General features: G+C 44.3%; 33 protein-coding genes across 37 annotated transcripts; 18 read left to right on the top strand and 15 right to left on the bottom strand.

Moving 5' to 3' along the window:
• The first annotated feature begins 5613 nt into the window (after window positions 1-5613).
• On the top strand, window positions 5614-8359 carry LOC127775009 (amino acid permease 8-like). Its single transcript, XM_052301310.1, has 6 exons — window positions 5614-5732; window positions 6261-6494; window positions 6572-6665; window positions 6776-7136; window positions 7318-7542; window positions 7644-8359. Exons 1-6 carry the CDS (start codon window positions 5678-5680, stop codon window positions 8070-8072), a joined length of 1398 nt encoding a protein of 465 aa, XP_052157270.1. The 5' UTR covers window positions 5614-5677; the 3' UTR covers window positions 8073-8359.
• Window positions 8360-8446: 87 nt separating this feature from the next.
• On the bottom strand, window positions 8447-14381 carry LOC127775000 (receptor protein-tyrosine kinase CEPR2-like). The gene is made up of 3 exons (XM_052301299.1): window positions 14228-14381; window positions 10027-12596; window positions 8447-9066 (listed from the first exon to the last, which is right to left on the bottom strand). The coding sequence occupies exons 2-3, from the start codon at window positions 12566-12568 to the stop codon at window positions 8714-8716; spliced, it is 2895 nt and encodes a 964-aa protein (XP_052157259.1). The 5' UTR covers window positions 12569-12596; window positions 14228-14381; the 3' UTR covers window positions 8447-8713.
• An 8705-nt stretch (window positions 14382-23086) lies between these two features.
• LOC127763771 (uncharacterized) lies at window positions 23087-24888 on the top strand. Its single transcript, XM_052288566.1, has 3 exons — window positions 23087-23733; window positions 24096-24463; window positions 24544-24888. Exons 2-3 carry the CDS (start codon window positions 24155-24157, stop codon window positions 24709-24711), a joined length of 477 nt encoding a protein of 158 aa, XP_052144526.1. The 5' UTR covers window positions 23087-23733; window positions 24096-24154; the 3' UTR covers window positions 24712-24888.
• A 1720-nt stretch (window positions 24889-26608) lies between these two features.
• LOC127759447 (uncharacterized) lies at window positions 26609-27580 on the top strand. Its single transcript, XM_052283975.1, has one exon. It carries the CDS (start codon window positions 26956-26958, stop codon window positions 27388-27390), a length of 435 nt encoding a protein of 144 aa, XP_052139935.1. The 5' UTR covers window positions 26609-26955; the 3' UTR covers window positions 27391-27580.
• A 13829-nt stretch (window positions 27581-41409) lies between these two features.
• LOC127762306 (PHD finger protein At1g33420) lies at window positions 41410-45061 on the bottom strand. The gene is made up of 5 exons (XM_052286759.1): window positions 44359-45061; window positions 43756-43885; window positions 43300-43515; window positions 42582-43199; window positions 41410-42491 (listed from the first exon to the last, which is right to left on the bottom strand). The coding sequence occupies exons 1-5, from the start codon at window positions 44693-44695 to the stop codon at window positions 41642-41644; spliced, it is 2151 nt and encodes a 716-aa protein (XP_052142719.1). The 5' UTR covers window positions 44696-45061; the 3' UTR covers window positions 41410-41641.
• Window positions 45062-51867: 6806 nt separating this feature from the next.
• LOC127758257 (mitotic spindle checkpoint protein MAD1) lies at window positions 51868-62255 on the bottom strand. Its single transcript, XM_052283890.1, has 25 exons — window positions 61820-62255; window positions 61381-61480; window positions 60928-61088; window positions 60455-60652; window positions 60284-60376; window positions 59964-60086; window positions 58933-59180; window positions 58642-58813; window positions 58324-58410; window positions 58031-58234; window positions 57238-57400; window positions 56890-56977; window positions 56737-56806; window positions 56122-56250; window positions 56005-56043; window positions 55416-55494; window positions 55212-55273; window positions 54058-54279; window positions 53820-53884; window positions 53531-53724; window positions 53015-53281; window positions 52825-52912; window positions 52604-52729; window positions 52420-52529; window positions 51868-52297 (listed from the first exon to the last, which is right to left on the bottom strand). The coding sequence occupies exons 1-25, from the start codon at window positions 62015-62017 to the stop codon at window positions 52149-52151; spliced, it is 3435 nt and encodes a 1144-aa protein (XP_052139850.1). The 5' UTR covers window positions 62018-62255; the 3' UTR covers window positions 51868-52148.
• Window positions 62256-68238: 5983 nt separating this feature from the next.
• On the top strand, window positions 68239-70519 carry LOC127770744 (DNA repair RAD52-like protein 1, mitochondrial). The gene is made up of 4 exons (XM_052296557.1): window positions 68239-68716; window positions 69322-69359; window positions 69492-69586; window positions 70158-70519. Exons 1-4 carry the CDS (start codon window positions 68307-68309, stop codon window positions 70299-70301), a joined length of 687 nt encoding a protein of 228 aa, XP_052152517.1. The 5' UTR covers window positions 68239-68306; the 3' UTR covers window positions 70302-70519.
• A 1214-nt stretch (window positions 70520-71733) lies between these two features.
• LOC127770732 (uncharacterized) lies at window positions 71734-78174 on the bottom strand. Of its 2 annotated transcripts, none has more exons than XM_052296548.1 (6): window positions 77799-78174; window positions 77495-77627; window positions 76525-76663; window positions 76112-76148; window positions 73583-73874; window positions 71734-73096 (listed from the first exon to the last, which is right to left on the bottom strand). In XM_052296548.1, exons 1-6 carry the CDS (start codon window positions 77979-77981, stop codon window positions 72978-72980), a joined length of 903 nt encoding a protein of 300 aa, XP_052152508.1. In that variant the 5' UTR covers window positions 77982-78174; the 3' UTR covers window positions 71734-72977. The 2 variants fall into 2 exon arrangements, with proteins under 2 accessions (XP_052152508.1, XP_052152512.1); XM_052296552.1 differs by having other exon boundaries at window positions 71734-73116; window positions 77799-78173.
• A 12068-nt stretch (window positions 78175-90242) lies between these two features.
• LOC127782860 (phytolongin Phyl1.1-like) lies at window positions 90243-91184 on the bottom strand. The gene has a single exon (XM_052310137.1). It carries the CDS (start codon window positions 91161-91163, stop codon window positions 90411-90413), a length of 753 nt encoding a protein of 250 aa, XP_052166097.1. The 5' UTR covers window positions 91164-91184; the 3' UTR covers window positions 90243-90410.
• Window positions 91185-92411: 1227 nt separating this feature from the next.
• Window positions 92412-94609, bottom strand: LOC127782870 (uncharacterized). Of its 2 annotated transcripts, none has more exons than XM_052310154.1 (5): window positions 94499-94609; window positions 93485-93696; window positions 92977-93178; window positions 92698-92884; window positions 92412-92519 (listed from the first exon to the last, which is right to left on the bottom strand). In XM_052310154.1, the coding sequence occupies exons 1-4, from the start codon at window positions 94530-94532 to the stop codon at window positions 92718-92720; spliced, it is 615 nt and encodes a 204-aa protein (XP_052166114.1). In that variant the 5' UTR covers window positions 94533-94609; the 3' UTR covers window positions 92412-92519; window positions 92698-92717. The 2 variants fall into 2 exon arrangements, with proteins under 2 accessions (XP_052166114.1, XP_052166107.1); XM_052310147.1 differs by having other exon boundaries at window positions 92488-92607.
• A 1165-nt stretch (window positions 94610-95774) lies between these two features.
• Window positions 95775-98739, top strand: LOC127756988 (SUN domain-containing protein 4). Its single transcript, XM_052282378.1, has 4 exons — window positions 95775-96306; window positions 96644-97989; window positions 98075-98160; window positions 98418-98739. Exons 1-4 carry the CDS (start codon window positions 96093-96095, stop codon window positions 98647-98649), a joined length of 1878 nt encoding a protein of 625 aa, XP_052138338.1. The 5' UTR covers window positions 95775-96092; the 3' UTR covers window positions 98650-98739.
• Window positions 98740-101241: 2502 nt separating this feature from the next.
• On the top strand, window positions 101242-103407 carry LOC127768146 (F-box protein At5g07610-like). Its single transcript, XM_052293682.1, has one exon. The coding sequence runs from the start codon at window positions 101999-102001 to the stop codon at window positions 103073-103075; it is 1077 nt and encodes a 358-aa protein (XP_052149642.1). The 5' UTR covers window positions 101242-101998; the 3' UTR covers window positions 103076-103407.
• Window positions 103408-103942: 535 nt separating this feature from the next.
• Window positions 103943-108673, bottom strand: LOC127770028 (chloride channel protein CLC-c-like). Its single transcript, XM_052295698.1, has 8 exons — window positions 108460-108673; window positions 107644-108037; window positions 106714-106914; window positions 106444-106621; window positions 106072-106334; window positions 105631-105900; window positions 104390-105527; window positions 103943-104308 (listed from the first exon to the last, which is right to left on the bottom strand). Exons 2-8 carry the CDS (start codon window positions 107886-107888, stop codon window positions 104222-104224), a joined length of 2382 nt encoding a protein of 793 aa, XP_052151658.1. The 5' UTR covers window positions 107889-108037; window positions 108460-108673; the 3' UTR covers window positions 103943-104221.
• Window positions 108674-111617: 2944 nt separating this feature from the next.
• LOC127758041 (glycosyltransferase BC10-like) lies at window positions 111618-113313 on the top strand. Its single transcript, XM_052283663.1, has 2 exons — window positions 111618-112355; window positions 112459-113313. The coding sequence occupies exons 1-2, from the start codon at window positions 111843-111845 to the stop codon at window positions 113098-113100; spliced, it is 1155 nt and encodes a 384-aa protein (XP_052139623.1). The 5' UTR covers window positions 111618-111842; the 3' UTR covers window positions 113101-113313.
• Window positions 113314-114134: 821 nt separating this feature from the next.
• LOC127760835 (uncharacterized) lies at window positions 114135-116392 on the bottom strand. Its single transcript, XM_052285141.1, has 3 exons — window positions 116027-116392; window positions 115584-115936; window positions 114135-114740 (listed from the first exon to the last, which is right to left on the bottom strand). The coding sequence occupies exons 1-3, from the start codon at window positions 116201-116203 to the stop codon at window positions 114287-114289; spliced, it is 984 nt and encodes a 327-aa protein (XP_052141101.1). The 5' UTR covers window positions 116204-116392; the 3' UTR covers window positions 114135-114286.
• An 8432-nt stretch (window positions 116393-124824) lies between these two features.
• Window positions 124825-131349, bottom strand: LOC127782224 (beta-galactosidase 3-like). The gene is given in 20 exon segments (XM_052309326.1): window positions 124825-125403; window positions 125747-126083; window positions 126168-126379; window positions 126464-126574; window positions 126776-126883; window positions 127101-127210; window positions 127501-127601; window positions 127763-127947; window positions 128218-128382; window positions 128655-128773; window positions 128857-128944; window positions 129151-129256; window positions 129399-129487; window positions 129930-130073; window positions 130185-130277; window positions 130363-130429; window positions 130548-130660; window positions 130758-130853; window positions 130931-131187; window positions 131190-131349. Coding segments are annotated over 20 exon segments (2757 nt in total). The 5' UTR covers window positions 131335-131349; the 3' UTR covers window positions 124825-125292.
• A 2766-nt stretch (window positions 131350-134115) lies between these two features.
• LOC127779439 (ubiquitin-like domain-containing CTD phosphatase) lies at window positions 134116-139100 on the top strand. Its single transcript, XM_052306217.1, has 6 exons — window positions 134116-134500; window positions 136765-136909; window positions 137976-138090; window positions 138169-138232; window positions 138325-138499; window positions 138583-139100. The coding sequence occupies exons 1-6, from the start codon at window positions 134190-134192 to the stop codon at window positions 138823-138825; spliced, it is 1053 nt and encodes a 350-aa protein (XP_052162177.1). The 5' UTR covers window positions 134116-134189; the 3' UTR covers window positions 138826-139100.
• A 1105-nt stretch (window positions 139101-140205) lies between these two features.
• Window positions 140206-143213, bottom strand: LOC127779447 (uncharacterized). Its single transcript, XM_052306226.1, has 3 exons — window positions 142530-143213; window positions 141285-141412; window positions 140206-140629 (listed from the first exon to the last, which is right to left on the bottom strand). Exons 1-3 carry the CDS (start codon window positions 142977-142979, stop codon window positions 140482-140484), a joined length of 726 nt encoding a protein of 241 aa, XP_052162186.1. The 5' UTR covers window positions 142980-143213; the 3' UTR covers window positions 140206-140481.
• An 11470-nt stretch (window positions 143214-154683) lies between these two features.
• LOC127766759 (uncharacterized) lies at window positions 154684-156369 on the top strand. Its single transcript, XM_052291897.1, has 2 exons — window positions 154684-155365; window positions 155521-156369. The coding sequence occupies exons 1-2, from the start codon at window positions 155039-155041 to the stop codon at window positions 156148-156150; spliced, it is 957 nt and encodes a 318-aa protein (XP_052147857.1). The 5' UTR covers window positions 154684-155038; the 3' UTR covers window positions 156151-156369.
• A 2097-nt stretch (window positions 156370-158466) lies between these two features.
• On the bottom strand, window positions 158467-162786 carry LOC127753454 (serine hydroxymethyltransferase 7-like). The gene is made up of 4 exons (XM_052278935.1): window positions 161382-162786; window positions 159624-160026; window positions 159116-159217; window positions 158467-159017 (listed from the first exon to the last, which is right to left on the bottom strand). Exons 1-4 carry the CDS (start codon window positions 162453-162455, stop codon window positions 158794-158796), a joined length of 1803 nt encoding a protein of 600 aa, XP_052134895.1. The 5' UTR covers window positions 162456-162786; the 3' UTR covers window positions 158467-158793.
• A 3410-nt stretch (window positions 162787-166196) lies between these two features.
• LOC127760716 (uncharacterized) lies at window positions 166197-170752 on the top strand. 2 transcript variants are annotated; one of them, XR_008015123.1, is made up of 7 exons: window positions 166197-166607; window positions 166700-166831; window positions 166947-167181; window positions 167285-167507; window positions 167723-167833; window positions 168201-169798; window positions 169971-170748. XR_008015123.1 is itself a non-coding variant. In XM_052285015.1 (6 exons), exons 1-6 carry the CDS (start codon window positions 166242-166244, stop codon window positions 168208-168210), a joined length of 1077 nt encoding a protein of 358 aa, XP_052140975.1. In that variant the 5' UTR covers window positions 166197-166241; the 3' UTR covers window positions 168211-170752. The 2 variants fall into 2 exon arrangements, 1 of the variants encoding a protein (XP_052140975.1); XM_052285015.1 differs by having other exon boundaries at window positions 168201-170752.
• Window positions 170753-173285: 2533 nt separating this feature from the next.
• LOC127783899 (patellin-3-like) lies at window positions 173286-176356 on the bottom strand. Its single transcript, XM_052311048.1, has 4 exons — window positions 174781-176356; window positions 174217-174341; window positions 173983-174124; window positions 173286-173880 (listed from the first exon to the last, which is right to left on the bottom strand). Exons 1-4 carry the CDS (start codon window positions 176092-176094, stop codon window positions 173620-173622), a joined length of 1842 nt encoding a protein of 613 aa, XP_052167008.1. The 5' UTR covers window positions 176095-176356; the 3' UTR covers window positions 173286-173619.
• Window positions 176357-191887: 15531 nt separating this feature from the next.
• On the bottom strand, window positions 191888-193151 carry LOC127761121 (myb-related protein 308-like). Its single transcript, XM_052285349.1, has 2 exons — window positions 192721-193151; window positions 191888-192638 (listed from the first exon to the last, which is right to left on the bottom strand). Exons 1-2 carry the CDS (start codon window positions 192981-192983, stop codon window positions 192038-192040), a joined length of 864 nt encoding a protein of 287 aa, XP_052141309.1. The 5' UTR covers window positions 192984-193151; the 3' UTR covers window positions 191888-192037.
• An 11602-nt stretch (window positions 193152-204753) lies between these two features.
• Window positions 204754-208970, top strand: LOC127760662 (uncharacterized). Its single transcript, XM_052284951.1, has 5 exons — window positions 204754-205382; window positions 206221-206679; window positions 206808-207185; window positions 207261-207328; window positions 208498-208970. Exons 1-5 carry the CDS (start codon window positions 204972-204974, stop codon window positions 208709-208711), a joined length of 1530 nt encoding a protein of 509 aa, XP_052140911.1. The 5' UTR covers window positions 204754-204971; the 3' UTR covers window positions 208712-208970.
• Window positions 208971-216797: 7827 nt separating this feature from the next.
• Window positions 216798-224625, top strand: LOC127780510 (protein PSK SIMULATOR 1). The gene is made up of 12 exons (XM_052307434.1): window positions 216798-217716; window positions 219254-219579; window positions 219739-219831; window positions 219919-220009; window positions 220382-220475; window positions 221392-221489; window positions 221661-221730; window positions 222881-222981; window positions 223220-223336; window positions 223440-223516; window positions 223603-223647; window positions 223733-224625. The coding sequence occupies exons 1-12, from the start codon at window positions 217384-217386 to the stop codon at window positions 224253-224255; spliced, it is 1968 nt and encodes a 655-aa protein (XP_052163394.1). The 5' UTR covers window positions 216798-217383; the 3' UTR covers window positions 224256-224625.
• A 1415-nt stretch (window positions 224626-226040) lies between these two features.
• On the top strand, window positions 226041-232928 carry LOC127772848 (uncharacterized). Its single transcript, XM_052298835.1, has 9 exons — window positions 226041-226335; window positions 227048-227160; window positions 227696-227903; window positions 227981-228536; window positions 228611-228862; window positions 229050-229241; window positions 229313-229387; window positions 229478-231853; window positions 232335-232928. Exons 1-9 carry the CDS (start codon window positions 226193-226195, stop codon window positions 232620-232622), a joined length of 4203 nt encoding a protein of 1400 aa, XP_052154795.1. The 5' UTR covers window positions 226041-226192; the 3' UTR covers window positions 232623-232928.
• A 130-nt stretch (window positions 232929-233058) lies between these two features.
• On the bottom strand, window positions 233059-235947 carry LOC127772859 (probable magnesium transporter NIPA6). Its single transcript, XM_052298845.1, has 9 exons — window positions 235580-235947; window positions 235365-235421; window positions 235182-235272; window positions 234890-235050; window positions 234680-234807; window positions 234457-234594; window positions 234052-234144; window positions 233834-233951; window positions 233059-233745 (listed from the first exon to the last, which is right to left on the bottom strand). Exons 1-9 carry the CDS (start codon window positions 235752-235754, stop codon window positions 233615-233617), a joined length of 1092 nt encoding a protein of 363 aa, XP_052154805.1. The 5' UTR covers window positions 235755-235947; the 3' UTR covers window positions 233059-233614.
• A 1026-nt stretch (window positions 235948-236973) lies between these two features.
• On the top strand, window positions 236974-237588 carry LOC127758169 (uncharacterized). The gene has a single exon (XM_052283821.1). The coding sequence runs from the start codon at window positions 236974-236976 to the stop codon at window positions 237586-237588; it is 615 nt and encodes a 204-aa protein (XP_052139781.1).
• Window positions 237589-254257: 16669 nt separating this feature from the next.
• Window positions 254258-256276, top strand: LOC127760436 (amidophosphoribosyltransferase, chloroplastic-like). The gene has a single exon (XM_052284696.1). The coding sequence runs from the start codon at window positions 254327-254329 to the stop codon at window positions 255983-255985; it is 1659 nt and encodes a 552-aa protein (XP_052140656.1). The 5' UTR covers window positions 254258-254326; the 3' UTR covers window positions 255986-256276.
• Window positions 256277-259582: 3306 nt separating this feature from the next.
• Window positions 259583-260707, bottom strand: LOC127765706 (uncharacterized). Its single transcript, XM_052290651.1, has one exon. It carries the CDS (start codon window positions 260699-260701, stop codon window positions 259583-259585), a length of 1119 nt encoding a protein of 372 aa, XP_052146611.1. The 5' UTR covers window positions 260702-260707.
• A 953-nt stretch (window positions 260708-261660) lies between these two features.
• LOC127757998 (uncharacterized) lies at window positions 261661-263428 on the top strand. The gene is made up of 2 exons (XM_052283634.1): window positions 261661-261778; window positions 262635-263428. The coding sequence occupies exons 1-2, from the start codon at window positions 261661-261663 to the stop codon at window positions 263426-263428; spliced, it is 912 nt and encodes a 303-aa protein (XP_052139594.1).
• Window positions 263429-266321: 2893 nt separating this feature from the next.
• On the top strand, window positions 266322-270436 carry LOC127760547 (3-phosphoinositide-dependent protein kinase 2-like). Of its 2 annotated transcripts, XM_052284828.1 has the most exons (11): window positions 266326-266930; window positions 267036-267216; window positions 267343-267395; window positions 267481-267582; window positions 267667-267772; window positions 267857-267935; window positions 268715-268880; window positions 269180-269314; window positions 269392-269558; window positions 269707-269929; window positions 270006-270436. In XM_052284828.1, the coding sequence occupies exons 1-11, from the start codon at window positions 266739-266741 to the stop codon at window positions 270096-270098; spliced, it is 1497 nt and encodes a 498-aa protein (XP_052140788.1). In that variant the 5' UTR covers window positions 266326-266738; the 3' UTR covers window positions 270099-270436. The 2 variants fall into 2 exon arrangements, with proteins under 2 accessions (XP_052140789.1, XP_052140788.1); XM_052284829.1 differs by lacking the exon at window positions 270006-270436 and having other exon boundaries at window positions 266322-266930; window positions 269392-269505; window positions 269599-269739.
• A 615-nt stretch (window positions 270437-271051) lies between these two features.
• Window positions 271052-278847, top strand: LOC127760546 (5'-3' exoribonuclease 3). Its single transcript, XM_052284827.1, has 23 exons — window positions 271052-271416; window positions 271903-272005; window positions 272351-272427; window positions 272556-272747; window positions 272898-273017; window positions 273116-273178; window positions 273331-273477; window positions 273585-273749; window positions 273921-273998; window positions 274138-274224; window positions 275147-275419; window positions 275516-275611; window positions 275768-275863; window positions 276040-276110; window positions 276217-276345; window positions 276430-276506; window positions 276592-276632; window positions 276713-276787; window positions 276890-277047; window positions 277247-277351; window positions 277435-277510; window positions 277599-277705; window positions 277787-278847. Exons 1-23 carry the CDS (start codon window positions 271213-271215, stop codon window positions 278451-278453), a joined length of 3207 nt encoding a protein of 1068 aa, XP_052140787.1. The 5' UTR covers window positions 271052-271212; the 3' UTR covers window positions 278454-278847.
• The last annotated feature ends 398 nt before the right edge of the window (window positions 278848-279245 follow it).

Raw genomic sequence — 279245 nt, 5'->3', positions numbered from 1 at the left:
GAGAAATTCAGATAGAATTTTTTTGTTAGTGAACGACTTCAACTGAAAAAGTCATCAATAACAAAGTTGAATAACTCATCAAGATCTATATATTTTATTTTGGTCATTTTTCTATATAACATTTTTTAGCCGTTTGAATTTGAATTTAAAAATATGACAACTTCAAACAACATTTTCAAATACTAAATGATTTCAACTGAAAAAGTTATCAACAGTAAAGTTGAATAACTCATCAAGATCTATAACTTTTATTTTGATCATTTATTCATCTGATAAAGTGATAGTAACATTGTTCACAAAATTGACATATCTCTTATCTGGTTTTATAAACTATACACATATATGTAAAATTTATGAACAATTTTACTAACATTTTATCAGATGAAGAAATGAACAAAATAAAAGTTTTAGATCTTGATGAGTTATTCAACTTTGTTGTTGATAACTTTTTCAGTTGAAATCATTTAGTATTTGAAAATGTTGTTTGAAGTTATCATATTTTAAATTCAAATTCAAACGGTTCAAAAAAATATTATATAGAAAAATGACCAAAATAAAAGTTATAGATCTTGATGAGTTTTTCAACTTTGTTGTTGATAACTTTTTCAGTTGAAATCATTTAGTATTTGCAAATGTTGTTTGAAGTTGTCATATTTTCAAATTCAAATTCAAACTGTTCAAAAAATGTTATATAGAAAAATGACCAAAATAAAAGTTATAGATCTTGATGAGTTATACAATTTTGTTGTTGATAACTTTTCCATTTGATATTATTTACTACCCGTAAAATTATTTTGACTCGTAAAATGAATTATTATACTGCAAGTTAATTATTTTGCTATAGTTCAACTTACAAATATAAACATTTCATATGAAAAATAGAAAAAATACTCATCGGTGACAGGCCTTAAGTTGGTGCACGTCACGGATGATGGTCATCTGTGACGGGCCTTAACTTAAGGCCCGTTTGAGATATGGAATGTTATCTCAATCGGGCCTAAAGTTGGTGCTCGTCACGAATGATGGTCATCTGTGACGGGCCCCAACTTCAAGCCCGTTTGAGATATGGAATGTTATCACAATCGGGCCTAAACTACGGCCCGTCACTGATAGGTGTCATCTGTGACGGGCTTAAGTTTTATGTCCATCTAATATGTCTGTGCGACCATATCTCAATCGGACACTTTTTTAGCCCGATTGAGATGACTTTCTTGTGACGGCCCGCTATTTCCAGGCATGTTAGAGCCCGTCACACATAGAAGGATCTGTACTAGTGGTTGAATATACCAGTTCTATTTGGTTACAGTTAGATTTGGAGTTGTAATAGGTGATGGGGGTGGAGTTAGAGTCAGACTCTATAACCCGATCGACAACTCTCTTAAATAGAGAGGAGGTGCCACAATGTAACTATAGCGACTACAATATAGCGTAGACACGCAAGGAGACGATGGCGGCGTGGCCATGGACTCGTACTGGGTAGGTGTTATGTTGGTTGGGGACGCCCATAATTAGAGCCTCGGGGATGTAGGCTTCGGCTGAACTTCGTTAACAAATATCATGTATTCATGTGTCATCATCTGGCGTGTCATGGGTGATCAATGACTGAAGCGATCGAGAATGCTAGTCGTCGTTCCGCTATATCGACTAACTTTTATAACATATAAATCGTTTGATTATTTTCTAGTCAAACTTCTTTAAGTTTGACCAAATTTATAGAAAAATATAGTAGTATTTTCAACATAAAACAAATACAATATCAAAATATATTATTTAATGAAACTAATTTGATATTTTAAATATTACTATTTTTTTTCATAAATTTGGCCAAACTTAAAAAGGTTTGACTAGAGAAAAAATCAAAGGACTTATAATATGAAACATAGGAAGCATATTTTTTTATGGGAATAGACTCAATTTGGTTAAGTCGATACTTTTTGCGCTCTCAACTTTCTACCCTTGAAACTAACCGTAAGAGTGGTGCAGCGAATCGAAAAATACACAAGACATTCTCTTTTAGGCTTTATTCGGTTTGAAGAGCATTAAAAGGGATTGGAGAGAATTGATGGGGAATAATTCCACATCATAACAGGTGTGAAAAAAAATATCCTTAATCTCTCTCCTATGAGGATATTAACCGAACATCTTAGTGGGATCCGATATGGGAAGCAAAACACACCCTCTTATTGTCTGAGATAAAGTCTGTATGCCACAGTCAAATAGAGGTCTTCGAGAGATCAATTTATATGCATAAAACAATACTCTCTTGCTCAAGAATCTACACAAGTTTTACAAGCATCATGATATTCTTTTGAATAACATGATATTGTAACTGTATTATACAAACCAACTTCCTCACTGGCATTTACTGGTAAATGATTCATTTTAGTGGAGAGAGAACCTCAAACTGATTGATCTCTTTAAAGCAATTGCAAAGAGTGCAACTGAATAATGGAGCATCTATCTTTTTCTGGACAGATAGATGGAATGATGATTTATCCTGGACAGATAGATGGAATGTGGCAGTGCTCATTTATTCTGTCCGTAAAAAAACAAATATCACAATCAAGCTTCACCTCCCTCTATCCACATAGGCCTACCAACAGTTTCAAGAACCTGACATCTTAGCATACATATATGGAATTACATGTCAAACCATCCAGCGAACCATCACGATTCACCAGCGGCCCGTGACCGGCACTGGCGCACTGCCTTTCTACTATTGCAATGTAGCAAGCAGAGAAACCGAAACTGATCAGCGCGACGCATTTTCCTCACAATCCTGGAAAAAAGCTAGCATCTCGGCCGGCAACCACCGGCCCGGTGTCGGGCACTCAGCCTGGCATGCCATCTCGATCGATCTCATTCTCCCCACGTGGACATATATACGTCGCCAGCCTTTAGTCTCTTCAGTACTTATCACTACCCTGCTGCGAGCTGACATTCTGACCGGGAAATTGGTACGTGTGTGTCCGCAGCTGCGCACTGCGTCGATCGAGCGCGCACCATGATACCACACACGCGCACATGTCCGGCAAACCTATCGATCGGCTATCGCGGGCGGCATTTGTTGCAAGTTTGCGTGGTCAGTTTTGGATGTAAGGGCCGAGGGCAGTCGTAGCAGATGACGGCGAAGCAGAAAGCAAGGTCCCAACCCAAAGTTGCTGTCCGAGTGGATGTCCATGAGACGGATCCATGATCCATCCATCTACTCTGATACGTCTCTCCAACCGAATGACGATGACGCAGCTGCGAAAACGTATGTATATGCATTGCCTTTGCCTTTGCCTTTTTCTGTTGCGCTACACTACTGCACTCATCTCATCTGGTTTCTGTGTGTGTGGTTCACTGGTTCTGCATGACCCTGTGTGTGTGTGGATGCCGGTCAAGACTTTTTGGTGTCAACAACATGCTATTTGATCTCATATACTACATCCGTTTCACAATGTAAATCATTCTAGCATTTCCCACATACATATAGATGTTAATGAATCTAAACATATAAGTATATCTAGATTCATTAACAACTATATAAATGTGAGAAATGCTAGAATGACTTATATTGTGAAACGGAGGAAGTAACAATCATTTGGGTTCATATAACAATGGTTTTAGTTTTGAGAAGATTATTATTATTCAACTTGGTTGACAAAACCGGCAGCAAAGTAGTTTTTAATTTGTTCTCGGAGAGGAGTACTGAGGACGTCACCCTACATGTAGTACTAAGAGGACATCACTCCAGATAATTGATTATACATCTTAATTCCTCCTATTTAACACTACAACCTAACAATGACAACAACCGTGGAGATAAATTTTGCGTACTTGATTGACTATAACAAGGAATGCTTGGATCGTGGAAACCTAAGAAGTATTTGTGGTATGATGGTAAAGTCATGGTTATTACTATATGATTTTACTTATTAGTTAGGGTTTAAATCATGATATCCACTCTAAATGCTTTACATACACGGTTATGTTTTTAGTAGGAATTTAATTGACAAGGTTTGAGATTTACCGTTAGTCTTCGTATCATTTGAGTGTGTATTAGGAATATATTTGCAGGTGTGCACGTGTGTATTGGTGTGTAATCGAAAAAAAATAATGCAGAAATCGATGCATGGTTTACCTTTTTGATTTCGAAGTATAGTTTCATTATGGAAATAGCCCAATCTAAAATTCGTTCCTATAAAGATTTGAACACAGAATCTTAGGGTACTACTTAGGTCATTGCAATCATCTTTTTATTTAATAACATGAAAGTTTACAATCACTTGTACTTTGTACCGGGGCTAACGATTTGGGTCGCTACGCGGGCTACGGACAGAAAAGGTGGTAAAAAAATTACTAAACAAACATGTACTATTTTCTCTCATGAGGCGTAAAATTAACTCAATTGAGTAATTCATGTGTTCCTAAATTCCTTGATTATTGGGACTCCAACCCCGAGTAAATATTTTTTTCCTTTCATTTTATTCCTATACCATAGTAGGATCTTTGTAGGTTCGAGCTGAATCAGGTAGCAGGGGCATGTCTGAGCGGTATTATAACCCAGACATTTTTTAAGATAAAAAAAGATGATTGCATCCTCAACCTCTACTTTTAGGATATACGTAACCATAACATTTGAGCTTACAAAATGATTGTCTAAATAAAAATTTAAAAAGAAAATATCACGGTCTAAATAAGGGGACAGAACACCCATGAGAGAAAATAAGCAAAATGGAGTACTCCCTCCGGTTTCATTTTAATTGACGTTTTGGATAATAATACGGTCTACAAAATATATCTTTGACCATATTTTTCTATTATAATATATATAATAAATAAATATATGTTTACTTATTATAGTGCTTTGAAAGATAAATCTATACATGTTGTTCTAGTTACTTTAAACTAAATATTTTTAAAAGTTATTGATGGTCAAAGTTATAAAAGTTTGACCTCGACTTTATCTAAAACATCAATTAATATGGAACTGGAGGGAGTATGCATGCATCAAGTACAAATTTATTATGCATGATGAAGCGTATTGGGAGCCCGTCATCCAAAATCGTGCACGAATTAAACAAGCCAGTAAAGATATCACGAGAACGTTAATTGTCATAGCATCGCCCAGCTTTTTTTTCATTTTTCTCTGTTTGTTTCGCCGTTAGTGAACATGTAAATATTTTTCACTCTACTTAATATAACACCAGCTAAGTCTGCCTAGTTTTTTTTTAAAAAAAAAATCAGTTTTTCTTTTATCAAAACGAATTGCACATCAATTTATACCAATCACAAGTTCATTTTAACAATTTGCTTACAGCTTATTTGATATGTGAGTAAAACTTAGATATACATATTCTTAGCGATTTAAAAGCTAAAAATGAAAAAAAAACTATGTTAAAAAAACATTAAAATCAAAATCAAATTCAAATTTTGGGCAAACGATGAGGTCCTTGCTCGTCAAACGCATTGCATCCGGACTCTGCCCAATGGAGTCCGGAAGAGCCGAACCGGCGCTCTCTACTGGTCCAAGTGCCGGCCCTATCAGGAGCCCTGATTAAAGCCCACTTTCAGCTGCCTCCCTTATATATACGGCCTAATACCGTCCAGATTCGTTCACGGTTTCACGACTCGGCCGCATCCCTCCTCGCCCACTCTCCCTCACGGGACACCTGCGGGGCTCGCCGACAACATGAACAAGAACGCCGCACCGGAAGACGTCGAGAGCGGCGAGCACGACCGGACAGGTGCGTGTTCGTTCTTGTTCCTGATTTAGTGATTTCTTCCCCCGGTTTTTGGGGTTTTTCTTTGACTGGTACGGCGTGCGTGCGTGCGTGCGTGCCGCATGGGTGATCGACTATTTGTTTTCTTGGGACACCTTGGCGGCCTGTTTGGCGAGAGAAGGAAAGAGGAATGGGAGTTTTAAAGAGGGAGTTGATGGTGGGATTGGTCATGGGAGTTATATTTTTAGTCCTCATCTCTTGTTTGGTTTCACATCGAATTCCCTCCAAGTCTCACGAATTAACATGCCTCCCCTAGGTAAGAGGTTAGTGGGAATTCGACCTTTTAATTCCCCATCCCAAACCCACTCAAATTCCTAAGTCTTTCAACCAAACTACATACTTAAACTCCCATATATCATAAACTCACATTCCCCATCACCAACTCCCTCCAACTAAACAGGCCGTGGGAGTTGGGTTGGGATTGAGAATTGAGAATTGTTTTGGTTGGCTTGCGCCGGCGGCGGTTCCGGTTAACTGGGTTTGTTTTTGCAGGGACGGTATGGACGGCGACGGCGCACATTGTTACGGCGGTGATCGGCTCCGGCGTGCTGGCGCTGGCGTGGAGCGTGGCGCAGCTGGGTTGGGTGGCCGGGCCGCTTGCCCTCGCCGGCTTCGCCTGCGTCACCTACTACACCTCCACTCTGCTCGCCAACGCCTACCGCGCGCCGCACCCCGTCACCGGCACCAGGAACCGCACATACATGGACGCCGTCAGATCATACCTCAGTAAGTACACTCACATTTTTTTTCTCTCATCTCCATCTTGTTGGTTAAACTGAACGCAATGCCAAAAATATTTTCAGGTCCTAGAGAGGTGTTCATGTGCGGAATCGCGCAGTACGTCAACCTGTGGGGCACCATGGTCGGCTACACAATCACCGCAACCATAAGCATGGTGTGAGTAACCGAACAGATCACTCCAACTTCCCTCCGAACTGAACTTTTCGCCATCGGTCAGGCTACTAAATTTCGTCTGTTTTTCTTTTTCTTTCCGTTGTGTTGCGAAGCGCGATCAGGAGGTCGGATTGCATCCACCGGAACGGCGCCGGCGCCGCCGCGCGGTGCGACAACACGTCGGCGACGGTGCTCATGCTGGCGTTCAGCATCGTGCAGGTGGTGCTGTCCCAGTTCCCGGGCCTGGAGCACATCACCTGGCTGTCCGTCGTCGCCGCCGTCATGTCGTTCGCCTACTCCTTCATCGGCCTCGGCCTGTCCGTGGCGGAGTGGGTGTCGCACGGCGGCCACCTCAGCGGCAGGATCCAGGGCGCCACCGCGGCGTCCTCCAGCAAGAAGCTCTGGAACGTACTGCTCGCACTGGGGAACATCGCCTTCGCCTACACCTTTGCAGAAGTGCTAATTGAGATCCAGGTTTGCATGCACGATCGATGATGATTCGTCACCCACAATATTCAGATACTACCTCTGAACCAACATACACGAACAGGATTTTCTTTTTGTTCGTGCCAATATTTTTTAGTGCGAGTAGCAATGTGGTACTAGTACGTTCTTATCGTTAATGCGCTTTTTTCCGTCTGTTTTGCTTTTGTAGGACACACTGAAACCGTCACCACCGGAGAACAAGACCATGAAGAAGGCAGCGATGTACGGGATTGGAGCCACCACCATCTTCTACATCTCCGTTGGCTGCGCCGGGTACGCCGCGTTCGGTTCAGATGCTCCGGGCAACATCCTGACGGCGTCCGGTATGGGGCCCTTCTGGCTCGTCGACATCGCCAACATGTGCCTCATCCTCCATCTCATCGGAGCATATCAGGTCAGTACATCATAAGTTCGTAACTGAGCCCCGGTAGTAAAATATTATTAGTAGAGATCACCGTGAAATTATTCTTAAACCGGGTGCATTTCTCAATGCAGGTTTATGCACAGCCCATATTTGCGACAATGGAGAGATGGATCTCCTCCCGGTGGCCGGAGGCCAAGTTCATCAACAGCGCGTACACCGTAAACGTGCCGCTGATCCAGCGAGGATCGGTGACCGTGGCGCCGTACAAGCTCGTCCTCCGGACCGTCGTAGTCATCGCGACGACGGTGGTGGCGATGATGATACCGTTCTTCAACGCGGTGCTGGGGCTCCTCGGCGCCTTCAGCTTCTGGCCACTGACTGTTTACTTCCCCATCAGCATGCACATTGCGCAGGAGAAGATCACCAGGGGAGGGAGGTGGTATCTCCTGCAAGGCCTGAGCATGGTGTGCTTGATGATCTCGGTGGCAGTGGGCATTGGCTCTGTCACTGACATTGTTGATAGCCTGAAGGTTGCAACCCCTTTCAAAACTGTCAGCTAAAAGCAGTGCTGCAGTATATTGTAGAACAGTGACAAACAGAAAACAGCTACGAGTTGTACAACAATGTAGGATTCTGGACTCTGATTCTGTGTCTCTGTGTATCAATTTTCTCGGATATCCGGCCGGTTCCTGAAAGATTTGGAACTATGAACTTTGCTGGATCAGCTATATTGACACATTAGGTTGTTCCTATCTGATTAAACAGGTCGGAACTTGGAACATAGCAGAAAGAGGTTGGAATATGTAGTAGTATTGGAATAACCTGTACAATGGCCTTTGCCTTTTAGTATTTCCTGTTCCTGTCTAAAAAAAAAATCAGCACATTTCCATTTTTAACGGTATGGTCATATTCTACTGGCATTGCAGTGTGGTACTGGTACATCATAATGCTTCGCATATCATTTTTACAGAAACTTCAGAGTACATGACTGAAATTTGTACAGGGTAGCTTGTACATATGTGCAAGCTTTTCAGAGGCTGCTAAAACCTCAGTTTATTACCAGCCTACTAGTTACTATTCACTAGTCAGGCATTCTAATTAAGGTCCTAATTGGCAGCACGGCAGCACCCAGACTGTTGCTACTGGGTGCCTTTTGATCTTTCTGGCAGCAGTTTCTTACAAAGAAACGGGGCATCTGTTCTTACTTCTTATCATTCTTGTTCTTTGCCTTCCCGTTTGCTGAGATAGAGTCGATGTCGATGAGCATTTTCACGACTTCTCTCATGGTTGGCCGTTCAGAAGGCAGTTGAACAGTGCAAAGGATGGCAATGTTCAAGACCTTTGTCATGTCCTCTGATGCATGGCTGCTAACCTTTGGATCAAGAACAGCTGCAGGATTCTGGTTGGCCAAATGGGATGAAACCCAGGAGACAATGTCCAGTTCACCGTCAAACTGTTGGTCTGAAGGGCTGCGTCCAGTAAGCAGCTCTAACAGCACAATGCCAAAGCTGTAAACATCACTCTTCTCTGTCACCTTGAGAGAATAAGCAAGCTCTGCATTTTGAGACGAGCTGATGTTAGATTGTCAAATCTACAGAACTACGCATAATATGCATGTCAGAATTACACCTTTTGAAGAATTATGATGGATGCCATTTGCTTTCATATAAAAATGTATGAATATTTTTTTTAATAACATTGTCCATGACTAGTAGCAATTCTTTCTCTCTTTTTTTTCCAGAATACCTAGTAGCAATTCTACCCTCGTTGCTTGTTAGTTTATTAGCCCAACCAAAAATTGAATTCTGAAACTTAATTTTAAGTTTGATTTCAGTGTTTTTGTTTATCGTTGCAGTAGTATATTTTTCAGCATCGGTTTAAAACCATGAAAAATATAGTTAAACGTTTATTAATAAATTATTTTCAGTTATTTCTAAAGATACCATCTTCATATGAGCCTGACCATTCCCGGTGGGACTCCCACTCATTCACCGCATGTAATCGGCTAATCGCCAAGAAATTCGTCCGCATCGGAGGCACTGGAGGATGGCGGCGGCGGATGGCGCGGCCAGTAGCGGTCGACTACGACGGCCGCGGCGGGCGGTGGTTGAAGGGGAGGTTGCTGGCGGCAGGCGGGGAGGGAATGGGAGGGAGGTGGGAGCTCGAGCACCGCGGCGGAGGCCGGGGCCAAGCAGCATTCGGGGCAGGAGAGCGGCGACGCGGCGGTGGTAGAAGGGGGGGGCGCCTGTCGGGGAAGAAGGGGGTGGAGTGGCCGATGCGCGTCACAGCCGCCGACGGCGGCCGACCTGCTCGCAAGGTGGCGCCGCGGCGGCGGCGGCCGAGCAAGAGAGCAGCGGCATGGCGAATTCATCCGCGAGATGGTTGAGAGGAATGGGTAAGGGCTGGAAGAAGAGGTATTACGCATTTTGTTTTTTTTTCCTAAGGAATTCATGTGCAATACTAACTACTACCATAAACATTTAACATACAAGAGCAGAATTGTTCATAGCTTACCAGGAGCCATGTAGCCATGGGTACCAGCGAAGCAGCTGAGTGGTGAACCTTCCACCAATTTGGCGATGCCGAAATCCGCAAGCTTCGCTTCATACTCCTCATCCAGCAGTATATTGGTGGATTTTATGTCACGGTGGATTATGGCCGGGGAGCAATCGTGGTGAAGATACATGATGCCCTTTGCGGTTCCAACCGCAATCCGGTACCGCTTCTCCCAGTCCAGCTCCGGCTGCCCAGCCTTGAACTCACGGCGGATTGCATCGTAGAGATTGCCATTTACCACATACTCATACACCAGAAAGTTTGATTCCCCACCGGTCAAGAATGCATGGAGTTTCAGGATGTTCCGGTGGCGTATTTTCCCAAGTGTGTTGATCTCAGTTCTCATGACCTTTGCGTCATCACGCTTCCATAGTTGCTTCACGGCCACAACACCCCTCCCTTTGCTCAATTCAAGCCTATAAACTTTGCCAGTGCCTCCACAGCCAATCAGATTGTCCACATCCAAGTTGCAAATCTCCTCAGGATCAAGCTCAGGGGGGTGGAAGGACTCAAGAACCCACTTTGAGTCACTGTCGTCGCCGCTCTCGATGTCTCCCTTGCTGTGGAACTGCTCAAGCTTGTAATTTTCATATCTCAGGCATGCCAACCCAGATAGGAGAACCACCAGAGATGTCACTATTATCAGCACGACAAATAGCCTTCTCTGCGAGAAGTTCTGATGGTTGTCGTTCCACGGGCAGTATCTTAAATTGGTGGCATTTTGCCTCCAACCTTCTGAAACTCCAGCAATACAAAGGCCGTCGTTTTCAGAGAATGCATCATCTCCAGCTATCATCAGGAGAGCTGGAGGGACTGGTCCAGATAAATTGTTGTGGGAGAAATCAACATAACTAAGCTTCAGATATTGCAATCCTTCAGGGATTTCACCAGAGATCATGTTGTGAGATAGGTTGAGTGAATTCAGAGTGAATAGAGATGCTAGTGTGTCTGGAATAGTGCCAGTCAAAGAATTGTCTGCAAGGTTCAGATCAACTAGGCTGTTGCACATACCAATATCAGGTGGTATCGATCCTTCCAGAGCATTTTGTTCCAGGTGCAGGAATGACAGCTGCTTCAAACTTCCAATCTGTGCAGGGATTTGGCCAGAGAATCTATTGTTGAAAGCAACAAGCTTCTGAAGCAGGGAAAGCTTCCCCAACTCCATTGGAAGCTCACCAGAGAAGACGTTATTATGAACATACAGTTGGTTCAGAGAAGCCGAAATGCCTATATCAGAGGATATGCCGCCAACAAATTTATTGTTGGCAACATCGATGATCACAGCATTAGGCAATCCCCATATGCCACTGTGAATTCTCCCAGTGAACTGATTTTGACTTATTCTAAACCTCTGAAGTGTCTTGCAAGAAGAGTAGGAGCTGGGGAATTCACCTGAGAAGTTGTTGTCCAAAGCCAACAAGAACTGCAATTTGTTGTTTTGGCACAGGAACCTTGGAAATTCACCAGAAAAATAATTCTCAGATATGTCAATTGCATTGAGTGGTGAGAATCGGCCAAGGTTTGCAGGGAACTTTCCTGAGAATTGATTTTCATAGGTTGAAAATGACTCAAGAAACTCCAAGTCCCCTAATCCTTCAGGAAGCACACCAGAGAAGTTGTTTCGGTAAATATGAAAGATCTTCAGCTTCTTCAGGTTTGCTATCTCTTTGGGCAGAATACCACTTAGCTGATTCTGGGACACATCAAATTCAGATAACAATGTCAAATGTGCAAGTTCAGGAGGAATTTCACCGGTCAGATTGTTTTGATAGAGCTCGATCTTCCATAGGTTACGCAGGTTGGATATTGCTATTGGAAACACACCAATAATCTGATTGCGTGAGAAGTCTAGGGTCCCAAGTGAGACCAGATCAAATATTGAAACTGGTAATTCTCCTCTAAGGTTGCATTGCCCCAAGAATAGCCATGTCAGGTTCTTCAGCTTTCCAATACTTTCAGGAACATCACCTTCATTGAAGTTGTTCTCTCCTAGACCTAGTTCAGTTAGGCCTGATAATTTGCCAACCCATGCTGGGAATGGTCCAGAAAAATCGTTTGTTGACAGGTCAAGAACTTGTAGATTGATAAATGTTGAAAGATCAGGTAATTGCCCTGTCAAACTGTTTGTTGACAGGTTAAGAACCTGCAGATTTGTGCAGTTAGCTAGTGCAGCAGGAATAGTGCCTGAGATGGAGTTTGCACCAAGCTCCAGCGTACGTAGTTGGGAAAGAAGAGAAAACGACGACGATATAGTTCCTGATAGTGAGGCGTTGGAGAGTGATATTCCAATGACACCACCAGAAGTTTGGTCACATGTAACGCCATAAAATTGGCATGGTGAATGAGACTCATCCCAATTGCCTAGGTAATTTTGTGGATCCTCCAGATGACTCTTTATGTCCAAGAGAGCATCTGTTTCAAGAGGTAGAGATGCAGATATTCCGAACTTCAGAGACAGAAGGATGAAGCACAAATATATCTGAAGTTGCTGAGGCAACATTGTGTTGTTACTTGTTAGCACTGTGTACCTGAAAAGTATGAATCTTACGTTAGTTTGGGGCATGTCATACTGGATTTGATGATGATATCAATACGTTGAAATTTTCAGAAAAGTAAACATTATTTAAACTTCAGAAAAAGAATGAAAGCTATGTCTATGTGTAGTTAGCTCCCAGTGCAGTGATAGTTGAATAGGATTGAAGGAAAGTGAAGTGTGAAAAGACCAAAAGTTGTATCATTGTACTGAAAGCCAGTTACTGAATAATCATGGGGACCAAGTAATAAAAGAGTAATTAGATACTTGTTCCTTTAGCAAATATCAGATTTTTTGTTCTCTCTTTAAAACAAAAGTGTATTAGAAAAATTAAAGTTTGCTCCAAACTTCGGACAGGAAAGACTAGTTTACTGAGTTAAATGAACACACTTTTGCCTGGGCTTATGGTTTTGGTTGTTCTCTTCAGCAAAACAAATGCTTACACTACGAATTTTCTCAAGACCTCTTTCATGAAAAAAGAAACAAAGAATCTTGAGTAGCAATACCAAATCTCATAGTACTAATCACTTGATACTAACGCAATAAATCAGCCAGATATTTTACCAGATTCATTGAATATACCCGATACCTTTTTCAGCCTGTCAGTTAATTAAGATTAGGTTATGTCTGTTCATACTTCGTATCAGCATTTAACCCATCCAGGAAGTGGATGCACTGCTGATTCTATTTTGGTCTAAAGCAACGGTCCTTATTGCCGTTGTCAATGTCATATATGGCTGTCTAGTGGTAGATCGAGGTAGTATTTCTTCATGCTTAGGTTCTGAATTCTGATGCAGTTTGAACGATTGATCCTTATGGACCACATGATCAAACGTTGGGGACTGCGCAGTAAGCCGGTGACAGTATGAAGCTCTACTGCTGTACATGATTTGCAAAGGGTTTTATCTGCAATAAGTTCTACACTTTCTGCATGAACCCTTCTGACTCAGCTAACCTGTACTATTTTGTCCAGTAGCAATGGACACCAAGACATCATTATCATTTGTCAGATATATGAACAATGGGAACGCAATGCTGATTCCTTCCCTTACTGACCCTACCAGGAATTTTCCATCCTCTTTGATCACAAGAGCTATGCTAAACAACAATATTTACATGTGGTTACCACCTCTTGTCGAGAAAACTAAGAATCGGATCATGCATGAAACACAGTGGTAAATTATATCTAGGACTGACACCAGAGTAGAACGGGTATTTATTTCCTACTGCTGTATTTCTCAGTTCTCAGTTCTCACTGTCTAAGCGGCCCTTCCTGATGAAACTACACCGACTAACTCTCGCTGTCTCACAACTCACAACCTAGAGTCAGGCATGAAGTTTAGTGATTACTACATGATATCAGTCAAAGAAATGCACAAGTCGCATAACATCAATGACAAAATCTGAAGAATATACTAAGAGCTATATATGCAAGCTCTTACTCAGAGTCAAGTTATTCAGTTCTTAGCAGAGAAAGAAAGTCAAGGCTCTACAACAAGCTAAGCACTAGAGCGCAATCTTAACCAGCGAGATCGATGGCATGGAAGAGATCGACAGACTAATCCATGGATCAAGCCGAGAAATGTAAGTGGATATATATATAGGCAAAGCGAGGAGGAAACGCACCTGCTAGAAGGTCGCAGGTAGCAGCAGCAACCGCAGAATTAACCGTGTAGTGCTCCGCCTCCGCTAGCACACAGGAGAGAGAGGAGAGGAGTGCGTAGGCGCGGTACTGATATATAGCCGCGCGGCCGCGGACGCGAGGTGCGTACTTTTATTATGGATGGATATGGGGGGCAAGTAGTGGTGCGGCGGGAGGCGGAGGGAGGAAGAGGCCACGCGGGCACGAGATGCCGGCGCCTCTTGTTCTGTTTGACGCGCGCGCCCGCCTCGAGGAGCCCCCACCTCCCGCGCCGTCCGATGCGCCGGGCACAATCTCGACCCAATTCGTCGCGTCTCGGGATCCGCACGCGCGAACGTACGTACGCGGGCGTGCGAGCCCCCTCGGCGGAATCTTCGCATCCTGTGGATCGCGCAGGGCGGCGCGCCACGCCACTTGCCCGCCGCGGCGAAAGCGACCGCGCCGCGAATACGCAATGGGACGACGGGAGTGCGCGGCCCGCTTGCTCTCTCGCGGACCGGCCCGCGCCCGCGCCCGCGTGCGCGCACCATCACACGCGCGCGCGTGTCCTGATTCTACTAGAACACACCGAGAGGAGATACCGCCCGCTGCCGCTACCGGCCTACCGCTACTGCCGTTGTTGCTGCAATCCTCTCCCGTTTTTTCTCCTATACTTTTCTTTAGATATCGAGAATTCGAGATACTTTGCCCGCGTACATCTGCCGATCCGGTGGTGAGATATTTCGCAACTCTCGCGCGTCCCCTCGCCGTGGAATGTGCTAACGTACATGCACTACCAGCTGCTGGGAGTAGTAGCCTCCTTTTCTTTTCTTTTTTCAGAAAAATGGGCTGGAGTAGTAGCCTCTTGTGCAGTGTGTACCATGCATAGAGTTTGGAATCCTCACCTGTAAAACGAAAGGAGAAGAAGGCTCCTGTTTTCTGAACCTGTGATGGGTAGAATTCCGTATCTGTTTCGTTCACCGCTGCCCGCAAGTAACTCAGGTTCAGAAAAAAAAAACACCGCAGCAATCATAACGTCTCGACAGGCATGCATGCAAGGGGACAAGAGCGGCATGACAAATATTCAAACAGAAATTGGGGTCAAAGATCTGCTGATTCACCCCCGTGCCCTACATGGACAACGCTACAAGTTCAGATAGCAAGAGCACAAAACCGAAAGCTGCCTGGCCGGTCTCCGCCCCTGGCTCCCAGCCACAGGAGCAACTCTCTCGCCGATTCATTTGTCATATGTGTTCTTCCTCATGATGTACGCGTGGCACGTAAAGTATTCCTATCAACTACGGAGTGGCTCGAACACGTCGGCATACTAGTATTTTTGTACAAGAAGAAAGAATACAGTTTTGTACACACATGACTGATTAGATTGAGATGTTCTTCTTTTTCTTGGCACAACATTAGCCCCGTGAACTGATATGCAGCATAATTCCAGTCACAGGAGCAGACTACGGCACAAGCAGGGAAGTGCGCTGTCTGATTGAAAAGTACCAGTTGGCTTTGTCTCTGCATTGTACAGTTCAAAAATATAGGCATAGGATCACTGAAGTTAACTGCCATTACATCACCTTTAGCCCGGAATAGTGCAACGATTTAGTGCTGATCTGTTGTTAAGATCAAACCTTAATTATTGCTGCACTGGATGTCCCTGCTCGAGCAGATGCTGCTTTTTGCATGTGAGCTTTGACCTGTCCCTGGTGTGACCGTGTGAGGCAGACAGTAATGGAATTATTTGTTTAATAATTATTCAAGCTGTTGATGAACATTGGAATCTGTCCATCTCCAAGTACAAATAACCTGAAGCTACATTGTCAAGGGACACTCATTCTTGATCTTTCTGATTGGCCAGAATGCGTTTATTCATACATTTGGGGACCTGTCCTGCATTATTACACTCACGCAGTGACAATTCTGGCTCATGATCCACTTGAATGACCAGGGAATTCGGTCTCATGTTCTTGTCAAGGACATGATAAGATACTAGCGTTTAGCCTCTTTTGGCCTGCAACTTGAGGAGACAGTGTCTTTTGGTGCCAGTAGGTTTGGACTATCACTAGTCAAGGCAGCCACTACGATCGTGCAACTGCATGAGTAGTTGCTGAAGGGCTGGAACAATGTTGCTGTTTCCTTGATAATTGAGAACTCGTGGTTAACAATTGCCTGAATGGCTAGGTATCTAGGTGTAGTAGAGGTCTCAACACTCAAGATTCTGCATTTCTATCTGTGAGATGGACGCCCAGGGATGTTACTGGCAGGATGATTAGTTGTAGTCAGCGCCTCAACAGCGTATGGGATATGTTCAATGTTCCATTGAGGTGCTTCTTCACAGGTCATACTCGAGATGATTCAGTGAGCACTTTAGTAGTAACGGATAACACTTTTTGAGTAATGCGTAATATTCAGGCATGACGCCATGGGTTATGGACGCATAATATCTTTACTACGAAGCTTGGTTACAAGCCTACGTAACCTGCAAAATCCAACGGACAACCTGCACCAAAACAACAAAACGTGAGTAGTAAAGTAACTTTACTTTGATATACTACTATCACATATGGCCGTAACATGATGCAACCTGTAGCTGTTTACCACTATAAATTAGGGGGTCAAAACGAGCTGCGGTTAGACCATATATGCGCTTATCTGCAAGCGTGCTTCCAGACAAAACCGGGTGTTTTGGGGCGGCAAGCTATCACGAACTCGTGATTGAAACAAGTTAACGTCTGATCTCCATCTCAAGCCGCCCAACGCATAAATTATTGCTCGTGGTCATCGATGGACGGTCCAAAATTCCATGCCAAATTCTTCCAAAAACAATTCCATGTGAATGATTTATTGGCACCAAATGATTTGTTCTTCTCCAACATGCACCACCTACAGTACTAGTGTGCCATCAGTTCGATGGCCTGACCAAACCTTCGAGCGCACTTAGGACAGTGTACACAACAGTTGTAGGGTTATAGCCCATGCCTTAGCCAGGGAGCATGTATGTATAGCAAAACGTGTCTAATTCAACAGTCACTACCACATTATCAGGAGACACGCGGATGTGGAAACCGACGACCTACCGAAGAACAAAGGTGCGTTAGCCAGCAACGTCTCTGCTTCGGAAAAGGTATAATGGGCCGGCCTCTGCAGTGCACGTCGCCGACTCATCGGCCGCCCATGCCGCCGGAGCGTAGTGCATGCGGGCCTCGGTGCGTGATAGGTGAGAGAGGCGAAGAAAGCAAATCACGGAAAACGCCGGCGTCCCAGCGGCTACTCCATCAGACCACCAGTCCACCACGGATATGCAGCATCGCGCGATCGATCGAGCAATCCGCTCGGCGATCCACTGGACTTTTTGCTGACAATGTCCGAACGAGCTGTCCATCTCCCCGCGAAATTTCGCCCGGTGAAGGCTGCATCGATCCGGCCTTCGCCATGACAAAACGTAAAATCAGGCTAGCTGTTAGTACGGTACACCAACCAGATTACTGTCCTGTTAGCCAGTAGACAGAGGTGGACTTCTCCCGTCGCACGCAGGCTGGCCTCTTACGTTTCTTTCATGATCCTCCCGTGTTCCCAAAGTCAGATTAATGCAACTTCTCTTGTCCGTACTCGCACGTTTGGTTTCTTCGTCCGTCACTCGTGGCACGCAGTTTTAACCCTAGGAGCATGTTTTATGAGACATACAGATGTTGATTTCTATGGCATTGATCTTTCACAGGAATAGCATAGACGAGGACGACGACGATGATGGCTAGTGCCTAGTGGTCAACAGTAACATCGTCAGGCGCTCGTGTTTCGCATTGGCGTAAAACAAAGGCGCTGAGACTGACATAAAGGCGCAGGAAAAAACAGTACCGCCGAGTCGGGATCGGTACGTGAATCGGTGGTGCGCGCCTGGCCTATGGTTGACCGGTGGCGCAGGGCGCAGGCCACCGATTGGATCACGCTGTCGCGCGGCGCGGGGCTGTACGTTTTTTCCTCTCCATGTCGATCGCCACCACGCGTGCCACGGCGGCCAAGATGGATCACGCGACGGAAGCAAATCCTGCGGAAACGCACGCCTGCGCCTGCGTTCTTCCGTCCGCTTCGCCTCGGCCGCGCGCGTGGGTTGGCGCCGTGGCAGATTTGACCGGCAGAGGCACCGCGCACGCGCACGGCGAACGGAGCGGAGCCGCGGCATACGGTGCACCGTGCGCGTGCTAGACCGGCCTAAAGTCGTAACAGAGGCCCCCGCCGCTTCGCCCGGTCAGTGTATGGGCCGTGAACTTTGCGGCCTCCTCTTGGACGATGGAGTCATGATGGGCTGGGGTGCTTTGGGCTGCCTTAGAAAACAAGCGCAAAAAGTACACCAGAGGTCCCTCATCTTGTCATCGAATTACAAAATCGTCCCCTAACCGCAAAACCAGATATATGTTTCTTAACTTACGAAACCGGATCACTTTGGGTCCTCAGGCAGTTTTGACCCCGGTTTTATCCGATGTGGCATCTGAGTCAACGTGGGACCCACATGGGCCCCACATGTCAGTGTGACCATGTCATCCCCTTCTTTCCCTTTCCCCTCTTCTCTCCTTTCCTCCTCTCCCAATTTTATCCTCATCTGGGGCAGGCTAGCCGGTGGGTAGGAAGGATGCTTGGCGAGCCGAGGCAGCTACCAACGGCCGGCGACCGACAACGGGCGACTCAGCGGCGACGACGACGACGACACAGGAACAAGAGGACCTCCTCCCATGGCGACGGGTGACGCGGCAACGATAGCGTCCTCGCTCTCCCGTCTCACTCCCCGTCCCCGCTGCTCGTCGCCGTGGCAGCGCCAGCATCCTCATCCCGAGGCCTGGCTCCTCCGGCGCAACGGGGATGAGGTGGGGGAAGAGAGGAGAGGGCCTCCTCGCATGGCGACGGGCGACACGACGACGGTAGCGTCCTCGCTCTCCCCGTCCCCGTTGCTCATCGTCGTGGTGCCCTCGAGCCACCTCGCCATCGCCATCCCCATCTGAGGCTTGGCTCCTCCGGGGAGGCAACATCAAAGCGGGAACGGGCGCGAGCATGAAGCAACCGTGCGCGGGAGTCGTGGGCGGCAGCTGGGTGGTGAAGCTCGAGGACTGCTAAGACGAGTGCGTGTTTGCGTGGGTCGTCGACGGCGGGCGCGATGCCGTTGAGGTCGCTCACCTCGCTGCGACTGGGATCTTCGTCCTCGAGCTCACCCGTGTGGCAACGTCCTCCCCTTCTACCGTGTCGCCGCCGCCGCCACCTCCCGGGCCTCTTTGATGGTCCAACCCTGAGGTCGCACGCGCGGTGACGCTCTCCCTTCTCCCGCATCGTCGTCGGCCGCCGCCATGAGCTGCCTCCCTTCTCCAGTGTCGCAGCCGCCACCGCCGCATCGCCGACTGCCGGATCTCCTCTCCCGCCTCGCCCCGGTGACCTCCCCACCCGTGCGTCGCCTTGCAGAGAGGAGAAAAGATGAGTGAGAGAGAGGGGGGCTGACGTGGACACCTAGCATATGGGGCCTACGTGGGTTCCACGCTAACTCAACCACCACGTTGGATAAAACCGGGGTCAAAACCACTGAAAGATTGAAAAAGTGAACGGTTTTGTAAGTTGAGAGATGTACTATGTCTGGTTTTACGGCTGAGGGATAATTCTGTACCTCGATGACAAGTTGAGGGACCTTTGGTGTACTTTTTTCAAAACGAGCTGAGATCTCCTATACTTGATTACGCACGGCCCAGATATTCCGTATAACAAACTGACGGCCCAGTTCACACTGATGTTCTCGCGTATCCTACTATTTCAGCATCCGTAGTTAAGAACTGCACTTCTCTGGAAAAAGAAGAGATCTTTTTTCTAAAAAAAGAAGGAAACTATTCTAATCCCTCGAGGGGATGTTTCCTCGTTTGCTTAAAAATCATCTAAACGGTTATGAAAAATTTTGAAAAAAATTGACAACATTCATACAATTCATATATACAACTCCACAAAATCTTAAGTCCAAACTCAACTCACAAGTCGAGATATAAAAAAACAAATTCAGCGTATAAATAGTAGCGTACTATTTGTATCTAAATTTGTCTTTTTTGTTTCTCGATGTGTAGATTGAATTTGAACTTGAATTTTGGTGGATTGGTAGGTATCATTATACTCTACATTGCTAATTTTTTTCAGAATTTTTCACAACTATTTACATCGAATTTGAAAGAAAAAGATATACAAGAGGATATCCTCTCGAGGGATTAGAATCCACTCCCAAGAAGAAGTGCTCTACTCTCCATGGACAGTGTCACTGCCACCTTTGTACTTTCTGTTTCCCTCCATCACAAAATGTAAGCTTTTCTTTTGTAACTTTTCATACTCTACCACGAGAAGATATACTGCGAAAAGAATTGCAAGAAAATCAAACGAAATTATCTCCATGCGATCAGTTCGTATACTTTAACTCACAATATTGATGCTTAAATACTCAAAACATTGGTTCAAGATTTCAGCTCTAGCAATCGACAAGTATGAGGTTGCTCCTTTACATTTCTCTGCAAATTTTCTTTTCCTTTACTGAGATTCCGATCTCGTTTTATATTTGCAACATGGCCTTGGTGCCGATGTTCTTATCTGAGCCGGATCACACCAGCTCACAGCCTATTTCATCTCCTTTGTTCTTCTTCCTCTGTGACTGTGAGCCGAGGAAGAGGGGGACATGTGAGCCCCTCCACAAGCATGTGGTCTTCAGCTCGGGAAAAGGCCTTTTCCTCATTTCCCCTTTTTAGGTTGCCTAGCTATCATCATCTGCTCCTCCTTCGATGTACGCTTTACAATGATAGATCTCGCCAAATAGCGATGCAATTATCTAACAGTATACAGCAGTACGGATCGTCCAGCATTACGATTATCTTTGACGCAGTCTTGTTAACCTTTCAAGGTATTCCCCATTCTCTATTTGAGCTGGTTTCATCCGGTCTAAGCTTTTCCTATCACCTCACTAATCTTTCATGCATCTCATTCGCATTATCATTAAGCCTTTTCTACTCCAGAATAATACCCATAGCTAGGTGATTAGTTTTCTCGGCTTGTGTTGTGCTTTCTACTACTACTTCATGCCTTTTCGCTTTGTTTTCCTTTGGATGATAGCTTCTGTTGGGGCAATGCTGCAACTTAAAGCAGGAGCAAGAAGTTCAAATTAAGATTTCCTTTTCATAATTTGGCTCCCTTTCTCTCATTCCTAAATATGTCTTTGCCTCTCTAACACTCATGTGGGTTCTATGCATGCCAAGAATGGAAGTGAATTATAGTTTGTCAAATGCACAGAATTATATGTTCTGGAGATGAAAAAAAAAAGTGCAGCTAATAACTATCCATGGCCCTTGTTGATGCTCTCCTCCTTGCCAGCCACTGCGATGATGCTCAGAATTAAGTAATGGAGCTGACACTTTATTAGTTGGCTCCCAACTCACAGGTACCAAGCACTTACTTTGGAAGCAAGCATTAGTGATTTTAATAGCCTTCTCTTTAGCTTAGATTGATGCTTGCTCAAGGCAAGGAGACAAGATGATTTGGGGATGGAGTCAGGGACAAAGATAATTCATATTCCATACATGACGCGTTGAGGACTACCTGAGAAAGGAGTTAATATATTCATTAGTGTAATCATCAGTTAACAGTTAACTGATTTTTACTGCTAGTAGTAACTATGTTAGTATTAACGAAGTAAAAAAATTAAGTCCTCTGTCTCTGAAGTCTGAACATCATCTGGTGAGAAATTCAGAAACAAGAATGCACATGCAGTTTTGCTGTTCCAGACTATCAGTAACAGAAAGAAGAAAAGAGCTAAAACTAGACAGTCTACTGACGCTGACACGCAACTTTTGGAAGATTAGTTAACTCTGTAGTTTCCTAAGTGGATCTTAGTAGCACCTAAGAAGGATTTTACTGCACGCATAATCAATCCATTGGAATGTGAACTGGGGATCAGTATCTTACATTTCTTACTCCTACTGTCCTAGTGTTCACCATGGGAACTGTAACTTAATGGCTAGTAGTAGTGTAGTAGTACTTTCTACAGCTGCTATACAATTTTTTGTAGGTTAATCATTCCTCATTTCCTCCACAGACATTGTTATTAGCATGTTGCTGGATTGGATTCTCAATCTTTTCTGCCACTTGTGACAAGCCGATGCTACTGAATTTATACTGAATCGACGTGACAAACACTTTCAGGATGACTTTGTGCCATAGTACTAGGGTATTATTACAATTGACTGTAAATCATAATTTTTTTTTTCTTCTTTAGTGTGTGAAGAGAAGCTCACCCTTTTTTTTTCTGAAACAAACAAACCATTTCTCAATCAGTTATCTGTACACAATGAAGCGTACAAAAGGGAACAAAATGGCTTGTCTCACGCTATATCTCTTTATCACCACACTGTCGATCAGCACATATATTTTAGACAGACGAGCATATATGGACAGGCAACAAGAACAGGCAACGGCATGTCGTGTTCGTACAAATATCTTACATCGTGTGGGCACGGATGATCCACAGCCGTCCGGCAGTAGGGGTCTCGCATCCTCTACAGTCACTCGCTTAGCCATGACATAAGCATCTTTCTTCTTCCCCGTCACAACAAACAGAAGAATACTCCCTTGCAAGCAAAAGAGAGTTGCAGTTTCAGTCTTTTTCTTTTATACACATGCTTAACAGCGTAATTAAGCTTGCATTGCTAATCCTGATAATCGAGAGCAAGCACACATACTACATCACATCGCATGTGAGGGTGTTGTACTAGAAAAGAGTAAACTTCTTGTGAGCAGCCAGTTAACTGACATTGCAGCATGATGCCCATCAGAGGTTGATTGGTCCCTGCACAAAGGCCACACAAAACTTCCCTCCTTTCCACGAGCGCTGCTTTTTCCCTTCTTGCATTTGCCCATTTCTTTTGCTTTTCCCTTTGGCTTGGCCTTGGCTACCATAGCCTCTTTGAATCATGCCCTACACTTCACAGCACTGCACTAAACGCTCTTTGGAGGATCATGTGGGCTGCTATTACTGTGTGAGTGTGCTTGCATGGGAGTGGGGAGCCACTCTTTTGATGTGCCCAAACATGATTCCAAGATTATTTTTTGTACCAATCTTGCAGCCTTCCATTCCCATCAACTGTTGAAGACTCCCCTATCATCATCCATCTCCTAGTTTATTTCTATAGGAGTGCCAAGTGTGGCAGCCTTTCTTGCAGCACTCCTTTTTGTTACTCCAAGCTTTTTCCTGTAGTTTTCTTCTCCTCTCTCCACATTGCCACCACCAAATCAGCTGAGATCTCACTTTTGATTCGGGGACTGTCTTTAAGTAGAGGCAGCCAAGCTGAGATATCCTCCTGTGTGTTCTCCCGTTCTTGGCATTCGGCAATAGGTCCCATGAAGCCATGATTCCATCAGGAGAGGGACATCAAGACGGTTGCTAGTTTCTGCATTCAATTCAGGGAGGACAATTTGCAGGGTGCCGGTGCTAATCTGAACTCTGAAGGTGTGTTGTGTATCCTCTTTTGCCTGCAATGTGCATGTTCGATGCCTCTAAATGAGCTGTTTTGGAACTGTTTTTCTTCTGTTCCTCCTCTCCTGTTGTTTCTCCTCCCTTTTGCATTTGCTTTTCAGCTTTCCTACTAGTGAAGATGCTGAAATAAAGTTGCTGTGTGTGTACCGGTGTGCAAGTGTAGTACACAGCTCACCAACCTGTTCTCATGTGATTCTTGATTCCTCATGAGTCATCCATCTGTCATGCATGAAGTAGATAGATTACAGTTCAAAAGAAGTCAACGTTGAATTGTAGCCCTTGAATTCGACACAGTTTCTTGACGACGAACACATGCATATATACATGGCGTGCAGGGAGGAGACGTGCTGGTTGCAACCTGCAAGAGGCCAAGAAGCGGCCGAGGCAGGCAGCAATGAGCGGGAGGTCGAGGCCGTGGCCAGGGGACCCGTCGCCGGCGCCTCCGCAGCCGCCGGTCGTCGCCGCAGCGGCGGACGCGGGCGGCGAGGCGTCGACGTCGCTCAGGGACTTCGGCACGTCGATGGACGCCATCTCGTTCGGGTTCGCGGCCACCGCCATCCTCGTCTCCATGTTCCTCCTCATGGCCATCTTCGAGCACCTCATCAAGCCCCACGTCTTCCCGCCCCTCGCCGGCGCGGCGCTCCGCCCCGCGCGCCGCCGCCACGGCGTCTCTCCCGCCGGCAAGCTCCGGAGCCCTCCCATGGTACGTAGTACGTCGCCAACCACTTACACAGAGCGAAATGATCCAATGTTGAGGTGTTTGCTGCTCTGAAATTGTTGCAGGTGGAGACGGTGCTGCAGGCGGCGGACCTGTCGGTGCTGATGCCGGGGCAACGGTACCCGACGTACCTGGCGCAGCCGGCGCCGCTTCCGCCGGCGCCGTGCCCGAGGGAAGGGGTGCACTGGCCGCCGCACGACCACGACGTCCACCACTCCTACATGCCGCCATGATCGAGATCTCGCGTACAATGTTGCAGTGGAACAACATGTTAGAGACACACGCTGTCAAACCAACCAACCGACCGATCGATCGATGGATGGATCGAATCCTGTTGCTGATTGAATTGCTGCATAGCGGAGACGCTGTAAATAATAAACGCAGGGGAGAGTGACAAGAGTTGTTGGATATAGATATGGGCGTCCTGTCTTGTCCTCGTTTGTCGCTGGTAGTAGCTCGCCTTGCATGCCCGTGGTTCTTGCTCGTACGCGTCGTGTGCTTGCAATGCATGGCACTCGCAGGTGTGTCGAGATCGTGTAGTTTTTCGATCGCCATAGCAGGCAATGGTCTCATCACCGGTGAATTCGTGCAGTACACAATCAAGTGGATCTTTGAGGGGACGGCCCAACTGCCTCCTTCGAGTTTGCCGCTCTCTGCATGCGAAAGCTGCCGCCATGAAAAGGAAAGACGCTGCATCACAAGCACGCCATGTGACTCGTCCGCTTGGGGTTGAGGACCTGAGGTTGAGAGCGATGAAGCCATAACTGTCTACCGGTTGGCAGCGGCAAAGAGGAGGAAGAACGGTTCGGTGTGCCCTGCCCGTCGGACATGGCTGGAATTCAGATGAGAAATTTGCGCCCGGTGTCACCTCCCATGTCAACACTGAGTTGTAGTCAATCAAAGCTGGATGCATGGTCCAAGAGGCTTGAGATTCACAATGCGTGCTCCAAAATTTTTTTAATGGTATGGCTAGTATAATTGAATAAAGTTAAGCAGCAAAGCTCACTTCTGTTTAAAAGAACAGTGAATTTACGAAAATAATAATTAAATTTCCAAAACAATAGGGGTAACTCCCACATTCTAAACAAAGCACGGGATTAATCCTTATGCGACTACAAATCGGAGTATGATATTTTTCTAACATATAGGGTGTTGTTTTACCAAAATGTTTCAGTACCTAATAAAAGAATGTTTTCAACTATTGAAATGGTGAAACAGAACCGAAACACTCTTGAAACATTTTACTACAACATATGAAACATCGGTTTCAAAATGTATTGAAACATCAACAGATCCAAATACATCGAAGAAAATAAACGAAACACCACCAAAAATTCATTGCAATATTTTGATTCAACTAATAAAACATCTGAATACATGGACTGAAACATGAATTACTCAGCGCATCTGTGGCCTGATACGTAGCATTGCCGGATTAGTCCTGGAAAATCTAAAATAAAAGGGTGTAACTATATTTATGGCGCCATATTTTTCATCAAAAAATAGTCGGCATGTATTTACATTGTAAGTCCCTAAATTACATATGTAATTTTAGTGTATTTACAATGTAAGTCTCAAAATTACATATGTAAGTACTAAAATTACATATGTAAATTCGAAAATTACATACTAATTACATATGTAAGTGGGGTGTAAATGAGGTGTAACTACTGTGTAAGTGGCTAAAAAAATCGACTATAGCATATGGCGCCATATTTCTAGCAACTCCGAAATAAAATATGGGCAAGATTTAAACATACATGCCATTAGCCAGAAGTACGAATACTATACCAGTTAGTAGTGCTACATAACTTGACATGTACTTGGAACAACCACAGGTACACGGGCCTAGAAGGCTTCGCTGCTTCCCCAACATATATGCATGGACAAATGGACCGATGCAAACATTCCATGCGATTTGTGTTGGGCCGATAATTTCCTGCACGGAATTTCGTCCCGTTCTCTCGTGACTACAAATCCATTTCCACAACCCACATTTTCCTGGAGCCAAACCGTGCTTGCCGTGCGGCGTGGCAGTCAAAACTGGACGCTTCAATTCCACTGTCCCACTGTCCCACCCACCCACCACTCAACGGCTCATGATTTCGCGTTCCATGGTTTGATCGCGTGATCTCGTCACGGCCACCGTTTTCCGCCACTCGCAGACAGAAACAGTCGGTGATCGATCGGCTTGATTCCTACTCCCTCGCCTCACCACGCTCCCCTGCGTCAGGTCTTCCACTACTGCCTCTCCCGACGCCACCGCGCGCGCACGCACCATCTCGATCGCATCCAGCCTCATCAACTCCACTTCTCACACGCAGCACGCTTGCAAAATCCAAACGTGACACCCCCGGCCCCCGCGGCGAACAACTCCACGAACCACGCCCAAATCCTCCCATATCAGCAGCTAGCTAGCTAGCTAGCGCACAGCAACACATCACTTGGTGAGTTGGTGTAAACAGGAGGGTGGAGAGATGGTGAATGGCTACTGCAACCTCACCTCGTCGCCTCCGGTGGCCAGCGGCGCCGTGGAGGCCGAGACCAAATGGGAAGGCGTGGCCGTCGGGGCGGCGACGCTGGTGAGGAACTTCTCGTCAGCCTCCCAGAGGTTCAGGCCCGTGGAGAGGAGCAGGTCGACGGCCGGTGGCAACGGCGGTGGTCTGCAGGCCGTGGTGCGGAGGGCGTTCTCCATGAGGAGGCAGCCGTCCAGCTTCGCGGATGGGTACTGGAGGATCCACGACGACATGGACGGCGACGACGCGGCTGGCGAGCATCAGGAGCAGGCGGCGTTCCAGGATGGGGAGCAAAAACGGAGGGAAGAGCAGGATCATGCGACGGGAAAGAAGGAGAAGATCACGAAGAAGAAAGGGCGGATCTTCAAGGCGTGCAAGAAGCTTCTTGGGTTCTGATTGACACGTTGAGATCAAAGTTGTACTTGTAGTTCTTGCTTCCCCTTTTTTGTCTTTCTGTTTTGTCATGTTCATCGTTTGGAGTAAATAAGACTTGATTTCGTTGACAAGAACATGGGACGGTGGTGCCTGTGTATTTGCCTCACGTGAGCTAGCTAGATCTTTGATGGGTTCCATTGGACTTTACAACATGCATGTGGCTTAATAATTTTTATGGCTCCAATCAAACATTATTAAGAGTCAAAATTAGGACTATTAGAGATACTCAAAGAGCCACTCCAAATAACTCTCCAAGCTAAAATTTTACAATTCTAGCGAAAAAATTGTGATCCAACAACCTATCCAGCTGACTTGCCAAGCCATCCAGCTAACCAAACTAGTCTGCTCGCCAAACTTGACAGTCAAGTTGGCTTGCCGAAAATGGGCTTGCGCCGGTTTCCCCCATCTCTCTCCCATCCATGCACTCCCCACAAGCGTCGGTGCCCATGGTTGTGCACCATCACCGTTTGTGCGTCGTCTGGAAGGCCACCATCCGTCGATGCATTGTTGTCTGTCCGAGGTAAGTGTCGCCACTATCCAAAGACAAGATCATCGTTGCTTGTTTTTCGTCACCATGACACTATAACACCTTGTCCCGCTGCTCCTGCAGTTGTCGCCTCTACCTAGCACCACCGTCGTTGCTAACACCACCTCCCGAGCCATCATTGCTAACTAAGCGGATCCTGCCACCCATCCACTTTCCCCACCGGCCCCTCCCCAGTGCCTCCCGCTTCACCTGTGGTGCTGTCCGTCTATCTTGCACTCTCCAGTGCCACCCGCCTTCATCGACTACGATAGTGCGCCCCAATGACGTCATCCACGACATTGAGTGGCTTGTCGTGCTGCAGTCTGTGCAAGAGGACTCCCATCGCCTATTTCCACCGCCGTCCCGCCTTCGGCCCCTCCCCGTGCTGCCTCCGCATCGGCTCCTCATGATGTTCGTTTGTTGGGCAACAGAGAGGAAGGAAGAGAGAAATAAGAGGAGGAGCAGGGGCTGACATACGGGTCCGTTGTTATTTTAAAGAAGGTTAAATAGAGAGGTTGTCGGAGTAAGCAATCAGTGTGACTCTTTATATTAACTAGAAAAAATACCAGTACGTTGCAACGGGTAAATGCTATTTTAATCATATTATTGTTAGATTTTTTGTCTAAAAAGTATATGGGAATTTTATTTTTGATAGTATTGATATCTGTCGGAGATATGGGCCCGGGGGTATGTGAAGTAGAGGGGAATTACCTTCTCCGGCCACGTGACTTTGCAAGTTGGCCCCACTCACGCGTCACGCGAGTCGTGAAAGCGGCGGGGGGGGGGGGGGGTGCCTCGGGGCATGGCGTCACCCCCTCGGGCTCTCCCGCGGCTTCGCCCCGAGGCCCTCACCCGGCTGCCACGTGGCGGAGGGAGAGAGCGAGAGGGGAGCACAGGCTGAACAGCCATAAATGTGCGACGCCCCAACTGTCCCTCACCGCATTTAATGCGGTAAGGGCAGACGTGCGGCGCGCCTAGCTGACTCCTGTCCATCGGATGTGACCAGTGTGTGACCGGCCTGTTACCGTCACATCCGATGGATAGGGCAATCATGTCCTCACGTCGCCCCTGTACCCGGCAAAGTGGGGGTTGGTATGACCTGTCACATCCGAGCGTCACTCGAGTAAGGGCTGTCGCAAGTCACTATGAGGGAATGACAGGGCTGTCCCCCGTGTCAGGCGGGGGGCGGCACCGGGTTCCACTCGAGAACCGGTTGTTGCTTAGCTTCCGGGAGAAGACACGGTTTGAAGCCCAAAAAAAGTGGAGTGGGATCCCCCTCCTATGGAGGGTAAGTACAGGCGGCGCATGTGGTATCCCCTTGAGCTATAAAAGGAGGACCCTGCCCACTGAGATAAGGGGACGACTCCCAGAAAACCTGAACTCCAGAAGAAAGAAAGCGAGTGCGCTCTCTGGAGTGAAGAAACCTCTGTAAAACTCATCCATAATCCCAAACACAGGAGTAGGGTGTTACGCTCCATAATGGCCCGAACCTGTATAATCCGACGGCGTGCGAGCTTGCCGGTAATCTTAGGGACGAGCGAATGATTTCCAAGAAGCGAGCCTCTGCCCCCGGCCGAACTCACGATAGGGGGGTCTCACGATTCCCCGCTATCGAGGATCTTCCCTCGACAATATCTAATTTGGAACTTTTATAGGGATGATGGCCATACCCTGTACGTTGTTTTCTTATGATCTGGCATGGATTTTGAAGCAATTAGGAGTCCATCTCTCGTCCCAAGTTAATATGCAAGTTTCTAAAATAACTTCTTATACGACTCTTTATATATTTCCAATAGTAAACGGACTTAAAACAGACTCAAATACGAACAACATACCAAAGTATTAGCAGAAACATCTTCAATCTATTATTATATTATTAAAGGAATAGAAAAAGGAGCCTCCACGTTCGCTCTCATGGCCTAGAAATTCTCACATTAATCGGAGAAAAAGAAAACGCAGAGTCCATATAGAAATACATTTAGAAATAGCTGAAATTCAGAATTAAAAAATAAGGAATATTAGAAGAGGAGACTAGAGTCCATATAGAAATACAATTTAGAAATAGTTAAAATTCGGAATTAAAAAATAAATATTTTAGAAGACGAGACTAGAGTCCATATAGAAATACAATTAGGAAATAACTTAAAGTTGGAATTAAAAAATAAGGAATATTAGAAGTAGAGTATAGAGTCCATATAGAAATACAATTAGGAAATAGCTGAAATTCGGAATTAAAAAATAAGGAATATTAGAAGAGGAGACTAGAGTCCATATAGAAATACAATTATGAAATAGCTGGAATTCGCAATTAAAAAATAAAGAATATTAAAAGAGGAGACTAGAGTCCATATAGAAATACAATTTGGAAATAACTGAAATTCGGAATTAAAAATAAGGAATATTAGAAGTAGAGTATAGAGTACATATAGAAATACAATTAGGAAATAATAGAAATTCGGAATTAAAAACAGGGAATATTAGAAGTAGAGTATAGAGTCCATATAGAAATACAATTAAGAAAAAAAATAGAAATTCGTAATTAAAAAAATAAGGAATATTAGAAGTAGAGTACAGAGTCCATATAGGAATTTAAAACTAACTAAAATTTGGAATAAAAAGGAGCCTCCGCGTTCGCTCTCATGATCTAGAAATTCTCACATTAATTGGAGAAAAAGAAAAAAGTAGAGTATATATAGAAATACAATTTAGCAATAGCTGAAATTCGGAATTAAAATATAAGAAATATTAGAAGATGAGACTAGACTCCATATAGAAATACAATTTAGAAATAGTTGAAATTCGGAATTAAAAATAAGTAATATTAGAAGTAGAGTCCATATAGAAATACAATTACGAAAAAAATAGAAATTTGAAATTAAAAAATAATGAATATTAGAAGTAGATTATAGAGTCCATATATGAATTTGAAACTAACTAAAATTCGGAATAAATGTGATAAAATTAAAAGTAGAGTTTAGAGTCCGTATAAAAATACAATTTACAAATAACTAAAATTCGAAATTAAGAAAAACATAGGAAGAAGAGTTTAAAGTCAATATAGGAATACAATTTAGAAGTAACTGAAATTTGAAATTAAAAATTAAAGAATATTGAAAGATGAGTTTAGAGTCCACATAGAAATACAATTAGAAATAATAAAAGTTCAGAATTAAAAAAAATATATTAAAAGACGAGTCTAGAGTCCATATAGGAATATATATAATTTATAAATAACTAAAATTTGATATTAAAAATAATTAATATCTAACACGTATATAAAATACAATATCAATATTACACATTAGTAGTTTCGTAAAGTTATTGCAAAATTTAAAATTATGTTGTCATTGTAATATATTTTAATAATATAATGAGAAAACATATATGCTATTATATGAGAGAAAATATAATTATGCTAGCCGCGCAATCTGCGCGGGCCACCATGCTAGTTTTTATAATAGCAGAGATCGGAGAGGTGGAGATGTTTGGAGAGCCTAATTTAGGTAGGCTATTTAAGATGCTAAACCTTGATCAAAACATGTTTCCCCAAAATTAAGAATTTTTCTGAGGAATAGGGTCACCGGAGGTCCCTCAACTGAATAGCGAGATTTTCTAAGGTCCCTTAACTAGAAAACCAGAAATGTGTACCCCTAAATTCTCTCAAACCATTCACCGAAGGTCCCTTGGCAGTATTTTTGCTTGGTTTTGCTGACGTGGCATCCTAGTCAGAAAAAAAATAAAAAATTACGTGGGGCCCACATGTCAGCTGCACTTTTTTTCCCTTTTCTTTTCTTCTCCTTCTGTACTCTCTTCTCTGATTCTCTCTTCAGCAAGCGCGGCAGCCACAGACGGAGCGGCGTGACGGGGTTCTCCTCCGTGGAGGCGACGAGCACGGCCGCAGTGGCGACGGCAGGTTCCCAGACTCGGAGCCAGCGGTTGCCGACGCCGACGCGGCAAGTAGCGGGCGAGCGCGGTTGGAGCAGGTGGAGGGCGGCGGTCAGTGGGAGAGCGCGACTGCAGCGGCGGCAAGCGGCAGGCGAGCGGCAGCGGGCGGCGGCCCGCGGCCGGAGCAGGCGGAAGGGCGGCGTCGGCAGCTGTAGGCGGCGGTCTGGGCCCGGGGACTCGAGGAGAAGGAAACGCGAGCACCGGGGCCGAGGCGCGTGGGGAGCTGGTCGCGCAACGCGGCGACGTCGTCGGGGCCGGAGAGGAACCTGCGGTGCACGAGCTCGTCACCTAGCCGGAGCTTGTCGCTGGCCTCGTCGGACGCTGGCTCGTACTCGGGGTGGTCGTACGCCGGACGCGGCGGGTGGCGCGTGTCGAGGGGCTCCCTCACTCACACCGGCCGGACGCTCCGCGCCTTCCGCGAGCTCACTGACGGCCTGCAAGAACTGCGTGATCCCCGCCGCGTCGACAAAGTTGTGGCAGATCTGGGTGCTAAACACGAAGCCGCCACACCTCAGTCTCGTCACCTATGATGCAACACGAAGCCGCCACACCTCAGCCTCGTCACCTACATGCATGGCATCATGAACACGTAAATCACGTACAATACAAATGGTGCAAAATTTGCAAAGTTTATTCAAGTTTTATGACGATGTACATACGTACACGTAGAGTAGTGGCCGGTCGGTGACGACGGCGAAGTTGCTATCCGGCAGGGTCAAGAGTTCGCCGGCGCAAGGGATCGGCGGGCACAGCGAGTCACCGAACTCCTCCAGCGAGATGTCGGCGTCGGCCTCGACGAACGAGACGAACGCGGAGGAGGCCGATGAGGAAGTCCACCGCGTCCTTGCGCGCCTTCGCGTAAAGCACGCGACGCGAGCGCTTGTCCACCAGCAGCTTCAGCTGCGGCCCGGCCCCGGCGGGCTTCGCCGGCGCCGTCGTGTCGTTCGCCGTCTGCAAGCACGTAGTGCTCCTAGCAATCAATAATGATGTCCACATTTTTATTGACGGGAGCGATCAAGGAGAAGCTGACGGTGAGCCCGACGGCGACGCAGGCGCAGCAGCAGCATCTGGGCGGTGGCGAGGAGCGCGCGGCGGAGAATGCGGCGTCGGTGTAGCAGCCGCTGCTCCGGCTGAACGCGCTTGCTCCGGGTCTGGTAACCTGCCGTCACAGCCGAGGCCGTGCTCGTCGCCTCCACGGAGGAGAACTCCATCACGCCGCTCCGCCTGTGACTGCCGCGCTCGCTGAAGAGAGAAGAGAGAAGAGGAGAAGAACAAAAGAGAGAAAAAAAAATGTGCAGCTGACATGTGGGCCCCACGCAATTTTTTAATTTTTTTTTTGCTGACTAGGATGCCACGTCAGCAAAACCGGGCAAAAATACTGCCGAGGGACCTCCGGTGAACGGTTTGAGAAAGTTTAGGGGTACACATTTATGATTTTGTAGTTAAGGGATCTCAAAAAATCTCGTTGTTAAGTTGAGGGACCTCCGGTGACCTTATTCCTTTTTCTGAAGGCAGAAATCCTGGCCCATCTTTACAAATGGGTCAATTTTAGCCCAAATTTCCTGTCCCGTTAGGATGGGCCTTGGCAAACAAAGAAGGCCTCACTTGTAAGGATAGGAGTGACTAAAGCTTATTTAGCCCATACTTGTTGACGTTTTAGACAGGATTACACATACCAATGAGTGATTAATTAGTATGCCTACTTCCTGTTTTACCCCTAATAAATACGATTTTGAGGCATACCAAATCATAACCTGCTCTTGGTTTGAGTGGCCATCTCATGCAAAAGTGAAGCTACCAGTCCTGAGTTCGTTTCTTGGTGGCCACATTTTTTTGCATGGCGCTGTGGACGCGTGACTGTTGGCATGCATGCACTTTTTTCAGGCGTTCATGCGCGCAGTCGCCGGGAAAGATTTTTCACTCGCGCGCTGCTAACAAAAATTTTGCCAGGTGTGTTTGCCGCCAATAACTCAAATTTTGGCGCTGGTTTGCAGCAGAATCCCCTTTGCCATCTCCATCTATTTATGCTATGCAATACTAGCTAGTTTGACGCTCCAACTCCCTACATACTCCATCTGTTTAACATGAACTTGAACATGGAGCCATGACCTGCTCCATGGCGAAAATGGCGAATGTAGTACAAGGAGGCGAGTAGAAGGCAAAGAGCCAACAAGCAGGCATAGAAGAAGGAAATTACTCAGCGCGTGGGAGAGCAATGGTTGAACAGGAAACGAGAAGGCAAAGCATGCATGACGTTGGAAATAATGGGAGTAGTAATGGCCGGCTGCATGCATGCAGGGGCAAGCAGGTCCAAGATGCAACCAAAAAAGCTAAAACGTCAAGAAATATCACACAATGCTTCAAGAGCTAAAACATCAACTAATTTCAAACTGGAGTAGCCAACATTGGCCTAACTCTTCCATGGTTTTCCACTCTTGAATTAACTTCACAGTAAAATGGTGCGAGGAATGATACGATCATTTTCATTCCTCAGGTCAAGCGTGAGAGGTTTTCTTATGTAAACATTTTGGCTGCGTTCGGCAGCTGAAGAAAGTGAGTGAGTTTGTTTCGATTTCCGCGCGTACGCTTCCCAAACTACTAAACGGTGTATTTTTTGCAAAAATTTTCTATAGGAATGTTGCTTTAAAAATTCATATTAATCTATTTTTTAAATTTAAAATAGTTAATACTCAATTAATCATGTGCTAATGGCTCACCTCGTTTTACGTATCTTCCCAATCTTCTCAATCTCCTCCTCCTCGAACTCACCCTTAGTCATGCCACACATTTTACAGTGATAAAATTAACAAGAGACATACTCCGTGTCTCCGTTGCTCTGTACAGCCTCCCAAGTCCCATTCGAAACTTCAGTAGCCGCCCCGTCGTGATCGCTCGTGTTCAATGCACGTACGCGTTACTTTCGACGACTAACTGACATACAACCCTACGAATCAAATCAAATTAGATACTCCGTGTGCTGCTGCTGTTTGTGAAGTAGACATCGCGGTAGTGACCTGGTCGATGTCGACCGTCGACGACGCCATTGACGAGCATGAACGGCATACGAATCGGCGATGTAGAGGTCGCCGGATTTCAAATGGGACCGAAGGGCCAGAGGCCTCCTGCACATGCTCTCCGTTACAAGTTGCATACTGGGTTCTCGGAGGACCAGCACGGAGTTCACGGCGACACGCTCTTATGAGTTGTGACCTGTCTGTTCGTACGCACGTATTGGAGCGGAAGCACGTACACCGGTAGTTGCCGCTGTAAGCGGAGGTGGTCCAGCCGGCGACGACGCCGCCCCACTTGAGGATAATACGACTCGTCGGAGACGCTGGGTGTACGGGCCCACTGCGGCCGCCGTCGAACGCGAGGCTCTCTGGCCCGAACAGAGTGATGGTTGTCACCTACCGGCAAATGAAATGAAAGCTCGGACGAGTGTCGGTGACCTTGGCAGGGTTGCCTCGCCGGAGTCGGCCGCTCAGCAAGTCGGCGTCAAGATCAGCCCTAGGCCCCTAGCGAAGGAGAAGAGGACGAGGAGAGCAAGAGCTGGCACTGACGGTTTGCGTTCCATGTATATATATATATACACTCTGCTCTCTCTTGATGAGATGTGCAGTGGTTCCAGACCTGTTAAATGCTCGTTATTAAATTGCAATTCGCCAGTTCGACAGGAAAATAATTACAGCATGTAAACTCGTGTAAGCCCATATCATGTCCTTTTGCAGACAAACAAAGGTAGTTTCGCGATTGGTACGGTGATTTAGTACTCCACCAGTCCCAAAATAAATACACTTTTAGCACGGTTCATATCTAACGTTTGACCGTTCGTCTTATTTGAAAAAAATTATGATTAGTATTTTTATTGTTATTACATGATAAAACATGAGTAGTACTTTACGTGTGACTATTTTTTTTAAAAAAAATTCATAAAAATTTTAAATAAGATGGACGGTCAAAACGTTAAACACGGATATCTATGGCTGCACTTATTTGGGGACAGAGGTAGTACATCTGTGTTGAACAATTAAGATCGAAACATGAAATAATCAGACCTGTTTGCTAACCATGCATATGCACTCAGTTAAAGGCCATGCCTCATCAACACTTGTTCTACAGAAGTATTATAATTCCGCAAGATATGACATTACGATTCCAACACGTTAGCATAGGCAAGAAAGACAAGTGTGGGGGTGCAAATTGGAATGCAGGTGAACTCAGGATAAAACGTATTGCTTGTGTTCATAGCAAGGGAAAGGAGAGAAAGGAGGAGGAAGAAACAAAGAAACATCGTATTGACAGCAATACTGCATGAGTGAGCACCGAGCAATTTTGGATCTGACTTGCTTACAGTGATGTTTCCGCTTCATCACTTTTGATTCTTCACCGCGTCACCTGTTCTAAGCTAGCTAGTTGGCACCTAGCGCTTTTGAACGTGACCCAGGCCCTGCAGTAGCTGGTGGCTGTTCTCTGATCTTACTCCTACAAAGGACAGTCGCTGAAGGAAAATTATCAGCTCACAATTGATTCCAGTGGGTGGGGGCTCCGCTCTTGAACCTGACACGTGATGAAAACGACACTGCTTCTGAAAGCAATAACAGTGGCGACATGTCAAAACAGACACCATTATCATAAGTACTGCACTAGCTACTATACATGCACTCAGCATTTCCAAAAGTTAAAGCAAAAGTAAACATCACATCTAAGCTATTTGTTGGGTAGACAAGATTGCAAATGAGACCAGAGAGAAAGAACGCCGTGGTCGAGAGCGACCATCACGAAGCAGGCAATTTGCCATCTTTCCCTGTACCTGGAGAACCTACTACTCAGTTACTCGATCTAGGTGCTATACAAGCTTAACGAGACCTAGAGAGCACGAATTGCAAATTTGTACTATATTTCTAATTTTCTATGACAAGCTTGTGATTCACCGGGCACTGATGAGATATATAAGCGGCAAAAAGGTGATGCCTTTTTTTTTTCCCACTTTTCAGCAAGGGTGGATGCAGATTGCAGAGTGAGGAGAATTCCCCACCGGCACATGTCCTCATTCTCGCGCCATGGTCCCTGAAAACAGCACGCCCGTGCGCGCGTCTCCTTGGCCGCTCCCTTCTTCCCCATGGCAAAAAATCGTCGTTTGCAAAGAGCAGAACAGAAGAGCCCAAGATTGCAGAAGTTCAGGATAAGATGGACTCATCTGTGGAGAGATACTACTACAGTAGTAATGCTGTTGAGAATTGAGATGAGTTACTACACTTCACGGTAAGGCTGAAGAACTCTCCTGACGCCTGGATGCAGTACAGTACACACGATGAATCGAACCAGATGGTTGTTCAGTTCTTTGCCCCCGGCCGGGTGGAAAGCCATTATTATTGACTTGTTCCGTTCTTCGCATGCATGCACGAATAAAACACGCTACCAAGTTATAGCAACTACGCATTGCGTTTGCCATGCGTACATGCACTGTGCAGACTACGGAAGAGGCAAAACTCCATTCCTTTACAACGATGCGTAACGACCACCCAAATGTAGGAAGATAACGCCCCGTGTTTCAGCTAGCGAAATGTGAAATCGTAGCCGCTCGCGTTGACGAGTCACACAAGCCTGGCCTTTTTGCGTTGCGCAACCCGGGACGGACTCTGACGCGAGTCGGCGCTGACCAGTCCAGGGCACCGAAAAGGGCGCGGTAAAAGGGCAAAAAAAAAAAAAAGAGAAGAAGAGAGAGATACCTGCGGGCCCACGGCGCAGCCACACGGCCGCCACGCGAGAACCCTAACCACAATACCTACCGGTGTGCGTGCCCGCGGCTTGCATCCGAGTCGCCAAACCGCGGTTCGGTTCGCCGCGACCGCGCGACCCCCTTTCCTTCGCCCCCTCTCCCTTCGCCTCTCTTCTCTCCTCTCTCTTCGCACCGCTCCTTCCCCCCTCCTCGAGCTGCTGGTATCTCCACCGCGAGGAGAGGCGGAGAGCGACGCCATCCTCCCGGGTGCTTTCCGCCTCGCGGAGGGGGCGTGCCTCCCACGCCTCGCTCGATCCGATGAAGCGGCTGGGGGGCGCGCGATGCGGAGCCCGTGGCGGTGGGGGGGATTTTTTTTGGTTTGTTCAGCTGCCTGCTTCGAGCTCGCAACATTGCGGCCAGGTCGGTGGTTAGGTTTTTGGTTCGTTTGGTGATTATGTGCTCTGATTGGTGGGTTAGGGGTTCTGTGCTTTCGCGTTTCTGGTTGTTGATGCGGTGGAGATGGTGCTGCTTAGGGTTTGGGATTTTTGGGCTGGGATGCTCGATTGGGGTCGGAATTTTGGGTTTGCTCGGCGCGCTTCGTTTGTTCGATCATTTGAGTCGTGCTATGCTTGAGCGTAGCCGCCCTCCCCCTCTAGCATTTTTCGGTGATGGGGTTGCGAATTCGCGTTTGATTTGACTTTGATTTGTCGCTTTATTTTAGTTGTTATAGGGTTGTGCGCTTGTGGAAATTTGGGTGTCCCCCCTGTGTTCGCTGCGATTGGACTTTGCGCTGCGGATTGGGAATTCATCTTATTCGCGCTTAATGCTTCGTTTCGATCCGTGTTAGGGTTTGTTCGCGGTTTGGATTTGCGCTACGACTTATGTATTGACCTCATGAACTGGTTTAAGCGTAACCCATGTTTTCCCCTCTCTATTTGCGTCCTGTGGCTAGGGCATAGTAAGTAAGTCGAGGGTTCCATGATTTGTTCGGATCCAATGCGCGATTGTTTCTGTTTTGGTTTGTGCTGATATCATGCATTTGGTTGGCTCCGTTCGCTGGGATTCCGATTGGCGGCGTGGCTAGAACGTCTGATCTTTCAAATTCTCTGATGCTTACGTGATTTTTACGTTACTGGTGCTTCGTTGTGGCTAGATTTTTTGCTTGGTACCTCGGTCCATTTTGCGATTAGTCGTCAGAGCTGAATTTGTTTATACTGCACTCAGTTTGGCAGTCTACCTCTGGGTTCCCTCTGATTTCTGCGTATTGAATTTATGGTGCTTCAATTAATCAAATGAGCGTTATTTAGCAGCACATTTTGGCCTAGAGTTCAAAATTTTGTTTTTCTGATCAAACTATGGGATTTGATGCTTGTTGGATCGGTATTGCATACTTGATTGATGATTATACAGTTTATACTTTGGCTGGATTAGAAGTTTTTATACTAGTCTGTATACTTAAATCGTGATTACATTTATTTTACATGGTTCATATTTTCTTAGGATCTAAACCTTTCTACTTTCGTGTCTTATGTGCTAAGATAGGTGCTGGAAAGGTGATGCCTCATATTCTCGTTACTTGTTAGGTGTAAGGCCAGCAGGCAGCAGCTCTGTTCAGGTAATCTGTATTCATGTTTTGGTGAACCTGCTTGTTTTGGTAGTTTTGAGATCCTTGTATTGCTATGTCAGACCACATCTTATTGAATAATGTGGTAGTAGTTTGATCAAGTGTTAATTCACAGGGTTTGAGTTTGGTATTCATTGGTTTAAAAATCTCTCAATGCTTGATGTAGTTAATATGGTTTTATTTGGCAATCTAACCTTGTCTAAGGTTTTTCATTCATGGCTCAACGGGTGAAGAGCAATTGTGTGATCATGATAATTATAGAAGTGTCTGGTAGTAAACAAGTGGAGTCATAGATCATACCTAGGGATAAAGACCTAACACTGAAAAACTTCTGTATTTAACCCATCGACTCTCTGTTTAACTAAAATGCTAGTTGTGCTAAGTAGAGTTCATAAATCCTTCCTAGGAATTTGATGGACAATGCTGAAGTGAAAATTGGCATGCCAAATTCCCAATACAGGTTAATCAACTTAGTTTATAATCCTAACTGGTTATCAAAGATCCTTGCTTTTATTAAGCCTCATAAACTGCAAATAAGTGATAGTCGCTTTTGAAAGTTCCATGTATAAAATGTCATATACTCCTTGTAACATCATATTATGCATCTGTGCCATTATTCTGTTACCTTGCTCAACCTAATGGATAACTGGTGAAATTAGCGGTCAATGATCTATCCGTAACTCAATGTGAACATACTCTATCATGTTTGGGTGATAATTTTAGATAAATAGCTGGTGACAATTCTGAGTGTGATTGATTACACATTCTTGGTTCAATAGGGTTTAGGCCTGAATGCTTTTTGGCCTATTCTTATGTACACTGCTCCCTACACTCGTTAGCTCTACTTTTCTTTATGTTTAAGATATAGGACTAGGAGTGTGCAAAGTGCTGTAGTATATGCATAATATCACTGTTTTATGCAGTAAGGACCTAACACTGAGAAAGAATGAATCACAAAGTCACCTTACTCTTGCAGAATTGTAACATCCTATGCTTTTAGACATTTTAGGTTGCGTTCTTTCTAGCATACAGGCTAGGCTACTTCATCAGTTATCATGGGCACACTACCTGAAGTGCCAAATTATCTGTTTCGTGCAAAAAATTATATTTATATATATATATATATATATATATATATATATAATTTTTGAAAAAACAAGATAAATTTATTTTTCAAGTTATGATAGTTAAGACTTGATTAATTATGTGCTAATCACATGCTTTGTTTTTCGTGCCACTAACTAGCTCAGCAATTCTTTAGTATCGAACGCATGGGTGCATGGGTAATTACGGTAGTGCTAACTGAAATATGTTTTAGATATGTCCATCACTTACCAGCTTACTGGAATAAGTTATACAAACCATGCTGCATTAGGTTTGCAAACATTGCAGACTGGTGCTGCGAATCCATATTTCTAACACAAAAAAAAAAGTGTACATCGGATGCCTTGAACTAGGACTAACATCACTGGTTCTGTTGAATTTCGAACTACTAAAGGTTGCTCTTGTTCACCATAAGTAGTTTTCTCGAATTTAACATCCCAATTGATACCTGGAAAAGGGTTCACCTTTCATGACTCTTATTAAATGTTTCATGCTCGATGTATCCTGCCCTCCCTTATGCTGCATCTAGTTGATCTGATCAACGGAACTTCTGTGTTAAAATTGCAGGACACCACTTTCTACTATATGGCTACCTTTCATGGTGTAAAGCCACGACATGGAAGCCTGGAAGAATTTAATGAGTGTTCGTTAGATATCTTATTATTCATTTCAAGATTGTCATCTTTCATCCCACCCTCTTTATGCTGCACTTGAATGGGTAAAGAAAATTTGCAAGCCAGTTTTGACCAGTTAACTGCCTAACAATCATGTTATGAAAATTTTGCAGTAAGTCTTTAGCAAACTACCCTAACAAACATGTGCTACTAAGCCTTCCTCATTTTTGTATTGCAGGTGCGTTCGGAAGCTCTACTCGTTTAGTATAATCTTCAAGTGATCATAGATCAATCCTATCCCTTTTTTGCGATGCTGCTTGTTCATCTGCTTACTGTTAGCCATTTCTGCATTTGCATATATCCTGATAGCAATATTCTAGAGGAAATGTAACGCCCAGAAGCCTAGTTTTGTCACTGACATATATTCTCACATTGATCCATCATTACGTACGTTTTGTTGACTTGTGTTATATTTCTAACTTAAAAGCTTGGCAAAAATACTTGATTGTGCATGCAGAATTGAGCGTGCTGAACAATTCTGAGAAAGGATTGCTTCCAAGGAGGATAGATTAACATCATATCACTGGTCAGAAAGACAAGATTCCATGAAGGTTCACACAGGCCTCAGGTGCTACTCCCCACTCTCCCCTCAGTATTTACATTTCACACATTATGTACAGTCATCCAACAGTTGCCATGCGCCCAAATTTGCCTGCACCGCCAACAGATGATCCTATCTCATCCTTGCACCTCCCTGCAGCGCTCACATCCATTCTGCTACCACCATTGCCACCTCCACCACCACGACCCTTTCCTCTGCGTGGACTAGCACACTTCCTGCAGATGAACTTCTCAGGGACATCATCAAAATCACTAATCCCTGAACACCTGGTGTGTTGCCAAACTCCACAAACATCACATGCAAGCATCCTCTCGCCATCATCGTCCTTGGCTCCACAGGTGCAGTCGACCGTCCAGTTCTCCAACCCCCTTTCCATCCTGAATTGCACAATTCTTCGGTTATCCCCAGTGCACCTTCCTCTTACCCTCACGAGCTGGCTTGAGCCAAGCACATGCTTCACGAGGGTTGTGTCACTAAAATTTGGGAAGTCAGGGAGCTGTTCAACCTGGAAGCTTTGGAACATGAGGTACGTTTCTTGAAAGGCCCTTGTAGCCTGTATTTTCAGTTCAGCAAGGGTAGCACTTGCTGGTAAAAGCACTAGTTCCACCGGTGGTGCAGTGTAGTCTTTTGGGTGATCAAGAAGTTCAATGGAACACCTCACAGAAAGTAGGAATGGGTTCAAAGGAGCCCGTGGGGTGTGCTGATCGTAATGTTTGATGAACTGCTTGCAGTCGAGAATCTTTGCTGCTGCACTGTGTGATGATGCACCTATAACCTCTGGCTGTGAAGCCAACATGGTTTCTGGGTTCAGCAAAGCGTTATAGAGGAACTTCAGATCGTGCAGAAGATGATCAACAGAAGGCCCAAACGCAGCCGCATCAACTGACTGGTTGGAGTTATCTTCCAGCCTGCTTGTCAGCAGATATAGGAGGAGAGGGTCATGATAGTTTATAACAAAGTTAGCCAAATAGGAGCAACATTCTGAACATAGGGCTCACCTGTATTCAATTGCACTCGTCTCAGCATTGCAGCGGACAGCTATGAAATGGCCATCGTCCATCAGTTTTCCACCCAGTCCTCGAAGAGAATAGTCAAGTAGCTCCTGTGAATCAACAGCCTTCGATGCAGCTCCCCGAAGTGCACGCCATGATACCCACTGTCCAGGCTGAACAACCCGTAGGACCTTGAGCATTGCAGTTTCTGCCCGATCAATATCTTCCTTTGTCCACTTGCAGAGCACATTAGATGCAACTTCTTTGTGTTCATCAGTTGTGGGTTTTGATGTCTCATTCTTCTTGCGTGCTTGATGAAGCAGGTGCATTATGAACCGGAAGAGGTCCCGAACAGTCACAAGCTGGCGATCAGAGAGTGCCCAGTACAGAGCAATCGTGTTCTGCAGAGGGGTCCGAATGGGCTGGCGATGTGAGAAGTACAACGCGAGTTGTATACCGGAAAGCGTATTCACTGCCTCTTGGTAAGTATCTGAGGTTAGTGCAAAGCTACCAGCGCCAAACTTGTATCCCCATTCACCATACCAAGGATGGCCACTTGTGATGGCATGCAGAAGCCTGTATTCCATTCCATGCTTCTTGGATATGTCCATGACAGTTACTTTCCTGCAGTGAGGTTAGTGAAATTTTCAGGGTTATGGCATGCTGAATAACCCTCTTTTTGTAGGAACGACACATGAACCAAAACATATCGATCAATTTATACCTCACATGTAGCACCTTGCACAAGCGATCCCAGAAACTCATTATGTCACGGCCCGTGAGACATCTTGAGCCACCTTCACGGCCATTTACCCTCAGAAGGTGGCCATAACCATTTGCATGCACCACAGCGTGCAGCAGGTGGGTGTTGTCGTCCAGATGCATGTACCCGCACTCCTCCAGCTCCTCGCCATCCATATCAAAGTTGCATAGGAGGCATCTGGAAAACATTGCATCCAAAGTTAGCACGAACCACAATTAGCATAGGGCAGCATCATTCGATCACCAAATCTCTCACAAGTTTAATCTTTGCATCTAGGCACGATAAGAACAACTCGACAACTACACCACGATATGAAATAAACTAGGCACATTATCATCCTTCCGCCCGAAACCAATCGTGGTGTTACAGTTGACTATATTTATCTTCTCTGAAACTAACGGTGCTTGTTCTTCCCACCTTGATTCTCCAGCGACTGTGGGAGTCCCGCAGCGGAGGCAGCAGCTGTGGCGCTTGCCGCACACCTGGTTGTTGTCGTTCTCGATGATGAAATGGTACCGCTTCCCACAGACCGGGTGACCACTCCATCCTGCAACCAAACAAATGGCATCGCGCAAGATTCCATCACTGCTTCTGTAGGATTGAATTTTTTTCTTCTCTTTTGCTAAAGGATTGTGACAGCAATCAAATGTGGAAATTGTACATCAAAAGCAACAGGCCAACAATACTTGCATAGGCTAACAGTCACGGAAGGGGGCGAGAAGATTCAAGAGAAATTGCTGTTGGAAACAGACACGGCGTCATTTGCCCCTTTCACCCCGTTATTTCCCAAAAAAAAATTCACAACATTTATTCTGTAACATTTTTCGAAGAAAAGTTGCATTCCGAACTCGCTAAAAAAACTAAAGTAATACTCTATAAGAAAGACATTATCCAGCAATCATCACACAAAAAAATAAAGGCAAAATAATAAAATAATATTTTCCATCGGGGGAAATGTTTTTCCAAGAAAACCCAAAAAGAAAAGACAGAGAAAAATAAAAGGAGAGGAAAGCTACTCACCCACGACTCTGCACTGGTCACAATACACAGATCGCGATCGGAGCACATCCTCCTCAACGACGTTGAGCTCCACGGCGCCGCCGCCGCCCTCCTCGTCCCCCTCCTCGCCGACCCGCAGCGACACCCTCCACGTCAACAGATGCGGCGGTGCCGCGGCGGCCGCCGGCGAGAAGATAGAGGGGAGAGGCAGCAGCCGCGCGTACCTCGCGAGGAACCCCCTCACCGCCTCCCGGAACGTCCCGGCAGCCCCGCCGTCCCCCGCCGGCGGGAACCCAGCGAAGTCCCTGGCCTCCACCCGCGTCCTCGCCCTCTTCAGCGGCCGGCTGTTCACCACCATCTCCCCCTTCTCCCCCGCCGTCGGATCTCCTCAGATCTGCCTTCCTCCCTCGCCGCCGCCGTCGTCGTCGTCGAACCAGATCGGAACTCGGGTTAGGGTTTGCGGCGGCGGCGGCTACGAGATAAAGAGGAGGGAAGGTGATGGGGTCGATTCCTTCGAGGGGAAGCCTGGCCCCGTACGCCGGGTCCTTGAACACCAGCGCTCTGCAATGAATTCCGGGCCCACCGGTCAGCCTCCGGCGTATGGTGGAACGGGTGTAGGTGGCTCGCGGCGGGATGGGCTCGTCAGGGTCGTGGTAGAGCGCTAACCAGGGTTAAGCGTTGTTGGGTGGGTGGTTGGGTTGGGTTCGAGGGGCCGAGGGGGTACTTTCCGGAAAGTGAGCGGGAGAAATGGGAGGGAATAAAAGCTTGGGGGTACGATGGTCATTTCAGGCCCCTGGTTTTCGGAGGAGAGGGTCCGCGGGGAAATCGGTGTGTCCTCGTGTCGCCGAAATTCCCGGAATGCCCCTCCCCTCGGTTTGAACTATTCCACCAGTACAGTAGTAGATCCGGTTAGATAATGCTATGTTGGGCCACCAGGTGATGACGTGGCAGCACCCCAAGCCAATACTACTCTTTTTTTTTTCTCACTACTATACTACTCTTTAGTATAATACAATATACTCCCTCCGTCCTATAATATAAGCGATTTTTATTTTTACTTGTACTGTTTGACCATTCGTCTTATTAAAAAAAGTTAGACTTATTATTTATTTTATTTGTGATTTACTTTATTATCCAAAGTAATTTAAGCACATTTTTTGTTTTTTATATTTGCATAAATTTTTTGAATAAGATGAGTGGTCAAACAGTGCAAGCAAAAATTCAAAATCCCTTATATTATAGGACGGAGGGAGTACATATTCGTTATATTATATAGTTTCTCATCATAATTTAGATTGTTATATTGTGAGATAGAGGTATTATATCCCTAGTATAGGGAGTAGCACAATTATCAAACTCTACCTTAGTAAAAAAAAATATAATACAGAATTTGACATACCATAGTATTAGAATTTGAAAGCCGAAGCCATGAGATTAGTATCGCGGACCTGTTTGGGAAAGCTTTTAGTAGCTACTATAAATTTCACATAGTCTTCAACTCCATTAACAATTCAAGGTGTGACCCAAATTCTAAAAATATAGTTGTATAACCTAGGAAATAAATTACAAGCCAGAACCGGGAAAACTTAACTTCTTCAGATTCTCAAAATCTAATTATCAACCAGTATATTCTCATAGTTTTAAACTCTTTCAAACATGTTTTACATATCTAGTACTCCATCCGTCCTATAATATAAGAGAATTTAAATGGATCCGGCACATCCTATTACAACAAATCTGGACAAAGGGTAATCCAGATTCATTATACCCCTTCTAGGTTGAGTTATTTTAGAAATGATGGAGTATTAGGAATATACATTATAGTATATATTTAAATTATGAATAGGAACGAAACGGCACGAAAATGAATGGTACTCATAGCACTGGCTGTCAGTACAGTAGCACACTGCACGCCACTCCACTCCAGTACTAACCCTGCTCTGGCTGCGGCAAAGCAGAGCAGAACGGCAGATCCCAGCAGATCAGAGCAGAGCAGCAGAGCATAGAGGAATCAAACGGACGCTGAGGGGCAAATACGGAAACACGGAAACACAACCAAGCAAGGGGGCACGCGGATGGGCGAAACTGCCCTCCCCAAAACGCGAGGCGGGGACCGCGGGAGGCCGTAGCCGGGCGTCCAGTCAATCGAATCGAGAGCAACAAAAACTTTCGGCTTTCCTTTCCTTCCGGCCGCTTCGCCTCCTCTCCTCTCCCTCCACCTCGCCCGCCTAAATTTGGAGGGACACGTGGCCGTCAGCCCGGGGATAATACTAACACTAATCTAATACATGACGGCTCGCTCGCGTCGGATAATTATAATAACCTCGTTGATCCGTCAGGATAGGGATTTCATGCCGTCTTTTCTGGACCGGGTTTAGAGCAAGTTTAATAGTATAAACAACTATTGGCTTCAAATTATATTTAATTAATCTAATAGCCAATTCATATCATAGGTACCTAGAAACATATACTTCCTCTATTACAAAAATATAAGGCACAACCACCTTTAACCTAAAGAACAATAAATAATGATTATCATCTTGTAGTTTGGATCATCCTCATAAATATAAAGCATGTATCCAATAGAATTAGATAATATGAGAGTGGGTGATTTAAAAAAGATAATTTAATGAAAAAAGATGTCATAGTTAATTGCATGCTTGCATGCACGTCTTATATTATGGAACATCTAGGAAAAGTGGTTGTGTATTATATTATGGAATAGAGAGAGTAGTACACAATTAATATTTGGTCCCACCTATCATACACCTATGTATCTTGTAATATGTGCTGCAGCGATCTTTGCTGCTCTCCTATCTATTTTTTTTATTTATTAGGAATGTGTTTATAGCTAGGTTATAGTCTATTATTGTATTCGATCTTAGGGGAGGGAGGAAATTGCAAAACTGGTGAAGGGAGGGAGGGAAGGGGGTGGGTCGTCGTCACTAGTGACGTGGTGGTGGGGCCATGCCTCAAGGTTGGAAGGACACGACAGCAGCGTCTGGAACTCCGGGTTCGGATCATCTAACCGTTAATTGCGTGCTAATGATGATGGGTCGCTGTCTCTCTTGTCATGCCGATCTTGCCCCCTGATTCTCAATCAGACGGCTAGCAATTTTAGGTAGTGTTCGTTGTCCCTCTTCTATGGACGGCTGGCTGCCCAATGATTTTTTTTACGAGAAATACAGTATAAACGTAGATATTAATAGGAAATCGATTATAATCGGGCGACCGGGGGAGGTGGGAAAAATCGGTCGCTCCCCCTCTCCCCATACGTGCGCTCACCTCTCCTCATCTGGACCCATCCACTTATCTATCCCATTTTTTCACAAAAGATGTTTCACCAAGTGTTATGTTGCAGTGAACTGAAATAATCTAAACATTCCATTGCAAAAAAAAACCTACATATTTTGGAAACCCCCTATTAAGGGAATTTGGTTTATTTTCTGTTCCACCGAAAAATGTTTCGTTATGTATAGATCTAATGTTGCAGTGAACGAAACATTCCATTGCAAAAAAAAACCACATATTTTGGAAACCCCCTATTAAGGGAATTTGGTTTATTTTTTGTTCCACCGAAAAATGTTTCACCTAGTGTACTCACAATGTTTCGCTATGTATAGATCTAATGTTGCAGTGAACTGAAACATTCTTTCGCTATTTGTTGAAACATGTTTTTATATAAGGTGAAACAACACCCAATTTAAACGAGTGAAACATTTTTGATCCACTTAATGAAACAATTCCGATATACCTGGTGGAAGTCGTGAGGCACCACGTCAGACCGACCTCAGGAGGCCAATGTCCGATGTGGTGCCAGGGGCTACTGTCGGAGATATGGGCCCGGGGGTATGCGAACTGAGGGGAATCTACCTTCCCATCCTGCCACGTGTCCCTACAGCCTGGTCCTGTCCCCGCATTCCGCGAACCGCAGGAGTGGACGGGGGGTCGGGGCCTCGAGGTGCCATGTCATGCCCCTCGGGCCCTTGCACTGCTTTGCCCCGAGGCCCTTGCCTAGCCGCCGTTTGGCGGGAGGAGCAAGCGAGGAGGGAGCCCAGGCTGAACTTCCTTTAATGCGCGCAGCGCCCAACTGCCCTCTGTCGCATTTAATGCAGTGGGGCAGACGTGCGGCGTGCTAAACTGACGCGCGATGGTCAAAAATGACCGGTCTGTGACCGGCCTGACGCCGGTCACGACTGACTAGACGGACAACAGTGCTCCCACGTCGCATCTGCTTCCGGCGGAGTGGAGGTAGGTATGACCCGTCCCATCGGAGGGTCATTCGGACGGCGGCCACCACAAGTCTTCACCTATTAATGAGGGATGACAGGGCTGTCTCCCGTGTCAGGCGAGGGACGGCGTTGGGCCCCGCTCAAGGATAAGCTGTGGTTTAGCTTCCAGGTGAAGGCACGGGTCGAGTTCCAGTCAAGATAGGGTGGGTCCCCACCCGAAAGAAGAGTAGGTAGAGGCGGTGCATGTGGTATCCCCTTGAGGTATAAAAGGAGGACCTTGCCCACCGAGAAAGGGGACGACTCTCAGAAAATCTGAGCTTGTGGAGGAGGGAAGTAAGAGTGTTCTCCCGAGTTTAGGAACCCTTGTAACTCTCAGTCTAAATCCGATACACAGGAGTAGGGTATTACGCTTCATAGCGGCCCGAACCTGTATAATTTGGTTGTGTGTGAGCTAGCTAGGAGCCTTGGGGACGGATACGCGATTTCTAGAGGCGAGCTTCTTCCCCCGGCCGAACTCACGAAAGGGGGGTCTCACGATCTCCCGCTAGAGAAGATCACTCCTCGACAATGTGAATGCGAATAGATTTGAATGTAAGATACTAGTAATGTATTTTAGATTATGAACCTAATCGTACAACTTTGATGTTAAATAGATTATTCAAATATATTGGTGATCATAAGCAGTGACGGATCCGCAGGTCCCTTGTATCCATTGGAGCCCCCATTAAGTTATCACTAAAATTTTCTATCATACATTCATTATAAGATAGGGATATAGTTTTTTATAGTTTGTTCATACCCTCATATCAGTTCTTCTTGGATTCACCCCTGATCGTAAGACAACTCAAAGTCAAAACCAAACAGAGGAATTATAAATATATAGTTTCGCTATTTGTTAAGTACATTTAGCCATTCCATAGATGATTTTACATGTAAGGTGATAAAACGGATAATCGTCAAATCCTATTCGGCAATTGGATGACAACTAGTTGGAGAAAAACCGAAAGAGCTAGTTGGCGAACGTTCGCGGTTAGCCGATCTCGCGAACAGGTGGGGGGATCGATACTTCTTCACACGCGTATTTGTTTATCTGTTTACACTTTTACGTGATTAAGTTTTCTTTTTTTTTTCTCTCTTTCCTCTTTTACGAGAACTGGTTTTTCTTTTTCTTTTTTTCAAGCCGATTGTTTTTCAGATTTCCTTACTCTTATTAACGGAAACTTTTATGTTAACTATTTTTTGAAAACTTTTCACAGGTAGACTTTCTGATACCCTTATATATATATATATATATATATATATATATATATATATATATATATATATATATATATATATATATATATAGATTTTTCATATAAAAGGTTTATATATAGAGACTTTATGTATATAAATTTTTATATATTTAAACTCTTTATATATATATAGACTTTATATATATAAACTTTCTATATATAAATTATATCTGCAATTATAAACTTTAGTGAATATTTTCTTAAAAAAAAGAGTCCAATCTAAACAAACTTAGAGAAAAAAAAAGGACGAAGCATTCACAGATTTGATTATAACAAAAACGATAAAATATATGCAAATCATGATTAGGCACGTGATTTAGTACGAAGAAAGGCTAACCTATCAAAACGGATCGTCAGATTCACCTCCCACGAACGTTCGCGTACTAGACTCCCCCCTGCAATAGCTTTGCTAATTGGAGAAGATGAGTAGTAACAGTTGGATGCACATCCAAAGGTAATCTAGCGCCTGTTCGACTGGCCGATACAGCCGCTGCATGCAGCTGCAGACACAACACTATTTGTGTTGGTTGCGCAACAATGAAATTAATTGCAGTCGAACAAAGCCCTATGTGCTAAGATTTTAAGATATCTCATGTGGTTGGTAGCTAGACAAGTACAACCGTTTGTTGAGGAGGAGGTTAAATGTTACTCCGATCCCTCCGTCCCAGATTGCTTAACGCTTTAGCTCTTAGCGTTTGTCCTTCCATGCTTTGTTTTGGCATTGGAGTAGTAACGCTTGTACCAGTGACACTACTTAGGGCATATACAACCGAAGCCACCTCTAGAGTGCTCTCACTAACTAAGGGTATTCTCTGGGGAACTCATCTCCCAATAGAGGATACCCCTAATGGGTTCTTTAAAATTTGATGCCACTTGATGGAGATACTCTAGCCCGCAACGGGTATCCCAACCCAAGAAGCCACATAGACTTTTTTCCCCTCCTACCCCTACCTCCATCCGTCTCTCTCACTCTATCTCTCACTCTCTTTCATGTTTGCCCCTCTCTCTCGTGCTGCTTGTCGGCCGTCGCCGCCTCTCTCTCCCTCTCTTTCCCACGTCGCTGCCCGTCGCGCCATTGCCATCTTCCCCGCCTTGCACCGTCGCTGACCTCCCCGTCTCGCATCGTCACCGGCCGGAGCGGCAGATCCGGCGCTGTCGTGGGTGGATCTGGCCCTCCGCGGCTAGATCGGGTTGGAGCGGTGCCGTCCGCGCCGCAACGAGGAGACAGTGGCGGGCAGGCGCCGATGTTGTTGCCGGGGAGAACGGTGACTCGTCGCCTTCCACCTCGCCGGCGCCGGCGGTACTCTCTCTCTCTCTCTCTCTCTCTCTCTCTCTCTCTCTCTCTCCGGCGCCTGGCGAGGGTAGAAGGGGAAAAACGGGGGGAGAAAGCGATGTCCACAGGCTCCTCCCCTAGCCACGGCCGACCCAGTGCGGCTCCTCGCCCGGTCCCCCAACCGAGGAGCTCATAGAGCCGCGTCCCCTGCATTGGGGTCGCGGCCCTCTGCTGGGAGACGGCTCGACGACAAGCACCGACGGCGTGAGCAGGGACATGGTCCACAGGTACGCATTGAACATGTCCTTAGTTAACTCTATACTTAAAAAATATTCCTTGTGTGGCTAGTGCCTTTTGTGGTAATCCCCTAATTGAAATGACAACATGCAACTAGTAATAATGTGGGGCATCGTGGTAATTTTCACCTTAAGCTAATTTACCACTACAATTCTGGGATGACCAGCAATTTTGGGATGGAGGGAGTTGACTGTTTTAGTTGATATTGTTAAAAGCTAACCTTATAATTATTCGGTCATTATAGATTTATAGTTAAAAACCAATATATTTTGATTCATGTGAAAGTTCCTTCTGCATCCTTCAGCCTTTTTTTAGTTTGAGAGTAGAAATTACATCTCACGGCTGCACTTTTTGAAAGGTAAACGAACTATATAAAGGGTGACTATAAGAATTCAACTAATCGTAAAAAAAAAACTTGCGTTCTGAAGGAGCCCTTAAAAATGCAGAAAGAGCTGTGATTAATAAGTGAAGCATATGGCATGACCCAACTCCCCCTGGAAATTGGATGCTAAAGCCTTTACACTTTTACAGTTACCACCCATGCATTTCCATTTTCCACCGTCATGCACGTTCATCCATTCTACGTGGCTCGTTTCCTAATCATCTGAAACAATCGATCATTCAGTTAAACTAGTCCCCTCGTCGCCCGCTAGCTGCTTTGCACCATCATAAAACCAAAGATTAATGCTACGATTAAAGCTGATGATGTGATCATCACGTAGCGACGCTCCAGACTGCTCCCTGGCCTTCGCCGCAGGCCCTGTGGATGTGCTTCATCCTGTCCACTGACTTGCAGACCCCACTGCACGACCAATCGAACGACGCCACGCACACGTTCCCAGCTCGCTTCTTCCACTCGCAATCTACCAGTGAAAAATGCGAAAGAAAGTTCAAAACAAAACAAAAAACCCTGAAAAATTCTGATCTGGAGTAGTACTACTAGCTAGGAAGATGATCATGAAAAGAATCGATAGCTGAGATTGACCTGGCGGCGTGGCGCAGCACATGCTGCGGTCGTCGACGTGCTCGACCTCGAGCCCGATCAGCCACGCGCCGAGGGAGACGTCCTCGTTTGCGAACCTGTGCAGGATCGGCCTAGAAGAAGAAAAATTCAGAGCATATCACGTCACAATTTCAGAAGCACACAAGCTAGGATCAAGCGTACGTACTGGTTGATGGAGATGTAGGCGGCGAGATCCTTGGAAACGGCGTAGATTTGGCCGGTGGCGTGGCGGAAGTACTTGTTCCCCTCGTCCCCGAACTTCCAGTACTCCGGCTCGTGGTACTTCACTCCCCTGCAACAACGAACAACAACAAAACACCGACAAATTCATCCATGCATCAGGCTACCAACAAACAAAACACAAGATTTTAATCTCCATTTGCTCACTTCTGCGACAGAACAGGTCCGGACTTCATGCAGCCGACGTACACCCTCGGCCGTGTCCTGTACTTGGCCAGCCTGCTCGTCAGCATCCCTGCAACGAAAATTTGTTCATTCATTCACGAACAAGATCGAGATTATTATTTATTCGAGCATGAATAATGGTGTATTAATTTGTGTTTGCATGGTGCATTACCGAGGTTGACGTGGACGTCGTCGTCGACCTTGACGTAGAAGTCGGCGTCCCAGGTGGCGACGGCGGTGGTGAAGTAGATCCTGGTCTTGGAGGACAGCTCGTGGTAGCCCTCCACGTGATCCAGCCGCAGGAAGTCCTTGTTCTCGGCGTCCTCCGCGTCCACCGCGCGGTCCAGCGGCCCGTCGCCCGCCGCCGCCGCGCCGCTCCGCCCGATCACGAACCGGATCACGATCCCCTTCTCCTTCTCCAGCCTCCTCAGCTTATCCCCTGCACAACCATACACATCGATACTTGGAACTGTTTCCCCAAAACAAAACATTTTGGGAGATGCACCTCATAGTGCAGTGACGAGAGGATGTATTATTTCAATTTCGAGATTCCGTATTTAATCCTCAGCAGCTCATAATTTTTTCTTAAAAAAATATTTTGAGTGACGTTTCTCCTCCTAATCTCTTTTTTTAAAATAAAAAAATGCATTTTGGGAATCACTGAAAAATTGTTGTAAGTTTTTGTGACCTCTAGGGACCCAGGTGTCGCGGAGGGAGTCGCGGCGCTTCTTGCTGCTGAAGGCGGTGTTGATGCCGATCACGACGAAGGCCTTCTGTGGGCCCAGGGATGAGACGGCCGTGCCGGCGCCGACGGCGGCGCTGCTCCGAGCGCGCTCCACGGCGAGCTCCATCTCCAGAGAAGACACCGCCTTGTCCAGGGACCTATAGGCCGGAGGGAGCTCGCACAGTTCGATCACCATTGGGCTCGCATGAGATACGTACGTTATGATTCGCTTTGATCGAAGGAAAATGCTTACTGGATTGCGTGGTGAGTCCTGGACACCTCGTTCATGATGTCCGTTGGATTGCTCTCGCCTAGCTTCTGAGAGATTTTCCAGAGTTGGATCAGCCGACCAGGACACAAAAAATATATAGGGTGTCAATTGGGGATTCCAAAAAAAAAAAAAGTAGGGTGTGTACGTGCAAGCTCAGTTGTCATGCATGCAACCGTTTGAAATTAGAGATCAGTTTGGACTCTGTGTATATGCAACTTACAGCGCGTTTGTTCTCGCAGCCAGTAGAGAAGGACGTCTTGTAGTTGCTCGCCGGCGACGACGAGCCCGGAGGTAGCAACGGCACCGCCACCCGGCCGCTGAGCAGCAAGCCCACGACAAAGCTCGCCACGCACAGCGCGGCCACGGCCTTGCCTGGCAGCGGCGGCCTCGTCCGTGGCGGCTTCTTCTCCGGCTGCGGCTGCCGCTCCGACGTCGACAATGTCTACAAGAAATTCACTTTAGCCACTGATCCATACGGTATTTCACCCAAAAATAACTAAACACAACAACTTAACCAATTGACAGGATAAATCACAAACCATCATTTCGCAGCAGCAGCCTCGCTCGCTCGCTCGCTGGGGGGATTATCCGCTAATAAGCTAAGTTAGCACTTGCATTTCTGTAGTACGTACGGCTCTCGGGCAGCCGGAGGCCGACGCGATTTATGTGCCGGCGCGCGAGCGAAACGCGCTGGTTATCTGCCAGCCGCGGCCACCTGCGCCTGCACCGCGCGGGGTTCGGTTCGGTTTGGGGCGGCCATTTCGTGTGAGGCGCCTCATGCTGAGCGTGTGAAACATGGGACCTGACCTGGGAGAGTTCATCCATGCATGACAACGAATTTACATGTGCTGATTGTACGTCGGATTCACCGGCGTACTATGTACCAATCATGGATCGGTGTAGCCCCGAAAATGCAGGGGAATGGATCGGTGTAGCCCAGAAAATGCAGGGGAACGGGGTAAAGTTAAGTTAACTGCTTTCGGCTGGGATCTACGCGTTGCGTGCATTACGTTATGATGATAGCATGTTAAGAAAACCAATTCTGGTTTGGTAATTAACAATTCACATGGCTCAGTTACATATGATAGTTCGCTACAGTTTACAAAAGCTCATGCTTCACTCCAGGCCACAGTACAAGTAACGCTCGCATTCATATATACTTTGTCAAAAGTCATAACAGAGGTGAATCCATGTGAGTATGTGACAGCCCGGCATCAACTCTCTACTCATGTCCAATTAGTAACACGCCGTGCTCCTCAGCTTTTGGCATTTGAACAAATCGTTAAAACATATAAAAAACCACAAGGTATATCAATTGCACCTTAGTATATATGAAAAAGGGTGGGGGGAACCTTGCTATATCTAGGAGCTTGCTCGACCACGGTCCAGGGCTGCCACAACATAACAATTTGGACATCTCCAGTTACTACGAGAAGCTGTGATAATGCATCGGAAAGACATGAGCCCAGAGTGTTTCCAAAATGAAATACATTTTCCAATCTTCGGTGACTCGAAGAAAGCATACTCACAAAATCCAACAATATGAATTCTCACTGAACTTTTATCTTCAACAGATACTTCTTTTGTTGAAGGATTCCATTGTCAGGTTAGCTGTGAAGGCCGGGATAGAATTCATCTTTCGTATGAAAATATCTACCTGAAAATGTATAGTTGCATCATCAGAAGCAGTAAAACCAAGTGGCCCAACACAAGATTTAAAAACAGTTCTGTAATTTGCTGTTGTAAGACCATCATGGTATGGGTGTCCAGATCAAATGTTTGTTCCAACTTCAAACAATCTGATGTCTAGAAAATGTGTACAGCATTCTCATTAGAAACATCTTGGTTGCTGGTTCCTGAGCACCCCAAGAGATATGCCTTAAATGAAATGTGATGTGTTAAGTAAATGTACACCTATCTAGCCACTGGGATTTATCTATTGCATCCTAACGCAATTCACTAAGACACCAACCAGACTATTCATTTGTGCAGCATACAACCTAGATGCAAAACTAGAGGACATAAATAAATAGTCATATTAGACAAGAATAAATAACGATGTTTCCACACTTTCCTCCTATGCACATCTGTAACATTACTTTTTAGTTATTTCATCCATGCATCAGAAAAAAGAAATACAGTCAAATGCAACCAATACGCTGAATACCTGCCGAGCAATTTCATGTTGAGAAGTGTAGTCATTGACCTGTATATACATTAATAACATCAAATAATGCCCTGTTAAATTATAGGAATGATAATTTCAGCAAGGTAATAATCCTACCACAATATTGGTGCTTCCAGATTCGTAGTCAAACTCAAGCTTCTCATCATCACTTTGGGCGTAAACCGAATGCAGAATAAAACGTGTTACAGGGATCCCATTTGACTGTTGCTGATCATTCATCACTATCTAAAACCATAAAATTGAAAAGGTTACGTCAAATAGTATTGACATCAAACATAAGGGCATGAGAAAAAATCAAACGAAATGTTGAAGCTAGAAAATGATGAGCACGGTTATCTGAAATAGGCATGACCAATGCAACAATCGAAGGCAATCAAAATTTTCAAACCAAAAGACAGCATGATTGAGAAGTTTCAAACTAACCATGTCCACACTCCACAACACAAATACTGATGTACTCTTTCATCCTTAGCTTCAAACACCAGGATCGAGAGTCAATTTTAATTTGGGTTCAAGAGGTTCACATTGGATGAAATCCCAAAACACTGACTTGGCATACTAATGCATACAGATTCACTATGTAAGATTCGCAAGATGCTAACATGAATCCCTCATCTCTAAAAAAAAAGAGGTGGAGAATGCACAAATAGCAGTAATAGATAGACAGGGTTGATCCACTGTGTAATATGGGTTGTGTCATATTAATAATACCTTATAACCAAAGAGCGAGCAGCAAGCCTTTCGGAAAACTGAGATCCTCTCTGCAAATACTGCCTTATATCTGTTTCAAACCAACTGTAAGGTCATTTTCTAACAAATCAGTATGAACAGAAGCTTATAACATACAGATAACAAAGTGGGTACCTTTCTTCACGTTTCTCTAGGGTTGCAATTTGATTTTTAAGCTGTGCTAGCTTTTCAGCAATATTCACATCAACCACAGTTCCAACATCTGCAGTGAAATAAATATTCTATTTAAAGTTTGATGAAGCGTTGAAGATCTGAGGATTCTCACATCTTGCTAGACTATGGAGCAATGACTAGAAAAAAAGAGTTATCAGATATTGTTGAAAAATTAAAAAAACTGAGTAGGTGACAACTGATTAATGAATGCTACAGCCTACAATCCTTTAGGTAGTAACTCTATCACACGGTTCCAACAAAAAATGTGGACACTGTCACAAGGACGAAAAGATGAATAAAACCACTCACCAGCTTGTCCTTTTAGTTCTTCAACTGCTTGTAGCCTCTCTTTCGTTTTCTTCAATTCAGCTTGCAATGCCTCTATAGTCTGCTTTGCTTCATTGTCCACTGCAAGAGTATTTACCATACGCAGTACTTTTGTGCTAGAGGCAGAGTAATCTCCATGGCCCAGCTGTCAAACATAACAAGAACATTCAAGGTACACAAACATGGTTTTAATCAACAGCTAAGTTAGTATTGTTTACAGTGGCATTTCTGACAACTGTGAAAAACAACTCTATTGAAAAAAGAAGATTCATTCACTTGAGACTCCAACAATATATCACTGCACCAGCAGCAAACGGTAACTCTCAACATACAACAAACACAACAGAAATTAAGCACAAAAACATTCAGCCAAGCTTCATTTGAAGCTGAAAAAAAATAATGGTCCCAATCATGCTTTCTCACAGAAGCAGGAGAAGCATCCCTGTCCAGTACCTCACAGCCTCACACCAGCTCATGAGAGAAGATAGATAGACATGCTACCTTACTAAAAGGAATAAAGCTTCATTTCTCAGTACACTCTATAAATGGAGCCAAATTCTTGATAGTTTGCTTACAAATAAACAAATAAATAAAGGTCGCCCGGACTGGAACAATTAATCCAAACTTATGATGTTCCAGACAGATATAAGCAATATGAAGAAAATGGGACCATGATAAACATGAGATGTAAGGGTGCCTTTTCGAAATGAAACTACTCTAAACAACAGAATGAGCATATGTAGATACCATTTCAATAGTTCATCTTAACCCTTACCTTTGACTCAAGTAAAGCCACCTGTGAGCGTAGTTGATCTCCATCTCGCTCCAATGATTTTGCTTTTCTTGATTCAATGCTCAATTTTTCATTCATCAAATTGAGCTCAGTGTGCTGTTGACTAATTAGTTCTCTCTGGTCACGTATAGTGCTCTCCAGTTCTGTTACTACCTTTTCCATTCGAGATAGATCCGATTCCATATTCTGGATTGTCACCTCACAAGAAATATTGTGCATTCCATTAAGAATGATAAAGGCACAAAACTGTCAATTTTATTAAAAAAATCACAAACCTTGGATGATGCATCATCTCCATCCCTAGATTTCGACACAGCATGGTCCTTTCTTAATCTATCCCTTTCTTCACTGATGGCAGCAAGCTGTTCAGAAAACAAACAGCAAATGGAATGACAGCATGAAATCATGGGGTATGAAAGAACAAGTTATCAATGTAATTACAGAATGTACAGAGGAAGAGTTATCGTTGCATGAACAGATTATGAACTTGCTATGGTGCCACAAGTGGATCTACAGAATTGCATTGCACTGAGGGGGGGAGTAGAAACTAGCATCACAGTAGTAATTATAAAAATAGCAATAAACAACAGTACCAGAAGTTCAAGCCGCTTGATCTCCCTAGTAGCACTTTCAGCCCTCTCTTTGGCAAGGGTTGCTTCACCTTCTGCCCGTTGCTTGCTAAGATCAGCAAATTCCAATGCAACCTTTAATTCTTTCAACTGTGATGTTACCTCACCAACTTTATTTAAATTTGTCAATGCTTGCCTGTTAAAAATCAAAATAACCATATAAACCTTACATAAAGAAAGAAAGAAGCACAGATAATTGATAGCGCTCGCCTATAGCAGACAAATGAAATTGAAATTGTAACAATGGACACGCACTTCTGCAAATCTGCGATCTTTTGAGGTATATCACCAAAAGAAGATACATCAGGTATGTTGCTGAGCAATGCTGTGCATGATGCTAATTCAAGCTCCAACTTCTGTGCTTTAGCTTCAATTTCCTGCAGCTTAGATAATTCCATTTCTGCTCTCTCCCTGCGCCCCTGTTCCTCCAATATTTTTTCTTTAAGCAACTCAACATTTGTGTGGGAAGACTTCAACCTTCTAGCTTCATCAACTTCTTTTTCCTAAATGCACAGAACCATACAGGTAAAAATGCATTCATTTTGGACAATAGTTCATTTCAGACAACCTAATATAATGACAGGTAAGAAATAAAACTTCAGATATGCCTAAAGCTGAAGAATGGAGGGGAAGGGGGTAACTAAGTGCATTGCATGGAGAAAGGGTCCCTTGATGAACGAAGTTAACCAGCACTTGTACAATATCCAATTTTAAGACAGCTACAGGAAAGCATTGTATCTAGAATCCAAGAAGAAGAATATAAGAACAAGCAGCCTAGCGCACTTGTGCGAAGATTAGAGCTTTCAATACAGCTTGAACATTCTACATTTATGGTAGCTGGCCATAGAAAAACAACTCCCTTGGAACTAAAACATAAATTTTGCATCAGTAATTACTAGCAAGTGCTGTTCTCGAGGAAAAAAAACTAGTCACTGCTAATAATGTTGCGGTATCGGGGGGCGAGGGGGGGGGGGTGGGTGGGCAGAACTTTAATATGACACATTCTGTCTGTTATTACCCTGCACTATGAATGGGAAGGCCCTATGCTATCTAATAATACTAAGCAGGTAATGGTAATAACGATGTAAGGCTTATATCGGCAAGACACTGATTAGTTACATAAGATTCTGCCAGTCATCAATAGCTGGTATTTCGCTGTTTAGCCACGTGTATCCAAAGAAGCATTTTGTAGTTTGTACAAGTGCATGAAAGAAGCAAGAAAAATAACCAGTCAGATAGAATCAGCTATGAACCTATCTGGGAGATATCAAATTTATAATGCTCACATAATTCCGGAGCTCCTCTTGCAAAAGCTTTATCAACTTCTGATCGTCTGATGGAGTACGTTCATCAGATAAAGAACTGCAATTCAATAGCCTGTGCTCCATCTCATTCTTTTCACGAACACTCTGGCAAGGACCAGAAACAAATTAAATCAATATGGATGTTGAACAAAAATATCAAACAAATAGTAAAATAGATGAGAAAGATGATCTAATGAGATAGCCTATTCTTAGCAGGGAAAGATTAGAAATATTGCTAGACAAAAATAAGCATGCAAATTAAAATATGAGCTGACAAGCATGCAAATTAGAGATAAGCTGACCTCGTCTAGTTGCTTTTTTAAGTCCTCCAACTGTTCATTCAGCAACTTTGCTTCGTCCTCAGAGTTTTGCGCCCTGAGTCTCATTCTTTCAAGCTATCATCAGACATTTTCAAACAGATAAGCCAATATCTAGTAATAAATCATTATGCACAAGAGTTCAACAATACAGACCTCTGCATTTAGTTTAGAAATGGATAATTTTGTGTCGTCTTGCAAGTATGAAAGCTCCTTCTTAAGGGCTTTCTTCTCCCTTTCTGAATTTTCAGATAAACGCTGCAAATTCCCCTCCAACTCCTTGACTGACTCCTTTGCGGATGCTGACGATGATTCAGCAGCAATTCGAGAATCAATCTCTTTTTTCAGCTGCGTCTGCAGCACCAAGATCTTCATTAGTCATGCCAATAGATGAGCAGATATACGATTAAAAAAAGGAGCTGAATGTTTGCCTCATCACTTATGTGTCAAGCCAATGTCCCAGTGGGTGTGTACGTCCAGACCCACTTTATTAGGGAGTTAATGAGGCCTTTTGCAAATATTCAGTGGTGCAGAAGGAACTAACCAAAAGAAATGGGGGGTGTACATTAAAGGCAAGTCACCAGCTATGTGACGGGATGGAGGTCATGTGCCAAAGGAGATTTGCATACCTCAAGTTCCCCTATCTTCTTGATTTGATCACAGTAGCGTTCCTGAAAGTCACCCACCTCCTTTAATAATCGCTCTTGCATTGCACTTTCCCGACCTTTTGTTGCTGCCAATTCTTGCTCGACATAATTCAGTTTGTCCTGGCATGTTGCCCTCTCATCCTCTGAAGCAGTAAAAAAATGTTTATTGATTACCTTTAAGTATGTGCATGCAATTGCTTCGAATGTAATAAGCTAACACCTATTTCTAACAGTAGATTGCTTAGAGCAGTGAATCTGATTCAATACTACGTGTCCTTCCTACTTTCTGCGCCCGGCAAATCAAACTAAACACAACTAGGAAGAAGGTAGGCCCAAACTCCGTGCATGCTTCAAGTGATACATAAATGTATCTTGACCAACGGATATAGCAAATCGAACTTAAGAAGGTACACATGCGAAAAAAGAACAGCATACCACTCTTGGATAATCGTTCCTCCATATCATCAAGTGTGGCTCGATACTCCTGAACTTGCTTCTCTGCAGTGTCCAATGCCACCATAAATTCTGATTTCACCTACGAGAATTACATACAAGAAAAAAGAACACACCAGTATGTATATATCAATATGGTACACTGGCATGTAATAACGCTTACTGCAACAGCCACACACAATTATTCGCTCCACGCCATCTATTTCCTTACAAATTGATCAATCAATCGATAATTGTCTACATTTTTGATGTGGCATGCGTGGAATCAACTGAGCTAAGCATATCAAATATGAGACTACCTGGAGCTAAATGGGAGCTCGAGGCTGGAGTAACACCGAAATTACTAGACACGCTATGCTTCCACCGACCATTGGGCTAAGACAACAATAGCAGTAGAAAGATAGGGGCGAAGCGATCTCACCATCTGACGGCAGTGGTACGGGCAGACCATGTCATCCATGGGCTCCCCGGGGACGCCAGCGGGTACGAGGGCGGTGGGCCGGTCGTAGAGCACGAGGCGGCGGTCGGAAACGGGGCTCCGGGTGGTGGCGGTGGCGGCGGCGGCGTCGACGTCGGAGTCCGCCCGCCGCTTCCGCTGCGGTGGAGTCCGGAGAATCATCTCGCTGGCTTCGCCGGGGGCCGCGGGGGGGGGGGGGGGGGGGGGCTCGGGGGTTCTAGAAGGTTCCTCTAGGGTTCTACCGCAGGGAGATTGGGGAAGGTGAGAGGGGAAGGCTGGAATGGGTAACGACGAGGGATTTGATTTGAATCCGCGCGGATGACTGTAGAGCCAGTGGGGAAAAGCCGGAAAGGGTGAAAGGCGTCCGTTCCGATCTCCGTTACCCCATTCCCACTTTTACCCCAATTCGTCGGCCCTCTGTTTATAGGGTTAATTGGATCATGCCATTACAAATGTGGCAAATAAAAAAATGTCACTGCTATTTATGAAATCGAGTCAATGCCATTGTAATCTTCTAAAATTAAAACCATACCACTCCGTCACTATTTCCGTCCTCTCTGTCATAATTTTTGCCGTCTCTGTCTTCACCTTTCATCTTGGTCTCAACGGCGGTTGGGCAACATGGCGCCGGAGGAGAGCAGCACGGCGGCGGATGGGGAAGGAGCGGCGAGAGGCGTCGAGATGGGGAAGGAGCGGCGAGAGGACGAGCTCTTCTGCCAGAGGAGTGCAGCACGGCGACGGATGGGGAAGGAGCGCCCGCACCCGCCTCCAAGACCGTCCTCGGCGGCGACAGCGGCTGCGTCCGCGCCGTCGTTGGCGGCGGCCATGCCCGCTCCCCGCGACCGTCCTCGCCGGCCGTGGCCGCAGCCGCGCCAGCTCCCGTCCTCGCCGGCGACGGCCGCGCCCGCTCCCCAACCTCTGCGACCTCCCCGCGACCGTCCTCGGCGGCGGACGCCCGCTCCCCTCTGGCGTATCACCTACCAATACCATAGCAGCTTCTGGCTCACCATGGAGCCTGTCCTTCTTGCTCATTCTTCAAGATAGAATTGATGGTCCCATGAACGCGCGGTGCAAGTTCACCTTGCTCGACCATGCGGGGAGTCCAGTGCTGTCCCATGCCCAAGACAGCCCAGTCCTCGACTGGTCCGTCGACAGGATTTGGTGCTGCTCGGATCTCGTCATGGAGGAGGAGCTGGATCGGCGGCGACCGGAGCTTCTCGGGGACGACGACTGCCTCGCCGTCCGGCCTGCTCCCCGCTCCCGTCCTCGCCGGCGGCGCCCGCGACCTCCGCGACCTCCCGTGACCGTACTCGCCAGCGGCAACCGCGGCCGCACCTGCTCCCCGCGCTCGCGACGTCCTCGCCGGCAGCCGCCTCGTCCTCGGAGGATGACGCCTTGCCCTCGCCGTGCCATCGTGAGAGAGGAGGATGACGACGTGAGAGAGAACGATGGAAATAGTAACGGGAGTGGCATGGTTCTAATTTTGAAAATTTTTAGTGGTACCTAGCCGATAACATAAATAGTAGTGGCATTTTTCTGATTTGCCATATTTACAGTGGCATTGATCCAATTAACCCCTGTTTATACCGTCGAAACGTTCGAGCGAGTGCAAACTTGTGACATGTGAACAAAAATACGAAACTCATGTGGTGGTGTTTGAATCTCCTGAAGATGAAAATAAATATTAAGTGTTTCACGTAAAACGAGGTGGCACTAACGTGTGATTAATTGAGTTTTAATTATTAGAAACTTGAAAAATAATTTAATCTTATATTTTAGAGCAGCTTTTATATAGAAAGTTTTTACACGAAACACACCGTTTATTAGTTTGAAAAACGTGCCACGAGTATTCAAAAGTTTATCCAACTTTTGTTGGACTAACGAACGGGGCTGATTGGATTAAGATACTCTTCAGTTAAATGCACGATGTCTTTATCACCGACATGTGAGTCCATAGATCATTAGAGTAACAAAGTCACGTGACTTCAACTGTAGAGGATTCTAATCTGATTTGGTTCACCTCGAACTTGAAGTCGAAGTCTTAATACGTCAAGTCAAACTATACTTGGTTGCATTATATCTCCTTTTTAGAGAGAGATTTTTAACTCACGCAAAACGAGAAAACTTATTAGCACATAATTAATTAAGTATTAATAATTATAAACTTGAAAAATATATTTATTTGATTTTTTAAAATAACTTTTATATAGATTTTTTAAAAAAACATATCATTTAACAGTTTGAAAAGCATACTAACGGAAAACGATAAAATTAAAGTTTGAAGTTGAGAAAAATAACTAACCTTAATCTAGCGAGCTGCTCGGAATTCTTAAATAGTGCTTGATCATTTAATTACATCTAGACTATTTTGTATATAATGAATTCTTTATTAGTTAATATCTATTATTTATGTTTATGCATATGATAAAATTATAGATTTGAAATTATGATACCCCTCTCCCTTGATGTTTCTCTAGGTGAAAACCACATCTTCTTAGATGGATGATGGTGACATCCTTGATGTTGTGACCTTCGTGGGAGCATTGTTTTTAGAGTCTCGTTTTTGTGGTGTTGTCGTAAGCCTGACCGCGTTCGGTCACGCTTAGCAGGGGTCATTTCGGTGCTAGATTCCACCTTCGGTTGGTTGTGTTTGTGTGGTTAGCACGTGGCTATCTGGTCATGTACCTTGGTGCACTTCCGACCTCGATAGTTTTTATCGTGTTTTGTTTGTAACTTTATTTATTATTAATATACTCGGATGGCCTCATTCGGTCTTTCTCGGCAAAAAAAGAATAATAATAAATATATTAATAAACCTAACAAGCCAACTTGCGAGTCGAGTTGAATCAGGCTTTTAGCTCGCTAAGGTTTTCCGACTCGGTTCATGAGCTTGCTTTTAGCATAACGAATTGAGCTGCCTCAGTATCCACACCTATCATAATGGCTCTGAAGTTTCTAACAGGGTTTATAAAACCACGCGGATAAAACCACGCGGTTATCTCTAGATTATCATGGTAGCCATCTTAACTTTTAAAATCTCTCAACATTTTTAGGACCCAAGCTGCCTCACTTGCGTTATGAGTTGTGCCACCGTCTTCTCTCCCGTATAATCTCCTCTCCTGTAGCAATCATGGAAACTAGTAGGAACAATATGAATTGATTCAAGCAAGATGAATTTCTAGGGATAGCTATGAATTATATATGCTTGCAAATTAATTCGATTTTATAGCGGTAGAAACCATAACAACATTGTCCGCGCTAACAGTAGGACTTAAGAGCTTCATGTGATAATGGGGCAGAAGTTAACTCTCCTAGCTACTAGTGTGCTAGGTGACTTAATAAGGTATTATGACTTTTTAGTTGCCTAAAAAATATTAATAAAATGAGCTGCAGGACCAAATCTACCAGTAACAAAGAAAATGAAAATGCTACACACGCGACCTGAGCGTCCAACTTTCCAACGACTGCGAAGTACACGGCGTCGGTAACATGCAGAACATCATACGAAGCCTTACGCCGTTACGTGGTATGGTGTTGTGCCATTTCAGTCGGACACACCGGTTGAATGGAGTAGTCGTACGTATAGCAAGGTTCCGAAGAATAGTTACAGTGAACTATAGGAAATATATTACTTCCTCCGTTTCATAATGTAAGTCATTTTAACATTTTATACATTTATAATGATGTTAATAAATATAGATAGATATATATGTTTAGATTCATTAATATCGATATGAACGTAAAAAATGTTAGAATGATTTACATTATGAAACGGAGGGAGTAGCATGCAAAAGCGAAACCATATGGCTGAAATACTCTGGAAAAATAATAATGCAAAGCTTCCGTAGAAAAACCCAAACCATTCCAATACTTCGCAATAGAGGGCAGCTACCGTACGGGATTCCGTTGCAACGCAGTAGTCACGGGATAATTAACAAAACCACCCTGACAGATTTAATACCACACTTCGTCATTTTTCCGACCAAGGCCAACTCTGCTCGATTCCCCATCCAGAACCCGACTGATATGCAACTACTCATAGCAACCCCAACCAGAACCCAGCTGCGCGCGATACCTCGCCGGCGGCGCGGAGCGCCGCCGCAACTACTCTGAGCGACCCCAGCCAGAACCCAGCTCGGTATCGCGCGCGATACCTCGCCGGCGACGCTCCGCGACGCCGCAACTACTCTGAGCAGGAGCTCTCCTTCCTTCGCCCCAAACCCTCGATACCTTGCCGGCACCGCCTGCAACTACTCCAAGTAGGGACTCCCCCAAGCCAGAACCTGGCTCGGTATCGCGTGCGGAGGCGTGCGATACCTCGCCGGTGACGCTCCGCGACGCCGCAACTACTCCGAGTAGCCCCAGCCAGAACCCGGCACGCCTCACTCCGAGCAGGAGTGCTCCTTCTTCCGCCCAGACAGGTATCATCTTCTCTAGTTTTTGGGTATCAGTGTTTTTCTCTAGTTTAGGTATCAGCTTGTCTCTAGTGTAGGTATCAGCATGTCTATTTTTTTCAAGCTATAATGGTTTGTGTTCTGCTTGTTATGTGTGGGGCCAAAAAATGACTGAAAAAATGTGTGAATTATTCATGCTGTTGCAGTTTTAGTTAAAAAATGGACTCCTCAGTTGGATCCGCTGGAAGAATGATAGAAAAGATAGCAAATGAAGGGAGTGATTTCCTTGGTGAAAGAAGTATCAAAGAATAATAGAGTGGCAAGGAAGATGTCTCTGTTGAAAGAGCAATGGAACAAGTATCAAGTCATGATGATGATGCCTGATACTGAATGGAAAGCTTCTGAACAATTGTGATGTATGGTCAGAGAATGTCAAATTTTGTTGCACTTGATACTTGAATTTTATCTGATACTTGTACTGTGAGGTGATCTTGGTACCTTGTTGTGAGATGTACTGAGTTGGTCATGCCTAATACATGTACTGAGCTAGTCATGACTGTGTAGTACCAGTCATGATACCTATAGTGATCATGTGCTGTAAGGTATCAGGTCTGGTGCCTTGGTTTTTTGTGAGGTACCAGACCTGATACCTGGGTTGTTTCTAAGCACAAGACCCTGGCACCTGTATTGTGTGAGGCTGGTACCCCTATCCTGTGAGGAATCATGTCTAGTTCCTAGGTTAAGACATGGTACCTAGGTTTTTTTTGTGAGGTACCAGGTCTGGTACCTTGGTTGTTTCTAGACACCAAAACCTGGTACCTGTATTGTATTGTGTGAGGCTTGTACCCCTATCCTGTGAGGAACCATGTCTGGTTCCTAGGTTTAGACCTGGTACCTGGGTTTTATGTGAGGTACCGGTACCTTGGTTGTTGCTAGGCACCAGACCCTGGTACCTGTATTTGTGAGGTTGGTACCCCTATCCTGTGAGGTGCCATGTCTGGTTCCTAGGTTTAGACCTGATACCTGGATTTTCATTGAGGTACCAGGTCTGGTACCTAGTTTAGACAAGGTGGTGGTAGCAGGTACCGTGTGCCTCACAGTAACCCTAGGTTCAGGTGTGGTACCTGGTACTAGGTACCAAATCCCATTGTGTGAGGTACCAAGGTACCATATCATGGTACCTTCACTGGGAGGTACCAATCAAAGCCTCCGATGCTTGTAGGTACCAACCCCATTTTGTGAGGTACCAAGACCCTGATACCTTTCAAATACAGGGAAAAAATATTTTAGGTACCAACCCCCATATATTTATTGACATTTCGATTTCATGGTTTAAATTCGTGGTATATATTTTTTTAAAAAAATATCACACAACAAGCATAAAAAAAGTTGAGTGCTGCAAATGAAAGATAAGTTTGGATGTATTTCACATGGTGACACTGCACTAGCCATTACATGGTGACATTTGTTCACATATTCACATGATTTAAAACAAAAAAAAATGGTGGTACCACCAGATAGTTGGCCTGGTTGTTGGGGGGGGGGGGGGGGAGGTCAGTACATGGTTCAAAAGCACTATGGAGTTGCCTTTACATTTTAAAACAAACACCATCACTAACTTTAGATGACGCGATGTGGATGTAGGTCGTTGAAGCGATGGTAAATCAACCTATGGCCGGAGCACGACAGGTACCAGTGGAAAGAAATGAAGGGAGCCAAAAGAAGATGCAGCACTGCTGACGTGGAGGATGGAGGAATCGGCCGGAGTGGAGTGCGCCGAGTGGAGGAGCCGATTCCGATCGAAGGAAGGATGTGATGGGAGCGGCGCCGCAGCACCGCCGGCGTGGAGGACGGAGGGAGGAAGAGGAGCGGCGGCGCAGGCTCGCCGGCGTGGGGAGGCGGAGGGAGGGAGGGGAGCAGCTGCGCACACCGGCGAGCGCTGTGAATAGAGGGGAAAAACACAGATAGAGGAAGGGAGCTGTGAGTAGCTGCAAGCTGTAAGCCGTGGCGTTTCGGACATATTAAAGCTGTCCCGTGACCGCCCGCACCTCCACGGGATGCCGGGCGATAGATTTTCTATTCGCAATAAAAGGCGACCTTCCGATTCTCCACTCCAAAACCCCAACCAAACCCCTCTCGCTCTCCCCGCCCCCTCCGCATCCCCCGATTCCCCCGCCATGGCTTCCGGTGCCCTAGCCCGCCTCCTCCTCGGCCGCCGCGCGGCCGCCACCCCTCTCCTCGCGCGCCCCTTCGCCGCGAAGGCCCGCGCGTCGCGCCGGCCGCAGGAGCCGGCCTTCCCGTCGGAGGACGAGGACGACTTCGCCGGCGGCGAGGTGGCCGCGCCCGCGCCCACCGAAGGCATCAGCAAGCCGCTCGCCGAGGTCCTCAGGGAGCTCGGTAAGAGGGTCCCCGAGGCCCTCGTCAAGACGCGCGTCGAAGATGGCTTCTCCCTGAAGTACATCCCATGGTGAGCCCGCTCGATCACTTTCGATGGCCTATCGAAATCCTCCCTTCCTACACACCAACACAGGGATCGGCTTATTTTGGGAGATTTCCCTGTTAGTTTTTAACGCGTTGCGCGTATTTGCGGATTTTTGATGTGGTTTACATTAATGTCCTAGATTATACTTGTAGAATCGTGCTTAGCAGCTGAATGATGCTTGGACCTAACACACTACACTGTTCTGCGAAGTGTGAACTACATGTAATTGTTGGTTCGTTCGTGTAAAAATTTGGGATTGATTGATGGAGAGGAAAAAATTTGGCCACCTGCTGCTTTGAGAGGAGCTAGATTAAATATAAAAAACTTGAAGGTCTTGATTCTTGAGAGCAATTCATCTTCTTTTTAATTCTCAATGGTAGCATTATGGTCTCCTTTATATACATGTATTCACTAACAACTTCTCCAATAAGAAGGGATAAAACATACAATCTTCCTTAAACAACCAGATCCACCTAGCTAACTTTACAATCGGTAATGCCATGAGCTTCAGCAACCATACCATTGTTTGAGTTGGGTAAATGACGCTCATATAGTTGTATTTGTGTTCTCACTTCTGATGACTTTTGCAGGCACATTGTTAACAAAATTCTGAATATACATGCTCCAGGTGAGTTTTTTTCTGGTCACTACTACATTGGCTGTTTACTTATACTCTTGTAGAGGGATTAGTTTCAAAGTGGGCCAGAAGTTGAGTGATCATATTTGCTGTTTTAATTTTAGATTTTTGTATCCATTGCAGAATGGTCTGGCGAGGTTCGCAGCATTGTTTATTCATCTGATGGAAAATCTGTATCTGTTATTTATCGCGTGACTCTCCATGGAACTGATGCAGAGGTACCTATTTTCCCCAGGAAATCATATTTTGTATAGATGACAAGCTCTCTGCAACTAAATTACTAAATGTCATTCTGAAACTAGAAGATATGGATGAATTATTGAATCCCAGGCCTTCTAGTATGGTACTATTGACAATCTGCTGATAAATTTCAAACTAAGTATGGCTGCCCCCTTTTTGATGCAGGATTTCTTTTGATGCTGAACTAGGATTTCATGCCATAGTTCATCAAAATTTACTAGGCATGCTTTGTGTCGTACTGTTATGTATGGTTTAGGTTATTTAGATTCATATACTGCATTTTCTACTATTCTCCCATTTGTAATCTTCCAGTATGTTACTAGTTCTTCAATCATGGAGTGCACATGCTGATGCATATAAATATACTAATGAAATTCTATTCCAAATGGTAAGGCGAGGATCCTGGAGATCACTCAGCATTCCTTTGTTAAATACAAACTCATCTCAACTCGAAGCGTTGAAATGCTAGGCTTTAACATACTAACATTACATAGTTCTGTTTAATTAACATATGGTAGAACTGACCTATTTGGGATATATTTCTTTCAGATCTACAGAGAAGCCACTGGAACTTCTTCTGCTGATGATACAGGCTATGGAGATCCTGTGCAGAAGGCTGAAGCAATGGCTTTTCGCCGAGCTTGTGCCCGTCTTGGTCTTGGACTTCATCTCTATCATGAAGATATGTCATAAATGCTTAATGTCAATTGTCTGCGGTATTAAACTCTTGCATGTCTCATGGTGCACAGACCCCCTTTTGTGCTGGATACACTTTTCTTGTGCATGTTATGAACGTCCAGCATATGAAGCTAGGTACTTTAGGTGGTTGCGTAGATCGCTAAATGTAAGCTACTAATGCAACTACTGTTGAACTATTACCTTATTATGAACCAGCCTGCTGTTCCAAGATATATGTCCCTTTTTCGTATCAAGAAATTCCTGGTTACTGCTGGAATTAAATTATTTCATATGAAATTCCTGCGATTGAAAATATGCATATGCTATTTATTCCACTGATTCTTATGGGAATCGGACTTCTATTCTTTCTGATCTATAACATTCTTTTACTATATATTTCATTTGCATGCTCGCTGGAAGGAAACATATTGCATGTTAGCAGTTGTTCCCGTATTAATGGTTTTGCAGGGTGATCAGGCAAGTTTTTTTGTACAGTTATGTTTACTATTTGAATTTCAATCCAATAGAATTTTTTGATGACGCAACTGTTCTTCAATATTTATAGCACCTTCTTTTCTCTTGTTAGGTCAAATGATTTATATGTACTTACTTGAGTTTGTTCTAAGGGATTCTGAGTCATTCTGACTTCCAAAATTTCCACGACTGATGTAGCTAACTAGCTATACTAGGCAATAACTTCTGACAAAATAACAGTCTAAACTAACCTTCATCAGTATTTTGTATATTACAAACAATCTGGTTATTGCAATCTTCGTATAGAACTGGACGTGCAAACTGTTGGTTTATATCGATTGTAGTTGGACCTATGTGCTGTTTTACCGTAATAATTTGAGCAAATTGGTTATTTGTCCACAGCTTAGGTATGATTCTTAACTCAGGCTCCTTTTGGAATTGTGTTGGATTATGATAATATCATTTGGTGCAACTGCTTTTTAGACATTTCCGCATTTTATGCTTGACTTCTCTCTCTCTCTCTCTCTCTCGCTCTCTCTCTCTCTTTTTATCTTTGTTGCAAAAGATAATGTTATTATTGTTTCCCAAAAATATGGAACTGATGGGAGAGACATGACTGTTAAATAACATATTTCATTCTAACCTTAATTTTATAGGTAAAACAAACTGTAGCGATTATAAGTTTTCATTCCCACAACAACTTTAAACAATAAGCACAACACCACACAGCATGGAAACTGCAAAGCACGCCTTGAGAGTGGCTTGGTATTTTGTAGAAAATAGCAGCAGCTGAAGTGATTTCTTTAATTGTAATTGGTGCATCACTATCTCACTGGATAATTTGAGTTTATTTAGCTAAAATATTACTGGATGGTGGTTCAAATGAACTGCCTTAACTGAGTGATTTTAACACATACTTTTCACATCAGTAATTCCTGTTTATTTAAATTCTGATTTCTGAGACGAAACTAGGTAAAAGATAAACGAGCAAGAAATTTGCATCACGGTAGGTAGATTTTACATAACATTATACAATAAACTACAACATCAGGAATGGATGTGGCAGAAATGCAGGATTGAATAGTAAACAGTTCTGCTTGACTGCTTGTCCTAAAAGTGTCACAGTACTACTTTATTATTACAATCACCATGTCCGATAATAGTACATTAAAAAGCATTAAGGTTTCTCTCTGTACACACAGAGAGAGGGAAGAGAGGTGGGGAAGGAGGGAAGGGAGCAGAAAGGAGTGATCCTGGACCTAACCATGGTAGTGACATTGGGGAAGCAATGGACATCTAGATGAGTGGCTGACCCAAGACAATAAAATATATCTATGGGTCCATTGGGGTTAATGAATGAAATACATAGGCAGTGTCTGGCATTTCCAAAGCCTTCTTTGGGGTACCATCACTATGTTAGAAATGACAGGAGGTAGCACTAAGTGCCAAAAACAAACATTAGCACTCCTCTGAACCTGTCTCTGACAAGGGGCACAGGCTCTCCTTAGAGCCTTGACCACCTAGATGCAAGCTATAAACTGGAAGATAAAAAAGGAATGTTAGTTGGAGCACCTAATAGTTGCTTACTAAAGGTTAAAAGTTGGTTACACAAGTTAACACGTGGTGTTAGATAAGTTGCTGGGGGCTAATTTGCATGGGAAGAGGTTAAAGACTGGTTACATGTCAAATTGATTTCCTCTAGGTAACAGCAAGACTAGAAGATTAGGGTCTGCTAAATGGTTTGTGCTTCATCCAGAAGCACATGGCCTATGCTAAATACAATATAGATTCCACTGACGAAATTTTGAAGTGGCATTCTTGCTCGATCAGTTGTTTAGATGTCACTTTTGTCCAATTGGCCTGTATCAGCATGAACCCTCCCTGGGTTAATGCTTGATTGTTAGGGTTACTTTTGCCCATAGCCTTCTCTGGCAGGGTTGAAATTAATCCATGAAGTCCTTCCTTGGACTGTTGTTAAATTGGTTGGTTTGTGCTTCTCTGTTAGTACAGCCCCATCCATGGGGGCATTAAGCTTTGAGCCCATCCTGGGGCTGAAGCTTATCTCCAATCACCACATGACCATGTGGGATATGGAGTGTGCACTTTTAGCTGATGAGCATGAGGTCAACAATAGTGCCTTCTGGTGTTAGAGATGGATGCATGGACTCAACATGTGGGAAATAAAAATGAGAGTGACGATGAGAAAGGAGACCATGGTTAGGCCAAGGGTTGCTCTGGAGCAGCAGACACAGCAAAGTGCGAGGGAATGAGCCGGTAAGGATGAGCAGCCTGAGTTGGAGTCGGCAAAGTAGGAGCTGTGAGAGCCATAGTCATGCCTGTTTAATGGGGACACACACTGTGAATGTATTAGTGTCACTACTGAGCAAGAAAGAAATAATGTAACTATATTATGAGAAAATGATAGCTTTCTTAGCAAACAAGCGTGAAAAAGTAAACCATACTTTGTATCATTCTCATTACATGTCCACTAGTTAGGATTCTTTATGCACTGACTGATTGACAAATGCGTAAAAGACAGCTAATTTGTCCTTAGAAATGTACTGGGGCAGACTGAAAAGTTCCATATTGAAATGCAACCTTTTGTTAGGGTTGAAATGCAACCTAGTAACAGCTGCTGGATTGCTTTTCTTGTTTTAATATTCATGCAAAGTAACCTCTGAATTGCATTTTTGTCAAGTGAAGAGAAAAAAAAATCTAATGTACTTTTGAAAGCTCTATATTTTACCTAGGAAACTAGGATCATGCCTACACAGAGGATTTGAATTATGATGGAGGTGCATATACAAGAGAGCTAGTAATACCTGCTTGGGCTTGAGGACTCGCTGCAAGAGACAATGGCCCTCCATATTGCTGTGCAAAACCTGTTACAGCAGCAGCTGTAGAAGCCACAGTTGAGAAGTGAAACATCTGTGGGTATTGCAAGTTGTAGCCTTGTCCACTTGCATAGTTGGTTGTAGTGCTTCCTGATTGCCCAAACTGGAAATATGGATAAAAGGGGCTGCTTCCAGTCACCATGCCAGCTGCTGCTGCTGCCGCTGCCGCCGCCGCTCCATAAAATGGGTATTGAGCTCCTCCGTAGATGTTGTAGTAGTTCTAATTAACAGCACAAGGAGAAGATAAGTCTTGATTCCATGACGTTTGTTCTTTCTGATATAATTCTATGATGTTTGTTAGGAACTCTGTTATAATTCAGTTCACATTACATTCAAAACATACCTATATGCAGCTTGAATCTGTTAGGTTTGCAAGAGATGCATTTTAGCATCTGTAACTTTATGTAAAAAGTTGAATTAAGTGCTTGCATATTCTGTTAAGTTTTCTTGCTTCTTGTTGAAAATTTACTAATGAATTTGAATCAGTGACTCTGATAGTACTATATTAAGGCGGCTAAGGCGTAAGTGCATAACCGTTAGCAACTGTTAAAGTAAAGGCAACAATTTGGTTTAATTGTCATTTTAATATTTTGGATATGCCTTTTACAGTACATAAGCAATAATCTAATTCTGGGTATCACAGTCACTATGCAGATGTACAATTTACCTACTTTTAAAAGGTGTTCTGTTGCATTATTCTAGAAAATATCCTACTATATCCAAACAAGTAACTTATTTTGTTTTTTCCTCGCTCCAACACTAGTAAATGGATGGTGTCAAAATGCATGGTTTGGAAATTGGAACTGAGAGAGAGAGGAGGGGGAGAAGGGGGCAGGCTATAGTCCCGTTATTAGAGTGGTATACCTCAAATAGTTTTTTTTTTCTAGCTCATGTAAACTATCAAACAGTATTGAAATACCAAGTTTCTGTGCTTCCTATTTGACTTCATGAAAATCATGTGCCTCTGCAACAGATTACATGTTAGACAGACACTTGACTGTTCCTGTCATATGCAGTGCATCAATCTGGGACAAAGCTAAATTGGCGCACTAACTGCAAAAACCTGTATTCTGGACTACATTTAGGTCCATGCATCAAAGGCCCAATAGGTGACTTAGGTCTTTATGGAGCCAAACAGAGGTATAGCTTTGAATAGAATTGTGGACCCACGCATGTGCTGTCACTAAGTTTATTTGGCTAACAAAGGGGTCTAGCTGATGGGAGGATGGACCCAGTGTTTAACAGGTTTGGTCTGGACAAGCTAGGGCCCATGTCATGTGCGCCTGTACCAGGTAAGATAGAAGCTGCTAGGACCATAAGGCACTATACTTGATGGAGGCTCAGGATGGATAATTGATGATTTTTTTTAATGCAGGCATGGACATTGTTTGGACTGGGCTCATCTCATATGGGACAACTGTTTGAGGGGGGTTGGAAATCAACCTCATATCCATTAGCGAAGCTGGACTCAGAAATTCAACATTATAATACCTGTTACACGTGAAGGGAATGGTTTTGAAAGGATGCATGGCTTAGGGCCTTTCAGCACAATAGCACATAATATTGTCACTGAACATGGAGGAAGCTAGGCAGGCGATGGATATTCTTAAGAGCTGCTAACTCATGCCAACTGACAGGTAAAAACTACTGGTAAAGGAAAATCTTTATCAGCCTGTGGTATTTCAAATGGTTCAATGTATTGAAATTGCTAGGATTTTTGGTTTTCTAGTAGCAAAAGTGATTATTTTGATAGCTTTTCTTTTTGTATATTCATGTTATTATATTATATAGGGGTACTGGGGTAGTGCTACACACTAATGTTTATTTGGTGTGGGGCTGTGGGCTTGTATTAGCTAGTTATGTGCTTTCCATTAGTAACATTTTAATGGGATCTGTACATGATTTACAAGTTTGAGTGTTTGACAAGCATGCTATGCCAGTTTTTAAGTGACGGTGCATGCAGGATGTCAGTTTGTAAGTAAAACCTGTGTAGGATTTGCTATGAAGACAGATTTCATTTAGTACACTAGAGTATGGAGACAAACCGTCCAGGTTGGCTTGAAAGCTCGCGGTTGAAGAGGCTAATATGCTTAGCATTTCTCACCTTGTTTGGGTTACTGTTTGCTATAGCAGTATAGTATATGTTCCTGTAGCAGCATTTAATTTCGTGCAATGTCTTGTTTTGCTATTAGATGTTTATGTGCTACTATTTTCTATGCAGCATGTATCATATCTTGATTGCTATTGCAAATGCATACTACAAAACTAATTTCTGGTACACCTATAAGCATTGTCACAATGGTATGTTAGCTTAAAATTGATATGCTTAATATTTGTCCCTGCACCCACCCCCAACACACACAGAAACTGATCTCAGTTAAATAATAAGAACATCAGCATCCTATTATATTTTTTATCCAACTAATAGTACTTGCTGGATTTGCAAGAGGAACTTACTGTGGGATAACTGTAGTCTGGAGAATAGGGAGAGTACCTGCAGTAGTTAAGGGAAGGAGAAGAAATAATATCAATTTTGTATCAATCATGGTTATGAAATCATCTACTCGACTAAGCATCTAATAGCTTGCGCCAGAGGGAGAGTAGGGCGTGCTTGCAGTCTAAGGGAGATAACAAGACTGCCCTTTCATGTGCCACTGGATCAGCATGCACTGCCAGTGCCAGCCTGCCACTGTGTGTGTGTGAGAGAGGAGGGGTTGGGGCCTTGGGGGTGCAAGCTAAAAAGCTTCCATGCCATTCACCATTGACCAAGGCGGCATGTCATGATGCACATGTCATGCATGTGATAAGCCCCCCGTCATAGTTGGTCCTTGGGAACTTTAAGGGGGGAGAGAGAGAGAGAGAGAACTTACCCATAGACATGGTAAGGGAGGCCTTGTGGGATAGCATAATGGGGGAAGGTGGCGTGAGAAGGAAAAGCTGCGCCCAGACCACCTTGGATCCCTGCCTGCTGGCTAAAGGACTTCATCACCCTAAAGCTCCTAGCCCCTCCTGTAGCAACATCGTCAAGAAAATTAGAGCAAATTTACCCACATTGCCTTGCTAGCATTATCTGCAAAAAGACACTTGAAAGCAGCCTTGCACTTGTTCTGATGCACCACTAATGAATTTATTCACAGAGATGGTCAAACCATTCTTCGGTCGCTGAATTGCAAGACGACATAATAGAAGTAAAAGATTCTCTGAATCTGTCCCGATTAATTTAGGGTTAAGGTTTGATCCTATAGTTTATTATCTGAGCCTAGGATTTATAATTAGTATAACGCATTATCCGAAACAAGGCACTTATTTCAAGGATAACTAACATCTTTGTACTGCTAATGTTGTTCGTCCTCCTTATCTACTTTTCCAGTAACTAAATTCCAAGATAATATCGTCAAGACTATGGATTTTTTTGCTGCTAGGTAAAAGGGCAGTCCTGTCAAAATGTATGCTCTGTACTTAGTAAAAATTAGTTAGCACTAAGCTAAACCAATGCATTTAAAAGGTCCTCATCTAACAAGGCTTAGCCAATTAGCAAAGTTAGGCAAACTTGATGTCGTGTTCTTTAAGCTCTTATTTATTCTATTGGCAGGAAGGAACTTTTTTTGCGCATAAAATCATAACAGCTAAGTTTGCGATCATGAAACTATATGTGGAAATCATAGAAAATGCCAGAGTTAGTGCATCTATAATGATTATCACTTCTCTTTTTCAAGAGCTTTTGGTGTTGGGCTGTTTTCAACTCATAAGAAGTTGTCATCGAAGGCTTTCAAGCAAGCTAGCTAACTGTGTGTTCTATGTTGCTTTTGTTAGCTGGTGAGATAATGGCAAATGTCTAACCATGCTGTGGGGTTGGAGGCCTAGATCTCTGAACCCCAAGGGAAGCCAGATTACAGTTAGCCCTTCTCCCGTCGATCACCGGCGCGGGATCAACGCAAGCCCTCATCGCCGCATCCGGGTCCCGGAAGGTAACCTACAATACGAATTTGTGGTGCATAATTTAATAAAAATTAAGCATTCTTTGCATATTGCAGCAAACCAAAAAGGAAAGAAAAAACTCGTGGACTAGAACTGAAAGGTTTGCAAAGTAAACTGCTGCAATTAAGTGCACGTAAAGGAAAGATAGAACTGTAAATGATCATACAAATCCATAGCCCTTGGATCTGCCAGTGTTCTTGTCAGTGATAACAACTGCCTCCAGGATCTCCCCAAACTGCTCAAAGTACTTCCTCATGGTCTCCTTCTGGGTCTCCCATGCCAGCCCTCCTACAAACACCTTGGTGTAGGTTGTGTCCCCAAATTGCCCTATCACACTCGGTGGACTCATGATACTAACTTCAACTCAGCAGCAAGAAATCTAGCTCAGAAAAGGAACAAGAAAAACCAGCAACTAAGGATCTGAATTTAGCTAGGACTTGTTAGGGGAAGATTAGGAGATGGAAGAGAAGAGAAGAGAAGAGAAGAGAAGAGAGGAGGGAAAGAAGGAGGGAGGCAGGAAAAGCTAAAGGTTAGAAGGAAAAGGGGGTAGGAGAGAGGGGAAGGGAGAGTACAGAAGGGCAATATATACAAGTGTCTGCTATAATGCACCACTCTTGTCCTTTTGGTCCAAACCATGCTCGTATAATAATACTACACACCGGGAGACACACCCACCCCGGCCAAAGCATCAGTAGAATGACTCAACTGTCCTTATTGGATGAACAGTAGTTACAGGGTGGCGTTGAGCTGTCCTTGTCTGGATAGTGGCAAAAACGGAACGGAGTTAGGGAGGGATTCCGTCGGGAATTAGGGAACTTAACAGAATTTCGTAAGATGCAGGCCTTGTGAGCGTATCCCGATTTTGTTTGTTTAGATTGGAGGTAGGTCATTATAGATAATCAAGCGTAATCAGTCTAGCGCTGTTAGTGCTCTGAATGCAATTATAACATAGTTGTTTGATTATTATATTCTAGCAGAACAGAGGACATGATGGATTTATGGATGTACTCTCTTGCGTAATTGGAGGTTTATGGTGGACAGAATGGGTTTATGGGCGCATCAACATATCTTTTGGTCATACTTGGTACAATCTAATACCAAGCAGAATATGATGTGTAGAGATCATTTTGAGTACTGTTTTGCTTCGAAGTGGTAGATAAGCATGGGTTGAGGAAGTGGGCAGAAAGAGTTTAAAGGTAAAATCACTGCACCACTAATATAGGTTATTTTGTGCTATATTTCTAGGTGAGAATAATTTATGCCTGATAGGACTGCAATTGCAGATAAGTTCTATTTTATAAAGCCCAGGGCTTTTTTTACCTGAACAAATCCTTTGTGCAAATCTTAGGCTAGTTGTTTATCCGAGTTATATCTCATGCCCCATTTCCAACCCATGTTAAATATCCTAATTCCTATCTGAGACGTTTTGCCAACAATTGTGAAGGTTATATTACTTCACTCAATAAATATATGCTACATTAAATGAACTAATCAGTAGAGCAATATAGTTAGAGATTATCAGCATCACTCTCACTCGTGATCCTAGGCTGCTAGCCGCTTTGAGTTGGAGCAAAGCTGTGGTGGAGGCTTTCTTCCTTGTACATCAAGCACGTAGAAAAATATGCCCCACCAATGGAGGGAGAGATATTTGATGATGTGCACTGCCTGGCAAACTGAGGGAATGCATGATGTGCCATCAGATCTGATCTGGAGATGGACGGCTGGAGTTGCCACCCCAATTGGAGTGGTTGGGGGAGTACTGAACTGTTTCGAGGCTTGACAAGGACGCAGGTGCCAAAGCTTTTGCCTGTCTCTCTAGCTCCTCCTAACTCTAGATCTCTCTTGGCCTGTAAGCCACCTCTGATAACAACAGCCTCCTCCATCACTTTGTCATGTCCCAGACAACAACAATACAATCTTTGGCGCCCCGTGTGTATGTACCTATCCATGCAATATCTTGCTGCCGACTAATAGTTGTCCCTTTCTTTTCAAGACGAAAATAAAGAACATAGAAAGCATATGTTCGTTTATACTTGTGAGTACAAGTACTTCAAACAGTCTGAAGCACCTTTGGAATCTGACATGGTAGCGTAAATACTAATATAATAAAGTAGGCTAGAGTGGGTTCTCATATATAATAGTGTCTAAGCGAGGAGACTCTCCTTAGCTTTAGATACTCTTGCATGAGATTAGGAGTACCTGCAGGAGAGATTAGTATATTACAGAAATCCATGAAGAAAAGTGTAATGTGCCTAATCCGAGAACATTCGCTTAAATTATATGAATATCAGTGAGGGGGCTATCACCTCGCTTTAGCTGACTGAAAATGGATGTCTAATGTGGAATTTATAATCTCGTAGTACTAGCTGGCTAGCTGCAAGTGCAGTATTCACATGAACTAGAAATAAGATGTATGTTATGAATCATTGAATTACATATGCTTTGATATTTTATCACTTTTGTCTCTTTCATTCCGATGGATGTTGTCTACTAATCATTTGGCTACATGCTTCATTGCAAGGGGAATCTTTTTTAACAACCGGGGGAGTATTTCTCTCTGGAGAAGGGAGGAATCTTAGCTTGGTCCAGTATACAGCCTGACGTTTGTATCAGACTATCAGTATCTGCGTCCTAGATTAACTTCTCCCCAGGCCGGTTGTCCTTGTTGACTGGTCGAGGTGGACTGACCCTGGAGCAAGGGGGTCTTGGCTAATTGGACATGTGAAGCACTGAGGCGTCAGTCCATTGGTGCCTGGTCCTGTATGCAAGTGATCACTGTTCACATCCAATTCTGCTCTTCCACCAGCGCACTAAAGTTTGGAACTTTGGATACTCTCTAGTCTGAACCAGAATCCAGAAAACTTGGTAAGCTGCTGGCACATCTCGTAGTACAATTGGTAAGTTCTACTGCACGATGTTTGAATTATGGGATTGAATGGGGGAATTATCGGCTAGCTCAATCACTCACCAGTGATATACTGTAGTAGGGTTTTTCTGCCTTCCTTTACATGATTTCCATCATGCCGCATTTGGTACATATGTATTTCGAGGGATTTTCACTAACAAATCAACCATTTTTTTTCAGGAACAGTAGAATCTTTGAAAAGAAAAGCGCAACTGCTGCTTATCTTTGAAAAGAATAGTAGTACTTCGTATATCTGTTGTCAGCGTGTCGTCTTTCGCCCGATGAATATTTGTTGAGACTTGAGAAGGGTACGTAAACGGCTGTGCCCATACTGCGCAGCAATTAGGATTCCACATTTCCACTACCCAACTGTCCAAGCTTCCAACCTGTATTATTCTGGTTAGGAGATATTGGGCGGTGCCACTGACGTAGGAAGGCCTCGCTAAGTCTTTCCACTTGTAGGAAAAGATTGACGTAAAGAGAGAATCGTCTGGAATTTTGGTTGGTGGTGCAATGAATTTTTGGCTGCTAGTCGAACATAGAACATGCCGAATTAAAGCCTCGTAGGATTAGAATTTTTATCGGTAACATACGGCCTCTTGAAAAATCTCATCTACCAATTTCTTACAAGATCTTTATACAACTCAAGTTCATGAGTTATAGTAGTGGTACTATACTGCGGAGTACTCTACAACTTGGGCTGCATGCATGCATGATTGCATGGACCTGACTACTGTCCAAATTAACGTAACGTGAGCAGGGGACTGATCCGTTTTTCGTTTTGACCACTGGTCCACAGTTCAAACCAACAGGGCACAGCGTGAACATGACTCCGGTACTAGTAGTAGGAGTAGGAGTGCACAATAGGCTAACTATACCTCTGAGCACTCTGTCTGTGGGCCACGTCGTGTTTTTAGCCGCAATAATTCAGGAAATAATTGGGCAGAGAGAGAGAGAGAGGGAGAGAGGAGGGGAGAGAAGAGCTGAGGCTGTCTGTCCCACGTGACTGGACAGAGTGCCCCCCTGCCGGGGAGGAGAAACCAGCTGTAAAGCGGGGCCCCCTCCTCTATCGAGGTCACTTGCGCGCAAAAAGCCACCGCCCACTGCCTCCCCCCGCGGGCTCGCCGGCACGTGCGGCCCAGGTACGGCCCGCGTGCACCGTGCTGGCCGCGCGGATCCTCTTCGCCACGAGAAAACCCGCTACGCGCACAAACCACACAACCCAACGGGAATGCTATATATACCACTTGACACATTTTAGAGTAGGTACAATAGCAGGCTATAAGCCAGCTGCAAACATATTTTAAAGAGATAAATAAGGAGAGCTGTAGCACGGATTTGTAGTCAGCTGTAGCACGGATTCCAAGACGCAGTGTGTGTATGACAGGTGGGACCAAGTATTAATAGTGTAGTATGTAACCATTGTATTAATGAGCTATTAGATTTGCTATAGATGAATTGGAGCTAGTAGTTGGCTAAACTATTAAACTTGCTCTTAGGGTGAAGATCACTCGAATTTTGAGCCTTCAGATATGCTCTAAGATTCGTGCTTCGTCTTTGTCTCTGATAAGCCCTGAACTACATACTATAATGGTTTCAAAGTTGAGGGTGAGAGAGAAAAGGGGGTTTGGAGGCAGGGAAATGAGAATTGTTCCCTAGCTAAGAGGAATGGTTAAGGCGGTGATAGTCTGATGGTGGACCCACGGTCATGGTTGGGCGGCGAGACAGTGGTGTTGTCGTCTCGACGAAAAAAAAAGGTGATTGGTCTATATTGGCGATGGAAGCATGGATCCAAAGTGGTTAGGTGACCGTGGTGTCTCCGGTGGTCTCGAAACAGGGAGAAAGCATGGCTGGGGGAATGGAGGAGCTTGATCGGATGTATCTCGTCACGTGTTGGTAGTGGCTCCTGGCGCTAGCAAGGTCGAGGACGGCACGCTGGTATGGGAAGACGGTTGCAATGGAGAGGGCATGAGGATCGGGAGAAGAAGAGCCTGTCGATGGTGTCGTGAGTGAACGAGAAGAATATAATGACGGGTTGGGGCTAGAGAGGTGTTGAACAGATCTTAAAGTAGTCTACAACATCCAAACTCGTGTGATTTTAAAAGGGGAAATGTGCCCAGCGATGTAGGATAGGACCATTTTTAGGTTGTTGTCAAAAAATATGTTTGAATGGTATTAGTGTATATTTGGATTAAACACAAATAGTTGATAATTCCAACGGTCAGTTTAGCATTAATTTAAAACCTTCCTCTCCATATGATCAATATTTGGCTTTATACTAGTATCAATCCAAATATGTGTGATACATGCATATCTATCTACCAAAAATATTATTAGTACCAAAACTTACCAAGAAAGAATAGAGTAGTGGCGGACCTATGCATAAACTATGGGGTCAGCTGACCTCACAGCTTTTTGAAAAACACCACTATAGACTTTCATTTTCATATATAAATCCAAAATATTAAATAAATGACCTTGTTTAAGTACAAACTAGTAATTGACCCCATAGAGTTAAATTTCTACTTCGCCAGTTGGGAGAGAACCAAAAATCCCCCGTAAGAGCAAGGCTAATAATACAGCCGACCTGTTGGTTATAAGGTTCTTTGTAGTCTTCTTTCAATCTACCCATATACTCCCTTCGTTCCATAATATAAGGGATTTTGAGTTTTTGCTTGCACTGTTTAACCACTCGTCTTATTAAAAAAATTGTGCAAATATAAAAAACAAAAAAATAGGCTTAAAGTACTTTGGAAAATAAAGTAAGTCAAAAAAATAATTCTAATTTTTTTTAATAAGACGAGTGGTCAAACAGTGCAAGCAAAAACTCAAAATCCCTTATATTATAGGACGGAGGGAGTAATAATTAGCTCTTTACAATTAATACATGACTCACTTTTCTCTCTCACAGAGTTTCTTGGTTCTTATGTCTAAGCTGGGTGTAAGTTTACAGTCTACTTCTCTTAGCCGGCATATAGCGTACTGCTCTAACGTATGGAGTATGGACGTATGGACGGGGGCTGATGGGGCCGCACAGCAATTCCAGGCTCGAATGGCAAGCAGTGCGGCGTTGGCCCTACCACGCGGCGAATCATTGCTGGTGCAGATCTCGAGGGTGAGGAGGAGGGTCCCCAGGCCACTTGTGACAAGCGTCGCAGATTCTGAGGCCGCCGCCCCTCCAACCCTCCCTCCCTCCCTCGTCCTCCCGTAGGCGGCAGCGGCAGCGTCAGTGGCGCCGCGCGGCGTAGGTAGGCCTGCGCGGCTGCGCCGCACGCTGCATCCATCGTTCTCGCCCGCCGATCTCACCGGAAAAGCCCGGGGGGGGGGGGGGGGGGGGGGGGTGAAAGACATCATCGCTTTGGCTCAGACTGCCCCTTCTCCGGCGGTCCGGCCTGCACTTCCACTCCGTACAGAGGCACAGCCAGTTATAATTAACTGACCAAAATATTCCTGCAGCGGCACATCGCAGTTGGCAGATGGCCGGCTTCTTGTCAACGTCATTTTAGATGATTCTGCCGTAGAAACGTGTCATTTTCCACAGGAAATCAGGATCTAAGTACATGGTCAAAATGGGACTACGTACCGTACCGTCAACGTGACGATCCTGGAGGTAAATGCACGCTGCATGCGCTGTAGTTAAGTCCATAAATAAATACTCCCTCCGTCACATAATACAAGAGATTTTGAAGAGATATGATATATACTAGAACAACGAATTTGGACATGCTCCTATCCAGATTGGTTGTCCTAGTATATATCGCATCCCTCCAAAATCCATTAGGGCATGTACAATGGTATCTAATAACGGGCTCTCTTCATTGTTATGCAAGTAAATTTGGTGACATGGAAGAAAAAGTGAGAAGGAATGAGAAATATTAGTCTCTACCTTTGTACATGACCTTATATTATGGGACGGAGGGAGTATATGTCATGGTGACTGTGGTACGAGTCTATTTCTTTCATCATGTACAAGACAAATTTTAGGTTGTGTTCGGTGGTGGGTGGTGGGTGATGGGAACCGGAGCGGTCTATTATCGCGTGATTAATTAAGTATTAGCCATTTTTTCAAAAATGGATCAATATGATTTTTTTAAGCAACTTTCATATATAAACTTTTTACAAAAAGCACACCGTTTAGTAGTTTAAAAGTGTACACGCGGAAAACGAGAGGGGGAGTTGGGAACGGCTGGTATCGAACACGGCCTTAGTACAGAATATAACACATACTAATACGGGAGGTTTGTTTTTTAGGATGAAGAAAATATGTGTATGTTTGGGGAAACTTCTAAGCTAGTACTACAATTTCTTTTAGAATCCAGATTTTTATAATATGTAATCGTAGAATTGGAAAAAAAAAATAAAAAGTTAAAAACTGAAAATAAAAATAAGTTTTTTTCAGATTTTTTACCGGCTGTTTATTTTAAGTGCCGTCTATGTGATGCTAGACGACAGCAGCTGGAATCTACAGCCATGCAAAGCACATGGAGTACATGATTGATGATTCCGTCTGTGAAGACGACTAACCTGATCTCTATCATTTGACGCTAAAAGATAAACATGCATATATGCAGGAGATTATAAAAACGGAACGAACCCGACAACTCGAAGATCCCCGTCGTGACATAGCGTATGGTCGCGTGGGTGTATGTATGTATATGCCGTCGCCAACAGTGCATCGGTCGGGCACCTTTTGGCGTTGCGTCCGTAGCGGTGAACCGTGAAAGATATGAATATGATGAGGCAACGGCTGGGACCTTTTTCTCCGGAATGTGACAAATTATGTACGTTACGGGCTCGTCAAACAGCCACGTTGCCTCTCATCCGTACGTACTGCATGGCGATGTTGGAGTTGGAGACGATGAAGGACGATACGGCTATGTGACTTTCATGGATAAATTAGTTTTTGCCTGGGCATTTTCATTAGCTTAACAATCTGGTCTTTAATTTGGATTTATTAGTTGGTGCGTGTAGATGAACAGAAATGGCAAAGATATACTCCTTTAGTCAGGTTTGGGTGAAGCCTGAAACAGAGCTAGCAATACTTCCTTTAGATCTAGGGTTAAAACGCTGAGTTTCAGAGTGTTTTTCGGATTAGCTATTCTCTCGTTTATCATTAGCACATTTTTACTAATATCTTACGATGCTATGAAACCAAAGACAACAATTTCCAGTGTAAAACAATTTTGCCTTTTTACAAATACTTCCTATACAGAATTTTTTTAATTAAATAAATCTATTTTTAAATTGTAATACTCAATGCTCAAATAATAATTTGCTAATAGCTCGTCTGATTTCACGTGCCGATGAAAATCTAGTCCAAGCAGCCATCTCGAACGAAGCCAAAGGATACTCTACGGATACACGGCCTAAAGAATGCATACCAACCTGCATATAAAAAAAATTTCTGCAAAAGGTATCGCCTAGAGCATATAAGGGTCGGAGACGCACCCAATTATGTAAGGATTTCATGACATATTTGAACTCAACTAGAATGGCACGGGTATATGACAAAAAATTATGAGTCTCTCAAGACAATGGAGCCTACGAGCATAAATATCAGCGAGATACAAGCAAAGAAAGATCCCAGAGACTTCCAATAATCACTTTTCACCAAACCCCTTCATCGAGAGCGTCAACAAGTTACTACTCTACCAGGTCTAAAATATAGTTTGTTGTACTTTGTTGTACACATACTTTCCGTAAAATTAATAGGTTGTAGAGTTATAATCTTGAGGTGTATGTGCCTTATAGTTGCATATAAGAAAAGGGTAACACAATAGGAACACAAAATAAACGAAACTCCCAGCAATATATGAGATGACGACACCTTTAGCTTTAATATCATAAACCCGCAATTCACACTAGTTCATTCCATTTGTACTGAACTTTGATCTGTTTACTGTCAACTATTTCGATAGCTTGAAAGTATTTCCTACCAAATAGGGAAAAGCCTCTCCAAGAGTGGCTGACCGGCTGACGGGTATATGGGCTATGGTCCATGCAGACCATGGAAAGTGGACGCTCGCTCCTCGTCCCAAGCATGAATATAAATTTTGGTTCGAAATTTCAGGAATATTCAAAATTTTGGGAATTTCATCCCTTTCCGACAAGCAAATATTCTGATCGAAATTTCAGACCTTTTCAAATATTTGTAAATTTAGTCATAATTTATTTAAATTCAGTAAAGATATGTTAAAAATTTTAAAAAATCGTTCGGAATATCCGAAATTCCGGAATTTTGATGCCCACCGAAATTTTCTTCCTTTCCTAGAGGGAAAACCCCGGTCCCAAGTGCTGTGGAATCGGTCTCCCACCGGCACTGCCGTGCAGTACCAGTACTGCACCGGTATACACAAAAGAATGCAAAAGAGCAACAGATTAGGAGTAGGAGTACGTATGCTAAAATAGTCGGTGGCAGCTGGCTCCAACTGTAAGGAAAGAGAGGCTTCTTTGACCGGCGAATGTGACAGCCCATCGCCCCATCCACCCATCAACAGCGGCAGAGAAGAACATGCCGTTAAAAAAAGTTTCAGCGACACAACCACCACAGCAGACTCCTCTCCTTCCTTGCTTGCTTGCTGCCCAGTTCGGTTCTTCAGTTACTGGAGTACCAGTACCAGTACCAGTACCACTGGTAGTACTCATCACTCACTACACTGTTCACAATTTCACGCGCACAGCAGCAAAGCCAGCCCCGCAGTAACAGCAAGAGAGAGAGAGGATCCGAGACCATTCTCCTGGCACGTAGCGTAGCAAAACCCATGACGTTGCTGCAAGCCCGCAACAGCTGCAGACAGGGGCGGAGCCCAATAGGCCCGGGGGGTTCCCAGGAACCCGGCCCAATTTCTGAAATACCTTGTTACCCCCATAAATTCACCACATCAGCACCCCCTCAGCCCAAAACCAGGAACCCCTCCTTCGTCTGGCCCAAAACAAGGCCCATCGATGTGTATCTGTTAGAGACAGCCCAGCTGAGAGGAGAGGAGGAGTCGCGCACGTGGTTGGATCCACACGGCGCAGCGGCGGCGTCGTTTCATCTCCCAAAATCAAGCGCGTGATTATTTCTTTCTCCTCGTCCGTCGCCGCTGAGCGCCTGCTCCACGCGACTCCACGACCGGCGACCACGCCTGACGTCTCCGACTCCATCCCGTCGTGCGCCCGTCACCGTTCGCCCATGGACCGCCACAGCCGTGCTCGACGCGGCGACCGCCCGGCGCTCGCTTGCCGACGCCGCCCGTTTCCCACACACTCCGACGACTCCGCGACCTATGACAGCCCCTAAATCCTATCATCCAATCTGCCACTCTGTAAGTCATGTACTCCTACTTCTTCCCTCTTCCAATTTTGCTAGTTTACCATTGATTTAATCTTAATTTTCTTGCTTGCTTTTGCGATGAACGCAGCCATTCAGGGCAGTCTGGGAGTAGAAGTTTAGGACGGCCGGCGGGCAGCGGCAGCAGCAAGCTGGCCGGCAATGGCTGGATCCATGAACTCGCCGGCTTGCCCTCATTGACTCGTCAAATCCGCCTAGTGACCACAAGTGCTTCTATCAAAAATCACATCGGTTTATCGGTTCATGAATATAACCACCGCAAATATGATAAAGATTAATAGGTAACTGTTTTTATTTATGTCAAATCATTTCATGACTTATTGTTTGTTGATAATTAAACTATGCCTTGTTGCATGGAGGAATGAAGATGGTGACATCGCATTTTACATGATATATTCATTTGTTTTGGGTATGGAGCTCATGACACATTATTAACTTCATATATATTATTATCAGTTGGTTTCTTCATTATGGTACGTGCTTTTTTTAATTTTTTCATGCACTTTCTCATATATTGTCATTAATTAGGAAGATGATGCTTATATGTATTGAGTATGCAACTATTTAGTATAATATCGTTCTAGAGCTGTACATGTCGATACTACGTAAAGAAAGTTAGGAACCCCTCAGTTTTTCTCTAGCTCCGCCCCTGGCTGTTTTTCTCTAGCTCCGCCCCTGGCTGCAGATGCAGATGCAGAGGCGCAGCTGTTTGGTATTGATCGTCGCATGTGATGCAGAGTTGTGTGGGTAAAGGCCGTGTCCCGTACTGCCCGTTTCTGAACCCGAGCCTGAAACTGGAGCACGCATGGTGTCCATGCCCTGTACTCTCTCTCTCCCTCTTTTGCAGGAGGAAATCGAGGGTGTCGCTTGCATTGCATTGCACCGCTCGAGAGACAGAGCATGCCGTGTTCTGTGTTTTGGTGGCAAACTGGCAACTGGCAAAGCAAATGCAAGTTCATGTTGGTTCTTCTGATCTTGCCAAAGAAACCACTGCAGATTATTCAGAACGGTGATAGGAGTAGCACACATTACTTCCTTTTGTCGTGGGGAGAAAAGTTTTATAATTTAGAGATGTGGATGCGTATGAATTGGTTTTACAACAGAAAGGCTGCCAAAGCTGTGCTCCTTTCATTTTCGTACTTCTGTCTTTTTATGAGGGAAATGGTTGGGTGCTAGCGCAACAAAGCTGATCAAGATATTCTGTCCAAATCATAGGCGATATATAGGCTCATTTTCATAGACTAATCAACTCTTATATATTACTCTATTTACTATAGTGTCTTTTATTCCAAGGAATTGTTGTTTACTTGTTTTTTTTCCTCCCTTTCGGTTAGGGAGAGAAGGATAGGTAGGCTGATCGCCATTCATCAACTACCGCTTCCCAACCACTGCCTTAGAAAAATGGCCTCCTGGAGGCTGTCATAATCCGGGCCTGATTTACATCTGGGCCAAATAAAACTTTACTATGATGCAAGTCCAATAGCCCAAATCAAACAAAATGTGCAGTCTTCACACTGGTACATTTTGTCAGTTTGTTTTGCAATTATCCTTCAAATACCATTTATTATTCAGAAAATTCATTTACAAATTCATCCATCAAATGCCATTTATTATTCAGAAAATTCATTTACAAATTCCCAGTGTTTATGTATGAGTATGAGTCGGACTATAGCTGCTCAAAATTGTACTGGCAACGTGAACAACCGATTAGGTTTCTTACAGTGAAACATGTTTATCCGAATTTAAGTTTTAAATTTAGCATATGTTTTTTATTTACGGCTAATTATTTTATTATGGTAGATGACGTATTATTCTACGAGATGTCGTGTATATGGGCGCATGCGTCGGTACCGTGTTTAGGAAAAAAAAAGGAATTGTACTGGCAACGTGGCATGCATATGACGGCGAGATTTTAGAATAGTGTTTTACAGGGCTGCCCTGTTTGTGAACACACATGATCAGCTCGAGTCCATGTTTGAAACAGCTCCCACCCTGCAAATTCTTGTACCCTGTTGAGTACTGTTTCTTCTGTACCGTAGTTCGTGGTAACCGACAGATGCTGGCATAGTGGCATTGGTATGTTTCTCAAACCCTGCATTGGGCATAATTGCATTACCCCAGGATTAACTAGCAAGCAAAAGCAATGTCTCTCTCATCTTCGGTTACAGCGGTGAATGGGCTTATCGTCAGGGTTTAGTAACGGAAATAACCTAGCTCCTAGCATATCAACCATCAACAATTAAACAAAGCTTTAATTTTTTTTTGTTAAAGTTTGCTCAGTTTTGCTACCGCGGTAGGAAGAGGTAACCCCCTTACCATCGTTAAGAAAACCCGCTGGCAAGCGAGCCCAAGTTTTTTACATGAAAACAAAATCAACCAGCAAAGCCTTTCACAGCAAATACTCCGTAAATTGTACTCCATGTTGCTAAGACAATTACGATTTAACAAGACGGGCAAGGTTTTTCATGGACAGCACAGCACGTAGACTAAAACAAACTATACGTGTAAATGTAATTACAGTTGCACAAGCGATGTGCCGCTCATCGCTGGACACAATTGAAGCCTTTGCACACGATCATCCACACGACGAACAGGACGAGGAACAGCACCAACTCCACGCCGATCACGACCTTGCTGTAGCGCCACCACGAGCGCCGCGTTCGCCGCCGCGCGCCGTCCGCCGCGACGGCCATCGCTTCGCCGCCACGATCATCCTCCTCGTCGTCCTTGTCGCCGTCGGCGCTCGACGCGTCACCTCCACCTCGTGAGTCGTCGCCGGGGAACAGCGCTGCCGTCCCTCTTCCCGCGGAGGCCCGCAGCGCCCGCACGAACTGCCACACGACGGCGTCCACGGCGTCGTCGCGCTGGTTGCGCCGCCTGGTCGCGCCGCCGCCGCCGCAGCTGCCGAACGCGTCGCGGACGCGCTGCAGGAACCGGACCGTCTCGGCGCTGCCAGGCGTCGGGTCCGCCACGGCAAAGTACGTGCGGCCGTCGTCCCCGGCGAGGAACGCGAACGTGCGCCGCCCGACGACGGTGTGGTGGTGCCAGTGGTGGTGCTCCGGCGCGTGGTCGAGGCAGAGCGCGGCGGTGGCGCGGGCCACCTCCTCCGCGTCGTCGCCGTCCCCTTCCGCCTGGAAGTAGGACAGCCGGTCCGTCCTGCCCCTGGACGTCACCGCCACGCAGAAGAAGACGCCGCCGCCGCCGCCGCCTTCTTCACCGGCGGCCGCCGGCTGCACCCCCGGGCTCTCCATCTTCATCGCCTCCTCTCTTGGCTTTGACCGGCGAGAAATCATACACACTCCAATGGATTCAATAAGAGTCTTACCCAGAAAAGTCCTTGTACGTGCGTTGCGTAGTCTTGGTCTTCGATGTTGTCAGCTTGCAATGCCGAGAGACAGCGTCAAACGAGCAAGTGCAGCAGTACGGCAGATGCAAAGTCTGCAACTGCAACTGGAGCAACAAGATCCAAAACGTTTTTTTGCAGAGGAAAGATGCCGCGCTAGCATTGGTTATGCACAATTGGTTTCAGTTTTCATATTGCTCTAGTTGCAACGGAAAAATAGCACAATGCAGAGATGGCATGTGACTTGTACATGTTACTACTCCGCAGTAAGGAATAAACAAGAAGTGAAGGAAAGAACCCCTGGAGGCTAGGTTTAGTAGAGCATCAGAAGTAACTTACACTAGAGGAGATATGCAACGAGAAGCAGCACCTCTGATACGTGTCTTGAGGTGTGGTTTTCACCTTGAAGAAGGTTAATCGAGGGGACCCAAAGTGATGATCTTTTCAGTAGAATTTTCGTTTCAGGATAGGATACCTTTTGGGTTAGGTGAGTCAAAATGGGAGTGTTTTAGTGCCATCCTGTCTACCTGTGAAGTTTTGTGTGTCTGTCTTATGTGTTTTTTGGTATAGGTGGAACACAATGGAACTGCACTAGTAGAGAAATGATCAAAATTTGCCTAGCTCCAACGTATGCATCACCTCACCTAACACATAAAAAGGAATGCAATGCCCAAGATAAGCCTAAAATTTACTAGCTAGCAATGACAGGTGACAAACGAATAGAGAACTGCAAAGCGAAACATCAGCCAAGCCACTACCACTTAACCATCACAAAATAGGGTTAGTTGGCAATGCCACATTGCAGCAACTTGCCTGTCCCTGACACTGACAGAGACTCATTTCTGTGATGTGCACGGACAAAGAAGTAAAGAACAGTTGACTTGACTCGGTTCCATAAAAAATCTACAGCTGATGTTGAGACATCAACATCTTCTAGTATTACAGAGTAATGGTCATTCAAGTACACGACAAAGATTGCTTTCAAGGCTTTAAGAGTATTGGAGAGTAAGGCTGTGTCCTTTCCTGGGTGATTGTGAGTGAGTTTTGTTTCGTTTTCCGCACGCACGCTTCCCGAACTACTCAACGGTACGTTTTTTGTAAAAAAATTCTATAGGAAAGTTGCTTTAAAAAATCATATTAATCCATTTTTGAAGTTTAACATACTTAATAGTCAATTAATCATGTGCTAATGGCTCACCTCGTTTTGCGTATCTTCCCAATCTCCTCTATCTCCTCTCCTCAAACACAGCCTAAGCGTGCATAGCTCATTGTTTCGAGAGTTGGAGGAGGCGTAGTACAGCCTTCGCTGTTGCAGCCCTCCCGTCCCCAAAGAAGAGAAGGATGAGTGTTGTACTAAGATTTTCTAATTACCATTCATAAAAGAGAGCCATATTCTGTACATGTATGACAATGATGTGCATTAAGAGATGAAAATTTCAGGGAGCTAATCCCAACCAGCCTACTCTATCAACAACTCAACATACCAGATTCCCTTCTTTGGTGCCTAGTAGGACGGATACAACATTGGTTGCCTCGGAGCTCCATGGCCAGCAGCATTCAAAACATAATCTCCATACCTACCATTAACAATAGAACCAAATATGCATGTACTGCAATCATACGTACCATTGCTGAACCCTCCGTAGCTATGCACGGGTCCAACTGGTAATGCTGGTTAGCAAAAGAATAGTAGGATTAGATTAAGAGTGATATATATGCAGCGTACAACAGTACATATAGATAGGCCCAGGAAATAATCTCACCTTGGGGATTAGCACTGTAAGGATAATAGTTTGAAAAGCCATAATCTCTTGTCCCACCATTTACCATTGGATCCGCTGGGGTATGCAATACATGCATATCACTATGATGCACAAACTGAGGCTGCTTTGGTAATGGTACAGGATTGAGTTTAGGCATTACTGGATTATTGCCATTTGATGAGGGTTTGTCTTGTCCAGAGATCTGCAAAAGACAATGATATAAATTCAGAAAATTGACCCTCTTCATATCCGCATAAATATAGATAAGTATGAACTAAAACATTATCTAAAGGATGTGGAAGAAATTCGAAATCAGAATTATCAATCTTTTGGGAAATCAGAATTATCAATCTTTTGCGAAATTGTATGGCACAGAACACAAGAACAACTACTAGCACTCTAATTACGCAAGCTGTAATCATATTGGTACAGTTTAATCATAAGAAGCTGATGATCATATAGAAGTAACACATCCAAACAAAAAAAAACAGATAAAAAGGAAACCTACCGCAAATTTGAGTGTTTTACCATAAAGCCGAACAAGTCCTGAAAAAAGTTGAACAGCATACTGTGCGATTTCCTCTGTTTCATACTCAGCAAAAGCGTAACCTTTGGGACAACTAGTTTCCTTGTCACGAGGTATGCATAGGTCTACTACACGACCTGGCTGAATAAGAATCTCATACAATATTCTTTCAGTTACCTTTTCATCCAAGTTACCTATTGTAGGAAAAAATTGCAATATAATTAATACAATACTCTGATACAGAGAAATGAAGCTGCTTAGACTACATAAAACACTAGATATACAATATACATACAAACAATACCAGATGACACCAGGACTGTCCACAGAAAACATTGCATTTGCAGGCAAATAAATTAACAAGGTTCCGAATAAATTAGCATAGCCCAGAGAATTGCTAAGAAAGCTAACAACTGGAGAAAAGTTCGATAGACTAGAGCCGCTACAGATTCACTAATGCAACAAACAGTAAAAGACTAAAAGTTCCTCGCAACCAAAAAAAAAAAAGAGAGAAAAGTGGAAGTTCAGTATCTCCATGCCAGGTAAGTTTAAGAAACGTGTAGAAATTGAAATGCTACTTGTGAAACACAGTCCAACGTTATTATCAAGTAAAGTTCATAGCAGCAACAGTGCAATCACTTGTCAAGCTTTGATACTAGCATCTAGCAGCTCTATTTCCAAATGCACTCATCGTTTTAGCCAGTAAAAGAAATACAAGGGGAACAACAGGAATCCTTTCAACGATACATTTGCAGTTGCACCCATCAGAAATCAGAGGAACAGCAACCACGCTAAATCCACAAATCACGCGTAACCACGCTAACCGAGGACACCACGGAAACATCATACAACTTAACCAACCTACCAAGTACCAACCAACTAATTGATCAATCAAATCACCGAGGTGTACATCAATCTACTCCAATCCGAACTAAAACCAAAATCTGAAGCCACCGCGAGCGCCGCGGGGAGGGGGAAGAGGAGACAGACGCTCACCTATGTAGACGGTGCGGGTAGGGTTCCTCGCCATGGCCGCCCGGATCTGGGCGTGAAGCTCTCTCGCTCGCAGTCGCGCCGCAATCAAGAGGGAGAAAAAAAGCCCACGAAAGTAAGAAACCGCACGGACAAGTTGGGGCTTTAAGGCTCCGCCGTTCGATGGCCTCTTGCGCCTCGAGATTCGGAAACGGGTTGGGCCCTTGCCCCGAGGCCTCGGTGCAAACGGAGACGGAGATGATGCTGGGCTGGTTGTGTGGGCCCCTTTATCGGTAGTTGAATAAATGGGCCTCCGCCGCTCTGGTGAAAACACGGCCCATCGAGTCAACGGGTTAACTATTATTGACCCGAGGAGAGAGAGAAGGGAAGACGTACAGTGCTACTCCTTGAGTCCACGTGGAGGCTCGCTGTTGGCTGACACGCGTGGCGTGCACCCTACGTGTACCAAGCAAGCACAGCTGTGACGTGTATGCTTCAACTCCGGAATTGACGTGGAACCATCCAACTACAACTCGACAAAACCTACAATTGAAGTAGTACTACTAGTACTCCGTATATTTATTGGCTGCAAAATTCTTTTCTTCTAGTACAACCATCTTTGTTTGCGTAACATATCAAAGTCGGCTTAAATTATTTTATCTAAAGCATCATGGTTACACACTCAGTACCCCATGTTTTTATATATGATGTATACCGATGTTTACTCCTACTATATAATCTTGTAGTAATATAAATATATAATGCTACAATCACATGATAATTTAGTTTTATTTTTGCACGGGTGACATCTGCCGTAGTTAGAAAAAAAAAGATACCACCACTGGCCATTAAACAAAATCTACACATTTGAGACTAAACAACTTGATTGTTTGGCACTGATTTTTAACAATCAATAAAGCGTTCGCGAAAAAAATAACAATCAATAAATAATTTATAGGTAGAGAAAACTTTCACATATGCGTTCTTACGGATTTAAAAGCTAATGGGAGATTGTTTAAAATGAGAAAAAAAATCCTTAAAATCAAATCAAAATTTAACTTTTCGACTGCGGCAAGTAACCAAAAAGCAAACGGTGAGCCTGAAATGGACATGATTTCTCTCTCTGGCTTTTGAATTTGAACTAGTCCACCCAGCAAACGGTAATAAGATTGTACTCCTCCACGCTGGACGGAATAAACAAGGGAGCCAAAGAGTCCAGAAGAATCCACCTCACCACCACGCGCACCGGTAACAAACAGGTTGGCATTGGGGATTGGACAGGTCTCACGATTTCACAAGTGCGAACGGGGGTGGAGAAGCCGACAAGATCTCGCGGTACAAAAGCCATCAACGCCTTCCTCCCCTTCCTCCGATGGAGCCACCTCAAAACCCCCCGCCCATCCACCGCCACGCGGCGATCCAACCCCCTTCCCCTTCGCCGGCGCAGCATCGGACCTCGCCGCCGCGGCGGTTCTTCTGAGCGGGGCCGGGGCGGGGCGGCAGCTGGGGATTCGTCCCGTGCCCCGTGCTCTTCCTCTGCGTGGGCCGGGGCGGAGGGAGGGAGGGGAAGTCGGTGGTGAGGTGGCGTGTTGTGTGGCGCAGATGTGAGGGCGGAGGAATGCAGAGGTCGCGGAGAGCCCTTCTGAAGAGGAAGGCGGCGGCGGCGGCGAAGGAGGAGGAGGAGGAGGCAGGGGTGGGCGTGGCTACCGCGGCGGCCGCCGGGAGGAGGCGGCGGCGGCGGCTGTACGGCTTCTCCGTCTCGCTTGTCGTCGCCTGCTGGGTCGTCCTGCTCCTGCTCAACCCCCTCGTCGGTCACGGGAACGGTCAACGAGGTACGATTTCGTTTTGGCCTTCGCGGAATCAATTTTTGATCGATCGTGCTTGGTGGGTGGTTGCGTGGTGGTGCGAACGGTGGTTGGGGAAGATGGTCGTTCGCTGAATCGGCCGAACGTGAATCGCAATATTACGCGGTTACAACATAGATCTATATATGCGCGTTTCATTTCTGAATTCTGAATAAACATCATGGTTTTTTGATGTCCTGATGAAATTTCCGCTTTAATTTTACCATTTTTGAAAGATATCGCATGTCAATAATTTTCAAATTGACGTTATGCGTATTTCTCGGTGTCGATTGGGCTCATGTTCGGTGCTGTCTGATTTCTGCAGATGAAGGGATTTTTGCGGATGAAGGAAGCTCTGATCCCTCGTTTGATTCTGTTGAGCCTACCTTGAGCGAAGGCTCTGTTGATTCAGTTGTACAGCAGGAGAATGGGGAAAATCATGCGTTGCCAGGTGATAGCTGTGCTAAACCCGATGAAAATCATGTGCTTTCTGAAGAGACACTGCTGGAGAAAGATCAGCTTTGCTCCAATGATGAGGCACAGGGTGATGGCATGGATGCTCTGCCCAAGGATAACGTTGATCAGGGTGAGAATCTTCCACGGACAGATGATGATTCTGTAGTTCATCCAGAGGGGGAGGTGGAGAGCGAAGGTGTTCCAAGACCAGCAAGGTTATCACGAGTTGTCCCTCCTGGTCTTGATGAATTCAAGACACGAGCGATTGCGGAAAGAGGAAAGGGTGTCCCTAGTGGTCAACCTGGAAATGTGATCCACAGAAGGGAGCCTAGTGGGAAGTTGTACAATTATGCCTCGGCAGCTAAAGGGGCTAAGGTCCTGGAATTCAACAAGGAGGCCAAGGGTGCTTCTAACATCCTAGACAAGGATAAAGACAAGTATCTCCGCAATCCTTGCTCAGCAGAGGGGAAGTTTGTCATTATAGAGCTGTCTGAAGAAACCTTGGTAGATACAATCGCAATTGCAAATTTTGAGCACTATTCTTCTAACTTGAAAGAATTTGAAATGCTGAGCAGTCTGAATTATCCCACAGATAGCTGGGAAACACTCGGGAGATTCACTGTTGCAAATGCCAAGATTGCTCAGAATTTTACTTTTCCTGAGCCAAAGTGGGCTAGATATCTGAAACTCAACTTGCTTAGCCATTATGGTTCCGAATTCTACTGCACGCTCAGTATGCTTGAAGTGTATGGAATGGATGCGGTGGAAAAGATGCTGGAGAACTTGATTCCAGTTGAGAATAAAAGGCTGGAACCTGATGACAAAATGAAGGAACCAGTTGATCAGCAAACACAATTGAAGGAGCCCACTGAGGGAAAAGAATCCTCACATGAACCCCTGGATGAAGATGAGTTTGAACTAGAAGATGATAAACTAAACGGTGATTCATCAAAGAATGGTGCTCATGATCAAGTTACCGAGACAAGGCCAATTCAGGCTGGCAGGATTCCTGGAGATACAGTTCTTAAGGTGCTAATGCAGAAGGTGCAATCTCTTGATGTGAGCTTTACTGTCTTGGAGCGGTATCTAGAAGAACTAAATAGCAGATATGGGCAAATTTTTAAGGATTTTGATGCTGATATTGATACCAAAGATGCACTCTTGGAGAAAATCAAATTGGAGCTGAAGCATCTTGAGAGCAGCAAAGATGACTTTGTATGCTTTTCTATTCACATGTATTTTTCTTTCTTCTTTTGTTGGCATTACTTTCTTTGCCTTATCATATATTCATTCATTTCAGGCGAAAGAAATTGAAGGGATTCTCTCATGGAAACTAGTTGCTTCCTCACAGTTAAACCAGCTACTCTTGGATAATGTCAGAATCAGGTTTGTATAGTTACCGTTTTCCCTTTTGTGTTTTTACTCTATTCTCGTATTCGAGATATAGTCTATCCCGAGTTGGCTTCCGTGTTTGCTTGTCAAAAAGTGTTTTCCTTAATTCTTTTTTCTGTTAGCTAATTATAGCTTCTAATCGTACTATTGAGAGTTCAGATAAACTACTTGAACTGCTTTGGTATTAATGAATAATTATGTCGGCTTGGGATGATTATAACTTTGTGATTCATGTTATGGTGTCTCTGCAGATCAGAACTTGAAAGATTTCGGGAAAAGCAGGCTGACTTGGAGAATAGAAGCTTTGCTGTAATATTCCTGAGTTTTGTTTTTGGATGTTTAGCGATTGCTAAGCTGTCTATAGGCATGATATTTAATACCTGTAGATTATATAATTTTGAAAAATTCGATAGGGTAAAATCTGGATGGCTTGTGTTGCTGTTCAGCAGTTGCATTATAGCCTCCATTTTGATAATACAGTGATGTACCTATCAACTCCATATAATTGCGGCTGCGCTTTGTAATTGCCTGAGGTGTCTAATTCAAAATCTATTACAATGCATCTTTGAGATCTTACGCAAGGGAGTGTAGTTATTATAACTCATCGGCGATCTCAGTTTGGAGGGTAGAAAAGGAAAAGGCTGTGGTACCCAGGTCATTTTTAAGTTGCAGCAAGCTACCAGTGCTAGATTATTTTTGTCAGCTGCATGGTCCTCTCCAGTGGAATGTAGAAGCAAATCTACCTGGAAAGCATGTGCATGCACCTGGAGCCAGGCAATTTCTTTTATAAGTTCAGAACCATGACAGGCCTCCATGTGCTTCCTTGTATATTCCAAGAAGAGATGGAGTAATATATATCTTGGCATGATCGCTGTGCACTCGATGTTCTTAATCTGAGTGGCCTTCCTGCCTGGTGCACATGGCCTCAACATCATGTTGCTTACAAGGCAGTACTCCGTTTGCTTCCAGCTTGAGAGGCCGCATTGATAACTGCTAACGGTACTGAATGAAGTCAATGACCTCAAACATGTACTACAAATGTACAGCTCTTTTAGTTGAAACAGTACTTTGCACTGGTTTGCTGTAAATTCGTTGGTTGCTTCCAGTTCCAGATCTCTTGATAGCCATTTTTGCACATATCTATAAATTATAGGAGACTTTTGCACATATCTATAAATTAAAGTAAGTAGGCTTCCATGATGTCTGACATTTATTTTAGGGACTACCTATTGCACGATACAGTACTTATTTGTGATCCCTGGTTACTGGTCAACTTGTTTCATAGAATATACATTCATCTGCTTTCATTAGCAAACTGTTGGCTTTCTTGCCCCCATGGATATCCCAGTTATCCACAGTTTTGTACGACATTCTCTTATGTCAACTTCAGCATTACTTTTGCTTGCTTCTTTTGTTATTCCCTTAAATACCACTCTTCCGTCTGGAGCAACTTGATACGGTGGGCTCGTGGCTAAAAAAAAAACCTATAATAGCTTCCTTTTTTTTTACGCAAAAGGTGCTTCCATTTTTCAAGCTTGCTTCTGTTATCTCTATCTCAAGTTTACTTGTAAATGTTCAAAAAAAAAAAAGTTTACTTGTATTATCAACAAAGCATGCTGCAGATTTAGCCTCCTAGCTGGGTAATCATTCATAATCTAATTGCTTGGGAGTAAATTACTCATCGTATCTTTTGACCACTTTGTTCCTGCGAATGAAGTCCGTACGGGACTATGCCTTACATCTTAATTGCCATCTTGGCTTTGGATTGCTATAAACAGCAGACTGGTTGCCAGGTTGGGCATTGGTGCCTGCATTTGTGCTATGGTTTCGATAATTTATTTAGGGGTATCCGGGTATGGTTGGGGAATTGGTGCCTGATGGGAAGTGATGGGAAGAGCCGAGCATCAGAAGATCTGAGCCCACCTGCTTAGATTATAACTCACTTGGCCCACCCAATCAAGGCAGGGCTACGTATCAGCCCAGAGGCCAGAGCCCCCAGACCACTACTGACTCTTGAAGCCCAATGTAAGGCCTTATTTCCATTCCTCAATGTATGAACATCACACTTAGAAATGTTTTTTGTTTTTCAAAAATCAAAACATGAAAACAAACAGAATTTCCACTTATGAATAATGAATTCAGGGGTATGCTCATTAATGGTACAGTACTAGATAAAATATCATACACTTTAAACACTACTACATGAGTCTCCCTCAGAATCGGCATATGCCTACACGTTTTCCTTCAGATGACACGTCTCTCTCTCTCTCTCTCTCTCTCTTCGATGCCATCGATCATCAGCAAAGTGATGAACATAGCTTAGCTCCTGCACTGTACGATGATTGGAACTTCCAAGCACAAGAATGGCCCAGGCAGAGAATCCAAGTTGCACACTCCAAGAAACGTTGCAAACACACCGCTTGCACCGCCCCGTGACCCGTCGTTACCCAACCAGAGACAAGAACAATAGGCAGGTCGCTGTCAGCGTCGGTGTGTTTGCACCAATTAAACTCTGGACGACGCAAGATCAAAGATGAAACTTTGAGTGGCATCCACACAAAATTCATAGACCATGGTAAAACTCGTGCCCTGGACAAGCGCCGGATTCCTCTCCTGGATTCAGGAAATCATCGACGACTTGAGAGTTCGAGATATAGTGCGACAAAGCTGTGATTTGCATGGCGTCCAAGTAACAGATATCCCAGCCTTGAAGCCTGAAACAGAAGGGTCTTTCGATGTGCATCATTGCATCTTGCTGTTTGTTTTTATGTAAATAAAGAAAAGGATTGGGTTGGAAGATATACGTGTATGCTAGCTAGTTTTGTAGGTAGGCACCGCTCGGCGTGATGGATATCTGACGAGAGATGTGTACGCCAAATGGCAGCTTGCGATAAGCCCCAACTGTTAACGTGGCCGTCTGACCATGGTTCCATTATGTGTTCACTTGCTTGGAGACAAGTCCAAGAAGAAAGAAAGTTCTTCTGCCCCTTTATAAAAACGAACATATAAGATTTTTTTTCAAAGAAGATGAGTGTTCTTCTGTATCTGTTAAAGACTCTGAAGATCGACCGTGTTGTTTTGCCACACAATCACACCAACTTTCTTTTTTTCAAAAAAAGATCTCTCAACATTTTCTTATTCTTTTCCTTCCTTTTTTGGCCACTTCATTTACCGACTACCGGTCACACTGTCACAGTTCACTGTACGCAATCCCCTTCAGTAACATACAAGTATAATACTAAAGTACTCTCTGAAACAACAACGGAAGCAAGACATGCACACCTAACTTCAGATGTCTCCTTCTCAGTTTATCAAATTCTCATGATGAAAATTAACCGTCCATTTTTGTTAGACGCGCTAGTGGAACATCCATCTTTCTCTTTCTGAACAACAGTGCGGCGCGCATTTTCCTTTTTGAACCCAAAAGGACGCGTAAGCAACGCTGCAGACGCAGCAATCCTCGCGTCCCGCCACAACACTCAATAAAAAACGAAGCAGAAACCCGACGATATATCCCAAATCCGAATGGCGTACGCAGATATATATGTCCAGCGCGGAACGGCAAGGCATCGACTCAGTTCTCCGCATTCGCAAGCAGCATCATCCATTTTGAGTACAGATAATACTCATGCTGTTCTTGTGCACCACTCGGAAGCTGCATAATCTCTTGATTTTTAGCCCAACGGCTTTGCTAATATATGTGCGTCGCTTGCGTTGCCATTAATTCTTGGATGTTGTTGCTACTGTTGTTTTGGAAGCGATAGCTTGGAGTTGTAAGGTGAGGTGAGGTGCAGGGTGGTCGATCAGTAGGTGGAAAGGAGGAATCGAGGAGATGGACGGCGAGATTGGGGAGGACATGCTCACGGAGATTCTGGTGAGGCTGCCGTACAAGTCGCTGGCGAGGTTCCAGTGCGTGGCCACGTCGTGGCGGCGCCTCATCTCCGGCGACTACCTCCGCCGGAGGCTGCCGCTCATCACCTCCGGTGTGCTGTACCAGGAAGGCCGGGGCGGCGGCGGCGAAGGGAGGAGGAGGCAGGCGTACACGTACGCGTGCGCGTCGGGGGGTGGTGACCACGGCGGCGGCGTGGCGGAGGCCGACATGGGATTCTTCCCCGGGCACGAGACGTCCACCATCATCGACGGGTGCAACGGCATGCTGCTGTACTACGCATCGCACCCGGCGGCGGCGTTCCACGTCGTGAACCCGACGACGCGGCGGTGGGCGAGGCTGCCGCCGCCGCGCGGGAAGACGCTGCTGTCCGTGCTGGCGTTCGACCCCTCCGCGTCCCCGCACTACAGGGTGGTGTGCTTCACCGGGTGGCTCCCCCGCGGCGCGTCCGTCGAGGTGTTCGACTCCGAGGGCGGCGCGTGGCGCGACCACGAGCTCGACTTCGGGCTCGACACCGACGCCATGTCGGCCACCATGCACTACTTCGACGGCGCGATCCACGTGCTGGCCTACTCGGGCCACGTCGTCCGCATCGACCTCGGGACCATGGCGTGCGCGGTGACCGCGCTCCCGGCCCCGGTCAGCTGCCGGGCGCGCGCCGGGCACTGCCGTGGCCGCCTCCGGTACGCGTCCAGCGACGGCACGCGCCTCAAGTTCTGGGAGCTCAAGAACGCGGCCACATCGGAGTGGGCACTGAAGCACGAGCTGGGGGTCAATGACCTCGTCGCCGGCGAGGCGAGCGGAGCTTGCCAGGCCGTCACCTTCTTGTTCATGGCGTTCCACCCGGACAGGGAGATGGTGTACCTGTGGACGCCATGGAAGCTCGTGGCGTTCGACATGGAGAAGAGGCGCGTCGAGGAGGAGTGGGAGGTCGGGCCGGAGAAGGAGAAGGAAGGCGCGCATCTCATTCAGATTTGGCTGTTTCCGTTCTCGCGCCATCTGGCCAACAGCTTGGCCTGATTGGTCTATGTGGCTGATAGGCTGGCCGGCGATGTTGACAATGGCATGTGGGCCCAATGCTTGCAACATTGGGCACAATGCCGTTCCGTTCAAGTGTCCAACTGTACAAAGAAGGTACAAGACAATCAAAAGAAAAAAAAAAGGGAAAAAATATATGCTATTCGTTTGTTCTATGGAGTAAAATTCATCTCTAATCCCATCAGGATAGTGGACAGTTCTTCTGTTTCCATAAGAAAATTGATTTGTTTTTTTTACAAAATTCAAAATTGAATTGTTTCTTGCAAATTTATGTAAAATTCTTGAATTTCAAATGAATACTCGGTGTTTTCGCTCGTTGGTTGTTGTGTACTCCCTTCCTTCCATATTATAAGATTTTGGATTTCGACTAGTTTTATAAATAAAAAAAATACTAACATTCACAACACCAACCCTTTCATAAATTCAAGCAAATTTTTCATAAATCCAAGCAAACTTTTTATAAATTCAAACAACCTTTTCACAAAACCAAACATTAATATATTAATTTCCTTATAAATGTAAATATTGCTATATTTTTTTTAAAAAAAATTGACTTACTAGAGACCTAAACGATCTACAATTTAGAACAGATAGGAGCAGCTTCGGCTAACAAGATATGACAGTTTTGTGTACGAAGTGCTAGATACACCAATTAAATTGTCTTAGCTTCGGCTAGAATATGAGCGGTTAGCAGTGACAAATCACTGCAATTGACCGATTGCCATTTCACAACGGTAGCGACAACGGCGTCCGCTGATGATGATACCAGCAACGCCACTGCATGCGTTTGAGAGTGATTACGCCAAGACTATTCCATTCACATAATTACACCAACAAATTGACTGAAATCAAATTCATTATCGGCATCATCGACGAGTTGTTTTTTCGAAAAGATCATCAGTTAATTACAAAGCTCCATTAAACCTATGACATTTAATTCTCACCTCATATAGCTGAACTCTAACTCTCAGGCTTTGCGAGTTCATAGAATTTTGCAGCCACCGCTCGTTCACTTGGGTGCTAATTAAACATCAAATCTAAGCTAATCTACTCCAGTTGGTAATAAGGTCCAAAAGCAGAAAAAAAAAATATGTGCAAAAGAATTCGTTCGCGCGCTCGCCATGGCCGCTACTCACGGAGGACGTTCGGAAACAACCCGCGGATGTAACCCGGCATGAAGTCGTGTCGCGTCAGGATCCCGACCACCGGCGGCCTCTGCAAAATCATCATCAAGATTCAGATGCAAAAATGGCGGAAAAGCATGTAGGATTCAGCTAAGTTGGTAAGCTCTATTACCCCCGGCGTCCTCGGCACGACGCACATGTGGCGGAGGCCGAGCTGGCGGAAGAGCACGGCGGCCTTGGCCAGCGACATGTTCTCCACTACGGTGTACGGCGAGCGGTTGGCGATCGGGTGGAGGTCGACGTACATGGCCATCTCCTCCTCGGTGAGGTCCAGGTCGTCGACAGTGAGGCCCTTGCCCGACCCGGGCTTGGCGAAGTCGAACGGCGCGAGCTTGCGGAACACCTCGGCGGCGCCGGTCTTGACGCGGTCGGCGGTGAAGGTCTTGGCGCGGAGGAGCACGAGGAGGTGGGAGCGCAGCACGAGGCCGCACAGCTCCGGCTCCGGCGCGAACGGCGCGTCCTCGATCACCGGGAACCCGTTGTGCCCCGTGCGGCGCAGCGTGTCCACGACGGTGCCGACGCTCTCGACGCTGGAGAAGGCGATGAGCGGCGCGGACACGACGTCGCCGGCGACCAGGCTGCGCATGCACGGCTCGGCGTGCGCCTCCAGGTAAGGGAGCCCCTTCATGCGCACCATCTGCTCGTACACGCCCTTGTTGAAGCAGTCGGCCACCGTCTTGGAGACGAGCAGCACCAGCATGATGAGCGGCAGCAGCAGGAGGTCGTTGGTGAGCTCCAGGAGGATGACGCACACCGACACCGTCATCCGCATCGTCCCGCCGAGGAAGGACGCCGCGCCGAGCAGCGCGAAGAGCCCTGTGTCGAGGCCGGTGAGCGCGCCGAGCAGCTTCCCGAGCAGCCGGCCGAACGACGCGCCGGAGAGGATCACGGGGATGAAGAGGCCCGACGGCACGGCCACGCCGTAGGTGACCAGGCCGAGCGAGTAGACGGCGGTGAAGAACGCGAGCAGCATGGGCACGCCGAACTCGCTCTCCGTGCCGCCGCTGAAGAGGTTGCGGATGGCGTCGTCGTTGGTGTTGAGGAACAGCGACGCCATGGCGTTGTACTGCCCCGGCGGACACCGGAAGTTCTTGAAGTTGCCGGAGCGGCCGATGGTCGGGCAGTGGCCGCTGGCGGCCAGCTCCGGCGGGCATGGCGTGCACGCCGTCAGCCACGGCAAGCCGAAGGAGCAGCACGAGGTGACCAGCGAGATGACCACCGTAAGAATGATCTTGTACGGCGCGCCTTTCCTGCAAAATTAACCCAAATGCATGCAAAGCTCAGTGATCATCTTGCCGAAGTTGCAACAGATGATTGAAAATTTTGAAATGCATTGATTCGGGTGAAGATTACTCGTTGATGTAGCTATACACACGAAGGATCCGATTGAGGAGGAAGTTGAAGAGTGCTCCAAGTAGCCCGCCGACGATGGCGAGCAGCACAACCGCGGCGAGATCCATGGTGGTGTATGATGTCACCTGTGAACTTACGTCGAACATGATCAGCCCTCCTTTCCCGAACAGGCCACAGTTGCCGCTGCGGCAGTACTCTATTAGGGACCTTAGCACCATTGCCGCCACTGCTGTCGTGGAGAATGTCCTCCAGAGAAGCGCGCTCCGCCACCTGAGAAAGCGCAAAGGTTAATAGTTTCAATTGAGTAATTGGGATGTGGATTTTCAATTGACAATGTGCAAAGATTACAATTGACAATTCACAAGACATGATGGGTGTACTGTAGCATATCTGGCAAAATGGTATTTCAGATGCAACTTGGTTTTTATTTTGGGGAATTACCAGGATGTTGCTTCTTCAAGTGCGAAGAGGACACCGCCGACAGGGGCGCGGAAGGCTGCTGTAACTCCTGCTGCAGCTCCACAGGTGATCAGATCCCTGCGGTCCAAATCATTCTTGAAGTACCTGAGCCAATTCCAAGTGAAGCCATACTTGCGCGACCCGCCTTGTCCTAGAAAGGAGGCAACACAAGCCCCAGTGTGCACCATAGGACCTTCCTTGCCCAGCACAAACCCAGCAGACACCCCAAATATAGACCCAACAATCTGCAAGTACAAAGCTCACCAACATGATCCAATGCACATCGAAAATCGGTGTCGTGATGATCAAATTAGAATTAGAAAGATTGAATGTTTCAATCAGGATCATACATACCTTGACGAAGAGGGTACTGGGCGCTAAGATGGACGGCGCGTCGACACCATTCAGATAGGCCTTCACCTCAGGTATGCCAGATCCGGCAGCCGCTGGGCCAAAGTAAGCGCACAATGCTGCAGCGGCTGCTGCCAACATTGCATTGCAGCTGATAAACCATAGAAAGGCCGCCTTGTACCTAAAGTACCAAGAAATGTTGAGCTCAAAAAAATTTTTTGACTGGTTTTGTTCATCAATTGCAATGAACCGCATTGGAAGGGTGGACTCTACCTGTTCTGGAGCATTAGATTGGTCGTCAGGAGCAGCTTGAACCCGGCTATGTTTTCGACGGCAATGTTGTTGAAGAATCCTATTAGGCCAACTATTAATCCAACAAGAAGTGCTAGGACCCATTTAAGGATCTGATAGTGGAAGATTTGCAATTTCCCCCTTGATCTCCAGTCCTGCTTGTACACTTCATTCTCCACAAGTCTGTGTCATCATTAGTCAATATGGAAAATCCATTAATTACCACACTTACATTGATCACCTCACTTGTAAAATTGTAGTCAAACTCAAACTAGTGTTCATAATAACATACTTTGGGTTGTCCCTTGTAAAATTATCCTATCTCTAGTCATAAGATTTAAGTAAAACTTTTGACAGTCACTGACTTCTCAAATGCTTAGTTAATTAGTTTATAAACAAAAATAATGGCGTATGCACTATCATTGTATAAAAAAATTATTATACGTCCGCTCCAAAAAAAAACTTATTATACTTTATAAGACAAATTTTACGTCTTTCAGAAAGTGCATGTAAATACCAAATTTACTATATTTTATAAAGCTACTAATTTGGTATTGACGGTCAAAGTTAAAAAGTTCAACCATTTTGGGAAGTAGTCAAACCAAATATAGTATTCCATCATTAGCATGAAGCGCGTCTATAATAAAAAATAGATATTAAAACATACATGAAACATCGAAACAAATCTGATCGAAAATAAATACCGGTACCATGAATCTCTAAGGGCTTGTTCGGTTTAAAGAAGATTGAAAAGTATTGGAGAGAATTGAGGGGGAATAATTCCACACCACGATAGGTGTGGAATAAATCCCCTCCAATCCTTCCTCGCGGATTAACTGAAAAGGCCTAAAGAAAAAAAAAACTCGCGAGAGTTAGAGAGGAAGGCAGAGATGTCACGATTGACACACGTACTCGTAATCGAGGCTCTCGATGGGGCAGACGTTGGCGCCGACGATGGCCATCTGCGACGTGGTGTTGGTGCCGCGGCGGCGCAGCAGCGGCCGCTCCAGCCCGCCGCCTCCCTCCTCGATGTCCGGCATGTCGCTCTCCCACCTCACCGACCTCGCCGATATGGGCGTTGTTGTCATTGCCGACATTGGCGTCGAGGGGGCGCTCTCAGCTACGCCGCCCGAGCCACTCTCTGTTCCTACAGCCATCGTCGTACTGGATTCCCCGCTTATGGATAGCTTATTTCAGTTATTTACCTGGCACTTTAGGTAGTCGCATCGAAATCCATGCAGATACAAGATCTTGTACATGTTCTTCGTTAGACAGCTGGATTTTGCAAACTATACAAGATCTTGCACTGTATATGTAAGATTAAGACACGAGTTAGTTAACGAGAGATATATTAAGAAAAATATTCTGTAGTAAAATTGTTTGGATAATGTGTTATACGGAAAAAAACATACAAGTACATGTATATGATTCGGAATACTCCGTATGATATTTTTTCAACAAAAATATATTCAGGATATGTTATGTTGAACTTGCATGGGAACAACCCGCATTAGCTTGTGATTGAATTTGTCAATTCATCTCCGAGAACAAATTAGGAAAAGAATTAACTATTAATAATGCAGTTAAAACTCATCGATCAAGGCAATGCTGCAAGGGAGTACACCAATCAAACTAACAGCAACATTTACCATGAATCAATCAACAAGGCGTCAACAACCCTAAAAAAAAAAAAGAAAAACAAGGCGTCAACAGAATCAACGAGCTTACACGGTAGGTTCGATCTTCAATCGTCGTCAGGGAGGCCGGCTAGGTCGATCTCACACCGAAGCGCGGGCATTGAATTGCGGTGCGATGCGAGCGCTCGGAGAAGAGGAAGAAGAGAAGGGATACGGCGGCGAAGCGATGTGGTTGCAGGCCCAGAATTGCGAAGGCAAAAGGGTGATTCGGTGGTGAGGCGCGAGAGGAACGGCGGTTAATTAGGGACGGGCTCTCTCTCTCGCCACCGTTTTTTATCCACAATGATCCGCATACTATGTTAGGTTCGGCAGATGTTTTTATTAGGTTTTTTTAGAAGAATTTCGATTCCGACAAGAACTCTAAACTCAAATACATAAATCACTAGAATTCGGAATAAAATATAATAACATAGTAGTAGTAATAAAAGAAGAGTCCGTGTAAACTCCAATTAATTAAAATTCAAAATTAAAAATATAACTAGGAGTTTGATTCTAATACGAATCTCAAACTTAAATGAATATGAATATGATAAAAACATGATACAATATTAATTAAAATTCAGCTAAATAATAGCAAGCAGCGTGCTTATGAATAGAACCGGTAATCCTGATTTGCTTGACGTGACATGGGCCGGCGCGAGCGCGCCAGAGTTACGGCTCGCACCATCTCACCAATAGGTGGGCTGTGGGCTTCGTCGCCTATCAACTTCGTCTCGGAATAAGTCTGTTCAGCCTCCCTCAACTCATGCCCCTGGCTGAATCACGTCCCTCAACCGCAAAACCGGGTATAACCCGCCCCTAATTTCCAAAACCGTTGCAAATATACTCCCTGAGCAGTTTCGTAGGTGGTTTTGTCTGACGTGGCAGTTGGCTCGCTGAGTCACAGGTGGGACCCACTTGCCAGTAGGCCTCCACCTCATCTCCCCGCCTCTCTCTCTTTCATCTAGTCCTCTTCTCTCCTCTTCCATTAGCACAGACGACGCCGCCAGCCATGCCACGTGTAGGGAGGACCTAGCCGGAAGGCCGCGCCACCCGCAGGGGAGGACCTTGCCGGCCGGCCGCGCCACACATTGGGGAGAACCTCGTCGGCCGGGAAAGCCGCGTGCGTGGGAAGACCTCGTCGGCCAATGGCTGCGCGTGGGGAGGACCTCACTGGTCGGCCACGTGAGGGGTGGAGCTCACAGGCCGGCTCCTACTTTGGCACCCCTCATCCGCGCAGGGAGTAGCAGGATGGCAAGAGGGGTGGGGTGACAGGAATCTCACCGTGGCGTCTCCTCTCCTCGCCGGCGCCTCCTCTGACCTCGCCATCGCTGCCTCATCCGCGCCAGAGCTCAGCAGTAGGGCAACAGGGCGGCGAGGCTCGAGGCAGCAAGATGGTGGGAGCTGCGGCACCTCCTCTCCCCGCCACCACCTCCTCATCTGCGCCCTCGCCGCAGCCTCCTCTCCTCCCTTCCCGCCGCGTTGATGGCAGCGTCAACGGTGTTGGTGTCGGTGCGGTTCAAGGCAGCAAGAATGGTGGGAGCGGAGGCGTCTCATCTCATCGTCGGTGCCTCCTCCAACCTTGTCGGCGCAGCCTCCCCTCCCTCGCCCATCCTTTGCCGCCTCATCCCCACCCTCCCCTCCTCTAACCTCGCCACCGCCTCCTCTCCTTTCTCCGCACCGCCGCCTCCCTGGCCTCCTCATCCCCGGCCTCCCCTCCTCCGACCTTGCCGCCACCTCTTCTCCTCCCTCCCCGCCGTGTTAAGGGCGGTGGTCAGGTTGATGGCGACGTCGACGGTGTTGGGGTCGGCAGCTAAGCTGTTGGCAGCGTCGGCAGCGTTGGGGTCCTAGTCGAGGGCATCTCCGTCGGCCAGTTTGATGGCGGCGGCCGGTGGGTGGTGGAGGAGGTGAGGTGAGGTGAGGTGAGGGCGTTGGGCATGGGCGGTGCAAGCCGCACGGCGGTGACTGCCTCCTCCTCCCTCGGTGAGTTTTCACCGGCCACACCTTGCACTGACATGTGGGGCTCACGTGTTGACTCAGCATGTCAACAGAGTCTCAAAGACGCTACGTAGGACAAAATCGTCTCCCAAACCGTCCAAGGAGTCAATTTGGAATGGTTTCGTGAGTTGGAGGATAGGTTATACCCGGTTTTGCGGTTGAAGATGCAATTCAACCATGCGCATGAGTTAAGAGAGGTAAAGTAGACTTATTCCACTTGGTCTCTGCGTCTCCTGAAAGGCTGGCCTGCTACCAAGCAGGCCACTACAAATCTGGCCCTAATACTGACTCGTACTCTTTCAACTGCTACCAAGCCTCGAAGACACCGAGAGTCCAGCTTGCCATGGGAGATTGGAAGTCTCGAAAGCACATTGGTATTGGTCAGAATCCACGATTTCTTGGGGCGTAGATCAAGCTGGCTTTATTCGTTTTTGTAGATTGCGACTGCGATGCTGCATGATCCGGACATTCTGCACTGTTTTTAGTGGATTTCTATGCTTGCTTTGTCCTCGAAACTAACTGCCATTCGGCGACAACATGGACGTACAGCTTCTCTGGTACATTATCAAGGAGAGAGATGCCTTGGGAAAATGAAATCATTCCTCGAGGGATATCTCCTTGTTTTGTGCATATCACCTAAATGGTTATAAAAAAATAAAAAAAATTGGCAACATAGATTAATATAAAATATATCACTCCACAAACATACAAGTTTAAATTCATCTTCTACAAGTTGTAACAAAAATAACAAATATAGTTACGAATGTGCGATAATTATTTTCAGTTTAATTTGTTATTTTTGTTGCAACTTATAGAAGTTCAATTGGTCTTGCATGTTTGTGGAGTGATATATTTCATATTAATCTATGTTGTCAATTGTTTTAAAAAATTTTGATAACTATTTAGATGACATGCAAACAACAGGGGATGTCCCCTCGAGGGATGAAAATCCACATCCATATGCCTTATCGTAAACAAAATCACCATGTCTTATATGTAGCAATAGTAGTAGTACTTCCCATGGTCCTTGAAAGAACAAACATGCACGCAACTTCCTTTTCCTTGAATCCTCCTCTCTTTTTGGCATTTTTCTCTGCGTATATTCATGCCTTTCTTAAATTGATCTCAAAGTATATATACCTTTCTCGTTCTATGTCCGTGTCTCGTGTTCTTGAAGCTCCAGATGGAAGAATCAGGAATTGGAGATTGGAGTGCGGCCTAGTTCATCCTGGTATCTTATGCTAGCTAGTCTTCCAAGCTATGGATCATCTATGGCGTCGTTAAAATCTCCTCTCCTTGTTCATCCATGTCAAGCAGAAGCAGCTGTACTTTGAACTGGCCATAGTGTAGTTTGATTCACTCTTTGATAGCTTTTGCCGTTTAGCTAATTGTACAGTGTTGTACGTCTGCATTTTGTTGCATTCCACTGTGACAAGCATGAAGGCCGCCATGGCTGATGAATTCAAGATTGTGCTCACGAGGAAGGAGAGGTTCCTCTACCTCGCCAAAGCCGTCGTGTTCCTTGTGATCTTCGCGCTCGGCGTGGTCGCCGGCCTATGGACGGCCACCGGGCCTCGCCGGTGCTGCAGCACATACACCAACATTCTTTTCCCGAGCACCACCGTGTACCGCTACCGCGGCGGCGGCGGCGGTAGCTTCTCGGAGTTCGTGGCTCCGACGCGGCTCATGCACGATATGACGGACGAGCAGCTGTTCTGGCGCGCTACGATGGCGCCGGCGTCGTCCGGTGGCGCGTACCCGTTCCAGCGCGTGCCCAAGGTGGCCTTCATGTTCCTCGCCGGCCGCGGCGTCCTGCCGCTGGCGCCGCTCTGGGAGCGATTCTTCCGTGGACACGAGGGCCTCTTCTCCATCTACGTCCACGCGCCGCCCGGGATGGTGCTCAACGTGTCCGACGACTCGCCGTTCTACGGCCGGCAGATCCCCAGCCAGGTGCACGAGCACGACACAAACACAATGCCGAACAACAGCGCGACGCCATCATCGCAGCAAAGCATCATGATCTGATCCTCGCGATTTCATGGCTTGCTTGCAGGAAACCTCATGGGGATCCATAACACTCATGGACGCCGAGAAGCGGCTGCTGGCGAACGCGCTGCTGGACTTCTCCAACGATCGGTTCGTCCTCCTCTCCGAGAGCTGCATACCGGTGCAGAGCTTCCCGGTGGCGTACGGCTACCTCACCGGCTCGCGCCACAGCTTCGTGGAGGTCTACTACCACAAGGGCAAGACGTGCCGCGGCCGGTACAGCCGCCGCATGGAGCCGGACATCACGCTGCCGCAGTGGAGGAAGGGCTCCCAGTGGTTCGAGCTCAGGCGAGACCTCGCCGTGGCCGCCCTGACGGACGCCAGGTACTACCCGCTCTTCCGGCGGCACTGCCGGCCGTCGTGCTACCCCGACGAGCACTACCTCCCGACGTTCGTCGCCATGCTCCACGGCGCGGACAACTCGAACCGCACCGTGACGTACGTCGACTGGTCCAGAGGCGGCGCGCACCCGGCGACGTACACCGCCGGCGACGTCACGCCGGAGCTGATCCTGAGCATCAGGAGGAGCGAGGTGCCCTGCATGTACAACTCCCGGCCGACCACGGCGTGCTTTCTGTTCGCGAGGAAGTTCTCCGCCGACGCGCTGGAGCCGCTGCTCAACATCTCATCGACGGTGATGCAGTACTAGTTCTCCTCGCCGCCAACTATTGTTTGTAACATAGGATTTCACACAACATATTCAGGTACCAGTTGTACCTGTCAAGCAAAAGGGGAAAAAGAAGAAGAAAGTGTTCATTTTGCGGGAATTTTGTCGAATTTCCTACAGTGCGATGCGACAATGCAAAATGGAGGTTGGTTAGGCACAGTGCAGCAGCACACCGGCCTCATTGACTGACCAAGCCCCAGCCTGTCTACTTGTCTCGTGGTATCAGTGCATCACCCCAACTTGCAGAGTCGCAGCATCAACAGCTTGTTGCCGCTGCCGCCTAACCAAAGGTGCATTGGCTAATTGGCATTGAAACAACAACCAACCACTGCGTCTGCGTGCTGCAACAGGGGACGATTTGGTTGTGCTTTCTAATCAAGGAACACGCAGGGGCCCAACATTCTGATGGGGGAGCCTGCACTGCACCAACAACCATTCCAGCTCTTTTCTCAACTTTGTGATCCAACAACTAGATCATTGCATTCAATTTCTTCGCACTTCACTCGAGTATGAACGATCGATCTATTCATGGCTGTGGTCCAGTTCGTCGATTTTCTCGGATCGGCCGATGCTTCGCTGGCCCAAGAAATGGCCCATTGGCAACATATCATATGTAAGCAGTGTGATGACCCTTGAATCCCTTGGGGTTTCAGCAACTGCAGCCTGTCAACTAGTGCAGCAAAAGCAGGGGGGAAAAGCACAAAGTAAAGCTGCAGTTCATCAGCCAAGGAAGGGATTAGGCAAAGCTGTTACCAGCACGTCCGTTGTAACTGACGAGAACAATCGACAATTAGGCGAATGATTGTTAGTGCTTTTCGCAAAAGACAAGGAGCCTGGAGAACAGGTGGACATAGCAGGTGGGAGTGGCATTGGGTACGGTAGTAGAATGATAGTATGAAGCTTCACTTTTAGATACTTAAATAAATGAAGTGGGGTTAGTAATTAATTAAATGGGCCATTATATATGGACAAAAAGAAGAGGGCGAGATCTCATCAAAATAAACCCATACAGCTCATCTGGAAAGGCATGTACTATCCACAGAAGACTTGGTTTTCATCATATATTATACCTGTATATACAAGGGCATCTCTCTTTATGTACTCATTCTGATTGTTTAACACAAGGCTTAGAAAATTTGATACACTTGGACCTTGCATTTCAATCTCATCAATCCCATGCACATCCTCTCAGAATTTGAGCAAGACCGTCGCGTTGCTCGTCAGTAAGCTGCTTCGGGAACGCGATCTCAAACTTCACCCTTAGATCACCCCGTGTTCCTTTCTGATCGGCAATTGGCATCCCTTCCCCTTTGATGATCTTCTCATATCCTGGGCAGATGATCTCATCCTGAAATGAGCAGCTCACCTTCTTGCCACTCAGGAGCCTGAATGAGAAGGACCAGCCGGTGAGCGCGCTCACCAATGGCACCTCGGCTTTCAGCACCAGGTCGTTGCCTACCCTCTTAAAGACAGGGTGTTTCTTCTCCGATATGACGAAGACGGCATCGGCCGGTAGGCACCCTGGCCTCTCATCCCCCATGCCTTCAAATGTGATCTTGTTCCCTTTCTTCCACCCTGGTTTCACCAGCACCATCTGGCTCACCTCCTTCTTGACTATTGACCTGTCCAAGATTGTAAATCCATTGAAGGTGATTAGTCCAGCAACACTGAAAGAGAGAATCCAAGGAGGAAAGGTGCTTAATAGTCACTGTCACTGAACCTTCCTAGACTACCACCACCATCAACATGCAAAAGAAAATGTGGATAGTGCTTATTGCCCAAATGGTCCACTTTGCTAGATGCTAGATCCAAAACTACTGTATTCTAAGCCCTCGACAAACACGTATACGCATAGGTGGCAACGAAAGCAACTTGAGTTGAGATTTTATCTCCTCAAGATTGGATCTTAACATGTACTAAACCCTGATCAACACTGCTGTTATTATGCTTTGTGTTAGGTAGGATAATGTTGCAAGAATAGGATAGATACCCCGGAAGAGAAAAGGTACACACCAAAGGGAACTTGTGTAAAAAGGTTTTCATGTGTTCCAAAGTAAGCTAAATATTCCACTGACAAATGCAGGCTATAATAAAGCAGTCACCCTCCACTGTAAAAAAGAAGTGCGCCATAGCCTGGAAAGGAAGGAAGTGGTCGTGCTGTTTCACTGTTCATGGATCATTTTGTTCCGAACAGTGCAGAGAATTGGGGAGGCACAAAGCGGAATGGATGTCGCCATCAGAACAAATTCTGAATTCTTGCCTACTCTGAAGTTTCCAAGCATCGATCCATTAAAATTGGCATGCAAGTGAGCGAATCACATCAGGGTTGTTCCGGTTGCATCGAATTGTTAGTTTTAAAAGAGGAAAATGGATGGATGGATGACAAGCGATTGCTCGCCAGAATTCAGGTGAAAGCTCCAATCAATCTTGGCTCACGGATTAGGTGGAGGAAGAAAGGGGTATACCCGTTCTTGGTGACGACGTCGCGGGTGAACTTGACCTCCTTCTTGCAGCCGTGGCAGAGCTCCTCGAGGGTGCAGTCGAGCTTGCGCTCCAGCGGCGGCGCCTTGCGCATGATTGAGCTGGAGAACTCGGCGAACGCGCGCCGCCCGCCGGAGTTGCCGGAGCTGTACACCTTCTTGAACTCCCTCGCCGGCGTGCCGGGCGCCATCCTCGCGCCGAAGTCGTCGCTGCGCGTCCTCGCGATGTGTGCCCCTCCGCCGCCGACCACGCCGCACGCCATGGCCTTCTCGCCCGCGCGGCCGTCGTTGCAGCACACCCCGAACACCGCCCTGTTCTCCTGCTGGTCAAGGAGCGCCTGCGCAACCAAGAATCGCCCAACATCACGACACGACGCCGTCGCAATCTACAGCCAACGCACGCACGCAACGCACGACTAGGCGCTCACCTCGTAGGCCTCGGTGATGGCCTTGAAGCGGGCCTCGGCCTCGGGCTTGGAGGACGGCGGGTGCTTGTCGGGGTGCCATTTCTTGACGAGGCTCTTGTAGGCGGCGCGGATTTCCTGCGGCGAGGTCTCCCTGGGGATGTTGAGGATGCGGTGGTACAGCTCGGGAGGGTTCCCCATTGGAGAGGGAAGAGAAGACACGGTGGATGGATGGATCGGTGGTGGTCGCGGAGGAGGAGGAAGAAGAAGAAGAAGAAGAAGAGCAAGGGAGGGGAGCGAAATGAGGAGTTTGTTACGGAGGGAGGTGGTTAAGCGGCAGAGGAGAAACACAGCGAGTGTGGCTGTGTGGGTGAGTGAGTGAGTGAGAGAGAAGAGTGGCTTTTATGTAGGGGCATTTATTTGAACTGGTGTTTAGAGAGAGGGAGGGAAAAAAATTGCATGTGGGGACATAGCGGCATGAGGGGTGAATTGGCAATGGACAAGGACTGGAGTGGAGTGGACTGCCTACCATCTACTTCTCCAGTGGAGGAGAAAAAGAATTTTGATGGTTACAACCCTATAAAAAAATTCAATTCTGAGCATTATTTGAATAAGTGCATGTCTATTTCGTAATTAGGATTGTGTTTTTTTTTACAAAAAGAGTATGTTCTAAGCTATGGGCTACAAGAAATAAAAAATTAGCAGATTCATTAGTTTGTTTAGTTACAAAAATTGGAATACACAAACTGATCTAGGGGTACTACTAGTACTACAAATATAATTTTAGAACCAAATCCATCATTAACGGGTTTTTGCCGTAAGACGGAATCGTAAAAAAAAAAGCCGTCGTAATGTTTTTTATAATATATAGTCCTGAAGAAAGGTGACAACTACAGAGGGAGAAGGCGCCAAAGACTTACTGCGTGTACGGCCGACGAGAGCTGGAGTGTTCTGTGTGTTGCAGTAGTGCATGATTACAAGATGGTTTTATCTGATGGAGGTGAATGATTGGGGAATAAGTACGGCACGGTTAGCAATTATTGCCTTGTCCGTACCGGCCCAAATGAAAATGCTTTGCTCGTGCATATGATGTGTGTGTCTCTACTTGATCCCCCCATTCAGATCAAGTGGCTCTCCTCGCACTGTGCTGCCTGTCAGCCTATCACGCTGGCTGAGTCACCACAACACATATAAAATTTTCTTTGTACACTATCAGACAGATTGTCATATAAAATTATATGAGCTACTACGCGTACTCGATTGGATTTTAGAAACTGCGAGCGGGGCACGTACGCTTCTAGTCAATGGCCATGCAAACGCCTTGGATTCTTCTGTTCCCGAGCGCGTCGTCTCGTCACGGCCGTGTGCGCATGTGCGAAGCTGGTGGTGGAGATGGCGATCGATCGGTCGGTCGATGGCCATCGCCACCTGGTCCATCTCTGTGCAGACGCGACGCCACGTATACGGACGTGTAGGCGGGTACACATACACGTACCGATCTTGATCGTCCGGGCCGATGGAAATTGAATGAGCACGTTGTGTAGTAAGGGTGGCAACAAAATTTGCCAGCGGTGCGTACGTATTCTGTCGCAGGGTCTGGAGCCAAGGTGCGTGATGAACTGACCACCAATGGCCACTGGGGCGTTGGACATGCTGTAGTTGTTGGTGTAGTGGTAGTTGCAGTAACTTCTTCGGATCTGGAGCGATGCGATCTCACGTGGTAGATTAATTTTGGAGTTGGTTGTAAACTTGTAGTAAAAAATATACTGATCTCTCGATTGATGGGGTGATTGCGAGGATGCCTGCGATCGACGAACACGTGCAGTACAGTAGAGGGAAACCGAAAACCGGATCGATTCGCGATTCGAGGGACAAACTAAATAGTCCGTTATTAGCTTCTCGAATCTCGATTGGGGTGGGTGATCAGGATCAGGATTCAGGATGCAATCCCCGGCGAATTAACAAGCCGCCACGAGCATATGGTGAACCCCCCACCGAATCGTCCGTGCGGCGGGCGCCGCAGCGCGAGCCCAAAGATGTTTGTCCCACGTACTACTACGTAGTGTAATACAGTCGTACACGCCGCGCTCCGCACCGCACACCGGGTTCGTCCTGCGGACACCGCGCGGGGCGAGACGTTTTGCGCCCCCCGCGTGCGCGCGCGAGATTCGCCCAATCCATCGCGGCCCGGCGGGTTGTGTGGGCTTGTGAGAGCACGGCGATCCCCGCGTTTGCCGTCGCGCGCTGCGGCTGCCTCGCGGGCCTGGATGTGTTACGCATCGGGTGGATTTCACCACGTACGCGCGGGGTGCGCGCGGGTGGCGGCTCGGCTCGGCGCGCGCGAGGAGCCACAGGTAGGTCGCGCGTACGCGGCGGTTGCTCGTCCACGCTGTGTCGCGATCTTTGTCACGTACTACGTCTCGGCTCGGCGCCGCTAGTTTGGGTCGGTTCCGTTCTGTTCGATGGGCTATCATCGTTTCTCGTTTCTCATGTTCCCTTCCCGGAGCGTAATTGGACATGTGGCATCGAAACCAACCCCGATCCGTAACTCATGGAAGCCAATGCCGAACAGAACGGACGTAGTAAACGATCCGTAACTCAACCGGACGTAGTAAACGATCGCAGTTACAATACTTTGACGCGCCCGATCTACCTGCCAAGAAATCCTTGTACATATATACAGAGATCGAGCAAGGAGGGTACCAGGAGACTCACTCACTCCACTATGTTCAGTAGTAATCGCCTCACTAGGGACAGTCACGTGAAGGTCTAAGAAGCCATAACGTTGCTTGCAGTTGGGGGGTCACTTTTGGCCGACAATCCTGCCGAATTAAGACCATATTACTACCCAACGATTCAATGCAACGCATTCCTTGGAAAATAAATCATCGGCTAGCTCACGCTAGCTTCACCCAGCAAAGCAGACATCCACAACAAACCTACAGAAAACAGAAATGAGTCAGTCATACCAGAAAGACTATTCGACAGAGGTAGTAGTAGCGACGAAGTGACAGCGAGAGAGGCTGCAACATGGGCGTCCCTGTGGCTGAGTGAAACATGAAAAGTGAACTGGTTTGACCCCCATATGACAAGTCCAAATCAGATCAACAACATTTTTAGATAATAGAAATGGATTACATCTACGGCTTCTGTCATAAGACACGCAGCCATAAGTTTAATAGTAATAAAAATGTAAAATAAAAGTAAATCAAAATGAGAAATAAAGTGATAGGACAAATCCCCAACTCCCCTTTATTATTGACTAGCGTTAAACCACATAAAATATTTTAGCTAGCAATTCTTATGGAACTACGCCACCCATAGTGGAATAAGAGACCCTTGGCTACCGATTCCAAGAGTGTAGCAACATTGCGCATAGTATCATGCTCCTCCTGTGGTAGCATCGTAGACCAAAAGTGGAGCCAGTAGGAAGACATGAAGATAACCTGCATAGGGTTAGATAATTGTTTACCATTAAAAACTTTATCATTGAGACAACGCCAAATTGACCAACATACAGCACTAGCTCCAATTAGAATCATCTTCTTAATGGACCTAGATACCCCTCTAAGCCAATTACCGAAAATGTTTCTGGCGTTATGGGGTGGGGGATATTAAAAGCAAAAAACACACATCTCCAAACAAACTGAGCGACATGACACTCAAAGAAAAGATGTTGGATTGTCTCTTGTGCATAGCAGAAAGAACAATGTTTGTCTCCCCCCCCCATTTTCTTTTAGCCAGGTTATCTTTCGTTAGAATTACTTTCTTGTGAAGAAACCACATAAAGACCTTGATCTTTAGTGGAATTTTCAAGTCCCACAGAATTCTCTTTTTGATCCGAACATTACAGTTCATGATCGCGGCATACATAGATTTGACGGAAAATTGACCATTCATATGGAGCCACCATACAAAGCAGTCCTTTTCATTTGACAGAGTTATATTAGCTAGCCTGAGGATCAAATCGTTCCACTCGATTAGCTTTTGGTCATCAATAGCTCTTCTAAAAGAGATATTTAGCGGCGTTGTGCTCATGACCTCTGCCACAGTAGACTGCTTCTTTCGAGCCACATTAGATAATGTAGGGTATTGATCTTTGAAAACACGCGATCCCAACCACGTGTCTTCCCAAAATCTTATGTTTGTCCCATTGCCACATCTAAAAGAACCAAACCTAAGAAATTGGTCTTTGACTTTCATTAAACCGGCCCAGAACTGAGAAATACCTATCTTGCTGGACATACCAGAAAGAGGTTTACCCTTTAAGTATTTATTTCGCAAAAGGTCTTGCCATAGGCTTTCACCATTAAACAGCTGGAAAAGCCATTTGCTTAATAAGCAGCTATTTTTTATATCAAGGTTATGGACACCTAGTCCACCTTGATCTTTTGGTCGACATATGTTTTCCCACTTAGTTAGTCTATATTTTCTTTCCAGTCATCATTACTCCAAAAAAAAACGTGACCTAAAGTAATCCAGTCTTTGAAGCACACCTCGTGAAATTTCAAAGAAGGATAACATAAACAAGGGAAGGCTCGAAAGAACTGAGTTTAGAAGGGCCAATCTCCCACCATATGACATGTTTTTGCCTTTCCATGTGCTGAGTTTCCTCTCAAATCTATCTTCAACTCCTTTCCAATCAACATTCCGGAGTTTCCGATAATGAATAGGAATACCAAGATATCTAAACGGGAAAGATCCAGAATTACAACCAAATAGTTATCTATACTGATCCTCCACTTCCTTGGCTTTCCCAAAGAAAAAATCTCACTTTTATGAAAGTTTATTTTCAGCCCTAAGAGCTGTTCGAACACACATAGGATGGCTTTCATATCAGATCAACATTTAATTCGTGATTTGGACACTCAAACGAATGTTAGTTACAGAAGGGGGAAGTTGGGGTGAAATTGTGTAGACCCAGTGGAAAAGAAGATCCGAATCGCTTAGCTCTGTCAGCGCTGAGTGGGCAATCATGTGCTATGTATTTTTGTTAGTTGTGATGGGATCAGCATTTGCATCCATGCTATTTCACTCGAAGAAATACTGGGAGTAATGTCGAGACAAGAACATGGGGGATCCAATGATAAATTGAAGCCAAAAGAATCCAATGATCTGGTCATTTTCTCTTTAGCAATTTCGTTCTTAGCATTTGAAAACGATATACCCAGGATCATATATAGTTGATGATATTCCCCGCAAGAAAATATATTTAATTGATGATATATTTTTTATTTGTCAAAATTAGATCTCTTCAACCCAGGAAAAACACTGGACCATACTGAAATAATCCTATTTGAGGATTTTTTTTAGATGGAGCGAAATAAGTGTAGCTCAATTAACTAGTTAGACTAGTGGAACCTATTCACTTGAGTTTAAGTTTTAGGCTTGTCACTTGATCGGGAGAAACTGAGCAAAGAGGGAAACAACAATGAAATTTCTAGCTCTCAAACAAGTAGATGAATAAATAAATTGTTTTTAATTAAATTTGTTTATAGGTTAACTTGAACATTTGATATCTCCATTTTTCAGAATTGGTACATTTTCTTTCTTTTTTTTTTCCCGAACTATCGGTGGTACAATCATGGAAAGGTTGTGTATGCAATGAAGAATAGTATTTTATACTTACCAAGGACTTACCAAAAATGCTAAAGTTGTGGCTATTGGCTAGACAGGGACACCCCCCCCCCCCCCCCCCCCCCCCCCGCGAAAATTTACAGATATCTCTCAAGAAAAAAGTTCACAATATGATATATATATTTCGTTTGTCAAATCATTGGCCTGTATATTACAAGTTCTTGGAGCCTATCTAGGTGCGTAGTATTTTCATCTCCTTTGGGCTTGCCTTTTCCTGATAGAAAATTAAGATATGTCTCCCTAGCTGATGATGACTTCGATTTTGTCCTTTGCCCTCCTACTGGAAACTGTATAATAGTAAATGTTGCTTAGAATACAGTCACTTGACAATGATATTGTAGGTCGGACTCGAAGCCAGGAGAGCATGATTAGATTCTTCGTTACGTCATCTCTTCAAACTATTAGAATTATCACAAAAGAGGATTAGAGCAATGTGATGACAGTTTGGCACGCACACTGCTGGCGTCCAAATCACAAATAATCCATGAGCTCCAAGGTAAACCGAGCAATTAACTATTGGAATCATTTTCTTTCTTCCTTTCCCTTAACTTGGTTTTCCTTCATGTCTTTGTTGGTACCTGTGAAACGACCTGATGCAACATCAGTATACGACATCATAGTTAACAGAGGTGTCTCCCACTTAAGTGTCGGCAGATTGGGGAAAGATATCTAGCTGCCTTTTTGCCTAGACGGCTATAGAACCTCCAAACTATGCAGAAGCAGAACCACTAATTTTTCTTTTGTTCAAATATTGTATGCATTCCATCAGATTATCTTTACAAAAGAGGCTCTGATTGATCTGTGATATATTGTTTGGCATAAACAAGAAACCTCTGCCCCCCCCCCCCCCCCCCCCCCAATCTTCAAGGATGTGATTGCTAAAGTTGCCAATCTTTCTTGCTACAAGGGAGAGCCTTATCTTGTCGCCGGGCCGGCTTTGCCGGCCAAACTTTGTATTAAGAAGAAGAAAAATTCAGAGTCTGTACAGAAAAAAGAAAAAGAGAGCCCGAGGCTCTCACACCACAGGGGCAAAGCCCAAAACATGGAGAATCACCCACGCACCGAACCGGACACACTGGTTTACCACAGGGAGCCTTATCTTTACTTGCATCAACCTTCAGATGAGAGGCTTGTGTTAAAAGATAGCACAAATCATTCATGTCCCGGGCCCTGCATATTTACACCAAATCATGCAATGCCCGCTGCTATTACAATATATATGTACGACACGCTTGGTCTGCAATTAGTATATCCTAATATTGCTCAGAGCGGAGAAATGGCTGGGCCTGCCTTGCAATCTATTCTGGATATTCTTTCAATGCGCTAGTACAGTCCTTAGTATTCAATACACACCTGTATGCATTATCTCACAAGTCATAATACTGCTTAATGTCTGAAATTAATAAGTGGATGACAGATGAACAGCCGGGCTAATCTTAGCAAAAACAAATTAGTTGGCTAGTCTTCAGAAATACAATGTTGAAGACTTACCTTACAAGGCTCTAAATGGATAAAATCTTTTGCAAGAACTTTAAATTTTGCACAAGATGGTTTTCGAGCCTGAAACTTATTGGCAAATACTCTTTTATCTTTCTGGAATGAACTTGCCGGAGTAAGAGAAAAGATTCTGTTCGCTGAGATGTCACCGATCATTACTCGAATGAGTCAATGATGGAAAAACAAGAGAGCAATGTGTTTAAATACGCTCTGCCTCTGCTTTCTTAAATACTTGTATGTTTCACAAATGATGATTCCACAAGGTACTTTTCTAAATTATCCACATTTAACTATACAAAACCATACGCATGTCATAATGTCAGTGTATGTACACAATATTTGGAGGGTATTTTCGTTACGTTTTACTGAAAATATAATGTGTCTCTCTCCATGACATGAACCACTTTGCATATATTTCCAACCCAATTATCCAAACCTCGAGTCCATTTTTCTCTAGGAAACCAAACATATGATGGTTACTGAGTGCCCGCTGGTGCACGTACACGAAGTACCAAGCGTTTCAAACCGGTATATGGGGCTTTCAAAAATTGACACCAACCTCTCAAACCTAACATCAGAATATTGTTCCCAACAACCAATGTTGTCTAGTATCCTAATTCTTACATGTCCATTGACGAACTATTCGCGCTTCAAATTTCAACTAGCCATCTATCGATGAATTCCAATAGAAACTGTGATTTCCTATTCTTCACCAGCCAAAGGGGATGCGGTTTCCTGTTGTTTCTGTTCCGATCCATGTCCCGTAGTTGATCAACGGCAGATATCATCAGTGGTGGGCCCTACATGTCATATTCAATCTTCTTGAATGGTTTCCTCATCTCGTTGTTCATATATTATACACCCTTATTGCCTCCTCTCTCTCATGACATTATAAACACCAAGGGATCAATCAAATCAAAATGGAATAATTGTATGAAAACCATCGTTCAATCATAGTTTTATGTGATTTCACGATCAAACCATATTATTTAAAGCGGAGTTGAGATTACTGAAACCAATCTGGAATCATTTTTCTCTCTGAGTTGCTTTGCGGTGGTGTACTTTCGGCGGCTTTGGTTCACGAACCTTACTGAAACGGCAGACAAAAATCACTCAAACTGAAGCACTCAACAGAAATCACTCTCATGATTGCAAGAGATTGGAACAAGGGAGAATGAAATCTCTGTTTTCCTTTTCGATGGAGATGATTCCTCCAATATTTATTTATTCCCTGATACTGTACAAGTACCATGGCCTATCAATGGAGTCATGAAACCACTACGGAAGAAGGGAGAAGAGGAAGGGAACAGGCTGTGGGTGATTAGGACTTAATTCGAGGGCCCCTAAATAATACTCACATGACAAGGAAAACATGAAGCGGCATCCAGTAAAAGGCCCCGGCTCCTTAATCCATGGCTAATCAAAGATTTAATAACATCCATTCCGCACGACATGGAATGGAATGCAGATCTTACTTAATCTTATCCAGAATCTACGGCCAATGGAGCCACAAGCTAGTGGTTTCTTCCGCACTGTGATCTTAGCAACATCACAGTACCCACACAGTGAGCAACTTATTTTTGTCTCCCCAATCATAACGAGAGATGAACTACTGTGTTGACCACCTGCTGCCTCAACCATAGATTCATTCACAGGTTAATCCAGAAATATCATGACGCGACACAACATGAAGAGAGCAATCCAAGAACTTTCTCCAGTGCGATCTGGTGTCTACATATCAGCAAGTCTAAACACGAAGAAAATGACAATTATGAAATGTTTCATGGGCATCGCAATATATCATATTATATTATATCCCATTCCTTTTGGGCTCATAGAAGCTCGTTCATGCCTTCATGTTTCTGAATCATACAGTAGTCCATTGCAAACCTGGGAATGCAGTGCAATTAATTCCTTTGCTCGGGTGGATGGTTAGCATCCACAATGGCGACCCGTCAAGGGTACCTGGACATATTGTTGAGCAAAAGAGAAGTCAAAGAAACAAAGTGCCAAATCATGCTCATAACAGGTCGTAATCTAAATCTAGGTAGGATTTCACTTCGAAGTTGTTGTAGTATGCTACTGTACCAAGCACTATAAGCTTCAAGTTGATGAGCGAATCTGTAGCGATGGATCTCATTGCTGAGTTAAACTCCTTAAGAGCAGTCTGCCTCAATCGCAAGTGTTTTGGTGACCCCAGGGCATAAATCTTCTCCAAATCCCTCGTCTGACAAGGAGACGGTACAGCCATTCATGTTCAGACAGGCCTGCCAAGATAAAGTAAACAACAGTTCAGCACAATTATAAAGTTTGATGGTCAGTAATATCAAGATCTCCATATAACTTCAGTCCAGAAATAGTTATTGGACAACTCATAGGGAACTCATGGCTCCTTTGAAATGGAAAGTTTTTACCCTCCTATGTGCCCAACCCAGTGTTCCCTGGTTTGGAACAGTAAAAACATAATATAATTCCAGTTGCTCTATGGCTACAAGTCAGAACTGATGGATCTAAATCCACATGCATCGACGTATATCAGAAAGTCAGAATCAAAGGCTCTCAAGTTTTAGATTAGATGTGCACTTTTTGTGCAAGAACTGTGCATATTACCTTCTCAACAACAGATATTGAGTTCGGATGGTGGCAGCTTCCTTGTTGGTAAGATCTGCAGGTTCCACTGGGGTTTCCAAAACTCGCAAACTTAACAGAAGAGATACTTTTACCCTTGGGGCAAGACAACTGTACTTTTCCTGCGTCTCTACCATCATTTTGGGTATTCCTATCCCAGGATTCCAAGTCAATGGAAGGGTAGTGCTCTGACACGAAGGAGCACACACTTGCCACAGTTCTTCTTGAGAATGTGATCTTTGTAGGATCCCCTCCCTTCTCCTCAAAAATCACAAGGGTGTTTCCTGATGGATGAAACCATGACCGTGGGACATGGTACCTTGACCAAATGCAAACAGAAATGTGAAATGTGAGAAGTATGAAAAAAAAGGTATTGTGAGCTGTGCCAAAAATCGTCACATACCATCTTTGAGTTGGCTGCCCACATCCTCTCCTGCACTTATTTGGAGAAAACGTTCCTCTATAGTCACAACTGGAAGTACACCTGTCACTGACAGGACTTATCCTGGGCCAATACCTCCCAATGGCATTTCCATTCAACCAAGCCAGGCCTTTCCCCATAGACTGCATATCTAATCCAACTGGATCATCTCCTTGGGGAACATCAACGTTTACCTAGAAGTATGTTGCATTAGTAGTTTACCGCAAGTAGTACGATGAGAAAAACACGTATGGAAAATATAGACCGAAGAAGGCTACCTTGTACCATGTCATTGGTTGATTTTTTGGTGGCTCAGACTGTGGCATCCACCTTATGTCCTTCCCCTTATCAGCCTTGAACAAACTATAATATTCCCCTTCCAATCCAATCTACCAGCAAATACATAAGATTCACATAAACATTACACCTCACCTTGCCCCAAATACTGGATATGTCATCATAGAAAGCAAACCCAAGTACATAGAAAGAGAGGCGAAAAATTATAGAATGGCTTTGAAGGAACAGTATACTACTTTATCATCAATTGAGTTCATTACACAAATATCTGAACAAATTCAACAATCTTGTACCTTGTATTCCCATTTATTGGAAGACAAGTCAATTATTCTGTTTTCCATTCCTGAGATCTTCACACTTGTAATGCCGGCTCCTGCCCATTCGTACATGGGTCCTCCATTCTTAAAAGGCACACAGTTTTTATCAATCAGATGATTCAAGCATTTTTAACTTGAAGCTAAAATAGCAGGCTTAACAAACTATAGGGTACAGTTAGAACTTTCTTTTGACAAAAGTGGGTACAATTGACATGCCATAAATAGCAATTTGCATGTAAAGGATATGCCTCAAGTTTAGTCATACACTCGTATGTAAAACTCAGTAAACGTAGGCACTTACTTGCAAACCAACAGTCATACTCAATAGGGAAAGTTTGTTCTTCCCAGCCCTCAAATTGACGGGCATTTCCACGCTGAAATTTGATTTTGAGCCATTACCATATGCACTACCTAAGAAAGATTTGCAAGTAGTAATGACATTAAACAGAAGAACTCAATAATTGAAGAGAACTGTAAAGTGTATATATGCAAAGAAAGTGCTGCTGAAGATATATATGGTTGTCTTTTTGGGGAAAAAAAGATGAAGAAGAAGAGGTGACAATTATATAAACTCTCATTTCAGGGATATATTTTGATTATATGGAAATGATTGGGCATTCAGAAGATTCGGCTGAACTGAAAATGGTATTGGATGGTGATTTGATGATGGTCTCTCAGCAAAGTAAGGGTAAGCAACAAACCTATAAGCTCATTGTTCAGGAAAGCCTGAACAGCATGGCCTTTGGATTCAATATGAAGAACATGGTTGCCACCTGCCAGATGACTTCCGTCTACGTCAAAACTGCATATTCCACAAAGAATAAAGACCACATAATTAACTGAAAGTTCATAGTTAAAAAAACTTATAATATAGACAATAATAAGATCTCTTTTTTGGATTGTTACATGCATATCTATTTGCAATAGAAGTAGTATATATGAAACAGACTGCAGTATACCAACCTTGTTGTGTACCATAGGTAGTCAGTAGAGTCTTTTGTTGTATTAATATGGTCTACAAATCCATTTCGGACTAAGTCGATATTGCCCCAAATCCCATATTTCTCTCTGAAAATGCTCCACCCATCAACTTTTGATGATTCCAAATTTGCAGGGACCATATCCATCATCAGAGTTTGAGATCGCACCTAAAGATGAAGAGCCAGGAGCTACAATTATTTGGGAGAAAAGAACTTCGTGCAATATGGCACTTTTTATATAACTCGGATTAAGCATAAAATATTCTGATATTTGCCATTTATTTTGCTCCTTTTTAATTCCTTTGCTATCCATGTTCCATTTGTTGAGAAGGGCGCTATCCGTTTTGTTTTGACAAGGCTTTTTTCTTTTAAGAAAAACATTTTTTGCAGCAATGCATGTTGTAATTCAGAAGACCATTGACATAGAAAATCAAATACCTTTGCAGTGTTGAACGCCACAATCTTGCAGTCAGGCAGGATACTGACCGACCAAGCAGGAAGATCATACGACCGGCTCTGGAAAGTAACAACTTTGTCCTTTTCTGAATCAACATTAGAAAGGAATGCAACACATCCTCCTGATTGATCAGTGTAAACATCAGCCTGCAAGCAAAAATGGGACACTATCAATTCCATAAGTTGGTAGAAGAAAATAATGATTTAATCAGGGGATAAATACAGGAGCAAAAAGTGAATAGCAGTGTGCATTAAAACACCAATGGGTTACAGTATGGTAGACATAAGCAGCATTTAAATGTACAATGCTCCTTACAGCAGAGATGGGTTGAAGTTAATATCCATAAGAAGTTTTCATGCAAGCTTTCATATAATATTGAAACCAGATTTAGGTCAAAGGTTATAACGATAAAACCTACCTCTTGTTGAGGCCCCAGAGAAACAAATGACGAATTACCATACAACAGGGTATGCTCGCCCAATTTGATAGATTTGTGAAGGTCCCTTAGATGAGCCCATTTCGGAAGTCTCCTAAGGCCTGCATTTCAGATCAACTAATACTACTAAGAACTCTTTAGGCTTAATAGTTTGATGGAATTAATAACAGCAATAAATCCAAACCGTATTCATCGATCGGTGCATCATAGTCATAGCTAGTAGTAATGAATGGCCCTCCAGTAGTGCGACCGAAATTTGTTCCACCATGGTACTTCAAAAGGATAGAGAAAACTTGATTCAACTTTCAGAAATATGGAGCTTCCACTAGTTATTCATACTGACAAATTGTATTCAAATGACTAAAAATGTATCAAGATGCTTGAACTTGACTGTAAATCTTTGGTAGTGCAATCAACAGAAAACAATTATCAGTGTGCCTTTATCAAATTAAAATGTAACTAATGCAACAGCAATTACCACATAGTAATTCTGAAGGCTGCCACCTTTCCCAAAAAAACGTGCAACAGAAAATGCAACATCTTCAGGGGGCCTGTGGGGATTACTTTCGCCAAAGGTCTGGAACCTAAATTCAAATAGGAAGAAACAAGCAGCAGCACATCAATTAGCTTCTCTTTTAAAACATCTACAATATTAACTCCATATTGTGCTATAAAGACATGAGAAGTACTAGATGGAGTCTGTTGCTAATATGTCAAAATCGTTACCATCCTGGCCAATTCTCAGTCCAAAATTTTGGCTTGGTTGGTGAATTTGGCTTGAATTGATCACAGTAGAATGAATTGCAAGTGTTTATCTGCAAAAGTAAATTTGAATGCGTGAGTGTAACCGCAAAAGAAAAGTTACTGCATATGCAAAAACTTTATTTACATCAGTATCAATCACATGAATATGCCAAGATGTTATGAATCACAGAATGACGGGAAGAATACTTGAAGACGTTATGGAAAGACAATCCTGATAGCTATAGCAGTACAAAAACACCAATTGCGAGGTTACGATTTCAAGTGCCACAGATTATCTGCTGTTCACTGTTCAGTTTGCCTACCACAATCTCTCAGATTTTGAAAAAACTTTTCAAAGGATTTTATACCATACACTGTCAGTGACAAAATATAGCAGATGTGCTGGTCTTTCAAAGAATTTTACACCATACACTGACTGCCAGTATGTTTCATGGAGCAATTCATGGTTGAAATGTTTCATTAAGCAAAATGTGTTGAATGTTAGAAACTAACCACTGGATCAGGCGCATCATACTGCTGGCACATGATCCAAGGGACACCAGTATTCTGAGCCAGAGCCATACTAGCTGCCCACATTGCATATGGCTTGGCACCAGCTCCGTACGCTTGTTCCATATCTCCATATTCATTTTCAACCTACAGTGCACCAATTCTGCCGTCAATTGTGAAGTACACCTATCTCAAAGTTGATAGAAACAGATTGATGTTTCAGCGCCCCAATTAGGATTAGTATGACAATGTCCAGACCTGAGCTAGGATGATGTGCCCACCCTGCGAAGCGAAGAATTGTTCTTTCTTCATCATATCCACAATGTACGTCGTGAATCTCTTCATGTGAGACTGCGTAAGTAAATGTCAGTATAACCATCACCAAACTTGCAAACTCCCCAAATAAAACGCCACGAAATTCACAAGCCCGCCACACCTTGAACGGCTCATTGTTCGTCCGGAACACCGTCCCGGGCACGTAATGCAGCCACACCGGCACGCCCCTGTACATCCACGCACACATAAACGGATAAACCCATCAACCCAGAGAAATCGAATCACCATAATTCTGCACAACTACAACCAATCGTGACACTGCATCAGTATAACGAAGAGGCAAACCCGAAGGTCCATTCTGCGGCGACGAACGGCCCAATGCGCAGGATCATGTACAGCCCGGCGTCCTTGACGATCTTCGCGAATCGCACCAAATCGAACCGCTCCTCGAAGTAGTACTGCAATCAGCATTCACCAATCGCACACAAAACACACAGGTTTATCACGGATCGAACATGCTAAATCCATCACAAATTTTGGAGAGGCGGCCCGGACCTGGCCCTGGGCGGGCTCGTGGCCGTTCCAGAACACGTAGGTCTCGACGCAGTCGGCGCCGCCGTCCTTGGCCTCGGCCACCAGCTTCGGCCACATCTGCGAGCACGAGCAGCGAGGTTACCGGTAGTACCACCGCAATGCGCGCGTGCTGGCGTTCGGGGTGGGGTGCATACCTCGGGGACGCTGCGGGGGTAGTGGATGGAGGTGGAGATGAGGAGGCGGCGGCGGCCGGAGATGATGAGGGAGCGCTGGTCATACGTGACGCTCGAGTTGGCGCCCGCTGCGGCGGCGGTGGTGGCGCCGAGCAACGGTATCAGCGGCAGCAGCAGGAGGAGTAGCCTCCGCAACGAGAAGGAGGAGGAGGCGCCCGCCATGGCCGCCGTCGAGGGTGGTGGTCGATACGGCGTATGAGCAAGTACCACGCGGTGTGGTGGTGGTGGTATAAAATAGCGTGGGGAGGGAGACGCCGCGCCGGGGGAGTGTGGACAGTGGAGTGCAGTTGTTTGGATTGGATGCGGCACCTCTCTCGGTGTGCCGCGCCGTGCCCACAGTCCCGACGACGGTGTGGACGCCCCATCTCTCCCGCCGTTCCGCGCAAGCAAACGCAACGCGACACACGCGATGGGCACGCACGCAGTGTCACTCGCGGCTTGGGTTGCGCAGCCGGCGCGAGGACGGTGCGTGCGTGCGCTGCAGCTGGCCGTGGCCGATGGGTTCGGGGGATAGCGGACGCAGCGGATTGGGAATGGATATGCCGTACGCGACGCGACGCGGGGAGGGAGGGGAAGCCGGGGAACCGTGGATCGCGTCGGCGTCGCGGAGTCGCGGGGCGCATCCGCGCATGTGACCTTGGTCGGGCCTCGGGTGACGATGAGTCCATGAGAACGACCGCTGCTTCGGCGGTGGACCCCCGTCCCGTCTCCTGGACGAGTGCCACGTTTTCGTGACGACCCCCGTGTGATGCACAGCCTGTACAGGGGTAGTGGAGTGCAGATGCGTTCAGGATCTGTGTCCAGCGAACGGCGCTCTGTCACAGCTTTCAACAAGTTTGATCCTAACTTCTCAACTCAAACTTGTACTACCAGAAATCGACTTCAATTAGGGTTCCACATCTACTTTCCAACTTCAACATACAAACAAAATCCCCGAAGGAAAAAAAAAACAGCTTTCGATCACAGAAATGAACAATCACCACTTTTCACATATCTAGTGTTTTATTTAAATTTCACTTTGGATACTTTTAGGAAGCTCCAGGGCAGGGGCATGTTGAAGCCAACCTCAGACATGCAAAATATAAATATTTGCCATTATCACATTTTGACAAGGTAGGGTGTAGAGTCAAGTGTTTGTTACATTTCCGAATTTCAAGGGGAAATTATAGTATTGCGTAGGTTTGAATTTGTTGCTGCGTATTTTTTTGGTAAGATAGTGGTATTTTTAAAGCATGTATGGTTTGTTATCTTACCAAAATCAGATGGTGCCAAAATCTAATAGTGTTAGAAATTGCAGCGAACCAAATATGCCATTGGAATTTGTTTTGTTCCAGATTTAGGCGCTACAAATTTTAGCAAACTAACAAATCATGTTGTTTAGCCCTTCTAACGCGTTGAATTGTGTTAAAAATTGATTTAGTTTTATTATAATAATATATTTATTGTTATGAATACAATTCTCTCTATTTAAAATTATTTTAGCTAGGTCGAATATTCTTACCTTTGACCGTATTTTCTTTAAAAAAATTATATAATTTAACATCATAAGATTTAGGTTTATGTTTTCAAATTCATTAGAGAAAGCAATTTTATGATATATGATTCACATGTCGTTAAGCTATATAAATTTCTAGTAATTAATGGTCAAAATTAAAAATATTTGACTTAGAACAAATCTCAGATAATAAGTAGTTCAAAACGAATGGAGTGACATCATAACAAAATCAATGTTGAAGATACAAGTGGTTGGTGGTTACTCAAATGCACAACGTCTAGATTACAGTCGCAAATGCAAGTACTCAGGATTCCATCAAAAAAATTATACACAATATTTAAAATTTATCCTAAAAGTAGTAACATTTTTTTCACCTACATTCTAATTTCAATCAATCACAACATCTCTTTGTTCACCAGACATACAGAGCACAATCTAATTTAAAGCCCAGTCATCGAGCCAAGCGTTGTTGGGACTTAGGAGAGGAGAGGAGCGTGGTTAGGAGGGAGAGAGGAGCTTATGTGAACGATCGATCGGGTAAGGGTGTGTTTAGTTCACGCTAAAATTGAAAGTTTAGTTGAAACTGGAACGATGTGATGGAAAAGTTGGAAGTTTATGTGTGTAGGAAAGTTTTGATGTGATGGAAAAGTTAGAAGTTTGAAGAAAAAGTTTGGAACTAAACAAGGTCTAAATTGGGTCAACCACATCAGTTAGTCACTTATAATGCCCTTATAACCTATTCGATAACACTCTAGCTAACTCCAAGAGCGAAATCTCAAGTATAGCTCTGGAGTAGTCTGAATCCCGCTTCATCTTTTTAGTTTATCTTTTCAGATCACTCTAACATGCTCGGCTCTTTTTAAAGGTAGAGATAAAGCTTAAAATCACATGGTTGAACTGCAGCTATAGATGATACTTTTTTCATCAATAAAAAACAAACATAATACGACATTTGAGTATATCCAAATCTATAGTACTAAAATATGTTACATCTAGGTGACACTTTTTTCATCCCATAAAAAACAAACATAATATGATATCCGAGTTTATCCATTCTCCGTAGTATTCTCGTATTAGGTTTGTTTTTTTATAAAATTTGTACTAAATATGATCTGATGGCTTAAAACTGTTGATGATGTGGCTTCTTTCATGTCTTACTTTATAGAAGTAAATGTCTCTTAGTGGATACCAACTATATAAGAAGATAGGATGGAGGGAGTATGGATCTCCAATAACAGTGCAGGCAGTGGCGGAGCCAAGGCCCGGCTTGAACAGGCAATGGCCCTGGCTCCACCAGCTGCACGCAACAATTCACCAATAAATTAGTGCCTAATTACCTTAGTAATCACCTTTCTTAGTCACCGGCAAGACAGTACAATGCAACTAGTACTACAGTAAACGCGCTCAACACAAACTTTTAAAACAAATGTTCATACTAAAGTTATCTATGAATTATATAGGCTTGTATATACCTCATTTGTTGTTAGACTTGCCCGACTCATAAAAAATTTTGAATCCGCCACTGAGTGCAGGTTAGCCCATCCGTTCGCTATCTTCGATCTGCTGTTCAACAATTCCTCTTCCGCCTTCCAGTGGCGGTTACGTAAACGCCTGGCCTCCTGTTATTCTCCGCCCCGTACAGAAGGAACAGTAGAGCTGTAGAGCACACATCATTCTCGTTCTCCTCCCCCAAAACCTCCACTTGTTTCTTCAGACCCCAAGCCGATGGCGGAGGCGTCCTCGTCCTCGGCGGCGGCGGTCCCGCCGCTGGACCCGGAGGCGATTGCCGCCGTGGCGGAGGCAGCGCCACCGGAGGAGATGACGCTGGTGGCGAAGTGGAAAGGGAACGACTACACGGTGCGGGTGGTCGGGGACGACACGCTGGGGGAGCTGAAGCGGCGCATCTGCGAGGTCACGGGGGTTCTCCCTAAACGGCAGAAGCTGCTCTACCCCAAGTTCAAGCTCAACGAGTGCAAGGACTCCGAGCTCATCTCCTCCATTCCCTTCAAGCCCAACGTCAAGATCAACATGATCGGGTAAGCGCAATACCCTCCTTCCTCCTCGAACCCTACACCTCCATGTGCCGTCCCGTGTCTACTCTCGCTCGTGTTCTGCAGATACCTGACTGCGAAAACATTTGGTTACTCGTCGTTGAACTGGATGATTAGCTCGTAATTCGGGGGAATGTTGGATTTCGGTTGGTGATTCGACCGATCTATTCGATCCAGTGGCATCGCGTTGTTCATGATTTGAAATTGTTGTTTATTTCCTATGGGTTCTCAGATGCTGGGAACGGTATTTGAAGTTTGGGATTGACATCCAGTAGCAGTATGTGGAGACGTTTGTCTATTAGATTAGTTTCACGAATGGACGTGGAGTAACGTGGAGTGACTGAGGTTATGTGGTGTTCATCTGAGAGGAAGGAATAACCTTCTCAAACCTTGATTCCTCACAGTTTGAACACATTCGGGAGTGCTGTAGTTGCAATGGAATCATCCGTGGAGCATGTGAATTTATTGTTAAATTGATGGATTAGTGTTACCAATGGCTGCAAAATGATTATGGATTAGTGGGTTTTTTAAATAGAAAAACAGCAGGATGTTGTTTTTCTTAAATCTCTAGAGGCCCGTTATCGTATCTTTTCTGATGTGTTTCTGATAGTGATGCGAAATTGGATGGTGGTTGATGTTATATGTTCAGTTGGCATGTTTTTGGTGGTGATTGAAGAACCTGAATGATGATCCAGGGGCAAACTAGTTAGTCTGTTTGTACAGTACCATTTAAGCCTATGATCTGTGTTGATGTGTTCTAATCTGAAAGTGTGCTTTGTTGAACTTGAACTTTAAAGAAAGTCTGTTTCGAGTTTGGACAATACCATTTAGGCCGGGAGATCAGATCATTTACCGTTTAGATGGAAAATTGAGGATTTACCCTCCTATGCCAATGACATGTTTGGGTCATCTAAGGTCACTTACATGTGGGTCAGCAGGGTGAATCCTCAATTTCAATCAAAACGGAGGGTATATGGTCAAAATTTTCGTTTAGGGTATAGATCTGTGTCCTATTCTGAAAGTTTGCTTTGTTGAACTTGAAACCCTACCTATGGACATAATTCGATTAGCTTCCTTTTATTCTGTTTTATAATGTGAAGTTACTCATTATGCTTTGCCACTTATGTGAATGTTATTTCTTGGTAAAATTTGCAAACTAATTTATATGTCAGTATGTTCTTGACTGTTAAATGCTTATGTGCTATGTGGTTTGAGCCACTGATGTAATCCGATATTCTGCACATGGTTGGATCATGATTCGTTATTGCTAACTAAACTCATGCTTTGCAACAGATCTCAAGTAAATATACCAGAAGAGCTAAACATGAAAAGTTGTATATGTTTCTCAGGGAACATATATACTTCCAACCATAAATCAATGAGATAACCCTATTACAGCACATGTGCACAAATGAGCTATCCACAAAAACCCAATTAGTTCAAGAGGTTCCTTATTATCCGCATGAATCGCACCAACTCAAGGAATAGTATTGTGATGGCAGACTCACCACCACCACCACTAATATGTCCCTTTTATGTAGTAGAGATCTTAATTATACACAGTAAGGTTGTATAGCTGGCAAATTGTAAATTGGGTGTAGATTGATTATTATTGTTCATTCATGTGATAACCTTCTAATGGTGTAGAAGACTAGGAGGATCTTATGCTATTTATATTGGGACGGCTGTTACAAAGAACTTTCATTTGACACACCTTTTTGTTTCTAATATTTTGTCCACTCCATAGTACTTCCATTTGTAGGATCAGTAGTGGATGCTTGGATGGTGAGAAAAATGCATGTAATTGCGCTAATTATGAACACTTGTAATGTAGTATTCCTCTTTAGGGAAAAAAACATGCCTTATGGAGGGCTTGCTGAGGAAGTTTGTGAAGCATTTACCTTGAATATACTTTGGTGTGACACTTGTGGTTTTTCTAGTGAGGCACTGTGAGGTGAGAGCTTGGATACCTTTCCTGATTCAGATCTGTTTTTATCATTTCCAAGATGAACCATGGGAGATGGACCTCCTCTTAATATTGATTTAGCACTCTGGCTTTACTCAACAGTCAACAGCAGCATATTCAAGTTTTCAGGGTTTTTTTTTTCAATGGTTCAAATCACTCTTTTGCTGCGTTACATCTCAAAGATAATGGTTCTGTTTGAAAATTTGAATTTGTACACCATGTACTTATGTCCCATTTGAAGGTGCTTTCTATTTACTTTGCATTAATTTTGTATATCTTTCAGCACTGTTGAAGATGAAATATTTGTGGACCAAGAAGATGATCCAGAGATACTCAATGATTATGAAATAGGCCAGAATGAAGTTACTGCTATCAAGGATAAAGATGTCTACAAGCAAAAACTAAAACGGCGTGCGAGTCAATATAAGGTATATTCTCGTGTCATTTTCGTTTCCTGTCATATGCTTCTTCCTTATCCATGCTTTTATGGTTCCACAATATCCTGTTTGTTCTGACAGCCTGAGCCACATCTTAGTGCTTGTTCCTTTGACCTACATGAAGTTGGTAATATTTCCTAGCGTGGTTCAGGTTGTTAGTATGTCAGCATGTCGATTCTAGAAATATTTTGTGGTTTCACTTGCTCATAGACCAAAGCCATAACAGTGACGAGGGTTATTCTCTCTCTTGTGTGGTGCTGATTGAAGCCATAGCCAGAAACTTCTTTTCTTAGCAATGATCCATAAGTCTAAGCCCCTAGGGGAGGTAGTTTTTGTGGATAGAGATTTTGGACATTTGTGGGCGCTATAGCGATTTTCAGGTTACTGCAATGTGCTACTATGTTCCACAAGTTATCGTCAATTCCTCATCTAGCTATGTAGATGTACTAGTTTTACTTCTAATTGTTGTTTTGCATGCTTGGGATTTGTAGTAGATGTCTTATTGTGCTGAAAGGTATCATATAGGCACTTGGAGTAGAATAGTAAGTAGTTTTTGAAATTCCGCTATAGGCTGGCATCTGCTCTATTACCCACTATCTGTTGTCACCTTGTCTATTTGCTACTCCCTCCGTTTCATATTATAAGTTGTTTGATTTTTTTTCTAGTCAAACTTTATCAAGTTTGAACAAGTTTATAGAAAAATTCAGCAACATCTAAAATATCAAATTAGTTTCATTAAATCTAGGATTGAATATATTTAGATAATATGTTTGTTTTGTGTTGAAAATACTATTATATTTTTCTATAAACTTGGTCAAACTTAAAGAAGTTTGATTAGAAAAAAGTTAAACGACTTATAATATGAAATGGAGGGAGTATTTTTTATCTGACTCTGGCGTGTGTCTTCTACTTAATGTAATAATCTACTACTCATACAAGTATAGTGCTTTTTGATGCTGTTGGTTGTGAAAGCAGGTCACTGATCTAATTGCTATCTTGTTAAATGTACATAGACGTCGAATTTATTATTTATCTTTTCTTCTTCCTATTTCTGTAGATCAAGATATTGAATCCATGCCGCAAAGGGAAAAAACTGCTTGTCTTAGACATTGATTATACTCTATTCGACCATAGGTCCGCTGCTGAGAACCCTATCGAATTGATGCGTCCATGTAAGGGCATCTCCCATCACCACTATTATGTTTTCCAATGAGCTGTCATGAGGATTGATGCCATATTCCTCTTCACAGATCTACACGAGTTCCTCTCTGCTGCATATTCAGAATATGATATCATGATATGGTCAGCAACTAGGTAAGCGTTTTGTGATCCTGATCTATCAGTTAACTGGTTATGGTTGTGCTGTGAAACAAGTAAAGAAAAATACGATTGGCCTTCGAATGCAGCATGAAATGGGTGGAGATGAAGATGGACCAACTTGGAGTTCTTGGCAACCCCAACTACAAAATTACTGCTCTTATGGATCACTTGGCGATGATAACTGTGCAATCTGAAAACCTGTCAGAAAAGAAAACTTTTGATTGCAAGCCTCTTGGTGTCATTTGGGCTCAGTTCCCCGAGGTTAGTAGTGGCGTGGTACTGTGAATTTGTGACTGATTCTCATTGAATTATTTGCTCATTGCTTCTGTTTCTTTCATATGCAGTACAATGAAACAAACACAATCATGTTTGATGACCTCAGAAGGAACTTTGTCATGAATCCACAGAATGGTCTTGTGATCAAACCATACAAGAGGACCCATTCAAACAGAGGCACTGATCAAGAGCTGGTGAAGCTTACACAATACCTGCTTACCATTGCAGAGCTAGAAGATTTGAGCAAGCTTGACCATAGTGCATGGGAATCCTTCACAGAAGAAAATGCCAAGAGACGCAGACACAGGTAGTTTTTTCTCAGTGTATTGATCAGCAGGAAAGAAAAGTTCGCCCTCCTTTTTGTTCACTGCTATTAACTGCATAGACTAGAATATCTTGGATTGACCATGACAACCACAATGCGACTTAGAATACTCTACATATATCCCTGCGTTCGATCTGCACAAAAACATTTCCAAACTGCAACAGTTATTTTTTAACCTTCCTGTGTGCATTTCAACGTTAAACCTAGAAGCTTTGCACTATGCTCATTTTTCATTTATATATGCAATTTGGTTTTTGTCTATCAATTCTTGTCCTCACTGTCTGGCATCTAGCTTGCATTTGCATGGGCAGTGTTCTGCAAGAGTTAATGGGACTGTAGAATCATGAGCTTGTCCCTTGACTCCCATGGGGGACTTGACTGGGTTTGAGTTACCACTGCCAGTATGGCGTGGTAATGATGAGCAAGGCTAGCCTCTGGCTAACTGGCTCTTCCAACGTATCATTTCAAGTACCATAATGGTGCTGCAGCCTGTTTGGTATCTCTATGTAGGTAATCAGGACAGCCAATGGTCCCTGGTTAGTGGCTGCATTTGTCTCCGTTTTAGTAGTGCTCTGTCCCCGCGCGGGACGAACTTGATAAATACTTTCTTTGGCTTAGCTGAGCTATGTACTAGAACTGATCTCTGTATTAGTACTCTTCCCTGTCTGCTTTAGACCTCCGTTACCGTAAATTCCATCGACCATAGAAGAATCGGGCTTGTGTATCTATCCATGTTGATCTATTATCTATTGGCCGTGCGCCTTATGGTAGAATCTGGAGATGTAAACCATTTCCATTTTCTTAAAAAAAATGATCTACTATCTATTGTATAACAATCTGTGCATAAATTGTGAGTTACCAGTCCTTAAGTGAGAAGTGTGAGATGTAGTATGACTAGTATGAGCTACCATAAGCATTAGCTGCAATATTTTGAGGAGGTTGGTTTTGCCATCAGGCTATTGGTGGCAAACTGGGGATCTTGATCCTTGCCTGGTTGTTTGCCCCCTAGGCCCACGACCATTGAAGGCGGTGCCCCACGGGCAGGTGTGTGCTAGGATTCAGAGAATAGCGGTAAAGAGGACCACGCCCAAGCCTGAAACCAACCAATGCAACTGCACCTCTCGTCCTATCCTGCTCCTAAGTGAGAGAGAGCTAAGCGAGGTCCCCCCTCAGTAGCCACACTCCAGTTCAAGATTTGAACTAAAAATGTTACTAGCTGTTAGATCTTCATGTTTCTAGCTGTTGCATTGGAAATGCGACCTTCAGTTATGGAAAATAACCTGATGTTGCTCTTGATTTCTTGGTTTGTAGCAGTAGTGTTAAGTTGAGGAGTTGTTATGAAAGTAAAAGTGTAAAACACGTGACAACAGAAAACGGCCATTTATGCAACATTACACAATAGTACAGCACAAGATTACACAAACTGAACTTGAAAAGAAGATGGGAAGTAGGGTTTGGTCAGATCTAGGGCTCCTTTGGGCTTTACAACGGATGGTAACACTTGCACGGTGACGCAACATGGCAGCGGGGAGGCTTTTATGGCGCACTCAGTTAAAACAGAATGGCAGATATACGGGGGTAAAAATATGATTATGTAGAGACTTGAAAGCCTTGGCAGAAAATTGAATAGTCCTTGGCTTTGTCAAGCCAGGAGCCAGAAGTTCTTCTGCCACCGTGTGCTGATGAGGTACCCGCCGACGCCCTTGCTCTGCTTCCTCACTGCCAACGTCAGGCACTCAGCCTGGTTGATGCATTGCTCGACGAACTCCTCGCTGCTGCTCCGCAGGATGCTGTAAAATCGCAGGCAGACATTTGCATTTGCTCAACAAGGACCATAGCTATAGTTCACGACAAGATGAAAAGTAACTTTTCCTGACTCAACTTCAATGTGTTGGTGATGGTGATTGTTACATTGTCCACGTGAACGTAGCAAAAATTAGGTGAGTGAAGTGTAGGATTCTTGCTTTCATTTGGTTGAGTTGTGACCAAAAAAGGACAAGGAAAGCATCTGTGATTTATGGATAGCACATGGAGGCTGCGCCTGGTGTTATTTTCCCGAAAGGCAGGGGACCCTGCTATTGAACGGTGGTGAAGGAGGATTATTTCCCAAACAGTTTACTCATTGCTTGTTAGTGGGCCTGCTTATCATAAAAGATGACCAGATCTCTCCCCATAAATTTAGATCTAGTGGTAATTATGTATCCTGATAAACTGATACTTGTACGATATAAAAAATGATGTACAACTAAAGGTTTCTATTGGAACCTAGCCATATGCATTACTCTGGGCATTGTTTTAAAATAACACTAGGGACTGACTGACACCATGATACTATATTCTCCCCGCCAGTTTCTATTCATAGTTGACCTGAGCCTCACATTTTTAACACATCCAATAGGGATGAGAAAGATAGAGCTACAGTGGTAGGAGGTGAGAAATGCTTACCAACTCAACCAACAGAAATGGGATGGCTTGGATTGGCTGAGCACAAGCACAGACGCCTCCAATTTCTTCACTTGGCTGAGGACAGTGGCCAGCTTTGGTCCTTGGATCACAAGTGCTTCAACCTCCACCTACCACATTCACACCCATTTCGTATGAGCCCTCCTTTGCACATGCTATAGTAGGACAAAGGAATAGTTCATGGCTTCATGCACGGTACTGTTGCTCTTACGCAGGGATGTGCTACTAGTAGTACACTACTACATTGAAGTGCTGACTTTTGATTCAAGCAATGCAAGCAAATCAAGGAAGGAATGATGATATGATCTCATAATGCCATTGTTTACGGCCGGTTTAGGTAGGATTTTACTGATGCATTTTACTAATGGTTTTAGAACCTGGGATGAGCATGAGCCCCACAAATTGTTCTTTTCTAATTACTTCCTCCGTCCCGAAATAAGTGTAGCCATGGTTTTCCGCGTCCAACTTTGACCGTTCGTCTTATTAAAAAAAATTTGAAAAAATTTAAAAACATAAGTCATAAGTAAAGTACTATTCATGTTTTATCATCTCATAACAACAAAAATGCTAATTATAAAAAAAATTTCAAATAAGACAGACAATCAAAGTTGAGCGCGAAAACTCATGGCTGCACTTATTATGGAACGGAGCTGCACTTATTATGAAAGTGAGGTAGTACTTTTTAACTTTTATCAAAGACTCGAACCTTTTTGGCCTGCCAAGATGCAAGATCCGTTCATCCATGAAAAGTGGAATACGATCCCCTTTTCATGTATGTTCTGATATCTGATCTGATCTACTGTATGATTGTCCCCCAACAAATAATACTTTACAACTATCCCTCTCAGGTGACCTTCAGGATTGATAACTCTACAAACCGTACAGTAAATTATACTTTATTTTTATCCTTCACTTTAGTCAAGTTCTCATGAGCCAGTACACTAACAAAAGCTTTTTTTTTCTAATTCTTTGTGAGCTAGCAGTAATAATTCCCTCGTGCATTGCCTCCAAGCAGATGCTTCCAAATCCAGAATGACCAAAGCTAGACAGCAGAGATCAGACACATGATTCTCTAATCGAAGCGCCTAAAATTTTGTAATTTGAAAACACATATTAGAGCACAAAAGTAAAAACAGCACACAAAATGACATGCATCCCTCTAAAAAAAATAAAGAAAAAAAAAGAAACATCATGCACGTATGATGTATATATACGCGTATACGCTACCTCTGGCCTGCAGGCCTTGCAGAGCGTGCCGAGGGAGTTGGCGAGGGAGGGGGTCTCCTCGCCTCTGCCGGCGCCGGCGTACGGGAGGACGTGGAGCAACGTGAGGAAGTCCCCCTTGTTGGCGACGTGGGTGAGCGCCCACATCATGGCGTGCTTGGCCCCGGAGGTGTCGTCCACCACCACCATCACCCGCTTCCTCCCGGCCACCGCCGCCGCCGCCGCCGCGGCCGCGGCCGCGTCCCCCTTCCCCCCGCCGCCGCCGCCGTACCCGCCCCTCCCCGCCCTCTTCTTCGACCACCGCTTCGAGCCCCTCCTCCTGCCTCCTCCGCCGAGCTCCACCTCCTCCTCCGCCACCACCCCTCGCCCCATCTGATACTGCGCCGCACCACCGTATCCCCCGTTGCTCGCGCTCAGCTGCCGCAAGAAGTGCTCCCCGCCACCGCTCGCCATGCAACCAACCAACCAACGACCTCGAGACCTCGATCTCCTCTCCTCCTCCGCGCACGGCGATGGCAATGCGTGCGTGCGTGCTCCCGGCCGGCGCGGTGCGAGCTAGCGAGTGAGCGAGCGATATAAGGGAGTGAGATGGAGGGGGAGGGACCGAGGAGCTGAAAGGACAAGGGCCGCTTAAAGAGTGGGAGCCAAGGAGAGGGGATGGGGGGGTGGTCACGAGAGCGTGTTGCACCCGTGCTAGCTGATTAGTGAATACTCCTCCACTGATTACTTACTCTAGCTCATCTTTAAGGTTCTAGCTCGGCACAGTAATCTCCTAGTGGTATACTCCCTCCATTTCGAAATGTTTGACACCGTTGACTTTTTAGCATATATTTGACCGTTCGTCTTATTCAAAAACTTTTGTGAAATATGTAAAATTATATGCCTACATAAAAATATATTTAACAATGAATCAAATGATAGGAAAAGAATTAATAATTACTTAATTTTTTTAAATAAGACGAACGGTCAAACATGTACTAAAAAGTCAATGGCGTCAAACATTTTGAAACGGAGGGAGTAGTATATACGTGCAGAAAAAAACTTAATGCAGACAAAAGAGTACTGCTGCATATCTGTGCAGAGTGACACGATAATATATCATGTATACATAAGCTTCACGCGTACACCAACTAATAAATGTTATCGAAAAATTTAGAAAAATATGTGCATATACTTTCAATAATATTATACTTACGTGTAAAATATGTTAACATTAAATTTATTATATTTTAGTCCTAAGAAAAACTGACAATTTTAAGACTATAAGTCTATTTTATATATGATGAATTTAAAGATGAAACTTTACACATAGATGTAATACTATAAAAATACATATGTGTTTTTTAAAGAATTTTTGGGAATTTATTAGTTAGTATGCAAGAGAATGCTTGTGTACATATAGGATAGGATAGGATATGTTCCTGAAGTACATAGGCCGTGTCCGGAGGGATTCTAGGCTCTGGCAGCCTCAAATTCTCCTAGAATTTTAGCTCTTTAAGGCTGTATTCGTTTTAAGGCGTTGGGAACTAATCTTTCATGCACGTAAAACGGACCGACTCATTAGTGCATGATTAATTAAGTATTAGCTATTTTTAAGAATAGATTAATATGATTTTTTAAAAGCAATTTACGTATTTTTTTATAAAAAAACACACCGTTTAGTAGTTTAAAAAGTGTGTACATAAAAAACGAGGAAGGCGAGAGTTGCTGAGTTGGTAACTTCAATAAAAGAACACAACCTAAATAATCTACTAGCTAGTATATTCTTACTTAGATTCAAAGAGCCCATAATTATATCCAAATAATGAACTAGAAGGAAAACAAACTGAAAATCCAGACTTTTCAAATCCTCAAAGTGCATATGCTCGTGTTTATTAATTAATCTTGGGCCTTTGATCATCTCAGTGTGAAGAGATTATTTTTACTCACTGTTGCAGTACACTGAGGCTGAAGTGGTAAATTAATGGCACAGTAATAATCGGATCGACGTATATACGTATGTGTACTATGTACTGTTGTTGATCCGGTGGCCTATACTATACCCTTTCACATGCTTACGGATATGTTTCGTGCATGCCCGGGCGCGCAAAAAGAATCTGCCGGTTTTCGTTGGCATTATTGTTAGCTCCAAAAACCAAGAGATGGATTGGTCAATAGGGCATCAATCGTAATGTGCGGGATTCTTGGCAGGACATCCACATATACGTATCATGCACCGTAAGCAAATGCATTTTTTTCCTTTGGAAAATGATACAAATTAAACTCCTGTTTTTATACATGCATGTGCTATGCTAGCCCTACTGCCCCTTTCCACTGTTTTGTTTTTGAAGCTAGCTTAGGGTCAGCCAAGAAGACAAGAAGAAGAAGCGCACTGTTTTCAATACTGCTAAGACACACCCTAAAACCATATAGATTTCCTGGGACCAGTCTGCAAGTTATTAACACCTAAAAACACACTTAAATATCTTAATAGTATTACTATATGTCTCTGACAATTCTCACGCACGCAAGGCTAGCTGGATGAACACGCATATCTCTACGGTCTGTGTAATTTATCGTGAGAAGTGAATAGTACTTCATGGCCGCTCAGTGAATATGGATGGACGAGACAACTAGCCCCTCTGTTGCTCTGCATGGCTGCAGCAGCATGGCAGCTGGGTACGTAGGAGTAGATTCTTACGTATTCCTCGCTCCTCGACGGAACAGCCTTGCCATTTTTTAGTACACGCAATTGCTTCAAGGGCGACCTGATATTGTTTGTGTCATCTGCACAAGATGATCGCATGCCATGGGCAGGCTTGCATTGCAATTGGCAAATATACTACTGCATGCAAGCCACAGAGCTCATCTACTGCGAGAGAGCCCATATTGTGCTTAGTTTGCTTGCAGAATTTATTACAGGGAGACATGCTGCTCTCGTCTAGGTTACTGTTACTACTTGCCGGTTTTGCTGCGAGGGCAACCCAAATGGAGCAAGGAAATAAAGAAGCCATGAAGTGCATAGCCTGAGTTTTTACTGCTCTGTGGACCGGGAAAATGTTACAAATGAACATCAGGTGTAAATGTTGCGCCGTGGAAATTCGTTGCACCTAGTACTACTAATCGATTTTTATATACGTGCATGGAGACATTATTGAGCCGTGGATCTACACTATACAATATTCCTACTTGGCGTGTATAGAATGTATAATTAGATTCAACACTACTACACGAGATCCTTGTTTGATCGATCGGCTGTGGCCGAGTTTAGTTACAAACTATTTCTTCAAACTTTTAACTTTTCTTTCACATCAAAATTTTCTACACACATAAATTTTTAATTTTTTTGTCACATCGTTTTAATTTCAACAAAACTTCTAATTTTAGCGTGAACTGAACACACCCTATACTACTCCATTAAAGGAACCGTTTCTAGTACTATTAAGAAAAGGCCAAGAACGAATAAAACATCAAATCAAGGCAGAGAGTGGGCAGGAAATGTCACGTAACTGTGGCTCTTGTGAGGTTGAAGGCCAAAAATGAAATTGTTTTTTCTCTTCCAGGCACAAGCAATCGAAGGCTAGCTTGTGAAGCTTCCGTCTCCACGTCAAAACTCACAAGCACGGAGTACTATTCCACGCTGGCAGTCAGAACCTCATTTAAGCCCTGAATTAAAATCGTGACGTACTCCGCTGTGCTAACTGCCCCTGTACGGTGTTAATCACCTGGCGCTTGATTGCATTCGCGTGAGCGGTGAGCCCGAGAGTCGATTAATTATTTAACAGATGCGTGCCCATGTTTCAGGCACGGAAATTCCACACCAATAATTCGCTGATTAAAATCGAACGTGCACACGCATTTCTTTGTTGAACGCTGCTATACATACGAATCCAGCTTTCGACTAGCGTCTGTGTCTTTCCATGTAACCAGAGTCATACACAGTAGCCGGACAACAGGGCCATATGTATATCATTTTCGTTCTTTTTTCCTTCTTTCCTTTTCATCGCACATGCACACGCATTTTTCATCGTGATTTGTGGTTTTGTACCCTACGATGACCGTGACTCTCGCCTCTCGGGATGAGGAGTGGTCACAGTTTCACAGCGGTACATAGTACTCCCTCCATTCCAAATTAATTTACATATAGTTTTTTTAGGTTATTACTAAATGATCTATATATTTGTGTTCATTCATTAAGTCTATTCGTTATTTATGCATTAGAGTAAATGGACATTGATACATGCATCCATGCACACAAGTATTTATAACACACATGCAATATCTTGATTTGCTATTGGCTAGGAAATAGTGGGGATGGTGCATAGAGTTTGTTGCTAGAATAAATATAGTATGAGAGAGTTATTAGATTTTTTTGGTCTTAGTGTACCTATGAAATATGTAGATTAATTTTGAATGGAAGGAGTACGTAATGATTTGAGCTCAGCTTTATGCACGAACGTTTGATGCAGTGCAACCATGGATGCAGCCACTGGTAAAAGAATTTGTTTTTACTCGCTTGAGTAGTTGTACGCATCGTAGCAAACCTCCAATTACCGGCGGGTAAACAGCCAACACGGTATATATAGCCAGTAGAGTAAATCCAAAGAGAGAAACAGTAACTCGACACCGGGGCTACTCGTCTCCAACCGAGCCGACACTTCACCGATATTCAGCGACAAGAACCCCGATCGGTGGAGCACGTCACGTCCCGAACCCCGGGACAAAATGTTGCGTCTCCGCGTCCGTGCGCGCCGGGGCGCCGGGCACACGCATGCCCCCCGCGCGCGTACGAGCCAATCGCGTCTCCGTCCCCGTCCCGGCGCTCGATCGGGCAGGGGCGCGGGCGCGCGTCGTGGTGGGGGAGCCCGCGCGACCGTGCAGACGCGTCGCCCCCACCACCGTGCACGCGTCGTACCGGACCAGATCTGCGCGCGAGCCAGCAAGCAATGCCACCGAGTCTCGTGGCCGCAGCGGATGGATGCGGGGTGGTGCAGCAGCGGCGCTGCCAAGCGGGTGTACAGCGGAATTGAATGCTGCCCGGGTATTTCGCTTCTTGAGCTCCTGACCGCTGGATTTTACTACAACTCTCGCAGCAGCAGCAGCGGTCCCGGCCGAGATCCGGATCACGATGCATTTTAGCCGTTCATCCGCTCCCATCGACGGCTGCGGCGGTGTCCCCACCGGGACCCGTTTGTGATACGGGGCCTGTTAACCGGACAAAGACAAGAATCTGTAGACTGTGGCCTGTTCACCTGTGGGCACATCCTTGATAAGTTTACGCAAGTTTGAGAGTTGAGACATATAGTAATAGTAACAGGGTATAGTTGAATGAGCGTCTCTCTGTTTCAGACCGATAGCTAGGGCCTTAAAGTGTTGTGGTTGCAGACTTGCATTCACAGATCTAGCGGCAGCGGTGCACCAGCTGAAGTCCAGATTTGTACTCGAGTTTGCGACTGTTGCAAAGTCCAGCTTTGCGAGAGAGCGTCGGCAGCGTCCACTGTGCATTGCGTAAGGGAAGTGAGATAGTACTGTAGTCGTGTTGATGAATCCACCACGGTTCAGCGCCTGTTCGTCGTAGACAACCGGAAGCGGACAACCGACAACAATGCACCTTGTTTCGCTCTCGTTGTTGTCAACCTATAAGGTTCTATCATCAGGCGAGTAGTAAAAGAAAAGCATCAGCAAAGCCGGAGCAGCTGCAACGCGACCGGAAAACTTCAAAACTCGTTGCATCTTCTGAGCCTGCAACGTCAACATCCATTGCATCGTTCATTGCAACTCGTGACGCCTCCTCGGTGGCGAACTGGCGGGTGACACCGAATCGGCCGCCGGTTGCGTGTGGGCCGCCAATCTACAGCTGGGGCAACGTGTAGGAGACGCGACGCAGGCAGAACGTGCACTTGGTTGGTTTGGGCCGCGCCGCGAGGTGCTCCGCTCGCGTACGCTGTGACTGTGAGAGCGGACCGCATGCGTACGGGCCGCGTTACGTCGTCGCTGCTATTCGGTTGGTATTGGGCTTCGAAAGCGCAGGAGTTTGGTTCTAGCCCACACAACGATTGCATACATGACTTAGGCGGTTAGGCCCGCGGTTTTTTGGTTTTTTACTGGACCAGGCCCGATGGAAAGTCCGTGCCGGCATGACTGAAAACTTGTAGATCTTGTCCGTTCACTAATAACCCCTTTACCTCTGCGCAGCAGATGAAAGCAAAGCAGCAGGCGAGCATGTGATGCTGCGGCCGGCGGCCCCTACAACTCGATCGACCCACCCGGCCGAGCCGGCGACCACTCCTGACGCAAACGCACCAAGCCATTTCCCGAGCGGGCAGCCAACAAGATCGATCAATCCGAAAGAAGCAAGACGAGGAATCCACCAACGCCGGCGCCGAGCGGGCAGCCATAACCAGCACCCCAAACCCCCCCCCCCCCCCCCCCCCGGCAGCGCGCGCGCGCCGTGTCGTTTCCCCGCGAGGCGCAGCGCCACATGGTTGACAGCGCCGCGCGCGCGCGCTGCCGATCGGAGCCAGCCAGACCGGACCGAATCATGCCTTGCCTGGCCGGCCGGCCGGCTGGCTGCGCACACACTCGCTGTCTCGTTCTCGTCTTCCTCCGCCCCGTCGACGCGGAGGCTGCAGGAGCAACGGCTGAGACCAGCCAGCGTCCGTCGATCCGTCCATGCTGGCGTGTCGGCCCGACAAATGATAGATTTCGCTCGCCCCAATATTGAACCACATGATGACGGCGCCACTGCAGCTGCACCCATGCACACACGCATCCATCTGTCCATGCATCCAAGCAAGAATTACTCGTGCTCCGCGATCTTTACAGCCTAGCTCAACTCTCCGTTCTGCAACTAGGAATAGTAGTACTAGTAGTTGTAGCGGTATTAAAAACCAAGCGGATCATTACCAGTACTGATTCTGAGATTGTGTTACCCACCGGCCAAGACAAGCCCTGCAGGGAAAAAAGAGACTGCCCGTACTATTAAATACTGGCCCTATTGAATTAGGCCGGGGCCATTAGCTCACGCACTGTCCAAAAAGAATCGAAGGGGAGAGGAGAGCTCGAGCTCGAGCTCGATCGGCCTCACTCTCAGCTCACATTGCAGCTGCAGCAGATTTTGCAGCCTTTTCGGGGGTTCTGTCTAGGCCGAGTGCCCTACAAACGCAGCACCATCATGCATGGATCCCTTTGGCCTTTGTGTAGTGTGTTGTGTACAATCCACCCCTGTGATTAGTGCTGATATCATCGGTGGTCAAAAGCATCAAACGAGGAAATTATTGCTAATCCCCTCCATTAGGGTCGGTTGCATACTTGCATTTGGCCCTGCCCCCCCTGTGGGCTTTTGGGCAGGCATAATTGCGGCCATAATTACTGCCATGAGTGACCATGATGGGACTCACTCGAGAGGCTCAGCAGCAGTCTTTGTCCCCCTTGAATCCTTCAGCCATGTGGGTTGGTGCAGCCAAATCTCATGCCTTCCAACTCCATCGTCTCCCTGTCTCCTTAGCAAACAAAATAAATGCAGGATTAAGTGTACTCCACTGTATAATGCACGCCGATTTGCTCATGTGTTCTTCATAAAAAACTTGGTCACACATGACATTTTGGGCTATTTTATATTCAGAATGCATACACATGACAATAGTGTATTCACTGTATTTGATAGTACCTAATTCGGGGATGGATACAGACCGGATAATCATGTTTGGATCACACTGTCAGAAGGCAAGAGAATACCTAATTCAGGGATGGATACAAAACCGGTTTATCATGTTTGGATCACATTAGCAGAGGCAAATCAAGCTTTGCCGGTAGTATTAAAATGCAAGCTTCTAGACACCTATCACATGTTGGCGATACAATAGACCGTGATTAGATTACGCGAGATCACGGTTTAGGATCCTGTTTGCTTCTCCAGCATTTGTTTATACCCCTTAACTGTTTCTTTCTACAAGCATCACATTCTCCAAGATCCCACGAGTAGCAGCTCTAACAACGCATGCGCACACACACACCCGAAATCTCTCCCTTTTGCGAAGATTTATCCATGTGATTAGCGATTGCATCCGTTTGGTTTGCAGATATGATAAACCACACGGTTCTTCTAGCGTATCAAGTGGAATGGAAAAGCGTCGTTAAATAATGAGTTGGGGAATATGTCCAATGGAAAGGAACAATTTGCTGCCGCTAGCTTCTGCCAATTCTTAGTCAAAAGTGCAGTTTAATTTGGGGACCCTAAGCATGATAGTGTTGACCAATTTTAGCTCAAATTGCTGTAGTTATTGCAAAGATGTCTCATTACAGCAGGTGACAATACAAAAGTGTTTCTTGCATGCGTTTACGGTAAGCATAGTAGCTAGGGGCACCTGTTCCATGTTCATGGTCTAGTAGACCGGTTTATTAATTAACCACAACCCTGCTTTCAGATGTTTCCAAAAGAAATTATGCAGCATACAAAGAAGTTCCATTCAGACATTCAGAGTTCAGAGTTCTCATTTCTGAAGAAAAAGCCTTCCGTTTTTGTCCTCTTGCTTGGGAGCTGCCATGACCACCTTCCATGGCTGGTATCATCATTCATGTCCCTGCTCGACGAGGCTGTTTTGCCGTGTCTCCACAGGCTTTACGCGCACAAAGGGCAGGATTAGGATTGATCATCTTTCAGTGCTTGACAAGATGGGAACACAAAGGCGCAAAGGCGCATCACAAGAAGTTCGCTGCTCAGACCGAAAACCATGCTAATCCCATGCATGTCGGGTAATTGTCCCTCTCTGAGCAGGGAGTGGTGATCTGAGTACACTAGCCCTGACAGTTAACTCTTCGTCTGAAACTTACTGAGACGGCCAAATGGCAAGCAGACAACGCTGAAATCATGCCACACAATGGCGCCAGTTAATTTGCTACTCGCTCCATTTCATTTATAAGAAGTTTTGAGTTTGGTCAAAATCAAACTGTTTTAAACTTAATCAAATTTATAGAAAAAAATAGTAACATTTTCAACTCAAGACAAATTTATTATGAAAATATATTTAATTATTGATTTGATGAAACTAATTTAGTATTATAAATATTACTATATTTATTTATAAACTTAATCAAACTTGAAACAATTTGATCGACTTTGACTAAAGTTAAAACGTCTTGTAATCTGAGACGGAGGAAGTATTAGCCACTGTTCATGTAAAGGAGGGGAAACAAAAAAGGGGTCAATTTGACAACCCGAATAAACAGGAGAATAGTGCATGATTTAAAGCTCAGGATGTTTTCTACTGGAATTCTATAAAAGTACAAAATAGCCTTACCTAGGTAACTGTTCGTGTATTGCAATAATTTCGACTAGATGTCTCTGGACTCTTGTGATCTTGTCTGAAGATACAGAATGAGTATAATTGTTTTTCGTTGGTGTAAAAGTAGTGAAGATCTTTAGCTCCTTGCTAATGGGAGTTGGGATGAACTGTAGAAGAGAATTCGAGTGAGCTATGATATGTAGTGGCTTTGGCAGGATAAGATTTGCATCTCTGAGTTGGAAAGGGAATAAAGGGGGAGGAAAGGGAGGTATAAGATTGAATCGAATAACGCATGCTTGGGATGTCAAATGGACTGATGGGATTGATGGTACTAAATATCGCATAGCTTAATTTAACCCTACGCTGTGTTGTCGGAGCGTGATCCACAACCTACAAAAAGGAAACTGCTTTTTCTGATGATATTTGTAGTACCAGGCAGAATACTGATGCAGTTCACAATTCGCAAGCAGAACAAGTTGCCTCTACTTTGTACTATCTGCGTTGTTGTGACAAATAAGATTAAGACTGAATTGTACTGTACGTAATCTTTTCACTTTGGACTAGTTAACTTTATCTTTGTTGCACAATGAACAACCCTAACTCTTTTCGCTTGTGATGTCTAGCGTCTCTTTCGACAAAAGTATATCATGCATATAGATATGAAAGTTTGTTGGTATGTCGTTAACAATTTGCTCGAAGTCATCGAAGAAATGAAAATGTGTTTTGGGGTGGTCCATTATGCGACAAAGGTAAAGTTACCTAGTCCAAAGTGACAAGATTAGATAAATGGTGGTCCAAAATAAAACTTTGGCAATAAAACATGGCCCAAAGTGAAATTAACTCATTAATTAAATTGCACCATCACTCATCATATCTGTCCCTGTGGCTAAAATAAGTTAATCCTACCAAGCTATAGAAAAACAGTTTTTTTTTACTGAGAGAACTGAAAACTCTATATTCCTCACAGCAATAATATATTTTTCCTCTATGGAAAAGAGCCTTTTTAAAAAAAATTGATGTTTTTGTATAATGTTAAAAAGGATATTTCTATTTTGCCGCTTCATATAGTGGCTTTTGCTTATTTGTTATCCTGGTCCATGCCATTGGTTGTTATAGAAGTATGAACGAAGCAATCAGAAATGATTTATAGATAAAAATTATGTTATTCACAGACTAAAAGACGGTATTGAAAAATAGACAATGATAGAAAACATCCCAAATTCAACTTAAAATTAAGTTTAAAATTTAAATCTTGGCTGCGCAAACCAACAAATAGGCTCCTATCGGATGGCCTAATCAGCCAAAAAAAAAAGGCAATTTTTAAATTTTTAAACTTAATTTTGAGATTTTTTTTATTATAGTTTCTTTTTCAGTATTAGCTTTTAGGTCACCAATAACACATATATAAAATACAAATTTATTTTTATAGGGAAAAAGCCAAACGATGGGGCTGTAGTCAAGTCAGTAGGTGGCAACATAATCAAAGTGACAATATTTAGTGGCATGACAAGACAATGTTACCACATGGGTTAAAAACTATGGTGTGGTAATGATTTGGTTACTCCACAATAGTATAGTAAATCACCATCGCCACATCTTGGCATTTTGCGCTACAAAAATTCTTTGGCATGACATTTGGCCTTAAATTTGGTTGGTATGGACGATTTATTTTCAAATTTTTAAATGAACAAATGTTGAAAGAATAACAAAAAAATCTAAAGGATGGATGAGAGAATCTTTGGTAACTGTAACTAGAGGTGGCTACAATGTGCTGTTGGTTTGACATTTTAGCCAACATAACCACTCAATGGCATCGCTAGAGCAGCTGAACTATTTGCAAATATTCAATGCCAAAAAAAAAAAGTCTACTACTACTATACTCTCCAAGTTCAGTGAACCATACAAACCACACACGACCAAGTCCCTCTCCAAGACTGTTTCTAGTGCTCGATTGTTTTGTTTCCGTAGTCAAGGACTGGACGTTCCATGCCATGCCATTTTGACCGCTGAACTATGCAGAAAGCGCAATATTCCGGTGGAGAAATTTCACCAAAAGCTGATAATCTGGTAGGTATGTTTTTCCCCCCTACCGTAGGCGGGCCACCCCATGGAGCAACAACCTCCCCCACCAACGCCCCCCTGCGGTACGCGCTAGAAATGGCTAAAAACACATGGGGAATGGATTTTGAACTCTCCGAGTAACATTATGTTTGCATTATAAAATATTTTTTAAAACTGACAAGATATATTAATATGTGATATGCCACTCTAAAATTTAACTTGATTAGTATTGTAGGCTTATGGAGTTTGATCTCGTTAAATTTTTATACTTTTCCTAATTATTTTGATAATATGTAAATAACTAGCGAACTAAACGTAGTTTAACTAGTTAGTTTTCTTGTGACGGAACCAAATCACCCATTAAAGTTCTAGGCTTAAGATGGGTGATCAAATTTATTGATTATTCTTTCAGTGCAGGCGACGTAATCATCGATAGTGAGACGTTCGTGATTGACGAGGATACGTCGGTCTAGTCTTTCAAAAATCGAAAATGCTATGTATACGATTTATATGTACGATAATTATACGATTGCTAATAGATGGTGAATGTCACGTGTTGCTTCGTTAGAAACGGCTAGAAAATACCATGGGATTTGGTTGTGTAACGCTACATAATCGTATATACAGTAACTCTTTTAAAAAATGTTTATAGATGTATTGTGTGCGTGTTTATTTATAGCGATGAGTATGCGTGTTTTATGATTACCTATGTTTCTGATGTGTTTTAGAAATACGAGGATGCCCTCTAGAAATTAAAATTGTTTCCCACAACATCCGCAGTGAAACCGAAGAAAGACGGCGGTTAAGCCTAACCTCCTCCGGAAACCCGGCAACGCGCGGTGTCGCGAGGAGGCAGCCATTAAACGCGCCCCGCTCGTACGCCGCGCGCGGAGCCACAGACCAGACCAGAGCACCGCACACAGCACAGCGAGCAGCAGCGAGCGAGCGAGCGAGACATCAGCCATGGCTGTGCCTCTGCCTCCCCCCAACCTCATCATCACCCTTCTCCCCCTCGTCTAGACACCCATCATTGCCCCTCCACGCCCCCCGCCTCCTCCTCCTCCTCCCCGATCGTCTCCTCCTTCTTGCCCTTCTTGCACCGCGCGCTATATATAGCCAGCCGGAGCTCGACCTTCCAGACGCATCGATCGACCGGTGTTCGATCTTTCTTGCTGTGGGGATTTCGCCATGAACGCCTTCTTCACGTCGCTGGCGAGAGGGCTGGACGACCTGAGCAGCGGCGGCGGGCTGTCGTCGCTGCCGGCGCTGCTGCGGGCGGCGGCGCTGCTCAGGGGGCTGCACTCGCAGCTCACGCTGCTGGTGGGGCAGCTCCACCTACCGCCCGGTGGGCGGTGGCTCGACGAGTACATGGACGAGACCGCGCGGCTCTGGGAGGCTTGCCTCGCCGTCAAGGTCGGCCTTGCCGCCGTCGAGCGGTATTGCGCTGCCGCGTCTTGTGCTGCGGCCGCCATGGATGACTGGCTCCAGGACCCTTCCCCTCTCTCCACTCGCCAGGTTGGTTGGTTGCGAAACGTGTTTGTTTCTGTGCTGCGACACGCCATTAGTGGTTCTTGCTCTGTTTGTGTGTTTGATCGATTGATCGCTACTATGTGTTCTTTGTTGGATGCTCTGTTTTTTTGTGTTTATGGAGATTTGTTTGATCGGTGCAGGTGATGAGGGCGATCTCTGCGTCGAGGAGGGAGGCCATGGCGGCGGAGGAGGAGAACCGTGCGCTGTCGGAGGCGAGGATCGCGCCGCTGTCGCTGCAGCTCGACGAGCGGCTGCTGCTGCGCGCCGCGGACGCCAGGCTGAGCGGCTTCAACGGCTTCCGCGGCCTGCTCTACGCGCTGCACAACGCCAGCTCGCTGCTGCTCCTCGTCCTCGCCTCCGGCGCCGTCTCCTGCGCCGCCGCCGCAGCGGGGCCGTGCTCCGCGGATGGCGCCGCGGACGCCGGCGGGTTCGTGGCGTCCATCGCAATGCTGCAGCAGAGGATGGCGGAGGAGGCCGACGCCGACGGTGGCGCCGGCGCGGCGCGGGGGGGCATCCGGATGTACGAGTTCCGGTGCGCGCGCGCCGCCGTGGAGGCGGCGCGCGAGGAGGTGGAGCGCGCCGTGGCGGCGGGCCCCCGCAAGCAGCAGTGCGAGGACGGCGACGGCGGCGTCAAGGACAAGGTCGACGAGCTCAAGGCGTGGCTCGACGTGCTCCGGACCGGCACCGACGGCCTCGTCTGCCAGCTCGACGACTTCCTCGACGACATTGTCGAGGGCAGGAAGGAGCTCTCCGACCTCTGCAGCCACTGATCGATCGACTGCAACACCATCATCATCGCCATGGATGATGGCATGAAATGCTTCATGCTTCGCGTGGTAGAGTACTCGTACTGTACGTAGTAGTAGCAAGCATAATCTTCAGTAGCGAGTACGAGTAGTAGTTAGTGGTACTCGATGAGACAGAGAGTGTGTCGCTGTCACAGCATTTTGCTCATGATGTTGTTGTTGCTGTTGCTGCTGTTGTTTCCATCCTGTTGCTGCGTCTCTGCCATGAAAGGTGCCATGAAAGGAGAGGCATGATGGGGATGAGAGAGAAAGGAAATCTTTCTTGTTGCATTGCAGGAGTAGCACAGGCAGTTGCAGTTGCACGACGGAAGGGGTCGCCTTTTGTTTGTTCGCCTGGGGAGGCAGACGTGCCGTAGGTCGGGCTACTATCAGAGTTCTACCATAATGCGAAAAATGGCCGAAACTTTGGTTCTCTCCTACGCCCAGTAGGCCGTAGCTTCCAGCTTCAGCATCAAGAGTCCCATTCTTTCTTTCTCATGGGAAGCATGAAGCATCTGCATGAGAATTACGTCTACCATACTACTTTCTCCTTTATAAATTGATCATCATATAAGTTTATACACCAAAACTAAGTATAATTTAAATCACATCAATAAAGATAGTATGCATACATTCTCTCATAATGTATGCATCGATTAAAACTCCATGTCAATTAAGAGTATACCCTAGCATGCTCACGTTCTCCCATACTGCATTAATTTTATTCCTATAAAATCCTTGTCCATATAGTTATACGATGATCAATTTGAGAAATTTTAGATTCTATTATATGATGATCAATTTATGAAGGAGGGAGTAATTTATTATGTCTCTCATTTTAAAATAGATACTAAAATGACATGGTATGTGAGTATGTCTAATTGTCTCTTGTTCATATTAGAACTGTCAGCTATCATGAATTGGGATAGGCTTGAACCAAAAACCTTAAAAAGCCCTTGTGATGACTGATGAATCTATGCTAAGACACATCCATTTGCTATCAGCAACTTTTTTTTCTAGGTTAGGTGATTAATCAATCACTGTGAAACTTGATACTGAGAAACGAGAAGACCTTAAAAGGAAGTGTGAAATGCCAAGATCTCTCCCTCTTTTCTCTCTCAATTGTTTTTGTCCCTTATACCCTAGTGATCAGTTCTTTACTGGTAGTGGCGAGCTCACTTCCTCATAAGTCATCATTAAGGACTCCACTAGAACAAGAATAGGGGGAGAAAAGGGGTTTAGATTCCTTATATCCCCCTCAATGAGAAAAGAAAAGGCAACAAAAGGAAAGCTTAACTAATGTTTCATTGTCTCTAATTAGGAGAGATGCTAGACAGAGGCCGAGTTTAGTTTCAAATTTCTTCAAACTTCCAATTTTTTTATCACACTAAAACTTTCCTACACACATAAACTTCTAACTTTTCCGTCGCATCATTTCAATTTCAACCAAACTTTCAATTTTGACGTGAACTAACCACACCTAGAGAGAGATAAAGGGATTCGGGAGGAGTGATTGAGAGTCAGAGAGATGAGCAACTGAACACCATCAGTGTAAAACACAACACACACTGCGACTGCAGCTGCGACCTGCTAGTCTACTCCTCCGGCTTTTGGTGTTTGTCTGATTGGATTGATGTCCCAAGAAGCAGAGCAGATGGTCGCAATGATTAAAGGGGTTCTGGAACGGCAGCTGGAAGCTGCGCCGCTTTCTGCTCCGCATTGAAGAAAAGGACCTGTGTCGTGGCTTTCTTCGCCTTAAGCCCCCCGGATCGGGCGATCGATCGATGGATCGGACGCCGCACACCATCATTTGCACGGAGGAAAAACGGAGCAAACCGATGTGATGTCCATGGATCGGCAACAAACCGGAGCGAAGCAAATCATGGCCGAAAAGAAGCGTATCAATGGTCAAGTACGGGCAAAAACAAAACCGAGCGAGGGAGGCGGCAGGCAAGGGTCAAAAGAGGAGATGATAACCCATCTCAGCTGCAACCGGAATTAGGCTGCTACTACTCCTACTCCTACTCCTACCTAACATGCCAGCTATACCAAATCTTCATGATGGGTTTCTCCCTATACAGCGAACAGGGGAGTACCATGATGCAACCTGCACTGTGCTTGGCTTACAGCGTTTAGCGAGTAGGAGTACTCCAGTACAACAAATAGTCAGATCTTGACAGCCATTATTGTCAATGCGTCAGTGCTATACTGATAGTGTTACTACTAGTCTCACTGTAATGTCTTGGTTGTTCAGGGCTTCTGGTTATCAACAACAACATGCAGGCAGGGCGCACATAAGTCAGCTACTGATATCACAACTACCCTGTAACATCTGGATCAATACAGTTCAGGCTAGACATCAACACAAAATAGATTTAAGATCCTTACGCATGGAGGAAAATTATCTCCTATACAAAGCCGTTATATGAAGGTTCAATACGTTACATAAATGACAACTCAGAAGTATGCATGTACAGCTTCAGTCAAGACCAATTTCCAACAAAAGAAAAAACGATCTTTCCCTATTCTGCTCCTGTTGAAAGAAACACTTCGGCAAAGAGTGAAACGGTTGCTAATTCCTGATGAATCTGGACAACCTCACCAAGATATGTACACATACATGCACACTCATACATCAAAACCTGGCATTGCAAACTGCGATGCAAAATTCTCAACCTGGTTACGGAGTTCTATGATATCTTTATTGTTCTGTAGGCCTCTTAGGAATTCCTTCTGCATTTTTCCATGTTCTTTCATAAGATTACTAGCTATTTGGGTGGCTCTGATGAGGAAATCTGCGATCACCTCAAAGTCATCTTCCAAGCAACCTCTAGTAGTCATTGCAGGTGTTCCTGTATGTAACATGACAGTAAGTAGCAATACAATAGTCTATGTTTTATGTAGAAATGACAAAACAGTAAGAAAAAACAGCCATGGTGTATGCACTAACCAATCCGAACACCCCCAGGAGATATTGAGCCATTATCCCCATATATCGGCATCTTATTTATGGAGATGTGGCATGCCTCACAGACCTTCTCAAAGTTCTTTCCTGTAAAAATTTGAACACAATACATTAGAAACCACATGCATTTCCACATCTAAATTGTAGAAATAAAGTGTCAAAGAGCAATAGTACTAGAGACATGACTTTAAGCAATTAAAGAATGGATTTTTTTTACAAAACTCTTACAAACGATGATATCAACCGTTTCATTTATCTAGATGGAAGTTATAACATAACTAGATGTACTCATAGCATGACACACGTCAGAGTTAGTAAGAATTTAATAAGAAAAACTAAGTACGTATAGACTTTTTTTCCAAAAACTAAGTGCTAAGCTACATTAGCATAGCAGAGATATTTCAGTTTCCAGGCACCCACTATGAAATTAACACACCCCCTGATCACAAGTTTACAAACAGATTAATTAAGAAAACAGTAGGCAGAATTATACCAGTCAAGCCTAAATTTCTGAGGTCCCAAAGTACCAAGTGGTTATCGGTGCCACCAGTAACCAATCTGCATTTTCTTCTGAGTAAGGCTGATGCCAAAGCTTGGGCATTTTTCTTAACTTGTATGATGTATGCTTTGTATTCAGGTGTTGCTACTTGCTTCAGAGTTATCGCCAAGGCTGCAATATGATTATTATGGGGTCCTCCTTGCATTGAAGGGAAAACTGCAAAATTTATCCTGTCCTCGAAGTCATAATCATTCTCATCCGCTTGAGAAAAAGATCCAGTACGCCTCCTTAAGTTTTTCCCTCTCCTGAAAAATATTATACCACCTCTAGGACCTCTCAGATTCTTGTGAGTAGTTGATGTAACCACATCACAGTAATCAAAGGGACTACGGCATTCCTGCAAAAGTTAACAAGAAATAAACTGTCAGTAGTCAATAAATGCTCAGCAACCACAGTATGAGCATCTTGTATAAATAAGAATCTCGCAACAGTAAGGAGCATGCAACAATATCACTATTACAATATGAACATCAAGAACATTGAACTAGCTAGATTTAGCAGTAGAACCAACTAAGAACTTTTGTAGTTATTTATTTTGATTCAGGGGGCAGACCCCCGGCTTCACACAATGATGCCACACATTAAGGAAATAAAACATTTCTGAAGAGTAGCAAGTGTAGGTAGCATCTAAGCAAACATGAAAAATGCAACAAACTGATTAAGGATAATTCTAACAAAAGCTATTCTATATGTTTCTAAATGTATAACCTAGTCATCATTCTCAAAGTTTGACATAACATATATGTGAAACTATCTCAAGTTGCCATATAAAAATGACATTGAAAAATGCTTTGAAAATATTATATTGTGTATTAATATTAAAACAGCAGTAAGGCGTACATGGAGACTGCAGTTTCTTAATGGAATGAATATTGATAAGATATTGCGGTTAATAACGATAACACATGCTAGTAACTTAGTTCATCAGCATGATTTCCATCACCAGGGGAAAACCCCATAAGCTAGCACGAATCGACGTGGACTCGCAGAAAATATAGTTATATAGTTATCTTTAACAGATGTAAACATGACTAGAAATGTTACTCCTACCTTAGGTTCCCTAAAGATCAAAATGTTCTATGATAAACTATGTTCAAACTCAGTTTGAATATGATACATAACTAGCTGCAAAATAGTTTCTTCAGGACTACAGTATCAACTCAGTTTGAATATTGTGGTTAATAGCGATAACATGTGCTAGTAACTTGGTTCATCAGCATGATTTCCATCACCAGGGGAAAATCCCATAACTAGCATGGATCAACGTTGACTCACAGAAAATATAATTCTGTAGTAGTTATCTTTAACTTATGTGAACATGACTAGAAATGTAACCTTAGGTTCTCTAAAAATAAAAATGTTCTATGATTACTATGCTCAAACTCAGTTTGAATACGATACATTGATAACTGACTGCAAAATAGTTTCATCGGGACTATAGTATCAGCCTAATCGTCACATTAGAAACATGATAAAGAAAATCTTGCATTGTGATGTTGAATGGTTCAAATCAACAGGACTTAACAGATAGCCAGGTAATGAAGGTAGCCAAAGATTGAAACTCTTCTTCAACACGTTTCTGGGCAGCTAGCAGCAAACCATACTAACAACTAGGCTTTTCAGTCGTGATTTGAGTAATTCTGCTACATTTCATACAACATAAATAAATGATCCTTTATGGTAGTTATTTACCTGGGCCGCAACAAGCCCGCTGATATGTGCCATATCGCACATGAGCACCGCACCGCACTTATCAGCAATGAGCCTCATCCGTGCAAAATCCCACTCCCTGGGGTATGAGCTCCCACCACATATGAGAATCTTAGGGTGGAAATCCATTGCCCGCTCCTCAAGCTTGTCGTAATCAATATACCCAGTCTGCGGATTCACCTTGTACGACAAGCTCTCGAAGAATATGGATGCTCCAGACACCTTCTTACCACTTGGTGTGTAGTAACCGTGGCTGACATGGCCACCGGAAGGCGGCTCGAGCCCCATGATACGGTCCTTGGGCAGGAGGAGACCTGTGTAAACAGCTAGGTTTGCAGAGGTGCAGGAGTATGGCTGGACGTTGACCCCCCAGCAGGCGGGGTCGAGACCGAAGGCGGCGAGGGCGCGCTCATGGCAGAGGCGCTCGATGCCGTCGATGTGCTGGTTCCCGCCATAGTACCGAGCCCCGGGATGGCCCTCGGAGTACTTGTTGGTGAGGTGGCTGCCGAGCGCCTCGAGCACCGCGCGGCAGACGAAGTTCTCCGACGCGATCAGCTCGATCCCGCGCACCTGGCGGTCGCGCTCGAGCTCCATCAGCGCGTGCACGTCCGGGTCGGCCTCCGCCAGCGCCTGGTTGCCCCACGCGCGGACGGCGCCGCGGCGGGCCTCCAGATCCGCGCCGCGCTCCGCCGTCGCCTGCCGCTTCGCCGGGTGCAGCGACGAGGAGGAAGACGAGCAGGAGGACGCCTCCCCTCCTCCTCCTCCTCCACCTCCTGCCCCGCCTCCGCCTCCGCCTCCGTAGAGCGCGCGGCGTGGACGCTTGACGCAGAGCGCGTGGCCGAGGAGGGAGAAGTGCTGGTCGCCCCCTTCCTCCCCATCCTCCTCCTCGCCTCCTCCTCCCCCTCCTCCTCCGCCGCCACCGACGCTCTTCTCCGGCTTGGCGTCCTCCATGTCATCGAACAGCCGCAGCGGCCCCGTGACCGCGTGCCCGCGGGCGTGGCCGAGCGAGTGGAAACCCAGCGACAGGTCCGACGATTCCGGCCGCGAGAGATCCATTCCCCCTTCGAAATCCCTCAACCAATTGGCCGCAAATCCGCAACCCTAGCCCCTCTAACCCCTCACCACCACCACCACCACCACCGTTACCCCCTCAACAACAACACCGGCGACAGCAGCAAAGGAGGCGGTCGACGTCGGCGGAGGCGATGGGAGAGAGAACCATGAGATGTGGGGAATTGGGGCTTGGAATTTCGCCGAACAGCACACGCGACGCAGCGGCGGATTGGGTGGAATCTGAGAACCGGAGAAGGGAAGGTGAGGAGGGGGAGGGGGGGATGTGTGGTGGACTTCTCTTTGTTTTGTTTTTAGGGGAGGCGTACTACTATTGATGAAGACGGAAGGGGAGGGTTGGTGGGTGGTGGTGTGGGCGTGACGAGAGACGCGGATGCGGCTTGGAGCATGGAGCACGGACGACGGGGGGAAGAACCTGGACGGGAAACCGGCTGGGAGGTGGTCGACGCACCTGCCGCCGACACGTGCCGGTCGGGCTACCCCGTGTGGGCTGGGCCCTTTTTCTGGGCCGTGTCGACGAATCAACGATTGACTTCCGACATACTGCAGGTAAAATTTGTTACATGACAAGAAAAAAAAAAGTTAGTAAAAATGAAGGATAAATTAAACTCGATACAGTGGGATCAATTGTAATATAGTATATTTTTTAAAAAATTATACAGTACAACGTAGACACTCACACGAACGTACCCTTACCCCTATAAACAAAGTAGAAAACATTCTTATTATTTTATCTTTGTATTAATTACACAGTACAACGTAAACACTCACAACGAACGTACCCTCACCCCTATGAACAAAGTAGAAAACATTCTTATTATTTTATCTTTGTATTGCTACGAAGTTATTTTTGGACGATGAAACTAGGTAAATTCATAGATAATTTCCAAATATTAGCCGTCTGCTTGGTTAGCTAAGACATTGGCATTGCTAATTATTTGACTTATTTGATTCTATAACGTATAGCTTTGGTAGTAACGAAACGAAGGGCTAATCTTTTTTTTTTTGCCAAAAGTTCTGGCAATAACCAATTCTTTCTATAGCTACTAAAAATGACAATTTTTTTAATACAAAAATGACAAAGTTAGAATAGCACTAAACTAAAACAAGGCAGTTCTTCCCTTTTACTAGGTTTCTGGGGTGACAGTGACACCGTGGAGTAGACCGGTAGTACTGTACAGAAGAACTTTGGCCCTGTTTCTAAGATCACGGCAGTCCAACGTGATGCACATGTAAAGCGTCCGGGTTTCGTTGCGATATTATGAGTTTTTTTAAGAACTCAATAAAAATATTATGAGTTAGTGTCCATTTTTTTTAAGTTGGATAAGCTTGCGTTTGATGTTCTAGTGCCTGCACATGTCACAGATTGGGACATCCCTGCGCTTTGCATTCTTGCACACCATGGATATGGTGGATGAATGATGAATCAGCTTACATTTTTGGGAAAAATTCAGTGGCGTATGAAGGCAATATTTGTATTCTTTGCCAAAAAAAAAACAGATACGAGATAGATTATCCTCCAATAATGCGCACCTTTTCTATACTCAGGAAAGCGGAATTCCAGTACCTCGTATCCAATTCCTTTGCACACAGCAGTTAGCTAGCAAACGTACCAACCTCTTCAGTGAAAACAGAAGTACCAGGAGGGATCCTTTCAAAAATACTCCCTCCCGCTTAAAATATAGTAATGATGAGACCTATCGACCATAAATATGGACATAAAGTATATCCAGATTCATAGTCCAATAGTGAGTCTCATTCTATATTTTAGAATGAAGGTGGTAGCAGTAGTACAGTACTGTACCAGCTGGGTTTACATCAAACAATGTTTATTATCAGGACTAATCTTTTTCGCTACTAAAATTAATGGAATTGTAACGTAAAATAAGCATTAATGGAATTTTGTACTCCTACTTACCACAGAAAACGGGCAAAAGAGACTTGCCGGCAAAGCATAAGCATCAAAAGAAGTCTAGCTTCTGGTCTTCATTGTCACAGGTCATAGATACACTGAACTTTCCCTGTTGTTGCTAGCCAGACAACCTAGTCCAGGTTCAGTGAATCTGTACCACAAATCAAGTCTAGGATATTTCAGCGTATTACTGGTTGGATTCAAGCCGGGAAGCGATAATAACAATGTATAAAAGAATAAAGTTATTTTCAAAAGAGAGTACATGAATACTTGTCGGTTTTGTCACGCCGTGATATGTCTCCCTCTGAATACTTTCACTAGTAGAGGTACATGGTTGCAAAGTTTTTACTCTTCCGTCCCATAAAAAACCCAATCCTAACAAACAAATCCGGACACATACTAGGGTTAGTCTTTTTTTTTTGGGACGGGGTAGGTTAGAGATGAGAATAAAGGTTTCGACCCATATACTTTATGGCGGTCCATATATTGCTAGAAAACTTTGGCAAGTTTTTTACCCCCGAAACTTTTAGATTTGTGATCATCGGATCATCCTGAAATTTATGCATGAAGGGAAAAATTGCTAGAAAGAAATTTTCACACACGTCACGCGCAAAAGATTCACACCTAATCGTCGCGGATCCGCTCGCTCGACCTCCTCTTGGCGAGGCTGGTGAGGGGGTTGGGAGGTCGGTAGCGGCGATGACATCGTTGACAGGAAGGGCCTTTGACCGCGATGACAACGGCTTCATCTTTGCCACTGAGCTTGCGCGCTCCATGGCTAACACCAACACCGACCTCCACGTGACATCTCCCACTCCGGCGGCGCGGCGCTCCCATTGGCCGCCCTTCTCTTTGCTGCTCACGGCTAGCCGCCGGATGCCATCGGGGAAGAAGCAAGAAAAAACAAAAAGAAAAAGAAAACTAGAAATATAGAGAGAAGAGGGAAGTAGTGATGATGACATGTGTGGCCACATGGCCCCACTTGTTTTTTTTGTTTTGTTTGTGTAACCGATATGTGGGCCCCACATATTTTATTATTTTTCCGCATTGAATTGCCATGCAAACACTATGTTAATGCCACGTGGCAACGAAAAACTAGTCAAATGATCTATGTATGCGCCACGTTAGCTAAAACCGGAGTCAATACTGATGAGGAAACTCGTTTGTACAGTTTTATAAGTTGGAAGATTCTTTGTATCCTATTTTCTAGACCGAGGAAAAAAAATCATATTGGACGATAAATTGAGGGACCTAGAGAGGGAACTTATTCATTTTATCTAAAAGCTTCATCTTTTCGGTTATGCTTATGCTTATGCTTATCATGTAAAATTTGATTTTTTTTAACCTTAAATTTGTAGTTGATTTTAGGGTTTTCTCATTGAAGTTTATTTTTCAGCCTTTGCTTTTAGATTGCTGAGAACACATATATAAAAGATTTATTCACATATTATTTTCTGTTTGTAAATACACTGTTGGACTTATTTACATAAATTCACTCAGGTCTTGATCCCTGCTGTGCCGTGATCTTCCTTGTACACACATGCACATCTCTCACTCAACTCAACTTACTCAGCCTTGTTTATACTACTTTCTCCGTCCCAAAATATAGCTACCTAGTACATAATATCCTAGGTAGCTATATTTTGGGACGGAGGAAGTAGGTATTTAGGAAGCAGTACTGGGCCAAATACATCATGGCCTTGAGAGCTTATTAGCAAATGGGCTTTTGGCCCATAACTTAGATGAACTTCAGTAAAAAGCCCAGCAATATTTGGATCTCTCTCTTTTTTTATTTTTTATTTCAGCCCCCTTTATCCACATCCCCATCTCCGCTTCCCACCAAACCGAGCGCCATCGCGATGCCACCTCCCGCCGTGAGCACGGCGCCGGTAGCTCCGGTCGTCGCGTCGTCGTCATCGGCCGCGGCGGCGGCGCCCCGTAGACCTCGCTCGCTCCGCCTCCGCGTGACCCCGTACGCCTCCGTATCCTCGTCGTCCTCCCCTTCCACCTTGGCCGTCTCCATCCCACCGCCGCCTCCAGCGAGGCATTCCCGCAAGCAGCTGGTGGGCAGGGACGGCGCCCCCGCGAAGCCCGCGAAACCTCGGGTGTTCTTCCTCGACGTCAACCCTCTCTGCTTCCGCGGATCCCAGCGCAGCCTCGGCGCCTTCGCGCGCTGGCTCGCGCTCTTCTTCGCGCACGTCAGCCTCCGCGACCCCGTCGTCGCCGTGAGCACGCACTCCCAGACCCCAACGAAGGAATCGTCCTTACATGCTCCTCTCAGCTAGTCACTTATGAAATTCTCTCTGCTTCGTGTTAGGTTTTGGACGGGGAGGGCGGGAACGAGTACCGGCGGCGGCTGCTACCGTCCTACAAGGCGCACCGACCTCGTGGCCCTGGTACAGGCGCCGATTCGCGCGTTATCGATGTTCTTCGCGAGTGCAATGTTCCGGTAGGTGAACCAGATCTTTTATATACAGATTACTAAAATCGAGAAATTGGCAACGTTTTCTTAGGTAGAGCTCTGAGTTTCTGGCGCTGAACAAATCTGCAAACGGCAAATTCAGGTCGTCAGAGTCGATGGGTATGAGGCAGATGATGTAGTGGCTACCTTAACAGAGCAAGTTTTACAGAAAGGTTTTAGAGTTGTCATTGGCTCACCAGATAAAGACTTCAAGCAGCTGATATCTGAAGATGTTCAGTTAGTTATGCCCATTCCTGAGATTGGCCGTTGGTCCTTTTATACGCTGAGGCATTATGTTGCACAGTACAAGTGTGACCCAACCGCAGATTTGAGCCTCAGTGAGTATATGTCTATATTTTATGTATTATCCTACAATGTAAAGTTAATTTTATCATTATTAGGAAATCTAGCTAACTGATGCATCGAAGCTATTCTGCACAGGGTGCTTCATAGGTGATGAAGCAGATGGTGTTCCAGGAATACAGCACCTTGTTCCTGGTTTTGGTCGGAAAACTGCAGTGAAACTTCTAAAGAAACATGGTTCATTGGAAAATTTGCTTAATACAGCTGCAGTTAGAACTGTTGGCAAGGACTATGCCCAGGATGCTCTAGTTAAGCATGCAGATTACCTGCGGAAAAATTATGAAGTTCTCAGCTTGAAGAGGTATGCTTTTTTCAGTAATCATGAATATTCAAATCTTATGTCTGGTTGTCCTACATTGTTATAAGTACTTAATGTCTTCATTCTTTGTTGCCATATAGATGGTTTAATGCCCTACTGAGCTGCAGAGCTTACCTACAGTTTCTTTTATCAAGTCTATCTTGAAGTGTAGGTAGCACTCCTAATAGCAAATGAACTTATGCTTTCTCCTGGCACAGGGATGTAAAAGTTCAGCTTGATGACAGATGGTTATCCACAAGGGACTCTTGCAACGACAGCAGTGTTTTGTCTGACTTCCTCCTTAAATTTAACGAAGGGCAGAATATCAGGTAAAACTCAAATTCTGTACCGACCATGTTTCTTCATCACAATCTCTATGTAAATTCAATAAAAACGAGGAGTTGGTAGTTGAAATATTAGTTAGAAGTAGCTAGTTCCTGTCACTCTGATTGTGCCGTTCACTTGTTTTGGTATTTTTTTAGTTTTTTTTTCAGAGAATTTTGTAACATATCCTTGCTGGTAAAAATATGAAAATGGAAATCTTTCTACACTGGCCATTAAATAGATGAATTTACTTGCCCAACTCAGAGTACCTGGATCACCTTGGCTATATGCAGAAACTTGTGAAGTCAATCTTTTTGGTGTGGTTGGTTCTAGGAGTAAACTGAAATTAGTATATTCTTCTTCTTTTTGCAGAGGAAATTAGTGTATTCTTGGATCCATCAAATAGCTCCTTGCTACGGGATTCCTGATAAGTTATTCTTCTTTTAGCGGCCTATTGTTGTAGTATCATTTCAGAAATGCAGTTCATTATAGATGCAGAGTAGAAATCGCATTGCCAGCATTACAGTCGTTTTCCCCCAAGTCACTCATGCCCTGGGCTAGATATAGCATACGTGAGATGTACTGCCTCTTCAGTTTGGTTAATGTTGTAGTCTAGTGCTAGGACTGTAATTTTGTATCAGTAGCCGTTCAAGGTTCTAGAAGAGCAAGGAGTAGTATCTAACCAAGTACCAACCCACATTTTGATACCAAGTGCGTGGTTATGTGCAAGCTATACTGAGTCATCAAACAGCTGCCTACTCAATTCTTCTCGTCTGTCACACTATCAACATAGCTTAAACCAAGAAGATTCAAGAAGTAGCAAAGTGTGCATTCTGAAGGGCAGTCATGATGATATATTGATATGAAGTGTCCTCCGATGCTTTTAGTGAGAATTGGATCTTCAGGGTTTTTTCTTTCTGGCATTCTGCAATGTTATTAAGGTGTAGCGGCAGTTTAGGGTACTACTCCCTCCGGTCACAAATAAATAACATTTTGAAATGCGTACAACCAATATGTTTAAACCTTGATTGTCAATTTCTGTTTAAATATTTCAATTCAGCATTCAAAAGTAATATGGTTAGACTCGTCTCAAAAATATTTTCAAAATATTATAACTTTGCTATACTTGTTGTAATATAAGTTCTATATTGTAAAACAAGTGCATTGATGATTGTGTCATTGTCTAAAATGTCACTTATGTATGACCGGAGTAATATGCTTGTTTTTTTAGATAATAAGGAGTAATATGTTTGGCTTGTGAAATCTGCTAACACCCATGGACAGAGAACCCTTTATTTTTCTTCAACAGGAACTGTCATCATTAAGCGACTCATGTCGCTTCTTCTTTTATTAATCAACCACATTATCTAAAAAAAGATCATTGGATATCCTAATTCTGCAACCTTAAACGTTGCAAGGATAATCAACGGATGAACACCGAACGTTGTAAAGGGTTTTCGAAAGAGCATCTCGTTGCCCCGAGACACATGGCCTGAATCTCGGTGACTTTGGTCGCGTATACTCATACAAGGCTCCAAAAAGGGTTAATAGCACAAATAGTGGGCATCGGTTTTGCAACCGTTGCCATGAAATGGAATCCGAGGTTCAGCCTTCAAGTCATGCCCATCTTCAGTAGAGTACTCCAGTACTACTACTTGTGTATACAGAATTCAGCGCTTTCAGGTTTCAACTGTTTCCTCACTTTCTCGGGCAATCGTGAGTCAGTTTTTTTCAGCCTGTTTCAGAATGTTGTTTTACTGTCTAACTTAACCCAGCTCTTGAGTCGATGAGTGGTACTTCTGTTGCTCTGGCACAAAATATAGTACTGTCAAATCTGCAGGTACATAATTAACGACAGGAGATTTAGGATTTACAATCGGTCATGATGATCAATCTGCAGTGAGGATGCAAGAGTTGAACTGGAGAGCGAGCGAGCACCGAACAGAACTTTTGCAGTTCCCGAAAACATGGTATGCTTTAGGTTTTCGCCTTTCCCTGCTTTCTTTCTTCACTCACTACTAGTACAACTTTGGAGCTGGAGTACAAAACGATTCACTTTCATTTCCTAGCTGTTATATTCTCGCCTTTATACCTCGCCAAATGGAGTGCTAATCCTAATTGCGGTTGCCTAATTGGGAGCAGGAGTAGCACTGAAAACATCTCCTTTAGCACCTATGCATAATGCGAAACACGCTACTTGTTGGCGGTCTGGCTGGCAGATTTGGGTACCCAAATGTATCTGGTTGTACCTGGTCTACTGATAGTTGAAATGAAGTGGCTCACTTATCCTCATCATGTGCTGTGTTTTTAGCTCGTGTTTGATGGCAGCCGAAATAACTCGACTCTCTCCTTTGTCATGCCAGATTGCCAATTGCTGGCTTCTGCTCACCTTACATCTGTTAGCAATTAACAGTACGGGTTTGTGGTGCAATGCAAGCACGCAGCCGACCGGCTGGCAAACAGTCTGTGTGACTTTCATGTCATATCTTGGGGAAAAAAAGGTACTAGAGCACATTAATCTCTAGACGACATAGCACTGGATCTGCTCATATGCTCTCTGGACATTGCACAAGTCAGGCATTGTGTTGAACTGACGAAGCACCGATGCTGCTGCTGCTGCTGCTGCAGCACGAAGCATAAACCAGACACGCCTAATCCTGCACAAATCATAAACCAAACAGCTTTGTAGCCACACGATATGAGGTCACCAACCAACACAGGTTTATTATAGCCTGAATTTACCTGCATCGCCAAGTTACGGAGGAATCCCATCCACGATTACACTGCTCAGGCCACCGACCGCGCTGTGGATCGCGTACGCGTGCGGGCAGCGTGGCAGAGTAGGAGTACGAGTCTTTTGATTGCCGATACGCCGCGCGTGATTCACGGCCGCAATCCTGCAAGCATTGGCTGGACGGACCAGCACCAGCGAGTGGAGCCGCGGCATCCGTCGTGTAGCTGAACTGGAGAAACGACAGGGACACCTCGTCACGAAACCCCCCGCAGCACACACCAACACGTTCGAGCTGCAAGCGAAGCCCAGCCCAGCCCAAGGCGAGATGCGTGCGCGACCCCGTCGCCTCACGCGCCCGGCGCCCGGTTAGGAGGACCGCGAGTCCGCGGCCACATGATACCCTCTGCGGCGCGCGCGGGAGGACGAGACGAGCAGCGGAGAACGACCAAAAAAAACGCAGGAGGGAGGAAGGAATCGGAGCCGTTTTAATCGCGCGCCGTCCTCACGCGTGCTCGCGTGTCAGATCCGCCTTGCCGCTCTGTCCGTCCGTCTCCCCGGTTGCGCGTGCGGCGTGCGGCGTGCGGCGTGACCGGTCCGCGCGGACGCCAGTTGGGAGCGAGCAGCACGCACGCACGCATGCACGAGCTGTGTCCGTGTACGGGCAAACGCATCAACCCGCTACTCAAATGCACTGTCACTGAGAACGTAGTACTACAAAATACCTCAAAAGTTATTACTATTAGCGTCTCACCGACCATGTCCTCGTCGGGGACGGGAGGGGGAGTCCGGTGTACGTACGGCAGTCTGGACGGCCGTGGCCGTGGACCGGCGCCTAATCGGTGGCCCCCAAATTGTCGCTGGCTTAGCTATAGCTGGTCCCTGCACCGCGGCGAGCCTAATCCGGACTGGTCACTGGTCCAAGTATCGTTCCAACTGCCCCCATGGATGCGCACTTCCCACCGCCTTGTTGCAACTCTGTCGCGTTCCAATTTATTAGCCCACGACGCGAGAGCGATCTCCGCCGCCGCCGCCGCCGCCGCCGGCGGGGACCCAGACATGCGCGCGCGCGAGGACGGAATTACTGAGGCTTCCACCGTGCTCATCTCAACTCCTATCAGTAGTACTCACTCCGTTTCATTTTCAAAATGTAAAGTGGGCCACTTTACATTTTGAAACAGAGGAAGTACTCCTCAAGCGAGGTGAGGTTGAGGCCAGCCGTCAGCCGGTTGACACGGAGGAAGAAATAAACTCATGGTGCTGTCTGTCTGGCATATGGGCGAGTCCCTACTTACACAAGGTTTTCAATATCCCGATTATTATAATAGTATATTATGATACTACGATTCTACCAAGTGGAAACGATATCGATCCCACATAGTATCTCGATCCTACTATTCATTACTACACGATCCTACGAAATCTTAGGTGGTATCCCGATTGTACGATTCCTATGATACTACAAAATATTATTTAAAATAAGATGGTTTAAAAATAATGTAAATAAATATGCTCAAGTTTATATAGAAATCAGTTAAATATATCAAAACCAACGTGCTTTCTCTTGATAAATGTCTATATTTGCATGACATATATTATTACTATATTTTTTATATAGAATGGCTATGTGTAATTAATTTAAGTATTAATTAAACTTAAAAAAAGAAAATCTCATAATATTCCGATACGATTCTACGATATGATACTACTTTAAGCAAAACGATGCTATCTAGTATCTTGATACTGGCAACCTTGCTTACAACCGGAGACACGTCCTGTGGCCGCTGAATAAATGGGCACGCAAACGTCAAACATGACAAATGGTGCATGTCGATGCCATTGCCTTGCCACCACTAATCATCAATCATCAGGTCGTCTTCTTCTTCTTCCTCTCGCCATTAAAAACACAGCCATATGCAGCCATGCAGGTATGGGACCTTTGCCTCTAGCCAGTCTCATTGGTTCAAGCAAAGACAAGAGGGCAACACACAGGGTGTCAACACTTGAGACTCAAAACCAATCCTGTCGAAATGGCTGGCCGGAATGCCCGGGCGCACACACACAAAGCTGAAAGCTCTCTTCTGCTCGTCCTCCAAGGGAATTTTTTTCAAAGCTCCCTTGCACTGCACATGGCCAAACTGGATATGAGGCCTTTTGGCCCTATGTTTTTTTTATTCTTTCCTTTGCTGTCGTGGTCAAAGGAGGAGAGGAGAGAGTTTCTTGCACTGCTGCATTGTTCTTTTGCCTTGTTTATCTGCAACAGCTGTTTCTCCTGTGGCTGATTGGCGCTGGCGGATTGTTTTGAGGGACACGATGACAGCCTTGGAACAAGGCTCTGGATGTTGCTCCACCCACGCTTAGTTTATGGCCATCATTAGCAGCACAAACACCTGGAAGATGCCTAATCGCTTTCCTGCTTGGCCTGCACATCTCGTCCTCATGCTGTTTGTTCGTTTAAGGCAAGTCAGGCAGTAAGTAATTTACAAAAGGGAGAAGTCAAAAAACATGTTTTCTTTTCAGTCAACAGGAGATACAGAAAAGAAATGGATGGAGGGTAGTTCTCATTTTGCAAGTGAAACCATGATCATTTTGCAATTGATCCTTACTTGCAGAAAATGGGCAAGCAAAAGGTTAGAGAATGGAAATCAAGATTATATAATTCCCTCAGATTCTGAGAGACAAGGAAATTAAGAGGAGAAATATAAAGGGTAACATGGATTGGTGAATGATGACAAGTACTTCTAAATTTAACATGTCCATGAGAATCCAGAGATGCAATGTACAGACAGATATACAAAGCAGCAGATATTCTTCAGTCCTTCCACAATTTTTGTCCTCTGCCCTCAACAAACCATCACGATGTCATTATATCATATCAACCCTCTCCTTCCAACTATCACAAAAACAAGCTCACTTTGGTTTTTAATTAAACAAATACAAAATGTGAACCAAAACAGCAAAACCAATAAATTAAAGAACCAAAACCAAAAGGTTTCTCTTCCATCAGGGAATGAGTTCAGCTGCCATTGTGGTGAATCTGGTGATCAGGCAGCTGCAACCTCAAACGGACTCACTGGTGCTCTTGACCTTGGATCTGTAGAGGAGCTTCTTCTTCTTTGATGCAGGGTTGTTGATCGTTAGCACAATCTTTCCTGGCTCGCCAACCTTGAAGCTGCCTTTCATGATTGGTTCCTCATTTGCAGGCACCTTCCTCGTTTTCTGCACGATGACTGTGTATCCACCCTCGGCATCAGGAGTGAACTCTGCTCCGTAGCTCACCTCCCATCCAAGCACCCGGAGCTCCCATCCAATCGTGGAATTCTACAAAGGTTGCAAATTTCATATATAGGGAAATAATCAGTATCAGCGATCAGTGCATCTAAAGATTGTTCTAGGTAATTTGGCACGTACACAAGGACCAACCTCGGTGACAGGAATCTCAACGGTTTCTTTCGATGAAGGTTTGATAGTGAGCTCGGTAACGGCGTCTGAGGTGGTGAACTCAGGATCATCCTCCTTGAAGAGACCTCCGAATTGGACAGGGACTTGCTCTGGTGCGATATATCTGCGTTTAGATGAGCAATACATGAGCAAATTAAACTTGGAAGATCTAAAATACCAAAAGCATTGATTCTCAATGGTTTCTGTGTGCAAAACCTGAAGAGGGTCTCAGCTGATTTGGCTGGGCTGGCAAAAATGAACTTGCTCTTGGTACGCTGCGTGAGGAACGGGCTCATCATTTTGTTGGCAGCGAGATACCACCATGGCACATTGATGAACACCTGCACACCATGACCCAACCAAAAACATTTGATCACATTTCATTAACTGAAACTATTGGAATGAACTACAAATTGGTATATTAACAGCCTTACAGAACTCCCTCATCTGATCGTACCAGAAAAAGATAGAACAAAAGGAAAAGATCCCAGCTCGCGCTATGATTAACAACAAAGCACACGCCAAAAGACAACAGTCAACTCAGGCCAGTACTAAAATTGGTGCAAAAGAGCTAGCAGTGACACCCTAAAAGTTCCAACCTTTATCACATTGCCTAAAGAACAAAGTTTTAGCCCAATCATTCACTTGCAACGTTAAACTACAAATGCATTAATTAAGAATTGAATCCTACAAACACAAATAGCTACTCTAAAATTGCTTCAGTTGCAAAGAAATAGCTACGCAAATAGCACTAATCAATGGCAGTGAAATCATTAGTACCTTCTTGGCGATGAACTCGGGGTAGTTGTCCTGGAGCAGAGCAACGGCCTGGCGGGTGACGGCGCGGTGCTTGCCGAGCATAGGTGGCGAGTTCTTGAGGTCTGTGACCTGAACCATGGAGCAGATGCCACTGGGCGAGAAGTCGAGCTGCGACAGGATGCCGCGCTCCAGCAGCTGGATGCGCCACTTGAGGAAGCGCTCCCGCTTCTCCTCGTCGCCGAATGCCTTCTCGTACAGGTCCTTGTCCTGGAATTCGCCGTAGACGTTGTAGCACACGGGGTGGCCCTCGCGGTCGGCGCCGCGGTAGAACACCACGCTGTCGAGCTCCGGCAGGGCGAGGTCGGCGTCGAGGAGGGACTCGATGCCGAAGCGCTTGCGCCACAGCACGGCCGACCTGAGCATCGCCATGGCCTCCTTCACCTTGAACTCGCGCGCGCGCAGGAACTTGAGGAGCACCGTGTCGGTGCGCTCGTCGTCGCCTACCAGGGGCACGCCCCAGATCAACACGGGCTCAGGCGCCGCCGCCGCCTGCACCTCCGGTTCCGGCGCCGCGGCTTCCTCCGTGGCGGCGGCAGCAGGCGCAGCAGCAGCGGGCACGACGGTTTCCTCGATCGCTTCCACCGTCTTGGTGGCCGCCTCTTCCTCGGTGACCACGACGGTCTTCTCCTCCGGCTCCGGGTCGGCCGGCTTGGCTTCCTCAGCCGGCGCCGCCTCAGCTTTGGACTCCTCCTTGGCCGGCTCGTCGGCCGCCGCCTCGGCCTTCGGCTCCTCGGTCTTGGCCTCTTCGGACGACGCCTCCGCCTTCGGCTCCTCGGTTCCTGCCTCCGGCGGCGCCGCCGCCGCCGCCGCCACCTCGGCCTTGGGCTCCTCCTCCTTGGCCGGATCCTCAGCCTTGGGTTCCTCCTCGGCCTTGCTCTCCTCCGCCTTGGTCTCCTCAACGGCGGCTTCAACCTTCGCCTTGGGAGGCGGCGGAGGGGGAGGCAGATTGAACTCACAGGCGGCGAGGGCGGCGGCGATCAGCTGCTTGAACTCATCGAGCGCCTTCTTCTCCGGGTCAGGCAAGTCCGCCACCAGGTTGCTCTCCTCCTTGAACGATCCGGTCCCCTCTATCGCCCCGGCCTCATCACCTCCCGCCGCCGCCGCCGCCGCCGCCTCATCCTTCTTCTCCTCCTTCGCCTCGGCCTCCACCGCCGGCGTCTCCTCCTCCACCTTCTTCTCCTTCTCCGCCTCCACGGGCGCCTTCTCAGCCACCGCCACCTCGGTCGTCGCCGCCACCGCGGCGGGCGCGGCCTCTGGCTGTGGCTCCTCCGCCATCTCCCCTCCAAAGAACGCGCTCGCGAAAGGAGGAGAGCACGAGATCGAGAGAGAGTGAGGTGGGGGATTAGGGTTTGGAGGATTGGGGAGGAGGCGGCGAGGGAGGGAGGAGAGATATAGGGGGAGGAGGAGAGCAAGGCTGTCAGTGTGACTGCGAGGCCAGCTTTGGGTTCGCTTGCTTTGCTGCCTGCGTTTCTCGCGTTGCGGACTTGCGGTTGCTAGCTGGAATGGAAGGAAGGGGAAGAGAGAAGCGAACGAGGCGGGCGGCGGGGGCGGGGGAGAAGCCGAACGAATAGGTGGGCTGGCGCGGCTGGGTGGGGCCCACGTCATGTAACGGATTAGTTTCCGTTTAATGACGTGTTATTTGCTGGGTTTTTTTTAAGAATTTCTGTTTGTACTTTTTTTTGTTTCTTTGGGTAAAAATGAAATGGACGGCGGAAATCGGAAGGGGGCTGCCGATTTATAGCACTTTAGCAGAATCCAATGCTGATAGAAACTACAAAATACAAAAACTGAAATGTAGTTTTGAATGCATACGATCAGATTTATATTGGAATAAGGAGGATTTAGTGCATGTTCTTTTTTTCAACTCCGTAGTATAATTTTCTCGTTTTCTGTTAACACGTTTTTAAACTATAAAACGATATATTTTAAAAAAATCTATATAACTTTTTGAATAATCAAATAAATTTTTAAGTTTGTTATAATTAATATTTAATCAATTATATGTTGATGAGCTTTTCGTTTTACGTATCATACTGAAGGAACAAACGCAGCCTTACATGCTGCAGGTCCCTGATAGCTGAATTTCTCAGGAGAGAGATCTGATTTATTTTCAGCTGAAGAAGCAATAGGAATTCAGAGCTAGCATAACTTGGCATGGTTGAATATATTGCAAATCTGACTGTCTGTTCAGTTTTAAAGTTCAGTTCAAATGACGGCCATGGAGTTATGCTCAGCATGCTTTGTACCTAACGGATCGAAAGCTCTGTGATCTGATCTCGATTAAGAAAGCAAACATGAACTAATCAACGTATTCTTGTCAACACCATTTTGGAAGCACTCCAGTAGAGTTGCCAGGCATCCATTGGTGTTCACCAGAAATGCAGGGCCACATCGATCGATCAGAAACTCTCCGTCATCTCATGTCGATCCATCGCACAGGACAAGCAGATGAGTTCTAGAAAGAACGGTTTTTTTTTCTTATAATTAGCGTTTTCTAAACCATCTTGGATTCTTCCTAAGATCTTAACTTTGGAAACAGGTGTCTAGGTGCCATGATATTTTAACCCAAGACAGTGTGCCATAGTCTCTGCAGCTGCAGACTTTAGCGCCACTGGTGTTAGTGACTCGGCCAAAGAGAAGGAAACGAAGACGAGACCCAAGAAATATTGTATTAGCAAGTCGCAATCAGGTTTATCCAATCTTACCCGACTCTACCGCTCGAAATTTCCGTCCTCCCTCCATCACATGCAGCGTCATCGTTGCTCCAAGGCTGAAAAAAAAACCGAATCAATGAAAAGTAGTTTAGGGGTAAACTTTTTATATGTATTCATACGATTTAAAAGTTAACGTTGAAAATGAACTTAATATTTGTTGAATTATATAGAACGCATGCATATGCATACTCCAATGTAATATTCATAGTGAACGGATAACGTGGCTCAATCAGGATTGGAGAAACATTAGTGTTTTCACTACTTTAGATATTTCACTGTAATATTTCAACACGTTCGGATGGAGACCAACTAACCAAGTTGCTAATGAAACCTGTTCGTCCAATGTACTGATCTAGTGACCTCTGAGTCTCTGACATTGGATGTCTAATGTACGCCATCACTCTAGGCAGCCACCCATACAGCCATACTCCCCAGGAGTGCGAAATAGAATAGGCATGTAATAACTGTATTGAGTTTCATCTAGACTTCACAAATTTGGTTCGACTCTCTATCTACTACTGTCACTAGTTCAAATATCATCTTTAAAAAGAATCCAAATACCCAATCGACAAATCTGTTTCTATTCGATCACATGGATACTTTCATGGAGGAGATTCACTTCACTGCCCGTTGGGCAACCGACCAGGCGTCTTATTGCAGTCCGATTGGCTGCTATCTCTGCAACTGACGAAATAGAACTGTATTTTTAGAGGCAGAAAACCCATCTTTGTACATGTAAGACTGGCTCACTGACATGTCAAATGCATGACCGAAACTTGCACGGATCCTATGTACCTTTATTTTTTTCTCACCTGGTAAAGAAACAGAGAAGGTATCTCTTCGCCATGAGAATCCTATGCAAAGCCGCTGCTGATCTAGACGTTGGAGGATGATCCGTATTTCCCTAAGTTCCACGTGGTCATTTTCTATGAAATCGACGGATCAAGGCTACCGGATCCTATTGTCGTTTTAACCATCTCGACCATGTTTTCTTCGTCACAACCGATGCGAATTCCTCTACCAAATCAACGGCACAAACATGGGCAATTTTGAAGCACGCATTCAGACATTCAGACATTGAAACCTCAAATAAAAGGGGAATAATGTTGGTAGAACTAGAACATTTGACAACGCCTAAACTAAACGGAATCTCTGTGACAACCCATCGAACCGAAAATCTAACTGCAATCTCGCGTGTCAGTGTCATATCATGTACTGTTCTTTATGCAACCAACTGTTGGTTGGCAACTGAACAATCATCATATACAAAAATATATACTAGCATTTTGCGGTACATATGCATATGCATGCCACTAACTCAGCGCATTCATTTCCACGACGCTTACCTGCATGCACGGCAACAATGTCGTACCACCAAAAGCAACACCTAATTAGCAAAGCTAATCCCTCATTTCCGGGGGTGACACGGGCACCTGTAGGATGTGATCAACCATTGGTATCCATAAAAGAGCCAGGTCCCCTTCTACATGATGGTTTCAGTTCCATGCTCAGAAAAATGGCCTCATTTGCAGTAGCACAATTCAATAATATAATACCCCATGCATGGAATATATTTTTGGAGCTTTGCTCCAAATTAAGTCCCAAGATGAGATGGATTAGCTCCCAACTAATACAGAGAAAATGGATCGATGATTGATCCAGGCATAAACCAATGCTGCAATTAAGGTCCCCCAGGATGATTGATTGGGACAACGATTGAATTAAACCGGTGTTTGGAGGTGTGATTAGGCGGTGTACAGCTCGCTCATGGCTGGGACAGACAAACCATCACCAACCCTTTTCGTTTTCTTTTCTCTTTTCTTTTCTGTAGACAACCATTACCAACCTGACCACATCATTCTTCGATATCGTACTAGCATTTCCTCTCCTTTTCCAAAGCTCCAATTGGTGATAGATTAGTAGTAGTTGATGCATAGTTAATTTAATCGTAAATGACTTAATTGAGCACTGAACTACCTCAACTGATCAAAATGAAAAGAAAAATAAAATGAAGTCTCTAACCTGAAACTGAAAATGTGACCTCCACTACTGACTGACTCGGCCATCCCTGATTGGATTCCTGAAAACGTGGGACCTGGAGATGCATGGTGCCTCTAACGTCTCTGTGTTCATGTGTCGTGTTTGTCCTCAAGTCTGAAGATTATACGGCCGGCACATGATCGGTATCCCATCTGGATTCCATTCGTTTTTGTTTCTTTTTTTTTCTTCTGTTTCCTCGCCGAATTGAGCATCAATTACGCACGTTATACGGTCGCATATATTATACAGTCGTCGTGCCAGTCTGGGAACAAGTAGCCGTGTTGCCGTGTCGTCGGACTTATCGATTGGTCGAGGTGATCTGTGTAGGGTTGATCCGTTGATAACTAGGGTCCTACCACATATCAACTTGTCGAAGTTGATCTTCTTTCTTTTAGAAAATAGGATAAATTCGACCTCTTACACAGCCATGGAGTCGAGCGACCTGGCGTAGCTTTCTTTTGTTCTGCCTTTGTTTATGTCTTGTTGCTTTGTTTAGTTTCCAATTTTTTTTTAAAAAAAATCACATCGAATCTCTAGACACATACATAGAACATTAAATATAGATAAAATAAAAAACTAATTGCACAGTTTGTATGGAAATCGCGAGATGAATCTTTTGAGCCTAATTAGTCTATGATTAGCCATAAGTGCTACAGTAACCCAAATGTGCTAATGACGGATTAATTAGGCTTAATAAATTCGTCTCGCGGTTTTCAGACGAGTTATGAAATTAGTATTTTTATTCGTGTCCGAAAACCCCTTCCAACATCGAATCAAACACCCAATGTAACATCTAAAAATTTTCATTTCGCGAATTAAACATGGCCTTATTTGATTGGTCCGTGTTGGGGGGGGAACAAACTTGGGTTGTCAAATGTCAACTTGACATGCATAAATAGATAATCATATATGGGAAACGGTCATGGTATGGAGTAGCTGTACTGCCAGTGCCTGATGCGATATTAACACCTGCAACAAGGCTGCACAATTTCATATACTTTTCTTTTCATAGGTCCTTTTTTTTTTCTCCAACAAAAGTGAGGATAAAAATTTTCGTGGCACATTTTTCAAACTGCTAAACGGTGCGTTTCGTGTGAAAACTTTCTATATGAAAGTTGCTCTAAAATATCATAATAATATATTTTTCAAGTTTATAATAATTAAAACACAATCAATCATATGTTAATACCATATTGTTTTAGTAAAAAAACTTAATCTTTATTCTCATCTTTATCTTCAAAAGAAAAAAAAGAAAAGAACATCACCTATGTTTGCATACGATTGTTCCTCTGTTCATATTTCTATTTCCGCTGTACTCGGACTTCTAAGCTTTTGAGTTGTCTCAAACTGCAAACTAGAAGAACCAGTTGCACATACGTGTTACAGGAAAAAAAAAAAAGGAATAAGTTTATTTTAGGTCCCTTAACTTGACAGTCAGTTCGATTTGATTTCGTCCGATGTGGCAATCTAAATCAGTGTGGGCCTTACATGTCAGGGTTCCCCTAGCTTGTTCTTCCCCCTCTCTCTTTCACTTTGCCCTTTTCTCTCCCCTTCTTTTTATGAGTCCAATCCCGCCAGCCGATGAAGCAGGGTTGAGGGACGCTAGTCGGGGAGGGGGAGGATGTCAGCATCGCCCTAGACAAAGCTGGTCCCCGGTGGCGGCTAGGCTGGCGGTGGCTGTAGGCCCCTCTCTCGCCATCGTTCCTCTCCGACGACAGTGGCGTAGTGGTAGCGACAGCAGAGGTGGAACACGACGAGGTGACAATAGCACCGACGGATGAGGAGTGGAGGGAGACCAGGGCTAGCGACGATGGTGCCGATCATCTTCCTCACGCCTGACGTCGTCATCGTTGGCTTGTCTCGTCACAATCTCCCACGCAATGGCGCAACCCCATATCCCCATTGCCACTGTGTCGGCCACACAGAGGAGGAGGATGAAGAGAGCTTGTCAGCGATGAGATGCGGCGGGAGCGAGGACTAGCGGAGGAGTTGCTGGAGTGAGGCGACCGTGGTGGCCGTTGGAGTAGGGGGCACAACGGTTCATGGATGCCGGTTGTCGTCCACCTCATTGCACGTTGTCCTTCTCTAGTGACGCCTTCACCGCCTCCACTGACATCGACCCAAACACCTGTGAAGTCGTCCCCACCTCTACTGGTGAACGTGCCATCACCTCCGCCTGTCACGAGTGAGCTCGCCGCCGCCCGATGTCCCAACCGTTTCGCCGCAACCGCCCACAACGACGCAATTGGCCTACTCCAGCTCCAAGTCCTCCAACAACTGAACTGTGGCCAATGTGGGACCCACATTGACTCGGCACGGTTGACTCGGGTCAAATTGCCACATTAGATAAAAAACACCCACTATACTGTCATGGAACCTATATTGCACCAATTTTGACAACGGTGGGTCCCGTTGTACTTGTTTTTTCTTCAAGGACGAAAATCGAAGTTGCTGTCAAGTTAAGGGATTTAAAATAAACTTATTCCAAAAAAAAACAAAAGGACACCATGATAAAAAAAAAAAGGCAAAAACAAAAGGAAACCACCGGTGGAAATCCAGCCCACTCGCCAAGTACACAAAGCCTTTCTCCTAAAAAGGAAAAACTGTCTTGTGTAAATCACACAGCCCAAACGTACATCGCCACCCTCTCGAAAGCTCAATTACCGAGTTACGCCGCCGTCTTGTGGCCCAACCCCTCACCTTCAGTTCGGACCAGATTTCCAGCGGCATGAAGAGCCCGTAAACAACGGTGTCTCTCCGCATTGCTACTTACTTGAGGGCCGTATTATTTGTCGGCCTTGTGACCAATATGCGGCCCACAATAATTGGTCTGCACTGTGATTGCTAGGTCCGTGTGTGGTCCAGCAGGCCACATATTGGTACGCGAGGATGCAGGCCGAAGAGGATGCACCAAAGCCCGAAGAGGATGCAGGCCGCGAGTACGCGTGCTACTTACCCGTACTCCGTATTATACAGGAGTACTGTACGAATACGACTAATACAAGGTAGTACTTAAATTGGCCTGGTTCGATTTGGAGAGGAGATAATTGAGGAGAATAATTTCACTCCATAATAAGTGTAGAATAAATCACCTCTAATCTTTTTCTCATGGGGATTAACCGAGATTGGTTCAAGGGCGGCGTGCCCAAAGCCTGCAGGTTTCAGCCGTCAGCGTCACGCGAGGTCACGGGCTCGTCCAAGTTCAAGGGAGTCAATGCAACACTGTACTGGACCATTACTGCTCCGTTCCCTGCCGTGAGGAATAAAAACAGGTCGGTATTTGACGAAAGGAGCAGAGCGTTGTGCACCAGCACTACTGACGCGGAGTACATAACAACGACGTTGTCGTCAGACAGTAGGTTTGACAAGGTACAGTATAGGAGTACTCCGGTAGGCAAAACTTGGTGGCATCTTTCCCTGCCTCAACCAGCAGACAAGAAGGGATCCTAGCAAGTCAAGCAACGAGCTGGTATCCAGACACGGAAACGACAATAGAAACACATGTGTAGAAAACACACAGTGCCATGATACTCGCAAGAGTCAATGAGGGCATGTTCCCGCGAACCTAACCTGCACGGCTGCACCACACCCCGACGAAAATTTGCAGGATTAAACTGAAAGCAGCTGGAGAGCTGACCGCGGCCAAGGCAATCTCGAGGTTAGCAGCCGGCGATGCGTGTCGCGTCGCGTGGCACGAAACGACGGCGACGTGGAGCCATCGCTGTACCGTGAATCCATGGGGAGAGCAAGACTTTATATCGCGCCGACCTGATTCAGTTAACAAAATGGTACTGTGGCCCGGTTAATCGGCACGTCCGCACATGCCATAGACAGTGACCACATTGGCACGGCAAGGATAGTGAGAAACATGGAAGGAGTAGAAAGGGCATACTAGCCTGAAGTCTGAAAACCATACGGTCTACTCATTAGTTTGTTTGCACTTTGCCAAGACAAAAGTATTCACGTCTTCAACAAAAGAAAAAAGAAAATGTATTCACACGGCACCTAGTTTCTGTAGGGTGTGTTTATACATCCTATTCTAAATTCGTTTTTTTAAGGAGGTAACATGTAATAGAAGTTTTTTTTGGCCGTGTTTAGTTCACCCTAACTACCCCAAACTTCCAACTTTTTATCACATCTAAAACTTTTATGTACACATAAACTTCCAAATTTTTTTTCAAACTTTCAAATTTTCCCAAGCTTTCAACGAACTAAATAGAGTCTAAACTTTCAACTTTTTTCGCTAACTATACACAGCCTTTTCCATAAACTGAAAAGGAATAAATGGGTGTCATTCTACCATGGTGTACCAGCTCCTATACATACTGGTCCAACTGACACCAAAGGACTGGAGTGTGTCAAAAGAGTACTAGCCCACTCTTTTGGCAGACTCTACCTATGATGTCCCAGCTTTTCGAGCATCTGACCATTTTACTCCTACTTCCAAAGTCCCATTTTACTCCTGCTCCCTCCATCTTAAATAAAAAAAAAAAAGACAAATCCAGGTTTCCGTGTCTAACGTTTGACCCTCCGTTTTATTTAAAAAAATTATGAAAAAAATTAAAAAGACAAGTCACGCATAAAATATTAATCATGTTTTATTATCTAACAACAATAAAAATACGAATTATAAAAAAATTTCATATAAGATGGACAGTCAAAGTTGGACACGAAAACCTAGGGTTTGTCTTTTTTTGGACGGAGGGAGTACTTCACATGAATGAAAATTCGGAGGAATAGGAAAAACATATGATTCTCACAAGAATACAAGTGTAAAACAGAGGATTAAAAACACAGTAAAAACATAAGAATGACTGTTTGATTGAGCCATAGGAAAAATACATGAATTTGAGGAGAGATAAAGAATCAAAGGATTCTTAACATGAGGTTCTACCTCATGCTAAATTTCCTCCAAAACTTGCATGGAAAGAGGCGTTCCATAGGAATTTCATAGGATTCTATAGGATTCATTCCTTTGATTCAAATGGCTATATAGGAAAAATTCCTATAGGAATGAAATCCTTTAAAATTCCTATGAATTTCCTTTGAATCAAAGGGGGCCTAAGTGTTTCTTGTCTGATGAGAACCATACTACTCCCTTCGTCCCATAAAAAATCAATGTACTGGATGTGATACATCCTAGTACTATGAATCTGAACATATCTATTCAGATTGAAGGCCCCTTTGAATCGCAGGAATGAGAAAACATAGGAATAGGAAAAACGCGAGATTTTGATAGGAATGTAAGTGTAAAACAGAGGATTGCAAAACACAGGAAAAACACAGGAATGGTCGTTTGATTGGACCGCAGGAAAAACACAGGAATTAGAAGAGAGATAAAGACTCAAAGGAAAGTTTTCAAGAGGTTTTACCTCATGTTAGAATTCCTCCAAAACTTGCATGGCATTAGGCAATCCATAGGAATTTCATAGGATTCCATAAGATCCATTACTTTGATTCAAAGGGATATATAGGAAAAATTCTTATAGAAATGAAATCCTCTAAAATTCATATGAATTTCCTTTGAATCAAAGGGGCTCATTGTATTTAAATATGTCACGTTCTATATTAGATTTGATTTTTAAAACGGAGGAAATAAATGCTGGCACAGCACTCCCATCTCATCAGGTTTGAACTTTTGAAGAGGTGCTGCATCGCAGTATAGCACCTCCAAGAAGGATTTGATATGCTCCCTCTGCGACACAGCGCTGCACTGCACAATGCCGGTGAAACGTTGGAATTTTAGGACTGGTCCGATTAAATGCCGCTAACTGCAAGCTGACTTGTTGACTCCGACTGGTCTATACTCGCTCCATCACAGAAAAAACAATTTAGACATATTTGAATCCAAGAATTTACAGAGGAATTTTATACGATTGAAATCCTATTAAAAATTTTTCTATTTGAATCAAAAGATTGGAGTTTTCCAAATTCTAAGTAATTTCTGTGGAATGGTTAATTGCAAGAGGTCCAACCTTTTGAAAAAAAAATCTTTGAGTTTATCTCTCTTATTCGATTCTTATATTTTTTCTACGGCTCAATTAAACGATCATTTCTATGTTTTTTCTGTGTTTTGCAATCTCCCTATTTTACACTTATATTCCTGTTATAATCACGTGTTTTTCTATTCCTTCATTTTTTTATTGCTACGAATCAAAAGGGTCTTTAGATGGGGATTTGATATCACCTGAAAGTCTGAAACAACAAAATTGGACAACCTTATATCCTGATTAGTTGTACTATGTGATGTAAAATCCTCGCCTAATTTGGCTTTTTTTTTTAACGGAGTACTCCAGTCTGGAGCCTTCATCACAGGAATTTCTACAGTGTGTTCTTCCACTTGTCATGGGACATTGCAGATGTCGCTGCACAGTGTCTGTTGTCGACGCTGTAACGGCCTCCATATTCCTGTAATGCAGAAGCAAGACGGCCAATTCCACGCCTTATTATTTGTTCCAGCTTCCACAAGATCTGCAGTTGCACATTCTTATACAGTTACATACATACTCCTACAACAAGTAGTCAAACACTCTAGGAGCATTTCTTTGTCCAAATGGACCGTCGCTGCAAATGACAGTCAAGTAGGAGTATCAAACACTCTAAAAATGGTCAGATATCAGCAGGTTAGCCTGGTTTCAGCATAGTCTTTGCCGGTTTTGCCCCCTTCAAAGCACATGGCTTACCTCTGCAACCAAATGCCTTCAGTTAAGCCCAAATTCTGTTTGTTGCCATCTGCCATTAACTCACTGGCGGTTGTGATTAAAGAATGTTGAAACTTCTGAGAAGAGGTCCCAAAGTCACATGACCAGGAAGATGCGGAGAAGAGGACAGGCTGCTTATCATGGGCTTATGGCCTACCACAGCTCACTGTTTGGGCAAAATGGTAGGAGTAGGCATGACCAACCTCTATTAAACAAGAAGTGCTTTTAGCTGATTTTGTTTCTGTTAAGCATGCACACGTCGACTTGGGAGCTTTATTAGCTGATTTTATTAGAAAGCTAGTACTAATGATCCTTTCACCTTTGTTTTTTCAGTCAATGATTGATCAAGACAGAGATTATCCTTAAATATGAAAAAACGGATACTATCAAAGTGCATAGACTTCCTTTTTGACATTGGTGCTGCCAACTCCATCAGTTTGTGTGGAAACTAGTACTGTGCAGTATTTGAAAAGGCCTAAACTAATCAAAGAACTAAATTCTCTTCTCGGACGCCTGCACGTATGATTCTAAACTGAAAAGGGAGTGATCATGATCCATCCATCAAGAAACAACACAAACGCAGTAGGACAGCCGGGCAGGCACCTTTCCATGGCCATGATGCTTTGCCTCGGCACCAGCGTGAAGCAATTCGTTTCGAAAGCCAGTTTTCTTGGCCCGACCGGCCACTGTACTATGTTCAAAGGACATTTATTAAACTGATGATAAACTCTACATATAATTCTCGACCAAATTACAAACTGAGCTGGAGAAAACAAACTTGCAAACCTGATGACCTGCTGGACCCTTCTCGCATCTATCACCTGTTATCTGAACATTCTTTCCTGTCACGAGCTAATTAGCCAGTTGCGGCCTTCATCAAGAAGATGACGATTAGGTTGGCGATATGGATTAGATCATTAGATCACTACTCCTCCATCCATGCATGCATCATCCGTGCCCAAGTGGCCGGTTTTCTTTTTCCAAGTTACAGCGTGCCAAGGCCAAACGCGACCCGGAAATCGCGTGCCGTCGCGGGGGCCGGGGCCCAAGGCCGAACGCGTGCCGGGAACAGCTACAGCTCGCGATTTCGATGGATCCACCGGTGGATTGCCCGGTTAGGTGCGGCGCGCCGGTGCGAGGCGGTCGTCGGTGATGTCATCGCCCCACCAACCAGCAACAACCACATCGATCCCACGTTGTTCTTTTCCACCCACGCACAGCACACAGATGCGATCGCCTCCAAAGCTAAAAGCTCGCTGATTTGAACGGTGTTTTGTGTGGGGATTCACGGCGCCACGACGCCCAGCAGCACAAGGAGCAGCACTTTGCGCCTCCGCGTGGGGTCGCATCAGTTAGTAGTACCACTTGCTGCCGGCCTAGAGATGAGATGAGATCAGATCACCCCCCGAGGATGAGTCGCTGTTCCTGCTTTCATGTCTTGACAGTCAAGTGATACTAAATACTAGGTAGTAGTACTGTGGTGGTAGCGGTTTTGGTATTAGCCCACCATGAGCCGATATTTTTGGTTTCTTGATTCGACACGATGGCTATCTTCTGTTAGCATAAGACATAAAAGCATGCCAAAAGTTCAAACGAAGATACCAAACCTTGGGTCCCTTCGGTCGGATGACGGGCGACGTTTTTCAGTTCGGTTCAAGCAAGGATTACGCATTCCGGACGGCGGTGAACGGTAGAAGAGACGATTTCCGCGATGTTGGAGAAGTTAGTCCGGAACGACAGTTCATCTTCCCCATCACTTTAGTCATTGATCACCTAAAACACGTCAGATGATGATATAAAACACACAATATTTGTTAACGATATATAACGTGTGTTGTCATTTCATTATCTAAACAACGTATGTCTTCGTCTGATATATGTTTGGTGATTAATAACAAAAATGATTAGAAAGGTTAGTCGTCGTTCCAACGTATCAACTACAACTAACTTTTGTAACACGCGGAAACCTTTCACGATCCCGCTCGCGCACAGCACCGGCCAGCCAGTCTCCAACGATTATCGCGCATGTGTCACGCACTGCGCCGCAGCTTTTGCCGCGATCGCGCATTCGCGCACACGTTTCCCCCCTCATCCAAATCCACCTTGCGGCTCGCGCGTGCCACTGCCATCTCCGCGATGGTATCTCTCGATCGCTAGCCGCGCCCGATGGCGACAGCCGATTCCGGCTAGGGAGAGAACGTAAAATCTCTCAAAGTTTCCGCGGGGCGCGATCGACGAGACGTACGTGGCGAGAGACGCGCCACGGCGCGAGGAACCCCGGGGCGCCGGTCGCCAACGAGGCGTACGTAAGCATCATGGGCAAACAAGGCGATGACGACGATGACTTTTGGTGAAGGCAAAAAAAAAAAAAAAGGAAGAAAAAAAGCGGTTTGGTACAGGGAGTTATCCCATGAGGTCACGTAACGGAATCTGTCACGCACTTGTGACGGTATCTACAGCTTGTTGCTGCAGATAAACATGGAGAAGAACAAGGGGGAGAAGAATAAAAAAAACGTCGGAAAAGAACGTGTGCCCCCTTGGTTAGTTAACCCGTGATGAGTATATGCAAACAACTTGTGGTTTGTGGGAGTAGATGGTACGGAACCTCGAGAGAAAAATCCTCCCGGTAGCCATGAAAGTCCACTGATCTGGAAAGGAAGCTTGCAGATTTTACGGGTTCGTGAGGTAGTAACATGACTATACAGTTTTAGTTTCTGCACTCTTTTGTCAACAGCATATAGTCTTGAAAACCACGTTTTTAGCTGAATCCGGAACGAGGTAATCAGGCAATCATCTCCCTTGTTCGTAGGTTCACATTGCAGCCGCGCCACGAGAGAGATCACACTGACAGATCATTTCGCGTACTTGCAACAAGGAAGCGTAACGAGCAGCAGCAACAAGGTACAGGTGGTTGGTAAAGTCACGAGACGGACAGCATACGTGTCGCCGGCCACGGACCATCATCTATGCTCTGACCGTTTTTGTATTGGGGGCAATCGATTCGGCGTCTGACTTCAAATATTCTCGTTTCAAATATGATGGCAAATGAATCAAACATTGACCTTACACACATTGACACATACTAGCATTACTATAATTAATGGAATTTAAAGATGGGGACTCCATAATCAATCTTTCCTGCTTCAGGTGTCACACTACAAATCTGACGCGAAACTTCCAGGTATCTGTGGAGTTGGTCCATCTTCCCAAAACTAAGAAGATCCACTGGGTACTTGACACATGCCAGCTCGGAAAAAAATAAGCACGTGTTTGGCTAAGTATTCGCCACATTGGGCTGCAGTATTAAGAAGTTGCCGAACAAAAATATCGGTTATGAATCAACGAATTGCCTCGTCATGTTAAAAGTTGCCTAATTTCTTTTGATTCATTTGACAAAGTAGAAAATTAAACCAGATACCCTCAAACATTAGCGCAGAAAGAGTGGATCAGGGACTCAGGGTAATCGAGTGGATATCCATAGTCACGAGAAGAATAAACATATCCATGTCCATGTCGAACTTACCTGCAAGGAACTCCTTTTCGTAGTTTTGACAAAAGTAACAAAAACATAAGAAGTTTCGAATGATTATTCAGCTATTTTCCATAAGCCATGTGTTTCATGAGACACATTAGGCCAGGCATGCCAAGACTTTATATCGATCTCTTGGTTCCAGACTTCCATGTATTATCTACATAAAGTACATATTGCTCAGGAAACTACTATAAAATGTTACTACCTCTATCCAAAAATATTGAAATATAGAATATGAATAGGAATATAAACTCTATCCTAAGTTGCAATATTTTTTGACAGAGAAAGGATAAGATATGGGTTTTGGTAAGACTATGGCTAAATTTGAGAAAAAGAATAGTGAGAGATGAGAGAGATACGTAGTTTGGACATTTCCTACCAACTATATCAAACACCCTATCAAGATTATCGATGGTAGCAATTAACGAGAAGGAGCCATTTTGCTCAAATATAATGGCTCTTTTTATAGCTTTCTTATTAGTATAACTTGTGAACGAAATCTTTTCTAGCCAAAAACATGTATAATTGTTTCTTTTTATATATCAGATGGAAAACAGATATGCAACATAATTGATGCTATGTACTGACCAACCTATACCCGATTTTAATTGTTTCTTTTAGAAATACTCCCTCCATACTCATAAAAAAAGTCGTTTATGACAATGTTCAAGTCGAACCTTGGGAATATAAATCATGAATAACTCTCAAGCTGTTGAGTTTGAAAATGTAAAAATTATATGTATAAATTTGTCTTGAAAAATACTTTCATAAAAATATAATTATATCACTTTCAATAAATATTTTTATAGAAACGAGAAATCAATTGTGTTTTGAAGACCGTGTCGCTGTCCTAAACGACCTCCTTAATGAGTATGGAGGGAGTATGATGTTGCTGCCTACTCCCTCCGTCCTATAATATAAGAGCAAGTTTAATAGTATAGCCTACTACTGGCTCCAATTCATCTATAGCCAATTTATATAATAGTTGCTTACTATACTATTAATACATGGTCCCCCATGTCATACACACATTGCGTCTTGGAGTCCGTGCTGCAACTGGCTATAGATCTGTAGCCCGCTGCTCTTCTCACTCATCTTTTATCTCATTAAAATATGTTTGCAGCTGGCTAATAGTCTACTTTTGTACCTGCTCTAAGAAGTTTTAGAGTTAGACACGGTTATTAAGAAAGTAGGTAGAAGTGAATGGTGGAGAGTTGTGATTGGTTGGGAAGAGAATGTTGGTAGAGATATTGTTATATTTTAGGATAAATCTTGAGAGCTACAAGTTACTCCGTCCATCTACTTTTGACAGTCATATTTCATCTTGGCACACAGACCAAGAATAAGCAATTCTACTTATCATCCATTTAAATATGTTACTAGTCATTCTTTGTAAATAAGCGATTCATTAATATTTACATTTCTCGATGCCCATGTAGCCAATCTTGTGTGGAAGAATGGAGAGTCACGCATTAAATCCGAGAAAATCATTAAGATGATAGGTTGTTGGATTGAAATATGCCTATCAAAAATAAATTTTTCAGATTTGGAAATATGACTATCAAAAATAGATGGAGGGAGTATTATATTTTGAGACGGAGGGAGTATTTTTTAAGGCATGCTATTCCAATAGGAACAAAAGTAAATTTTAGTTACCACCACCAATATAGGTTTCTAAGGTTGGTTGGCTAACTACCACTATATATCACCACGTTTAGAATCTCATGTCGTTGTCATTGTTAAACAAACAGCCAAACCTTAACACCAAAATGTAACATTGTCAGTCTCACTTTCTCCGGTGCCTAACCACCATGAGTCATTAATGGATTTTATTTGCTATCGGATAACCCAAGCAGGAGTAGTTTGTACCTACCTACCGAAAACACACCACATGCTGTATTCTCGCGATATGTCCCAAATGACACAAACGGCACTTGGGACGCCCGAACTGGATGCGCAACCCAGCAATACTTTATACTTTCTCACAGTCTCGCTCATTATAATTTCCATTTTAGTTTTGTTTTATGATCTCCAATTACTTTTTGTAAGATTCTGCTAAATCAAATCAGAAAATTGGGAAGAGGAAAAGAATCAGATTTTTGGTTAATGATAAACATCAAGAATCAAACTAATCAACATCAGTCATCTCCATTAGAACTTAGAAAAAACTCTATTGCCCACCGTCTTTTTTTGTGTTTTTTACAGGTTTTTTTTCCCTAAAGCCTACTGTGCTATATGTACTGGCCCTCCTCCAGTGGCCTGAGAAACCGGAACGCGCGTGGGCCGGCCGGCGATGGCGCGGCCGCCTTGCAGCTGCAGACGTCGCCGTTGCGGACGCCGAGGTGGTAGCAGAGGCAGATGGTCTTCTGCTGCTGGTGGTGATGGTGGCGCGACGCGGTCGTGGACGACGCGGCGGCCGGCGTCTTGGGCGGCGAGCTCGGCAGGCTCATGGACAGGTCGAGGTCGAGGTCGAGGTTGAGGTCGGGGCACCGCGGCGCGTCCGAGCTGCCGCCGCTGCTGCTGTGGCCGTCCTCCGACGGCGGGGACGCCGCGGACCTGGCGAAGCTCGCATTGCTCGGCGCCGCGGCGTGCACCGGGTTGTGTAGCCTGTGCTGCTGCGGCGGCGGCGCCGGCGCAAGGGACGGAAAGGCGGCGGTGCTGGCCGTCGTGGTCAGCCCGCTCGCCGCGGCGGCGCTGCTCCCGGCGCTGACCGGCCGGTGCGTCTGCGGGTCGATGCCCCGGCTCAGGAGCTTGCGCTTGATGTGCGTGTTCCAGTAGTTCTTGATCTCGTTGTCCGTCCTCCCCGGCAGCTGCCCCGCAATCAACGACCACCTGCGCCAACCAACCAAACGATCGATCAGCACCAAGAACACAAGAACAGATGACAGCGCATTGAAATCCGTTTACAACTTACTTGTTGCCGAGAAGGGCGTGGAGCTTGATGATGAGCTCGTCGTCGTCGTCGGTGAAGTTGCCGCGCTTGAGGTCGGGGCGGAGGTAGTTCATCCAGCGGAGGCGGCAGCTCTTGCCGCAGCGGAGGAGCCCCGCCGCCTTGGGCAGCGACCGCCAGCAACCCTCGCCGTGCGCCTTGATGTAGGCGATCAGCCGCTGGTCCTCCTCCTTCGTCCACGCCCCCTTGTTCGTGTGCGCCTTCTCGCAGCATGGCGACCTCCCCATACCCACGCCGCGCGTTGGTTCGCCTCGCCGCGGTGTCGAGTTGGTTGTGCGCGACGAGAGCTTCGCGTTGGTTTTGTACTAGTAGTAATAGCAGGGGAAGTGGAGACGCGAGGCGCGCGTATATATGGGCAGCGAGCGAGCGAGCCGGCGTCGGCGGCGTGTTGGTAGAGTCGTAGAGAGGAGTTTTTTTTTTTTTGGGTGATTCACTTGGCGAAGCTTTTCTGTGTTGTTGTGTTGGTTGGTTTTCTTTTCCTCTCTCCATTGACTGGATCCTACGGCGTGTGTGTGGGATTTGACCGCTGATCGCGATGCGAGATGCCGTGAGACCCAGTACTGGTGTAGTACCTGGTGTCCTGGCGTACCCTCACTTGGCCTCGCGAAATTCCGCAATAGTGTGGCCGCTCTACCCAACCCAATCATCCTCCCCGACCTCCCTTGTACTTGCCTTGACAGTTAAATTTTGGAACCAGTACTAGCTACGAGTACAAAATTACCAATTTTTTTTTCTTTGATGCCTATACCTCTTCTAATATAAAATCCCACCTTATATCATTCGATTTTTAGACCATCAAATTTGCTTTAAGTTTTGTGCAAGCCCTTAACCCTACCTCTTCTTCTCATGTTCCCTTTGCTTCCTCGAGCATTCCGATCCACCATTGCCATCGTGTTACCGCCCAATCCACCGCCGCCACCGCCCCACCACGCTATCACCCGCCTCGCCGACTGGCCGAAAGGAGTCAACGGCGCCGATAAGGGCCCCTCGATGAGCCCCCTCCCCCTCCCCGCTCCCCCTTCCTCCCTCTCTTTCTTCTCAAGGTGGTGATGGCGAGATGCCCCCGCCCCATCGTCTTCCCTGTCTCCGGCGGCTCCCAGCTGCCGGATCCACCATCACCTAGTCGTCGCCTCCTAATCGCATGCTTGCTTTGCCCCTGCCGCCAACGCCGGCCCACCGCCCTTCTCCATCCCTACGGCTTTGGCGGTGCCGCCGCCACCTCGCCGCCCACCGAAGTCCACCGCCCACTGCCATCCCTCTAAGTCCCGAGGAAACCCGCTCTTCCCCCTCCCCAACCTCCTCTCCTATCCTGACCCCAACCCTAAACCCTAATCCGTATGTTCCCTGTCGGAGTTGGGAGTATCGCCGGTACCGGAGAAGAAAGGGAGCCCACTACAGTTAGAGGAGAGAAGCCGATGCACGAATCTTAGTATGGATCCAATGAACCAAAATCTAGAAGATTTTATCTTCAAATTTCATTCAAATAACGTATAGCAATTCCCTTTTCTTTTACTCAGTTCAAGTAACCGGTAACAACTTTGTTACAGCGTGGCATTTTTTTTTAGGGTTTACAGTGGTAGCACAGCACGGCACTAGGAGTAGTATTTTAAAGTTATCAACGACTCGTTCTGGATGCCTGATTGTAGTTAGCGATAGGAGAAAGCCGCTCAGCTTTTTAGTGGGGGAATGTCCCATTAAAATAAGCCGGTGATGATGAGCGAAACGGAATCATCGACCAGTTTTTGGTACTCGTTTCCAAAGTTTGGTGGAGCAACCGCCACTGATTGGCTAGCTACCCTCTGAGCTGTTCTCTGTCTCTCGTGTCTCTTGCGTTTTGTCATGTGTGCGTGACTAACCACCGTTTTCTCTAATCCTCCTTCCCCTGTCTTATTTGCCACATGGCCACAATTTAATAGCACTGATTAGGTAGTTGCATGCCTTAGCTTGCTGCCTCACTGCACTGCACTGCACACGCTGGGCCTTACGAGTTTTGATTAGCCATATGTTAATTAACGAATTGGGGCAAGGTGTCTCATGGTCAAAACTAACATGCCTAGTTCCCCTTTGCGTTTGGGAACTACTCGGATTCAATATTGGACCAGCTCCGACGCAACATCCACCGTCCAAATGTTTTTGTTCAATATTGGCCGAGTTTAGTTCCAAACTTTTTCTTCAAACTTTCAACTTACATCAAAACTTTCCTACACACATAAACTTTTAATTTTTCTATCACATCGTTTAAATTTCAACCAAAATTTTAATTTTTAATTTTGGCGTGAACTAGACACACCCGCTTGGTTGGACGTATACCTCGTGGCTGATGAGCTAGCTGGTCGAGAAAAGTTCACCTTTTTGGATCAAATCGAGTCGTTTTCACTTGTCGGAACAGGGATAGTACCACTCGCTAGATTGGGGGTAGGATGATAGGATCATAGGACAACGACGGCACTGTGCCCGAAGATTTTCGTTGAAAAAAAGGGCATCTCCAATCCCAAAGATTTAACGGCATTTTCATCGGCTTTAATGGCCGGCGTAAACTTCTCCATTCGCTTCGCCATTACAGTTACCCAACTGCCTCTCGAGTGCAGGATAGATATATAGATAAACAGAAATACGGTTAGACATACCAACGACAACGAAGACGGTGACGTGAAATAGCAATCATTCTCATGAGAGGCGTATAGACGAGTAGCGTATACCGAATCGTAGCGTACTCCTATTAAACTATACTCCCTTAACCTTCCTTCCAGTTTGGCGGCCAACCTCTCATATTAATTGATTTCTGGTGAACAGGCCATCGAACTCGACGTTGCTATCGATCGAGACAGAAGAAGTTGAACACTTTATAGAAGTAGTTACAGATCTAAAGATGGTTGTCGTGGCCAAGTACTAGTCACTAATGAAGAGATCGAGCACTTTTGGGGGGCACAAATGGCCGGTATTAATGGGTCAACCAAGCTAACTACCAAGAAGAGATCTCCAGGCATGCTTGCTCTTGCGCGTGCCTGCCTTGGATCGTTGGAAGTAGTTAGCAAGTAGCAGCGGCAGTCGATTGAATCTGCACGGTTTGACAACGGAAAAGGATTGATAGTGTTGGGGTCGGCTATTCGATGAGATTTGATCAGTGCAAAAAGGCAGAGGCTAGTGTACGTGTGGCGCAGGTGTAAACACGAGCTAACAAGTCTCGAGTTTATTTCCAAAGTTCACTGAAGCGATGATCAAATTGGACATTTTTCCTTCTCGTTCAGACGATTCTGCAGCAAGAAGCTAAGCTGAAACACATCCATTTATGAGTGGTTACTGTTTTTAATTAAGCTATCTCTTTGATGGCAGCAATGGCGTCGTCGTCAGTGTGGTAGATTGCGGTCGCATCTAGAGCGATCCCCCTTGGGCTGTTGAGGATTTGCAGGTGGAGTCAGCGCGTCCGGGGGATCCGCGTGCTGAACACACACACAGAGAGTCGGTGTACGGCGGAGTGAATGCTTGTCATGTCAAGCGTCAACCTGGATAGTGCTACGCCTTGATGAAGGAGAGAACCTGTGGCTGATCTTTCATCCACACTGAAGTTTAGATCACACTAAAGTTTGAAAGTTTATTTGAAATTGGTACGATGTGATAGAAAAATCTATTATATAATTAAAGGAATAGAAAAAAGAGCCTCCACATTCGCTCTCATGGCCTCGAAATTCTCACATTAATCGGAGAAAAAGAAAAAACAGAGTCCATATATAAATACAATTTAGAAATAGCTGAAATTCGAAATTAAAAAATAAGGAATATTAAAAGAGGATACTAGAGTCCATATAGAAATATACTTTAGAAATAGTTGAAATTCGGAATTAAAAATAAGTAATATTAGAAGAGGAGTATAGAGTCCATATAGAAATAAAATTAGGAAATAATAGAAATTCGGAATTAAAAATAAGGAATATTAGAAGTAGAGTATAGATTCCATATAGAAATTCAATTAGGAAATAATAGAAATTCTGAATTAAAAATAAGGAATATTAAAAGTAGAGTATAGAATCCATATAGAAATACGATTAAGAAAAAAAATAGAAATTCGGAATTAAAAAATAAGAAATATTAGAAGTAGAGTATAGAGTCCATATAGGAATTTAAAACTAACTAAAATTTGGAAAAAAAAGACCCTCCACGTTCGCTCTCATGACCTAGAAATTCTCACATTAATCGGAGAAAAAGAAAAAACAGAGTCGATATAGAAATACAATTTAGAAATAGCTAAAATTCGGAATTAAAAAATAAGGAATATTAGAAGAGGAGACTAGAGTCCATATAGAAATACAATTTAGAAATAGTTAAAATTCGGAATTAAAAAATAAGGAATATTAGAAGAGAAGACTAGAGAGTCCATATAGAAATACAATTAGGAAATAACTGAAATTCAGAATTAAAAATAAAGAATATTAGAAGTAGAGTATAGAGTCCATATAGAAATACAATTAGGAAATAACCGAAATTCGGAATTAAAATTAAGAAATATTAGAAGTAGAGCATAGAGTCCATATAGAAATACAATTAAGAAAAAAATAGAAATTTGGAATTAAAAAATAAGGAATATTAGAAGTAGAATATAGAGTTCATATTTGAATTAAAACCAACTGAAATTCGGAATAAAAAAGGAGCCTACACGTTCGCTCTCATGGCCTATAAATTCTCACATTAATCAGAGAAAAAAAAGCAGAGTCCATATAGAAATATAATTTAGAAATAGCTGAAATTCAGAATTAAAAAATAAGGAAAATTAGAAGATGAGACTAGAGTAGTTATTACACATTAGTAGTTTTGAAAAGTTATTGCAAAATTCAAAATTATGTTGTCATTGTAATATATTTTAATAATATAATGAGAAAACATATATGATTTTATATAAGAGAAAATATAATGATGCTAGCCGCGCAATCTGCGCGGACCACCATGCTAGTTATGTGTATATGAAAAGTTTGATGTGATGGAAAGTTAAACGTTTAGAAAAAAAAAACTTTGTAACTAAACAGGGCCACAGCATGGGTCCAAAATCTTTCTCGCTCTCGTCTTTCTTGAACACGAACCCACACATGGTCCGTGGTTCTAGGGTTCTACGTACTTCTAGTACTAGTATTTGCACTGCAAGGTACTCACGTGTTCTCGGCAGTGTCCAGGTTAGCGAGCGCCACTGGCCTGGAACAGTGCGCGCGAGTCAGGTCTAGCTAGATTATACGATGAATTAGCCTTTTGCCGCGTTTAGACGGATCAGATGCGGTCTGAAGAAGTTAAATGCCCCTGAAGAAACCTTCTTTTCTTTCCATTCAATTACGAGAGGGCTAGCTAGAGGGCTGAACTCTGCGGCGACGATTCCTTCTTTGTCACTAAGAGAGTGCTGTGTGGTGTGATGGCCAATTCGCCATCAGTCCTTCATTGCGTCTGCACCGACACTGATCTGTGCACCTTATTTTGCCCGTACGAATTTTCATAGTATTAAAAAAATATGTTTTCGTTTTCATGGAATTATGTGGTCAGATTGCTGAGATTGGAGCTGAAAGTGACCTACATATACAGCATATAAAATGGTGGCTTGCAGCTGTTAGGCCTAGCTAGCAACCGTATCGTCCAAAACCATAAAGATCTAGTAGTGGCTCAAGCTCAATGCCACAATCTAGCAACAACTACTCACGGGAAACTATTCTAGCTAAACTCTCTTTGGTGACATCCCCTCGTTTATTTGCATATCATCTAAATGGTTATGAGTTTTTTTAAAAAAAAAACTAACAAGATAGATTAATATGTGATAACTGATAATTCACTTCATAAATATGTAAAGTCAAATTTAAAATCTATAAGTTGTAACGAAAAAAACAAATTTGACTATTAATATACGTTAACTAGTCATAATTTATTTTTTTAAAATGTAAAAGCTGAATTTTAACTTGTATGCTTGTTAAGTGATATATCACATATTAATCTATCTAGTTAATTTCTTTAAGAAAAATTATAACCATTTCAATGCATGTAAATAACGAGAGAATATCCTATCGAGAGTTTACAATGTCCCATCCGGAGTTTACATTACACTCCCAATTACTCACTCTACTTTTGATGCGCTTGCATTCCATCCAACGGCCCGAAAGGCATGCGTTATCCACGTGTACAGTGCGCGCCAGTCAACTCCCGGTCTTCAATGGATTCCGGTCGGATCCATTTGCCGGTCGGACGTTGCTCTCACCGAAGTGCATCCGTGCATGCACTTCGATCGCTAGCTAAAGTGATCGCCAGCCGAAGCGCGAGCTAGCGAGCCACCGCCGCGTCCACCACCACCACCCCGCGGTGTGTATAGGTAGGTGAGGCGTTCGCGCGCTCGGTGGTGGCGGGTTGGTACGGTGTCAGGCCCCGCGCCGCGCGCGCGCCCCGTGAACGCCGGGGCCCCCTCCCCAACAAGGGAGCAGCTCAGCTCGCGCCGCGCTCGTACGCCCGCGACCGCGTGCGCGAGGAGATATCACTGTGCGTGACACTGTTGCGCCGACGGCGACGCCGCCCCCCGTACCCCGCACCAACTGCCGCCACACGACGCGGCCGTACGTTCTAGACTTCTACTGGTGCTATGCTAGGAGCAGTCGCATGCTCGCATGCAGTCAGAGGAGGCTGGTACGGAGTCGATCTCGACTGGTCGGGGTGGTGGTGGTTGTTGCCGAGTCCCGCGTGCCTGCGTACGTACCTCCACCTCCACGTCGAGGGGTGCACTGTACAGCTCTAGCAATGTACCGCATGAAAGCATGCGTGCATCCATGGATCCTATGATGAAGTTTGATATGCCGACACAGGGGTGTATTTAGTTCACGTTAAAATTGAAAGTTTGGTTGAAATTGAAACGATGTGATGAAAAAGTTGAAAATTTGTGTGTGTGGGAAAATTTTGATGTGATGGAAAAGTTGAAAATTTGAAGAAAAAATTTGGAACTAAACACGACCTAGCTAGATTTGGCACTTGATCTCCACCGACGATCGATCAAATGTGTTGGCGATATGGCATGGGGCCCTTCGACCAAACCTGCCGAAAGCATGCGACCGATGAGGATTCAAGCACGAGACGTCAGGGTTAGTCAAGACGAACCCCCCCATAGCGAAGACTATGGAGCAAGGACGGCGAGAGGCAGGGAATCACAGCCAAGCTAGAGGCCTCCTGGGCGAAGGGGGCAAGGCGAAGAGCATAAGCCGAAGGGGGATGACTTCGTCGTAGCAAGTTCGGCTCCGGGAGGGCCGAAAAAGCTATCCTGGCCCATCGAGCCTAGGGGTCAATTGGGTCGACAATAACCCATCGGCCCGCTAAGGGCCCATAGACCGCGATTACGCTATGTACCCATGTAAATATCCCTTTCACAAGGGCAACCATGTAAATTCCCCTGTATAACCAAAACCCTAGTATTAAGACCTGTAATAGGGGGATCAGTAAAATTCTCAAATTAATACACTCTACTTCTTTTCCAACCACTGTTGAGTGACCACGTCTTTCGACGTATGTGGTTGTGGTTTTGACAACAAAATGCTAGCTAGCTAAGCTGCAGATGTGTCATGTCACGAACGCAACCACAGGATGACATGCACATTAGCAGCCGCGGATGAAATGCAGGACCCGACCGGGAGTCCGGGCCGGAACCTCCAGAATTCCACGGAGGAATTAAGCAACGCGGTTGACATGGATCATCAACGGGTTAATTAAGGTCGCCATCACCATGTGCAGACAGAGGAAGTCCACTGTCCACGGCGGACAGAGCCGATACGCTATCTCCTCTACCGCCACACCATTGTCCTCATTCTTCTCCCTGATCGATCGAACCAGACTTGTTTAATTTTTCTGGATGAATGTGTGGATTAGCTCCAAAAATTCCTCTTGTACGGGGTGAGGATTCATGTACAGTTTGCCTTAGTTTGGCGTAATTGTCAAGGATTGATCGAGAAACATACGGTTTTGAGATGCATGAATCGGGCTCGATATAGACGTACGTGGGTGGGTTTTCTTAATTTTCTCGGTGTCAATCGCAGCCATGCAGCTGCACTGAAGGTACGTTTGCAAGAAGTCATGAAATGGTATGATGTTCTTTTCCTTCCCTTTGTTTCCCACTAGCTTGGTTTAACCAATTGCTCGATCTAGATGCACGCATATGCTTTGCTTAATTAGGAGAGGAATGGTGTGTTATATCTCCACTCTCTATCGTTAGACACTTTAGACATCAGGTAAGATGAGCTAGAGTTGTCCCTGCGCCTGGGCCACCTCACAGTGATTAAGTACACAAAGCATTTTTTTCTTCTCATGAAAGATCATTAAGTACTTTAGTTTGAAACAACACGTGAGGCAACAGTTGTTGGAACGTGAATGCAAAAATACATCCTCCTACCTTGTAGCTACCACATCATTTTTTTTTTGTAAGGATTCGATCGCATGCGTACAGCTCGGAAATGGAATTAAGAATTATGGCGAGTGGCAAGTCGCCAGCAGCATATGTCTTGATCCATAATGATATCTGCAAATGGAGGCGCTACATAGCCTCTGATAATGTGATTAGTATGGACTGTGGAGGATGTTAAGGCCTACCGACCTGTATGGCAGCTAATGACAATTAATCCATCCATCTTTTCTCCGTTCGTGCTTCGCAGCACAGCCTGCCGAACCTACCTGATGTTGTCCTCACAACTTGCGCCTTATCTATGATTATGTTATGACTAGTGAATTAGTTAACCTCTCAGCAATAAATATTCCCTGAACTTTTCAGGTTTAATAGAGAATAATTGATAAGTGTTAATTTTTAATTGGTAGGATAGTACAGTGTGTGACATAAATTGGCAAAGATAATACTGATTCCCCTGCTCAAATGAAAAAGAAATGTTCTGTTCCAAGAATCTTTCTGCACCAGTAAAGCACTGCCGGTATTAATTTTCCTCTCATGGAAGCTCTCTAATCAATCTTATTAGCTAGATGCTGATGGAATTTTGTTTGTTTCGTTGGCTCGAACTCATATTTGGGATGATGCAGGTAAGGCTGTCCTACATATGCAGGACGTGTGACAGTTCATCTTCACCAAATTAATCAGATATACCAGTTACATTGTTTAGTTTCCGCTAGGCCAGCTACTTATATTTATTCATACTGAATGCATCCAGGTCCTACAAAATTCTAGTATAATGATGGCTTGAATTAATGGTTCGGTTGCTTCATTACAAGTGAAGGTTTTAAGTATAGTTGGATGGAAAGATCTGCTTATGCATGTAATTAAATAGAATTTGGTGAACAACCTTTCGTATATGCTGGTTTTGTTCTTTTGTTTATTAACAACATTTTCTAGTTTAATGTTGCAGTTGTTTTAAATCCATGATGATATGAGTATAGAAGAGTATTTCGTATGGGAAATGGGAGCTCATAACCACCTTACCTATTGCCAATATATACTCTTTTTCCTTCCTATCTTCTTTGCAATGATCTCACCAAAATATAGAGAGACTTTAGATAAGGTCTTTTTGCATCGCAAGGTCTTCAAGCCGATTCTTTCAACTCGCATTATTTGATCTCTACCTGCTTTCCTATCAGCATTGATCTTAGTACAGTAAACAAAAGAAAGACTATAAGAACCCAACATTAGGAGCAAGGGCTAACGAGAAAATACGAACAATTCAAGGTGTATGCAAGGACCAGTTGGATGGCTGATGATTAATTACTAGTAATACTAGTCAGAGCTACCATAAAAACAGCTCGTGCCAGACACATCTGAAAAAACAAAAAACAGGCTGCGTTAATATCGTAAGACGACCTGTTCTACCTCTGTAGCTTTCATTCCCATAGTTTAACGTGTTGCAGTTCGGCCATGGCTTTCACCCAAACGTTGACAGTTTTGTTAAGACTTTCCAAAGAACAGCAAAGCGTGTGCAGGATGATTAAGAATGCTGTTTCTTTCATAAACCGAGTCGTATCTTATGGGTGTACTTTTTCCCACACGCACGCTTGCAAGCTCAGCTGAATGACTGAGAGGAGATTAGTGATTACAGTATGTAAGGGTAGTTAACTAGTCAGAGCTAGCCTAACTGAACTGACTCTTTCAGCAAGAGGCTCTGAAAACAGCTGGAGATTCTATGTTCTGATTTTCTGCAAGATCAACGAGTCAACTCGTGCAGTTTTTTTTGGGTGTAATCTACAGGCGTTTTACTACTCCGTTTTCCACGCTCCTGAATTCTGAGTATTGTATCCTGAATTCCTGATAGGTGAACGGTGCCGTCAAAGCCATCGGCACGTGAAGCTTCATTCGTTTTCTTAATACGTCATCTGATTTGGACGGTGTCCTGCCTTACCTGATTGGCTGATAGATATGCCATTTACCAGAATCGTTCAGAGAAATACGTACCGACGACGTACGGTCAGAGTCCACTGAATCCCTGTCTAAAAAGAGTAAAAAAAGAAAACACGGATACTCCTGGGTCGGTGAGGCTGCTACAAGAGAGAGTCAAAATATTCAGTTCATGTGAGACTCAGTTTTTCTGAGATTGTCAAATTCAGTAACTCCAGTTTGCACCAGGATTTACCTGGACGATCATGCAAAAAAATGGCACGTCATGCACAATATGTTCGACTGTTCGTTCGTAAGTTTTCCTCTTTTTTTTTTTTAAAAAAAAGGAGATTTTTTAAAACAAAGTTCACATGCAGTCATGCACGGGTATTTATGGGCTATTGCGTAGATTTGTTCGTGGACCGCTGTTTCCCCTGATGGGCCGTATTAACGATTTAGGGCCGAAAGGTGCAATAGCCCTTCGCATCCCCGTTTCTAGACCACAGCCCACCACACGAGTCATACGAGAGATGGGCCCATACAACCTAAGTCCCGCACCTCAATTTTTTGAATTTATATATTTATTTACTTTTTAAATTTACAGAAATATATATTTGTTTTTAAAAATTACAGAAATTTACAGGAGTACTACATTCATGTAATTTTTGGAAAAAAAAATGGATTTTGTAACTTTTTAGAATATATAAAAAAATATAAATAAATAAAATTCTCCACCTCATTGGTCCGGTCCATGCTGCACGAGCACAGGGGAAAAACCAGCGCAGAACAGAGTACAATTTCCGTGGACCTTTCTAAAAAAAGAGTAAATTGCATATTGGGACATATATCTTTACCATTGTTCCACATTGAACCACATATGGTTCAACATTTTCACTTAACACCAGATCTTTTTACCTAAAGTTACAATTTGGACTAGTGGCACACTTACTAGTGCCTACGACTCTCTACATCTCTCCACCTGCATTAGTACGAGATTAGAGTCCTTTGTAGGAGAAAAGAAAAAAAGAAAGGGGGCATGCAGAGGCCGATTCATCAATCAATGGATCAATGGATCGATTAAGATTCAAGCAGACTATACGAGCTGCTTTAAAAAACATGGATCTCACTCTGCAAATAGAAATGGCTCAGGAATTAGATAGGTGCAGTACATTTGAATTGCATCAACCCCTGATGGCCATGGATGCCACGGTCTTTGCCTAGACGATTAGCTCCCGGCCTCCCGCTTCATCCTACTCTCGTCCCCCCACATCACCGGCAAGTCCACCGACACCACGGCCATCGTTGGCGATGAGTTGCCGTCGGCCCGCCACAACTGCTGTCGTTCCTGGTTCCTTGCCGTCGCCAACATCGATAGCAAAGACGGTCACCGTCACCGTCATCGCCGGCAGCATGGCCCTAGCATCTAACACCATACTCACAACCACAAACGCAAACTACGGAGATGGTGATAGTGGTCAGAAATGGATCAGTGCATTTGTCCTTTTCCTGTTGCTCTATCGGTAGCTCCAATTTTCTCTTTTCATCCTCAATCGTCATTGACAGGTGGGCCACTAGTCCAAATTGTAATTTTGGGTAAAAAGATCTGGTGTTAAATGAAAATGTTGAACCGATTCAATGTGAAACTACGGTTAAAATACCAATCTGTAATTTACTAAAAAAAAAATCCCGTGGACCGCTCGTGCACCGCTTCCCCTTCCTCCCCTTCCTTCTCCTCACTTTTCGCGGCAACCTCAGTGAAGTCAGCGAGGTGATAGCGCCAGCAAAACCCTGAACCCCTCCAACCACCGCAGCCGCAATTCCGCCGCCGCCGCAGCCACGTTGGCCGGCGGCCTACTGGGGGTGCTGGAGGCGCGATTGATGAGCCCTGCAGCCGACGCCGCGGGCAGCGATGCACAGGCTCGTACCCCGCGCCGCTGCCTCCTTCCTCGGCGCCCCGCCGCTGCTCACCACCCAGGCGGGCCCGCTTCTCGCCGCGCGTTCGGGCCCACCAAACCCTAGCCGCCTCCGCCTCCGCCTCTCCCCGTGGCGGCTGCTGCGCTCGAGGAGGGGGCTCTCCTGCTCCGCCGATGCGGCGAAGAGGTGCGGGGATGATGATGCCGAGGAGGATGGCGAGCAGAGCGTCGCCGGGGGAGGTGGGAGCCGTCCGGTGGTGGATAGGAGGCAGAGAAGTCGGGGCGATGCGGCGATGGGGAGCGGCGAGCTGCTCGCGATTCCTGGAGTCGGGCCGCGCAACCTGAGGAAGCTCGTGGACAAGGGATTCGATGGCGTGGCACAGCTCAAGCAGCTGTACAGGGATAAGGTGTGTGTGTGTGTGAACTGTGAAATATTAGCTTGTACTCCTTCAGATCGATAATACTTATCGTTTTCAACAAAAGCACGGTCTCTAGGAAACAATCATAACCTTTATTTTCTATTATAATATATATAGTATCAACAAATATATACTTTTATTAGAGTACTTTTTAAAACTAATCTGTGCATATGGTCTGACAAATATTTTAGAAATGATTCATATCCAAAATCAGAACATCATTCTTGTTCAAAACAATAAATATTATCAACCTGGAGGGAGTAGTACTATATCTGTTTTGTTGTTGTTTATTAAACATGTGAGAAATATATATGCTTAGTTGTAGTCACTTAAGTCAAGTACTTTGCATGCCTTTGCCTACACTCACATACCTGTATGTAAGTGAGTCGACTGACACATAAGGATACTGTAGGTGTTGTGTTGCGCTTGCAAGCAACTGTGTGTTTCGTGGTCATTGGTGAATTATTGATCCATGCTGATGTCCAATTCTGCATCATAGGAGATCTTGCATTCTTGTGCTCGCTAGGAGAGATGACAGAAGAATTGGTGAAATTGATGCCCGTGTTCAACATATATGTCAAATTTTGTGTTGAAACTGTTTTGGGTGAAAGTTAATTTTCTTGTTGTAACACAACTAAGATCCTGAAAAGAAAAACTTTAGTGTCAGGAAAAGAACAGAGTACAATTGTGGGTTCTCCTCCAGGCCTGATTTGTGATATTTATTTCATTGTGGCGACCTTACTGCACGAATATTAGATGTCTTTTTCCCTCTTTATTTATCCTAATTTCCGCATACCTGACACTGATACTTCATGAGTTTTTGCAGTTCTTTGGCAAGTCCAATGAGAAAATGGTTGAGTTCTTGCAAAGTTCTGTTGGCATCATACACAAGAATCATGCTGAGAGTATAACTTTGTTCATTAAAGAAAGTGTTGATGAAGAGCTGAAAGGAACTGACTCACCAAATGTTTCCAAAAATAAGAGGCTGACCTTTTGTGTGGAAGGGAACATCAGTGTCGGAAAAACTACATTCCTTCAAAGAATTGCCAATGAGACCATCGAATTACGTGACCTTGTAGAGATAGTGCCTGAACCTATTGCTAAATGGCAAGATGTTGGCCCTGATCACTTCAACATACTTGATGCTTTCTATGCTGAGCCACAGAGGTATGCATACACTTTCCAGAATTATGTGTTTGTTACAAGGGTCATGCAAGAGAAGGAATCTTCAAGTGGCATAAAGCCTCTCAGGTTGATGGAAAGAAGTGTTTTCAGTGATAGAATGGTAGGTAAATCTTTCCGTCAAAGTCCGCTTGGATTGTGAATCTAGAGCTTTGATACGATTGCAGTCTTTATATTTCCCATTGTTATTTTCTTCTCCTAGTTAAAATTTTCAAAGTTAAATTTTTGAAGGTTTTTGTTCGTGCTGTCCATGAAGCCAACTGGATGAACGAGATGGAGATCAGCATCTATGACTCCTGGTTTGACCCAGTTGTGTCATCACTCCCAGGACTTATTCCAGATGGTTTTATTTATCTAAGAGCTAGTCCCGACACTTGCCACAAAAGAATGATGGTTCGGAAAAGATCTGAAGAGGGTGGTGTTACTCTTGATTACCTTCGAGGTTTGCATGAGAAACATGAGAGCTGGCTGCTTCCTTCCAAAGGACAAGGTCCTGGTGTATTATCGGTCAGTCAAGTTCCAGTCCATATGGAGGGCTCTTTGCCTCCGGATATAAGAGAACGAGTATTCTACTTAGAAGGAGATCATATGCATTCTAGTATCCAGAAGGTAATGTTCTCCTTAGTTTCAAAAGAAATTAGTAAGGTTTGTTTGGTTAAATGAACGAAATTTCTTCTCAATCAGGTTCCTGCTCTGGTCCTCGACTGCGAACATGACATTGATTTTAACAAGGATATTGAAGCCAAACGACAGTAAGTTTTGCAAAACCTTTATTTTGTCCATAGGACAATTGTCAACCTTATATTATTTTCTTCTAGTGCTAGCCTGTATTTATTTCATAAGAAAAGAACATCTAAGAACATCTAGTGCTAGCCTGTATTTATTTACTAGTTCATTCTTCTTAACAAACACAAACATTATATTTATTCCAAAATTGAACTCAACCCTGTTCGTATAGTGGCTGCGTTCTAGTCACACGGTAGGTCTACCTTGATCTTTATTCATAGTGGTCAAGATTTCAAAGTTCAACTTTACAACTGTTGAAATGCTAGAAAGACTATAGGAGCACAAAAAAGAAATGCTTTTCTTGTATGTGGCTTCAAGTTAAGAGGGATCAGAGTACAACTATTATCCTATAGCTCATGCATCATTCTTCCTTTGTGTATGGCATACATGTATTTTGTAGTACTTGGTATGAAGTTTCTTTCTGCTAGTTTAGTTGCATGACACTTCTTGCTTAAATTCCTTACATCGAATGTTTAGTACCAACTCAACTGCTAGCAACATATCCGTATATGACATGGTTTATGACATATTAGGAACTCAATTATTTTGTTTTTGCACTTTTCATTATAGTTCATTTATATGAAGAGTCTTGTACTTAAAAATGTTATTAAACTGCTCCTAAGGTCTCTTTCCACTATAGCACTACAACCTGACCAATTTATTGTAAGAACATTGGAACTGATGCTAATTGCGGTAGCTTGATGAGATAATTCAGTATGCCCATGGGTTCATTTTTTGGATATCTTTTAGGGGAGAGTTTGGTTCAGCTTTGGTACTTAAAACAGAAAATATTTTGCAAAATCAACAAACGTTTATGTGCTGTTGCTATATCTCTAATTTAGTATGTGACTATTGTTCCTTGACTTTATGTGGCCCTAGTTTTGGTATCCATGCATTTCCCGGCCTGATTTGGTATCCAATACGCTCTGTTTCATCTGTTGTAGTATTATTTTTCTGCCGAACCTTATGATGGAGTTTATGTATTTATGCTATTCATTCCCGCATTTTTGCGATGCCCATTTTCTTTAGAGAATGCTACATACTTTTGGATCTTTTCTATAGCTTCAGCTGAACATCCTGTGGTGCCCTTGAGTTCAAATTTTCTGTGTCTGATATTTCCATCTTGTCCATGAAGATATGCCCGACAAGTTGCGGAGTTCTTTGAATTTGTAAAGAAAAAGAAAGAAGATCCTTCTGCGGAGTCAAGTGGTGGTGATAAGAGTACCAACAAACAGATTATGCTTCCCCACAGAGGTGGTTTGTGGGTTCCCGAAGGTAACCCTTTACCAGGATCTGCTCTGAACTCTCTGGATTTCAGAAGAGCAATGTCTTCCTTCCTCTCAGCTTAGGGGCCAACATCCCATATGAAATAGCCAATTCCTGGCCACCATATGTTCCAGTATTACAAATTCTGAATGGTCCATCGTCACATCTGCGTCTCAGATAGCCTTGAACTGACGACCCTGTAAATGCTGAAGATTTATTGAAATATAGGTTTCTGTATAGCGCTAGCCAATGCTGTACAATAGTAGTATCAAACTCGTCCATGTAAATGTTCACTCTTCTTCGTCGTCAATAAAAGGCGTCCCTGTAAATGATTATTTGGCTGCTTCTGTTGTGTTGGTGGTAGCTTCATGAGTGCCAATGTGGTGCAGTTGTGATGTTGCTTCCTTTTCTTGTCTATTTCATGATTTTGCCACTGGTTGCTCCTCTTGAATGCCGAGGAGGCGAGGACAGTTGTAGGGACGTATGGTGGTCCTGAATTCCTGCCACAGGAAAGTTCTTGTTGTTTATTTCTTCATCTGTAAATTATGGCCGGTGAAAATACATGGCAACTGTACCATACCTCTGGCCCTACTCACCATCATTTATTCATAACGGAGCATTTAAGTTTTCCGACTTTGTTGAACAATGCTTTTTCTACAGAAGCATTTTTATTTTCAGAGGACCGAACGACCGTCCCTCTCAAAGCACGAAAGTAACTATTTTCCAGTCAGTGTCAGATACAACAAATATGGACAGCTTAAATTTTTAATTAAAAGGACAAACAGTACTTTCACATCCAAACGAAATTCAAGTAAATCATTGCTACCTCTCTCTTAAGATATAGTAACTTCTTGCTATTGTTCATGGTAGTAATTAAGTATATCTAAAGCAAAATATATATATATATATATATATGGCTCCTATGCAACACAAAAAAAATATATTATTTTTGTATGGATTAGTTTTTATGTCTATACCATTTTAAAAGATTTCAATGATAATGGTGAGTGGTGAATCTGCCATCCACCACCACCCATTCCCTAATAGGTGGGCTACTTGTTAGGGTGTAGCATGTGTATCTCATCTTCTAAATTCTCATGTGAATTTGGTAGCAAAAATGTCGAAACAAGATTTCGGCAATACGAAAAGAGGATGGCTATCAAGCTGGAAAAATGGATGGGTTAAGAAACAAGGAATTTTATACAAGTTCAGGCCCTCTCTATGAGAAGTAATACATACTCTTGTCCGGGGATTGATTCGCCGAGTATATTATTGATCGTATGATCTGGGAGAAAAGTTATATCCCAAGAGGCACCCAGACCCCTCCTTATATAGAGGGAGGAGTCCGTATTATATTCTTAACGGAATAGGCAAGTAAATTTTAAATACAATCGTAAACGACTAGGATCCCGGGTATTTCCTTCATACACAAGTTAGGAATTTAACCCGAATCCCTTAAAGATATTCTATCTACATATAGTACCCATATACCCAGTCGGATATACATGCCATACGAGTATGGGGTATCCATAATCTCCAAAAAAAAACAACTAGATGATTAGAGAAAGAAAAAGTGGCTAATTTGTTTGGGGTATTTAAAATGTGTATAATAAGTTTTTTTTTCTAAAATTCAGTTGTAACATACCGACATTCAGCTAGTAATTCCTTAAAAAAAATTCCAACCAGCGGTGGATCCCGCTGTTAGGCGCCTGCTTCAGGATCCGCCACAATGTTGCCACTGTCAATCGCTGAAATTCCTATGAACAGTTACGGTAGGAGGTTAGGCAGTAGAGTGATCTTATCGTTGGGCTTGTTTTTTGGGACAAGTTAAAGGCTGTATGATCCCCTGTTATTCTTCAATTCCTAAAATTATTTCCTTCTTTCCTACTTGGTGTGGAATCTTGGATTTAAGGGGTGGACATTCAGTATCAGCGGAGTCTATCCTAGTTAGAGGCTGCATTTAGAGTACTATATATAGTATCATGCGTAGTTTTCTACATTTCATACCCCTTTTATATTTCTTCCGCCCTCTTTCTTCTTTCAATACTTTTGCCCTTTTATCATATAGAATTGAATTCTCTTGGCATTTAGCGTTTGCTTTCTTCTGGGAGAATGATCTAAAGAAAATGAATGCCCGTAGCGATGATTAACCAGCGACAAAATAAATGCTCATCGTCAGCATTGGTTGATTTGGCTCCACTGCTAAATCCAACAAAATTCCCTCATTCCACACGACGGTTTTTTAGATTTACTTGGAATAACATCTAGCCATACAAATGTGCAGAGAATACTATGTCAAAAAAAAAAAAGAAGATGAAAATGAGACAGCTAACATTTCCTTTATTGCCACGGCAGTTTTTTCTCCCTATTGCAAACCAAGTGGCTGATGGAGAAGAAATTATGAATTTTCTACGTCCGTGCATGGACAGTGAATGGCGTGTCTCTTCTGCATGACGCTCCTGGTTGAGTGTGCTTCCCTGCGACCAGATCAATGGAGTCTGGAGTTAGAATTCTATGGAGGCGATACAAGACAAATGGATCCATATGTCCCTGCTATACTACTGCTATAAATTATATATATTGCTTCATTAGGCACGCTTTTCTATCATGCTTCCTTGATTGGGGAGTTTAGTTCAAAGTGACTATTTTCATCTTAAAATATAACAACGGTTAGCTATGTATTTAATATACAATATAGAACATACTCCTTCCGTCCCAAAATATAAGCATTTTTACTATAATGACAAGTCAAACATTTTTTAATTTTAACTATTAATAATAATAAATATCAATCATATAAAATTGATGTTATTAGATTTATCATTAAATAAACTATCATAATATGCAACTATTTTTATTTAAAACAACTTACTTTTATAGATAGCATCTTGGAGACCGTGTCGGAGACCAAAATTGCTTATATTTTGGGACGGAGTGAGTATGTAGTAATTACTACATAAGTTTATTTTAACCACCACTATATACTCCTTCCATACTCGTAAAGGAAGTCGTTTAGGATAATGTTTAAGTCAAACTTTAGAAATATAAATCATGAATAACTCTCAAATTGTTGAGTTTGAAAAATATAAAAATTATATAAATAGATTTGTCTTGAAAAATACATTCATAAAAGTATACATATATCATTTTTTAATAAATATTTTTATAGAAACAAGAAGTCAAAGTTATATTTTGGAGATCATGTCATTGTCCAAAACGAATTTCTTTACGAGTACGGAGGGAGTATAAGACATCGGTTTATGTGATCCCTTTTTATAACAATGGTGATACAACGACGATTTTGTAGTAACGGTGAAATGAGGACCGGTAGGCTTTAGATTAAGCACATACGTGGACTCTTCAGAGTACTAATAGTTAAGAGGGGTAAATGACCAAATTTGTACGTTGATTTGGACGGGTAGATCTAGACGTTTTACCGTAGTTCTGATGTGCTTCTAAAAACAAGTTTAATAATATAGAAATAATTGACATGTCGTCTACGACCAACCTAATATCCCACTCATATGATAGTTAATAATAAATATATACTATATTATTAATATCTGGTCCACCTCTCTCATATAGTTTATTATAATTGGTGTGCTTAATTTTCTTCCCTCTCATTTTCTATTTCATCCACGTAAATACAAATAATATGATATTATTACAACCTATATAACCCTTCTACATCATATTTGTATTCCTTGTAATTATTCATTATAGTGGTAATCATGTTTTCGGGCTTTTTTCTTTTTTCTGCTAGTGTTTTACACGTAAAACCATATCATATCCCAGCACATCCATGACCCCTTCACTTGGTATTGGCAACACCGGTGATGCTACTACACGGTAGAGCATCCTTCGCCGCCGTGTCAGCATCTCGCCGGCGATCTCCATTCCACCCAACCGCCAGAACACCGGCGAGGTGATGCGCTGCCGATCCCTCGCATATCTTCGGTCTTCACCGTCGCACGTATTTGCCAATGGAAATATCTAGAAAACTACAGTAAGTTTTAAGGTTCTATGAGTGAAAAACTTATATATGTGTGTGTGTAATTATAGTATAATTAAAATAAAACTACACTATAAATGCACTCTAACTATACTCTGTACTATAATTATGATATAACTTATATAAAACATATATTCATCTATGGTTTGTTTGGTTAGTACTGGGATTTTACACGTAACATGTGTAAAAATTTTGTTCTAGCAATTTTTTTCTCTTTATACATAAATCTCAAGATGATTCAATGATCATAAATTTAAAAGTTTTAAGGGAAAAAAACTTGTGAAAATTTTCTAACAATTCCGTTTGCGGATACCACACATGCGCCGCGTACGTTCTGGTCGTCAGTGATCTCGAACCTGCCAATAGTCAGCACACCGAACCAAGAAACCAACCCGACACCCTGCTCGATCGTTTTGGACTTGGTCTGCGTCCACAGAAACAATAATGCGATATGCCACGCGACGCAACGCGATGCGCTGCGCGCTGCACATGGCGCCGTCGTCGTCGCCGCCATCGCTGTCTGATCGTCATCCTTGCTCCGGGGGAGAAAGAAACCGCATGATTTGGGGGGATCCGGACCGGTTCAAAGGCAGAGGCTAGGAGAGGGAGGACCGGTTCAAAGGTTTGGCCGTTCTAACGAAAAAATTGTGCTCTGAATTTGGCAGCCAGTTGCAATCAGTATCCTAGCTGTGGTGGATTTTGAAGAGATCAAATTTGGAGCTATTGCTATACTTTAACTCCATGTGGGAAACATCTTCTGGCAACATATTCCTTGAGCTTGGCAGAAGCTCAAGGTGTCGCTCTTGTGACAGCCAAGTTCTTGTTTGGAATGGGGCAGACTTTTCCCCGTTTTCTGCAGGAACTAAACATTTACTACGGCGAGAATTCTTGGGTTTCAAATGAGCCAAGAAAGGTTTTGCTCAATGAATTCTGTTCATGGTACATAGGGCTTGTTTGGATAGAAACAGTTGGTTGGTATCTAGCCAAGAATCTAGAAAACCAGCTTCTAATTTCTAGTTTGTTTTTTTGGTTTTCGTAGCTACAGCTTCTCAGTTACTGAACGTATTGCTTGCTTTGATGGTCAGAAATTACATGCTGCTCAGTGTTCTGCTGTGATGCTTATGTTAAACTGATCTTGCCTGACACTGCCAGCCAATCAACTAACAACGCAACGGAATTATTCATAAATTGGATAATTACTGCAAATCCACTACAATCCTAGCAGGAACAAGGATTTGACCTGAATACTTTCCAACCTTGTTTGCAAATAAAAAATACTACTCCCTCCGTTTTACAATATAAGACATCAATATGAATATAGAAAATGCTAGAATGACTTACATTGTAAAACAGAGGAAGTAACAAGTTGTCGCGTAGAAAGAGTTACTACTACTGAAGATATCTGCTTTTCACCGAACTGATGAGCCTCTGAGGCCATTGGCACTTTGGCGGAAAGAAAGCTACAATTTGGGACTTTGTTACTCACTTCAGTCATGTTCGTCACTCTCTTAGCAGGGGCAAAGGGGAAGGCTTGAAGCTAACGTTTGGAATCACTGACCAAGTGAGTGTGTTCAGATCACTGTAATTTCACCTGCTTGTCTTCAAAAGGTCAATCTTCTTTAAGACTAAGCAGAATCTGCCTCGTGATCTTAAGCCGGAAATTTTCGGTATGCAACAGGTGACCTGTGATATCTCCTTTTCTTGTTCTTCTTTACCTCCCTCACTTTGTGTAAGTTGCATTTTTTAATTTAGTGATCAAGGTTTTTGCTATAATAGGTTAGTTCAACGCGGAATAATGACTACTAACTTTACCGATCTTTCCTACTATTGATCTGCTAAGACATGTCGGATAACGACATAGAAAACAATCATCTTTGTGGCCGGATTAGTGTAGCAACGACTAAAAACTTAGCCATGTTTACCGTGTTCGACAGAGAAGCTAAATGTGACAAGTGCATCCACTTGCTGTCAAGTGGCACGATGGATAACCAGATATAAACAACCAAGGTTCTTTCACTAGTTATGTTCCTTTTCCTACAGGGACAAATTAAGGAAATGGCTGGGAAGGCTGACCTGGTACAAGAAAAAGACAGCAAAAAGAGTAGATATTTATGTTGACTAGGAACCATGGATAGCTAAGCTTGCCTGGATTTAGCTAGGCCATGGATAATCACCATCAGACTGGTTTGTCTGGCCATGATCCATAACTTGCTTTTCTTCCACACAAATCCCATTTTGGTTTTAGGTTTTGACCAGGCCCATCTAGCCCTAATTGCTTAGGTGTTCTTTATTTGCTCCGATAGTTAAATGCTTTGGGTCATTACATTGGGGTACCACTTCAACAACCCATGCATTAAGTATCTTCACTATACTGTTATGTACTCCTTGGATACAATAACTTTTAAACGATGACACAGCCTTCAAAACATATTTTGACTATAATTTTCTAATATAATATGTAAAAACACAAATAAATATTTAATTTTATCAAAATACTTATAAATACTTAATTTTATCAAAATACTTACAAAATACTTATAAATATTTAATTTTATCTTCAAAATAAATACTATAAAAGTCGTTGATAGTTTAAGTTTGAACTATTTAATTTTAAGCTTATAAAAATGATAAGAATCATAGAACCACACAAAATAAGATACTAAGTAGTTGAGGAATCTTAAATTGCAAACATGCTTTCAAAGTCACACGGTCACGCTGTATTGATGCTCGAATTTTTTTTATGTGTATGGTCGTAGGCAGTATATATTAAGACGAAGGTTAGCTAGTCAAACAAATCAATTGGACAATCTAATCAAGTCTGCATATGCTAATTGGAAATTCATATGCCATTACTATTTGAATACCGTAAACAATTTTAGACCATATAGACCGTTTAAAGGTACACGTTTCAGTCAAATTCGACCAGAAGACCAATATGTAAAAAAAAAAAAGCACAATTTCCTCTACGCAAGGGACCGAGAGAGCTACTCCAATTAATTATGGCTGTGGCAATGGAATCGTGAACACATGGCTCTATATGCTAGGGTTAAAATCCCGGTATTCATAAATAAAGGCTATGTACATCTTAGTTGTTCTCGAGCATTTTTTAAAGTTAATTCTCACTAATGCATTTTAGTTTATAGCTCTCACTTGTACTTAAAAAAAAGAAAACGGATTTGTATCTATTTTCAGAAATACTTAAAACGATGCTTGTGCATTTACTCTCTATATAGTTTCTTACTCTCTTCTTCCAGTATAAGAGATTTTGGTGGGATGTGACATATTCTAGTACTACGAATCTAGACAGAGAGCATATCTAGGTGGTGTTTGGATCTAGGGACTTAACTTTAGTCTCTGTATTTAGACACTAATTTAGAGTATTAAATATAGACTACTTACAAAACTAATTACATAAATGAAAACTAATTCACGAGATAAATTTTTTAAGCCTAATTAATCCATGATTAGAGAATGTTTACTGTAACATCACATAGGCTAATTATGGATTAATTAGGCTCAATAGATTCGTCTCGCGAATTAGTCCAAGATTATGGATGAGTTTTATTAATAGTCTACATTTAATATTTATAATTAGTGTCCAAACATCCGATGTGATAGGGACTTAAAAGTTTTAGTCCCATCTAAACAGGGTCCTAGATTCACAGTACTATAATGTGTCAAATACCACCAAAATCCCTTATATTATAGGACGGAGGGAGTAATCCTTTAAGTTTTGGATAATAACACAATCTTTAAATATATATTTGGCTATATTTTTTTATAGTCTATATAATAAATAAATACATTTTAAATTTATTACAGTACTTTACAAGATAAATCCACGTGTATTTTTTAGCTTTTTAATAAATTAAATAATTTTAAAGTTATCAATAGTTAATGTTAAAAAAGTATGACCTCAACCTTATCTAAAACGTTAAAAATTAGAATTATAAAACCGGAGGAAGTTCTTTACTACCAGTAGTATTTATGAAAATTCTTATAGTAGAATATCTAAATTAAGGTAGTATTGAATGCACTAAAAAAAGATCTGATAGTGGCCCATAATAAATAAAATGGCACATGACTACACTAACTACTACTCCTAAGTCCTAACCATTGTTAACCTCTTAACTGCGTACACACGCTTTGACGGCGACACGCGCGTGTTATCCCGCGCCGCCCCCGCCGTGCGTGCGCTTGCGCGTTGCAGTTCGCCCATCGCGCGTGCGACCTCAGCTCAGGCTGCTCAGCTCCCTGCTCCCCTGCCCGCCTCCTGCTGTTCCTGCGCTGCAGCTCAGCTCGGTGGAGTGGCGGTAGGCAGAGGCAGAGGCAGGCGCCGCGCTGCTGCTGCTGCTACTACTCCCCGTTCCGTTTCCGCTCCACCCACCCCGCCGCGGCGTCCTCCCCAAATCTGCCTCCTCGCGAGGACGGGGATTCCCCTGATTCGCCGCCCGCGACTGATTCCCGGTGGGCATATCCCCCCTCGTGTTTCCCGATTCGCGCGGGAAAGGCTCGCTGGGGGGGATCGCACTTGCGGCGCGGGGCCGTTTGTTTTTCCGGCTGATTCGGTTGATGGTGGATTGGATTGGTGGGATGGGACTGGGAGGCGGCGGCGGCGGCGGCGAGGAGATCGGAGCTGGTTGGGGTGTTCGGGTGCATGTGAGTGTGAGGTGAGACTTGAGAGCTACTGGGGTGAGGTTTGGGGGATTAGGGTTTGGGTTTCGCGAGGAGGGGGCGGGAGGAATGGGGGGCCTTTGCTCGAAGGGATCGGCGGTGGACAAGTCGCCCAGCGACACCACGCTCGGTCCCGACCGGGTGGTCCGTGGCCATGAGCGTGGCGGCGCTGGCGTTGGCGTGGGGAAGGAGGAGAGGAAGACGGTTGCGAGGGAGGCTGCTGCCAAGAGGATCCAGGAGCAGCAGCAGCAGCAACGGCAGCAGCCTGCATCGGTCCAGGAAGCCCCGGCTTCTAGAGCGCCCATTGATGCCAGGGAGTTGCCATGGGATGGCGTGCCGAACTTGGCACGGTTGCCGTCGCAGAAATCCGGGATGGGTGTGGCGAAAGCCAGCGCCGCCAAGGCAAGTGGTCTGCTCGTGCTCTTCGTACTCCCTTCTTCCCGTTGAATTTGGGCGCAATGCGGCTTAAAATCATCATATGCCATTTCATTTGTTCGAAAAATGATATGCTGTTTTCAGTTCTGTTTATATATCAATGCATTGCCTTCTTGTTTGCTGCTGCCGAGCCAGCACGGTGCACTAAGAGTCTAAGACCTTACTAATGTTTAAGGATACCCTTGACTAGCATCCTTGTGGAGATCCTAAGTTTGCTGCTTCACTTTGAATGATTGACAACAAGGGATGTGGTTCCTATTGCTGAATGGCATATTAATACCCAGTACTCTTTATTTTAGTGAACTTAATATTTGTCAGTGAATGACTTTCCTTTATGAAGCATTTCTAATTGAGGGAATGCTTTACATCCGTCGGTGAAATCTGATGCTGCATTGACCTTTGAGCCTTTAATTAGACGAACTTGACAGGTGGGTGCAATCTAGTACATAAATTTGCGAAACACTCATTTTGGCGCACAAACTTGTATGTGTGTGAGGACCAAGGCCAAATGCCACATTGTGGCTAATTTTGCTAAGTTGGACGCTGATTCGGATGTCACACACTTGTGAGAAGGACGTGCAACAATATTCGCAAAATAACCTCTTATTTGGTTTCTATTTTATTCGTCCCTTTGTTTATATCCCCTACACCCTTCCTCTTTTTTTAATATGTCTTTCATTTTACAAGTAGCATGCTTATTTTATATTTGAGAGCACATGCATGTCTACATGGCGTTTTTTCTCAAGTGCGTGCCTATGAGGCATCCTAATCAGCATTCAACTTAGTAAGAATAGCCATAGTGAATCGTTTTGGCCTTGGTTCGCATACACTAGACAAGTTCATGCACCAGAATCGCTTTGTAAGTTCACGTACTAGATTGCATCCACCTTGCAAGTTCATAAACCTCCAACACAATTTTTAATGCTGCCTGTTTTGCGTTTTTCTTCTATCGATGATCATGCGCAAGCTTGGTGTGATTATTTACATTGTTTAGTCATTTTTACAGAGGAAAGTATTTTTTATTGATTGCTAGGGACTCTAGGTTAATCTAAATATGCACTTATTACTGTTTATAACTGCCCATGTGCTGCAAATGATTCAGTACTCCAATGGCTGTTAACTGATGCACCTAACCTACCACAAAAGGAAAACTAGAAGTTTGGAGATTCTTTATGGAGATTCTTTATCTTGGGCATTACATCAATAACTAATATCCTCAACCGTTTGCTCTCATCACACATTCAATCACTCCATAAATTTTGATCTGAGCGACTCTAATCCATGATTAAATTTTGATATGAGCGGTTCTAATCCATGAGACAAATTGCTGGGCGACACCTAAAAGTGATGTAAAATCTTTAGTTCTGTATGATTTTGTATCGTTGCTAAAGGCTGAAGCGATTTCTTCAGCTCCACAGTGTTTATCGATGTTTGCAATATTTCAGAATGTTGTTTCTGTGAGAACATAGGTCATTTTTAATGTTTGCTTGCCATGTTGAAACAGGTTTCAGAAGTAAGCTCAATTTTGGGGAGGGCTAGTACTGTTGGGCTTGGGAAAGCAGTGGAAGTGCTAGACACACTTGGTAGTAGCATGACAAATTTGAATATAAATAGTGGATTTGGATCAGGAACTACAACAAAGGGCAACAAAATATCTATTTTAGCATTTGAGGTTGCCAATACAATAGTCAAAGGTTGCAATTTGATGCGGGCTCTTTCAAAAGAGAGCATAAAGCATTTAAAAGAAGTAGTTCTTCATTCAGAAGGTGTTCAGAATCTTATATCGAAAGATATGGATGAATTACTAAAGATGTCTGCTGCTGACAAAAGGTTAGCATTGATCTCACTGCTTCTGCAAATTATAAACATGTGACTGCACATTCTATTCATTTGCTAGAAATATGTATACATGATGGTATATCAACAATATCGTATTGTGCTTAAAGATGTACTATTTTCTTCTATTGAAGTTTTGGTTATTTCTGACAGGGAAGAGCTGAAAGTGTTTTCTACAGAAGTTGTTCGCTTTGGAAACCGCTGCAAGGATCCTCAGTGGCATAACTTGGATCGCTACTTTGACAAGTTTGATTCGTTTTTCACCCCTATGTTTTATAAAGCAATGATATAGGGAGTATTAAGTTAGTGCTTTGCTGCATCAAAATATTTCAGGTTTGCATCAGAACGGACACCTCAGCATCACTTGAAAGAAGAGGCAGAATCAGTGATGCAACAATTGGTGACTTGTGTTCAGTGCACAGCTGTAAGTAATGATTATCTGTCTTGTCAACATTACCTTGTAATGCTGTTTATCCACTAGGTCTGTAATTTTTATTTACCATACTATAGCGAGACAAAGGCTGAATCTTTTCTTATTCTAACAAGAGGACTGGAGAGTTATTTTTTTGATCATGGACTAGAGAGTTATTGAGACTCTTCCTGCTGCATTTCCTAATCAATTTTTTCTTATGTCTCAATGTTTTGCGCAGTGAAGTATATATGACACTGATATTCACCCGCTAGTCACTATGAATTATATACTGTTAACTGCATCTTACTATCAATCTGCTGGCATTTATCAGTTTTCTTCTTTTGCATGTCTTGTTGAAATTACAAATTTCAATTTTTTTTTCAGGAACTATACCATGAAATGCATGCACTGGATAGATTTGAACAAGATTATCAGCGCAAACAGCAGGAAGAGGATGGTTCAAGTGTACACCAAAGAGGTTAGTGTGTTTGCATGATAATATATAAGAATGACCTGTAAGAGCCGTATGTGGAACTCCTCGTTTGGCCGAAAAACAGTTTTCTTCAAAGGTGGATGCTGCTTCTGGTTCTTTTTCAGGTCATCTGAAACACTAGATTGAATGTAATATCAAATTCTATTTCCATCATCAAGATTGCTGTTATAGCTTAGACAGTTAAAAAAAACTTGACTGGGGGAATGCCCCCCCCCCCCCCCCCCCCAACACACACACCTTTTCATTAAGAAGAAGAAGCTTCAACCAAACTGGCTAAGAAAAACCACAAACCCTGGCCCCCCACACGCGGACTCGCCCCTATGGATCGGTCCTTAACCCGTGCTTTGAGGCCTCTGCCTCCTACACGAGGGCCTGCCCTCCATAGGTCGATTCTTAACACATGTTTTTACGAGGGGCCAACGAGTGACTTTTTTTAACTAGGCCTGAAATTCGCTCCCGTGGGGAGTCAAACCCAGGACCTAGAGCTGCTACTTTGAGCCTTGTAACCACTAGGCTACATGCCCTTTCGCTTAGCTTAGACAGTTCAATGCATGATAGCAAGTCTAGTTTTCTTTCTTATGTTATTCATCTACGTTGTACTTTTGACAGCCCACTGCTTCTAAAACTATGACAGTCCACTGCAGCTGTTCACCAATGGAGAATATGAACTGTGAATAGGAAGAACCCCTAGACTATGAGCCTATGAAGTTCCAACTTCCATTTCACTTATCTTTGTGTTTCAAAATGAAGCACAAATCTACTTCTCCTCCTCCTTACCGCTGCTATCTTAACTTTTAGCATTGACTAGATTTTGAAAGCACTTGATTCACAAGTAGAGCATTTTTCACTATTTTGTTTACTTCATCTGATTAGATGCTTAATGTTATATTTTCATTTACAGGTGAAAACCTGAACATACTAAAGCAGGAAGTGAAAAGCCAACGCAAGCATGTTAAAAGCTTGCAGAAAAAGTCTCTCTGGTCGAAGAATTTGGAAGAGGTTGGTCATTGGTTTTATTATAGTTCTTGCTATGAGCAACATATAGCTATATGGAAGCATGCTCACATTGTCAATTGTGAAGTTCCACTCATTGATTGTCCAATTGAACTAGAATTCGTTTTGTGCAATCCTGTTCGTCTAATTTGAAAAAAAAACATTTATTTTTCCTAGGTCATGGAAAAGCTCGTAGACATTGTGCATTTCTTACATTTGGAGATCCATAATGCCTTTGGGCGCTCAGGTATTAGGCTTCATGACTGCTATTTACTATTAAAATTATCATCATATCTATTGTTTCTATGCCTCCCTTAGCAATATGATCTGCTAACAGTTTTCCATGAAATTGTTTCCTTTTACACAAATTGAGCTGATGGTCTGTTTCCATTTCCTTATTTATTTAAGTCTTGAGATTAAGTGTGAGCTACCTAATTCAATAATACATCCTTTAATATTACGATAAGTATCAGGTCCTTCAGATCGTACTCCCAAGTGTCACCTCATTTAGTCATGTCTGGGTTTTCAGTAACTGTCATCGGAATTTGCTAGGCGCCTAGGCTGTATTGTATTATTTGATCAGCTATTTACTTCACGCAGCTGTTTTCAACAATGCAATGCCTTGGTTGTCATCACTTTTGCTATATTCCTCTCTCATATAACCCAGTCCAGAACCATAAATGCCTACCTGATTCCTCGTATATTTGTCAGAGAAAGAAAGCACAGATCTTACCCTGCTGAAACATTGTTGATCATCAATATTACATGGGCCATAAATCAATGTGAACAAAACCCATATGTTAGTCTACCATTTTTTACTTGATAGAAGCTGGTGATTGAAATTGCTTATTAATCGCTATGTGCTGATGTGTTGCGACCAGAGTTTGTGTTTTTTATCAGGACACATTGTGTGACTTTCCTGAGTATATGTGAGTTTTTGATAATACATATAAGTTGGGTGGGTGAGAAATCAGGAAACAAAGTGAGGATAAAGGCCTCACACGCTGCGGTGGGATGTAAAAGTAGAACCAAGTCACCAACCATCACCACCACAATCTTAAATATTTTAAGAGTAGTAATGTCTCATTGTGAGCCAACTAATTTATGCACATGAATACACAATGGGTTAGCAGTTTATATACATGCTATGTGACATCATTGATACACTGAAGTGTGAGTGACATGGTATATCTTGATTGGAAATCCAACTTCTCTTTTAGCTACAGTTGTGTTGTCTGCCAACGGGGCTGACAATTGACAATTTAGTATATATGTGTGACGTTGTTTAATCTCTTTTCTATAATTAAGTAATGAAAATATAATAAAATGGAAGATCTACATATTATTATACCGTGTTGAATAAATTCATCATTAACTATTTTTTTCTCAATTTATAGACAATGAAGAATCACAAGAACCTACCAAACGACGTAATAGATTGGGTCCAGCAGGCCTTGCACTGCATTACGCCAATATCATCAGTCAGATCGATACTCTTGTAAGCTCAGTCTCAACTGGACATCCTGTTAGTTTCTTTTTGTCTGTGGAGAAACGCATTGGTCGTTTTTTTATCAGCTAACAGCCCTCGTGCATTGTATTCATGTCACTTCTGTGAAAGTATCAGGACTTAAGACCTGAATTGATGTCGCACGCATGTGCAGTGTTGATCTAGCTGCTTACGAACAATCCAACTTGATAGTCTTTTCTGGTAGTCTGATAAGGGTGTTAATTGGCAGGTTTCTCGATCTAGTTCTATTCCTCCAAACACAAGAGATGCATTATACCAAAGTTTGCCACCGACTGTAAAATCGTCCTTGCGTTCTAAGGTGAATTCATTTGTGGTCAATGAAGAGGTATGCAAAATAGCACACAACATATGCTCTATTAAGGTCAACATCATGCTATGACTATTACATATAACTGAAATTGATTTAATCTTGTACTAAATCGATGCAGGTTACTGCTGCTCAAATCAAGGCTGAAATGGAGAAGACTTTGCGGTGGCTTGTCCCAATTGCAAATAACACCACCAAGTATTATAAGCTATCTTAATAGAACTCAATCATATATATGAGCTTTGTTTTGTGTGTTCCTGAATCTGATAATTTAAATAATACAGGGCTCACCATGGTTTTGGTTGGGTTGGAGAGTGGGCAAATACAGGGTTGGTATCCAACTTCATCCAGTTGCAACATATAAAGTGGCTAAAACTAAGAGTTTTGATGCATGATGTTTATTATCTGATGCAGGTCAGAAGTGAACTGCAAACCAACAGGACAAATGGACCTGACCCGAATTGAGACACTGTACCATGCTGACAAAGAAAAGACCGAAACACATATCCTCGAGCTTGTTGCATGGCTTCATCATCTTATTAGTCGATCTAAATCCGCTAATGGCGAGCGGTCTCCCATCAAATCTCCTGTTCGATCGCCTACACAAAGGGGCCATACAATCACATTATCTCCAAACAAAGCCAGCAGCAATTCATCACCTCTTCTTACCCAAGAAGATCAAGATATGCTAAGGGATGTCAAGTACAGGAAATTCATCCCTGGTATAAGCAAAAGCCAAGAGTTCGAGACTAAGTCCAGACATAGCAAGCAAAGCAGGTTGAGCAAAAGTAATAGTCACTCACCAAGCAGTGGCAACATGAAAGAGTTGCTATCAATCAGGAGGATGCTTCCTGTCATCGACTTTGAGATCGATAGGACAAAAGCTATGGACGTAATTGATAGAGTCGATAATCTAAAAAGTACAGTAAGGACTTAGAATTAATTGGTGCCAAAGCTGAAAGTTGCGCTGCGAAATATGATCTTGAAAATACTGGGTGCCCGAAGGAAACAAAAAGTCTGCTGGAATTGGCATGTGCAAGGCTGCAAGCAGCCAAAGGCGTGTCATTGTGTTCTCGAGACGAACTGGCCGTTGGGTGCCAATTTGGAATCACCAGGAAGGGATGAGATAGATGATATATTCTGATGGCTAGCTATGTATGATAGGATCGAGTGAAAGGGGGAGATCTATTGTAAAAAGAAATTCTTTGTGTTCGTTAGCTCTTGTACAAGAAATGCAAGTTTTGAAGAAGGGGGGAAAAGGAGAAAGGGTTATCGATATATCAAAAAGCCTCAACGTGTTTCCCAAATGCAACAATTGACGAGCATCGCAGCATTTGGTGTTTTAGGGCTTATTAACTACTAAGGCATGTTTAGTTTGCTAACATTTTTAACCTTGCAAAATTTAATGATGCGACAAACTAAACATGCTCTAGACATACATAATGTACCAAAGTTTGGTAACTTCACAAGTAAACGTATCAAAACACACCAAAAAAAATGTTGTAACTTTAAATCAAGCATACTATTACACCTCTATCCTTAAAAATATTTTTTTCATGATTACATGGAAAATGTACACGCACAACACATCGCAATCCTACACCTGATAACACATCCACCCTAATATTTTCTTTGTCCCACGTAATGGGTAAGCAGTTGGTTGATGGCCAACTTATAAGAATTTTCTGACATGTACTCAATTTCTAGGTTTTATAACTAACTTTTTTAGAATCTGAATGAAAGCTAGATTTATTTATTTAGAGAGCTTTTAGTTTTGAGAAAAGTTGTAGCTACAAAAACTAAACCAGAAGCTTTCCACACAGATCCAATACCTCCTCCGTCACCCAAAGACATCACTTCTAGGAAATCTAGGACTAATTAGTTGTGGGAAGAAATGACTACATCACCGTGCATTTAATTACTTTCTGTACTTCAAATAAATGTGCATACATTAGCTTCGTTGGTAATCCGGTTGATTTCGGACTAATTAGTTGTGCATTTAATTAAATCTAGAACTAATCCGGTTGATTTCGGCATTACACCAAATGGTTCCCTTTTTTTTAAAAAAATGTCGAATTATGTAAATTTTGACTAATGTTTAGTCGAAGTGCAAGTAAATCAATTACGGAAAAACTACATCATTAAATAAATTCTTATGCCAAAGTGTTTTCCACGTAATATTACATAGTTTATAACTGTTGTTGGTATTTGATAACATAATATTCTAAAAGAATTGTGAAGTAAGCGTAACTTAACTGGTTAAATTCTTTACGGTGAAACCTGTCCACCGGGATTAAAGTCCTAAACTTGGTACGTGTGCTTGTATTTCTTTCAATAATAGACGATATACCCATCAATAGCGAGACATTTATTGTCTTCATTAATCTCAAGATATGCCAGCCTAATTTTTAAGTTGTAATGACTTCATTAATTTTAAGATATGTCGGTCTAATTTTCCAGAGATAGTCATATTATAATTTTTTTTTGAACGAATAGTAGTCATATTATAATAGGATGTGCGCTTATAGAGTTGAGTGTGCTCATTTTAAGAGCCCCTGTTTGTCGAAAAAATATTCTACAAGCATTGATCAAAAATTATTTCTTTTCTTATAGAAAATAAAATACACCCTAAAAATCAGATTTCCTAAGAAAAAAAAATCAGATTCGTCTTTTTTATCCCGTCCCGTCCGCGTCCGGCTCCGACCGATCGATGGCGATGCAACCACAGGAAGCGTCTGGTACCATCCACTGACTCCGAGGGAATTCGCGGGCCCACCAAACCGCTAGGCCATTAGCCAAAGCATCCAAACGCCCGAGAAAAAACCGCGGCGATCGGCGGCGGCGGCGGCGGCGAGGGGTACGGCTACGGCGGCGATGGACGCGTCGAGCGAGCTGCAGTGCGTGGGGAGGCTGGAGGTCGCCGCGCCGCCGCCGGCGCGCTACCTCCGGGTGGGCTCCCTCCCCGTCCCCACCGACTCCCCCGCCTCGCTCCCCGCCCTCCTCCCATCCTCGTCCCCGTGAGCTCTCTCTCTCTCTCTCTCTCTCTCTCCCTGAACTTCGGTTCGGAGTGCGTTCCCGCGCGATTGATGATGTGATGCGTCGAGTTGTTCAGCAATGCGTTCGCGATTTGTTGAGTTTCTGGTGTAGCTGTTCCTGATCGAGTCGCAGGGTTATAAGAGTTTGGGATTTTGCTAGGATTTTAACGGTTGGGAGCGGGGAATTCGAGCTAGAATACCATTGGAGCGAGCGCTTCTGTGTGGTGGAATTAGAATTGTTTGTGATTGTGATTCGTTAGGGGTGACTAAGGAGAGGAAGTGGGGTTTAGCTGAGATTTGGAGACAAGGACTCAGTCTCTTTGTTCGATTTGTTGATTGGTATGAGAGATTGTTGATGGATTGATTAGGGGGAAGCGAATGGCAAGGCAGTTGTGCTGCTGTAAGCAAATATTGGCATTATTATGTATCTGAATTCAGTGGCTACAACTTATAGCCGAGCAGAACATAGATATTTCTGTCCGGACCTCGAATGCTGATGGTTATTAAAATGCTGCTTAGCCTTTTTTTTTTTCCTCCTAATGCATGTGTATTATTTAAATGTTTAGTTATTATCATTTTGAGATATTACTGTATAAGAGAACATAGTCGTTATAAAATGGGATTTATCGAGTTTGCTGATACTTGATTAAGGAGAAGTGATGTTTTGATTTTTCTCTTGTCACAAATAATGTAGAACTGGAGCTCCAAGGTATCAAATGTTGCCATTGGAGACTGATCTCAACACACTCCCGATGATACCAAATATTCCAGAAAAGGTTTTCCCGATGGACGCAAAGAGTACTGAAGGTGATCTCTTCTTGAGGCTTGATCATTATAGTTTGATTCACAAAAGAAATGGAAGGCTTCTTAAGAGCTTCTACCATAGGGAAAACATAGATAATATTACATCTTGTAGGTGCAAGTAAATTTTACCATACATGCCACTCTTACTATCAGGATTCCTACTGTATCCAAGTTTTCATGGTTGCATCTTGTATGTGTAGATTATATTTGGTATTTTAAATAGCTTTATTTATGCAATCTAGATGAGAAGGCCAGCTAAATTTATATTCCAAATTTTTTTCTTCGGCTGCAATAGAAGACTTCATATCTCCTGATGCATCCATTAGTATTAACAAATGGATAGTCAGAGGAAGCTAAAATAATGGAAATGCGATACCTTGGTTTTCTATTCTATCGTCACACATGCACAAGCTGTTGTTGCAGCTGCAAGACCACATGTGGCTATAAGTCTGTTTGAGCTATGTAATAGTCACAGTTGGTTATATCTGCTGGGCATGCCAATGTATTTCTAATTGTTATTTTTGTTCATATTATTCAGGATCACGATATGGAAGTGGACTTGCCAACCAAAACTTATCAAGGAAGTGTGAAGCACTGGCTGTGTCAGGCCTAGCTGAATATGGTGATGAAATAGATGTGGTTGCTCCAACTGATATCCTAAAGCAGATTTTCAAAATACCATACTCCAAGGCACAAGTATCTATTGCTGTTAACCGTATTGGAGATACACTTATTCTAAACACAGGGTAAATTGGCCGTTTCATTGTTGCAACTAGCTACCATGCTCTATGTACTTCATACTAATGCAATGTACGTGTTGCAGTCCTGATGTTGATGAAGGTGAAAAGATATTCAGGAGACAAAGCAACCACCCCAAAGGATCTGATCCTTCAATGTTTCTTAATTTTGCAATGCATTCAGTGAGAGCAGAAGCTTGTGATTGCCCACCAAGTCATCAACCATCAAAGGAGAAGCAAACGGCATCCGCTATCTTGCGTGGACCATTTGGCCAAAGGGAGGGTCCATTGGATTCGCCATCGTCGTCTAGTTTTAGCACTTCACCTTATCTGGACCAGAATATCAGTAAAAGTAGAAAAACATCACATGGTGCTCGTGAAAGCCTGTACTGGGGTGCAAGGGAAAATAAGCAGAAAGTTAAAGGGTCTGACCCTGTTAAGAAAACCACTCATGTTGGTGACAAACCCAGATGCGACGTGCAAGAATCCGAGAAAAGTAGGAGGGTGGGAAACAATGGATTTCGGAAGGTTTGCTTTTGGCAGTTTCATAATTTCCATATGCTTTTGGGTAGCGACTTGCTTATATTTAGCAATGAGAAATATATGGCGGTCAGCTTACACCTCTGGGATGTTTCGAGACAGGTATGTTTTATTCTATTGAATATGGCTTCACAATTTCATTTTTTACTCTTTCTGTTGACAAATGTGTTTCATAGGTTACTCCACTGAACTGGCTTGAAGCTTGGCTAGATAATATAATGGCAAGTGTGCCAGAATTGGCTATATGTTATCATCAAAATGGTGTTGTGCAAGGTTATGAGCTCTTGAAAAATGATGATATTTTTCTACTTAAGGGTGTATCTGATGATGGTACACCTGCATTTCATCCACAAGTTGTCCAGCAAAATGGCCTTGCTGTCCTGAGGTTCCTGCAAGATAACTGTAAGCAAGACCCTGGTGCATATTGGGTATGGCTTCTAAGTTTATTCGTTCTAATTATCACATGCTAGTACTTAACCTTTAGTTTCTTATATTATATTATTTGTGCGACTTGGGTATATTTTAGACACAACTCCGACCTCAGTTTTTGCAATAATTTTATTACGCTAGTTCTTGTGCTTTATTCATTTATATACTGAAGTTGTGTGCTCTCAGTTGTACAAGGGTGCTGAAGAGGATGTTATACAGCTGTATGATCTGTCTATCTTACCTCAAAATCATACTGCTGGTGATCATAGATCTACTTGTGGTCCTATGTCTTCTTTAATGAAGAAGGGTAGAAAGGAGTCGTTGTTCTCTTTGGGCACACTCTTGTACCGTGTTGCTCACAGGATGTCTTTATCAAAGGTACTAGCGAAATGTCTCTTTTCTTTGCTTCATGGAGCTTTACTGATCGTTAGTATGTATATGCTTTGCAGGTGCCTAGTAATAGAGCAAAATGTGCGAAGTTCTTCAAAAAATGTTTGGACTTTCTCAGCGAACAGGATCACTTGGTATTTTTATTTATCATGTCATTATTTATCAGTTTACAGTTTTCTTGTAGCGCTAGAAATCTTCTCAAGATTTTCTATTTGATCCTTTAGGTTGTCCGGGCGTATGCTCATGAACAGTTTGCAAGGCTCATCCTTAGGTGTTACGAGGAGTTGGAATTGACATCTGAATCATTTTTGCTTGAATCTGAAGTTACTCTTACTGACTTGGATGAGTCTCCAGACCTGAGCCTTGAGAATTTACCATCGAAGCAAAATGAAGTGCTGACAGAGATTAGCGAGGAACCAGCAACCTTAGATGGAATGTTGGAATGTTCACGGTCAGGATCTTCTCAAGCGTCAAATAGTTTAGTGGATCCGGGTCATGTTGACATTAGTCCTGTATCTTCAGCTACAAAAGGAGATGTTACTGTGGATAGCTTGGTAATGTGTCAGTCTGGAACTCAGGTATCAAGGACAATTGCTGATGCAATATCCTCCAAGTTGGCAGCTATACACCATGTATCACAAGCTATCAAATCCCTTCGATGGAACCGACAGCTCCAGAATACACAAGATGATTGCGTTGGCAATGCAGATACCATTTGGGAGAAACCTGTTGACTTCTCTTTATGCCGATGTGGTGACATTGACTGTATTGAAGTTTGCGACATTAGAGAGTGGCTACCAAAATCGAAAATGGATCACAAATTATGGAAACTTGTTCTTTTGCTAGGTGAATCTTATCTGGCACTAGGAGAGGCATACAAGAATGACGGGCAGCTTCGTCGCACTCTTAAAGTTGTGGAATTGGCTTGTCTAGTTTATGGGTCTATGCCTAAAAATCTCGAGGGTGAGCAATTCATCTCATCCATGTCCAATAGTTCGTTGAGTGTTGAAGATGGTGATCTAAAGGCAAATCTTGTTTTGGATGAAGCAGACTATTTCAAAAATGCTAAATGTTTCAATTATGATGTTTCTGCTGGGCAGTTGCCTCCAAACTATTTATTTTGGGTTAAGGCGTGGATGCTTGTAGGGGATGTCTATGCAGAATATCACAGATTGAGAGGTCAACAAGCACCAGTGTTGCCTGAACAAAAGCCTGATGGTGAAGTTAGAATGTCAAATGAAGTTGCAATGGAGGTCAAACGTCTTAAGAGAAAACTGGGAAAGGATAAGCAGAATTGTGGCACATGTTCACTGATAAATTGTAGCTGCCAAAGTGATAGGGCAAATAGTGGCAGCAGTGCAAGCAGCAGTAGTTCTGAGGCCTCTACACTATATGGAAGAAAGAAAAACAAAAAATCATCTGGCAGGAACTTCCATTCACAGTCTAGAGAAACTAAAGAGAATCCCAGCACCCAGGACTCTATGGGAGATTCTGAAAGCAAGCAGCAGAGTGTGAATGGTGCTTGTTTTGAAAAAAGGTCTGTATCGAATGTTGAAATTGATACTAATAATTACACCATGGAAAATCAATCAAGAAATAATGATGGGGTTCCTGATAAATCTAAAGAAGATGTTTCCAGTGTGAGGGTTGGTGGTATCTTTAAGTTCCTTGGAGGACCTGAACCAGGAGATGTTGAATACAATTTGCATTCTGCTATTCATTGCTACGATGCAGCCAAGGGAGTCATATTTGCATTTCCAGTGCCCTCGGCTGAAAAATCCACCATTCTTAAGAAAAGAGGCTGGGCATTCAATGAACTGGGCTGCCATAGGCTTGAAAGTAGAAATCTGGGTAATGCTGAAATTGCTTTTGCTGATGCTATTAAAGCATTTCAAGAGGTTGCTGACCACACTAATGTTATATTAATCAACTGTAACTTAGGTCATGGTAGAAGAGCTTTAGCAGAGCAATTTGTGTCAAGGATAGATGAATTTCAGAAGTATGATTTTCCTCAAGATGCATATATGCAATCCTTTAAGTCTGCTAAGTCGGAATATTTTCAAGCTATAAACTATTACACAGCAGCTAAGAGGCAACTAACATATGCTGACAATGAGGTTGATAAAGTACTTTACAATGAGGTTTACACTCAGTATGCCCATACACACCTGAGGCTTGGAATGCTTTTGGCAAGGGAAAGCTTCTTAACTGACAGTTATGAAGGTGGATTTGTTGATGAATCATCTAATAGAACAGTTCTTGAGATTTCAGCAAGTGATGCTTTCAGAGAGGCTTTGTCTACATATGAATCTCTTGGTGAACATCGCAAGCAGGAAGCCGCTTTTGGCCACTTTCAGCTTGCTTGTTATCAGAGGGATCTATGCTTAAGGTTCCTCGATTTAATTGACAAGGAGGTCAAACAGAAGAATGAGGATAAATATCGTCAGAAAGCTAAGTGGTATGGTTCTTTAGCAGAAAAGAACTGGCAGAGAGCTTTAGAATTTTATGGTCCAAAGACACATTCTACCATGTTCTTAAACATCCTTATGGCACAATCTGCCCTTTCCGTTAACCTCTCTGATTCGTTCCACTCAAGTGTGGTATGTTCCTTGCCATCTCGAACGATCCCATCTGCTCTGTGCTAGATTTTATTTCCATTATTATTCTTTCTAGCATCATGGGAGTGCATAACCTGTTACATTTGGTTAGAACAGAGCAGTGCTGTCTGCTTAGCATAATTTTAGTAAATTGTACTACTATGATTAGTGTCATAATGTGTCGTGGCTGTCATGGCAGAGTAGTTCTGCTGAGTAGTTTCTGACGAGTGACAAGTAGGTGGAAAAGGAAGCATTTATACTGTTGCACAAATTGCAATATGTCAATGCACTATGGCTACTAACACAGACTAATCATATAATAACCAATAGTTAGGAAGTGTTAGAGCTTGAGTTCTGAGTTAGCCTCCGTGCCTTTGCTGCTACCGTGTTGTTGTTCCCCAGTATAGAATGCCTTCTTCGGGCATACCAAAAGATGCAAATGTTCTGTTTTCGCTTTCATAAACATTTTGGGTCTCTTCTTCAGATGCTTGAAAATGCATTGGTGCACTTGCTGGACGGTCGCCATGTGGTTGAAGCAAATGATGAGTATTCAAACGACTTGGATCTGGACATAAAACCGAAATTCTGGAGCCAGCTGCAGCGCCTGCTGAAGAGCATGTTGGCAGCTGCTCGACCGGCAGCTTCTGTCGGCCAGGCCAACGCCAGCAACAGCAGAGGAGACACCGCCAAACTAAAAGAGATGTATCGTCTGTCGCTCAAATCAACCTCTCTGGGCCAGCTGCACGCGTTGCACAAGATTTGGGTCTCCTAACACATCTCTGTTGTACAAACATAGACATCAGATTGCTCTACAAACGAGTGTTGTACATGTTGATTACATCGTCATCAGCATCTTTGAGCTTGTAACTTATGCTGTCTTTTATGTTTTTATCCATTTGTTATTTATTTTTTAAAATCTCTGGGATGACTTACATGCTGATTGTAAATTTGCAATTGTAGTAATAGTTGTGGAATGTGTTGTAACTTACAAATACCATCGGCTTGCATTGTAACTTTACAACGTGGAGTTGTACTGCTGCCTTTGAAATGAAATGCTCGTTTTCTTCAGAATGTACCACACCATGTTCCCATAGAGCCCGACAAGCATAAAAAAAAGTTTGCCATCATGATGCTGCAAAAGTTATAAACATCACACGGAAGAGAGAGCACGCAATGGAGTATGCTGGCTATCGCTGAACAAAGCTTGCTACTAGATGCTTTTAAACACTGAAGCAAGAATTTGAAAGAGGTTAGTGCTACAAAGGAGAGAATACAACTTGTTTCAATGCCATGGCCTGAGAGAGAGAGAGAGAGAGAGAGAGAGAGAGAGAGTCACACAATGGACTATACAAGACAACCTCAGGTACATCAAGTTACATTCCGGACCCTACAAAGGGGAACAAAGTGCCACGTCAATGATAGCGATTAGCGAGCCTTGTATACTTGCCTTCAGTTCAAATGAAAGGGTTAAAAAAAGAACTGCATTCCTGGCAATTTTTGTACAATATCTTCACATAGTTGTCAGGCTAGGGGGCTAAGTTTGTTCGCTCAGAAGTCACCGTATGGCCATTTAGCTTTGTCATGAGTATTCGACAAATGATACACAATCCAGTAACATGTCTACAAAATTTTGCAGTTGCTTTGATCTTGGTAGCAAGATGGTCTTGACTCTTGAGGGGATTATGAATGACAGACTTAGTGACTGTACCAATCTCCGCTCAGACAAATAGATGTGCATGAAACGCCAAGCATCTTGGAAGATCTCTAGACAAAGTAGTCTTGACGCATGACAGTTATAATGTCACAGGGAAGTGAGTCGTCCTCTTTTTGTTTACCTATATCCCCGTTTCCTTGGATGTGCCAGTATATCTTTGGAGGAAGAGGTGCATACAGGTCTGCAGTGATGCACAGATAGAAACAGTTAGTACTTTCGAAGACGATATTTGTGACACTAATACTGTACCCAACTTCACAATGATCTACCTGCCGAAAGAGTTTGATCAGGTTCTCTAGTAGAGTGTAGCACAAGAGTACCAGCAAGAACTGTCAGAAATCCGCAAATCTCGGATGCAATTTTGCTTGCACTCTGCCCAGACCAGTCCTGAGTAAAAATAGAACAGAAGTTACCCTTAGCCGACCAATCAACAGTTCAACACGGAATGGAGCATAGTGTGTATATATGTTCTAAAAAAGATTCTCACCTTGAACATTATCGCACTTGCTAAAATAGTGAGGGTTGTGAACATGGCATAATAGATGGGTGAAACAACTGCTGTATTGAAAGTATCCAGCGCCTGCAAATTTCAAAGGGCACACAACAACACCAAAATTGACTTAGCTGCTAATCATGTGTAACCTCCGGAATCTTTGGGGGAATACATAAAAGGGAGAAATTCATAACAAATGTCTTGAAATATTTACTGATAGCAGCCGAGGGAGCACTCAAGTAGTCAAGTGATGCCACAACAGATCTAGTATATTCGGATTATGGACAATAACATACATTTTCTCTGTGAACCTCGTCTCTATTGTGTTAAGGAGGTGTTGCATTGGACTAGCAGGTCAACAACTTCTTATCGTGCATACTGATCAAGAATAGAGCGTACCTTGTTCAGGTAAACTAACTGGACAGCTATGCATGTAATTGAAATCACTGCAAACAGCCACGTCTGAAAGTAGCCAGCCTGGTTTATGCCCTCAATTGTAAGCTTAATGGCAATGCCCACAGCCTTAATGCTCATTACCTGACAAAACAACATAGCGTGCAAAAGTCATATTAGTGACAAAACGACAAGATAACATAAGCACAAACTCATATAAAACATTTACCGTCAATGATCCAATCACTGAGCAAATTCCAACATACACCATTATGTTCATCTGCCCATACCGTGGAGCACAATATATCATCAGGAACAGAGATACTGCTACTGCAGCGGTAGCATAGCAAAGGAAGTCTGCACCAATATTACAGGACATTTGTGAAACATAAGTCAATTCCAATGCCATGTAGCTAACGGAGAAAGTATGGAAACTTACCAGGTTGTATCGCCAAGTGCCAAATCTCATCCACTGAGCTTGGGGTCCTCTCTTGGGGAGCATGGAGGATGATCACCGTCGACCCAACAATACAAAGAACACATCCCAGCACGCCCACCCGCTGTAACTTCTCATTCAGTGTAAAATGTGCCAGAACAGCACTACTCCCCAACAAATCACCAGAAGCATACACATGCACATACCAGTAATTCAGTACAAATCCACACAAAGAAACAATGAATTACAAATGATGTGGAGACCAACTAAAACAATTTCAATTCTAGTATTCTACCTCACAATTATGCTGAGTGCTCCTAGCGGCGTGACGAGGACAGCAGGTGCAAACATGTAAGCAATGAAGTTGGCAATCTCCCCAACAAGCACTGATAAGATTTCAATTTTACCAAAATATTCAAACCTATTCCCACATGAATATCAAGAAACAAGTCCAAGATAACCATGAAATTTCACTTACTAGTGACCATCCCGACCCACCAGAGCGGCTCCAAGAGGTACCCATATCCTCCAACACCTGAAATTTCCAACAAGACAAACGAAGGTCACGACGCGTGCGACATGAAATCGACCCGGATTTTGGACACAAAAGTAGCTTAGCTTCCTTTCATGCAACCCACAGCATGTAGGTTCGAATTAGCATCCAGCAACCAGAAAAAGACCTAGCAATAGCACCTGCTCGGGAGCCCGCGGCGCCGGCGCGGAGGAGCCCCTTCTTCTTGACGATGAAGCTGACCCCGATGAAGGCGGAGGAGGCGACGGCGAGGAGCGAGCCCTTGAGGTTGGCGGCGAACAGGTCCCCGCCTCCGCCTCCGCCGCGGCCGGCCTCGCCCGTCGCGTCGGGGCTCATCTGCGGCGTGCTGCGGCGGCGCGTGGCCGGCGGTGGCGGCGCATCTGAAGCGAAGCCTCCGTTAGGGTCGCGCTCCGATTTGGGCTCCGACGAGGCGCGCTTTGACCGGCGGCGAGGTGGCCGGAGCGGAGCGGGGCCGCGGAGGAGAGGGAAGAAGAAATGGAAGAAAGTGTCCGTAGCAGGAGGACGCGACGGAGGATTTTAGAAAAATTTTTAGAAGAGAGGCTATTTATTCTTTCGTTTTTCAAACACGGAAAAAATATTCGTTCTTTCCCCCGACTAAATTATTGTTTTCATTTCTTTTGTTTATTTTGAAGAAAGTCTTTTTTTTTTCAGAAGACTTTCTTTGGCATCGCTTTGAACACACTGATGTTACACACACCGGCATCACGGCATGAAGTGTCGTGCTCAACTTGAAGTCTAGGGCTTCGGAACGAAGGCATCAGGCACGGTGAAACATCGTGTTGTCTGTACGTGAGGTGGACATAGCAAGACGCTAAAAACTGCCAGACTGCTGATTTCCTCACGCACCGAATGACCCAAGGTTAACCTGGCACGAGAGCACACAATACATGTGCCCTCCCAGCCGCAGGCTCCGATTTGCTTATTGATATACTACTGCTTATTAGTAGTATAAATAAATACAAGTAAAACTTTTATATATATGTTAGCGTATTGTATAGCTGGCATAGTAGTTTGTTTGCATGGATAGCTTTGCATGGATAGATAGCAGCCCGATCAATCTAAACTACTTGTATCTAGTCATACGTACTGTACCGGGTCTCTCGTTCTGGTTGTTATGAGGCTGTACTCTCCTGCTATATATATGAATGAGATACGCCATCAAATGTGTGGCTTCACCCTCAAACCCTTTCATGGTATTAGATTGATCTCACGATCCACATCTCCCACTTCCGCGACTCTACCACTCCAACCCTTCCTGATGGCTCAAGACGACGCCGCCACTGCAGCGGCCGCGGCCGCGGCCACTGCCGCTGCTGAAGCAGCCACTGCAGCCAAGACAGCCCGTGCCCAGCTTTGGTCCCAAGCCGTCGCCGTCCACATCAAGTCTCTCGTCCCGGTCGTCCTCGACATCTCCAAGTCCAACTACACCCGCTAGCGTACTCTGTTCGAGGTTGCCGTCGGCAAGTTCGAGCTGTCTCACCACCTCTCTCCGGCAAGCCCCTCCGCGCCACCCGTCGACGCCGACTGGCGACGGATGGACTACACTGTCCTCTCCTGGATCTACGGCTCCATCTCCCAGGAGATACTCAGCATCGTCATGACCCCCGGCGGCACCGCCGCTTCCATGTGGCAATCCATCGAGAACCTCTTCCGCGACAACAAGACCACACGGGCGATCCATCTACAGGCCGAATTCTCCAACCTGGTGCAAGGCGATCTCTCCGCCACCGAGTTCTGCCACAAGCTGAAGACCTTGTCCGACTCCCTTCGGGACGTCAGCCAACCAGTGCCTGACCAAACTCTCGTTCTCACGATGATCAAGGGCATGAATCCCAAGCACAAGCACCTGTCGGCTCTTCTTCCCATGATGTCGCCGTTCCCCTCCTTCATCCAGGCGCGGTCGCTCCTTCTCCTCGACGAGATGAACGACGACGCCGGTGATCCGACAGCTAAGGCCACCGCGCTCGTCGCTGACTCCCGCTCTACCCCAACACCGGCCATCGACAACGGGGGTGGCTCTCGTGGCAACGGCAATGGCGGCAAGAAAGGCAAGGGCAAAGGCAAGCAGGGCGGCAACAAGGGCTCCAACACCAACTCCAGCCCGTCGCCCCTCCCAGTCCAGCCGCACTGGAACCCGTGGACCAGCTAGATTCAACTCTGGCCCACCGCAGGTCTTCTTGGGCCACATCCTGGCGCTGTCCCACGGCCTGCTGCACCCCAGTCCTACATGAACACACCAGGGCATGCAGCCCATGCCGTTCGGCCTCCAACCACCAACGGGTCTGCCCATGCATGCCATGCAGCACCCGCCGCCGGCGCCGATGGACTTCGTTGCCCCAGTGCACGCCGGCGCTCCGTCTACTCCGACATGGGACGCCAACAGCATCGCCAACTCCCTCAATGCCATGACGCTGCAGCAGCCGTCCGACCAGTGGTACATGGACACCGGCGCCACCGCGCATATGTCATCCGGCTCTGGTAATATATCCATCTCTGACAAGCCCCCTCCACACACATGAATTGTTGTTGGTAATGGTGCTTCTCTTCCTGTTACTGCCACTGGTTCCCATAAAATATCCACCCTCTCCCGGCCTTTCCACCTCCACAATATCTTGGTCACACCTCACATCATCAAGAACCTCATCTCTGGCACCGTCGCCTCGGACATCCCGGACATCACACACAACATCACCTAGCTGGCCACTCCATTATTTCGTCTAGCTCAAATAAAGATAGCATGCTTTGCCATGCTTGTCAATTAGGGCGACAAGTTCGCCTCCCATTTTCGTTGTCTTCTTCAAAGACCACTGTTGCTTTTGAAATAATTCATTGTGATGTCTGGACCTCGCCAGTTTCCAGTGTTTCTGGGTTCAAATATTATCTTCTACTTTTAGATGATTTTACTCATCACCTATGGACGTTCCCCTTGCGTTTAAAATCCGAAGTTTTTCAGATTCTGTCCAATTTCCACTCTCTTGTACGCACCCAGTTCTCCACTGTCCTGCGTGCCATTCAGTGTGACAATGGTAGGGAATTTGATAACTCATCCATGCACCAATTTGCTGCTACTCACGGCATCCAACTTCGGTTTTCCTGCCCCTACACATCGCAGCAAAACGGCAACGCTGAACGGATGATACGCACCACCAATGAGGTCGTCCGTTCCCTGCTGTTCCAAGCACATCTACCACCAAGCTTTTGGGTTGAGGCACTCACCACAGCTACACACGTTCTGAACATAAACTTTCTCCCCGTTCGACGGCTTGCGACTTCCTTAGCTACCCGCCCAACCACCGTGGTTACCGCTGCATGGATCTTGCCTCTCGCCGCGTCATCATCTCTCGGCATGTCGTCTTTGACGAAAACATGTTCCCTTTTGCAGCTACCACCACTGCCTCGCCTGATGAAACATATGACTTTCTTGATATCCTAGCAGTACCTGCACCGCCAGTTTCAACCCAGCCAGCAGCAGCCACTGCCACGCTGCCGACCGCGCCGATCGTACCCAACACCACCGCTGCACCATCTGCGCCGATCGCACCCAACACCACTGCTGCACCATCTACTCCTACAGCTGCCGCAGCACCTCGCATGCAAACCCGGTCTCACTCTGGCATTCACCGCGGCCCGCGCGAGCGGCTCAACCTCCACACTTCGGTCACTGCTTTGTCTCTTATTCCCAAGTCTGTTCGTTCAGCGTTGAATGATCCCAATTGGTATGCAGCCATGGTTGAGGAATTTCAGGCTCTCACCTCCAACAATACCTAGGAACTTGTCTCTCCACCACCCCGAGGGAATATAATCACTGGGAAATGGGTTTTCAAACACAAATTCCATCCTGATGGTTCCCTTGAACGCTACAAAGCACGATGAGTTCTTCGCGGTTTCTCCCAAAAGGCCGGTGTTGATTTTGGAGAAACTTTTAGCCCCGTCATCAAACCTGCCACTATTCGGGCCGTCCTCTCTCTAGCCCTTACATCCAAATGGCCAATACACCAACTGGACGTTAAAAATGCCTTTCTCCATGGCCATCTCTCAGAAACGGTCTACTGTCGCCAACCTACCGGCTTCGTCGATGCCAAGCACCCCGACGCCGTATGTTGCCTGAATCGTTCTCTCTACGGCCTCAAACAGGCTCCCCGGGCCTGGTTCGAGTGCTTCAAAGCGTTTGTTCTTGGACTTGGCTTCACGGCGGCAAAATCGGATTCTTCACTGTTCATCTTTCGAAGCTCTCTCGGTACTGCGTACCTTCTAATGTACGTTGATGACATAATATTGACAGCATCAAGCGCCTCTTTGCTGCAACGCATCATCACAGCCCTCAACTCGGAATTTTCAATGAAGGACATGGGCCCTCTACACCACTTCCTCGGCGTCCAAGTCCACCGCAGTGGTTATACAATGCTCCTGCATCAGGAGAAATATGCCACCGATCTCCTTGATCGCGCCGGCATGACGTCGTGCAAGCCATGCTCAACTCCGGTCGACACTTCGTCCAAGTTGTCTGCCGCCGTCGGCGCTGCCGTTGCAGACCTGACAGCATATCGCAGCATGGCCGGAGCTCTCCAATATCTGACATTCACAAGGCCAGACATAGCATATGCAGTACAACAAATATGTCTACACATGCATGATCCACGTGAAGGTCACTTGAACCTGGTGAAGCGAGTTCTTCGCTATATCGAAGGTACACTTTGTCACGGCATACTTCTGTCGGCTTCATCGCCACACGAGCTCACCGCTTACTCGGATGCCGACTGGGCTGGGTGCCCTGACACTTGCCGATCGATGTCGGGCTTCTGCGTCTTCCTCGGCTCCAATTTGCTGTCTTGGTCTGCCAAGCGCCAGCCTACCATCTCGCGATCAAGTGCCAAAGCTGAGTACCGCGCCGTCGCTAACGCGGTCGCCGAAACAACCTGGATTCGACAACTCCTCCGCGAGCTTCATCAACCGCTTCACCAAGCTACGGTCGTCTTCTGCGACAGCATCTCTGCCGTCTACATGTCAGCTAATCCTGTGCAGCACCAACGAACAAAACACATTGAACTTGATCTGCACTTTGTCCGTGAGCGCGTTGCTCTCGGCCAAGTTCGAGTTCTTCATGTCCCGTCGTCCGCCCAGTTCGTCGACGTCTTCACCAAAGGACTACCGTCGTCGCTCTTTCTCGACTTCAGGTCCAGCCTCAACGTCCGTGAACTCCCGGCTGAGTCTGCGGGGGTGTGTTAGCGTACTGTACATCTTGTATAGCATAGTAGTCTGTTTGCATGGATAGCTTTGCATGGATAGATAGCAGCCCGATCAACCTAAACTACTTGTATCTAGTCATACGTACTGTACCGAGTCTCTCGTTCTGGTTGTTATGAGGCTATACTCTCCTGCTATATATATGAATGAGATACGCCACCAAATGTGTGGCTTCATCCTCAAACCCTTTCAATATGTATCATTAACGATAAAAACTTAATCACTTTAAAATTAAGTTTTAAAAATTTAAATGTTATCTCATAAAAGCATCCACAATATGATAAAAAAAAATAGTTCAGCTACCTATTACCACTATGTAACTAGTCTATAAAAAAATAACAAAAGATACACATATACTACTCTATGAAAAAAATAAACTCTAACTACGAATCTGGACACGCATATGTCCAAGTTTATAGGTAGGATTGGTAGGATTGGGTTATTTTTAGAACTGAGGGGTACATATGAATTACCCATATAAAATAGATAATAGTATATATCTTTATTTCTCTCGTCTTCTAATACTACATTGTATCTATATATACTGTGGGAATTATTATAGTTAAAATCCATTTATATGGGTTTTATATATATATATATATATATATATATATATATATATATATATATATATATATATTAAATTTGTTAGGGGCACCATGGTGCCCGGGCTCCATGGCCATCCACCGTCCAAATGCTTTAGGATCCGTGCAACGCTAATAGAGGATACTATCACATATAAGCGGGTCTTACCCGATAAGAGTTGCACGCATATACTTTCCTTAGAACATGCATGCGGGTATTTCCATTTTTGCTGTATACCGTGCATGTATTTCCAAATTTGCGCCCTCTAATCACGCCTACACATTTTGATTAGCACTTTCCATTTTCTATATCACATTTCCATATATACAACGTTTGCATGCAAATACTTACCTATTGAAACATGATTCTGTTTTTGAAAATTGACGCCATTCCACCAATTGCGATTATTGCCATCTATTTTCAAGGTTATATTCCATTTTCAAGATACACATATAACCGGCTACAGTAGTCCTTTTTTTTTATTTTTCTTGGCCACACTGTTTCACGGTCGAAGAGCTAGCTATCCACCTCGTCTTCACTGAGTTACCTCGCCGGGATTGCTCGCCCCGCCGTGAAGAGGGCCGACGTCCGTGGTTTTCGTCACTGACGACGTTCGTCACGAGCCTCTTGCTGGAAACCAGACCTCCTCAACCATTTTTGTCAAGCCATTACAGCGCCGGACGTCCATGTGCCTTTTCACTGCCGTCGCTGGTTGTTCGTGAGATTCGGAACATGCATTATTCACCAGCGAGCTACATTACGTCAAAGGTATGGACCTCAGTTTTTATCACTCACACAGTTTACATTCACATGCAGTCCCTGTTATGTATAGATGATTTGCCATTTCTCTTTCTTTTATCTACTAACTGAGAACATGATGAATCACCTGGAACCTAAATTTTAGATTTTTTGTTGAAATGCAGTTCAATTTAGATTGTCTTAGGTATATAACGCGTGTGTTTGAATATCTTGGTTTGCACATCCAATGAACAGAATTTAGCTAGGTAGTGAAACAGCAGCGATGTCCCTTGTACATGATCATCTCACTTCTGGTGCTCTCTCTGGTTCTCGCCAACAACACATTCGTGTTCCAGGTATGTGCTCCAACTTATCTGTACTTATATGTACTTCTCATATATGTTGACCTCTTCATAGTATTCTGAAATTTATATTAATATTGCCAGTAGCTATGGACAAGATGAATGGTGCCCGGAGCGAGAAGATCAATCAGTCGCTGCAGAAGTATGATCACCCACGCTGCAGTTGGCACATATTATTTGGCACGAGGTCAGAACTACACAACTTATGCACGCACAGCAAATGATTTTGAAGATGCTTGGACGGCCCTAGTCAATGAGTATGGTCTTCAAGAGGAGAATGCATATCTCCATAAGGCGCAGATGCTAATAGACGATGAAATGAAGCCCAATGATTCACAGGTAATGTTTTTTAATATATTTTTGTTTCACGTTCAGCACCAGTTCTGGATTTTTCACTCCTGCTCTCAACATTTTCCAACTGTTTTTTTGTTCGTAGGAGATAGATACAAACCGTAAAGATGTCAAGAGGGCGTTGGAGGCTACTAAGTTGCTCATTTCTCATCCCAGTGAAGAGAAATGACACTCGCCAACCGGTCTGAATAGCAAACATGAGGCAACATGCAAGAACCAACCGGAAAACAAGTCTCTGGTGGTGTGATATGGTTGCCAGCCATCGGTCAAATAAGCAGCCATTCTGTGTTTTTACATTGATGAATCACATTCGTACTGTAATAATAAACTAGTTACATCTATATTTGTACATCATTTTTATTTTAATTAGCATATGCTTCATTTATATTATGTAAAACTCCTATCAGTTATATGTGGATGAGCCAATTCACCGAAATTTCGTTTTCTTTCAGATTTCATTGAAGAGATCTACTCTTTCAATTCAGAATATTAAACTTCTAAAATCACATTTAAAACACGATGGAAAGAAATCGAATTTAATTTAAATAGGCACGTCTGGAAAAACATGGTGGAAAAAATATACCGTCAGTCCAAGTAGGCGAGTTTTAAGTTCTAATAATAATATACAGTACACACATTTAAAATTTAGATATACTTAAAATCCATGGTATACAAAACATATACTTAAATGTGGTACACAAAACATATACTTAAAATCCATGGTATAGAAAACATATACTTGGATTAATTTATATTAAGTTAAATATACCGTCAGTCCAAGTAAAGCGAGTTTTAAATTCTAATAATATACAGTACACAGATTTAAAATTTCGATATACTTAAGTTTTACATCCGGACATAACGACTAAAATATCCTTGGTTCCAAATTTAATTAGATTCCAAATTTACTATATACAACAATATTAAATGACAATAATAAAATATACCGTGTACACAAATTGTAAATTTAGATACACTTAGATTCCTAATATAATTAAATTAACGTAACTTTGTACAAGTTAGCTAAGTATATAGAAAATATAATGCGTGTATACATAGCCATTACATTATTACATAAATGAGTAAACATTTTCTGAATTTTGAAAGTGCAAAACGCACTAATTTAGCTAGGTGTACATAAGCATACCATATATATGATTCCATATATACTTATATTCCAACTGCAACGTTCATGGTGTATTATAGTATCTCGGTTTCCATATATAATTATTTTCAAAATAACCGCGGGATAACATTTCCATATATACTACATCGTATACGTATACTCAGGTTTCCATATACCCTAATAAATCGCATTATGTTTGTTGCCAAATAAACCGCAAATTCATGATTATGGTGACAAATATTTAGAAACCAAATCCCAGCCGGAAACCATTTATGGAAAGGTATTAAAGACGCTAAATCGATACTCCTAAATATTTTGCATGCATGCACACGCTGTCAATTACGAAACCAAGGTATTAAAGACGCTAAGTTGATACTCCTAAATAGTATTTTGCATGCATGCCCACGCTGTCAATTTCCAAACCAAATGCACTTAACGGGTGAACCCGGTAATCAATCATTCATGTACTGATCAACTAGACCAGATTGTGATCCAACGGCAGATGTCAGTGGTGCCCGGGCACCATGTATATGTATATACATATGTATATGTATATGTGTATATGTATATGTATATATATATGTGTGTGTATATATATATATATGTATATGTATACATATATATATATATATGTATATATATATATGTATATGTATATGTATGTGTATATATATGTATATATATGTGTGTATAATATATATACACACACATATATGTGTGTGTGTGTGTGTGTGTGTGTGTGTGTGTGTGTGTGTGTGTGGGGATCATTTTACGATAGGGTCCCAGGCTCCCAGCTGCGACCGTCTGCTCAGTAGGTCCCGCGGTCCCGCCACGCGCCACTCGTCTTGACCGCGCGCTCGGCTGCCGGGCCAGCGCGCCGAACCGCCAATCAAGCAGGAGGCGCGGCGCGGGCCTTTGGCTGCCTCCCTTTCCCAAGCCGAAACGCACGATTCGCGCCCGCGCGCGCGCGCGTGCCCCCTGTGCGTGTTGGTTTCAGGTTTTGGCCTCTTTCTGCCCGGGGAATGTGGGATCCGCCGCGTCGCCCTGCGCACGACAGACACCGACCCCGGTGGGGGCATGGAGGCCATGTCCATATGAGCAACGCAACGTCGTGGCCTCGTGGGTAGAGCAAGGGTTGGCTTCCGTTTTCCCGCCGGCGCTTTTCGGTGTTCTGATGATTTTTGGCCGCCGTGCGGTGCGATCGCCAAATGTCTCGGACTCTTGGTTGATTCTGTTGTGTTGTCCAACCACAAGTGCCAACTGACAACTGCCAAAGCCCGGTTGTTGTCACAACGTAACGTACCAATACGGCGGGCGCGGGTAGGACGTGGATATGAGTTACCCACAATTTTTGCCATCTGTTCTACGGATGAGTTCGTGCTTACCAAGCAAACAGTGTGTGATGGATTACTTAAATCCGTGGAACTATTCTACTGGTTTTTTAACCTTAGCTTTCAAGGTCGATCCGCCCCCAATGAACAAGGCGGGCGCACGCAAGTCCGAGCGAGAAGAAGCTCTGATGTAAACGCTCGTCACTATCGAGTTTTTCGGCTTTCGGCCGCGGGATCTTGCGTTGCTTCGTTCGGGAGGTAAATAAATAACGGCCTCAAACGACCAGTCCATGGAAAATTCTGGGCCGCTACTGACAGCATAAAGCGGGCCAATATAGCTGGGTACTATCAGGCTGTCACGGTTGTGGCCCAAGCCCAACATTTTATTCAGCCTTTTGTCCTTTTCGAAACGTACGTTGCGTAGAGGAACCAATCCGGCGACTGGGCGGCCATTTCCGTCCGCCACCATATTGGAAATTGGATGATTTCTTCTGTCGTGATATACAAAGAGTACTTCCTCCGTCAAAAACAAACATACTTTTTGTTCAAATCTAGATATATAGAAGTTGGTTTGTTTTGTTTTAAGATAGAGAGTATCTTTATTACTTCAAAAAAGAAATGTTGAAGTCTAGTCGGTGTTGTATTTACGTGTGGGCGGACGAGAGAGTGCCACGAATATTCTTCGTCCTGGAGAGGCCGACCATCGACGACGTCTGAGCTTTTGAGAATCTTATCCGAGCAAGCAAAACGACGTGAGTAGCAACCGGCATCGCACTCGACTCCCTTGGCTCACGTACGCAGCACGCTGCCCGCCACGTCTTCCACGCTGCACGCACAGCCCCCGACCACCCCCGAGCCGTGAACGTGAACGCGATCACCACCCGGGCGGCCGGCCGCCTCATCCGCTCGTCTCGTATATGGACAAAATCGCAGAAACACCAAAAGCGAACAGGGGAAAAAAAACGGGGAGTCGAGTCGCTTCGCCGCGCGGATGAGACGCGCGCTGACCACCACCCGACGCATGGAGTGGCGGTGGGCGAGCGAGGCCGCGGCAAAAGCACGGATTCCGCGTCCCGTTTGGACGCTTGCGTCGCGCACGACCTCGCGGTCTCGGTCTCGCGGATCGGCGGATGTGGCGGCGCCTAGGCCGTTCTCGCGCGCGCGCGCTTCCGTCCCGAAGCAGAATCGCGAGGGGAGAAGTCACGCAGCCAGCCCGGCGCATCTCCAGAACTCCACGGCTCTCTCACGCTCTCACGCGGCTCGTGTCGACCTGACCGGTGGCCGCACTCCAGGGAATCAACCGGACGGTGCTCGACACGCACGGAGCGGAATTTCTCTGTTCGGATGGGGAGAACAGCTTCAGATTCGACGGTGACATGTGTTCGCATGAAACCTCTTCTCAGATTCAGTCATCAAACAGCTGAGGAAAGAACATGATGCTTGGGTCAAGGTCTCAAGGATAAGCGAACTTATGCAGTCTGTAACATTACTAATCGTATCAGAGTCAATGACAAACCGAGAATTTTGGGTGCTATAGATTCCACGGAGAAGCTAGTAGCTCGCACAACGGTGAACGGTACTACGGTAGTAGTACGTGCCATCGGGATTATCAGGCTGTTGTATACTTGTATTTTTTTTAACGCAAGAAGGTAGAGCATGTTCTACCTTATAGTCATTTCATTAAGAGAAATGAGGTTTACAAGTTACAGGTTATAGCAGAGGGGGTAGAGGGGTATTAAGAAAGGGGAAAAGGGAAAAATAAAATAGATAAAAGAAAAGAAAAGAAACAAAACAGGGGGCTGGAATTACAAGGGTATATACAAAGTAAAGTCACAACTACAGCCCTGCACACCAGGAGAGAATTCGTTCTTTGGTTGCTTCATTGGCTCTCATGCTCCAGAGCTTTAGTGTGTCTGAGATTTGTTGAATGATGAATTACAAGTTGTCATTTTGTCTCTCAAAAATCATGTTGTTGCGTGCTTTCCACAACGTGTATGCACAAGCTGCAAACCAGATAGGTTCAATTCCTCTATTTGAATGATTTCTGTCAACGACTGCTTGCAGAAAAGCTGAGGACGATTCAGAATGGTTTGCCAGGTGCAGGAGGTTCATTTTTTCCCATAGGCTATTAGCATTTTTGCATCTCTGGATGATGTGGTCAGCTGGTTCTAGTACCGGGCAAAGAGGGCAGTGCGGATCTTTGCTCCAGCATTTGTTGACCATATTCGCCTTGGTGTTAAGCCTGTCTTTGAAAGCCAACCAAAGGAAGATCTTACAGTTTTGTGGGATGGTGTGTATCCAGACATATTCTGCCGGTTTCCAAAGGGTTCCGTGGTAAGTCAGAAGTTGGTAGGCATTTGAGGTTGAGAACTTGGGTGCAGGATGCAAAAGAACTCTTGTGTCAGGAGTCTCAGGGATGGGGCTAAACCTGTGCAGAATTTGCATAAGCGAGTGCAGCTCTAATTCTGCTTGGTAGGACAGGTTAGGATGCAATTTGACATGCCAGGAGTTTTGTGTAAACTGTGAATCTACCGTGCAGTCCTGATCCAAAGCAAAGGAGAATAGGATTGGGTGTGTGAATTGTAACCGTTGGTGCAGCCAATTATCCTTCCAAAACAGAGTAGTTTTGCCGTTACCAAGGGTTACCTGAGTTGCAGCACTTAAGGTGTTAAACTGAGATATAATGAGCTTCCAAGTGGGGGTATCACTGGATCTGGGGAGTAACTGCACAGTATGCTTCAGATATCGCCCTCTAAACCAGTTAGTCATTTGATTGTTTAGGCCAGAGAGTACCTTATGTCCTAGCTTTAGAATTAAAGCTGTGTTATGTGCCCTGAGATCTTTGATCGCCAAGCCACCTTGCTGTTTTTGTAGTAGAACTGTTTGCCATGCCACTAAGCAGTGACCTCCCTTTATGGATTTTTCCCCTTTCCAAAAGAAAGCACGCCTTATCTTGTCTAGTGCTTCGATAGATTTTTCCGGCCAGATACAACATGACATGTAGTATGTCGGGATAGCTGACATGACTGCGTTGATCATAGTTAGACTTCCACCCTTTGAAAGAGGCAACCATCCGGCTAGATATCTGTCAACTTTTGAGATGACTGGCAGCAGCATGTTATGAGATTTTTGTGGTTGAAAGAGGTAACCCAAGGTAGCTGCAAGGGAGTGAACTAGCAGAGCAATGTAGAATTTGCGTCACCATAGTTTTTGTATACTTGTATTGTACGTGACGTAGGACGTGTGGCCCGTATCCCCACTTGGCCCTGACCGCGACGCGAGAAGGCCCGAACCAAGTTGTGATCGGTGGTGGGGACTGGCCTGTATACATGAAAGGACCACGGTCCATGGTACCATGGCCCACCCTGTAGAGGTCAGGTCGGCTCAGTGGTGGGCCCCATGAGTCAGCGCCTAGGTGGGCCCCCTATTCTCGAGCCCACCCCCAAAGAGAACAGACTAATCCCTATCCATAATTGGCATACAGGAAGGCGAAAGTGCCCATGTTGCTGACTTTCTAGTTTGGGAGGGTTGGTATAAGTGAAATTTTCTGATTTATACGGAAATTAAAATTCGTCTTAAATACAGTGAAATTGTGTAAATCAAAACAGATACCTCAAGGTACGTGTATTGCTGAACCAGCCACCAGTTTAGTTTCGAGCTCGCCGAATTTTAGATGCACGGCCGGCGGCTGAATCTTTGTTGGACAGCTGAAGCAAAGGACCGAGCGAGTCACACAAATCAAAGTCGGTTTACAGTCTTCTAGCTTGGCGGCTGTAAAAAAAAAAGAAAAGAAAAGTAGAGTTCATTGGAAATTCTCTGGCAAATCAGACTTGCTAAGTCAAAAAGGCAATTATTGTGTAGATGTAGGAGTAGTCGCGAGAATGAAACGGCGCATTTTGCATATGCATAATCTATTGTTGAAATCCTCATTCTTCACATTGCCATTGTGTTTTATCTCTCTTTTAGAGATAGCACCGTCATGCTTTTTTCTTTTCTTCATCGATTTGCCTTGTCGTTTGCAGGAGAAGGATACAGCATACAAGACATGACGGGCCTATCTAAGATTGGTGCCATTTTAAAAATTGATAAATATATAGTTGTATTTAGTTTGTTATCAAATATTGGTAACTCATATAAAATTTTGGCATAATGTATTTTATTTCATCATGTCAAAAATTAGCAATTCTACCTACTTGCCAACAATTTGGCAATGCCAAATTTTGGTAAGGTTGATTTTGGCAGTAATTTGAACAGTACGGCATGTTTTACTTGTTTCCACTTTCAATCATACCAGTTTTTATTTGAGGCAATAATGTTCATAACCATACTTTCATATGGAGGAATTGTGTTAGCTAAGGATAATTTGGCAAGGAGAAATTGGAATGATAGTTTGAGATGTTGTTTATATATGAAAAATGAGACTATTCAGCATCTAATTATGGAATGTCATTATGCACAGTTTATTTGGAGAGCAATTCAGTTTTCTTTTGGCCTATATCTTCCTAATAGCATATCTCATATTTTCTTTAAAAATATATCATATCTCATACTCCCTCCGTCCCAAAATAAGTGCAGTTTTGCACTATTCACGTTCAACGTTTGACCGTTCGTCTTATTTGAAAATTTTTTATGATTAGTATTTTTAATGCTATTAGATGATAAAACATGAATAGTACTTTATGTGTAACTAAATATTTTCAAAATTTTCATAAATTTTTTAAATAAGACGGACGGTCAAACGTTGGGCACGGATATCCACGGCTACACTTATTTTGGGACAGAGATAGTATTTTTTATGATTGGCTTTTGGGGGTGGACAAGAAAAGTAGAAAACTTAGAGCATATGTTATATGTTGTGCTTTATGGGTGAATAGGAATGACATGACTTTTGACAATCGGCTCAGGTCCTAGGCACAACATAAAAGTGTGATAAAGATGGCGAACTTTTAAAAGTTGCATGTCGTAATCTTGAAACAATGGTTATACAATTTGTTGTCAATTTTAGATGGAGATTCACAAATATAAATCAATAATTGTGTACTCCTTGTCTTAGGTTGGTAGTTTTTGGATTATTTCTTCTCTATGATTGGTGTCTTCTTTTATTTATTTGAACTACACTTGTTTTGAATGTTACGTTGTAATAATTGGCTGTAACTCGTTGAGCAAATGTCGTGATGTTTTATTCTATTATCTAAAACATACAATTGTGATTTTGTTTTTCTAGGATTTATGATTTCACTCTTACGTCTTTTAAATGAAACACCGGTTTGCTCCTACTATGTTAAGATGACTTAAAAGTGTCAACTCCGTTATAAAACTACATGTACATCCTTTAACACTTACCCATACTTTTATAATAAAAATTGTATATTTCGTTAAATGTAACCAAACTCCGACCGATTTTTGACAGGTTTTCACAAACCTGCAAAGGGTGAAAAAATCTTCCAAAAATATTCATCACATTCACCATAAGCCGCTGCCGTCGGAGCTTCCTTCACCGCCTGCTCGCTCCCGGCCGGCTCGGTCGAATGCTTCTTTCCGTGCTAGGCTGCTTCGCGCAACCGCGGCCGGCACACCGGCCGTCACCTATGCTCGGTGTGCCGGCCCGTCTAGAGAAGCCCCGGGTATCTACTGCTAGCTGCAGCGCCGCTTGCTGCTCACCCACGCACCATAGGTGTATGCTGATGCAAAGTATATGTAATATCGTAAGGGTTATACATTGTACGAATATCTATAATCGAAAAGAGTTAGAACATTGCAACTGAACTGAACAGCTAGCTGCAACGGGGGAGGAGGTGGTCGATGTGGATGTGTGGTGGAAGTGGAGGCAGAGGAGGCGACCGCAATGGGGAAGACGCAGGGAGGTGGCGATGGAAGCGAGGAGGTCGACAGGCAGCGGTGGATGTGTTCTGGCTGCTGGGAGTAGATGGGTTCTGCGTTTTTTTATACTGCTTAGTGATTCTTGTATATATATTCTACCATGAACGTGGGCTTCTCCTTTTTTCGTAACCTTCTGGGCATGTTTGAGGGAGACTAAGATTCTGAGAAGCAGCTGGTTGGTAGCCAACTTCTGAGAATCTGGAAAAATTGGGTTTTCTAGCTTCTAGCTTTTAGTTTAATTTCTGGATTCGACAATTACAACTTCTCAACATCTGGACAAAAACTGTACTGTTTGAGATAGCTTCTGATTTTGAGAGAAGCTGCAGCAGCTGAAAGCTCCCCCAAACAGACCCTTTGTCTGCTGCGTGGAACATGGACCGTTGGCTATGTGAAAACTCCCAAGGATTCTACCATTGACCATGATTTTTCACTCATGTTTATTTTAGATACAATGGCATCGGTTTAATTCCCTGCTGCATCCAACGGTCCTAAATTTCTGATGACGTGGCGCTTTGTGGTAGCGAAACTTTAGATGTGATAGTCCCATGGTGAAAAGAGAGTGGTGTGATAAATCATGGTAACATCTGTTGACTTTGTGTGAAACCGATCGAGCTTGAAATTTTCATTTCCCAATATTCTTTTATTATGGTTAAAAATGGAGCATAGCTCGGTCGACAGAGAGATACAAAATAGTTTGCCGTTGGCCTAGGTTCAATTATTAAATTGACATGTAATCGCCTTCTAATAATATTCCAGGTTAAATTATTTCTTTTAACATTCCACATTTTTGCTTGACTACATTAGTTTAGAGCAAATTTTGCTATAGGACATGGCGACTTCGTGGTTTTAGCTCCAAGACACCGCACAAAGTCGCTTTTGGGGAAAACACTTTCAAAACATGGTTATTTGCCAGCGGACACCGCGCCCATTTATTTAATATATTTGCACTGACTAGGATTGAGCGGACCCACATTTTGACGCGTCTGGACCAAAATGCCCCTATGGTCGACTCAATCCATCCTTGCTTTTAGGCGATGCGCCGCGGGTGGCGCAGCTCGACCGGGGCGGGCAAGGAGGTCGTGCTCCTCATCCAGGCCACACCCGCGCATGGGGGAGACGGGAAGGGGCCGACAGCGACGGAGTGCGCACTGGCTGCGGCGGACCTCACCACAGGTGAGTGGCGGCGCGTGGAGGTCTCGTGGGAGGGGGAGGAGGAGGAGGCGCGGGGCGGGGGCATGCCGTTCTTCGCTCGGTGCGCGGCTGCCTAGGACGGACGACACGTCGTCGTCGTCGGGGCTATGTGCCGGCCGCGCCATGCCTGACCAGCGACGTCTGCGTGCTGGACGTCCACGCGGAAGTGTGGTGGCGCGACGAGGGAGGGAGCGCCATGATGCCGCCGGGCAGCCGCGTGGGGTTAGGGAGCGGGGCAAAGAAGAGCTGGGCGTGGGGGCGGCGGTTGTCTACGGTCGCCGCGAGACGCATCGGCCGCTATTCCACCTTCCCGCCGCCCTCTGCCGCGTCGCCGGCCGCCCGTATCGAGTGCCGCCCTACGCCGCATGGTCACCGCGAGCCGCGCCGGCCGCTACTCCACCTTCCCGCTGCCCTCTTCCGCGTCGCCGGCAGCGGGGCAGAGAAGAGCTGGGCGTAGGGGCGGCGGTCGTCTACGGTCGCCGCGAGCCGCGTCAACCGCTACTGTACCTTCCCGCCGCCCTCTGCCGCGTCGCCGGCCGCCTGTATCGCGCGCCGCCCTGCGCCGCACGGTCACCGCGAGCCGCGCCGTCGAGGGAGAGAGAGAGGACGTCGCCAGCCGCCTGCATCGCGTCGCACGGTCACCGCGAGCCGCGCCGGCCGCTACTCCACCTTCCCGCCGCCCTCTGCCGCGTCGCCGGCCGCCCGTATCGCGCGCGGTGCTACGCCACACAATCACCGCGAGCCGCGCCATCAAGGAAGAGAGAGAGAGGAAGAAAATAGGAAGAGAGAGAGAGAGAAAGGGCAATTTGTTCAAGGCATGTAAAAAAGTGGGGCCCTCTCTAGTCTGCACGGAAATTATTAATTTAATGGGTGTAGTGTCCACCAGCAAATAACCATATTTTAAGAGTGTGTTCCCTCAAAAGTCACTTCGCGCGGTGTCCTACAGCTAAAACCGCAAAGTCACGATGTCCTGTAGCAAAATTTGCCTTAGTTTAGCTATCAGCATGCCCAAACAGGATACAGGCCGTGTTTAGTTTCCCCTATTCTTAACTTTCCATCACATCATATCACATCAAAAACTTTTCTACACATACAGTGGCGGAGCCAGGATTTCAAAGTTGGATATTCCCATCTAAGCGCTGTGCCGTTGCCCGTCCCTGCCCCTCGCGGCCGCCGGCCACCCAACCAACCTGACCGCCTTAGCTTGGCGGAGTGTCGGGCACCGCCCGCCGCGGCAATGGCCTCCCCCTCCGCGGTCCAGCTCCCGCCGCCGATTGCCGTCTCGCCGCGCTACCACCTAGGGTTTGCAAATGGGGAGTGGCGCGAGGGAGCCGAGCCAGGAAGGGATGGGTCATGGAGGGAGAGCGAGAGGGGGCTGTCTGAAAGAGTGGTGGCTAAGTGGGTCAATTGATGTCTGATGGGTCATGACGGAGTGGGTCGGGTTGGTTGGAAGCATCGCAAGATACTAGTTGGGCTGTGTTTGGATCAAAGAGTTGAGGATTTAGGTGTACAAATATGTGTACATGTGTATATACTATAAGTATATTTATTTTTTGATAAAAAATGTTGGGTATTCCCGGGAATACCCGGGAATCATGGTGGCTCCGCCACTGTACACATATAAACTTTCAACTATTTTTTCAAACTCCCAACTTTCTTCAAACTTTCAACTTTTTTTAGGAACTAAACACACCCATAAAAGAGACTCGGACGGCAGCAAGCCTTGGGCACAGCTGTAAATTGATTCAAAACATTGACAGCCAAAAACCCCTTAAAAATCACTCGCAGCAGATGGAAAACCGATTAAAAATTTCCATATCCAAGACTACAATTAAACGATTCCATTTCTTTTCGCTGGGATGAACTGGGAAATACGAGGCCCAAAGATACCATTCCGGATAACACGGACCGTATATTATACGGTACAATACACACTGTGTACGTATAAAAAGAAAATTTAGTAAGAAATACGATCGCCACACGCCCACCTGGGCCTCCTTAAATCTCGTCCCTTCACTTGCGTTCGGGAGGGCATCCTCGGAAGCCCTCACCCTCCCAAAACTCCCACGCACACCACCAATGGCCGCCGCCGCCGCCGCCGCCGCCACCGCCACCGCCTCCTCCGGCCTCATCCGCTGCGCCACGGGAGGCGCGCCGGCGCACGGCCACCACCAGGTGTTCAGGTGCTCCGCCGCCAAGCCGTCCCCTCTCGCGCTGCGCCACCGCGCGGGCCGCCCCGCGCCGCTGCAGGCTTTCCCCGAATACGACCGCGTCACGCCTTTCGACTATGACGGTGAGGTGGACGGCGGCGACGGCGACGACCACCCGCGCGAGGAGTGCGGCGTGTTCGGCGTCGTCGGGGACCCGGACGCCACGTCGCTCTGCTACCTCGGCCTGCAGAAGCTGCAGCACCGCGGGGAGGAGGGGGCTGGCATCGCCGCCGCGGGGGACGACGGCACGATCAAGCTGGAGAGGGGGCTGGGGCTCGTCGGGGACGTGTTCGGCGACCCGGCCCGCCTCGGCAAGCTCCCCGGCCAGGCCGCCATCGGCCACGTGAGGTACTCCACCGCCGGCGCCGCCGCCTCCCTGCGCAACGTGCAGCCGTTCCTCGCCGGGTACAGGTTCGGGCAGCTCGCCGTGGCGCACAACGGCAACCTGGTGAACTACCAGGCGCTGCGGAACAAGCTGGAGGCGCAGGGCTCCATCTTTAGCACGTCGTCGGATACGGAGGTGATCCAGCACCTCATCGCCACCTCGCTCTCGCGCCCTCTGCTCGCGCGCATCTGCGACGCCTGCGAGCGCCTCGCCGGGGCCTACTCGCTGCTGTTCCTGACGGCGGACAAGCTCCTGGCCGTGCGCGACCCGTTCGGCTTCAGGCCCCTGGTGATGGGCCGCCGCGCCAACGGCGCCATCGTGTTCGCGTCGGAGACCTGCGCGCTCGACCTCATCGACGCCACGTACGAGCGCGAGGTGGAGCCAGGGGAGGTCGTCGTCGTCGACCGCCGCGACATGTCGGTGTCCTCCGCCTGCCTCGTCCCGCACCGCCCCCGCAAGTCGTGCGTCTTCGAGCACATCTACTTCGCGCTCCCAAACTCCGTGGTGTTCGGCCACGCCGTCCACGAGCGCCGCAACGCCTACGGCCGCGCGCTCGCCGAGGAGTCCCCCGCCCCCACCGCTGACGTCGTCATCCCCGTTCCGGACTCGGGGTTCTACGCCGCGCTGGGATTCTCGCAGACGTCGGGGCTCGAGTTCCAGCAAGGCCTCATCCGGTGGCACTACAGCGGCCGCAGCTTCATCCAGCCGTCGCAGGCGATCCGCGACCTCGCCGTCAAGCTCAAGCTCGCGCCCGTGCACGGCGTCATCAGGGGCAAGAGCGTGGTAGTGGTCGACGACTCGCTCGTCCGCGGCACCACCTCGAGCAAGATCGTGCGCCTGCTCCGCGACGCCGGCGCGCGCGAGGTGCACATGCGGATCGCCAGCCCGCCGGTCATCGGCTCCTGCCTCTACGGCATCGACACGCCCAGCGAGGGCGAGCTGATATCGAACAGGATGGACCTCGAGGGAGTCCGCAGGGCGATCGGCTGCGACTCCCTCGCGTTCCTCTCGCTCGACAAGCTCCACACCATCTATGGCGACGAGGCGCATGAGCTCTGCGACGCCTGCTTCTCGCGGAATTACCCGGTGCTCCCCACCGTGCCGGAGCCGGTGCCGGAGTTGGTGTCCGCCTTCGAAGACTGACATGAACTCGCAACTAGGGGAAGTGGCTCTACTATACTCTGCAATCTGCATATGCTTATATAGAAATTTTAGACTCAATTTTGGGGCTTGGTGGCAATATTTGTCCTTGCAATTGCATTCATCAATCTGAATTTTGGGAGTAAGGTTTAGCTATTGGATATTGATCGAGCTGATACGGTTAAGTTTGATCTGTCTATTCATCTATTGTATTGCCAATGCCATCATGGTGATGATGATGAACGAGATAATTGCTTCAATGACACATGGTGAAAAAGTTGCCTTTTTGGTATGTATACCACCTTCTTATTTTGATTGGAAGGCTGTCCTTGTCTCATCTTTTGTGTATCTTCCCATCCATGGTTGTTTGCCTTTTGAGCTAACAATAGAATTGTTGGAGTACCATGTCTATGTGCAAATCACTCTACTGTCATAGTATTAAGTTTGTTGCGGTATTTCGTTAGTACCTTTGCACTGTTGGGACTTGGGAGTCGACACGTTTCAGACCTAGTGATACATCCTATTGGAGCCAGAAATTTGTGAAAAGGTTTCCTGCTTTCACTATGGAAATTGTTTTCCAAGAGGTCAAATTTCGCACTCTCAGGCATGCATTTCCTTGCTATTTGAAACATCCAATAGAATTTTTGTGCAAGTTTAACGGAGCATTTTTTATGGAGCTCCTATAGCAAATGAGCCACTATATTTCAAGCCCACTCTAATTCAAGTTTTCAACAATATTTTCTATAGTTACTCAACTTGTATGGGAAAAGAAAATTGATGTGGGACTTCAATCTTACGTTGTAGTGAGATGTCAACCTGAATTATTAGTGAAATGCAAATTTCAAGCTCCTGTCGCATAAGGGAAATGCATTTACCTATATTATTTTCATAATATTGTCTTATTCAAAGTCAACTAAGAAAAGTTTACTGTTTGCTAGTTTAACAGTAGTGTGGACCTTTGCACATTTCAGTCAAACTATGTATACTTCATTGAAAGTAGTCTTCCGACATTATCTTTGCTGGGATATTGACTTGTCTCCAGGAACAAAAATACTTAGTACTTTAGTAGAAGAAATCCAAAGCATCATGATGTTGATACTTATCCTTATTTATATTTTAAATCTTGACTAAAACTAAAATTATTAAATTATCTAATAAGATTTTCTCATGTGATTCTTCGGCTCCGCTGTACTTGTGTTTGAACGAAAACTCACCTATCAGTGTTCAGCTTTGACATGTTCAAAATCATGGTGTTCACCTGTTTTCGCCTCGCTGGTTATCTTTTACTACATTTTTCCCTGCCGTTGGGGCCATGGTATAAGGTCAATTGTTTCTCTGAATCAGTTTATTTTTTTTTTTTGAAATTTATTTCTCTGAATGCTGAGTTAATTCATGAGATATCTTTATTTCTCTGAATGCTGAGTTAATTCATGAGATATCTATGGTCAGCTCCATGTTGTACTACTCTGATAGTCTGATAAGGGCATTGACAGGGTGAGCTCAGCTGCTGAATGCAAACGGATAGACTGGCATTTCCGTTTTGATGGAGCGTTTATATATGAGGAGGTTAAGTATCTTTCTAGGTGACTGGAGATGAAGGGCTTATTTGTTATTATAGAGTCAATTTTTGCTTAACCAATATTTTGATAGTGCCAAAGCCATGACAAGTGTGAAACCAGCGTGAAAAAAAAAATGTTAACAAACCATACCTCCGTATGACACTATTTAAGTTGCTAGAAATTAGATAGAACAAAAAAAATTGACATCACTCCAAACAAGCTTGAAGTACCTTTTGTCAGTGATTCTCTCGACGTTTTCTTCATGTGTTAACAATTGGCCAGCTTCAATCTGCAGATTTAGCAAGTACATTGCTCCTTGTCCGTGCTGTAAACTTGAGAGGTTATTTTTCTTCTGCTTTTGCTCATGTTTATTGGTGGAATGGACGGTACTCTCTCTCTCTCTCAGCCTCATATGAGCCGTGTCTGCCTTTTGCCCTGGATCTTGTTGGTCATGCCGTGAGTTTGTAGCAATATCAGTGGTCAGTCTCAACTTCAAAGTGCAGTGAGCCTTTGATGTCTTTCAGCAGGATGGTTCCCCCTTCTCGGGCCTGCATTTGCTGCAAATGAGCTAGTTTTGCCCACAAACTGCCTATTTTGCAGGTAGGCTAATTTGTCTGAACAGTTGATGTCTAATAAAGCTTCATCGTTAAGAGAGAGTTCGACCAGAGATTTCAGCAGTCCTGGTTTCCACGATATACTGTTAATAGGTTATAGAAACTATTTTCTACTAAAATTCAGATAAAATTCATGTGATACATTCCAAACGTGCAAACAAGATGTCTAAGAGTTTCCTTGCTTTTAGTTAAGTCGTGATTTTGTGATTTTGTAACTCGTACTCCCTCCGTCTCAACGAATTTGGACAAAGGCTTAGTACAGGTTCATTGTACTAGGAGGGGATGTAACCCCCTCCGTCTCAACGAATCTGGACAAAGGCTTTGTACAGGTTCATTCTACTAGGAGGGGAGGGGTCACATCCCCTCCTAAGAGCAAGGCTAATACTTTAGCTGGCTGCTGGCTGAATACTACTACCATGTCATCTATAGTCATCACTATAGCTGGCTCATATAAAAGACTAGCGGTTAGGTTGGCTGTTGGTTTACCTATGTGCAGATTTGGGTATTTAATATTTACTTGTGTTCCTGATCTGCTGTGGCTACATCTCTGTGGTTTCTTCATCAATCAATATATGGATATGCAAATATGGTCGTGCATGCACATAAAAAACAACAAAACAGCACTAGTACTTCAAATTCATATCACGCTGATTATTGCAAAAAAAAAACATATTGCTCAGAAACATATAATTTTCAAAGATCATATCACATTATAACTTCAAGCAACAATGTTCATCTCAATAACCATAGATATTTTTCAGGCAACAATATTCATCTCAATGATCAGATAGCAAATAATTTTCAAGCAACATTGCACGCATGATATGATGAGATTTGAGCACCATGACACCGGCGCTTAAAACATTACATGAGTCTTTCTGAAAACATTAACCAAAAGTACTGCTAAATAAGCTCTCTGGCAGACAAACCATTAGTTATTGAGCTAAACAACGATAATGGCATAGAGCCTTAGTTGGAACTTCAGTAGAAAGAAACAACAAGCCATAATTTAGTTGAAACTTCAGTAGAAAGCAACATCCAACCCATTTGCCTCAAAAGCCTTTATTCACTGTATGGGAAATTGAAAATAAAGCCAATGATAAATATTTAGCCAATGCAAACAAATGGTATGTACTATGAAGCAAGAGCATACTATGAATAACCTACTCACTATATGGGAAAAAGGAAACAAATGCATGGGTAAATATTTAGCCAATGCAAACAAAAGCATATTATGAATAACCTGCCATTATCACACTTATTTTAGTTACCACTCTACGCATACATGTTTAGTACGTACCTGTAAGTAGCACCCACGACAACCAGCAACAGCACAATCCTGAAATGAAGCACATGTTATCATGTCAATCCACAATGTCAAAGGGAAAAAAGAATAGAAACATACAGATATCAGTATCCTACCATGACTAATTATGATGGTTATCTCCAAACTTATGCCAAATGTGCTCGACCAAATCATTTTTAAGTTGGGTGTGTTGTGGACGAGAACGGACAGTAGCTTTTTTGCGCATCACATCAGCAAAACACAGATTACCACCTATATTCACTTCAGGAGGCAGCGCAAACGATGCCCCTGGATTCTCATTCAAGTCAATATGAATGGTAGCTTCCTCTCTCTCATCTTCGACTATCATGTTGTGGAGAATCACACAAGCTAGCATGATCCTCCCAACACTCTTCCGCCTCCACAATCGTGCAGGCCGACGGACAATGGTAAATCGGGACTGCAACACCCCAAAAGCACGCTCCACATCTTTCCTTGCCCCTTCTTGGTGCTTGGCAAACAACTTATGCTTCTCAGTTTGGGGAAGAGGTATGGTCTTCATGAAGGCAGCCCATTCTGGATATATACCATCAGCAAGGTAATAACCTGTTCCATACTCATTCCCATTGACTGAAAACTGAACTTGCGGGGCTTCTCCTTTCAATGCATCAAAAAACAATGGGGACTGGTTCAGCACATTAAGGTCATTGTTTGACCCAGCAACTCCAAAGAAAGCATGCCAAATATGCAAGTCCTGGGAAGCAACAGCTTCTAGGACTATTGTTGGTACTCCATAATCACCACGGGTGAATTGCCCCCTCCATGCTAAAGGACACTTCTCCCAACGCCAGTGCATGCAATCTATGCTTCCTAACATTCCAGGAAAACCACGAGACTCGTTGACCTGAAGTAGACGCTCAACATCCGAGGATGTGGGGCGTCGCAAGTACTCCCCACCGAACACCTCAATCACCCCCCGTGTAAACCTATCCAAGCACTCTAATGAAGTACACTTCCCAATCTTCAAGTACTCATCAAGGGCATCTGCAGGAGTGCCATATGCCAGCATGCGCATGGCTGCTGTACACTTTTGCAGTGGTGAAAGCCCTATTCGACCAGTACAATCTACCCTATAAGTGAAATAGGGAGAACACTGACCAAGGGCATTCACAATGCGTAGGAAGAGGCGTCTATTCATACGGAATCTTGTACGAAATATACTCTCAGTGTAGAGTGGTTCTGCAGCGAAGTAGTCCTCCATAAGACGCTGATGAGCAGCAGCATGATCCCTCTGAATGCACTTCCTTGGACCACTCCGTCTCCAAGATACCCCAACTGAGAGACTAGCCTTGATCTTTATAGTGAGCCTCCTAGCAAAGGAGTCTAGAACCCCCCGCTCAGCAACATATTGCTCCATAATCTTTGATGGGGCTAGTTCATCGGAATCATCTGAGTATGAAGATGAATCCGGCATAGTGGGAGAGGAAGATGGGATTGGTAGGCTGAGTAGGAAGATGATATGCAAGAGAAGGAATATGGGTGTGGGTGGATGAATATGAAGGTAGGATAAAGCATTTTATAGATGTATCTTGTTCTGGTTATATGTAGGTGTGTATATTTATTGCTGCATGGTTATCTGAAATGCATTGTAGTTAAGTGAATTGGACTATTGACTGCATGATTTTTTGCACTGCATGCTGTTGACTAGATTAATGCAATAGAGAACATGTTGAACTTGTATTCTGCCAGAAATTTCAGCATGGAACAATTTAATGCAGCACCATAAGTATTTCACCAGATAACAATGCATAGTAACTATAACTTATAGCACCATAAGTATTTCACCAGATAACAATGCATAATAACTATAACTTGCATAAATAAATAAGTTTTAGCAGGATAAAGTTCAGAAAGTGACTATATTATAGTAGAGAACAATGCAAAGTTTCAGCATGATAAAGTTAAGAAAATAACTATATTATAGTAAACAAGAATGTAAAGTTTTCCCCTTCGCCGTTCCTCCTCCCCGATGCCAGATTCCTTCATCCGCGCGCCAAATCGGCCTCGCCTCCCACCAAATCGATGTATAAATCCTCAATCCACTCCAAAGCAACTGAGTTTTCCCCCAAATTGTCTCCTCCCAAACCCTAGATGCCAAATTCGTCACCAACCTGCAGCAAGATGGGGCGGCAGTCTAAAAGGGCGTGTGCGCCGACGCCTATGGAGGTCCCGTCGCCGGGGAATCAGCCCGTCGCGCCGCCAGGGAATCAGCCTGTCACGCAGCCGCTGCCACCTCAGTTCGTCGTCCCGTCCTCGTTTGCTTCCACCTACAGACCCGGTGCATTGTTCTCTGCAGTAACTACGCAGTCCATGGCGCCCTCGTCCGCACCATGTTGGTTCACCACGTTGTAGCAACCAGGCATGACTGGTTCGTCGACTCAAGGACCTTGGTTGTTCTCTACTGGAATTGGTCCATCTACAGAGAATGCTGAGCACCCTGATATCCATGTGTTGTATGATACTGTCCCTCTCTTCTCAATTTTTTTGGTTGTTTAATTTTTCTTATTCTGTATGGATGATTTTTCTGCATAATCGATTGATATGCCCTATTGATCTGTTCAAGGCTTCATCTGGGTGCATGCCAATGTACTGAATAGTTCACATTATGTGATTCACGTTAGTAAAAAAAACATTCTGTGATTCACATTGGGGGAGGGTATATGGATCAGATTAGCTCCTAAATTGCATTAAATTTATCACGCAAAACAATTCTTGATGTGGGTTGTATAGATTGCAAGTTTCTGCTTTGACTCTTCTCTGCTTATAGTTCAGGATTTCTTAGCAAGCAACCATTGATTTGTTAGCCTAAGGTGTTATAATAAATTTTCAGTAAACTGCTATATAGTATCTTCCATGGAGATATATATGCTTTAATTTACAGCCACACTAGTCCAGTGACTATCGCTTCCTGAATAGGGCACTTCTAGATGTATATATGTTTGAGATATATGATTCTGATTTTTGTGTATACATGTCTGAGCAGGGGAGTGGATTCTCACCCACCTGGTGGTTTACTTAAATTTTTGAGGAAAACCACACCAAGAACTGAACAACATGTGTGCAATGGGAGTTCATTGTAGCCAATCAACGTTGGCGACGACTGCAATGTTGGCGATTGCGTTAGGACTGAAAAGCGCTTGCCTCGGATGTTGAGCGTCTACTTCAGGTCAACGAGTCTCGTGGTTTTCCTGGAATGTTAGGAAGCATAGATTGCATGCACTGGCGTTGGGAGAAGTGTCCTTTAGCATGGAGGGGGCAATTCACCCGTGGTGATTATGGAGTACCAACAATAGTCCTAGAAGCTGTTGCTTCCCAGGACTTGCATATTTGGCATGCTTTCTTTGGAGTTGCTGGGTCAAACAATGACCTTAATGTGCTGAACCAGTCCCCATTGTTTTTTGATGCATTGAAAGGAGAAGCCCCGCAAGTTCAGTTTTCAGTCAATGGGAATGAGTATGGAACAGGTTATTACCTTGCTGATGGTATATATCCAGAATGGGCTGCCTTCATGAAGACCATACCTCTTCCCCAAACTGAGAAGCATAAGTTGTTTGCCAAGCACCAAGAAGGGGCAAGGAAAGATGTGGAGCGTGCTTTTGGGGTGTTGCAGTCCCGATTTACCATTGTCCGTCGGCCTGCACGATTGTGGAGGCGGAAGAGTGTTGGGAGGATCATGCTAGCTTGTGTGATTCTCCACAACATGATAGTCGAAGATGAGAGAGAGGAAGCTACCATTCATATTGACTTGAATGAGAATCCAGGGGCATCGTTTGCGCTGCCTCCTGAAGTGAATATAGATGGTAATCTGTGTTTTGCTGATGTGATGCGCAAAAAAGCTACTGTCCGTTCTCGTCCACAACACACCCAACTTAAAAATGATTTGGTCGAGCACATTTGGCATAAGTTTGGAGATAACCATCATAATTAGTCATGGTAGGATACTGATATCTGTATGTTTCTATTCTTTTTTCCCTTTGACATTGTGGATTGACATGATAACATGTGCTTCATTTCAGGATTGTGCTGTTGCTGGTTGTCGTGGGTGCTACTTACAGGTACGTACTAAACATGTATGCGTAGAGTGGTAACTAAAATAAGTGTGATAATGGCAGGTTATTCATAATATGCTTTTGTTTGCATTGGCTAAATATTTACCCATGCATTTGTTTCCTTTTTCCCATATAGTGAGTAGGTTATTCATAGTATGCTCTTGCTTCATAGTACATACCATTTGTTTGCATTGGCTAAATATTTATCATTGGCTTTATTTTCAATTTCCCATACAGTGAATAAAGGCTTTTGAGGCAAATGGGTTGGATGTTGCTTTCTACTGAAGTTTCAACTAAATTATGGCTTGTTGTTTCTTTCTACTGAAGTTCCAACTAAGGCTCTATGCCATTATCGTTGTTTAGCTCAATAACTAATGGTTTGTCTGCCAGAGAGCTTATTTAGCAGTACTTTTGGTTAATGTTTTCAGAAAGACTCATGTAATGTTTTAAGCGCCGGTGTCATGGTGCTCAAATCTCATCATATCATGCGTGCAATGTTGCTTGAAAATTATTTGCTATCTGATCATTGAGATGAATATTGTTGCCTGAAAAATATCTATGGTTATTGAGATGAACATTGTTGCTTGAAGTTATAATGTGATATGATCTTTGAAAATTATATGTTTCTGAGCAATATGTTTTTTTTTTGCAATAATCAGCGTGATATGAATTTGAAGTACTAGTGCTGTTTTGTTGTTTTTTATGTGCATGCACGACCATATTTGCATATCCATATATTGATTGATGAAGAAACCACAGAGATGTAGCCACAGCAGATCAGGAACACAAGTAAATATTAAATACCCAAATCTGCACATAGGTAAACCAACAGCCAACCTAACCGCTAGTCTTTTATATGAGCCAGCTATAGTGATGGCTATAGATGATATGGTAGTAGTATTCAGCCAGCAGCCGGCTAAAGTATTATCCTTGCTCTCAGGAGGAGGAACGAAGCGCCGGCAGATACGCTCGCATCGGGCTGCAAGAAGGCTTTTTTTTCTCGTACGGTGCGCTTTAGCCGGGCGATAGATGGACCGCCCGCTCCGCCCTTTTTCGTCTCTTCTCACTCCTCCACCTGGGATTTTGATGATGTGGAACATGTTACCGCCTGCTGACTAGGACCTATTAAACTTGCTCTAAATTCATTGTACTAGGAGGGAGCAGTCGTTTGTTCTACTTCCTCTGTATTAATTGGGTGTTGTGTAAAGACCGAAATAAATTCTATTATTAAAAAAAATAAACTGTCTCGTGTCTAACAGCAAGGCTAATAATACAACCGACTTGTTAGCTATAAGTTTCTTTGTAACATTCTCTCAGTCTACCCATATAATAGTTAGTTCTTTACAATTTAATACATGGTTCACTTGTCTCTCTCATAGAGTTTCTGGTTTTTATATTCAAGCCGGCTGTAAGTTTACAGCCCGCTTCTCCTCTCTTCTCTCCTACACCTCAGCATTTAGCCGGCTTATAGCCTACTATTATACTCTAATACACGCGACACAATAAGTTGCATGATCCACTCCTCCTTGCTTTCAGTTTCAGACATTCGGCACGAGGAGCTACGAAGAGTGGCCGGGGAGGAGCAGAGGAGCACCATGATAACGGCGTGTGGCGATTGTCACTGCAAATCTCATCTCTCCGGTCTTTCTCTAGCCCTTCTTTTTTATTTTCCATGCACCAGTGACCTTTTTGACCCCACAGAAGAGAATTTCTCGGGCACACAACAACACAAACTGACGGCCCCATCGTCTGGCGTGCAATATATTTGCAAAGAAAAATAATTTATGAATACAATTCTTTTATATATATATATATATATGTATGTATTCTTAACGATCTAAAAAGCAAGACTGAAAAATAATTTTTAATAAAAATTTTAAAATTAACTCTAAATTTAAGATTAAAAATTTAAATTTTAACTAATAAAAGCATAGATGAACTATTTCGCTCGGGAGGGAGTCATCAGTCATCACTGCTGCTTTTTTTGCTGCAGTGTGGTGCACAGACCAAGGACCAATGCGGCCAGAGAAGAAAAAGAAAAAATGATGCGTGCCGTGCTGTTCCTGTTCCTCTCATGCTTTCATGGGGCCCTTGCTATCCTATTCTACACATTGCTGACCATATGATTTTACTGGAGTAGTGCTTCTTTTTTTCGTTGCTGCTGCTTTGTGGATAAATTCATAGATGGAGAGTGTGTATTGTACGTTGAGATAAAGATGAGACACTCTCAAAACAAGTACAGGTCACTTTTGTGTTTTATTCAGAGAAAATTAATTAGATGTTACAGTGCAGTTTAGTACTCCAGTATTTATGCAAAGGTAGTCACTGGGAGATAGATCATTCTGAAAAACAGTGTTTATGAAACTGGAAAGAGATGTGGGTATTATTTTATTCAGTTAATTTATACAAGCAAAACGAATTATATAGTTCATGCTACTGTTGGTAGTGGTACTAAAATCAATAGCCAGTGCGCAAAAGATCGGATTTTTACAAGCGAAGAACAGCACAGCAAATTCAGAGCTAAAACGGATCGATGCTCAGTGCTGAAAAGATCGAATTTTCCCCAGCAATCTCGTGGCAAAAACCTCAGATTTTTATTCAATCATCACTGCAATAAGTTACTTTCTCTATCCTAAAATATATATAAAAAACTAAAATCTCATGGAACAAAATATAAAACCTTATTATCGGATAGAGATAATTTCATAGTAGTAGTAAATAAACTGTTGGAATGGATAAACCGGAGCTACGAGAAAGAAGAAAAAGGAGCTCCATTTCTCGGCCACTGCCTGTCTGCCTCCTCCCATCATTCGATCACTCCTCCTCCCTCCTCTCTCCCTCCCTCCGCGACCCAACAAGGAAGACGACGAAGAGGAGGAGAGAGAAGAGGAGGAGGAGGAGGAGGAGGAAAAGCTCTCTCTCTCTCTCTCTCTCTCTAGATTCGATTCCTTTCGTCCGGCGCGGCCAACCCGAAAGGCTGCGGCCGTCGCAGTCCAATCGATTCCCCCCCTGCGCTGCGCTGCGCTTTCCCACCCCTCGAAGCCGAATCCGATGGTTCCTCCACCCGTTGACCGCCTCCGCCATCGGAGGCCGCGCCGCGCCCTCGAACCCCGCGCCGCCTGCTGCTGCCTCCGCCGCCTCCGCCTCCTATAGATACCGCCCCGGCTCACCGCGGCCCGGCCCTCCCGAATGGCGGTCGGCGGCGACGACGACATGGAGAGGGACTTCGCCGCCAGGCTCCGCCTCGCGCCCTCCCCCGCCTCCCCGACCGCCGCCGCCGGAGGTGGCGGTGGCGGGATCGCCTTCCGCGCGCCGCAGGAGCAGTTCACCGTCGGCGACTTCGAGCTTGGCAAGATCTACGGCGTCGGCTCCTACTCCAAGGTGTTTTGATTTGATTGATCGGTTCGCATGCGATGATGCCCCCTGATCATCCGCATTCTCGTGGTTCTTGTGCCTGGTGGTGTCATTCATGGTGGAATTTGGCAGGTGGTGAGGGCCAAGAAGAAGGATACGGGGAATGTGTACGCGCTCAAGATCATGGACAAGAAGTTCATCACCAAGGAGAACAAGATCTCCTACGTCAAGATGGAGCGCATCGTGCTCGATCAGCTGGATCACCCGGGCGTCATCAGGCTCTTCTTCACCTTCCAGGACACCTACTCCCTCTGTTAGTGCCTTCCATTTGAGCTGAAACACTAACGGCTTCAAATATTAGCTCCAAAAGATTTTATCTCCAAATAAAAGTGTTGGCATTGGATGAACAAGACATTTCTTGCTGGTTTTTTCTGTGCAGATATGGCGCTTGAGTCGTGTGAAGGTGGGGAGCTGTTTGACCAAATTGTTCGGGTTGGTGTCGTGCTGCTCACAATGCCAACAATGCGGATAATTTATCTTGTATATTTGCTTCTTATGCATGGGGTTTTGCTTGCAGAAAGGTCGCCTGTCTGAGGATGAGGCCCGGTTTTATGCTGCTGAAATTGTTGATATTCTGGAGTATTTGCATAGTTTAGGCCTAATTCATCGGGATGTTAAGGTTCGCAAATCGTATTGGGGTTGCACATTGGCCTGCAGCAGTAATTATGGGTGGCTGTGACTCACACTGCTCTTGATCTTTCAGCCAGAAAATTTACTGCTTACTTCTGATGGGCACATCAAGATTGCCGATTTTGGTAGTGTGAAGCCTACAAAGGACACCCCGATCAAAGTCCTTCCAAATTCCACTAGTAAGATGAACATGTATATCAATGATTTGTCTTAAACGTCGCAGTAGTTCGTAAAATTCTGATTATCCTAAATTTACTCTACAGACGAGAGGGCCTGTACATTTGTTGGGACAGCTGCATATGTACCACCTGAGGTCCTGAACTCTGCCCCACCAACCTTTGGGTGAGTGAATAACTTCGTCTGGAAAGACTAACGCTTTGATAACCTATCTTCATTGGGAGTTATTTCACTTTTCCTTTGTAACACTTGAATGCTTTTTTTTTTCTCTTTCAATTGATCTCGTTTTTCCATTTTGTACGAGATGTTATCTTGGACTGTCAAAGTATGAGCACTGTACTTCCATTGACTAGACGCACCAAATATTCATACTGTAGCACTGTACCCTGCTTTAACCAAATGCACCTTCATACATGAAATGCCGAAGATTCATTAAGACTTGTCTTGTTAGGAAACAGAAGTGTATTAGAGTTGGCTGCCCTGGATGTGCTAAATGTCTCTCATGCTTTGACCGAATAGTAAAAAAATTATGTCTCATGCTATAACAAGAAATATGTTAAGTCCTAAAAGAAACTCAAAGACTTCAAAAAATGATATCAGTCGCAGAAGGAGTAGATGTGACAACTTGTGAACTGCATTTTCCTCCTGCTATCAGAACAATAGCTATGCTTTTAAAAAGTGAACTTTTCAGAAAAAATAATGCCTAAGGTAAATATGGTGCTCCATTTTTCAAGGTATGGTTACATCACCAATCAGTTTCTGAAAAGGGAGCTGGTTTAGCCCTAAGGACATTTATTGCTGAATTTTGGACTTCCAATCCTAATTTGCTGTCAGATGGGTGGTTAGCAAGCTTTAGAGTGCTGTGTTTTGTGTTGATACTGTATGAGTTATTATGATATCTTTATACATAATTTCTCTGATGAACCTTTATCTGTTCTTGACAGAAATGACTTATGGGCATTGGGGTGTACTCTATATCAAATGCTTTCTGGCTCTTCACCATTTAAAGATGCCAGTGAGTGGTTAATTTTCCAGAGAATTATAGCACGTGATCTCAAAATTCCTGAGTACTTCTCAGATGATGCAAGGGATCTCATTGACAAGCTGCTGGTATACATTGCATTCATTTATCCTTGTACAGCCTTTTCATCAGTAGTTCATTTGTTTTTCTAAAGATGTATAATGTTTATCTCACACAAGTCACCTTTGTACCATTTCATGAATTATTGTCACTCTTGCTTTCGCAATGGCAAATTCATAGTTGATTGTTTTTACTAGTTATTATGCATAATAATTTGTTTTGCTTCCTACGAAAATTGCATAGGTTATAATCTCAACTTGGACAACTGCAAGCGTGATTTTTTCAACTTGAGAACCGCAGTTAATCCTATGAGTTGGCTATTGTGTAGGATGTCGACCCAAGCAAACGTCCAGGTGCAGGACCTGATGGTTATGTGTCATTGAAGAAACATCCTTTTTTTAGAGGCATTGATTGGAAAAATATAAGGAGCACACGGGCACCGAAGCTTGCAATGGAGGCAAATGTAATTTCTTGTTACCTTTGTCCATTTTATCACTTCATACTTCCAGCTTCCATCCTTCTGACAGTCTCTCGACTCAGGCAAATGAGGATGAAGATAGTCAGGATTCAAGTTGGTTGTCACACATGGGAAGTGCTCCAGTCAACCAACATGTCAGTCCTGTTGGGAATGATGGTGCCTCATCATCTTCTGAAGTACGCTCCCATATATCTAGATTAGCTTCCATCGACTCCTTCGACTCTAGATGGTAAACACAGTTTATCACAACATTATATTATAACCTACAGGAGAGAAAAGAAAATTGAATAAAAGAGGGGAAATGACCGGCATCATGCTCAAATTTTTCCACAAGAGGTGATTCATGTTGGTGCATATTGCTTTTAACAATGTGACAGGCAGGACTTCCTGGAGCCTGGCGAATCTGTCGTTCTAATATCAAAACTGAAGAAGATAAACAAGCTAACGAACAAGAAGGTTCAGTTGATCCTCACCGACAAACCACAGCTGATCTGTGTAGATCCTGGAAAAATGGTGACTAAAGGGAACATCATGTGGTCTGATGACCCAAGTGAACTCAATGTGCAAGTATCAAACTCTTCGCATTTCAGGATATGCACGGTATTCTTCTTTGTTGTTACCATCCCTTGGTGTTATCCTTGCTCCTATGATGATGACTAACGCAGTTCGTTTACAGCCAAAGAAGGTGTCATCGTTTGAGGATGCAAAACAGCGCGCCTGGCAATGGAAGAAGGCGATCGAAGACCTACAACGCTGCCAGAAGAACTGACCATGACCAACTCAAGACGTCAAAATGGTGATATTAAGCATTGTGTATACACCATAGCCATCCTTTTCGCCTGGAGGAACATGGGGGAGACTATTGTTCCTGGTCTCCTGCATCTGTGCCCGATTGCAACGAAGTCTCAACAGTTGGCACATCGATGGATGTTCCTACATTTTTTTGTTTTCTTTTCCGGCCCTGCTAAATTCTCTTATAGCAAACAATTTTGCTCGTTTGTTTTGTAATTTGGTGCAGCAGATAGCATCAGGAATTCAGGATGATTGAAAACGTTTGCACTTGAAACATTTAACACAGGAAACTACATGAGATTGCCAGTTTGTACTGTTGCATCGTCTGACAAGCTTAACGTTGGTCCTCAGTCCTCACAGTTCATTCATTAATATTCAGGCAGATGGTTAGCATTTGGCATCGCATTATAGTCAGGCCTCCTTTTCAATGGAAGGATTTTACATGAATTTTGAAGAATTCATGTGTTCCAAAGAGCCATTCTTTCCTAGCGTCGGGTCAGGTCATCAAGTGTTTGAAGTTTACCAAAAAAAAGAGAGTACCAAATCAACAAGAAACACTTTTTCCTTGTAACGAACATCTCATCATCATCATCAGCTGACAAGTTCACTAAGCCCACAAAGCAAAGCACTGGGCTTGGGCCTAACTAATACTCGGCCCAAAATTTTACTAATCTTAGCCTGCGACCGGCCCGAGCCAGCCCGCCCGACCACTATTCGTAGCCTCGTCGTAGTCAACACCTTGACGCGTCGGACAAATCAAATCGTCTCTGTACATATAAAAAAACAAAAAAAAAAACAAAACTCTTTTTCACCCCCCAAAAATTACCCCAGTTTACCAGGGTCGAAACCGCAAAACCGCCTCTCTCTCTCTCTCTCCCTATCTTCGTCCTCGAACAAGATATTTTCAGACCGGAAAAGGCATATACCCCCCTCCCCTCCCCGCCCGCGTGGCCTACCCCCTTCGTTAGGGTTTCGCGCCCTCTTCCCTCTCTCCCTTCCCCTCGGCCGTCGGCCCGGCTCCTCGCGGCGGCGGCGGCGGCGGCTCGCTTTCTAGGGTTAGGGTTAGGGTTCCGGCGGTGGAGGAGGAGGAGATGGGTGTGCCGGCGTTCTACCGGTGGCTGGCGGAGAAGTACCCGATGGTGGTGGTGGACGTGGTGGAGGAGGAGGCGGTGGAGATCGAGGGCGTCAAGGTGCCCGTCGACACCTCCAAGCCCAACCCCAACGGCCTCGAGTTCGACAACCTCTACCTCGACATGAACGGGATCATTCACCCCTGCTTCCACCCCGAGGATAGGGTACGTCGATGTTTTTTTTTGGGCGTTTCTGTTTGCGTTGCTCTGGGGTTTGTTTGGGTGTTCGTATGGTGTCCCTCCGCTGTACAGGTGATGGATTTGTGTATGCCTGATTGATGTACGACGGAGCTGTGGCAGAGGAGATAGTTTGGTGAAATGATTTTGTAGCTTCCTGTTTTGTAATTTACCTGAGCGTTAAACATAATTTTGCAAATAACCACAAACTGCTAAATTGCCACATGAGCCATCTTAGGATGAGGATGCTGCTGTAGTTTAATCTTCAAACTCTGCATCGCAAATTTGTTAATTTGCCTTTTTGAGTTATGTTTATTTTCATTCGGTGGACGCACCAGCTTAGACTGCATGATGCTACTCTGTCATTGCCCTGCATTTCTCTTCGAACAAATATTTTAATGTTTACTGATTGCTCAAGTGCTTTCTGATTTCTCTGCTGACCATGATTTCTTGCTATTGTGTTATCTTTTACAGCCCTCTCCGACAACATTCGCTGAGGTTTTCCAGTGCATGTTTGATTATATCGATAGGCTATTTGTCATGGTTCGCCCTCGGAAGCTTATGTATATGGCCATTGGTACGTATAACATCTGATGTGTAGGAATTCTCTTACTACCTTTTTCCTTCCTAAAGGATTAGGAGTGTTAAGTGTCATTGCTCTTTTACCTGTTGGTCATCATCATAGAACAGCTTGCCATACTGCCAACTAATGCCTTTGTTGAAGTTAGCTATATACTATGACGAGTCATTTACATGAGTTTTGAATCAGGCATAATCCTCACCCGTAAACTATTTATTTGGCAGCATAGTACCTGTGCTTGTAAACTTTTGCTGTCCAGGGTCCTGTTTTTTACCACATATGTTTTGTTCTTGTCGATGGTTTCTTGTTGATATTTTGTATTATCTTACAATGGTTTTACAGATGGTGTTGCTCCTCGTGCCAAGATGAACCAGCAACGCTCTAGACGATTCAGAGCTGCAAAAGATGCTGCTGATGCGGTCAGTATTCTAGTGAAATTATCTTCCTTTATGCAGTGTATGATAATATGTCGACATTTAAATTCCCATTCATCGACGGCTTCAAGGGGTAGAATTGCATTTATGGCTTATTATTTTTCTATCTCCAGGCCGCAGAAGAAGAGAGGTTGCGTGAAGAGTTTGAGAGGGAAGGCAGAAAACTTCCACCAAAACAGCAATCTCAAACATGTGATTCTAACGTTATTACTCCAGGAACAGAGTTTATGGCTGTTTTATCGATTGCTTTGCAGTACTACATCCATCTCAGGTTGAATTATGATCCTGGATGGAAACAAGTTAAAGTAAGCATGGTTTTAAGCCTATCAGTTTTGTTTTGGCATTACATTCTGTCAGTATGTTCCATATGTTAACTTCACAAACTCTAAGGTTTACATTGATTGGAAAGGCAAGTATGAAAAAGTCATGTGTGTTCTGGTTAAATTCTTTTGAAGGTTATTCTTTCTGATGCCAATGTTCCTGGTGAAGGGGAACATAAAATTATGTCCTACATTCGCGGTCAACGGAATCTCCCTGGATTTAACCCAAATACTCGCCATTGTTTGTATGGCCTGGTATGTTCTATAAACCTATTTTTTATATATTTTAATTGGGCAATGTTTCTTCTGTTGGTCCTGCTAATGCATTTTTTTATATATACTCTTGAATGCAGGATGCAGACCTGATCATGTTAGCTCTTGCAACACACGAAGTACATTTCTCTATACTGAGAGAGGTTAGCTCTCCTCAGGACCTAGAATCAATGCCTTTTTGTGTAAATACATTTTACCATGTTATGTTAACTAAAAGAGCGGATTAGTTCCTTATGCTTTCTTGTTTATGTTATTTGTTTTCTCTCTCTTCTGACTATATTTTGGTTTCTTGCAGGTAGTTTATACACCTGGACAGCAGGACAAATGCTTCTTGTGTGGTCAGGTTGGACATCTAGCAGCAAACTGTGAAGGAAAGGTTAAGAGAAAAGCTGGGGAGTTTGATGAAAAAGGTGAAGCTATTGTTCCAAAGAAACCTTACCAGGTAATATTGTCTCTTTCCTTTGTTGCAATTTGTGGTCTAATAAGTACACTTTATGAATTTGCTGAGGACCTTGTTTTATTTTAATTGCTCCTTGTGTGACATTGCAGTTCTTGAATATATGGACCCTCCGGGAGTACTTAGAATATGAGTTCAGAATGCAGAATCCACCTTTCCCGATTGACTTTGAACGCATCGTTGATGATTTCATCTTCATGTGTTTTTTTGTTGGCAATGATTTTCTTCCACATATGCCAACATTAGAGATTCGTGAGGTTTGTTACCTGTTGTAAAGCTAAATGTTTTACTGGATATCTTCGTTTGAAGCTAGTAGCTATGAAATTATCAGATTACTACTTACTAGTAAATTGGATATTTATTTTATTCCTGCTTACAGTTCTCTTGTAGATTTGTTATTGCATGATGTTAACTTGGCTTTTCTGCAGGGAGCTATTAACTTGCTAATGGCTGTATACAAGAAGGAATTTCCTTCCATGGGTGGCTATCTAACTGATGCTTGCACGGTAATTAAAAAGCCACTCCTATTGAAGTTACCCATTTGTGTGTGTGTGTGTGTGTGTTTGTTTGCAGAAAGTAGTATTTTATTCCAACTGATCCAAGTTGGTATTTCAGTATTAACATGTTTTTCATCTGTTACATTAGCCGGATCTGAATAAAGTTGAACACTTTATTCAAGCAGTTGGCTCCTACGAGGATAAAATATTTCAGAAAAGAGCTCGTTTGCATCAGGTGATTTTATTTTATTTTACTCCTTAGCCTTTTCAATTCCCTTGTTATCTTGTTATCATCTGGCACCTAATCTTTATTTTTACTCCATGCCACTATGCGCCAAGGGGTTCACCATTAGCTATCAGTTGAAATTTCTGTTTGTATTTGGCAATGTAATTTCCTTATTTGCAAAGTTCATTGAGTGTTTATTTTGATATACTGGTAATTTCAGCCTGATGTACTGCGTTATATCTTCTATGACATGTTGTCTATAAACTTCCTTCAAATTGGAGGTAGTGATTGTGAATTTGCCACCTGCTACCAATAGTCCAACACACTGCATTTCTTACTAATTGCTCCGTGTATTGTTTTAATATTACACCGTATATCTTCTCTATGCTGCTTTCTTCTTAGCTAGCCTTGTAAATTCACAATATAACATGGAAAGGTTCACAATGACCAGATAATCCTTGACATGTAGGTTAGTGTTTTTTTTTTTTTTTTACAATACCTCTAAAGAAGTTAATTCTACAATTAGCATGTGTGAACACTGCCAATCCTTGAAAAGAAGTAAATGCTATGCTCCGTAGAAATCACATTATGTTTTGAACAATATTGAGACATTTTCGATTCCCATTTAGCTAGTAAAATCAGAAAAACCAGTTGATTGTTCAAGTATCTTCTAAACTAGTTATTTGTTCAAGGTTTTCTCCCCCATACTTTCCCCTAGAATTTAAATGTTACCCATGGAAAACTTCTGCATGCAGCGTACCACGTCCGTATGGCTTAGGCATGTTCCATCATTATTTATCCTTAGTTATGCAAAGCCTTCTGATATGATCAACATGAACTCTTGAGAAATAAATGTTTGCAACACTATTCTATATATCTGGCGGTCAAATATTCAACAAGTCATTGATGTTAAGTTCATATCCTTGTGTAGCGTCAAGCTGAAAGGATAAAACGAGAAAAGGCCCAAGCAAAACGAGGGGATGACCTGGATCCCCATGTCAGGGATGATCTTATTGTACCTGTTGCACGCTTCCAAGGGTCTCGCCTTGCATCTGGACCTGCGCCTTCACCATATGGACAAAATGGATCTGACAAAAACAATGGGGGAAAAAATAGTCGTGCTCGGAAAGCTGCACGGGTATCATCGTCAGGTTCAAGCATTGCGGCTGCTATTGTTGAAGCTGAAAATGACCTTGAAGCACAGGTAACTCATTTCATCTGGCTCCAGGAGAATTTATATTTGTTTTTGAAGAAACATTTTTGTGATTTTATCTGACACTTGTTCCTGTATCTTTCTTAGGAACGCGAAAACAAGGAAGATTTGAAGACAATGCTTAAAGATGCACTTCGTGAGAAATCTGATGTTTTTAATTCTGAAAATCCAGAGGAGGACAAGGTTAGTGTTTACACACAAGTCATGCCACTGCTGTGCTGGACCTTATTATACGTTTAATTAAAGTGTTTACTTTCCTTTTATTTTAACTCATTTACTTTCTATTAGCTATTTGTTTAAATGTTTTCAATTTAGTCATAACATTGTTTGTCTTCTCAGATAAAACTTGGAGAACCAGGATGGAGGGAAAGGTACTATGAAGAGAAGTTTGGAGCAAGAACACCCGGGCAGATTGAAGAAATACGCAGAGATGTCGTAAGTGTCTTGAATACCTTTGAATTACTGCATTGCCTGATAATGGTGTCATGATGATCTATTGCTGTTAATATATAGTTGTACGAACTTCCATAAAAGATGCCATTTCATCGCTATTTGAGCATGTACTCATTTATTATCTTATATGTATGATGTGCCCTATTCATCTTCTTCAGGTTCTGAAATATACTGAAGGTTTGTGTTGGGTAATGCACTACTATTATGAAGGTGTCTGCTCGTGGCAATGGTAATTTAGCTTGAGTTGGTCAATATAGGTTGAATTGTGTAAAGGTTTATTTTCAACTCTTTGTCAATGGCCTTAAATTGTTATCTGTCTACCTCACCATGCACAGGTTTTACCCTTACCATTATGCTCCTTTTGCTTCGGATTTGAGTGGTCTAGGTCAACTCAATATAACTTTTGAACTTGGGTCACCATTCAAACCGTTTGATCAACTTATGGGAGTTTTCCCAGCTGCGAGGTGAATACACTAAGATAATGTTCCCTAGATCCCAGTTCCTTAATGTTGTGGATTTTTTGTAAAGGTTGTGGCATTACATTTCAGCTCCCATGCACTCCCTGTACAGTATCGGCAATTGATGACAGATGCAAATTCACCAATAATTGATTTTTATCCAACTGGTATGCTTATATTTGTGATGTTTGATATATTTTTTATTACCTTTCCACTTTATAATTTTACACTGTTCACCCATTTGTGATGCAGATTTTGAAGTAGATATGAATGGGAAGAGGTATTCATGGCAGGTAAATTGATTATAATAGGGCATATATTTATGTAATGTAAGTATACCTACATGTTTAATCTATATATTTGAATTTGGCAGGGGATAGCAAAACTGCCCTTCATTGATGAAGCCCGGTTGCTAGCTGAAATTAAAAAAGTTGAGCATACTTTGACGGTATGGCAACAAAACAGATTGTCATTCAGTTGTGCTTTTATAATCCATGGAATAGGAGATCTTATTCTAAGATATGCATCGCTTTTCTTACCTTCTGTACAGCCTGAAGAAGCAAGGAGAAACAGTATCATGTTCAATATGCTTTTTGTGAATGGCTCCCATCCACTTTCGCCTTATATCTACTCCCTCAACAGCAAATTTGGACACCTACCTGACAGAGAGCGAAATGAAATTAAAGAAAAGATTGATCCTTCTTCTAGGTTAGCTAACCCTATTAGGATCCTTGATTTACTGCAAATGCTATTTTTATTAGTTTAAAAGCATATGGTATTTGCACTGACCAGTGTTGTAGATTCTGTAATGCCTTCTGTGTCAGGCAAAAGTTCTGGCTAGCATAGGCCACTGAATTGTTTTTTTCTTCTTATTATTTCCTTAACGCAGCTGCCTTGTTTTGTGCAGTGGAGGAATGAATGGTTACATCTCACTTTGTAGTGGGGATCCGTGCCCTCCTGTCTTCAGGTCTCCTGTTGATGGGTTGGAGGATATCATGGACAATCAAGTGATGTAAGTTCAATCCCTTCTGGGAAATTAAGATAATATGATTTATTGGCAATCTAATTTACCATCATGTCATCTGTCTTAATTAGATGTACAATCTACAAGCTTCCGGATTCTCATAAGCACATCGCTCGTCCACCTGTTGGTGTAATCATACCCAAGAAGGTACATCTCTATCATTTTTGTCTAGTATCAACACTAGTAACATCTTTCCACTTGAGAAATGGTAATAACAAATAAGTAAACTCTGCAGACTGTTGAAGCTACTGACCTGAAACCACCACCTGTGCTATGGCATGAAGACAGTGGTAGGAGGCCTCATGATAATAACAACAGGAGGCCTTATGAAAACAGCAACAGGTACACTATCTACCTTTTGTGTTATTTTGTCAATCCTTGCAACGTCATTGAAAATCCTAACCTTCTGGTGAAATTGTTTAGGCAAAACCCAGCTGGAGCAATATCTGGCCGCCAACTTGGGGAAGCTGCCCACCGACTTGTGGTGAACAGCTTGAATGCTCGGAGTGGCGGACAATACAATACCCCATTGATGCCATATCAAACCATAATGAATGGCATGCCTTATCCAAATGGGATTCCACCAAGGATGGAGCAGCCTGCTCCTGGCTGGCATGTTCCTGGTGATCTACCAAATGGTCAGGTACCACCAGCTTATGCATCATCATCAGGTCATTATCAGAACGATAGGTCTGGGCCTTCTCAGTATGGACGAGATAACCATGGAAGGTACCCATATGCAAGAGACAACCACCATGATTCAAGAGGAAGGGTTCCACCATACCATCAGAGCGGTGGAAACTCGTATCAATCACATTCTGCTCCATCAGCAGGTCCTGGACGGTATGCGCAACCCCCACCATATGCTGGGGGGTATGGTAGGAGCTACCAGCCTGCACCGTATGGAGGTGGTCAGCAGTGGCAGCAGCAGCAGCAACAACCTTATGGCTCCTATGCTGGGTCAGGGCCTTATGGGGGTGGGGCACCTCCTGCAAGGCCTAATTCACGACCACAGCAGTCGCAGAACCGTTACAATACCTTAGATAGGAATTCTAACAGGAGACCTCCACCAGGTCATGGGCGACACTAAGCCCAACCTCTGTTTGTTGTACCTGTGGTTTTGTTGTTAGAAAACCTGCGTACTAAAATAGAGAACCTCAGCCTAGTAAAACAGAGAACCTCAGCTTAGAGATATATATAGAGCAATTTGCATAGTCTCGTGATCGACAAGCTGCTATAGCATCAAAGGTTCTAAGAGGCATGTGTTGTACAATAGAATTGTCAGTTCATCAGATACTGGTGGCTGACTGCCGTTTTTCATTTGTGGCACTCATTATTTTAGCCCCCTAAGGTTGGGAATATGTTTAACAAGTTTTGTATTTTTAAGATAATAATGTTCTAGGTTAAATTTCAGTTTTGGTGGATATATGTCAAAATCTTGTATTCTTTTCTTATTTATAATGGAATTGTGGTTTTCCCTCTAACCTGTCGTGGTTGTCAATTGAGAACAAGTGGTTATTTTTTGCTGGCTTATAAAATTTTTCTGTTAATATAAAATCGTGTCGTGTGATTGTTCCATGTCATGAACTCATAATGCATGAAAATTTTTGTATCTGTGTTGGGCTGTTGGCTGCAGTGTGGTTTACAGCAATGACGGTTACTGTACATATTTGCATCTTTTTGGTTGACGGAATAATATGAAGAGCTCAGAGTACCTTTAAGTATGCACTGTTTGTATCGAGTCTTCCATGCATTAATCCGGAATGCTGACTGCTGAGCACTTGAATTTTCGATGTATTCTGCTCCATGTCTCGATATGATCATATCTTGGCGAGGACTTAATTTTTCGATGTATTCTGGTCCATATAATCATATCTTGGCG

The sequence above is a fragment of the Oryza glaberrima genome, chromosome 1, assembly GCF_000147395.1.
Source record: "Oryza glaberrima chromosome 1, OglaRS2, whole genome shotgun sequence".
NCBI lineage: Eukaryota > Viridiplantae > Streptophyta > Magnoliopsida > Poales > Poaceae > Oryza > Oryza glaberrima.
Note: the sequence above shows the minus strand (reverse complement) of the source record. Positions and strands in the feature narration are given on the sequence as shown.

Coding starts and splice junctions, on each gene's coding strand:
- LOC127775009 (XM_052301310.1), top strand. CDS start 5,678: ATGAACAAGAACGCCGCACCGGAAGACGTCGAGAGCGGCGAGCACGAC. Junction 5,733..6,260: donor CGGCGAGCACGACCGGACAG/GTGCGTGTTCGT, acceptor TTGTTTTTGCAG/GGACGGTATGGACGGCGACG. Junction 6,495..6,571: donor CGCCGTCAGATCATACCTCA/GTAAGTACACTC, acceptor AAATATTTTCAG/GTCCTAGAGAGGTGTTCATG.
- LOC127775000 (XM_052301299.1), bottom strand. CDS start 12,568: ATGTTGCCTCAGCAACTTCAGATATATTTGTGCTTCATCCTTCTGTCT. Junction 9,067..10,026: donor CCATGGCTACATGGCTCCTG/GTAAGCTATGAA, acceptor CTCAAAATGCAG/AGCTTGCTTATTCTCTCAAG.
- LOC127763771 (XM_052288566.1), top strand. CDS start 24,155: ATGAGCGGGAGGTCGAGGCCGTGGCCAGGGGACCCGTCGCCGGCGCCT. Junction 24,464..24,543: donor AGCTCCGGAGCCCTCCCATG/GTACGTAGTACG, acceptor AAATTGTTGCAG/GTGGAGACGGTGCTGCAGGC.
- LOC127759447 (XM_052283975.1), top strand. CDS start 26,956: ATGGTGAATGGCTACTGCAACCTCACCTCGTCGCCTCCGGTGGCCAGC.
- LOC127762306 (XM_052286759.1), bottom strand. CDS start 44,695: ATGGTGGTGAACAGCCGGCCGCTGAAGAGGGCGAGGACGCGGGTGGAG. Junction 43,886..44,358: donor TGACCAGTGCAGAGTCGTGG/GTGAGTAGCTTT, acceptor GTTTGGTTGCAG/GATGGAGTGGTCACCCGGTC. Junction 43,200..43,299: donor TGCAAGGTGCTACATGTGAG/GTATAAATTGAT, acceptor ACCTCACTGCAG/GAAAGTAACTGTCATGGACA.
- LOC127758257 (XM_052283890.1), bottom strand. CDS start 62,017: ATGATTCTCCGGACTCCACCGCAGCGGAAGCGGCGGGCGGACTCCGAC. Junction 58,235..58,323: donor GAGATGATGCATCATCCAAG/GTTTGTGATTTT, acceptor GTGACAATCCAG/AATATGGAATCGGATCTATC. Junction 52,298..52,419: donor GTGCTGCGCCACGCCGCCAG/GTCAATCTCAGC, acceptor TTTCACTGGTAG/ATTGCGAGTGGAAGAAGCGA.
- LOC127770744 (XM_052296557.1), top strand. CDS start 68,307: ATGCCGGGCGATAGATTTTCTATTCGCAATAAAAGGCGACCTTCCGAT. Junction 69,360..69,491: donor TCTGAATATACATGCTCCAG/GTGAGTTTTTTT, acceptor TATCCATTGCAG/AATGGTCTGGCGAGGTTCGC. Junction 69,587..70,157: donor TCCATGGAACTGATGCAGAG/GTACCTATTTTC, acceptor TATTTCTTTCAG/ATCTACAGAGAAGCCACTGG.
- LOC127770732 (XM_052296548.1), bottom strand. CDS start 77,981: ATGAGTCCACCGAGTGTGATAGGGCAATTTGGGGACACAACCTACACC. Junction 76,149..76,524: donor CTCCCTTACCATGTCTATGG/GTAAGTTCTCTC, acceptor TAACTACTGCAG/GTACTCTCCCTATTCTCCAG. Junction 73,097..73,582: donor GAGTCCTCAAGCCCAAGCAG/GTATTACTAGCT, acceptor CCCATTAAACAG/GCATGACTATGGCTCTCACA.
- LOC127782860 (XM_052310137.1), bottom strand. CDS start 91,163: ATGATTTCTCGCCGGTCAAAGCCAAGAGAGGAGGCGATGAAGATGGAG.
- LOC127782870 (XM_052310154.1), bottom strand. CDS start 94,532: ATGGCGAGGAACCCTACCCGCACCGTCTACATAG. Junction 93,179..93,484: donor GTAAAACACTCAAATTTGCG/GTAGGTTTCCTT, acceptor TGTCTTTTGCAG/ATCTCTGGACAAGACAAACC. Junction 92,885..92,976: donor TTACAGTGCTAATCCCCAAG/GTGAGATTATTT, acceptor TTTGCTAACCAG/CATTACCAGTTGGACCCGTG.
- LOC127756988 (XM_052282378.1), top strand. CDS start 96,093: ATGCAGAGGTCGCGGAGAGCCCTTCTGAAGAGGAAGGCGGCGGCGGCG. Junction 97,990..98,074: donor AGAGCAGCAAAGATGACTTT/GTATGCTTTTCT, acceptor CATTCATTTCAG/GCGAAAGAAATTGAAGGGAT. Junction 98,161..98,417: donor TTGGATAATGTCAGAATCAG/GTTTGTATAGTT, acceptor GTGTCTCTGCAG/ATCAGAACTTGAAAGATTTC.
- LOC127768146 (XM_052293682.1), top strand. CDS start 101,999: ATGGACGGCGAGATTGGGGAGGACATGCTCACGGAGATTCTGGTGAGG.
- LOC127770028 (XM_052295698.1), bottom strand. CDS start 107,888: ATGGCTGTAGGAACAGAGAGTGGCTCGGGCGGCGTAGCTGAGAGCGCC. Junction 105,901..106,071: donor CTTGAAGAAGCAACATCCTG/GTAATTCCCCAA, acceptor GCGCTTTCTCAG/GTGGCGGAGCGCGCTTCTCT. Junction 105,528..105,630: donor GTGTATAGCTACATCAACGA/GTAATCTTCACC, acceptor TTAATTTTGCAG/GAAAGGCGCGCCGTACAAGA.
- LOC127758041 (XM_052283663.1), top strand. CDS start 111,843: ATGAAGGCCGCCATGGCTGATGAATTCAAGATTGTGCTCACGAGGAAG. Junction 112,356..112,458: donor GCCGGCAGATCCCCAGCCAG/GTGCACGAGCAC, acceptor GCTTGCTTGCAG/GAAACCTCATGGGGATCCAT.
- LOC127760835 (XM_052285141.1), bottom strand. CDS start 116,203: ATGGGGAACCCTCCCGAGCTGTACCACCGCATCCTCAACATCCCCAGG. Junction 115,937..116,026: donor CCATCACCGAGGCCTACGAG/GTGAGCGCCTAG, acceptor TTGGTTGCGCAG/GCGCTCCTTGACCAGCAGGA. Junction 114,741..115,583: donor GACGTCGTCACCAAGAACGG/GTATACCCCTTT, acceptor AATCTTGGACAG/GTCAATAGTCAAGAAGGAGG.
- LOC127779439 (XM_052306217.1), top strand. CDS start 134,190: ATGGCGGAGGCGTCCTCGTCCTCGGCGGCGGCGGTCCCGCCGCTGGAC. Junction 138,233..138,324: donor ATGATATGGTCAGCAACTAG/GTAAGCGTTTTG, acceptor CTTCGAATGCAG/CATGAAATGGGTGGAGATGA. Junction 138,500..138,582: donor TTTGGGCTCAGTTCCCCGAG/GTTAGTAGTGGC, acceptor TTTCATATGCAG/TACAATGAAACAAACACAAT.
- LOC127779447 (XM_052306226.1), bottom strand. CDS start 142,979: ATGGCGAGCGGTGGCGGGGAGCACTTCTTGCGGCAGCTGAGCGCGAGC. Junction 141,413..142,529: donor GCAAGGCCTGCAGGCCAGAG/GTAGCGTATACG, acceptor TGAATGTGGTAG/GTGGAGGTTGAAGCACTTGT. Junction 140,630..141,284: donor CATTTCTGTTGGTTGAGTTG/GTAAGCATTTCT, acceptor GCGATTTTACAG/CATCCTGCGGAGCAGCAGCG.
- LOC127766759 (XM_052291897.1), top strand. CDS start 155,039: ATGAACGCCTTCTTCACGTCGCTGGCGAGAGGGCTGGACGACCTGAGC. Junction 155,366..155,520: donor CCCCTCTCTCCACTCGCCAG/GTTGGTTGGTTG, acceptor TGATCGGTGCAG/GTGATGAGGGCGATCTCTGC.
- LOC127753454 (XM_052278935.1), bottom strand. CDS start 162,455: ATGGATCTCTCGCGGCCGGAATCGTCGGACCTGTCGCTGGGTTTCCAC. Junction 160,027..161,381: donor GCGGGCTTGTTGCGGCCCAG/GTAAATAACTAC, acceptor TAACTTTTGCAG/GAATGCCGTAGTCCCTTTGA. Junction 159,018..159,115: donor TCCTGGGGGTGTTCGGATTG/GTTAGTGCATAC, acceptor TGTTACATACAG/GAACACCTGCAATGACTACT.
- LOC127760716 (XM_052285015.1), top strand. CDS start 166,242: ATGCCACCTCCCGCCGTGAGCACGGCGCCGGTAGCTCCGGTCGTCGCG. Junction 166,832..166,946: donor TTCGCGAGTGCAATGTTCCG/GTAGGTGAACCA, acceptor CGGCAAATTCAG/GTCGTCAGAGTCGATGGGTA. Junction 167,182..167,284: donor AACCGCAGATTTGAGCCTCA/GTGAGTATATGT, acceptor TATTCTGCACAG/GGTGCTTCATAGGTGATGAA.
- LOC127783899 (XM_052311048.1), bottom strand. CDS start 176,094: ATGGCGGAGGAGCCACAGCCAGAGGCCGCGCCCGCCGCGGTGGCGGCG. Junction 174,125..174,216: donor TCAGCTGAGACCCTCTTCAG/GTTTTGCACACA, acceptor ATCTAAACGCAG/ATATATCGCACCAGAGCAAG. Junction 173,881..173,982: donor TTGAGATTCCTGTCACCGAG/GTTGGTCCTTGT, acceptor CAACCTTTGTAG/AATTCCACGATTGGATGGGA.
- LOC127761121 (XM_052285349.1), bottom strand. CDS start 192,983: ATGGGGAGGTCGCCATGCTGCGAGAAGGCGCACACGAACAAGGGGGCG. Junction 192,639..192,720: donor CACGCCCTTCTCGGCAACAA/GTAAGTTGTAAA, acceptor TGGTTGGCGCAG/GTGGTCGTTGATTGCGGGGC.
- LOC127760662 (XM_052284951.1), top strand. CDS start 204,972: ATGCACAGGCTCGTACCCCGCGCCGCTGCCTCCTTCCTCGGCGCCCCG. Junction 205,383..206,220: donor AGCAGCTGTACAGGGATAAG/GTGTGTGTGTGT, acceptor GAGTTTTTGCAG/TTCTTTGGCAAGTCCAATGA. Junction 207,186..207,260: donor TGCATTCTAGTATCCAGAAG/GTAATGTTCTCC, acceptor CTTCTCAATCAG/GTTCCTGCTCTGGTCCTCGA.
- LOC127780510 (XM_052307434.1), top strand. CDS start 217,384: ATGGGGGGCCTTTGCTCGAAGGGATCGGCGGTGGACAAGTCGCCCAGC. Junction 219,580..219,738: donor ATGTCTGCTGCTGACAAAAG/GTTAGCATTGAT, acceptor TATTTCTGACAG/GGAAGAGCTGAAAGTGTTTT. Junction 223,517..223,602: donor ATTGCAAATAACACCACCAA/GTATTATAAGCT, acceptor TAAATAATACAG/GGCTCACCATGGTTTTGGTT.
- LOC127772848 (XM_052298835.1), top strand. CDS start 226,193: ATGGACGCGTCGAGCGAGCTGCAGTGCGTGGGGAGGCTGGAGGTCGCC. Junction 228,863..229,049: donor AAGACCCTGGTGCATATTGG/GTATGGCTTCTA, acceptor GTGTGCTCTCAG/TTGTACAAGGGTGCTGAAGA. Junction 231,854..232,334: donor ATTCGTTCCACTCAAGTGTG/GTATGTTCCTTG, acceptor TCTCTTCTTCAG/ATGCTTGAAAATGCATTGGT.
- LOC127772859 (XM_052298845.1), bottom strand. CDS start 235,754: ATGAGCCCCGACGCGACGGGCGAGGCCGGCCGCGGCGGAGGCGGAGGC. Junction 234,595..234,679: donor CAGTGATTGGATCATTGACG/GTAAATGTTTTA, acceptor TTGTTTTGTCAG/GTAATGAGCATTAAGGCTGT. Junction 233,746..233,833: donor TGATCAAACTCTTTCGGCAG/GTAGATCATTGT, acceptor GCATCACTGCAG/ACCTGTATGCACCTCTTCCT.
- LOC127758169 (XM_052283821.1), top strand. CDS start 236,974: ATGGACTACACTGTCCTCTCCTGGATCTACGGCTCCATCTCCCAGGAG.
- LOC127760436 (XM_052284696.1), top strand. CDS start 254,327: ATGGCCGCCGCCGCCGCCGCCGCCGCCACCGCCACCGCCTCCTCCGGC.
- LOC127765706 (XM_052290651.1), bottom strand. CDS start 260,701: ATGGAGGACTACTTCGCTGCAGAACCACTCTACACTGAGAGTATATTT.
- LOC127757998 (XM_052283634.1), top strand. CDS start 261,661: ATGGAGGTCCCGTCGCCGGGGAATCAGCCCGTCGCGCCGCCAGGGAAT. Junction 261,779..262,634: donor TGCTTCCACCTACAGACCCG/GTGCATTGTTCT, acceptor AGGACTGAAAAG/CGCTTGCCTCGGATGTTGAG.
- LOC127760547 (XM_052284828.1), top strand. CDS start 266,739: ATGGCGGTCGGCGGCGACGACGACATGGAGAGGGACTTCGCCGCCAGG. Junction 268,881..269,179: donor ATCTCATTGACAAGCTGCTG/GTATACATTGCA, acceptor GCTATTGTGTAG/GATGTCGACCCAAGCAAACG. Junction 269,315..269,391: donor AGCTTGCAATGGAGGCAAAT/GTAATTTCTTGT, acceptor CTCTCGACTCAG/GCAAATGAGGATGAAGATAG.
- LOC127760546 (XM_052284827.1), top strand. CDS start 271,213: ATGGGTGTGCCGGCGTTCTACCGGTGGCTGGCGGAGAAGTACCCGATG. Junction 272,428..272,555: donor CAAAAGATGCTGCTGATGCG/GTCAGTATTCTA, acceptor TTCTATCTCCAG/GCCGCAGAAGAAGAGAGGTT. Junction 273,750..273,920: donor CAACATTAGAGATTCGTGAG/GTTTGTTACCTG, acceptor GCTTTTCTGCAG/GGAGCTATTAACTTGCTAAT.